A 249,370-nucleotide genomic window follows, 5' to 3' on the forward strand; every position below is an offset into this window, starting at 1 on the left:
AGAAACCCGTCAGAGATTCCATCGATCAGATAACAACAGAAGAGCTGCTACCAGCCAGATACGGAGGACGCTGTACTCAGGGCTGTTGTCTTCTACACTATATAAAGAAACCCGTCAGAGATTCCATCGATCAGATAACAACAGAAGAGCTGCTACCAGCCAGATATGGAGGACGCTGTACTCAGGGCTGTTGTCTTCTACACTATATAAAGAAACCCGTCAGAGATTCCATCGATCAGAAAACAACAGAAGAGCTGCTACCAGCCAGATACGGAGGACGCTGTACTCAGGGCTGTTGTCTTCTACACTGAATGAAGAAACCCGTCAGAGATTCCATCGATCAGATAACAACAGAAGAGCTGCTACCAGCCAGATACGGAGGACGCTGTACTCAGGGCTGTTGTCTTCTACACTATATGAAGAAACCCGTCGGAGATTCCATCGATCAGATAACAGCAGAAGAGCTGCTACCAGCCAGATACGGAGGACGCTGTACTCAGGGATGTTGTCTTCTACACTGAATGAAGAAACCCGTCAGAGATTCCATCGATCAGATAACAACAGAAGAGCTGCTACCAGCCAGATACGGAGGACGCTGTACTCAGGGCTGTTGTCTTCTACACTATATGAAGAAACCCGTCAGAGATTCCATCGATCAGATAACAACAGAAGAGCTGCTACCAGCCAGATATGGAGGACGCTGTACTCAGGGCTGTTGTCTTCTACACTATATGAAGAAACCCGTCAGAGATTCCATCGATCAGATAACAACAGAAGAGCTGCTACCAGCCAGATACGGAGGACGCTGTACTCAGGGCTGTTGTCGTCTACACTATATGAAGAAACCCGTCAGAGATTCCATCGATCAGATAACAATAGAAGAGCTGCTACCAGCCAGATACGGAGGACGCTGTACTCAGGGCTGTTGTCTTCTACACTATATGAAGAAACCCGTCAGAGATTCCATCGATCAGATAACAAGAGAAGAGCTGCTACCAGCCAGATACGGAGGACGCTGTACTCAGGCCTGTTGTCTTCTACACTGAATGAAGAAACCCGTCAGAGATTCCATCGATCAGATAACAACAGAAGAGCTGCTACCAGCCAGATACGGAGGACGCTGTACTCAGGCCTGTTGTCTTCTACACTGAATGAAGAAACCCGTCAGAGATTCCATCGATCAGATAACAACAGAAGAGCTGCTACCAGCCAGATACGGAGGACGCTGTACTCAGGGCTGTTTTCTTCTACACTATATGAAGAAACCCATCAGAGATTCCATCGATCAGATAACAACAGAAGAGCTGCTACCAGCCAGATACGGAGGACGCTGTACTCAGGGCTGTTGTCTTCTACACTGAATGAAGAAACCCGTCAGAGATTCCATCGATCAGATAACAACAGAAGAGCTGCTACCAGCCAGATACGGTGGACGCTGTACTCAGGGCTGTTTTCTTCTACACTGAATGAAGAAACCCGTCAGAGATTCAATCGATCAGATCCCAACAGAAGAGCTGCTACCAGCCAGATACGGAGGACGCTGTACTCAGGGCTGTTGTCTTCTACACTATATGAAGAAACCCGTCAGAGATTCCATCGATCAGATAACAACAGAAGAGCTGCTACCAGCCAGATACGGAGGACGCTGTACTCAGGGCTGTTGTCTTCTACACTATATGAAGAAACCCGTCAGAGATTCCATCGATCAGATAACAACAGAAGAGCTGCTACCAGCCAGATACGGAGGACGCTGTACTCAGGGCTGTTGTCTTCTACACTGAATGAAGAAACCCGTCAGAGATTCCATCGATCAGATAACAACAGAAGAGCTGCTACCAGCCAGATACGGAGGACGCTGTACTCAGGGCTGTTGTCTTCTACACTATATGAAGAAACCCGTCAGAGATTCCATCGATCAGATAACAACAGAAGAGCTGCTACCAGCCAGATACGGAGGACGCTGTACTCAGGGCTGTTTTCTTCTACACTGAATGAAGAAACCCGTCAGAGATTCAATCGATCAGATCCCAACAGAAGAGCTGCTACCAGCCAGATACGGAGGACGCTGTACTCAGGGCTGTTGTCTTCTACACTATATGAAGAAACCCGTCAGAGATTCCATCGATCAGATAACAACAGAAGAGCTGCTACCAGCCAGATACGGAGGACGCTGTACTCAGGGCTGTTTTCTTCTACACTGAATGAAGAAACCCGTCAGAGATTCCATCGATCAGATCCCAACAGAAGAGCTGCTACCAGCCAGATACGGAGGACGCTGTACTCAGGGCTGTTGTCTTCTACACTGAATGAAGAAACCCGTCAGAGATTCCATCGATCAGATCCCAACAGAAGAGCTGCCACCAGCCAGATACGGAGGACGCTGTACTCAGGGCTGTTGTCTTCTACACTGAATGAAGAAACCCGTCAGAGATTCCATCGATCAGATCCCAACAGAAGAGCTGCTATCAGCCAGATACGGAGGACGCTGTACTCAGGGCTGTTTTCTTCTACACTGAATGAAGAAACCCGTCAGAGATTCCATCGATCAGATCCCAACAGAAGAGCTGCCACCAGCCAGATACGGAGGACGCTGTACTCAGGGCTGTTTTCTTCTACACTGAATGAAGAAACCCGTCAGAGATTCCATCGATCAGATCCCAACAGAAGAGCTGCTACCAGCCAGATACGGAGGACGCTGTACTCAGGGCTGTTGTCTTCTACACTATATGAAGAAAACCGTCAGAGATTGCATCGATCAGATAACAACAGAAGAGCTGCTACCAGCCAGATACGGAGGACGCTGTACTCAGGGCTGTTGTCTTCTACACTATATGAAGAAACCCGTCAGAGATTCCATCGATCAGATCCCAACAGAAGAGCTGCTACCAGCCAGATACGGAGGATGCTGTACTCAGGGCTGTTGTCTTCTACACTGAATGAAGAAACCCGTCAGATATTCCATCGATCAGATCCCAACAGAAGAGCTGCCACCAGCCAGATACGGAGGACGCTGTACTCAGGGCTATTGTCTTCTACACTATATGAAGAAACCCATCAGAGATTCCATCGATCAGATCCCAACAGAAGAGCTGCTACCAGCCAGATACGGAGGACGCTGTACTCAGGGCTGTTGTCTTCTACACTGAATGAAGAAACCCGTCATAGATTCCATCGATCAGATCCCAACAGAAGAGCTGCTACCAGCCAGATACGGAGGATGCTGTACTCAGGGCTGTTGTCTTCTACACTGAATGAAGAAACCCGTCAGAGATTCCATCGATCAGATCCCAACAGAAGAGCTGCTACCAGCCAGATACGGAGGACGCTGTACTCAGGGCTGTTGTCTTCTACACTATATGAAGAAACCCGTCAGAGATTCCATCGATCAGATAACAACAGAAGAGCTGCTACCAGCCAGATACGGAGGACGCTGTACTCAGGGCTGTTGTCTTCTACACTGAATAAAGAAACCCGTCAGAGATTCCATCGATCAGATCCCAACAGAAGAGCTGCCACCAGCCAGATACGGAGGACGCTGTACTCAGGGCTATTGTCTTCTACACTATATGAAGAAACCCATCAGAGATTCCATCGATCAGATCCCAACAGAAGAGCTGCTACCAGCCAGATACGGAGGACGCTGTACTCAGGGCTGTTGTCTTCTACACTGAATGAAGAAACCCGTCATAGATTCCATCGATCAGATCCCAACAGAAGAGCTGCTACCAGCCAGATACGGAGGATGCTGTACTCAGGGCTGTTGTCTTCTACACTGAATGAAGAAACCCGTCAGAGATTCCATCGATCAGATCCCAACAGAAGAGCTGCTACCAGCCAGATACGGAGGACGCTGTACTCAGGGCTGTTGTCTTCTACACTATATGAAGAAACCCGTCAGAGATTCCATCGATCAGATAACAACAGAAGAGCTGCTACCAGCCAGATACGGAGGACGCTGTACTCAGGGCTGTTGTCTTCTACACTGAATGAAGAAACCCGTCAGAGATTCCATCGATCAGATAACAACAGAAGAGCTGCTACCAGCCAGATACGGAGGACGCTGTACTCAGGGCTGTTGTCTTCTACACTATATGAAGAAACCCGTCAGAGATTCCATCGATCAGATAACAACAGAAGAGCTGCTACCAGCCAGATACGGAGGACGCTGTACTCAGGGCTGTTGTCTTCTACACTATATGAAGAAACCCGTCGGAGATTCCATCGATCAGATCCCTAAAGGAGAGCGGCCACCATCCAGAGCCAGAGGACCTTGTACTCAGGGCTGATGTCTTCTACACTGAATGAAGAAACCCATCAGAGATTCCATCGATCAGATCCCAACAGAAGAGCTGCTACCAGCCAGATACGGAGGACGCTGTACTCAGGGCTGTTGTCTTCTACACTGAATAAAGAAACCCGTCAGAGATTCCATCGATCAGATCCCAACAGAAGAGCTGCCACCAGCCAGATACGGAGGACGCTGTACTCAGGGCTATTGTCTTCTACACTATATGAAGAAACCCATCAGAGATTCCATCGATCAGATCCCAACAGAAGAGCTGCTACCAGCCAGATACGGAGGACGCTGTACTCAGGGCTGTTGTCTTCTACACTGAATGAAGAAACCCGTCATAGATTCCATCGATCAGATCCCAACAGAAGAGCTGCTACCAGCCAGATACGGAGGATGCTGTACTCAGGGCTGTTGTCTTCTACACTGAATGAAGAAACCCGTCAGAGATTCCATCGATCAGATCCCAACAGAAGAGCTGCTACCAGCCAGATACGGAGGACGCTGTACTCAGGGCTGTTGTCTTCTACACTATATGAAGAAACCCGTCAGAGATTCCATCGATCAGATAACAACAGAAGAGCTGCTACCAGCCAGATACGGAGGACGCTGTACTCAGGGCTGTTGTCTTCTACACTGAATGAAGAAACCCGTCAGAGATTCCATCGATCAGATAACAACAGAAGAGCTGCTACCAGCCAGATACGGAGGACGCTGTACTCAGGGCTGTTGTCTTCTACACTATATGAAGAAACCCGTCAGAGATTCCATCGATCAGATAACAACAGAAGAGCTGCTACCAGCCAGATACGGAGGACGCTGTACTCAGGGCTGTTGTCTTCTACACTATATGAAGAAACCCGTCGGAGATTCCATCGATCAGATCCCTAAAGGAGAGCGGCCACCATCCAGAGCCAGAGGACCTTGTACTCAGGGCTGATGTCTTCTACACTGAATGAAGAAACCCATCAGAGATTCCATCGATCAGATCCCAACAGAAGAGCTGCTACCAGCCAGATACGGAGGACGCTGTACTCAGGGCTGTTGTCTTCTACACTGAATAAAGAAACCCGTCAGAGATTCCATCGATCAGATCCCAACAGAAGAGCTGCTACCAGCCAGATACGGAGGACGCTGAACTCAGGGCTGTTGTCTTCTACACTATATGAAGAAACCCGTCAGAGATTCCATTGATCAGATAACAACAGAAGAGCTGCTACCAGCCAGATACGGAGGACGCTGTACTCAGGGCTGTTTTCTTCTACACTATGGGGGTCATTTCGAATTGTTCGCTCGCAAGCTGCTTTTAGCAGCTTTGCACACGCTAAGCCGCCGCCTACTGGGAGTGAATCTTAGCTTCTTAAAATTGCGAACGAAAGATTCGCAATGTTGCGATAAGACATCTCTGTGCAGTTTGTGAGTAACTCGAAACTTACTCGGCATCTGCGATCAGTTCAGTGCTTGTCGTTCCTGGTTTGACGTCACAAACACACCGAGCGTTCGGCCAGACACTCCTCCGTTTCTCCAGCCACTCCCACGTTTTTCCCAGAAACGGTAGCGTTTTTTCACACACACCCATAAAACGGCCAGTTTCCGCCCAGAAACACCCACTTCCTGTCAATCACACTACGATCACCAGAACGAAGAAAAAAACGTGAGTAAAATTCCTAACTGCATAGCAAATTTACTTGGCGCAGTCGCAGTGCGAACATTGCGCATGCGCACTAAGCGGAAAATCGCTAGGATGCGAAGAAATTTACCGAGCGAACAACTCGGAATGACCCCCAATATGAAGAAACCCGTCAGAGATTCCATCGATCAGATAACAACAGAAGAGCTGCTACCAGCCAGATACGGAGGACGCTGTACTCAGGGATGTTGTCTTCTACACTGAATGAAGAAACCCGTCAGAGATTCCATCGATCAGATAACAACAGAAGAGCTGCTACCAGCCAGATACGGAGGACGCTGTACTCAGGGCTGTTTTCTTCTACACTGAATGAAGAAACCCGTCAGAGATTCCATCGATCAGATCCCAACAGAAGAGCTGCTACCAGCCAGATACGGAGGACGCTGTACTCAGGGCTGTTGTCTTCTACACTGAATGAAGAAACCCGTCAGAGATTCCATCGATCAGATCCCAACAGAAGAGCTGCCACCAGCCAGATACGGAGGACGCTGTACTCAGGGCTGTTGTCTTCTACACTGAATGAAGAAACCCGTCAGAGATTCCATCGATCAGATCCCAACAGAAGAGCTGCTATCAGCCAGATACGGAGGACGCTGTACTCAGGGCTGTTTTCTTCTACACTGAATGAAGAAACCCGTCAGAGATTCCATCGATCAGATCCCAACAGAAGAGCTGCCACCAGCCAGATACGGAGGACGCTGTACTCAGGGCTGTTTTCTTCTACACTGAATGAAGAAACCCGTCAGAGATTCCATCGATCAGATCCCAACAGAAGAGCTGCTACCAGCCAGATACGGAGGACGCTGTACTCAGGGCTGTTGTCTTCTACACTATATGAAGAAAACCGTCAGAGATTCCATCGATCAGATAACAACAGAAGAGCTGCTACCAGCCAGATACGGAGGACGCTGTACTCAGGGCTGTTGTCTTCTACACTATATGAAGAAACCCGTCAGAGATTCCATCGATCAGATCCCAACAGAAGAGCTGCTACCAGCCAGATACGGAGGATGCTGTACTCAGGGCTGTTGTCTTCTACACTGAATGAAGAAACCCGTCAGATATTCCATCGATCAGATCCCAACAGAAGAGCTGCCACCAGCCAGATACGGAGGACGCTGTACTCAGGGCTATTGTCTTCTACACTATATGAAGAAACCCATCAGAGATTCCATCGATCAGATCCCAACAGAAGAGCTGCTACCAGCCAGATACGGAGGACGCTGTACTCAGGGCTGTTGTCTTCTACACTGAATGAAGAAACCCGTCATAGATTCCATCGATCAGATCCCAACAGAAGAGCTGCTACCAGCCAGATACGGAGGATGCTGTACTCAGGGCTGTTGTCTTCTACACTGAATGAAGAAACCCGTCAGAGATTCCATCGATCAGATCCCAACAGAAGAGCTGCTACCAGCCAGATACGGAGGACGCTGTACTCAGGGCTGTTGTCTTCTACACTATATGAAGAAACCCGTCAGAGATTCCATCGATCAGATAACAACAGAAGAGCTGCTACCAGCCAGATACGGAGGACGCTGTACTCAGGGCTGTTGTCTTCTACACTGAATAAAGAAACCCGTCAGAGATTCCATCGATCAGATCCCAACAGAAGAGCTGCCACCAGCCAGATACGGAGGACGCTGTACTCAGGGCTATTGTCTTCTACACTATATGAAGAAACCCATCAGAGATTCCATCGATCAGATCCCAACAGAAGAGCTGCTACCAGCCAGATACGGAGGACGCTGTACTCAGGGCTGTTGTCTTCTACACTGAATGAAGAAACCCGTCATAGATTCCATCGATCAGATCCCAACAGAAGAGCTGCTACCAGCCAGATACGGAGGATGCTGTACTCAGGGCTGTTGTCTTCTACACTGAATGAAGAAACCCGTCAGAGATTCCATCGATCAGATCCCAACAGAAGAGCTGCTACCAGCCAGATACGGAGGACGCTGTACTCAGGGCTGTTGTCTTCTACACTATATGAAGAAACCCGTCAGAGATTCCATCGATCAGATAACAACAGAAGAGCTGCTACCAGCCAGATACGGAGGACGCTGTACTCAGGGCTGTTGTCTTCTACACTGAATGAAGAAACCCGTCAGAGATTCCATCGATCAGATAACAACAGAAGAGCTGCTACCAGCCAGATACGGAGGACGCTGTACTCAGGGCTGTTGTCTTCTACACTATATGAAGAAACCCGTCAGAGATTCCATCGATCAGATAACAACAGAAGAGCTGCTACCAGCCAGATACGGAGGACGCTGTACTCAGGGCTGTTGTCTTCTACACTATATGAAGAAACCCGTCGGAGATTCCATCGATCAGATCCCTAAAGGAGAGCGGCCACCATCCAGAGCCAGAGGACCTTGTACTCAGGGCTGATGTCTTCTACACTGAATGAAGAAACCCATCAGAGATTCCATCGATCAGATCCCAACAGAAGAGCTGCTACCAGCCAGATACGGAGGACGCTGTACTCAGGGCTGTTGTCTTCTACACTGAATAAAGAAACCCGTCAGAGATTCCATCGATCAGATCCCAACAGAAGAGCTGCCACCAGCCAGATACGGAGGACGCTGTACTCAGGGCTATTGTCTTCTACACTATATGAAGAAACCCATCAGAGATTCCATCGATCAGATCCCAACAGAAGAGCTGCTACCAGCCAGATACGGAGGACGCTGTACTCAGGGCTGTTGTCTTCTACACTGAATGAAGAAACCCGTCATAGATTCCATCGATCAGATCCCAACAGAAGAGCTGCTACCAGCCAGATACGGAGGATGCTGTACTCAGGGCTGTTGTCTTCTACACTGAATGAAGAAACCCGTCAGAGATTCCATCGATCAGATCCCAACAGAAGAGCTGCTACCAGCCAGATACGGAGGACGCTGTACTCAGGGCTGTTGTCTTCTACACTATATGAAGAAACCCGTCAGAGATTCCATCGATCAGATAACAACAGAAGAGCTGCTACCAGCCAGATACGGAGGACGCTGTACTCAGGGCTGTTGTCTTCTACACTGAATGAAGAAACCCGTCAGAGATTCCATCGATCAGATAACAACAGAAGAGCTGCTACCAGCCAGATACGGAGGACGCTGTACTCAGGGCTGTTGTCTTCTACACTATATGAAGAAACCCGTCAGAGATTCCATCGATCAGATAACAACAGAAGAGCTGCTACCAGCCAGATACGGAGGACGCTGTACTCAGGGCTGTTGTCTTCTACACTATATGAAGAAACCCGTCGGAGATTCCATCGATCAGATCCCTAAAGGAGAGCGGCCACCATCCAGAGCCAGAGGACCTTGTACTCAGGGCTGATGTCTTCTACACTGAATGAAGAAACCCATCAGAGATTCCATCGATCAGATCCCAACAGAAGAGCTGCTACCAGCCAGATACGGAGGACGCTGAACTCAGGGCTGTTGTCTTCTACACTATATGAAGAAACCCGTCAGAGATTCCATTGATCAGATAACAACAGAAGAGCTGCTACCAGCCAGATACGGAGGACGCTGTACTCAGGGCTGTTTTCTTCTACACTATGGGGGTCATTTCGAGTTGTTCGCTCGCAAGCTGCTTTTAGCAGCTTTGCACACGCTAAGCCGCCGCCTACTGGGAGTGAATCTTAGCTTCTTAAAATTGCGAACGAAAGATTCGCAATGTTGCGATAAGACATCTCTGTGCAGTTTGTGAGTAACTCGAAACTTACTCGGCATCTGCGATCAGTTCAGTGCTTGTCGTTCCTGGTTTGACGTCACAAACACACCGAGCGTTCGGCCAGACACTCCTCCGTTTCTCCAGCCACTCCCACGTTTTTCCCAGAAACGGTAGCGTTTTTTCACACACACCCATAAAACGGCCAGTTTCCGCCCAGAAACACCCACTTCCTGTCAATCACACTACGATCACCAGAACGAAGAAAAAAACATGAGTAAAATTCCTAACTGCATAGCAAATTTACTTGGCGCAGTCGCAGTGCGAACATTGCGCATGCGCACTAAGCGGAAAATCGCTGGGATGCGAAGAAATTTACCGAGCGAACAACTCGGAATGACCCCCAATATGAAGAAACCCGTCAGAGATTCCATCGATCAGATAACAACAGAAGAGCTGCTACCAGCCAGATACGGAGGACGCTGTACTCAGGGCTGTTGTCTTCTACACTATATGAAGAAACCCGTCAGAGATTCCATCGATCAGATCCCAACAGAAGAGCTGCTACCAGCCAGATACGGAGGACGCTGTACTCAGGGCTGTTGTCTTCTACACTGAATGAAGAAACCCGTCAGAGATTCCATCGATCAGATCCCAACAGAAGAGCTGCTACCAGCCAGATACGGAGGACGCTGAACTCAGGGCTGTTGTCTTCTACACTATATGAAGAAACCCATCAGAGATTCCATCGATCAGATCCCAACAGAAGAGCTGCTACCAGCCAGATACGGAGGACGCTGTACTCAGGGCTGTTGTCTTCTACACTGAATGAAGAAACCCGTCAGAGATTCCATCGATCAGATCCCAACAGAAGAGCTGCTACCAGCCAGATACGGAGGATGCTGTACTCAGGGCTGTTGTCTTCTACACTATATGAAGAAACCCGTCAGAGATTCCATCGATCAGATAACAACAGAAGAGCTGCTACCAGCCAGATACGGAGGACGCTGTACTCAGGGCTGTTGTCTTCTACACTATATGAAGAAACCCGTCAGAGATTCCATCGATCAGATAACAACAGAAGAGCTGCTACCAGCCAGATACGGAGGACGCAGTACTCAGGGCTGTTGTCTTCTACACTATATGAAGAAACCCGTCGGAGATTCCATCGATCAGATAACAACAGAAGAGCTGCTACCAGCCAGATACGGAGGACGCTGTACTCAGGGCTGTTGTCTTCTACACTATATGAAGAAACCCGTCAGAGATTCCATCGATCAGATAACAACAGAAGAGCTGCTACCAGCCAGATACGGAGGACGCTGTACTCAGGGCTGTTGTCTTCTACACTATATGAAGAAACCCGTCAGAGATTCCATCGATCAGATAACAACAGAAGAGCTGCTACCAGCCAGATACGGAGGACGCTGTACTCAGGGCTGTTGTCTTCTACACTGAATGAAGAAACCCGTCAGAGATTCCATCGATCAGATAACAACAGAAGAGCTGCTACCAGCCAGATACGGAGGACGCAGTACTCAGGGCTGTTGTCTTCTACACTGAATGAAGAAACCCGTCGGAGATTCCATCGATCAGATAACAACAGAAGAGCTGCTACCAGCCAGATACGGAGGACGCTGTACTCAGGGATGTTGTCTTCTACACTGAATGAAGAAACCCGTCAGAGATTCCATCGATCAGATAACAACAGAAGAGCTGCTACCAGCCAGATACGGAGGACGCTGTACTCAGGGCTGTTGTCTTCTACACTGAATGAAGAAACCCGTCAGAGATTCCATCGATCAGATAACAACAGAAGAGCTGCTACCAGCCAGATACGGAGGACGCTGTACTCAGGGCTGTTGTCTTCTACACTATATGAAGAAACCCGTCGGAGATTCCATCGATCAGATAACAACAGAAGAGCTGCTACCAGCCAGATACGGAGGACGCTGTACTCAGGGCTGTTGTCTTCTACACTGAATGAAGAAACCCGTCAGAGATTCCATCGATCAGATAACAACAGAAGAGTTGCTACCAGCCAGATACGGAGGACGCAGTACTCAGGGCTGTTGTCTTCTACACTGAATGAAGAAACCCGTCGGAGATTCCATCGATCAGATAACAACAGAAGAGCTGCTACCAGCCAGATACGGAGGACGCTGTACTCAGGGCTGTTGTCTTCTACACTGAATGAAGAAACCCGTCAGAGATTCCATCGATCAGATCCCAACAGAAGAGCTGCTACCAGCCAGATACGGAGGACGCTGTACTCAGGGCTGTTGTCTTCTACACTGAATGAAGAAACCCGTCAGAGATTCCATCGATCAGATAACAACAGAAGAGCTGCTACCAGCCAGATACGGAGGACGCTGTACTCAGGGCTGTTGTCTTCTACACTATATGAAGAAACCCGTCAGAGATTCCATCGATCAGATAACAACAGAAGAGCTGCTACCAGCCAGATACGGAGGACGCTGTACTCAGGGCTGTTGTCGTCTACACTATATGAAGAAACCCGTCAGAGATTCCATCGATCAGATAACAATAGAAGAGCTGCTACCAGCCAGATACGGAGGACGCTGTACTCAGGCCTGTTGTCTTCTACACTGAATGAAGAAACCCGTCAGAGATTCCATCGATCAGATAACAACAGAAGAGCTGCTACCAGCCAGATACGGAGGACGCTGTACTCAGGGCTGTTTTCTTCTACACTATATGAAGAAACCCATCAGAGATTCCATCGATCAGATCCCAACAGAAGAGCTGCCACCAGCCAGATACGGAGGACGCTGTACTCAGGGCTGTTGTCTTCTACACTGAATGAAGAAACCCGTCAGAGATTTCATCGATCAGATAACAACAGAAGAGCTGCTACCAGCCAGATACGGAGGTGTCACGATCCGGGTATCTGGACGCCATTACTTACCCTTCAGATGCCTCCTAAGGCGGGCTCAGCGTTCCAGGACCGGATTCCGCTGTTCCTGAGTTTCCACATACAGAGTGGTCTTTTCATCAGCCGCGGCCTCCGCTGTGCCCGCGTGGTTAAATGTGCATCTATCAGCCTGGCGTCTCCTGTCTCCGGTGGCCGGCGCCGCCATTACTGTTTCCCAGACCACATGGATTACAAACCAAACTTCCCTCCAAGTGTCTGCATGGGCGCAGCCATCTTGGATTCTGTCATCTGATCATTTCCACCAATCTGCTGTCTGTGTTGTTGATTTGCATAATTGCCTAGCCAACCCCTTCCTTGCTGCAGGTAGAAGTAAGCTGTACCTGAGCAAGGAAGACGTCAGTGCTTTGGTTGTCAAACCTAGTTCCTGTTTGTCTCTCTTCTATGATTGTCTTCCAGGTTCCAGCTCCTGTCTCAAGACTTCCACCATAGAGACCCGCACCAGCATTCCACCTGCGGTGTAGCCTGACTCTCCAATCCATTGTGGATTCATCTGTTTCCAGCTACAACACTACCTGCTTCCAGCCTCAGCTTCCAGCAGAGTACAGCTTCCCTTAAAGGGCCGGTGTCCTTTCTACACTTTACCACTCTCCACCGGAATTATTATTTCTCCGCTCTCAAGTTCTACATTTCAGTTCACATTTCATCGCTCCCAAAGTTCATTTATTATTTAACTGGTTCCAGCCAGTATCCACTCCGTGCTAACAACAGTCTGGTTCCAGCCAGTATCCACAGCAGCTGTTTTACCTTCAGCAACCCAGCTCTTCCTGGAACACCAGCTGGTATAATCCTGGGTTATCTCCATTGCTACAGCCGGGCCTGGTAAGGACTTTCCATCTAGAAGATCATAAGAACTATCTCACACTACCAGTGCCCTGTGGCTCCTGCCATGCTGTAGTACTCAGGAACTGTATTTATTCTTTGCTGACTTTTACGTTTTCTTTTACTGCTGCTGTGATGCGGAGTTGTCATAATAAACATCATTGACTTTTATCTAAGTTGTCGTGGTCACGCCTTCGGGCAGTTATTATTCATGTTACTTACATGTCCAGGGGTCTGATACAACCTCCCAGGTTCCGGTACATCTCAGCCCCTACAACTGAGGCTGCCTCCCGTCAGCTCAGGCCCTCAGTTGTGACAGTAAGCACTGACCTAATGAATCCAGCCGGAGACCAGGATCAAGCGGCCAGGCCGATGCAAGAACTGGCAGCCCGACTAGAACATCAGGAGGCTGCACAGGGCCACATCATCCGCTGTCTCCAGGATCTCTCTACTCGGCTGGATGGGATTCAGACAACTCTCCGTGGATCAGGCGCGTCTGGTGCGTCAACCACAGTGACTCCAGCTATAACCCCACCCACCTTACCCATTTCTGCTCCACGTCTTCATCTTCCAACGCCAGCAAAATTTGACGGATCTCCAAGATTCTGCAGGGGATTTCTCAACCAGTGTGAGATTCAGTTTGAGCTACAACCTGGCAATTTTCCCAGTGACCGTACAAAAATTGCCTACATTATTTCTCTTCTCAGTGGCTCAGCCCTTGATTGGGCATCACCGTTATGGGAGAGGTCCGACACCCTGCTATCTTCTTACACTGCATTTGTGTCAACGTTCAGGCGCATCTTCGACGAGCCAGGCCGGGTAACTTCAGCTTCGTCTGAGATTCTCCGTTTACGCCAGGAATCACGTACTGTAGGACAATATCTTATACAGTTCCAGATCCTGGCATCCGAACTGGCATGGAACGACGAGGCCCTGTATGCTGCATTCTGGCATGGTTTATCCGAGCGTATTAAAGATGAGTTAGCTACCAGAGACTTACCCTCCTGTGGCCGGAGAGACCAACCAGCCACACGTGAAATGGCGTCTGCGGCACTGAAGGTGTTAACCCTCGTGCCTGGCGCCATATTAAGGGACAATGGGCGCTGGGCGTCACTGTTAAACGTACTTACGGCGCTGGGCACGGACTGTTTAAAAGTTTGTTTAATTATGTGTTTTACTTTTAACATGTCATATGTAGTGCTCTGTGCACCATTGCAGGAAGACATGTTTAACTGTATCTATTTTATATTCAAGACAGGCTTGGTGTATATTTAAAGGAAAAATGCAGTTACTATAGCTGTCTGAATATGCATCTCTTATCCTCTGGAAATAGGAAGGGGCATGCTAAGGGCTCTGTACTAGCAGTGAGGTGTGAAGGACAATACCTTTTGATGTGTAAGTTCCTTAGAGAGAGATGCTAATCATTGGGTTTATGGGCTTGGATTTGATATACGACCCCTGAATGGAAGTTAAAGGAAGGAAGACTGTTTGTTTGTATTGTAGCCATTCCTGTTGTAATCTTAAACACTGAGATTGCCTGCAGATGGGAATGACCAGACACATTTGTATTTTGAAGATATGTGATAAATTTATCAATAGTGAATGTTAATCTGATACCAAACGTTGTCTGGGTGACAGGAAGGAGGATATTGTTTTATTGCACTTATATCCTTGTAAAATGTAATTTATTGGTATTTTGTAAAATAACCTGATTCGTTGGAGAAGACAGGGAGGGCTTACCCCCCTGTGGTACTGTGTGGAAAACTGACATAAAAAGGAGACCTGCGTGCCTCCAGAGTTGTAGTTATACCATCTTATTCTGCTGGAACATCTTGCTGTAATGCTGTTGCCCCTAGCAATAGGGAAGAGTTCTCTTTAGAACTATATTTGAGCAAATAAACATCATTGCCTCAAGAAGATTGCTTCATCTTGTGACCAACAGGGTTAGGCCAAACCTAGCCCCGTTCTCCGGCTGTCCAGGGAAGCACCTGACGTCTCCAAGCTCCGCCTTCCGCCAGCTACCGGTAGAGGCCTAGCAAGTGGCTAGTGGGGATTCGTCGACACCACACAGGTGTGGTAAAGCAGTGCGTCGGCACATACAGAGCAGAACCGTGGTTCCAAACGCCACGGCAGGTTAGGAGTTTGGTGGTGGCAGCGAGAACCCGCCCACAGCGCAGTGGGTGGAGTCAGTAACAGGCGGTTACTGACGGTAAGCGGGAATCCCCTATGTGGTCAGGCCTCGTGCGGCTTGACCTTCCATTCTGTGCGCAGTCAACGGGACGCGGCAAGCGGCGAGTGCTTCCGTACGGTACCGTCCTGTCACAGAAATTGGTGGCATAGCGGTGGGATAATCCCAGGCGGCTTTTCATCACCTGATTGGAGAAGCCGAGTTACTCAGGAGAGGAGTAACTGCAGCGCAGGAGAACGCACAAGATGGCGGAATTCAGCGGAATGTCCAAGGAGGATCTGGAGATCGTATGCCAGGGGAAGGGTGTGGATTTCCCTTCCAACGCGTCCAGGAGCGTCATGCAGGCGGCGCTCAGGAGCGTGGAGGAGTCTCATCGGGCGGAGGTGGAAAGCACTGACGGCGTCAGCATCGCAGAAGACGGCCCAACAGTGGACCTTCGTGAGGAACCGGTGAGAACCACAAGCCCCGCCCTCTCTCACAGCAGCAATGTTTCCCAGCAATCCCTAGCAGGGCCAGGATCCCAACGTCCCAGGGGGGGCGACCCGGATACCCTAGCAGATCGGCTAGCGGAATTGGGGGAAAGGGCAACGGAGCAAGAATGCATGCTTGTCATTCGGATGTGGCATGCGGAGCGGGCATCACAGGCCGTGGTACCCCGGGAGCCGTTGTCAGCTGTTGTACACAGATCAGGACGTATTCAGTTTGCCAAGTTTGCAGACAGTGATGGGGACATTGATGGACATTTACAAGTTTTTGAAAGGACTTGCAAACTACACGATCTACCCAAGTCGGAGTGGGTGAGACACCTTGTGCCCACTCTGCATGGAGAGGCCTTGGAGGCCTATCGAGGCGTGGCGACGGAGGACTGTGGGAACTACGACGAAGTCGCGAAGGCCCTCCTCCAGCGATTCTTCATCACTCCAGAGTCTTACAGGAAGAAGTTCAGAGACTTGCCCAAGAATCCTAGCAGCACCCATGAGCAGTTCGCCACCCAGCTGCGGCAGTACGTGGTGAAGTGGGTGAAGGATTCGGAAGCCACTACATGGGACGCACTGATCGACCTGATCTGCAGGGAGCAGTTCTACCGCCGGTGTGCCCAAGAAGTGAAGGAGTGGGTGCTAGATCGGGAGCCACCCAGTTTAAAGATGGCTGCCCAGTTAGCAGACAAATATGTGGCAATTCGGCCACAGGGGCAGAAGCGCCCAGCCAGCAGCCAGCTCCAACAGACTGTACCACCAAGGGGACCCCCCTCTTCAGCTCATCACCCCCAAAGACAAGCATCTTCCAACCCGGGTGCTCTTGGCCAGCAACCGCACCGCAGCGTCCCTGCAACTGATCAGAGATCATCGGTGCCACGACTGGAGAAGAAGTGCTACGGCTGTGGGAAAATCGGACATCTGAGGATGAACTGTCCTGCATCCCAAGCACCCCAGACTCGTGCCCCAAATCCGAGTGCTGGAGCCCGGCTCGCTTGTTTGACGAGAGGAGATGAGCCTACAGAGACTGTTCCCCCTCCAGTCAGTCTGATGGAGTGTGGCGAGAGACAGGTGCACTCTGCGGAGAGAGTCACCTGCATGGCCAAACAGCCCCTACACAACATGTGGAGGCACCTGCAGCCAGTCCACGTGGGACCCCTGCAGGGAGAAGGCCTAAGAGACTCTGGGGCCTCAATCACTGTGGTGAGCCCCCACCTTATAGATCCTGCTGCAGTATTGCAGGGTCGCACTGCCACGGTCACCCTGGCAGAAGGAACAGAAAAAGCGGTTCCCATGGCAAGAGTCTACCTGGACTGGGGAGCTGGACCAGAGTTGCGAGAAGTTGCCGTCATGGATGGTCTCCCAACTGATGTGGTCCTAGGAAATGATCTGGGTGGTGGGATCGTCACTATGTTTGTTGGCGCCATTCCCCGGAGTCAAGTTCCAAAACCACCGTTGACATCAGCTACTCCAGCACCGCCCAGCCCAGAGGAAAAGACTACAGCTGCTAGACAACTGCCAGCACAGCCAACCACAGCATCAACCAGCCCAGAGGAAAAGATTACAGCGGCTAGATCAGCACATCGACCCCGCATGCCTTTTGCCTCTGGTATGCCCACGTCCCCTAGCAACGCAGAGGATGTCGGTTCCAGCTCGTTTGATCCTGTGGGGGTGCCCAATGATGTTCCTGACCCAAGTGGTTTGCCAACTCCGGCGGTGAGTATGAGAAACCACACTGACTTTTCCATGACTGACCCCTACCAGACTGACCCTAGTAGTCCCCACCTAGATCCCCCTGTAGAGTGTCCCAATTTAGGAGAGATTGAGGGCCACAGGCAGGAGTTTAGGGAGGCTCAACTCTCTGACCCATCCCCGAAAGGCATGAGGCGCCACTCTGGCAGCGGCCTTGACAGGGTTGGGGCAGGAAGTTTGACCTGGCGGGAAGGGTTAAGGTACAGGGTAGCCAGGAAAATGGGAGGGGATAGACCAGATAGGGAATGTGTCCAACTGGTCCCCTCAGGGAACGTTCCTGCGCAACCGGTGTCGGTTGCCAGCGAAACCCCTTTGGACAGCAACCCGGAGACAGACCGTACCCTGAAGTGCCTGACACAGAGCTTACCCTGGTCTGGAATGTCGGATGACGCCCAGACCAAATGTAAGGCTGGTGCCATGCGTTGGCAGCCGGGGCACTCCAGCGGTTGTGTTGTCTCTGGGCCTCTGCCCATAGGAGAACCCTTGCAGCAAGTTGCTGTGGACATAGCAGGTCCCTTGCCTGTGCACAGTAGATCGGGGAAGACACGCAGCCTCCCTGCAGTGGATGCCACACAGGATCCAGAGACTGGTGGTCTGGCCGCCATCACTGTGGCACAGGTAGCGGACGAGGAGGGAAGAGTAGGCCTAGGTGACAGGGTAGGTTTCCCGAGTCATAGGTCGACGGAGGAGGATTGGAGGGCAGGTCTGACAGTTAGGGCAGACAGTTGCCAGATAGGTATGACGGAGGTGCAGTGCCTGGGGCACCATGTGGGAGGAGACAGGGGTAGGCCCAACCCAGAGGGGGTGGAGGCAACCAGAGGCTGTCCCCAACCCACATCACCCAGACAGGTACTGACCTTAGAACCTGTAAGGCCCTACGGACATGTTGTCATTGACTTTAGTCCTGTAGTGAACCCCTTGACAGAGATGGCTAGGAAGGGCATTCCCAAGTCAGTGGACTTTGCACCCGCTTGCGAGTTGGCATTCCAGTCATTGAAGAAGACTCGGGTACCCGCTCCAGTGCTGATGGCGCACATTCTTGACCAGGACTGTGTGTTACGAACTATTGCGCCACTGCACGGACTGGGAGCTGTACAGAGCCAGAAAGAGCCATATGGGCAGGAGCACCCTGTGGCCTGGTTAAGCAGGAAACTGCTATTGTGGGAGGTGGGGTATGCCACAGTTGGGACACCTTGGGTGGCACTTGTTTGTAACCAGCCCCCCACCGTGGTGACTTACCACCTACCTGTTAGGTGGCTGCAACCTACCTTGGGGGAATTGGACAGACTTTTGTGGTGGAGCCTTGAACTTGGACTTCAGGTGGACTATTTGAACATTGTGCACCCACGAAGAGAGGCCCACTGCACTATGGATGAACTGTCTAGGCCAGAGCCTACAACCCCCAGGTAGCGTCCCCTTCACCCCAACGGACTGCGGGACCAGGACCCAAATCGTTGGGACATGGGTCCCTGGTTGACCCGCTTGAATGGGGGGGGAGGAGTGTGGCCGGAGAGACCAACCAGCCACACGTGAAATGGCGTCTGCGGCACTGAAGGTGTTAACCCTCGTGCCTGGCGCCATATTAAGGGACAATGGGCGCTGGGCGTCACTGTTAAACGTACTTACGGCGCTGGGCACGGACTGTTTAAAAGTTTGTTTAATTATGTGTTTTACTTTTAACATGTCATATGTAGTGCTCTGTGCACCATTGCAGGAAGACATGTTTAACTGTATCTATTTTATATTCAAGACAGGCTTGGTGTATATTTAAAGGAAAAATGCAGTTACTATAGCTGTCTGAATATGCATCTCTTATCCTCTGGAAATAGGAAGGGGCATGCTAAGGGCTCTGTACTAGCAGTGAGGTGTGAAGGACAATACCTTTTGATGTGTAAGTTCCTTAGAGAGAGATGCTAATCATTGGGTTTATGGGCTTGGATTTGATATACGACCCCTGAATGGAAGTTAAAGGAAGGAAGACTGTTTGTTTGTATTGTAGCCATTCCTGTTGTAATCTTAAACACTGAGATTGCCTGCAGATGGGAATGACCAGACACATTTGTATTTTGAAGATATGTGATAAATTTATCAATAGTGAATGTTAATCTGATACCAAACGTTGTCTGGGTGACAGGAAGGAGGATATTGTTTTATTGCACTTATATCCTTGTAAAATGTAATTTATTGGTATTTTGTAAAATAACCTGATTCGTTGGAGAAGACAGGGAGGGCTTACCCCCCTGTGGTACTGTGTGGAAAACTGACATAAAAAGGAGACCTGCGTGCCTCCAGAGTTGTAGTTATACCATCTTATTCTGCTGGAACATCTTGCTGTAATGCTGTTGCCCCTAGCAATAGGGAAGAGTTCTCTTTAGAACTATATTTGAGCAAATAAACATCATTGCCTCAAGAAGATTGCTTCATCTTGTGACCAACAGGGTTAGGCCAAACCTAGCCCCGTTCTCCGGCTGTCCAGGGAAGCACCTGACGTCTCCAAGCTCCGCCTTCCGCCAGCTACCGGTAGAGGCCTAGCAAGTGGCTAGTGGGGATTCGTCGACACCACACAGGTGTGGTAAAGCAGTGCGTCGGCACATACAGAGCAGAACCGTGGTTCCAAACGCCACGGCAGGTTAGGAGTTTGGTGGTGGCAGCGAGAACCCGCCCACAGCGCAGTGGGTGGAGTCAGTAACAGGCGGTTACTGACGGTAAGCGGGAATCCCCTATGTGGTCAGGCCTCGTGCGGCTTGACCTTCCATTCTGTGCGCAGTCAACGGGACGCGGCAAGCGGCGAGTGCTTCCGTACGGTACCGTCCTGTCACACCTCCAAGTTAGATGAGCTAATCTCACTTTGTACGAAAGTTGACTTGCGTTTCAGAGAGAGAGCAACTGAGCGTGGAAGATCATCTGCTCCAAAATCTTCTACTCCTCCTCCTCGCCAACTGTCACCAACTACAGATGAACCCATGCAAATTGGCCGTTCCCGTTTAACTCCTGCTGAGCGCCGAAGACGTCTCTCCGAGTTTCTCTGTCTGTATTGTGCAGCTCCGTCTCACACCATTAATGCCTGTCCCAAACGTCCGGGAAACTCCAAATCCTAGCTCGCCAAGGAGAGGGCCGGCTAGGAGTAATGATCTCCTCTCCATCTCCTCAAGATTGTAACCTCCCAGTCTCGCTTCAAGTTGCTCAACGTTATCAGAACGTCATTGCCCTCCTGGATTCCGGAGCAGCTGGGAACTTTATTACTGAAGCCTATGTTAAACGGTGGTCCCTACCCACCGAGAGACTTCCTTCGTCCTTTTCCTTAACTGCTGTGGATGGCAGTAAAATTTTTGATACAGTTATTTCTCTAAGGACTCTACCAGTTCGTCTGAGAGTGGGAGTTCTTCATTCCGAACTTATTTCATTTTTAGTGATTCCAAGAGCCACACATCCTGTGGTCCTGGGCCTTCCATGGCTCCGTCTTCACAATCCTACAATTGATTGGACGACTACGCAAATCCTGGCATGGGGTTCCTCCTGTACTAAGACATGTTTGTTTAAAGTGTTGCCTGTCTGTTCTTCCTCCCCCAGGTCGTCTGATGTTCCACCTCCTCCATATCAAGATTTCACGGATGTGTTCAGTAAAGCTTCTGCTGATATCCTTCCTCCTCATAGAGAATGGGACTGCCCGATTGATCTCGTTCCAGGGAAGGTTCCACCTCGAGGCCGAACTTATCCGTTGTCTCTCCCCGAGACACATTCTATGGAGGAATACATTAAAGAGAACCTAGCAAAGGGGTTCATTCGACCTTCTTCTTCTCCAGCCGGCGCAGGCTTCTTTTTTGTAAAGAAGAAAGATGGTGGTCTGCGGCCGTGCATCGACTACAGAGGTTTGAACGACATTACCATCAAGAACCGCTATCCTTTACCCCTGATTACTGAGCTCTTTGACAGAGTTAGCGGAGCTACCATCTTTTCAAAGCTGGACCTGAGAGGTGCATACAATCTCATCCGGATCCGTGAGGGTGACGAGTGGAAGACCGCATTTAACACCCGTGACGGACATTATGAGTACCTCGTCATGCCCTTCGGATTGAGCAATGCTCCAGCTGTCTTCCAGCATTTCGTCAATGAGATCTTCAGAGACATTCTATACCGTCATGTCGTGGTCTATCTAGATGATATCCTCATTTTTGCCAACGATTTAGAGGAACATCGTTTCTGGGTAAAGGAGGTTCTGTCCCGTCTCCGTGTCAATCATCTCTACTGCAAATTAGAGAAATGCGTCTTTGAAGTCAAGTCCATTCCGTTTCTAGGGTACATTGTGTCCGGTTCCGGACTAGAGATGGATCCTGAGAAACTACAAGCAATCCAGAATTGGCCGGTACCCTTAACCCTCAAAGGGGTCCAGAGGTTCTTAGGGTTCGCCAATTATTACCGAAAGTTTATACGAGACTTTTCCACCATTGTGGCGCCTATTACTGCTTTCACCAAGAAGGGTGCTAACCCGTCCAAGTGGTCTGAAGAAGCCATGCAAGCTTTTCATCTTTTAAAACAGAGGTTCATCTCTGCACCTGTCCTGAAACAGCCTGACATCGACTCTCCTTTCATCTTAGAGGTGGATGCCTCCTCCGTTGGAGTAGGAGCGGTGTTATCTCAGAGGGCTAAAGATGGTCATTTACATCCTTGCAGTTTCTTCTCACGGAAGTTCTCCCCAGCGGAGCGCAACTATGCCATTGGCGACCAGGAGTTGCTAGCCATCAAGCTCGCTCTAGAGGAGTGGAGATATCTGTTGGAGGGAGCTTCTCATTCAATCACCATCCTTACAGACCACAAGAACCTTCTATATCTAAAAGGCGCACAATGTCTCAACCCTCGTCAGGCCAGATGGGCACTTTTCTTTTCCAGGTTCGACTTTAAACTCCAGTTCTGTCCGGGCTCTCAGAATCGCAAGGCCGATGCCCTTTCCCGCTCATGGGAGCAAGAAAATGAGTCAGAGTCTTCAGACAAGCATCCTATTATAAATCCGTTGGCATTCTCCACGGTAGGGATGGACTCTACGCCCCCATCAGGGAAAAGTTTTGTGAAGCCGACACTAAGGAAGAAGCTCATGCATTGGGCCCATGCTTCCCGTTTTGCCGGACATACAGGTATCCAAAAAACCCTGGAGTTCATCTCTAGGTCCTATTGGTGGCCAACTCTGAAAAAGGACGTTTTGGAGTTTATTGCATCTTGCCCAAAGTGTGCTCAACATAAAGTATCCCGCCAGTCGCCTGCGGGGCAACTGGTTCCACTATCTGTTCCCCGTCGACCATGGACCCATTTGTCGATGGATTTTATTACAGATTTGCCCATGTGCAACAAGTTCAATACCATCTGGGTGGTAGTTGACCGGTTCACCAAGATGGCACACTTCATTCCTCTCACCGGTCTTCCGTCAGCTTCCAAGTTGGCTCAAGTATTCATACAAGAGATCTTCCGACTCCACGGTCTTCCAGAAGAAATTATCTCAGATCGAGGAGTTCAATTCACAGCCAAATTCTGGCGAAGTTTATGTCAAGTCCTCCAAGTCAAGTTAAAGTTTTCCACGGCTTACCATCCTCAGACCAATGGTCAAACTGAGAGGGTGAATCAGGACTTGGAGGCCTTCCTCCGCATCTATGTGTCCTCCTCTCAAGATGACTGGGTTCAATTACTTCCCTGGGCCGAGTTCTGTCATAACAACCAGTATCATTCTTCATCTTCTTCAACACCATTCTTCACCAACTTTGGATTCCACCCTAAAGTCCCTGAGTTCCAACCGCTTCCAGCAACTTCTGTTCCCGCAGTGGATATCACCTTGCATCAGTTTGCCAATATCTGGAAGAGCGTACGATCAGCTCTGCTCAAGGCATCGTTCAGGTACAAGAAGTTTGCGGATAAGAAGCGTCGAGCAGTTCCTGCTCTCAAGGTGGGTGATCGGGTATGGTTATCCACGAAGAATTTGAGGTTAAGAGTTCCCAGTATGAAGTTTGCACCTCGCTACATCGGTCCTTTCAAAATTGATCAAGTCATCAATCCTGTTGCTTACAGACTCCAGTTACCTCCCTTCTTAAAAATACCCAGGACATTCCATGTTTCCCTGTTGAAACCGCTAATCTTGAATCGGTTTCATTCCTCACTTCCACCAACTCCGAAAGTCCAAACTCAACGAGGCGTTGAGTATGAAGTGGCCAAGATCCTGGACTCACGTCACCGTTACGGTCAACTTCAGTATCTCATTGACTGGAAGGGCTATGGTCCTGAAGAACGCTCTTGGACCAATGCCTCTGACGTCCATGCTCCTGCCTTGGTCCGAAATTTCCACGCAAAGTTTCCTTTAAAGCTTAAGAAGTGTCCTGGGGCCACTCCTAAAGGGGGGGGTGCTGTCACGATCCGGGTATCTGGACGCCATTACTTACCCTTCAGATGCCTCCTAAGGCGGGCTCAGCGTTCCAGGACCGGATTCCGCTGTTCCTGAGTTTCCACATACAGAGTGGTCTTTTCATCAGCCGCGGCCTCCGCTGTGCCCGCGTGGTTAAATGTGCATCTATCAGCCTGGCGTCTCCTGTCTCCGGTGGCCGGCGCCGCCATTACTGTTTCCCAGACCACATGGATTACAAACCAAACTTCCCTCCAAGTGTCTGCATGGGCGCAGCCATCTTGGATTCTGTCATCTGATCATTTCCACCAATCTGCTGTCTGTGTTGTTGATTTGCATAATTGCCTAGCCAACCCCTTCCTTGCTGCAGGTAGAAGTAAGCTGTACCTGAGCAAGAAAGACGTCAGTGCTTTGGTTGTCAAACCTAGTTCCTGTTTGTCTCTCTTCTATGATTGTCTTCCAGGTTCCAGCTCCTGTCTCAAGACTTCCACCATAGAGACCCGCACCAGCATTCCACCTGCGGTGTAGCCTGACTCTCCAATCCATTGTGGATTCATCTGTTTCCAGCTACAACACTACCTGCTTCCAGCCTCAGCTTCCAGCAGAGTACAGCTTCCCTTAAAGGGCCGGTGTCCTTTCTACACTTTACCACTCTCCACCGGAATTATTATTTCTCCGCTCTCAAGTTCTACATTTCAGTTCACATTTCATCGCTCCCAAAGTTCATTTATTATTTAACTGGTTCCAGCCAGTATCCACTCCGTGCTAACAACAGTCTGGTTCCAGCCAGTATCCACAGCAGCTGTTTTACCTTCAGCAACCCAGCTCTTCCTGGAACACCAGCTGGTATAATCCTGGGTTATCTCCATTGCTACAGCCGGGCCTGGTAAGGACTTTCCATCTAGAAGATCATAAGAACTATCTCACACTACCAGTGCCCTGTGGCTCCTGCCATGCTGTAGTACTCAGGAACTGTATTTATTCTTTGCTGACTTTTACGTTTTCTTTTACTGCTGCTGTGATGCGGAGTTGTCATAATAAACATCATTGACTTTTATCTAAGTTGTCGTGGTCACGCCTTCGGGCAGTTATTATTCATGTTACTTACATGTCCAGGGGTCTGATACAACCTCCCAGGTTCCGGTACATCTCAGCCCCTACAACTGAGGCTGCCTCCCGTCAGCTCAGGCCCTCAGTTGTGACAGGAGGACGCTGTACTCAGGGCTGTTGTCTTCTACACTGAATGAAGAAACCCGTCAGAGATTCCATCGATCAGATAACAACAGAAGAGCTGCTACCAGCCAGATACGGAGGACGCTGTACTCAGGGCTGTTTTCTTCTACACTGAATGAAGAAACCCGTCAGAGATCCAATCGATCAGATCCCAACAGAAGAGCTGCTACCAGCCAGATACGGAGGACGCTGTACTCAGGGCTGTTGTCTTCTACACTATATGAAGAAACCCGTCAGAGATTCCATCGATCAGATCCCAACAGAAGAGCTGCTACCAGCCAGATACGGAGGACGCTGTACTCAGGGCTGTTGTCTTCTACACTGAATGAAGAAACCCGTCAGAGATTCCATCGATCAGATCCCAACAGAAGAGCTGCCACCAGCCAGATACGGAGGACGCTGTACTCAGGGCTGTTGTCTTCTACACTGAATGAAGAAACCCGACAGAGATTCCATCGATCAGATCCCAACAGAAGAGCTGCTACCAGCCAGATACGGAGGACGCTGTACTCAGGGCTGTTTTCTTCTACACTGAATGAAGAAACCCGTCAGAGATTCCATCGATCAGATCCCAACAGAAGAGCTGCCACCAGCCAGATACGGAGGACGCTGTACTCAGGGCTGTTTTCTTCTACACTGAATGAAGAAACCCGTCAGAGATTCCATCGATCAGATCCCAACAGAAGAGCTGCTACCAGCCAGATACGGAGGATGCTGTACTCAGGGCTGTTGTCTTCTACACTATATGAAGAAACCCGTCAGAGATTCCATCGATCAGATAACAACAGAAGAGCTGCTACCAGCCAGATACGGAGGACGCTGTACTCAGGGCTGTTGTCTTCTACACTATATGAAGAAACCCGTCAGAGATTCCATCGATCAGATAACAACAGAAGAGCTGCTACCAGCCAGATATGGAGGACGCTGTACTCAGGGCTGTTGTCTTCTACACTATATGAAGAAACCCGTCAGAGATTCCATCGATCAGATAACAACAGAAGAGCTGCTACCAGCCAGATACGGAGGACGCTGTACTCAGGGCTGTTGTCTTCTACACTATATAAAGAAACCCGTCAGAGATTCCATCGATCAGATAACAACAGAAGAGCTGCTACCAGCCAGATATGGAGGACGCTGTACTCAGGGCTGTTGTCTTCTACACTATATAAAGAAACCCGTCAGAGATTCCATCGATCAGATAACAACAGAAGAGCTGCTACCAGCCAGATACGGAGGACGCTGTACTCAGGGCTGTTGTCTTCTACACTGAATGAAGAAACCCGTCAGAGATTCCATCGATCAGATAACAACAGAAGAGCTGCTACCAGCCAGATACGGAGGACGCTGTACTCAGGGCTGTTGTCTTCTACACTATATGAAGAAACCCGTCGGAGATTCCATCGATCAGATAACAACAGAAGAGCTGCTACCAGCCAGATACGGAGGACGCTGTACTCAGGGATGTTGTCTTCTACACTGAATGAAGAAACCCGTCAGAGATTCCATCGATCAGATAACAACAGAAGAGCTGCTACCAGCCAGATACGGAGGACGCTGTACTCAGGGCTGTTGTCTTCTACACTATATGAAGAAACCCGTCAGAGATTCCATCGATCAGATAACAACAGAAGAGCTGCTACCAGCCAGATACGGAGGACGCTGTACTCAGGGCTGTTGTCTTCTACACTATATGAAGAAACCCGTCAGAGATTCCATCGATCAGATAACAACAGAAGAGCTGCTACCAGCCAGATACGGAGGACGCTGTACTCAGGGCTGTTGTCGTCTACACTATATGAAGAAACCCGTCAGAGATTCCATCGATCAGCTAACAATAGAAGAGCTGCTACCAGCCAGATACGGAGGACGCTGTACTCAGGGCTGTTGTCTTCTACACTATATGAAGAAACCCGTCAGAGATTCCATCGATCAGATAACAAGAGAAGAGCTGCTTCCAGCCAGATACGGAGGACGCTGTACTCAGGCCTGTTGTCTTCTACACTGAATGAAGAAACCCGTCAGAGATTCCATCGATCAGATAACAACAGAAGAGCTGCTACCAGCCAGATACGGAGGACGCTGTACTCAGGCCTGTTGTCTTCTACACTGAATGAAGAAACCCGTCAGAGATTCCATCGATCAGATAACAACAGAAGAGCTGCTACCAGCCAGATACGGAGGACGCTGTACTCAGGGCTGTTTTCTTCTACACTATATGAAGAAACCCATCAGAGATTCCATCGATCAGATAACAACAGAAGAGCTGCTACCAGCCAGATACGGAGGACGCTGTACTCAGGGCTGTTGTCTTCTACACTGAATGAAGAAACCCGTCAGAGATTCCATCGATCAGATAACAACAGAAGAGCTGCTACCAGCCAGATACGGAGGACGCTGTACTCAGGGCTGTTTTCTTCTACACTGAATGAAGAAACCCGTCAGAGATTCAATCGATCAGATCCCAACAGAAGAGCTGCTACCAGCCAGATACGGAGGACGCTGTACTCAGGGCTGTTGTCTTCTACACTATATGAAGAAACCCGTCAGAGATTCCATCGATCAGATAACAACAGAAGAGCTGCTACCAGCCAGATACGGAGGACGCTGTACTCAGGGCTGTTGTCTTCTACACTATATGAAGAAACCCGTCAGAGATTCCATCGATCAGATAACAACAGAAGAGCTGCTACCAGCCAGATACGGAGGACGCTGTACTCAGGGCTGTTGTCTTCTACACTGAATGAAGAAACCCGTCAGAGATTCCATCGATCAGATAACAACAGAAGAGCTGCTACCAGCCAGATACGGAGGACGCTGTACTCAGGGCTGTTGTCTTCTACACTGAATGAAGAAACCCGTCAGAGATTCCATCGATCAGATAACAACAGAAGAGCTGCTACCAGCCAGATACGGAGGACGCTGTACTCAGGGCTGTTGTCTTCTACACTATATGAAGAAACCCGTCAGAGATTCCATCGATCAGATAACAACAGAAGAGCTGCTACCAGCCAGATACGGAGGACGCTGTACTCAGGGCTGTTGTCGTCTACACTATATGAAGAAACCCGTCAGAGATTCCATCGATCAGATAACAATAGAAGAGCTGCTACCAGCCAGATACGGAGGACGCTGTACTCAGGGCTGTTGTCTTCTACACTATATGAAGAAACCCGTCAGAGATTCCATCGATCAGATAACAAGAGAAGAGCTGCTACCAGCCAGATACGGAGGACGCTGTTCTCAGGCCTGTTGTCTTCTACACTTAATGAAGAAACCCGTCAGAGATTCCATCGATCAGATAACAACAGAAGAGCTGCTACCAGCCAGATACGGAGGACGCTGTACTCAGGGCTGTTTTCTTCTACACTATATGAAGAAACCCATCAGAGATTCCATCGATCAGATCCCAACAGAAGAGCTGCCACCAGCCAGATACGGAGGACGCTGTACTCAGGGCTGTTGTCTTCTACACTGAATGAAGAAACCCGTCAGATTCCATCGATCAGATAACAACAGAAGAGCTGCTACCAGCCAGATACGGAGGACGCTGTACTCAGGGCTGTTGTCTTCTACACTGAATGAAGAAACCCGTCAGAGATTCCATCGATCAGATAACAACAGAAGAGCTGCTACCAGCCAGATACGGAGGACGCTGTACTCAGGGCTGTTTTCTTCTACACTGAATGAAGAAACCCGTCAGAGATTCAATCGATCAGATCCCAACAGAAGAGCTGCTACCAGCCAGATACGGAGGACGCTGTACTCAGGGCTGTTGTCTTCTACACTATATGAAGAAACCCGTCAGAGATTCCATCGATCAGATAACAACAGAAGAGCTGCTACCAGCCAGATACGGAGGACGCTGTACTCAGGGCTGTTGTCGTCTACACTATATGAAGAAACCTGTCAGAGATTCCATCGATCAGATAACAATAGAAGAGCTGCTACCAGCCAGATACGGAGGACGCTGTACTCAGGGCTGTTGTCTTCTACACTATATGAAGAAACCCGTCAGAGATTCCATCGATGAGATAACAAGAGAAGAGCTGCTACCAGCCAGATACGGAGGACGCTGTACTCAGGCCTGTTGTCTTCTACACTGTATGAAGAAACCCGTCAGAGATTCCATCGATCAGATAACAACAGAAGAGCTGCTACCAGCCAGATACGGAGGACGCTGTACTCAGGGCTGTTTTCTTCTACACTATATGAAGAAACCCATCAGAGATTCCATCGATCAGATCCCAACAGAAGAGCTGCCACCAGCCAGATACGGAGGACGCTGTACTCAGGGCTGTTGTCTTCTACACTGAATGAAGAAACCCGTCAGAGATTCCATCGATCAGATAACAACAGAAGAGCTGCTACCAGCCAGATACGGAGGACGCTGTACTCAGGGCTGTTGTCTTCTACACTGAATGAAGAAACCCGTCAGAGATTCCATCGATCAGATAACAACAGAAGAGCTGCTACCAGCCAGATACGGAGGACGCTGTACTCAGGGCTGTTTTCTTCTACACTGAATGAAGAAACCCGTCAGAGATTCAATCGATCAGATCCCAACAGAAGAGCTGCTACCAGCCAGATACGGAGGACGCTGTACTCAGGGCTGTTGTCTTCTACACTTAATGAAGAAACCCGTCAGAGATTCCATCGATCAGATAACAACAGAAGAGCTGCTACCAGCCAGATACGGAGGACGCTGTACTCAGGGCTGTTTTCTTCTACACTGAATGAAGAAACCCGTCAGAGATTCCATCGATCAGATCCCAACAGAAGAGCTGCTACCAGCAAGATACGGAGGACGCTGTACTCAGGGCTGTTGTCTTCTACACTGAATGAAGAAACCCGTCAGAGATTCCATCGATCAGATCCCAACAGAAGAGCTGCTACCAGCCAGATACGGAGGACGCTGTACTCAGGGCTGTTTTCTTCTACACTGAATGAAGAAACCCGTCAGAGATTCCATCGATCAGATCCCAACAGAAGAGCTGCCACCAGCCAGATACGGAGGACGCTGTACTCAGGGCTGTTTTCTTCTACACTGAATGAAGAAACCCGTCAGAGATTCCATCGATCAGATCCCAACAGAAGAGCTGCTACCAGCCAGATACGGAGGACGCTGTACTCAGGGCTGTTGTCTTCTACACTGAATGAAGAAACCCGTCAGAGATTCCATCGATCAGATAACAACAGAAGAGCTGCTACCAGCCAGATACGGAGGACGCTGTACTCAGGGCTGTTGTCTTCTACACTATATGAAGAAACCCGTCAGAGATTCCATCGATCAGATAACAACAGAAGAGCTGCTACCAGCCAGATACGGAGGACGCTGTACTCAGGGCTGTTGTCTTCTACACTGAATGAAGAAACCCGTCAGAGATTCCATCGATCAGATAACAACAGAAGAGCTGCTACCAGCCAGATACGGAGGACGCTGTACTCAGGGCTGTTGTCTTCTACACTGAATGAAGAAACCCGTCAGAGATTCCATCGATCAGATAACAACAGAAGAGCTGCTACCAGCCAGATACGGAGGACGCTGTACTCAGGGCTGTTGTCTTCTACACTATATGAAGAAACCCGTCAGAGATTCCATCGATCAGATAACAACAGAAGAGCTGCTACCAGCCAGATACGGAGGACGCTATACTCAGGGCTGTTGTCGTCTACACTATATGAAGAAACCCGTCAGAGATTCCATCGATCAGATAACAATAGAAGAGCTGCTACCAGCCAGATACGGAGGACGCTGTACTCAGGGCTGTTGTCTTCTACACTATATGAAGAAACCCGTCAGAGATTCCATCGATCAGATAACAAGAGAAGAGCTGCTACCAGCCAGATACGGAGGACGCTGTTCTCAGGCCTGTTGTCTTCTACACTTAATGAAGAAACCCGTCAGAGATTCCATCGATCAGATAACAACAGAAGAGCTGCTACCAGCCAGATACGGAGGACGCTGTACTCAGGGCTGTTTTCTTCTACACTATATGAAGAAACCCATCAGAGATTCCATCGATCAGATCCCAACAGAAGAGCTGCCACCAGCCAGATACGGAGGACGCTGTACTCAGGGCTGTTGTCTTCTACACTGAATGAAGAAACCCGTCAGATTCCATCGATCAGATAACAACAGAAGAGCTGCTACCAGCCAGATACGGAGGACGCTGTACTCAGGGCTGTTGTCTTCTACACTGAATGAAGAAACCCGTCAGAGATTCCATCGATCAGATAACAACAGAAGAGCTGCTACCAGCCAGATACGGAGGACGCTGTACTCAGGGCTGTTTTCTTCTACACTGAATGAAGAAACCCGTCAGAGATTCAATCGATCAGATCCCAACAGAAGAGCTGCTACCAGCCAGATACGGAGGACGCTGTACTCAGGGCTGTTGTCTTCTACACTATATGAAGAAACCCGTCAGAGATTCCATCGATCAGATAACAACAGAAGAGCTGCTACCAGCCAGATACGGAGGACGCTGTACTCAGGGCTGTTGTCGTCTACACTATATGAAGAAACCTGTCAGAGATTCCATCGATCAGATAACAATAGAAGAGCTGCTACCAGCCAGATACGGAGGACGCTGTACTCAGGGCTGTTGTCTTCTACACTATATGAAGAAACCCGTCAGAGATTCCATCGATGAGATAACAAGAGAAGAGCTGCTACCAGCCAGATACGGAGGACGCTGTACTCAGGCCTGTTGTCTTCTACACTGAATGAAGAAACCCGTCAGAGATTCCATCGATCAGATAACAACAGAAGAGCTGCTACCAGCCAGATACGGAGGACGCTGTACTCAGGGCTGTTTTCTTCTACACTATATGAAGAAACCCATCAGAGATTCCATCGATCAGATCCCAACAGAAGAGCTGCCACCAGCCAGATACGGAGGACGCTGTACTCAGGGCTGTTGTCTTCTACACTGAATGAAGAAACCCGTCAGAGATTCCATCGATCAGATAACAACAGAAGAGCTGCTACCAGCCAGATACGGAGGACGCTGTACTCAGGGCTGTTGTCTTCTACACTGAATGAAGAAACCCGTCAGAGATTCCATCGATCAGATAACAACAGAAGAGCTGCTACCAGCCAGATACGGAGGACGCTGTACTCAGGGCTGTTTTCTTCTACACTGAATGAAGAAACCCGTCAGAGATTCAATCGATCAGATCCCAACAGAAGAGCTGCTACCAGCCAGATACGGAGGACGCTGTACTCAGGGCTGTTGTCTTCTACACTTAATGAAGAAACCCGTCAGAGATTCCATCGATCAGATAACAACAGAAGAGCTGCTACCAGCCAGATACGGAGGACGCTGTACTCAGGGCTGTTTTCTTCTACACTGAATGAAGAAACCCGTCAGAGATTCCATCGATCAGATCCCAACAGAAGAGCTGCTACCAGCAAGATACGGAGGACGCTGTACTCAGGGCTGTTGTCTTCTACACTAAATGAAGAAACCCGTCAGAGATTCCATCGATCAGATCCCAACAGAAGAGCTGCTACCAGCCAGATACGGAGGACGCTGTACTCAGGGCTGTTTTCTTCTACACTGAATGAAGAAACCCGTCAGAGATTCCATCGATCAGATCCCAACAGAAGAGCTGCCAACAGCCAGATACGAAGGACGCTGTACTCAGGGCTGTTTTCTTCTACACTGAATGAAGAAACCCGTCAGAGATTCCATCGATCAGATCCCAACAGAAGAGCTGCTACCAGCCAGATACGGAAGACGCTGTACTCAGGGCTGTTGTCTTCTACACTATATGAAGAAACCCGTCAGAGATTCCTTCGATCAGATAACAACAGAAGAGCTGCTACCAACCAGATACGGAGGACGCTGTACTCAGGGCTGTTGTCTTCTACACTATATGAAGAAACCCGTCAGAGATTCCATCGATCAGATAACAACAGAAGAGCTGCTACCAGCCAGATATGGAGGACGCTATACTCAGGGCTGTTGTCTTCTACACTATATGAAGAAACCCGTCAGAGATTCCATCGATCAGATAACAACAGAAGAGCTGCTACCAGCCAGATACGGAGGACGCTGTACTCAGGGCTGTTGTCTTCTACACTGAATGAAGAAACCCGTCAGAGATTCCATCGATCAGATAACAACAGAAGAGCTGCTACCAGCCAGATACGGAGGACGCTGTACTCAGGGCTGTTGTCTTCTACACTATATGAAGAAACCCGTCAGAGATTCCATCGATCAGATAACAACAGAAGAGCTGCTACCAGCCAGATACGGAGGACGCTGTACTCAGGGCTGTTGTCTTCTACACTGAATGAAGAAACCCGTCAGAGATTCCATCGATCAGATAACAACAGAAGAGCTGCTACCAGCCAGATACGGAGGACGCTGTACTCAGGGCTGTTGTCTTCTACACTGAATAAAGAAACCCGTCAGAGATTCCATCGATCAGATAACAACAGAAGAGCTGCTACCAGCCAGATACGGAGGACGCTGTACTCAGGGCTGTTGTCTTCTACACTATATAAAAGAAACCCGTCAGAGATTCCATCGATCAGATAACAACAGAAGAGCTGCTACCAGCCAGATACGGAGGACGCTGTACTCAGGGCTGTTGTCGTCTACACTGAATGAAGAAACCCGTCAGAGATTCCATCGATCAGATAACAACAGAAGAGCTGCTACCAGCCAGATACGGAGGACGCTGTACTCAGGGCTGTTTTCTTCTACACTGAATGAAGAAACCCGTCAAAGATTCCATCGATCAGATCCCAACAGAAGAGCTGCTACCAGCCAGATACGGAGGACGCTGTACTCAGGGCTGTTGTCTTCTACACTGAATGAAGAAACCCGTCAGAGATTCCATCGATCAGATAACAACAGAAGAGCTGCTACCAGCCAGATACGGAGGACGCTGTACTCAGGGCTGTTGTCTTCTACACTATATAAAAGAAACCCGTCAGAGATTCCATCGATCAGATAACAACAGAAGAGCTGCCACCAGCCAGATACGGAGGACGCTGTACTCAGGGCTGTTGTCGTCTACACTGAATGAAGAAACCCGTCAGAGATTCCATCGATCAGATAACAACAGAAGAGCTGCTACCAGCCAGATACGGAGGACGCTGTACTCAGGGCTGTTTTCTTCTACACTGAATGAAGAAACCCGTCAGAGATTCCATCGATCAGATCCCAACAGAAGAGCTGCTACCAGCCAGATACGGAGGACGCTGTACTCAGGGCTGTTTTCTTCTACACTGAATGAAGAAACCCGTCAGAGATTCCATCGATCAGATCCCAACAGAAGAGCTGCTACCAGCCAGATACGGAGGACGCTGTACTCAGGGCTGTTGTCTTCTACACTATATGAAGAAACCCGTCAGAGATTCCATCGATCAGATAACAACAGAAGAGCTGCTACCAGCCAGATACGGAGGACGCTGTACTCAGGGCTGTTTTCTTCTACACTGAATGAAGAAACCCGTCAGAGATTCCATCGATCAGATCCCAACAGAAGAGCTGCTACCAGCCAGATACGGAGGACGCTGTACTCAGGGCTGTTGTCTTCTACACTGAATGAAGAAACCCGTCAGAGATTCCATCGATCAGATAACAACAGAAGAGCTGCTACCAGCCAGACACGGAGGACGCTGTACTCAGGGCTGTTGTCTTCTACACTGAATGAAGAAACCCGTCAGAGATTCCATCGATCAGATAACAACAGAAGAGCTGCTACCAGCCAGATACGGAGGACGCTGTACTCAGGGCTGTTGTCTTCTACACTATATAAAAGAAACCCGTCAGAGATTCCATCGATCAGATAACAACAGAAGAGCTGCTACCAGCCAGTTACGGAGGACGCTGTACTCAGGGCTGTTGTCTTCTACACTGAATGAAGAAACCCGTCAGAGATTTCATCGATCAGATAACAACAGAAGAGCTGCTACCAGCCAGATACGGAGGACGCTGTACTCAGGGCTGTTGTCTTCTACACTGAATGAAGAAACCCGTCAGAGATTCCATCGATCAGATAACAACAGAAGAGCTGCTACCAGCCAGATACGGAGGACGCTGTACTCAGGGCTGTTGTCTTCTACACTGAATGAAGAAACCCGTCAGAGATTCCATCGATCAGATAACAACAGAAGAGCTGCTACCAGCCAGATACGGAGGACGCTGTACTCAGGGCTGTTGTCTTCTACACTATATAAAAGAAACCCGTCAGAGATTCCATCGATCAGATAACAACAGAAGAGCTGCTACCAGCCAGATACGGAGGACGCTGTACTCAGGGCTGTTGTCGTCTACACTATATGAAGAAACCCGTCAGAGATTCCATCGATCAGATAACAACAGAAGAGCTGCTACCAGCCAGATACGGAGGACGCTGTACTCAGGGCTGTTGTCTTCTACACTATATGAAGAAACCCGTCAGAGATTCCATCGATCAGATAACAACAGAAGAGCTGCTACCAGCCAGATACGGAGGATGCTGTACTCAGGGCTGTTGTCTTCTACACTGAATGAAGAAACCCGTCAGAGATTCCATCGATCAGATCCCAACAGGAGAGCTGCTACCAGCCAGATACGGAGGACGCTGTACTCAGGGCTGTTGTCTTCTACACTGAATGAAGAAACCCGTCAGAGATTCCATCGATCAGATAACAACAGAAGAGCTGCTACCAGCCAGATACGGAGGACGCTGTACTCAGGGCTGTTGTCTTCTACACTGAATGAAGAAACCCGTCAGAGATTCCATCGATCAGATAACAACAGAAGAGCTGCTACCAGCCAGATACGGAGGACGCTGTACTCAGGGTGTTGTCTTCTACACTGAATGAAGAAACCCGTCAGAGATTCCATCGATCAGATAACAACAGAAGAGCTGCTACCAGCCAGATACGGAGGACGTTGTACTCAGGGCTGTTGTCTTCTACACTGAATGAAGAAACCCGTCAGAGATTCCATCGATCAGATAACAACAGAAGAGCTGCTACCAGCCAGATACGGAGGACGCTGTACTCAGGGCTGTTGTCTTCTAAACTATATGAAGAAACCCGTCAGAGATTCCATCGATCAGATAACAACAGAAGAGCTGCTACCAGCCAGATACGGAGGACGCTGTACTCAGGGCTGTTGTCTTCTGCACTGAATGAAGAAACCCGTCAGAGATTCCATCGATCAGATAACAACAGAAGAGCTGCTACCAGCCAGATACGGAGGACGCTGTACTCAGGGCTGTTGTCTTCTACACTATATGAAGAAACCCGTCAGAGATTCCATCGATCAGATAACAACAGAAGAGCTGCTACCAGCCAGATACGGAGGACGCTGTACTCAGGGCTGTTGTCTTCTACACTGAATGAAGAAACCCGTCAGAGATTCCATCGATCAGATAACAACAGAAGAGCTGCTACCAGCCAGATACGGAGGACGCTGTATTCAGGGCTGTTGTCTTCTACACTATATAAAAGAAACCCGTCAGAGATTCCATCGATCAGATAACAACAGAAGAGCTGCTACCAGCCAGATACGGAGGACGCTGTACTCAGGGCTGTTGTCGTCTACACTATATGAAGAAACCCGTCAGAGATTCCATCGATCAGATAACAACAGAAGAGCTGCTACCAGCCAGATACGGAGGACGCTGTACTCAGGGCTGTTGTCTTCTACACTATATGAAGAAACCCGTCAGAGATTCCATCGATCAGATAACAACAGAAGAGCTGCTACCAGCCAGATACGGAGGACGCTGTACTCAGGGCTGTTGTCTTCTACACTGAATGAAGAAACCCGTCAGAGATTCCATCGATCAGATAACAACAGAAGAGCTGCTACCAGCCAGATACGGAGGACGCTGTACTCAGGGCTGTTGTCTTCTACACTATATGAAGAAACCCGTCAGAGATTCCATCGATCAGATAACAACAGAAGAGCTGCTACCAGCCAGATACGGAGGACGCTGTACTCAGGGCTGTTGTCTTCTACACTATATAAAGAAACCCGTCAGAGATTCCATCGATCAGATAACAACAGAAGAGCTGCTACCAGCCAGATACGGAGGACGCTGTACTCAGGGCTGTTGTCTTCTACACTGAATGAAGAAACCCGTCAGAGATTCCATCGATCAGATAACAACAGAAGAGCTGCTACCAGCCAGATACGGAGGACGCTGTACTCAGGGCTGTTGTCTTCTACACTGAATGAAGAAACCCGTCAGAGATTCCATCGATCAGATAACAACAGAAGAGCTGCTACCAGCCAGATACGGAGGACGCTGTACTCAGGGCTGTTGTCTTCTACACTATATAAAAGAAACCCGTCAGAGATTCCATCGATCAGATAACAACAGAAGAGCTGCTACCAGCCAGATACGGAGGACGCTGTACTCAGGGCTGTTGTCGTCTACACTGAATGAAGAAACCCGTCAGAGATTCCATCGATCAGATAACAACAGAAGAGCTGCTACCAGCCAGATACGGAGGACGCTGTACTCAGGGCTGTTTTCTTCTACACTGAATGAAGAAACCCATCAGAGATTCCATCGATCAGATCCCAACAGAAGAGCTGCTACCAGCCAGATACGGAGGACGCTGTACTCAGGGCTGTTGTCTTCTACACTGAATGAATAAACCCGTCAGAGATTCCATCGATCAGATAACAACAGAAGAGCTGCTACCAGCCAGATACGGAGGACGCTGTACTCAGGGCTGTTGTCTTCTACACTATATAAAAGAAACCCGTCCGAGATTCCATCGATCAGATAACAACAGAAGAGCTGCCACCAGCCAGATACGGAGGACGCTGTACTCAGGGCTGTTGTCGTCTACACTGAATGAAGAAACCCGTCAGAGATTCCATCGATCAGATAACAACAGAAGAGCTGCTACCAGCCAGATACGGAGGACGCTGTACTCAGGGCTGTTTTCTTCTACACTGAATGAAGAAACCCGTCAGAGATTCCATCGATCAGATCCCAACAGAAGAGCTGCTACCAGCCAGATACGGAGGACGCTGTACTCAGGGCTGTTTTCTTCTACACTGAATGAAGAAACCCGTCAGAGATTCCATCGATCAGATCCCAACAGAAGAGCTGCTACCAGCCAGATACGGAGGACGCTGTACTCAGGGCTGTTGTCTTCTACACTATATGAAGAAACCCGTCAGAGATTCCATCGATCAGATAACAACAGAAGAGCTGCTACCAGCCAGATACGGAGGACGCTGTACTCAGGGCTGTTTTCTTCTACACTGAATGAAGAAACCCGTCAGAGATTCCATCGATCAGATCCCAACAGAAGAGCTGCTACCAGCCAGATACGGAGGACGCTGTACTCAGGGCTGTTGTCTTCTACACTGAATGAAGAAACCCGTCAGAGATTCCATCGATCAGATAACAACAGAAGAGCTGCTACCAGCCAGATACGGAGGACGCTGTACTCAGGGCTGTTGTCTTCTACACTGAATGAAGAAACCCGTCAGAGATTCCATCGATCAGATAACAACAGAAGAGCTGCTACCAGCCAGATACGGAGGACGCTGTACTCAGGGCTGTTGTCTTCTACACTATATAAAAGAAACCCGTCAGAGATTCCATCGATCAGATAACAACAGAAGAGCTGCTACCAGCCAGTTACGGAGGACGCTGTACTCAGGGCTGTTGTCTTCTACACTATATGAAGAAACCCGTCAGAGATTCCATCGATCAGATAACAACAGAAGAGCTGCTACCAGCCAGATACGGAGGACGCTGTACTCAGGGCTGTTGTCTTCTACACTGAATGAAGAAACCCGTCAGAGATTCCATCGATCAGATAACAACAGAAGAGCTGCTACCAGCCAGATACGGAGGACGCTGTACTCAGGGCTGTTGTCTTCTACACTGAATGAAGAAACCCGTCAGAGATTCCATCGATCAGATAACAACAGAAGAGCTGCTACCAGCCAGATACGGAGGACGCTGTACTCAGGGCTGTTGTCTTCTACACTATATAAAAGAAACCCGTCAGAGATTCCATCGATCAGATAACAACAGAAGAGCTGCTACCAGCCAGATACGGAGGACGCTGTACTCAGGGCTGTTGTCGTCTACACTATATGAAGAAACCCGTCAGAGATTCCATCGATCAGATAACAACAGAAGAGCTGCTACCAGCCAGATACGGAGGACGCTGTACTCAGGGCTGTTGTCTTCTACACTATATGAAGAAACCCGTCAGAGATTCCATCGATCAGATAACAACAGAAGAGCTGCTACCAGCCAGATACGGAGGATGCTGTACTCAGGGCTGTTGTCTTCTACACTGAATGAAGAAACCCGTCAGAGATTCCATCGATCAGATCCCAACAGGAGAGCTGCTACCAGCCAGATACGGAGGACGCTGTACTCAGGGCTGTTGTCTTCTACACTGAATGAAGAAACCCGTCAGAGATTCCATCGATCAGATAACAACAGAAGAGCTGCTACCAGCCAGATACGGAGGACGCTGTACTCAGGGCTGTTGTCTTCTACACTGAATGAAGAAACCCGTCAGAGATTCCATCGATCAGATAACAACAGAAGAGCTGCTACCAGCCAGATACGGAGGACGCTGTACTCAGGGTGTTGTCTTCTACACTGAATGAAGAAACCCGTCAGAGATTCCATCGATCAGATAACAACAGAAGAGCTGCTACCAGCCAGAAACGGAGGACGCTGTACTCAGGGCTGTTTTCTTCTACACTGAATGAAGAAACCCGTCAGAGATTCCATCGATCAGATAACAACAGAAGAGCTGCTACCAGCCAGATACGGAGGACGCTGTACTCAGGGCTGTTTTCTTCTACACTGAATGAAGAAACCCGTCAGAGATTCCATCGATCAGATCCCAACAGAAGAGCTGCTACCAGCCAGATACGGAGGACGCTGTACTCAGGGCTGTTGTCTTCTACACTGAATGAAGAAACCCTTCAGAGATTCCATCGATCAGATCCCAACAGAAGAGCTGCTACCAGCCAGATACGGAGGACGCTGTACTCAGGGCTGTTTTCTTCTACACTGAATGAAGAAACCCGTCAGAGATTCCATCGACCAGATCCCAACAGAAGAGCTGCCACCAGCCAGATACGGAGGACGCTGTACTCAGGGCTGTTGTCTTCTACACTGAATGAAGAAACCCGTCAGAGATTCCATCGATCAGATCCCAACAGAAGAGCTGCTACCAGCCAGATACGGAGGACGCTGTACTCAGGGCTGTTGTCTTCTACACTGAATGAAGAAACCCGTCAGAGATTCCATCGATCAGATCCCAACAGAAGAGCTGCTACCAGCCAGATACGGAGGACGCTGTACTCAGGGCTGTTTTCTTCTACACTGAATGAAGAAACCCGTCAGAGATTCCATCGATCAGATCCCAACAGAAGAGCTGCCACCAGCCAGATACGGAGGACGCTGTACTCAGGGCTGTTGTCTTCTACACTGAATGAAGAAACCCGTCAGAGATTCCATCGATCAGATCCCAACAGAAGAGCTGCTACCAGCCAGATACGGAGGACGCTGTACTCAGGGCTGTTGTCTTCTACACTGAATGAAGAAACCCGTCAGAGATTCCATCGATCAGATAACAACAGAAGAGCTGCTACCAGCCAGATACGGAGGACGCTGTACTCAGGGCTGTTGTCATCTACACTATATGAAGAAACCCGTCAGAGATTCCATCGATCAGATAACAACAGAAGAGCTGCTACCAGCCAGATACGGAGGACGCTGTACTCAGGGCTGTTGTCTTCTATACTGAATGAAGAAACCCGTCAGAGATTCCATCGATCAGATAACAACAGAAGAGCTGCTACCAGCCCGATACGGAGGACGCTGTACTCAGGGCTGTTGTCCTCTGCACTGTATACAAGGCACCGCAGGACAATATGGCAGGGAAGCCCCCACTCTGGCTGTGCCGCTGACACCTCTTACTTTCCATCTCTTACATTAAAACACTTTCTTCTCATTTTACAAAACAGAAATTCCTCTCATCACTGTACTAATCACAGCTCAGTTATTATCCGTCTGCAATCTCCACAGCTTTCATGTTAAATTGACATCAATAAGATAATTGAGACGCTGGTAAACCCGGCTCCTGCCTCTGTAATGGGAATGCGGCTGATTCATTCTCTATGTAATGAAACAAAATAACTTGCCGTTGGTTCAGTACAAAATAATTTCACGCTTTCATCTCTCTGCAGTGCGGAATATTTTATATAATAAACTGGAAATACACAGCACAGCGGCCGCCGATATTTCCCAATTCATTTCATGCAGCTCACACTACGGAGATATATCATCCTCTGCCTGTACAATGCTCCATCCCAGCCGCTGACATGTGGTAATATACAGTATATATGCAGTATATACATCACACTACAGAGATATATCATCCTCTGCCTGTACAATGCTCCATCCCAGCCGCTGACATGTGGTAATGTACAGTATATATGCACTATATACATCACACTACAGAGATAAATCATCCTCTGCCTGTACAATGCTCCATCCCAGCCACTGACATGTGGTAATGTACAGTATATATGCAGTATATACATCACACTATGGAGATATATCATCCTCTGCCTGTACAATGCTCCATCCCAGCCGCTGACATGTGGTAATGTACAGTATATATGCAGTATATACATCACACTACGGAGATATATCATCCTCTGCCTGTACAATGCTCCATCCCAGCCGCTGACATGTGGTAATGTACAGTATATATGCATTATACATCACACTACAGAGATATATCATCCTCTGCCTGTACAATGCTCCATCCCAGCCGCTGACATGTGGTAATATACAGTATATATGCAGTATATACATCACACTACAGAGATATATCATCCTCTGCCTGTACAATGCTCCATCCCAGCCGCTGACATGTGGTAATGTACAGTATATATGCAGTATATACATCACACTACAGAGATATATCATCCTCTGCCTGTACAATGCTCCATCCCAGCCGCTGACATGTGGTAATGTACAGTATATATGCAGTATATACATCACACTATGGAGATATATCATCCTCTACCTGTACAATGCTCCATCCCAGCCGCTGACATGTGGTAATGTACAGTATATATGCAGTATATACATCACACTATGGAGATATATCATCCTCTACCTGTACAATGCTCCATCCCAGCCGCTGACATGTGGTAATGTACAGTATATATGCAGTATATACTAGAGATGAGCGCCTGAAATTTTTCGGGTTTTGTGTTTTGGTTTTGGGTTCGGTTCCGCGGCCGTGTTTTGGGTTCGAACGCGTTTTGGCAAAACCTCACCGAATTTTTTTTGTCGGATTCGGGTGTGTTTTGGATTCGGGTGTTTTTTTCAAAAAACACTAAAAAACAGCTTAAATCATAGAATTTGGGGGTCATTTTGATCCCAAAGTATTATTAACCTCAAAAACCATAATTGACACTCATTTTCAGTCTATTCTGAATACCTCACACCTCACAATATTATTTTTAGTCCTAAAATTTGCACCGAGGTCGCTGTGTGAGTAAGATAAGCGACCCTAGTGGCCGACACAAACACCGGGCCCATCTAGGAGTGGCACTGCAGTGTCACGCAGGATGTCCCTTCCAAAAAACCCTCCCCAAACAGCACATGACGCAAAGAAAAAAAGAGGCGCAATGAGGTAGCTGTGTGAGTAAGATTAGCGACCCTAGTGGCCGACACAAACACCGGGCCCATCTAGGAGTGGCACTGCAGTGTCACGCAGGATGGCCCTTCCAAAAAACCCTCCCCAAACAGCACATGACGCAAAGAAAAAAAGAGGCGCAATGAGGTAGCTGTGTGAGTAAGATTAGCGACCCTAGTGGCCGACACAAACACCGGGCCCATCTAGGAGTGGCACTGCAGTGTCACGCAGGATGTCCCTTCCAAAAAACCCTCCCCAAACAGCACATGACGCAAAGAAAAAAAGAGGCGCAATGAGGTAGCTGTGTGAGTAAGATTAGCGACCCTAGTGGCCGACACAAACACCGGGCCCATCTAGGAGTGGCACTGCAGTGTCACGCAGGATGTCCCTTCCAAAAAACCCTCCCCAAACAGCACATGACGCAAAGAAAAAAAGAGGCGCAATGAGGTAGCTGACTGTGTGAGTAAGATTAGCGACCCTAGTGGCCGACACAAACACCGGGCCCATTTAGGAGTGGCACTGCAGTGTCACGCAGGATGTCCCTTCCAAAAAACCCTCCCCAAACAGCACATGATGCAAAGAAAAAGAAAAGAAAAAAGAGGTGCAAGATGGAATTGTCCTTGGGCCCTCCCACCCACCCTTATGTTGTATAAACAAAACAGGACATGCACACTTTAACCAACCCATCATTTCAGTGACAGGGTCTGCCACACGACTGTGACTGATATGACGGGTTGGTTTGGACCCCCCCCAAAAAAGAAGCAATTAATCTCTCCTTGCACAAACTGGCTCTACAGAGGCAAGATGTCCACCTCATCTTCACCCTCCGATATATCACCGTGTACATCCCCCTCCTCACAGATTATCAATTAGTCCCCACTGGAATCCACCATCTCAGCTCCCTGTGTACTTTGTGGAGGCAATTGCTGCTGGTCAATGTCTCCGCGGAGGAATTGATTATAATTCATTTTAATGAACATCATCTTCTCCACATTTTCTGGATGTAACCTCGTACGCCGATTGCTGACAAGGTGAGCGGCGGCACTAAACACTCTTTCGGAGTACACACTTGTGGGAGGGCAACTTAGGTAGAATAAAGCCAGTTTGTGCAAGGGCCTCCAAATTGCCTCTTTTTCCTGCCAGTATAAGTACGGACTGTGTGACGTGCCTACTTGGATGCGGTCACTCATATAATCCTCCACCATTCTATCAATGTTGAGAGAATCATATGCAGTGACAGTAGACGACATGTCCGTAATCGTTGTCAGGTCCTTCAGTCCGGACCAGATGTCAGCATCAGCAGTCGCTCCAGACTGCCCTGCATCACCGCCAGCGGGTGGGCTCGGAATTCTGAGCCTTTTCCTCGCACCCCCAGTTGCGGGAGAATGTGAAGGAGGAGATGTTGACAGGTCGCGTTCCGCTTGACTTGACAATTTTGTCACCAGCAGGTCTTTCAACCCCAGCAGACTTGTGTCTGCCGGAAAGAGAGATCCAAGGTAGGCTTTAAATCTAGGATCGAGCACGGTGGCCAAAATGTAGTGCTCTGATTTCAACAGATTGACCACCCGTGAATCCTTGTTAAGCGAATTAAGGGCTCCATCCACAAGTCCCACATGCCTAGCGGAATCGCTCCGTGTTAGCTCCTCCTTCAATGTCTCCAGCTTCTTCTGCAAAAGCCTGATGAGGGGAATGACCTGACTCAGGCTGGCAGTGTCTGAACTGACTTCACGTGTGGCAAGTTCAAAGGGCATCAGAACCTTGCACAACGTTGAAATCATTCTCCACTGCACCTGAGACAGGTGCATTCCACCTACTATATCGTGCTCAATTGTATAGGCTTGAATGGCCTTTTGCTGCTCCTCCAACCTCTGAAGCATATAGAGGGTTGAATTCCACCTCGTTACCACTTCTTGCTTCAGATGATGGCAGGGCAGGTTCAGTAGTTTTTGGTGGTGCTCCAGTCTTCTGTACGTGGTGCCTGTACGCCGAAAGTGTCCCGCAATTCTTCTGGCCACCGACAGCATCTCTTGCACGCCCCTGTCGTTTTTAAAAAAATTCTGCACCACCAAATTCAAGGTATGTGCAAAACATGGGACGTGCTGGAATTTGCCCATATTTAATGCACACACAATATTGCTGGCGTTGTCCGATGCCACAAATCCACAGGAGAGTCCAATTGGGGTAAGCCATTCCGCGATGATCTTCCTCAGTTGCCGTAAGAGGTTTTCAGCTGTGTGCGTATTCTGGAAACCGGTGATACAAAGCGTAGCCTGCCTAGGAAAGAGTTGGCGTTTGCGAGATGCTGCTACTGGTGCCGCCGCTGCTGTTCTTGCGGCGGGAGTCCATACATCTACCCAGTGGGCTGTCACAGTCATATAGTCCTGACCCTGCCCTGCTCCACTTGTCCACATGTCCGTGGTTAAGTGGACATTGGGTACAGCTGCATTTTTTAGGACACTGGTGACTCTTTTTCTGAGGTCTGTGTACATTTTCGGTATCGCCTGCCTAGAGAAATGGAACCTAGATGGTATTTGGTACCGGGGACACAGTACCTCCAACAAGTCTCTAGTTGGCTCTGCAGTAATGATGGATACCGGAACCACGTTTCTCACCACCCAGGATGTCAAGGCCTCAGTTATCCGCTTTGCAGTAGGATGACTGCTGTGATATTTCATCTTCCTCGCAAAGGACTGTTGGACAGTCAATTGCTTGGTGGAAGTAGTAAAAGTGGTCTTACGACTTCCCCTCTGGGATGACCATCGACTCCCAGCAGCAACAACAGCAGCGCCAGCAGCAGTAGGCGTTACACGCAAGGATGCATCGGAGGAATCCCAGGCAGGAGAGGACTCGTCAGAATTGCCAGTGACATGGCCTGCAGGACTATTGGCATTCCTGGGGAAGGAGGAAATTGACACTGAGGGAGTTGGTGGGGTGGTTTGCGTGAGCTTGGTTACAAGAGGAAGGGATTTACTGGTCAGTGGACTGCTTCCGCTGTCGGCCCAAGTTTTTGAACTTGTCACTGACTTATTATGAATGCGCTGCAGGTGACGTATAAGGGAGGATGTTCCGAGGTGGTTAACGTCCTTACCCCTACTTATTACAGCTTGACAAAGGGAACACACGGCTTGACACCTGTTGTCCGCATTTCTGGTGAAATACTTCCACACCGAAGAGCTGATTTTTTTGGTATTTTCACCAGGCATGTCAACGGCCATATTCCTACCACGGACAACAGGTGTCTCCCCGGGTGCCTGACTTAAACAAACCACCTCACCATCAGAATCCTCCTGGTCAATTTCCTCCCCAGCGCCAGCAACACCCATATCCTCCTCATCCTGGTGTACTTCAACACTGACATCTTCAATCTGACTATCAGGAACTGGACTGCGGGTGCTCCTTCCATCACTTGCAGGGGGCGTGCAAATGGTGGAAGGCGCATGCTCTTCACGTCCAGTGTTGGGAAGGTCAGGCATCGCAACCGACACAATTGGAGTCGGACTCTCCTTGTGGATTTGGGATTTCGAAGAACGCACAGTTCTTTGCGGTGCTACTGCTTTTGCCAGCTTTAGTCTTTTCATTTTTCTAGCGAGAGGCTGAGTGCTTCCATCCTCATGTGAAGCTGAACCACTAGCCATGAACATAGGCCAGGGCCTCAGCCGTTCCTTGCCACTCCGTGTGGTAAATGGCATATTGGCAAGTTTACGCTTCTCCTCCGACAATTTTATTTTAGGTTTTGGAGTCCTTTTTTTACTGATATTTGGTGTTTTGGATTTGACATGCTCTGTACTATGACATTGGGCATCGGCCTTGGCAGACGACGTTGCTGGCATTTCATCGTCTCGGCCATGACTAGTGGCAGCAGCTTCAGCACGAGGTGGAAGTGGATCTTGATCTTTCCCTAATTTTGGAACCTCAACATTTTTGTTCTCCATATTTTAATAGGCACAACTAAAAGGCACCTCAGGTAAACAATGGAGATGGATGGATTGGATACTAGTATACAATTATGGACGGGCTGCCGAGTGCCGACACAGAGGTAGCCACAGCCGTGAACTACCGCACTGTACTGTGTCTGCTGCTAATATATAGACTGGTTGATAAAGAGATAGTATACTCGTAACTAGTATGTATGTATAAAGAAAGAAAAAAAAACCACGGTTAGGTGGTATATACAATTATGGACGGGCTGCCGAGTGCCGACACAGAGGTAGCCACAGCCGTGAACTACCGCACTGTACTGTGTCTGCTGCTAATATAGACTGGTTGATAAAGAGATAGTATACTCGTAACTAGTATGACTATAAAGAAAGAAAAAAAAACCACGGTTAGGTGGTATATACAATTATGGACGGGCTGCCGAGTGCCGACACAGAGGTAGCCACAGCCGTGAACTACCGCACTGTACTGTGTCTGCTGCTAATATATAGACTGGTTGATAAAGAGATAGTATACTCGTAACTAGTATGTATGTATAAAGAAAGAAAAAAAAAACACGGTTAGGTGGTATATACAATTATGGACGGGCTGCCGAGTGCCGACACAGAGGTAGCCACAGCCGTGAACTACCGCACTGTACTGTGTCTGCTGCTAATATAGACTGGTTGATAAAGAGATAGTATACTCGTAACTAGTATGTATGTATAAAGAAAGGAAAAAAAACCACGGTTAGGTGGTATATACAATTATGGACGGGCTGCCGAGTGCCGACACAGAGGTAGCCACAGCCGTGAACTACCGCACTGTACTGTGTCTGCTGCTAATATAGACTGGTTGATAAAGAGATAGTATACTCGTAACTAGTATGACTATAAAGAAAGAAAAAAAAACCACGGTTAGGTGGTATATACAATTATGGACGGGCTGCCGAGTGCCGACACAGAGGTAGCCACAGCCGTGAACTACCGCACTGTACTGTGTCTGCTGCTAATATAGACTGGTTGATAAAGAGATAGTATACTACTAATATTATATATACTGGTGGTCAGGTCACTGGTCACTAGTCACACTGGCAGTGGCACTCCTGCAGCAAAAGTGTGCACTGTTTAATTTTAATATAATATTATGTACTCCTGGCTCCTGCTATAACCTATAACTGGCACTGCAGTGCTCCCCAGTCTCCCCCACAATTATAAGCTGTGTGAGCTGAGCACAGTCAGATATATATATATACATTGATGCAGCACACTGGGCTGAGCAGTGCACACAGATATGGTATGTGACTGAGTCACTGTGTGTATCGTTTTTTTCAGGCAGAGAACGGATATATTAAATAAAACAAACAACTGCACTGTCTGGTGGTCACTGTGGTCGTCAGTCACTAAACTCTGCACTCTCTTCTACAGTATCACAGCCTCAGGTCAATCTCTCTCTCTCTCTCTCTCAACCCTAATCTAAATGGAGAGGACGCCAGCCACGTCCTCTCCCTATCAATCTCAATGCACGTGTGAAAATGGCGGCGACGCGCGGCTCCTTATATAGAATCCGAGTCTCGCGATAGAATCCGAGCCTCGCGAGAATCCGACAGCGTCATGATGACGTTCGGGCGCGCTCGGGTTAACCGAGCAAGGCGGGAAGATCCGAGTCGCTCGGACCCGTGAAAAAAAACATGAAGTTCGGGCGGGTTCGGATTCAGAGAAACCGAACCCGCTCATCTCTAGTATATACATCACACTATGGAGATATATCATCCTCTGCCTGTACAATGCTCCATCCCAGCCGCTGACATGTGGTAATGTACAGTATATATGCAGTATATACATCATACTACAGAGATATATCATCCTCTACCTGTACAATGCTCCATCCCAGCCGCTGACATGTGGTAATATATACAGTATATATGCAGTATATACATCACACTACAGAGATATATCATCCTCTACCTGTACAATGCTCCATCCCAGCCGCTGACATGTGGTAATGTACAGTATATATGCAGTATATACATCACACTACAGAGATATATCATCCTCTGCCTGTACAATACTCCATCCCAGCCGCTGACATGTGGTAATGTACAGTATATATGCAGTATATACATCACACTACGGAGATATATCATCCTCTGCTTGTACAATACTCCATCCCAGCCGCTGACGTGGTAATGTACAGTATATATGCAGTATATACATCACACTACGGAGATATATCATCCTCTGCCTGTACAATGCTCCATCCCAGCCGCTGACATGTGGTAATGTACAGTATATATTAGAGATGAGCGCCTGAAATTTTTCGGGTTTTGTGTTTTGGTTTTGTGTTCGGTTCCGCGGCCGTGTTTTGGGTTCGAACGCGTTTTGGCAAAACCTCACCGAATTTTTTTTGTCGGATTCGGGTGTGTTTTGGATTCGGGTGTTTTTTTCCAAAAACACTAAAAAACAGCTTAAATCATAGAATTTGGGGGTCATTTTGATCCCAAAGTATTATTAACCTCAAAAACCATAATTTACACTCATTTTCAGTCTATTCTGAATACCTCACACCTCACAATATTATTTTTAGTCCTAAAATTTGCACCGAGGTCGCTGTGTGAGTAAGATAAGCGACCCTAGTGGCCGACACAAACACCGGGCCCATCTAGGAGTGGCACTGCAGTGTCACGCAGGATGTCCCTTCCAAAAAACCCTCCCCAAACAGCACATGACGCAAAGAAAAAAAGAGGCGCAATGAGGTAGCTGTGTGAGTAAGATTAGCGACCCTAGTGGCCGACACAAACACCGGGCCCATCTAGGAGTGGCACTGCAGTGTCACGCAGGATGGCCCTTCCAAAAAACCCTCCCCAAACAGCACATGACGCAAAGAAAAAAAGAGGCGCAATGAGGTAGCTGTGTGAGTAAGATTAGCGACCCTAGTGGCCGACACAAACACCGGGCCCATCTAGGAGTGGCACTGCAGTGTCACGCAGGATGTCCCTTCCAAAAAACCCTCCCCAAACAGCACATGACGCAAAGAAAAAAAGAGGCGCAATGAGGTAGCTGTGTGAGTAAGATTAGCGACCCTAGTGGCCGACACAAACACCGGGCCCATCTAGGAGTGGCACTGCAGTGTCACGCAGGATGTCCCTTCCAAAAAACCCTCCCCAAACAGCACATGACGCAAAGAAAAAAAGAGGCGCAATGAGGTAGCTGACTGTGTGAGTAAGATTAGCGACCCTAGTGGCCGACACAAACACCAGGCCCATCTAGGAGTGGCACTGCAGTGTCACGCAGGATGTCCCTTCCAAAAAACCCTCCCCAATCAGCACATGATGCAAAGAAAAAGAAAAGAAAAAAGAGGTGCAAGATGGAATTGTCCTTGGGCCCTCCCACCCACCCTTATGTTGTATAAACAAAACAGGACATGCACACTTTAACCAACCCATCATTTCAGTGACAGGGTCTGCCACACGACTGTGACTGATATGACGGGTTGGTTTGGACCCCCCCCAAAAAAGAAGCAATTAATCTCTCCTTGCACAAACTGGCTCTACAGAGGCAAGATGTCCACCTCATCTTCACCCTCCGATATATCACCGTGTACATCCCCCTCCTCACAGATTATCAATTCGTCCCCACTGGAATCCACCATCTCAGCTCCCTGTGTACTTTGTGGAGGCAATTGCTGCTGGTCAATGTCTCCGCGGAGGAATTGATTATAATTCATTTTAATGAACATCATCTTCTCCACATTTTCTGGATGTAACCTCGTACGCCGATTGCTGACAAGGTGAGCGGCGGCACTAAACACTCTTTCGGAGTACACACTTGTGGGAGGGCAACTTAGGTAGAATAAAGCCAGTTTGTGCAAGGGCCTCCAAATTGCCTCTTTTTCTTGCCAGTATAAGTACGGACTGTGTGACGTGCCTACTTGGATGCGGTCACTCATATAATCCTCCACCATTCTATCAATGTTGAGAGAATCATATGCAGTGACAGTAGACGACATGTCCGTAATCGTTGTCAGGTCCTTCAGTCCGGACCAGATGTCAGCATCAGCAGTCGCTCCAGACTGCCCTGCATCACCGCCAGCGGGTGGGCTCGGAATTCTGAGCCTTTTCCTCGCACCCCCAGTTGCGGGAGAATGTGAAGGAGGAGATGTTGACAGGTCGCGTTCCGCTTGACTTGACAATTTTGTCACCAGCAGGTCTTTCAACCCCAGCAGACCTGTGTCTGCCGGAAAGAGAGATCCAAGGTAGGCTTTAAATCTAGGATCGAGCACGGTGGCCAAAATGTAGTGCTCTGATTTCAACAGATTGACCACCCGTGAATCCTTGTTAAGCGAATTAAGGGCTGCATCCACAAGTCCCACATGCCTAGCGGAATCGCTCCCTTTTAGCTCCTCCTTCAATGCCTCCAGCTTCTTCTGCAAAAGCCTGATGAGGGGAATGACCTGACTCAGGCTGGCAGTGTCTGAACTGACTTCACGTGTGGCAAGTTCAAAGGGCATCAGAACCTTGCACAACGTTGAAATCATTCTCCACTGCACTTGAGACAGGTGCATTCCACCTACTATATCGTGCTCAATTGTATAGGCTTGAATGGCCTTTTGCTGCTCCTCCAACCTCTGAAGCATATAGAGGGTTGAATTCCACCTCGTTACCACTTCTTGCTTCAGATGATGGCAGGGCAGGTTCAGTAGTTTTTGGTGGTGCTCCAGTCTTCTGTACGTGGTGCCTGTACGCCGAAAGTGTCCCGCAATTTTTCTGGCCACCGACAGCATCTCTTGCACGCCCCTGTCGTTTTTTAAAAAATTCTGCACCACCAAATTCAAGGTATGTGCAAAACATGGGACGTGCTGGAATTTGCCCATATTTAATGCACACACAATATTGCTGGCGTTGTCCGATGCCACAAATCCACAGGAGAGTCCAATTGGGGTAAGCCATTCCGCGATGATCTTCCTCAGTTGCCGTAAGAGGTTTTCAGCTGTGTGCGTATTCTGGAAAGCGGTGATACAAAGCGTAGCCTGCCTAGGAAAGAGTTGGCGTTTGCGAGATGCTGCTACTGGTGCCGCCGCTGCTGTTCTTGCGGCGGGAGTCCATACATCTACCCAGTGGGCTGTCACAGTCATATAGTCCTGACCCTGCCCTGCTCCACTTGTCCACATGTCCGTGGTTAAGTGGACATTGGGTACAACTGCATTTTTTAGGACACTGGTGAGTCTTTTTCTGACGTCCGTGTACATTCTCGGTATCGCCTGCCTAGAGAAGTGGAACCTAGATGGTATTTGGTAACGGGGGCACACTGCCTCAATAAATTGTCTAGTTCCCTGTGAACTAACGGCGGATACCGGACGCACGTCTAACACCAACATAGTTGTCAAGGACTCAGTTATCCGCTTTGCAGTAGGATGACTGCTGTGATATTTCATCTTCCTCGCAAAGGACTGTTGAACAGTCAATTGCTTACTGGAAGTAGTACAAGTGGGCTTACGACTTCCCCTCTGGGATGACCATCGACTCCCAGCGGCAACAACAGCAGCGCCAGCAGCAGTAGGCGTTACACGCAAGGATGCATCGGAGGAATCCCAGGCAGGAGAGGACTCGTCAGAATTGCCAGTGACATGGCCTGCAGGACTATTGGCAATCCTGGGGAAGGAGGAAATTGACACTGAGGGAGTTGGTGGGGTGGTTTGCGTGAGCTTGGTTACAAGAGGAAGGGATTTACTGGTCAGTGGACTGCTTCCGCTGTCACCCAAAGTTTTTGAACTTGTCACTGACTTATTATGAATGCGCTGCAGGTGACGTATAAGGGAGGATGTTCCGAGGTGGTTAACGTCCTTACCCCTACTTATTACAGCTTGACAAAGGGAACACACGGCTTGACACCTGTTGTCCGCATTTCTGGTGAAATACCTCCACACCGAAGAGCTGATTTTTTTGGTATTTTCACCTGGCATGTCAACGGCCATATTCCTCCCACGGACAACAGGTGTCTCCCCGGGTGCCTGACTTAAACAAACCACCTCACCATCAGAATCCTCCTTGTCAATTTCCTCCCCAGCGCCAGCAACACCCATATCCTCCTCATCCTGGTGTACTTCAACACTGACATCTTCAATCTGACTATCAGGAACTGGACTGCGGGTGCTCCTTCCAGCACTTGCAGGGGGCGTGCAAATGGTGGAAGGCGCATGCTCTTCACGTCCAGTGTTGGGAAGGTCAGGCATCGCAACCGACACAATTGGACTCTCCTTGTGGATTTGGGATTTCAAAGAACGCACAGTTCTTTGCGGTGCTTTTGCCAGCTTGAGTCTTTTCAGTTTTCTAGCGAGAGGCTGAGTGCTTCCATCCTCATGTGAAGCTGAACCACTAGCCATGAACATAGGCCAGGGCCTCAGCCGTTCCTTGCCACTCCGTGTGGTAAATGGCATATTGGCAAGTTTACGCTTCTCCTCCGACAATTTTATTTTAGGTTTTGGAGTCCTTTTTTTACTAATATTTGGTGTTTTGGTTTTGACATGCTCTGTACTATGCCATTGGGCATCGGCCTTGGCAGACGACGTTGCTGGCATTTCATCGTCTCGGCCATGACTAGTGGCAGCAGCTTCAGCACGAGGTGGAAGTGGATCTTGATCTTTCCCTAATTTTGGAACCTCAACATTTTTGTTCTCCATATTTTAATAGGCACAACTAAAAGGCACCTCAGGTAAACAATGGAGATGGATGGATTGGATACTAGTATACAATTATGGACGGGCTGCCGAGTGCCGACACAGAGGTAGCCACAGCCGTGAACTACCGCACTGTACTGTGTCTGCTGCTAATATAGACTGGTTGATAAAGAGATAGTATACTCGTAACTAGTATGTATGTATAAAGAAAGAAAAAAAAACCACGGTTAGGTGGTATATACAATTATGGACGGGCTGCCGAGTGCCGACACAGAGGTAGCCACAGCCGTGAACTACCGCACTGTACTGTGTCTGCTGCTAATATATAGACTGGTTGATAAAGAGATAGTATACTCGTAACTAGTATGTATGTATAAAGAAAGAAAAAAAAACCACGGTTAGGTGGTATATACAATTATGGACGGGCTGCCGAGTGCCGACACAGAGGTAGCCACAGCCGTAAACTACCGCACTGTACTGTGTCTGCTGCTAATATATAGACTGGTTGATAAAGAGATAGTATACTCGTAACTAGTATGTATGTATAAAGAAAGAAAAAAAAACCACGGTTAGGTGGTATATACAATTATGGACGGGCTGCCGAGTGCCGACACAGAGGTAGCCACAGCCGTGAACTACCGCACTGTACTGTGTCTGCTGCTAATATAGACTGGTTGATAAAGAGATAGTATACTCGTAACTAGTATGTATGTATAAAGAATGAAAAAAAAACCACGGTTAGGTGGTATATACAATTATGGACGGGCTGCCGAGTGCCGACACAGAGGTAGCCACAGCCGTGAACTACCGCACTGTACTGTGTCTGCTGCTAATATAGACTGGTTGATAAAGAGATAGTATACTCGTAACTAGTATGTATGTATAAAGAATGAAAAAAAAACCACGGTTAGGTGGTATATACAATTATGGACGGGCTGCCGAGTGCCGACACAGAGGTAGCCACAGCCGTGAACTACCGCACTGTACTGTGTCTGCTGCTAATATATAGACTGGTTGATAAAGAGATAGTATACTCGTAACTAGTATGTATGTATAAAGAAAGAAAAAAAAACCACGGTTAGGTGGTATATACAATTATGGACGGGCTGCCGAGTGCCGACACAGAGGTAGCCACAGCCGTGAACTACCGCACTGTACTGTGTCTGCTGCTAATATATAGACTGGTTGATAAAGAGATAGTATACTCGTAACTAGTATGTATGTATAAAGAAAGAAAAAAAAACCACGGTTAGGTGGTATATACAATTATGGACGGGCTGCCGAGTGCCGACACAGAGGTAGCCACAGCCGTGAACTACCGCACTGTACTGTGTCTGCTGCTAATATATAGACTGGTTGATAAAGAGATAGTATACTCGTAAATAGTATGTATGTATAAAGAAAGAAAAAAAAACCACGGTTAGGTGGTATATACAATTATGGACGGGCTGCCGAGTGCCGACACAGAGGTAGCCACAGCCGTGAACTACCGCACTGTACTGTGTCTGCTGCTAATATAGACTGGTTGATAAAGAGATAGTATACTCGTAACTAGTATGTATGTATAAAGAATGGAAAAAAAACCACGGTTAGGTGGTATATACAATTATGGACGGGCTGCCGAGTGCCGACACAGAGGTAGCCACAGCCGTGAACTACCGCACTGTACTGTGTCTGCTGCTAATATATAGACTGATTGATAAAGAGATAGTATACTCGTAACTAGTATGTATGTATAAAGAAAGAAAAAAAAACCACGGTTAGGTGGTATATACAATTATGGACGGGCTGCCGAGTGCCGACACAGAGGTAGCCACAGCCGTGAACTACCGCACTGTACTGTGTCTGCTGCTAATATATAGACTGGTTGATAAAGAGATAGTATACTCGTAACTAGTATGTATGTATAAAGAAAGAAAAAAAAACCACGGTTAGGTGGTATATACAATTATGGACGGGCTGCCGAGTGCCGACACAGAGGTAGCCACAGCCGTGAACTACCGCACTGTACTGTGTCTGCTGCTAATATATAGACTGGTTGATAAAGAGATAGTATACTCGTAACTAGTATGTATGTATAAAGAAAGAAAAAAAAACCACGGTTAGGTGGTATATACAATTATGGACGGGCTGCCGAGTGCCGACACAGAGGTAGCCACAGCCGTGAACTACCGCACTGTACTGTGTCTGCTGCTAATATAGACTGGTTGATAAAGAGATAGTATACTCGTAACTAGTATGTATGTATAAAGAATGGAAAAAAAACCACGGTTAGGTGGTATATACAATTATGGACGGGCTGCCGAGTGCCGACACAGAGGTAGCCACAGCCGTGAACTACCGCACTGTACTGTGTCTGCTGCTAATATATAGACTGGTTGATAAAGAGATAGTATACTCGTAACTAGTATGTATGTATAAAGAAAGAAAAAAAAACCACGGTTAGGTGGTATATACAATTATGGACGGGCTGCCGAGTGCCGACACAGAGGTAGCCACAGCCGTGAACTACCGCACTGTACTGTGTCTGCTGCTAATATATAGACTGGTTGATAAAGAGATAGTATACTCGTAACTAGTATGTATGTATAAAGAAAGAAAAAAAAACCACGGTTAGGTGGTATATACAATTATGGACGGGCTGCCGAGTGCCGACACAGAGGTAGCCACAGCCGTGAACTACCGCACTGTACTGTGTCTGCTGCTAATATATAGACTGGTTGATAAAGAGATAGTATACTCGTAACTAGTATGTATGTATAAAGAAAGAAAAAAAAACCACGGTTAGGTGGTATATACAATTATGGACGGGCTGCCGAGTGCCGACACAGAGGTAGCCACAGCCGTGAACTACCGCACTGTACTGTGTCTGCTGCTAATATAGACTGGTTGATAAAGAGATAGTATACTCGTAACTAGTATGTATGTATAAAGAATGAAAAAAAAACCACGGTTAGGTGGTATATACAATTATGGACGGGCTGCCGAGTGCCGACACAGAGGTAGCCACAGCCGTGAACTACCGCACTGTACTGTGTCTGCTGCTAATATATAGACTGGTTGATAAAGAGATAGTATACTCGTAACTAGTATGTATGTATAAAGAAAGAAAAAAAAACCACGGTTAGGTGGTATATACAATTATGGACGGGCTGCCGAGTGCCGACACAGAGGTAGCCACAGCCGTGAACTACCGCACTGTACTGTGTCTGCTGCTAATATAGACTGGTTGATAAAGAGATAGTATACTACTAATATTATATACTGGTGGTCAGGTCACTGGTCACTAGTCACACTGGCAGTGGCACTCCTGCAGCAAAAGTGTGCACTGTTTAATTTTAATATAATATTATGTACTCCTGGCTCCTGCTATAACCTATAACTGGCACTGCAGTAGTGCTCCCCAGTCTCCCCCACAATTATAAGCTGTGTGAGCTGAGCAGTCAGACAGATATATAATATATATAGATGATGCAGCACACTGGCCTGAGCCTGAGCAGTGCACACAGATATGGTATGTGACTGAGTCACTGTGTGCTGTGTATCGCTTTTTTCAGGCAGAGAACGGATTATAAATAAAAGTGGTGGTCACTGGTCACTATCAGCAAAACTCTGCACTGTACTGAGTACTCCTAATGCTCCCCAAAATTAGTAAATCAAGTGTCTCTCTAATCTATTCTAATTCTAAACGGAGAGGACGCCAGCCACGTCCTCTCCCTATCAATCTCAATGCACGTGTGAAAATGGCGGCGACGCGCGGCTCCTTATATAGAATCCGAGTCTCGCGATAGAATCCGAGCCTCGCGAGAATCCGACAGCGTCATGATGACGTTCGGGGCGCGCTCGGGTTAACCGAGCAAGGCGGGAAGATCCGAGTCGCTCGGACCCGTGAAAAAAAACATGAAGTTCTGGCGGGTTCGGATTCTGTACAATATATGCGAGGCTCGTATTCTATCGCGAGACTCGGATTCTATATAAGGAGCCGCGCGTCGCCGCCATTTTCACATGTGCATTGAGATTGATAGGGAGAGGACGTGGCTGGCGTCCTCTCTGTTTAGAGTAGACTAGAGAGTAGTAGAGAGTAGAGACACTTGATTTACTAATTTTGGGGAGCATATTAGGAGTACTACTTGCTGATAGTGTGACCAGTGACCACCAGTTTAATTAATCCGTTCTCTGCCTGAAAAAAAACGATACACAGTCACATACCATATCTGTGCTCAGCATCAGTGTGCCCTCAGTGTGCTGCATCATCTATGTAATACTGTATATCTGACTGTGCTGAGTGCTCACTGCTCACACAGCTTAATTGTGGGGGAGACTGGGGAGCAGTTATAGCAGGAGTACATATTTTAACAGTGCACACTTTTGCTGCCAGAGTGCCACTGCCAGTGTGACTGACCAGTGACCACTGACCACCAGTATATTGTGATTGTCTGCCTGAAAAAGTTAAACACTCATCGTATGGTGTTTTTATTCTATAAACGCATTCTGCTGACAGTGTCCAGCAGGTCCGTCATTATATAATATATACCTGTCCTGCTGCAGTAGTGATATATATACATATTTTTTATATCATTATCATCCAGTCTATATTAGCAGCAGACGCAGTACGGTAGTCCACGGCTGTAGCTACCTCTGTGTCGGCAGTCGCTCGTCCATCCATAATTGTATACCACCTACCCGTGGTGGTTTTTTTTTTTTCTATCTTCTTGATACTAGTAGCTTACTTAAGGAGTCTGCAGTGCTGAGCTGACAGTGTCCAGCAGGTCCGTCATTATATAATATATACCTTTCCTGCTGCAGTAGTGATATATATATATATTTTTTATATCATTATCATCCAGTCTATATTAGCAGCAGACGCAGTACGGTAGTCCACGGCTGTAGCTACCTCTGTGTCGGCAGTCGCTAGTCCATCCATAATTGTATACCACCTACCCGTGGTGTTTTTTTTTTTTTCTATCTTCTTGATACTAGTAGCTTACTTTAGGAGTCTGCAGTGCTGAGCTGACAGTGTCCAGCAGGTCCGTCATTATATAATATATACCTGTCCTGCTGCAGTAGTGATATATATATATATTTTTTATATCATTATCATCCAGTCTATATTAGCAGCAGACGCAGTACGGTAGTCCACGGCTGTAGCTACCTCTGTGTCGGCAGTCGCTAGTCCATCCATAATTGTATACCACCTACCTGTGGTGTTTTTTTTTTTCTATCTTCTTGATACTAGTAGCTTACTTTAGGAGTCTGCAGTGCTGAGCTGACAGTGTCCAGCAGGTCCGTCATTATATAATATATACCTGTCCGGCTGCAGTAGTGATATATATATATATATATTTTATATCATTATCATCCAGTCTATATTAGCAGCAGACGCAGTACGGTAGTCCACGGCTGTAGCTACCTCTGTGTCGGCAGTCGCTCGTCAATCCATAAGTATACTAGTATCCATCCATCTCCATTGTTTACCTGAGGTGCCTTTTAGTTGTGCCTATTAAAATATGGAGAACAAAAATGTTGAGGTTCCAAAAATAGGGAAAGATCAAGATCGACTTCCACCTCGTGCTGAAGCTGCTGCCACTAGTCATGGCCGAGACGATGAAATGCCAGCAACGTCGTCTGCCAAGGCCGATGCCCAATGTCATAGTACAGAGCATGTAAAATCCAAAACACCAAATATCAGTAAAAAAAGGACTCAAAAATCTAAAATAAAATTTTCGGAGGAGAAGCGTAAACTTGCCAATATGCCATTTACCACATGGAGTGGCAAGGAACGGCTGAGGCCCTGGCCTATGTTCATGGCTAGTGGTTCAGCTTCACATGAGGATGGAAGCACTCAGCCTCTCGCTAGAAAAATGAAAAGACTCAAGCTGGCAAAAGCACAGCAAAGAACTGTGCGTTCTTCGAAAATCACAAATCCACAAGGAGAGTCCAATTGTGTCGTTTGCGATGCCTGACCTTCCCAACACTGGACGTGAAGAGCATGCGCCTTCCACCATTTGCACGCCCCCTGCAAGTGCTGGAAGGAGCACCCGCAGTCCAGTTCCTGATAGTCAGATTGAAGATGTCAGTGTTGAAGTACACCAGGATGAGGAGGATATGGGTGTTGCTGGCGCTGGGGAGGAAATTGACCAGGAGGATTCTGATGGTGAGGTGGTTTGTTTAAGTCAGGCACCCGGGGAGACACCTGTTGTCCGTGGGAGGAATAGGGCCATTGACATGCCTGGTGAAAATACCAAAAAAATCAGCTCTTCGGTGTGGAAGTATTTCAACAGAAATGCGGACAACATTTGTCAAGCCGTGTGTTGCCTTTGTCAAGCTGTAATAAGTAGGGGTAAGGACGTTAACCACCTCGGAACATCCTCCCTTATACGTCACCTGCAGCGCATTCATCATAAGTCAGTGACAAGTTCAAAAACTTTGGGCGACAGCGGAAGCAGTCCACTGACCAGTAAATCCCTTCCTCTTGCAACCAAGCTCACGCAAACCACCCCACCAACTCCCTCAGTGTCAATTTCCTCCTTCCCCAGGAATGCCAATAGTCCTGCAGGCCATGTCACTGGCAATTATGACGAGTCCTCTCCTGCCTGGGATTCCTCCGATGCATCCTTGCGTGTAACGCCTACTGCTGCTGGCGCTGCTGTTGTTGCTGCTGGGAGTCGATGGTCATCCCAGAGGGGAAGTCGTACTCGTAAGACCACTTTTACTACTTCCACCAAGCAATTGACTGTCCAACAGTCCTTTGCGAGGAAGATGAAATATCACAGCAGTCATCCTGCTGCAAAGCGGATAACTGAGGCCTTGGCATCCTGGGCGGTGAGAAACGTGGTTCCGGTATCCATCATTACTGCAGAGGCAACTAGAGACTTGTTGGAGGTACTGTGTCCCCGGTACCAAATACCATCTAGGTTCCATTTCTCTAGGCAGGCGATACCGAAAATGTACACAGACCTCAGAAAAAGACTCACCAGTGTCCTAAAAAATGCAGTTGTACCCAATGTCCACTTAACCACGGACATGTGGACAAGTGGAGCAGGGAAGGCTCAGGACTATATGACTGTGACAGCCCACTGGGTAGATGTATGGACTCCCGCCGCAAGAACAGCAGCGGCGGCACCAGTAGCAGCATCTCGCAAACGCCAACTCTTTCCTAGGCAGGCTACGCTTTGTATCACCGCTTTCCAGAATACGCACACAGCTAAAAACCTCTTACGGCAACTGAGGAAGATCATCGCAGAATGGCTTACCCCAATTGGACTCTCCTGTGGATTTGTGGCATCGGACAACGCCAGCAATATTGTGTGTGCATTAAATATGGGCAAATTCCAGCACGTCCCATGTTTTGCACATACCTTGAATTTGGTGGTGCAGAATTATTTAAAAAACGAGAGGGGCGTGCAAGAGATGCTGTCGGTGGCCAGAAGAATTGCGGGACACTTTCGGCGTACAGGCACCACGTACAGAAGACTGGAGCACCACCAAAAACGCCTGAACCTGCCCTGCCATCATCTGAAGCAAGAAGTGGTAACGAGGTGGAATTCAACCCTCTATATGCTTCAGAGGTTGGAGGAGCAGCAAAAGGCCATTCAAGCCTATACAACTGAGCACGATATAGGAGTTGGAATGCACCTGTCTCAAGCGCAGTGGAGAATGATTTCAACGTTGTGCAAGGTTCTGCAACCTTTTGAACTTGCCACACGTGAAGTCAGTTCAGACACTGCCAGCCTGAGTCAGGTCATTCCCCTCATCAGGCTTTTGCAGAAGAAGCTGGAGACATTGAAGGAGGAGCTAACACAGAGCGATTCCGCTAGGCATGTGGGACTTGTGGATGGAGCCCTTAATTCGCTTAACAAGGATTCACGGGTGGTCAATCTGTTGAAATCAGAGCACTACATTTTGGCCACCGTGCTCGATCCTAGATTTAAAACCTACCTTGGATCTCTCTTTCCGGCAGACACAAGTCTGCTGGGGTTCAAAGAACTGCTGGTGACAAAATTGTCAAGTCAAGCGGAACGCGACCTGTCAACATCTCCTCCTTCACATTCTCCCGCAACTGGGGGTGTGAGGAAAAGGCTCAGAATTCCGAGCCCACCCGCTGGCGGTGATGCAGGGCAGTCTGGAGCGACTGCTGATGCTGACATCTGGTCCGGACTGAAGGACCTGACAACGATTACGGACATGTCGTCTACTGTCACTGCATATGATTCTCTCCCCATTGAAAGAATGGTGGAGGATTATATGAGTGACCGCATCCAAGTAGGCACGTCAGACAGTCCGTACTTATACTGGCAGGAAAAAGAGGCAATTTGGAGGCCCTTGCACAAACTGGCTTTATTCTACCTAAGTTGCCCTCCCACAAGTGTGTACTCCGAAAGAGTGTTTAGTGTCGCCGCTCACCTTGTCAGCAATCGGCGTACGAGGTTACATCCAGAAAATGTGGAGAAGATGATGTTCATTAAAATGAATTATAATCAATTCCTCCGTGGAGACACTGACCAGCAGCAATTGCCTCCACAAAGTACACAGGGAGCTGAGATGGTGGATTCCAGTGGGGACGAATTGATAATCTGTGAGGAGGGGGATGTACACGGTGATATATCGGAGGATGATGATGAGGTGGACATCTTGCCTCTGTAGAGCCAGTTTGTGCAAGGAGAGATTAATTGCTTCTTTTTTGGTGGGGGTCCAAACCAACCCGTCATTTCAGTCACAGTCGTGTGGCAGACCCTGTCACTGAAATGATGGGTTGGTTAAAGTGTGCATGTCCTGTTTATACAACATAAGGGTGGGTGGGAGGGCCCAAGGACAATTCCATCTTGCACCTCTTTTTTCTTTCATTTTTCTTTGCGTCATGTGCTGTTTGGGGGGTGTTTTTTGGAAGGGCCATCCTGCGTGACACTGCAGTACCACTCCTAGATGGGCCAGGTGTTTGTGTCGGCCACTAGGGTCGCTTAGCTTACTCACACAGCTACCTCATTGCGCCTCTTTTTTTCTTTGCGTCATGTGCTGTTTGGGGAGTGTTTTTTGGAAGGGCCATCCTGCGTGACACTGCAGTGCCACTCCTAGATGGGCCAGGTGTTTGTGTCGGCCACTAGGGTCGCTTATCTTACTCACACAGCTACCTCATTGCGCCTCTTTTTTTCTTTGCATCATGTGCTGTTTGGGGAGTGTTTTTTGGAAGGGCCATCCTGCGTGACACTGCAGTGCCACTCCTAGATGGGCCAGGTGTTTGTGTCGGCCACTAGGGTCGCTTAGCTTACTCACACAGCTACCTCATTGCGCCTCTTTTTTTCTTTGCGTCATGTGCTGTTTGGGGAGTGTTTTTTGGAAGGGCCATCCTGCGTGACACTGCAGTGCCACTCCTAGATGGGCCAGGTGTTTGTGTCGGCCACTTGGGTCGCTTAGCTTAGCCATCCAGCGACCTCGGTGCAAATTTTAGGACTAAAAATAATATTGTGAGGTGTGAGGTGTTCAGAATAGACTTAAAATGAGTGGAAATTATGGTTATTGAGGTTAATAATACTTTGGGATCAAAATGACCCCCAAATTCTATGATTTAAGCTGTTTTTTAGGGTTTTTTGAAAAAAACACCCGAATCCAAAACACACCCGAATCCGACAAAAAAAATTCGGTGAGGTTTTGCCAAAACGCGTTCGAACCCAAAACACGGCCGCGGAACCGAACCCAAAACCAAAACACAAAACCCGAAAAATTTCCGGTGCTCATCACTAGTATATACATCATACTACAGAGATATATCATCCTCTGCCTGTACAGTGCTCCATCCCAGCCGCTGACATGTGGTAATGTACAGTATATATGCAGTATATACATCACACTACGGAGATATATCATCAACTGCCTGTACAATGCTCCATCCCAGCTGCTGACATGTGGTAATGTACAGTATATATGCAGTATATACATCACACTACAGAGATATATCATCCTCTGCCTGTACAATGCTCCATCCCAGCCGCTGACATGTGGTAATGTACAGTATATATGCAGTATATACATCACACTACAGAGATATATCATCCTCTGCCTGTACAATGCTCCATCCCAGCCGCTGACATGTGGTAATGTACAGTATATATGCAGTATATACATCATACTACAGAGATATATCATCCTCTGCCTGTACAATGCTCCATCCCAGCCGCTGACATGTGGTAATGTACAGTATATATACAGTATATACATCACACTACGGAGATATATCATCCTCTGCCTGTACAATGCTCCATCCCAGCTGCTGACATGTGGTAATGTACAGTATATATGCAGTATATACATCACACTATGGAGATATATCATCCTCTGCCTGTACAATGCTCCATCCCAGCCGCTGACATGTGGTAATGTACAGTATATATGCAGTATATACATCACACTACACAGATATATCATCCTCTGCCTGTACAATGCTCCATCCTAGCCGCTGACATGTGGTAATGTACAGTATATATACAGTATATACATCACACTACAGAGATATATCATCCTCTACCTGTACAATGCTCCATCCCAGCCGCTGACATGTGGTAATGTACAGTATATATGCAGTATATACATCACACTACAGAGATATATCATCCTCTGCCTGTACAATGCTCCATCCCAGCCGCTGACATGTGGTAATGTACAGTATATATGCAGTATATACATCACACTACAGAGATATATCATCCTCTGCCTGTACAATGCTCCATCCCAGCCGCTGACATGTGGTAATGTACAGTATATATGCAGTATATACATCACACTACACAGATATATCATCCTCTACCTGTACAATGCTCCATCCCAGCCGCTGACATGTGGTAATGTACAGTATATATGCAGTATATACATCACACTACAGAGATAAATCATCCTCTGCCTGTACAATGCTCCATCCTAGCCGCTGACGTGGTAATGTACAGTATATATGCAGTATACATCACACTACGGAGATATATCATCCTCTGCCTGTACAATGCTCCATCCCAGCCGCTGACATGTGGTAATATAAAGTATATATGCAGTATATACATCACACTACAGAGATATATCATTCTCTGCCTGTACAATGCTCCATCCCAGCCGCTGACATGTGGTAATATAAAGTATATATGCAGTATATACATCACACTACAGAGATATATCATCCTCTGCCTGTACAATGCTCCATCCCAGCCGCTGACATGTGGTAATGTACAGTATATATGCAGTATATACATCACACTACGGAGATATATCATCCTCTGCCTGTACAATGCTCCATCCCAGCCGCTGACATGTGGTAATATAAAGTATATATGCAGTATATACATCACACTACAGAGATAAATCATCCTCTGCCTGTACAATGCTCCATCCCAGCCGCTGACATGTGGTAATGTACAGTATATATGCAGTATATACATCACACTACAGAGATACATCATCCTCTACCTGTACAATGCTCCATCCCAGCCGCTGACATGTGGTAATGTGCAGTATATATATGCAGTATATACATCACACTATGGAGATATATCATCCTCTGCCTGTACAATGCTCCATCCCAGCCGCTGACATGTGGTAATGTACAGTATATATGCAGTATATACATCACACTACAGAGATATATCATCCTCTGCCTGTACAATGCTCCATCCCAGCCGCTGACATGTGGTAATGTACAGTATATATTAGAAATGAGCGGGTTTGGTTCTCAGAGAACCGAACCGTACCGAACTTCACAATTCGAGTCCGGATCTGAGTCAGGTTCGGGTTTTCCCGCCTGACTCAGAAGCCAGAACGAGGCAAAACGTCATCATCCTGCTGTCGGATTCCCGCAGGGTTTGGATTCCATATAAGGAGCCGCGTGTCGCTGCCATTTTCACTCCAGTCTCGGAGAGTGTATAGAGAGGACGTATCTCCCTTTTCTCAGTGTCCGTGTCTAGTGCTGTATCTGTCTAGTCACAGTTGTTGTGTCCTCTTGCTGCCATATGTCCATTGGTGCTGTGTTTTGCTGCATCAGTCCAGTGGTAGTGTCCTGTGCATCAGCCATCAGTCATTCCTGTGCCGCATACTGTATTATATAACTCCAGAAAATAATGGAGAACAAAAATTTGGAGGATAAAATAGGGAAAGATCAAGAACCACTTCCACCTCGTGCTGAAGCTGCTGCCACTAGTCATGGCCGAGACGATGAAAGGCCATCAACGTCGTCTGCCAAGGCCGATGCCCAATGTGATAGTAGAGGGCATGTAAAATCCAAAAAGCCAAAGTTCAGTAAAAAGTCCCAAAAAAAGAAATTTAAATCGTCGGAGGAGAAACGTAAACTTGCCAATATGCCATTTACGACACGGAGTGGCAAGGAACGGCTGAGGCCCTGGCCTATGTTCATAGCTAGTGGTTCAGCTTCACATGACGATGGAAGCACTCATCCTCTCACTAGAAAAATTAAAAGAGTTAAGCTGGAAAGAGCACAGAAAAGAACTGTGCGTTCTGAGATGGTATCACAAAACCCCAAGGAGAGTCCAAGTGTGTCGGCGGTTGCAATGCCTGACCTTCCCAACACTGGACGGTAAGAGGTGGCTCCTTCCACCATTTGCACGCCCCCTGCAAGTGCTGGAAGGAGCACCCGCAGTCCAGTTCCTGATATTGAAATTGAAGATGTCACTGTTGAAGTACACCAGGATGAGGATATGGGTGTTGCTGGCGCTGAGGAGGAAGATGACGATGAGGATTCTGATGGTGATGTGGTTTGTTTAAATGAGGCACCGGGGGGACACCTGTTGTCTGTGGGATGAAGAAGCCCATTGTGATGCCTGGGCAAACTACCAAAAAAGCCACCTCTTCGGTGTGGAATTATTTCTCCACAAATCCGGACAACAGGTGTCAAGCCATCTGTTGCCTCTGTCAAGCTGTAATAAGTAGGGGTAAGGATGTTAACCACCTAGGAACATCCTCCCTTATATGTCACCTGCTGCACATTCATCAGAAGTCAGTGTCAAGTTGTGAAACTTTGGGTAAGAGTGTAAGCAGTCCACTGACACCTAAATCCCTTCTTCCTCCTGTACCCAAGCTTCTGCAAGATGCACCACCAACTCCCTCAACGTCAACTTCCTCCTCAGTCAGGAACGTCCGTAGTCCTGCAGGCCATGTCACTGTCAAGACTGAGGAGTCCTCTCCTAACCGGGATTCCTCCGATGCATCCTTGAGTGTAACGCCTACTGCTGCTGGCGCTGCTGTTGTTGCTGCTGGGAGTCGATCGTCATCCCAGAGGGGAAGTCGTAAGCCCACTTGTACTACTTCCAGTAAGCAACTGACTGTCCAACAGTCCTTTGTGAGGAAGATGAAATATGACAGTAGTCATCCTGTTGCAAAGCGGATAACTGAGGCCTTGGCAGCTGTGTTGGTGTTAGAGGTGCGTCCGGTATCCACCATTAGTTCAGAGTCACTTAAAGATTTGTTTGAGGTACTGTGTCCCGGTATCAAATCCCATCTAGGTTCCACTTCTCTAGGCAGGCGATACCGAGAATGTACACAGACCTCAGAAAAAGAGTCACCAGTGTCCTAAAAAATGCGGTTGTACCCAATGTCCACTTAACCACGGACATGTGGACAAGTGGAGCAGGGCAGGGTCAGGACTATATGACTGTGACAGCCCACTGGGTAGATGAATTGCCTCCCGCAGCAACAGCAGCGGCGGCACCAGTAGCAGCATCTCGCAAACTCCAACTCGTTCCTAGGCAGGCTACGCTTTGTATCACCGGTTTCCGCAAGAGGCACACAGCTGACAACCTCTTACGCAGTGGCGTAACTACTGCCCCCGCAGCCCTCGCGGTGGCTTGGGGGCGAGGGGCTGCGGGGGCGCCACTGATTTACAGCAGACTGACATGCGGACGAGCGTCCGCATGTCAGTCTGCAGTCTCCTTCCCTCCGCCGCTTTTTGGAGGGACACAGAGGGCAGAGCGCGCCTCCCTGTGTCCCTCCTGCTGCATCATCTCCGGCGGCCGCGGGTCTAATAGGGGAAAGTGCCGTCCGTGAGCTCTAATTGGCTCACGAACTGGCACTTCCCCCTATTAGACCCGCAGCCGCCGGAGATGATGCAGCAGGAGGGACACAGGAGAGGTGAGCTGTGCCCTCCGTGTCCCTCCAAAAAGCGGGGGGGGGGGGGGGGGGATATCTGGCACTGGGGGGAATATCTGGCACTGGGGCATATATGGCACTGGGGGGAATATCTGGCACTGGGGGGGAATATCTGGCACTGGGGGCATATATGGCACTGGGGGGGGGAATATCTGGCACTGGGGGGAATATCTGGCACTGGGGGCATATATGGCACTGGGGGGGAATATCTGGCACTGGGGGCATATATGGCACTGGGGGCATATATGGCACTGGGGGGGAATATCTGGCACTGGGGGCATATTTGGCACTGGGGGGGAATATATGGCACTGTGGGCATATGTGGCACTGGGGAGCATATGTGGCACTGGGGGGGAATATCTGGCACTGGGGGCATATATGGCACTGGGGGGGGAATATCTGGCACTGGGGGCATATATGGCACGGGGGGAATATCTGGCACTGGGGGCATATATGGCACTGGGGGCATATATGGCACTGGGGGGGAATATCTGGCACTGGGCATATATGGCACTGGGGGCATATATGGCACTGGGGGGGAATATATAGCACTGGAGGCATATCTGGCACTGGGGGCATATGTGGCACTGGGGGGGGATATCTGGCACTGGGGGCATATGTGGCACTGGGGGGGTATATGTGTACCTGGCACATGGGGGGGGGCTATATTTGGCACTGGGGCATGTGAGTACCTGGCACCGTGGGGGAATATCTGGCACTGGGGACATATGTGGCACTGGGAGCACAGCCCTAGCAACAAGGACTACCTCCTAGCAACGAGCATGACACCCAGTGCATGAAACACCTGGCAACGAGCATGACACCTAGTGCATGAAACACCTGGCAACGAGCATGACACCCAGTGCATGAAACCCCTGGCAACGAGCATGACACCCTGAGCATGAAAACCCCTGGCACCGTGCATGGAACCAAGAGCATGAAACCCCTGGCAACGAGCATGACACCCAGTGCATGAAACCCCTGACAACGAGCAGGTAATTGAAAAGTAATTAGAAGCCTTACTGTAGGACTTAATGTGTAATGGGCATTACGGTGTGTGGCATAACGTATCACAGACATTGCGGTGTGTGTCATAATGTGTCACAGGCATTACGGTGTATGGTATACTATATCGCGGGCATTGTGATATGTGGTATAATGTCTCAGGGTCATTGCAGTGTGTGGCATAATGTATCACGGACATTGCGGTGTGTGTCATAATGTGTCACAGACATTGTATGTGCTATAATGTATCAGGGGCATTGCAGTGTGTAGCATAATGTATAACGGGCATTGCAATTCCTGTCATAATGTGTCACAGGCATTACGGTGTGTGGCATAATGTGTCACAGGCATTACGTTGTGTGGCATAATGTGTCGGGGGCATTACAGTGTGTGCATATTGTGTCATGTGCATTATTGTGTGCGGCATAATGTCTAAGGGCCATTGCAGTATGTGGCATAATGTATACTGGCCATTACTATAAGGAGGAAAAATGACAAATAATGTAAGGGGCATGAATCAGGATTATTTTTCTTTCCTGTGGTGGCCAACGTATGGGCGTGCAGGTTGCAAAACTGGGGTATAAGGTAGTCTTTTCCTGTAATGCCACGCCCCTTTATGCGAAACCACGCCCATTCCAACGAAACCACACCCCTTTTTACCGTGCGCGCCAAAGGCGCGCGAACATTTATCCCTTTCTTGCTCCCAATTATGGAGCATGAAGGGGGGGGGGGCGCCGAAGAATTTTTTGGCTTGGGGGAGAAAAATTTCTAGTTACGCCACTGCTCTTACGGAAACTGAGGAACATCATCGCAGAATGGCTTACCCCAACTGGACTCTCCTGGGGATTTGTGATATCGGACAACGCCACCAATATTGTGCGTGCATTACATGTGGGCAAATTCCATCACGTCCCATGTTTTGCACATACAATTAATTTGGTGGTGCAGAATTTTTTTTAAAAATGAGAGGGGTGTGCAGGAGATGCTGTCGGTGGCCCGAAAAATTTCGGGACACTTTCGGCATTCTGCCACTGCGTGCCAAAGACTGGAGCGCCAGCAAACACTCCTGAACCTGCCCTGCCATCAACTGAAGCAAGAGGTAACGAGGTGGAATTCAACCCTCTATATGCTTCAGAGGATGGAAGAGCAGCAAAAGGCCATTCAAGCCTATACATCTGGCCATGATATAGGCAAAGGAGGGGGAACGCACCTGACTCAAGCGCAGTGGAGAATGATTTCCGTCTTGTGCAAGGTTCTCCAATCCTTCTAACTTGCCACACGTAAAGTCAGTTCAGACACTGCCAGCTTGAGTCAGGTCATTCCCCTCATCAGCCTTTTGCAGAAGCAGCTGGATAAATTGAAGGAGGAGCTAAGATGGAGCGATTCCCGCAAAGTATGTGGGACTTGTGGATGGAGCCCTTAATTCGCTTTGCCAGGATTCAAGGGTGGTCAATCTGTTGAAATCAGAGCACTACATTTTGGCCACCGTGCTCGATCCTAGGTTAAAAGCCTATGTTGTATCTCTCTTTCCAGCAGACAAGTGTGCAGAGGTGCAAAGACCTGCTGGTTAGTAAATTGTCAAGTCAAGCGGAATGTGACCCACCAACATCTCCTCCTGCATTTTCTACCGCCACTGGAGCTGCCAGGAAAAGGATCAGATTTCCAAAACCACCCGCTGGCGGTGATGCAGGGCAGACAGGAGCGAAAACTGACATCTGGTCCGGACTGAAGGACCTGCCAACAATTACTGACATGTCTACTGTCACTGCATATGGGCCCTCATTCCGAGTTGAACGCTCGCAAGGCGAATTTAGCAGAGTTGCTCAGGCTAAGCCTACGCCTACTGGGAGTGTATCTTAGCTTCTTAAAATTGCGACCGATGTATACGCAATATTGCGATTACAAACTACTTAGCAGTTTCAGAGTAGCTTCAGACTTACTCTGCCTGTGCGATCAGTTCAGTGCTTGTCGTTCCTGGTTTGAAGTCATAAACACACCCAGCGTTCGCCCAGACACTCCCCCGTTTCTCCGGCCACTCCTGCGTTTTTTCCGGAAACGGTAGCGGTTTTATCCACACGCCCCGAAAACGCAGAGTTTCCGCCCAGTAACACCCATTTCCTGTCAATCACACTACGATCGCCGGAGCGATGAAAAAGCCGTGAGCAAAAATACTATCTCCATTGTAAAATTACTTGGCGCAGTCGCAGTGCGAATATTGCGCATGCGTACTAAGCGGAATTTCACTGCGATGCGATGAAAAATACCGAGCGAACGACTCGGAATGAGGGCCATGATTCTGTCACCATTGAAAGAATGGTGGAGGATTATATGAGTGACCGCATCCAAGTAGGCACGTCAGACAGTCCGTACGTATACTGGCAGGAAAAAGAGGCAATTTGGAGGCCCTTGCACAAACTGGCTTTATTCTACCTAAGTTGCCCTCCCTCCAGTGTGTACTCCGAAAGAGTGTTTAGTGCAGCCGGTCACCTTGTCAGCAATCGGCGTAGGAGGTAACTTCCACTAATTTTGGAGAAGATGATGTTCATCAAAATGATTTATAAATTCCTCCAGGAAGACTTTTACCAGCAATTGCCTCCAGAAAGTACACAGGGACCTGTGATGGTGGATTCCAGTGGGGACGAATTAATACTCAGTGAGGAGGATGTATATAGTGAAAGGGGTGAGGAATCGGAGGATGATGATGAGGTGGACATCTTGCCTCTGTAGAGCCAGTTTGTGCAAGGAGAGATTGATTGCTTCTTTTTTGGTGGGGGCCCAAACAAACCTGTCATTTCAGTCACAGTCGTGTGGCAGACCCTGTTACTGAAATGTGCTGTTTGAGGACTAGTTTTTGAATAGTGCCCTCCTGTCTGACACTGCAGTGCCACTCAGTGGCGGAACTAGCGAGCAGTGGGCCCAGGTGCGACAAAATACTTTGCCCACCCCCCCATCCCATCCTAGTCCACCCCCTCACCCCTGGAGAGGATCTGGTGAGGGGGACCTGCTCAGGGCCAGAGAAATGGATACCTAGCAACAGTGCCGTAACTAGACATTTTAGCACTGTGTGCAAGAAACGGCATCGGACCCACACCTGCATGCAAAACAGGGGCAGTGCGCACCAAAGTTGCGCGCAAAAATACATAGGGGTGTGGCTTTGTGGGGAAGGGGTGTGGCCACAAAATAATACCAATTCATAAAACGGTGCACAGTAGTCTCCATTATTCAAATTACACCGCACAGTAGCACCACTACACCAGGGAGAGACACTTTTACACCTTACGGCGGCCAGATTCCCCTTTTTACACATTACGGCAGACAGCGTCCCCTTTTTACACATAGCGGCAGACAGCGTCCCCTTTTTACACATTACGGCAGACAGTGTCCCCTTTTTACACATTACGGCAGACAGCGTCCCCTTTTTACACATAGCGGCAGACAGCGTCCTTTTTACACATAGCGGCAGACAGCATCCCCCTTTTACACATTACGGCAGACAGCGTCCCCTTTTTACACATTAAGGCAGACAGCGTCCCCTTTTTACACATTAAGGCAGACAGCGTCCCCTTTTTACACATAGCGGCAGACAGCGTCCCCTTTTTACACATAGCGGCAGACAGCGTCCCCTTTTAACACATAGCGGCAGACAGCGTGGCCTTTTTACACATTACGGCAGACAGCGTTCCTTTGTTACACATTACGGCAGACAGCGTCCCCTTTTTACACATTAAGGCAGACAGCGTCCCCTTTTTACACATTAAGGCAGACAGCGTCCCCTTTTTACACATTATGGCAGACAGCGTCCCCCTTTTTACACATTACGGCAGACAGCGTCCCCTCGTTACACATTACGGCAGACAGCGTGCCCTTTTTACACATTACGGCAGATTCCCCCTTTTTGCACATGAAGGAAGAAAGAAAGAAAGAAAGAAAAAGAAAGAAAAAGAAAGAAAGAAAGAAAGAAAGAAAGAAAGAAAGAAAGAAAGAAAGAAAGAAAGAAAGAAAGAAAGAAAGAAAGAAAGAAAGAAAGAAAGAGAGAAAGAAAGAATAATACTTACTGTCTCCGCTGGCTCAGGCTCCTCAGTGCAGCTTCTGGCAGAGATCCTAATTCCCGAGCAGGAGAGAAGGAGGAGGAGGGAGGTGGAGGAGGGAGCCGCAGCAGCGCTGTGTTATTGGTGGAGGCGCTGCTGCTGCTGTCCTTCTGCTTCACTATAGGCTGTTCTCCGCCGCTGTGAATTCTGGGATGCGCTTCACAGCGGCGGAAGACAGCCTATAGTGAAGCAGAGGGACAGCAGCAGCAGCGCCTCAACCAATAAAACAGCGCTGCTGCGGCTCCCTCCTCCACATCCCTCCTCCTCCTTCTCCTCGTGTCCGCTGCGCTCCTCTGCGGGCAGCTGTGTGCTGCGGGCAGCGGTTGCCCGCAGCACATAGCGGCATGTAATGAGTCAGTTTGACTCATTACATGCTTTGGGCCCCTGGACAGAGGCGGGCCCCAGTGCAACGCACTGCTTGCACTGGCGGTAGTTCTGCCTCTGGTGCCACTCCTAGATGGGCCAGGTGTTTGTGTCGCACACTTGGGTCGCTTAGCTTAGTCACACAGCCACCTCGGTGCAACTTTTAGGCCTAAAAACAATATTGTGAGGTGTGAGGTGTTCAGAATAGACTGGAAATGATTGTTATTGAGGTTTATAATATCGTAGGATCAAAATTACCCCCAAATTCTGTGATTTTAGCTCTTTTTATGTTTTTTCCCCAAAAATCATCCAGATCCAAAACCAAAACACGAAAAGTGCCAGCCGCACATCTCTAGTCTGTATTCATGTAACTATATACATGTGTATGTATGCATGTGACTCTAGACATGTGTCTCTGTATGCATGTAACTATATACATGTGTATGTATGCATGTGACTCTAGACATGTAACATAGTAACATAGTATCTGAGGTTGAAAAAAGACAATTGTCCATCGAGTTCACCCTATTTGTGGTCTCCTATGCATGATGATTTGACTAAAATTTCTGACTGATGCTGCTGTCAGCCGTTGCATTTTATCCCTATTTATAGTAACTATAATGCATGACTATGCACCATACCCCTGGATATCCTTATCCATTAGGAATTTATCTAACCCATTCTTAAAGGTGTTGACTGAGTCGGCCATTACAACTCCCTCGGGCAGGGAATTCCAAACACGTATTGTCCTTACCGTGAAAAAGCCTTTACGACGTATTGTGCGGAATCTCCTCTCCTCTAACCTGAGCGAGTGTCCACGAGTCCTCTGTGTTGATCTAACCAAAAACAGGTCCCGCGCAAGCTCTGTGTATTGTCCCCTTATATATTTGTAGATGTTGATCATATCCCCTCTTAGTCTCCTCTTTTCCAGTGTAAACATGCCTAGTCTTTCAAGCCTTTCCTTGTATTCCATCGTCTCCATGCCCTTAATTAGTTTGGTCGCCCTCCTCTGTACCTTTTCAAGCTCCAGGATATCCTTTTTGTAGTACGGTGCCCAGAATTGTACACAGTATTCAAGGTGTGGCCTCACTAGTGATTTATATAACGGGAGTATAATACTCTCGTCCCTAGCATCAATACCCCGTTTTATGCGTGCTAATATCTTATTAGCCTTCTTTGCTGCAGTCCTACTTTGGGTACTACTGCTTATCTTGCTATCTATGAGGACACCTAAATCCTTTTCCAGTACAGAAACCCCTAATTTTACCCCAGTTAGTAGGTAGGTGTAATTTATGTTCTTGTTACCACAGTGCATTACCTTACACTTGTCTGTGTTGAAGCGCATTCTCCATTTGGCTGCCCATGCTTCTAATTTAACTAAGTCATTCTGAAGAGACTCGGCATCCTCCTCTGTATTTATAGCCTTACACAATTTGGTATCATCTGCAAAAATTGACACCATGCTCTCTAGACCTTCTGTTAGGTCGTTAATGAAAATATTGAACAATAGCGGTCCTAATACTGAGCCTTGCGGCACACCACTTACCACTTCAGTCCAAGTTGAAAAAGATCCATTAACCACAACGCGCTGCTCCCTATTATCTAACCAGTTTTTGACCCAAGTGCATATTGTGCTTCCTAGCCCTGATTCTTGTAGCTTGTAGATAAGTCTCATGTGTGGTACAGTATCGAACGCTTTGGCAAAGTCTAAAAAGATTACATCCACATCTTTACCCTGATCTAGGTTTGCGCTTACTGTTTCATAAAAGCCAAGTAAGTTGGTTTGACAGGATCTGTCCTTCATAAACCCATGTTGATTCCTTTTAATGACCTTATTGGTTTCAAGGAACTTCTGAATACTATCTCTTAGAATACCTTCCAATACTTTCCCCACTATAGATGTAAGACTAACTGGTCTATAATTACCTGGTTCAGCTTTACTTCCCTTTTTGAATATAGGCACTACTTCCGCTATACGCCAGTCTTTGGGAACCATACCTGATATAACTGAATCCTTAAAGATCAAAGATAGCGGTTTTGCCAGTTCAGAGTGAAGCTCCATTAGAACCCTTGGATGAATGCCATCGGGCCCTGGTGATTTATTAATCTTTAAATGTTTTAATCGGTCACAGACTACTTCCTCGCTTAAATAAGTACCTATCAGTGGGATATTCTCATTATTGAGATTGTGTGTCAGTCCCTGAATTGGGTACTCTCTAGTGAATACTGTTGAAAAAAACTAATTTAGTGTGTCCGCTATGTCATTATCATTTTTGCTTAAGACTCCCAACTTGTCTTTTAAAGGGCCTATACTCTCCTTCTTTAATCTCTTGCTATTAATGTATTTAAATAATTTTTTGGAATTCGCTTTGCTTTCCTTTGCTACTAGTTTTTCAGTTTCTACTTTATCCGCTCTTATTTCCTTTTTGCAAATTTTGTTACATTCCTTATATTGCTGAAATGACTCTGCTTCCCCGTCAGATTTGTATTTTTTAAATGCTCGCCTTTTCTTGCCCATAAGTTCCTTAATCTTTCTGTTAAGCCACATCGGTTTATGATTTTTATTCCTTTTTTTGCTACTCATAGGAATACATTTGAGTGTATTTTTAGCTAGCAGGAATTTTAGTACCTCCCATTTCTCCGTAGTATTTTTTCCTAAAAACAAACCTTCCCATTCAATATCCCTGTGTCTCTGTATGCATGTAACTATATACATGTGTTAGTGATGAGCGGGTTCGGTTCCTCGGAAACCGAACCCCCCCGAACTTCACCCATTTTACACGGGTCCGAGGCATACTCGGATTCTCCCGTATGGCTCGGTTAACCCGAGCGCGCCCGAACGTCATCATCCCGCTGTCGAATTCTCGCGAGATTCGGATTCTATATAAGCAGCCGCGCGTCGCCGCCATTTTCACTCGTGCATTGGAAATGTTAGGGAGAGGATGTGGCTGGCGTCCTCTCCGTTTATTGATATTGATGCAAATATTTGTGCTTATTGCTTAATTGTGGGGACTGGGGAGCAGCTGTATTATATAGGAGGAGTACAGTGCAGAGTTTTGCTGACAGTGAGTGACTACCAGTATACGTTGTCTGCCTGAAAAACACTCCATATCTGTGCTCAGTGTGCTGCATATATCTGTGCTCACACTGCTTTATTGTGGGGACTGGGGACCAGCAGTATTATATAGGAGGAGTACAGTGCAGAGTTTTGCTGACCAGTGACCACCAGTATTATACATTCTCTGCCTGAAAAACGCTCCATATCTGTGCTCAGTGTGCTGCATATATCTGTGCTCACACTGCTTTATTGTGGGGACTGGGGAGCAGCAGTATTATATAGGAGGAGTACAGTGCAGAGTTTTGCTGACCAGTGACCACCAGTATACGTTGTCTGCCTGAAAAACACTCCATATCTGTGCTCAGTGTGCTGCATATATCTGTGCTCACACTGCTTAATTGTGGGGACTGGGGAGCAGCTGTATTATATAGGAGGAGTACAGTGCAGAGTTTTGCTGACAGTGACCACCAGTATACGTTGTCTGCCTGAAAAACGCTCCATATCTGTACTCAGTGTGCTGCATATATCTGTGCTCACACTGCTTTATTGTGGGGACTGGGGACCACCAGTATATTATATAGGAGGAGTACAGTGCAGAGTTTTGCTGACAGTGACCACCAGTATACGTTGTCTGCCTGAAAAACACTCCATATCTGTGCTCAGTGTGCTGCATATATCTGTGCTCACACTGCTTAATTGTGGGGACTGGGGAGCAGCTGTATTATATAGGAGGAGTACAGTGCAGAGTTTTGCTGACAGTGACCACCAGTATACGTTGTCTGCCTGAAAAACACTCCATATCTGTGCTCAGTGTGCTGCATATATCTGTGCTCACACTGCTTTATTGTGGGGACTGGGGACCACCAGTATATTATATAGGAGGAGTACAGTGCAGAGTTTTGCTGACAGTGACCACCAGTATACGTTGTCTGCCTGAAAAACACTCCATATCTGTGCTCAGTGTGCTGCATATATCTGTGCTTACACTGCTTAATTGTGGGGACTAGGGAGCAGCTGTATTATATAGGAGGAGTACAGTGCAGAGTTTTGCTGACAGTGACCACCAGTATACGTTGTCTGCCTGAAAAACACTCCATATCTGTGCTCAGTGTGCTGCATATATCTGTGCTCACACTGCTTTATTGTGGGGACTGGGGACCACCAGTATTATATAGGAGGAGTACAGTGCAGAGTTTTGCTGACAGTGACCACCAGTATATATAGCAGTACGGTACGGAAGGCCACTGCTCTACCTACCTCTGTGTCGTCAAGTATACTATCCATCTAGATTCTATACCTGTGGTGCATTTTAGTTTTGCAGTTTGCTGACAGTGACCACCAGTATATATAGCAGTACGGTACGGAAGGCCACTGCTCTACCTACCTCTGTGTTGTCAAGTATACTATCCATCCATACCTGTGGTGCATTTCAGTTGTGCGCAGTATATATAGTAGTAGGCCATTGCTATTGATACTGGCATATAATTCCACACATTAAAAAATGGAGAACAGGGGGCGTGGCTTGGTGACGGACCCAGGCAGTCGTGTAATGCTGGAGCTCCTGCCTGGGATACTTGTATCTGTCGTTTTCTAGCTGCTATAAGATCCCCACACTTACTTACTGCATCCTCGCCTCCCTCCTGACTTGAGTGCGGTGGTCTGCGGAGCCGGCGGGTGCCTCCTGCACCCGTGCGGGTTGTGACCTACTCGCCTACCTGAAGCCGGGGGCTCAATTTCACCACAGCCGGGACCGGAAGTGGACCGCCAGCGCACCCCTGGCGAGGCATTTCCTCCCTCCCTCTCCTTGCCGCATTTGTGACTCTCCCCCCTTGCCTGGCCGGCCCGACTGGGGGGGCTCCCGCTACACGGCGCTGCCCAGAGCGGAGACCCGCTGATCGGCGCCGAGGCGGTGACGGAGCGCCAGGGACCGTGATGCCGCGCTCGGAAGCGCGCCCGACCTCTTCAGCCTCTGGAGGCCCTTGGTGGCCCCTCTCCACTACCACCACTGTTTCAGCCCACTCCAGGAGAGAAGCAGACATCCTGGTCCCAGAGGCCTTGTATGGGACACTGACGACGCCATCTTGGTTAAGGGCTGCATGCCCACTCTGCCCATGCCATCCTTACACAGAGAGAGGTGGGAGCTGTGATCCTGGATCCCAGACTTTCCTTGTCGGACGCTGCTGGCTGTGGGAACTACTGAACACCGTCCTCCACACTGTGCTTGCAACCTGGCTACATATGACACACTCTGCTGGGTGCTGCTAAATTAAATTCATTTAAAATACATTAAATTACAGGCCATTGGGGCTTAGCTGTATGCGGTGTCCCATCTGTCCCCCTCCCTCCTGGCCTATATATTTCTGTTGAATCTTCATTGTCCTACATTCCCACCAACATACGCCCATCATCACTTATATGTATCCTATTTCATTGGTGGGTCTGGAACTCCCTCCTGTGGTGACTCCCTGAGTTGCACCCTTTTTTCAGACTTTCTTATACTATAATGGGGAGATAGCAGAGACCCCCCTCCCCCCGCTGCTATATCTGCTCTTCTGAAAGGGAGGTCTGCTGAGCACCGCAATAAGCTGGCGGACATCCGGCCTTCTACAACTAAGATACTTCACCCTTCACATCACGATGCCTGATCTTTAAATTACAATGACCTGACTGAGCCACGCTGGGGGGAACACGTGATATGTTGGCTGTAAGTGGACACCCAGTTCGACGATAATTCCTTTTGACTACGCCTAGCACCGTGCCTCATGCCGGGAAGACGTTCTGCCAAGAAAGTGTCACATAATCCAGCCAAATGATCCCAAGCCAAGGCTTTTCAGACGCTTTTTCGACCACCAGTGACTGATTCTGCCTCCTCCACCCCTTCCTGGTCCTCCTCACTCTCCAGAACCATGGCTGGTAATATGGCTGAGGGGCTCCCTGCTCTCCTTCCGACATCTTCTCCTGTAGTGGAGTCCTCGGACTTATCTGCCATTCTCGCCAAACTGCGGTCCCTGCCCACCCGCCAGGACCTACAGCAGGACCTTCAGTCCATGGAACAACGGATACAGGATTCTATTCAGACCCGTCTCTCTTCCATACAGTCCGATGTCACTCAGGTCGCAGACAGAGTAGTAACGTTGGAAGATTGTTCTGAGAGGACGGATTCTAAAATATCTGATCTCCATGATCTCATCTCTCGCCAGTCGCGTTCTCTGATAGCCATGGGCCGCCGCCTCGATGACGTGGACAACAGGGGGCGCCGGAACAATCTGCGTATACGCGGCTTGCCTGAAGATGTCGCACCCCAAAACGTTGAATCTGCTCTAACCAAAATATTCAATGAACTCCTGGGGGCGGACTCTGACTACCAGATGGTGTTTGACAGAGCTCACCGGGCCTTACGTCCCAGAGGGACACCGACGGAAAGACCCCGAGACGTTATCTGCAGACTCCACTACTTCCAAGAGAAAGAGGAGATTCTTAGAGCAGCCAGACGGGCACCGGACATTACCTTTGATGGCCATAGGATACAAATCTTCCCGGACCTCTCGTGGTCTACCCTACAACAGAGGCGTATTCTCTGCCCCATCACAGATGAACTTAAAAAGCGTAACATCAAATTTCGGTGAGGATTTCCAGTATCCATCCAAGTGATCTACAGAGAGACCCTTCTTGTACTACAGGAATATGACGGCGTTAAGGACTTTTGTTCAGCCCTAGACATCCCGACCCCGAGTCTCCCTAATTGGCTGGACCCGTTTGAACTTTCCCTATCTCCTCCTTACCAACTGGAACAGTGGCAGAATGTCCGTAATCCTAGGAGACGACGACGAGATGTCACGTTTGAAGAATCTTCAGCCGTTCCTGCTACTACAGTTGCCGCAGATGACACGGGATGAAGACGGCGGGCAAGACCTTCTGTTACTGTTTCCAGGGACACGTGACTACTTGACATATTTACTATGTTTTTGATATGTTTTCCTTTTTACGATGTCCTTCCACTGCTGGTTGATTAGTTCTATGTCGACAGCTGTTTCAGTACTTGTTCACCTCCCGTGGTTGTTTAAGTACTGACACTTCCTGCCAAGTTATGTACTTTGTTTTTTATTTTTGTTTATTGGTTTCTAGGCTGAGTCGCATTTTACCAGCTCAATGTTATCTGATAGGTTATTTTGCCCTTAGCACGTAGTGCTCTGCTTGATTTTGTAGTCTTCTGATTCAATTTCTTCTTTACTCGAACTGCCTTGACCACTGAATAATTTTGTTTGTACTACAATGCTATTTGATGGCGATGTGTCCCGGTTCCCCCCAGACCCCCCCCTTGTTCTGCTATACATTTGTAGATCGTGGGCCGCTTTTGGTTTCCCATGACTAATGATGCAAAGTATTGCTGTTGTATTGACAGCTGTTTTTTTTTTTTTGTCTTTTCTTGTCTATGTTACCTCCCTCTCTGTCTTTCCTCTTGTGCTTTCCTCCCCCCCTCCCCCCACTTGGATGAGGAACTATAGGCGGTTACTGGATGACACTGTGATATGGCAATGCTGGCGTTTATTAGTATCAAAACATTATGGCTAATTTAAAGTTAGTATCATTTAACGTAAAAGGCCTTAACATCCCCGAGAAGAGATCCCGGCTTCTACATTCTCTGCATACCGACAAAGCGGACGTGGTGTTCCTCCAGGAGACGCACTTTAAAAAGGGTGCCTCTCCGAAACTACACTCCCGTTATTTTCCACGGGGATATTATAATGATTTCTCTGGGGCTAAAGCCAAGGGGGTTGCGATTTTATTTGCTAAACATATTAGATTACATGATGTATCGGAGATTCCTATTGGAGATGGGAGAGGCCTGCTGGTGAAGGCTACTATTGCTGACCAAACCTTTACATTTGCTAACCTTTATCTCCCTAATCAGGGCCAGATCCGTCTTATGAAGGAGGCATTGGAGCTGGTAGAGCAGTCTCTGGCAGGGGTATTAGTGATAGGAGGTGACCTTAACTGGGCATTAGAGCCTCTACTAGACACTTCGACTGGAGCACCTAGAACCTCTTTAAACGATGTTAGACGCTTTCAGTCAATTCTACATGACTTTCAGTTAATGGATACTTGGCGCCTGCTCCATCCCAAAGATAGGGACTACACGTTTTACTCTTACCCACACAATTGCTATACCCGTATCGACTATTTTTTTGTAGATCACAACTCCCTTGATTTCCTTGTAGATGCCACAATAGGTCAAATAGTTGGCTCTGACCATGCACCCACTACTCTTGTCCTATCCTTACACCACCCTCCCCCGCGCCAATGGCGCTGGCGTTTTAACGAGAGATTTCTCAGAGACCCAGACTGTCGGGCCCAATTGGACAGCGCTATTGAGGATTATATTGCTCTTAATATGACCGACGAGGTCTCCCCAGTGACAGTGTGGGGAGCCCATAAATGCGTGATTAGAGGCAAATGCATCCAACTGGGTTCCCTCCTCAAGAAACAAAAAAATGATTGTCGGGAAGCCCTACTTGCTAAAATTAAAAGACTGGAACTCATACATAAATCCACACTGACTTCCGATGTATTAGCAGAGCTGCAAGAAGCTCGGTCCTCCCTTAATAATTTGCTGAATGAAGGCACCCGCAGAGTTCCATAGGTGGGGTAACAAACCCGGGAAGCTCCTTGCCCGTGCTCTTCGTGCCCAAAGATCCCTGACTTATCTTAAAGAGATTAGGGACTCCTCTGCTGTGCCCCATGCTTCTGACGGTAAGATGGCTGAGATTTTCATGCGTACTATACGAAACTCTATAACTTGACATAACAGCGCTCCCATTGTGAGCAGTCATTGCATGGGAAGGCAGTAGAGGACTTCCTAGAGGAGATTGATTTCCCATCCCTCTCCCCAGGTATAATTAAAGCCCTCGAAGACCCTTTCACAGACGACGAACTTGTGTCCGCCCTGAAGTCTTCCCCATCTGGCAAAAGTCCGGGCCCCGACGGCTTCCCCATATCATATTACAAATCGTTTCAAGATAAACTTCTCCCTCTCTTGCTCCGCTCTTGCAATTCTGTCTCTCCGCAGGCCCCCTTTTCCAATCAGTCCTTGGGGGCACACATCACGATCATCCCTAAGGACGGAAAAGACCCATCGTTGCCAGCTAGCTACAGGCCAATCTCCCTCCTTAACGTTGATATTAAATTGTATGCTAAGCTCTTAGCGAACCGCCTGTGTCTGTTGCTGCCGGCAGTACTACACCCGGATCAGGTTGGCTTCGTCCGGGGAAGAGAAGCGAGGGACAATACCATAAGAGTGATTGACCTGATAGCCCATGCAAACTCCGCTCAGGCTCCCATGATGCTTCTCTCCGTAGACGCGGAGAAAGCCTTTGACCGCATCGATTGGGTCTTTATGGAAAAGACACTGCGACGACTGGGCCTGGGGGAAGTGTTCTTGCATAAAATCTTGGAGCTATATCAAGCTCCCTCGGCGCAGGTGCGGGTGAACGGAATACTTTCTGACCCAATAGCTATCTCCAATGGGACTAGACAGGGATGCCCGTTGTCACCACTGATATTTGTTGTCTGCATGGAGGCTCTGGCTAGGGCCATTCGACAGAACACCGATGTCACTGGCTTGAAGGTGGGGGGAAATGAACATAAACTTGCATTATTCGCAGACGACCTTCTGGCGGTCGTTACAAACCCTGCTGTATCCCTGTCTGGTCTTATGAAAGAATTTAACCGCTTTGGAGCTCTATCCAATTTTAAGATTAACTATGCCAAATCGACGGCCCTTAATATCTCCCTCCCCTCTGGCTTAGTCTCGACTCTGAAGTCTATGTTTCCCTTCACCTGGCACCCCTCACACATTAAATATTTAGGAAATCTGATCCCCTCCTCCCTCTCGACTACAGTCGCTCTAAATCACCTCCCTTTGCTGCGTAAGCTGCGTAAGAAAATGTCGCAGTGGCTTCAACAAAAGTTCTCCTGGCTCGGCCGTATGAATATAGTGAAAATGAATATCCTGCCAAGGCTGCTATATCTTTTTCAGACTATCCCCTTAAAGCTCCCCCATCAGTTTTTTGTAGACACACACAAAGCTATTAGCCGATTTGTCTGGGGTGGCAGAAAGCCCAGGTTCAAGCACTGCTACTTATTCTATAGGACGGCTCAGGGGGGCCAACAGCTGCCCATGGTTTCGTTATATTATCAGGCTACGGTCTTAAATAGGATCCTGGATTGGTCGCGACCGGGTGCCGGCTCTAAGCAGTGGGTTGACTTGGAGAGACGGTCTTCGGGTCTACAATTACAGGCAGTACCCTGGCTTAGGACCATAGTCCGCTCCCCACACCTGACGGTTGGGCCCACCTTAGTTCTCAGGAGAGCGTTGCGTTATAGACTGGGTCTTTCTTCATCAACTTCCCTGCTTCTTCCGCTTCTTGACAACCCACTGTTTGGACCAGGTATGGGTGGAGGTGCGGCCGCCGGGTGGAAGCGGGCGGGCTTGACTAGGGTAACACATCTGCTCTCTGGGGGGAGGATCAAATCTTTTGATGAACTCAGGGAGGGCACTGATATCCCTACGACTGACTTCGGGTTCTATCTCCAGACTTTATTTTGTCTCACAGGACATCTGTTGCATTAACTAACAATATTACACCTTTTGAAGCAATGTGTTCCCAATCCTCTGAACCCACCCATGTTGTATCGGGTATATATAAGATATTGTTACATGGTCGTTTCACAGGAGATCCCGCTTTTTGTACGAAATGGGATACGGATCTAGCACCTAGAGGGATACACATTAATTGGAAGAAACACTGTGAAGTTATGTCCCGTTGCTCTACCAGTTTAGAAGTTATTGAAACACAGTATAAATTGCTTACTAGATGGTATAGATGTCCCTCCCTCTTGCATAAGTTCTTTCCTGCAGTATCCCCCTTGTGTTGGAGGTGTGGAAAAGACAGAGGTACCCTTATTCACATATGGTGGGACTGCCCCCTGATCTCTACCTTTTGGAGCCAAGTTATACAACTTTCCTCCGAAATACTGGGATTGACTTTTGGTTGCTCTCCCACACAGAAATTCCACTAGCAAAGTATAAACATTCCCTTCTCAAGCATCTGAACAATGCAGCAAGGGCAGTGGTACCAGTCCACTGGAAGTCTCTGGGCCCCCGGCCCCCCCCCCCCCAAATTATGGGAATGGTTCCAGTGAATAGAATTTTATAGGTCAATGGAAGATATTTTTCATTCAGTTCTTGACACACATACCGATTATATTGCCACGTGGTTTTCTTGGCTGGAATTTAAGTCTACTTCTACCTACAAAGACCAGATTCCACTAGACTCACCATGATACTGCTTTTCCGTGTAGCTCACCACATTGTACGGTACCCGTACTTGTATTTACTTATGAATGGTTAGCTCATTCATTCCCCTACCCTGACTTTACCCCTTTCTCCCTCCCACCATCCTTTGTCTTGTCTTTTGTGTGGTTTCTAGATGTTCTATGCTTTACTGGTCTACTGACCCATGTGTTTATATGATAAAGTATTATTTGTTATATCTTTGTTTTCTTTCTGAAAAACCAAAATAAAGAATATATAAAAAAAAAAATGGAGAACAAAAATGTGGAGGGTAAAATAGGGAAAGATCAAGATCCACTTCCACCTCGTGCTGAAGCTGCTGCCACTAGTCATGGCCGAGACGATGAAATGCCATCAACGTCGTCTGCCAAAGCCGATGCCCAATGTCATAGTAGAGAGCATGTAAAATCTAAAAAACTAAAGTTCAGTAAAATGACCCAAAAATCAAAATTGAAAGCGTCTGATGAGAAGCGTAAACTTGCCAATATGCCATTTACGACACGGAGTGGCAAGGAACGGCTGAGGCCCTGGCCTATGTTCATGGCTAGTGGTTCAGATTCACATGAGGATGGAAGCACTCATCCTCTCGCTAGAAAAATGAAAAGACTTAAGCTGGCAAAAACACAGCAAAGAACTGTGCGTTCTTCTAAATCAGTGATTCCAAACCGCTGTGCCGCGGCACACTAGTGTGCCGCCAGCGGTTCCCAAGTGTGCCGCACAGCCGCCAGAGATGCCGCTGCCTGACTGCCGCAGTCATAATTAAGAAGATCGGCCAGCGCTGGGCACTTCTGCAGCCCAGCCTGCGACCTATGCTGATGAGCCATGACTCACAGGTCACGCAAACACCACATCGCGTTCCTGCCTGGAGTGCCCGCCCACTGCTGATCTGTGCTGCTGCCTCCATTCGTTCTCGGCGCTCCTCACTGCTCTCACCACTGAGAGTGAAAGATTTAACAGTCACAGGTTAGTGTGGTATTCCTATGGGGGCAATGTGTGGTGGCATTCCTATGGGGGCAATGTGTGGTGGCATTCCTATGGGGGCAATGTGTGGTGGCATTACTATGGGGCAGTGTGTGGTGGCATTACTATGGGGGCAATGTGTGGTGGCATTACTATGGGGGCAATGTGTGGTGGCATTACTATGGGGGCAATGTGTGGTGGCATTACTATGGGGGGCAATGTGTGGAATTACTGTGGGGGCCAGTGCATTTTTGTTTTTCCACCTTAGGGGCCAATATCTGTTTGTTTTATATCCCCGTGTGTGTGTTTTTTTTTTTTTTTTTTTTTGCGCGGTACTGATGGTGTGCTTTGGCAATTTTCAAATCATGTTTGGTGTGCCGCGAATTGAATAAGGTTGAAAATCACTGTTCTAAATCATAAATCCCCAAGGAGAGTCCAATTGTGTCGGTTGCGATGCCTGACCTTCCCAACACTGGACGGGAAGAGCTTGCGCCTTCCACCATTTGCACGCCCCCTGCAAGTGCTGGAAGGAGCACCCGCAGTCCAGTTCCTGATAGTCAAATTGAAGATGTCACTGTTGAAGTACACCAGGATGAGGATATGGGTGTTGCTGGCACTGGGGAGGAAATTGACAAGGAGGATTCTGATGGTGAGGTGGTTTGTTTAAGTCAGGCACCTGGGGAGACACCTGTTGTCCGTGGGATGAATATGGCCATTGATGACATGCCTGGTCAAAATACAAAAAAAATCACCTCTTCGGTGTGGAATTATTTCAACACAAATGCGGACAACAGGTGTCAAGCCGTGTGTTGCCTTTGTCAAGCTGTAATAACTTAAGTAGGGGTAAGGACGTTAACCACCTAGGAACATCCTCCCTTAGACGTCACCTGGTCCGCATTCATCATATGTCAGTGACAAGTTCAAAAACTTTGGATGACAGCGGAAGCAGTCCACTGACCACTAAATCCCTTCCTCTTGTAACCAAGCTCCTGCAAACCACACCACCAACTCCCTCAGTGTCAATTTCCACCTTACACAGGAAAGCCAACAGTCCTGCAGGCCATGTCACTGGCAAGTCTGACGAGTCCTCTCCTGCCTGGGATTCCTCCGATGCATCCTTGAGTGTAACGCCTACTGCTGCTGGCGCGGCTGTTGTTGCTGCTGGGAGTCGATTGTCATCCCAGAGGGGAAGTCGGAAGACCACTTGTACTACTTCCAGTAAGCAATTGACTGTCCAACAGTCCTTTGCGAGGAAGATGAAATATCACAGCAGTCATCCTGCTGCAAAGCGGATAACTCAGGTTTTGTCAGCCTGGGTGGTGAGAAACGTGGTTCCGGTATCCACCGTTAATTCAGAGGCAACTAGAGACTTGATTGAGGTACTGTGTCCCCGGTACCAAATACCATCTAGGTTCCATTTCTCTAGGCAGGCGATACCGAAAATGTACACAGACGTCAGAAAAAGAGTCACCAGTGTCCTAAAAAATGCAGTTGTACCCAATGTCCACTTAACCACGGACATGTGGACAAGTGGAGCAGGGCAGACTCAGGACTATATGACTGTGACAGCCCACTGGGTAGATGTATTGCCTCCCGCAGCAAGAACAGCAGCGGCGGCACCAGTAGCAGCATCTCGCAAACTCCAACTCGTTCCTAGGCAGGCTACGCTTTGTATCACTGCTTTCCATAAGAGGCACACAGCTGACAACCTCTTACGGAAACTGAGGAACATCATCGCAGAATGGCTTACCCCAATTGGACTCTCCTGGGGATTTGTGACATCGGACAATGCCACCAATATTGTGCATGCATTACATCTGGGCAAATTCCAGCACGTCCCATGTTTTGCACATACATTGAATTTGGTGGTGCAGAATTATTTAAAAAACAACAGGGGCGTGCAAGAGATGCTGTCGGTGGCCCGAAGAATTGCGGGCCACTTTCGGCATTCAGCCACCGCGTGCCGAAGACTGGAGCACCAGCAAACAGTCCTGAACCTGCCCTGCCATCATCTGAAGCAAGAGGTGGTAACGAGGTGGAATTCAACCCTCTATATGCTTCAGAGGATGGAGGAGCAGCAAAAGGCCATTCAAGCCTATACATCTGCCCACGATATAGGCAAAGGAGGGGGAATGTACCTGACTCAAGCGCAGTGGAGAATGATTTCAACATTGTGCAAGGTTTTGCAACTCTTTGAACTTGCCACACGTGAAGTCAGTTCAGACACTGCCAGCCTGAGTCAGGTCATTCCCCTCATCAGGCTTTTGCAGAAGAAGCTGGAGACATTGAAGGAGGAGCTAAAACAGAGCGATTCCGCTAGGCATGTGGGACTTGTGGATGGAGCCCTTAATTCGCTTAACCAGGATTCACGGGTGGTCAATCTGTTGAAATCAGAGCACTACATTTTGGCCACCGTGCTCGATCCTAGATTTAAAACCTACGCTGTATCTCTCTTTCCGGCAGACACAAGTCTGCAGAGGTTTAAAGACCTGCTGGTGAGAAAATTGTCAAGTCAAGCGGAACGTGACCCGTCAACAGCTCCTCCTTCACATTATCCCGCAACTGGGGGTGCGAGGAAAAGGCTAAGAATTCCGAGCCCACCCGCTGTCGGTGATGCAGGGAAGTCTGGAGCGAGTGCTGACATCTGGTCCGGACTGAAGGACCTGCCAACGATTACTGACATGTCGTCTACTGTCACTGCATATGATTCTCTCACCATTGAAAGAATGGTGGAGGATTATATGAGTGACCGCATCCAAGTAGGCACGTCAGACAGTCCGTATGTATACTGGCAGGAAAAAGAGGCAATTTGGAGGCCCTTGCACAAACTGGCTTTATTCTACCTAAGTTGCCCTCCCTCCAGTGTGTACTCCGAAAGAGTGTTTAGTGCAGCCGCTCACCTTGTCAGCAATCGGCGTACGAGGTTACTTCCAGAAAATGTGGAGAAGATGATGTTCATCAAAATGAATTATAATCAATTCCTCCGTGGAGACATTCACCAGCAGCAATTTCCTCCAGAAAGTACACAGGGATCTGAGATGGTGGATTCCAGTGGGGACAAATTAATAATCTGTGAGGAGGGGGATGTACACAGTGAAAGGGGTGATGAATCGGACGATGATGATGAGGTGGACATCTTGCCTCTGTAGAGCCAGTTTGTGCAAGGAGAGATTGATTGCTTCTTTTTTGGTGGGGGCCCAAACCAACCAGTCATTTCAGTCACAGTCGTGTGGCAGACCCTGTCACTGAAATGATGGGTTCGTTAAAGTGTGCATGTCCTGTTTATACAACATAAGGGTGGGTGGGAGGGCCCAAGGACAATTCCATCTTGCACCTCTTTTTTCTTTCATTTTTCTTTGCATCATGTGCTGTTTGGGGGGTGTTTTTTGGAAGGGACATCCTGCGTGACACTGCAGTGCCACTCCTAAATGGGCCAGGTGTTTGTGTCGGCCACTAGGGTCGCTTATCTTACTCACACAGTCAGCTACCTCATTGCGCCTCTTTTTTTCTTTGCGTCATGTGCTGTTTGGGGACTATTTTTTTGAAGTACCATCCTGCCTGACACTGCAGTGCCACTCCTAGATGGGCCAGGTGTTTGTGTCGGCCACTTGTGTCGCTTAGCTTAGCCATCCAGCGACCTTGGTGCAAATTTTAGGACTAAAAATAATATTGTGAGGTGTGAGGTATTCAGAATAGACTGAAAATGAGTGTAAATTATGGTTATTGAGGTTAATAATACTATGGGATCAAAATGACCCCCAAATTATATGATTTAAGCTGTTTTTGAGGGTTTTTTGTAAAAAAAAAACACCCGAATCCGACAAAAAAAATTTCAGGGAGGTTTTGCCAAAACGCGTCCGAATCCAAAACACGGCCGCGGAACCGAATCCAAAACCAAAACCCGAAAAATTTCCGGTGCACATCACTAACGTGTCTGTATGCATGTGACTCTAGACATGTGTCTCTGTATGCATGTAACTATATACATGTGTCTGCATCAGTGACGTGCGGTGGGGTGAGGCAGGTGAGGCAGAGCCTTTCCCATCATACTAACGTTTGTGCCAGAATTTTGACTGTATAAAATATATGAAAATTACAAAGAATATGTGTGAAATATCTTCTTTGCATTATTCTAATCATTTTTATAGCCAAAACTCTGGAGTAAAAAGTCTGTATGCATGTAACTATATACGTGTCTGTATGCGTGTTACTATATACATGTGTCTATATACATGTAATTATATACATGTGTCTGTATGCATGTAACTATATACGTGTCTGTATGCGTGTTACTATATACATGTGTCTATATACATGTAATTATATACATGTGTCTGTATGCATGTAATTATATACATGTGTCTGTATGCATGTAACTATATACATGTGTCTGTATGCATGTAACTATATACGTGTCTGTATGCGTGTTACTATATACATGTGTCTATATACATGTAATTATATACATGTGTCTGTATGCATGTAATTATATACATGTGTCTGTATGCATGTAACTATATACATGTGTATGTATACATGTACCTGTATGAATGTGTCTGTATGCATGGAACCATATACGTGTCTGTATGCGTGTTACTATATACATGTGTCTATATACATGTAATTATATACATGTGTCTGTATGCATGTAACTATATACATGTGTCTGTATGCGTGTACCTGTTTGAATGTGTTTGTATTAGAGATGAGTGGGTTCGGTTCGTCGAGATCCGAACCCCCCCGAACTTCACCTATTTTACACGGTTCCGAGGCAGCCTCGGATCCTCCCGCCTTGCTCGGTTAACCCGAACGCAGCCGAACGTCATCATCCCGCTGTCGGATTCTTGCGAGATTCGGATTCTATATAAAGAGCCGCGCGTCGCCGCCATTTTCACTCGTGCATTGGAGATTGAACGGAGAGGACGTGGCTACGTTCTCTGCCTGAAAAGCTCCATATCTGTGCTCAGTGTGCTGCAAATATCTGTGCTCAGTGTGCCTGAAAATATCTGTGCTCAGTGTGCTGCAAATATCTACGTTCTCTGCCTGAAAACTCTCCATATCTGTGCTCAGTGTGCTGCAAATATCTGTGCTCAGTGTGCTGCAAATATCTGTGCTCAGTGTGCTGCAAATATCTACGTTCTCTGCCTGAAAACTCTCCATATCTGTGCTCAGTGTGCTGCAAATATCTGTGCTCAGTGTGCTGCAAATATCTGTGCTCAGTGTGCTGCAAATATCTACGTTCTCTGCCTGAAAACTCTCCATATCTGTGCTCAGTGTGCTGCAAATATCTGTGCTCAGTGTGCTGCAAATATCTGTGCTCAATGTGCAGCATTTTGGTGACCAACAGTAAATAGTTGTACAGTACAGTAGGCCATTGCTGTATCTTGCAGCTCTGTGTCACTGCAAGTATCCATTCCATATCTGTGCTGCATTTTTATGAGCAGTATATATAGTAGTACAATGCAGCATTTTGGTGACCAACAGTATATAGTTGTACCGTACAGTAGGCCATTGCTGTATCTTGCAGCTCTGTGTCACTACAAGTATCCATTCCATATCTGTGCTGCATTTTTGTGAGCAGTATATATAGTAGTACAGTGCAGCATTTTTGTGACCAACAGTATATAGTTGTACAGTACAGTAGGCCATTGCTGTATCTTGCAGCTCTGTGTCACTGCAAGTATCCATTCCATATCTGTTGTCGAAGTCGAAAATATTTCAGTACACACATCACGTACAAACTACACACAGATGACCTCCGTGCGCGTACTTGTTCTGCTGTGCGTGCACATATTCACAATTTACGTATGATCGCTCCCGCCGTCCTGCACGTTAGCGCGTGGTATGAGTAATTACGGTAGAATTTGTAATCGCATGGAAAAGCCATAGAAACACATTACATATTTAATCCAAATTGTGCACAATGTACACATAGTCTCCCTGCACCACACCAGCGATTTATACTTGTTTAAATTGTACAGCAACAAAGGGATTCACCTTTACAGGATAGGAGGGGACAGAACTAGGTTATAAGGTGGTGTTTGGTATCCAGCTGTAGGGTATTTTAAGAGCAATATTCCGGTGTTGGTTTGCAGAAGATCGCACGCTCCTGCGAATAGTTATGCGCAGGAGCAGAATATAAATATAAACTGTATTTAATGTGCACTTGATATGCGGCGGGAACCCAGGGGAGAACATCTGCAATTACACCTGGACCAGACTTCGCCTACCTATTCAAACTGACCTATGACCTCTCCTGTACTGTAAATGACCATCCCTGTGTCCAATGGACAAAGAGATTACAGTTTACATTGTGTTAGGTTTTGGACAAATGTATAAATAGCCAGCTGCAGGCCAGGTCACTCACACAATCTCTGAAGGTCATCTACCTTGATGACTGAGGACCGGACCGGGAAGCGCAGGCAAAATCAAAACGTATGTACCATTGCCTCTTTTTTGTTATTGTAATTGTATCTTTGTTGTAACCCCCTTTTATCAATTATATGTTGGCGGGTCGGATCCCAACTTCCTAAATACAATTGGTGTCGTGTCTCCTTTCCCTGCTAGATTTGTAAGTGTATTCCAGACACACGTGAAGCTGCATAGTGCTCACAGCATGTCATTGTGTGTATGCACCGCGTGTACTTTGTACGTCCGTCATGGCGTCAGTACGCAAAGTGCGTACACGGTACGGGACTTTGTATGCTAACTGAGTAATAAGTACGTAGGTTAAGGATTGCTTAGAGCTGCTGCAGCGGCTCAATTTTAAAGTGTATTAAGTGTGGTTTTAAGTATTGCTTTTAGTCCTGTAAGTAAATCAGCATTTACAATTGGGGGCTCGATCCGGTTTTTCACACACTCAAGGGCTAGCAGATCATAGCAGACTTTAATCTATCAGCAAAGGGTGGAACGATATCTACGTCAAAACTTTTTCTGGTTGCTGGATGTTTTAAAACCCTATTTGTGTGCTGTTAGATTACGTCTGCTCTGTCTGGTCTGTAGAGGTGCTGATAGAACCTGTAGGTAAACAGGAAAAAAGCAATTTAAAAATCTGTGTCATTTTTTTGGCGCCAAAAGCGTACACAAAGGGTACCGATACTTTGCATACCCTCTCACATATTGTTGCCACAAGGTATAGATTGCTAGACCAGTTTAGATCTGTGTGAAATCGGATACATTTGTTGCTATATAGATACATTTGAATTAGTGTGTTAAGGGAATACTTATAAAAACACAAAACGCAGTTCTGTCTTAGTCATAAAGGGTTACACAGAACAAGTGAGGGTTGTGCTTGTGAGCGATTATAGTTTGTATTGCTCACATTTACAGAGGTTGTGTGATTTGTTTTATTGCGGACGCACATTTTGTACACGTGGCTCGGACAAAGTACAGGACCGCGCACGCAGCGTAAAAGGCACGCACAGTCGCGTGTTTACGCAAAGTGAGTAAGAGTGCAGACGCTAAGTACAAATCACACGATAGTTCGTTCAATTAAAAGGTGGGGTAGTATACCTTAAATACAATAGCACATAACTATCCGGTTTCAAAAGCAGATTAGTGTAAGACTTTTGTTTAAACTGTACTGCCTCTGGGGTAAAGCTGCCGGTTAGAAAGAGTGGAAATTTTCTGTACAGAAAAACGCTGTGTATTTGTGTGAGCTGAAAGTAAGAGTGAGTGGATTTGAACCCGGGAATTCGTGATCCCGTCATTGGTACACCAAGTGAGTGGAGGCTTGGCGGCGTGAGGTGGCTGACTCACGTTAGTATAGATAGAAAAGTACGCAAGTCGTGAGGAGACTTGCACAGGAGCATGGTAAGGAATTGTGAATTGTGACCCCATGAATTTTTTTGTTACGCTCCGGCTGAGGTTTCGCAGCTTGTGATTCGATTCCAAGTACCTATACTCTGTGCGATTGGACCGCGCGTTTGTGGGCGTGATACGTGACGCAACTTGATACCCTTGTGCGAACTTTTTGCACAAAACCGCGGTATCATTAGCGCCGTGTAGAGCATACGCAAGCATAATTTGTGTATAAGTGCATAGGGAGTTTTCGCTGATCTCTCTCAGGAAAATCTCCAACGGTAGATATTCACTGGAAACGGTAAGTCACTCCTAAAAACTTCCAGTGAATAGAAGCCAGTTAGGGGCCCTAGGTTGGGTACATCGCGATCCACTATCGACAGCGTATCATAGTACTGGCCAACGTGGGCAAGAGCGGGTGAAGAGCGCTCAGAGAACTTTCACCGTCTGCTTGCATTGAGTATTTTGGTGTTTGTGGGAAAAGGCCCACAATTATGGGAGCCAGTTGCTGAAGTAAAAGACGTTTGGTAGCTAGCGTTCAGGCTGAAGAGTTGGGACCAAGAAGGTCAGAATTGCGGCCGAGAGGGTCAGCAAGGTTTATTATGTGTGAGAAATATGGTTCACACACGGAGGCTTTTTGCAATGAATGGGTACGTATGACTGCGGAAGATAGGGTATCATTCCCAAGGATGGGCAGCTTTGAACCAGAGGTACTGCAGAATGTAGGTAGTAAAATATGTCTGATTAAATCCAGAAAACAAAGGATCAGACATAATGATTGTTTAAACCTGTGGCAACAAGAGGGGGAGGTGCAAAGGGAACAAACTCACAAAGCAAGTTCCAAACCTAGCAGGAATGAGGGCACGAACACACCATTACTGACACAGGTCGAAGGGGAAATGATGGCTACAGTCAATGGTATATCTGTAAATGATAGTAGAATGCAGAAGCAATGTGTTAACCTTAACCCTTGCAAGTTGTATCCTGTTTTGAACTCTCTCCAAGGTCATAGGTCAGAGGAAAATGATGCATCCATCTCACTCTCAGCCCTCATCCAGGCAATCGCCTTACAGGAAATTCAGGTGGGCCCTGTCCAACCAGTAAGAGCAGTAACAGTATCCCCCACTGAAAGGACTGGTGAGATCACAGACATCGGTGAGTGTGAGACTGTTCATTACACAGAGACATTAACACCTCACAGTGAGCAGATTAGGAACAGAATGGTAAGATTACATCCTGTCTTGGAAATAGTAACTCCCAATGGGGGAACCGATAGTCAGGAAGTAATCCTCACCAGGAATAATGCAATGTATTGCCCGTGGTCCAGATCAGAACTGCGATCAATCATTTTAGAATTCCCCGATCCCCGAAAGCATTTAGCCAGATGTCAGAAGTATGTAAAGGATCTGTGTTATGCATATGAACCTGCAAACAAAGATTGGCGGATACTTTTGAAGGCGTGCCTACCCCCTAATATTGACACCCAAAAATGTATTACCGATTGTAAATTAGAGTCGGATGGTCTTATGACTGACGAACACAATCAGGAGAACGTGGAACGAATTAGCATGCAACTAGAGTTGTATTTCCCCACTACTGTTAAGTGGAGAAAAATTTTCTCCATAAAACAGAGAAAAAATGAAATGGCATCTGAATATTTCTATCGAGCACTGCAGGAAATAGCTAGATACACTGGGATCGAGGACATTAAGGATAATGCACATCACAGGGAGGTAGCTGTTTCTGTGCTAATGGACGGGCTCAATAAGAAATTAAGGGACAGGGTGCAAACATCTTTGCCTAATTGGAGAGGGGTCACAGTAGCTTGTCTTAGAGAGTGCGCTATTGAACACCATAGGAATATTGCTAGGCGCAGAGAACAACAGGAGGAGAAGCTGTATACAGGCTCTGACAGGAAAGACTCATCAGCTCAAACCCCAGACCCCTGCTGTTTGGAAAAGACCGACAATATGTTACACTTGTAGGAAGGAAGGGCATTTTGCCAGAGATTGTAGGAGTAGTAGGACACATAGTCAATATAGACTCCCTAGACAGAAAACACAAGCCACATCATTAAACACATAGATGGGACCAAGGGACATATAGTAAGGAATCATAAGCCATATAGAAAACACAGATTCGGCTAATGGGAAGAACAAAATAAATGCAACATTACCATTTGACAAAACTTGCTGGAGTTAAGATGGGGCCTCTAAACTTTTGCTTCTTTCTCTAGCAGAAATGGCCCCTGATTAACTTAACAGGAGCTTTGTTAGATATAGAATACATATAATGTGCTCCCGCTCAGGAAGAACAAAGTATGTTAGACACCCACAAAGACTAATGTTACATTTCACTGTTCTAGATTCATGTCCATCAGAGGTAGAGGAAAGTATCTCAAAGATACCGGGTTCCCTATGAACTTAGAATGGACAGGACACTGGATTGATGGCTGGGATAGTCCCAGTAGAGATATAACACACATAGAATTTTTTTTAGGGGAGTAGATCAAGTAGAAAAGTCATTCCCCTTAGTGCCCAATCCAGTTGTCAAATTTTATAAAAATCCTCTTTGCCTCTACAAACATATCTGTTACTAACCTCTATGTGATTTTTCTTCAAAGTTTCTTTCTCATCTATTACGCTCACCGACAGGAGGGTACGATACATGGACCCGATTACAGTTCAAACACCACATGCCTACTCGGTCCTTCAGAGTTCTGCCCAAATCCAGTATATCTCACCAGCACAAGGACACCGGTATTACTGCAGTGTGCCTGGTCAGGCCCAAAGGGTGGAGAATGGGAATACTGGTGAAGGGAGACTGTGTACAGACACCGATATGCATGATGGTGTGACAGCCTGTGGGTGAATGCCAAACCTGACATTTTCTTCTTTTTTTATTATTATTCCCCTCTCTTCTCTCATCCAGAGACGGTTTACTTCACACAACTGATAACACACAGCAGCAAATTGAAATGCAAAATTTGTGTTCCCTACAGGAAAAGGCAGTCTGGAAGGATATCTCCCAAGCCTAGCTGAGGCGGCACACGGTCTGACTCACCTGGGTAAAGAGGGTAGGTGCAAGCTGGAAAGAGCCTACTGGAGTGCACCAGGATTCTCTTCTCATGCAGGTAAGAGAGCAATGACATGTCTTACTTGCTTGAGGAAGAATATTGGAAAGTCAATACCAACAGAACCATCCCATATCCCTCCGACAGACGGACCTTTTCAGGCAATACAAATTGATTTCATACAGTTACCACCCTGTAGGAATTTAAAATATGTGTTAGTCTGTATCGATGTGTTTTCCAAGGTTCCGGTATGAAAGACAGATAGTGTCTAGTTAGACCGTCAATAGATAGACACCATATGTTAGACAGACATTAGGTAGACAGGTTCAAAAGGTTGACAGGGTCAAAATCATGTCTACCTTTAGACCATGTCGACCTTTTGACCTGTCGACCTTTTCCATGTCGACCTTTTGACCCTGTCAACCTAATGTCTGTCTAATATATGGTGTCTATCTATTAACTGTCTAACTAGACACTGTCTATCTACTAAACGGATAGGGTTTTCCAACTGGGTAGAAGCATTCCCCGCTGCCACAAATACTGCTACGTTCACTGCAAAGAAAATTGTGCAGGAATTTGTGTGTAGATATGGTATCCCTAGAATAATTGAAAGTGATAGGGGTACCCATTTTACAGGTGAAGTCTTTCAGGTTATGTGCAAACTGATGGGGATTAATAGCAAGCTGCACACTCCGTACCGTCCACAGGCGAGTGCAAAGGTGGAGAGAATGAACAGCACTATTAAGAACAAGCTGAGCAAAGTGATGGCTGAAACTGGATTGTTGTGGCCAGAAGCTTTGCCACTTGTATTGTACAGCATCAGAACCACTCCCAGGTCCCCCCTTAACCTATCACCCTTTGAGATTCTTTTTGGTCGACAACCTCATTTAATGATAGACCCCCAGGATGATTTGAAATGCAATAATGAAATAACTGTGAAATATTTGGTTGGGATGAGCCAGCAGCTGAGGAATCAACAAAGAAATCTAAAACTGGTGATTCCTGACCTACCGAACAGTAATTGTCATGACATTGAACCTGGGGATTATGTAATGATTCGAAATGTCTTACGCTCAGGTTGCGTCATTGGGGGTAATTCCAAGTTGATCGCAGCAGGAAATTTTTTAGCAGTTTGGCAAAACCATGTGCACTGCAGGTGGGGCAGATGTAACATGTGCAGAGAGAGTTAGATTTGGGTGTGGTGTGTTCAATCTGCAATCTAATTTGCAGTGTAAAAATAAAGCAGCCAGTATTTACTCTGCACAGAAACAAAATAACCCACCCAAATCTAACTCTTTCTGCACATGTTATATCTGCCTCCCCTGCAGTGCACATGGTTTTGCCCAACTGCTAACAAAATTCCTGCTGCAATCAACTTGGAATTACCCCCATAGACAGGTGGGAAGGCCCGTACCAAGTCTTGTTAACCAGCACTACAGCACTAAAGGTCGCCGAAAGAGAGACTTGGGTCCACTCATCCCACTGCAAGAAGGTCGCTGACCCAGAGAAAACTCGTGACAAAGAGCAAGGTGAAGAGAACCTCATATCACTAGAGTGTTTGTTTCGGGAAAGTTGAGAGGCAGGACTGTTGAACGGCACCTGAGCACGGAGAGCAACAAGATCAAGGACGGTTGTCGCACCATTTTCTTTTTTCACCATTCCCCCACCCCCCCCCCTGCATTTTCCTTTCTTTTCTCTAACGAAATGGCTCTATCACAAAAGACTGCGTTTCGGGTTCTGCTAGTAATTCTGTTTTTAATCAGGACAATCTGTTTTGGTGAGGGTCCCAGAGAGGTCAAGCAAGGATCTGGAATGGGTTCTGATGGCGAGTATGAATTTGTAGGATCTCAGGAGCAGCACATCACTCGAGTAAAGGCTGGTATCAGTAAGCGCTCTGGTAGTCATGGAGCTTGGGGCAGTGTGAGGGGTTATTGTCTGATGAATATTGTATTTGTAGATATTGCGAGAACATAGTCGAAGATGGGTGCATCCAGAGATGTCAGTCCAACTTTAATATCGACCTGGAACGACATCCGTTGAGTGATTACCACTCACTAGTGGGTAAGGTCTTAAACCAGACAGAATGTTGGGTGTGCTCACAAGTACCTCAAGGACAGAGTAAGTCAGGATTAGTACCATACCCTTTAGCAATAGATGAGGTACTCGAATTACGGGGTGGGAGACCAGCGGACAAGAAATTCAATATATCTAGGCCCCCTAGCTTGAAGCTCTACCAGTACAACGTAGATAGGTCCCTGTTGTGTTTTAATATTTCCAATTACCGAAGACCAGGAAATTGGGAAGTGACGTGAAATAACCAGACAATGACCTTTTCACACAGAGCTGATAGGATTCCTATCGACTCTGATCTTGTACGCAAGATAGCCAACAGTGGACAGTATTTTCGGTACCAGTATACATGTGGAAGCAAGACCATGTGGGTTGGAAAAGTATCGTCAGGGTATTGTGCCCATATCATCCAGCCCGATACTTGTACTGAGCAAATGAGAACTAGGGATTGGTTTCTTTACATGGAAAGTTTGCAATATGGTGATGTTACATTTTGTCCCCTATGTTCTCCCAGATGATGCCTGTTTCATATGTGGGAGGAAAGCGTACAAGTGGCTTACTCTGATCTCTGAGGGATTGTGTTATATTGGGAGAGTACTACCAGAGGTCATGACCATAACCCACGATAAAATGAAAGACGTTCATAGCAGCGCTCAGACTCCTTATACTCATACCCACTATGAACACATCATCAAGAGACACCTCATAGATAGGGCAGAGCACGCAGCCTCTGATCTGATCCATGAATCCACCGGGATTCAGTTCCTTCTCGCATTAGACATCACCCGTACTGCCAGAGGAATTATAAATGATAGGTACATCCATGCGCTAGCAAACTTGATAGACAATATCACCGAGATGTATGATGACACCTTCAGGTATACGGGAAGGGAGTTACAAGCCTACAAGAAGGAACTGATCCAGCACAGGATGGTCCTTAATTATGTTACAGCCGTGACAGGTGGGTACTGTGTTACTCTGGCAACTCAATATGGTGTAAAGTGCTGTACATATATTACAAACAGCACTGACGACCCCACGGAGATCATCGATCAGAAGATGGACGAGATCTTGCAGTTGAAGTGGGAGTTCAGGAGGAAGCACAATCTTACCTTAGCGACTGTGGGTAATGAACGGACTGGCTGGGTCTCATAGTTGAACCCACGCAAATGGTTCTCAGTGTTAGGAGAATGGGCACAGAATGTTATTATGAGTGTGGGGAAGTTTCTCCTTTATATCCTGGGAGTCATCATAATATTGGTCTGATATTCAGGTGTGTTCGAAATCTAATGCGGCGCAAGCACAGCACAAATTTGATGAGTCTAAGGAGCGAGAGCGCTGTTACAGCAGCAGATTTGATTTATGATCCATCCATAGAGACAGTGTTATGATAAGGATTGCAAATGAATTTCATGGCGTTTCTTTCACCATTTTTCTCTGTTTCCCCCTCTACCCAGAGACATCCAACTGGAAAAGACATCAACCCCACCCAAATGTTTATGTGAATCTATTTTTATGTATGTGTCTTATCTTCATCTCTGCAACCCTCAGTTAATGGCACACATAGTCGACAGGTGTTATACACATATAGTAGCATCCACATATGTTCCCCCTCCATGTATCATCAACTAAATGCGCACCCCATTTGTTGGAATAAGAAGCCGAAAAGAGCTCGGTAGTGTTTGTTTGCCCATTTACAGACCCTTAATACGGGATGAGAAGGATTTAATGTATACTTCACAATACCTCAAAGCTTATTTAGAACATATACGGCACGATGATACATGCCCCTCAGACATTGATTCATACATACATGCTTATTACTATCCCACTAGGTTACACATTTCCCACCTACCGCTCTCCCCCGATCATCCAAACTTGTATATATTGTGTAGATAATATTTTCTGTTTAGAATTAAAGTGTGGCAGTTATTGATGACTGCCAAAGGGTGGACTGTCGAAGTCGAAAATATTTCAGTACACACATCACGTACAAACTACACACAGATGGCCTCTGTGTGCGTACTTGTTCTACCGTGCGTGCACATATTCACAATTTGCGTATGATCGCTCCCGCGGTCCAGCGTATTAGCGCGTGGTATGAGTAATTACGGTAGTATTTGTAATCGCATGGAAAAGCCATAAAAACACCTTACATATTTAATACACATAGTGCACAATGTACACATAGTCTCCCTGCACCACACCAGCGAGTTACACTTGCTTAAAGGGTATAAGAACAAAGGGATTCACCTTTACAGGATAGGAGGGGACAGAACTAGGTTATAAGGTGGTGTTTGGTATCCAGCTGTAGGGTATTTTAAGAGCAATATTCCGGTGTTGGTTTGCAGAAGATCGCACGCTCCTGTGAATAGTTATGCACAGGAGCAGAATATAAATATTAACTGTATTTAATGTGCACTTGATATGCAACGGGAACCCAGAGGAGAACATCTGCAATTACACCTGGACCAGACATCGCCCACCTTTTCAAACCGACCTATGACCTCTCCTGTACTGTAAATGACCATCCCTGTGTCCAATGGACAAAGAGATTACAGTTTCCATTGTGTTAGGTTTTGGACAAATGTATAAATAGCCAGCTGCAGGCCAGGTCACTCTCACAATCTCTGAAGGTCATCTACCTTGATGACTGAGTACCGGACCGGGAAGCGCAGGCGAAACCAAACGTATGTACCATTGACTGTAGCCTCTTTTCTGTTATTGTAATTGTATCTTTGTTGTAACCCCCTTTTATCAATTATATGTTGGCGGGTCGGATCCCAACTTCCTAAATACAATTGGTGTCGTGTCTCCTTTCCCTGCTAGATTTGTAAGTGTATTCCAGACACACGTGAAGCTGCATAGTGCTCACGCTGTGTCGTTGTGTGTGTGTATGCAACGCGTGTACTTTGTACGTCCGTCACGGCGTTAGTACGCAAAGTGCGTACACGGTACGGGACTTTGTACGCTAACTGAGTAATAAGTACGTAGGTTAAGGATTGCATACAGCTGCCGCAGCAGCTCGATTTTAAAGTGTATTAAGTGTGGTTTTAAGTATTGCTTTTAGTCCTATAAGTAAATCAGCATTTTTACAATATATTGTATCTAATTTTCTTATTTCATTTTATATTTTCTTATTGTACTATCTTCCTTGCATTTTCCTTTTCATATGCCAATGAGGATTTTGAGACCACTGCTAAAATTGGCAGATAAGCCATGGACTTAATAATGACTATAAGGGCTAATGACAATGATAACTCTATATGTATAAAAGAATAAAAACAAACACAAGATAAGGCTTGAGAATTATTTCCCCTGGGTTTTCCTATCCGCATCTTTCTCCAAACATATGGACAAACTTCGTTGTTATTGCTTTTCTCTCCATTTGCTGTTAATTTAGCTATAGAGCAATATTTTGTATGGTCAGCAACAGTCACTAATAAGGTGTGTAATTTGTCTGCAGGCTATATAGAAAGCACATGCCAATGGTAATTATGAGTATGAGGTTGGTTTTCTAACCAGTAATTGACCCGTAGACATATCATGCACATAAGGGTTAACAACAACAATACACAAGAAAAGCTCTATAAATAATTTCCTTGTTGTGTCGATTTATCCAAAGGTCTGGACAAACTTTGCTCCTTTTTATTGTAATTGTGATAATGGTAAAGAATTTAGCTATAGATCTGCAGCACATAATTCAGCACTGGGGGCGGGATGTACTAAAGCAAAAATGCGGTAAGACCCCCAAAAACGGGGGTTTTACCGCATGTTCAAATTTACTAAGACCGTACCACAGCGTTTTCGCCATCCAGGGTGTCGCCATCATTGGATGGCAATACCCTATAGAAGCCTATGGGCTTCTTATCACCGACCGCCGCAACCCGCCGACACCGCTGCAGATGCTCCCCCCCCCCCTCCCTCCCCCGGCTTACCTTCCTCTAGGCTGCCCTGGACCCAGAAGGTAATCTCCTCCTCCACCTAGCAACGCAGCCGGACATCCTTCCGGCTGCAGGGGGGAGGAGGTGGTGCCGGGGGCAGCCTGCTGCTGCTTCCCGGCGTCTAGCCAGTGTGGGGACCCCTGGGAGGTGACGGATACCCCTCACAGACCACCTAACAGGTATCGCGGGGGGCCTCCGTCAGTTAGTATATATGCGATCAACATCGCTGCGGTAACCAGCGAGGGGCGGCGATGTATCTTAATACATCCCGCCCTGGAAGTGACAAATAAGGTTTCCACGCAGTCTGTAGGCTATGGAGAAAACATAGCTAAAATGGTGCCTGCAAGACATAAAAATAGGATTTTAATACCTACCGGTAAATCCTTTTCTCTTAGGCCGTAGAGGATGCTGGGGACACTTCAAGAAACTGGAAAGGAGGCCAATTGTTTCTGAAAGAAAAACGATAAGGCCGAAATTTGTACTTTAATCGAACCTAACTTTAGGCCCGCATCCACACCTGCTTGCAGGAAATGGAGAAAACGCCCTAACTGAAATTCTTCCGTAGGAGCCTTCTTGGATTCACACCAAGACACACATTTTCTCCAAATACGGTGATAATGTGTAGACGTTACTCCTTTTGTAGCCTGAAGAAGTGTGGGAATGACTTCACTGGGAATACCCTTTTGGGCTAGGATCCAGCGTTCAACCGCCAAGCCGTCAAACGTAGCCGCGGTAAGTCGTGATATACGCACGGCCCCTGCTGTAACAGATCCTCTCGTAGAGGAAGAGGCCAGGGATCTCTTATGAGTAATTCCTGAAGATCTGGATACAAAGCCCTCCTTGGCCAATCCGGAATAATGAGGATCGCTTGAACCTTTGTTATTCTTATGATCTTTAGCACCTTTGGAATGAGTGGAAGTGGAGGGAACACGTACACCGACTGAAACACCCACGGTGTCACCAGCGCGTCCACTGCTATTGCTTGTGGATCCCTCGACCTGGAACAATATCTCTGAAGTTTCTTGTTGAGGCGAGACGCCATCATGTCTATTTGAGGAATTCCCCAAAGACTTGTCACTTCTGTGAAGACCTCTTGATGAAGACCCCACTCTCCTGGATGGAGATCGTGTCTGCTGAGGAAGTCTGCTTCCCAGTTGTCCACTCCTGGAATGAAGATTGCTGACAGAGCACTTGTATGTCTTTCTGTCCAGCGGAGAACTTTTGTGGCCTCTGCCATTGCCGCCCTGCTTTTTGTTTCACCCTGGTGGTTTATGTGCGCTACTGCTGTTATGTTGTCCGACTGTATTAGGATGGGCAGTTTGTGAAGAAGACGTTCCGCTTGAATAAGATTGTTGTAAATGGCCCTTAACTCTAGAACGTTTATGTGTAGACAAACTTCCCGGCTTGACCAATTTCCCTGGAAGGTCTCCCCCTGTGTGACTGCTCCCCAGCCTCGGAGACTCGCATCTGTGGTTACTAGGATCCAGTCCTGGATCCCGAACCTGCGTCCCTGTAGTAGGTGAGAGCTGTGCAGCCACCACAGGAGTGAGATTCTGCTCTTGGCGGACAGGATTATTTTCCGGTGCATGTGCAGATGGGATCCAGACCACTTGTCCAACAGGTCCCACTGAAACACTCTGGCATGGAATCTGCCAAATTGAATGGCCTCGTAAGCAGCCACCATCTTCCCCAGCAATCGAGTGCATTGATGGATTGACACTCTCGCTGGTTTCAGAATTTGTTTGACCAAACTCTGAATTTCCAGAGCCTTCTCTTCTGGAAGAAAAACTCTCTGTAATTCTGTGTCCAGAATCATTCCCAAGAACGACAGCCGTTTTGTCGGATTCAGCAGTGACTTCGGCAAGTTTAGGATCCAACCATGTTGTTGTAGAACTATCAGGGACAGCGTAATGTCCTGCCCCAGCTTGTCTTTGGATCTCGCCTTTATCAGGAGATCGTCCAAGTACGGGATAATTGTGACTCCTTGCTTGCGAAGGAGAACCATCATTTCCACCATTACCTTGGTGAAAATCCTTGAAGCCGTGGACAGACCAAATGGCAATGTCTGAAATTGGTAATGACAATCCTGAATAGCAAACCACAGGTAAGCCTGATGCGGAGGATATATGGGGATGTGTAAGTAGGCATCCTCTATGTCGTCCGACACCATGAAATCCCCTTCCTCCAGACTGGAGATCACAGCTCGGAGAGATTCCATCTTGAATTTGAATTTTCTTAGGTAAAGATTGAGGGATTTTAGGTTCAGAATTGGTCTGACCGAACCGTCCGGCTTCGGGACCACAAACAGTCTTGAATAAAAGCCTTCTCCCTGTTGTGATGGGGGAACCCTGATAATGACTTGATTTAGACACAACTTGTGTATTGCATCGCATACAACCTTCCTGTCCAGAAGAGAAGCTGGTAAGGCCGATTTGAAAAATCGATGTGGGGGAACGTCTTGAAACTCCAGTTTGTACCCCTGGGACACTGTTTCTAAGACCCATGGGTCCAGGGCCGAACAAGCCCAGAATTGACTGAAGAGCTTGAGACGTGCCCCCACCGGTGCGGACTCCCGCAGAGGAGCCCCAGCGTCATGCAGTGGATTTGGCAGAAGCCGGGGAGGACTTCTGCTCCTGGGAACCGGCCACGGCCGGAGATCTTTTACCTTTTCCTCTTCCCCTATTAGCAAGGAAGCAAAGGCGTGCGCACAGGCACCCCCTAATGTCCGTCACCCCCCGCACGCCTGCAGCACAGTGACCGGGGCCAGCCCTATCATTACGCAAGGTACGCGGCTGCGCTCCGCACTTAGAAGGGCACTGTAGCCCAACATACCCTGCAGCAGTTTGACACGGCCTCAGACACTGGCGCACCACTGACCTTTGTGTTCCCCTTCCCCCATGTGCTTGCTGCTGTCCCTGCGGCTGCCGGCTCATGTCAGATGTGCAAGACAGCCAGGCAGCAGTTTGGGTGTGCTGTGGGGCTGGACCACAAAGTGTCAGGCGGCCGCTGATGGGGGATCATAGGTGTGGGGCCAGGCAGCTATTGTATCAGCCAGCCGCTGGAGCTCAGCTAGGGGGCCGGGCTGACTGACAAGGCTCATGATGGGCGGAGCTGAGGGGGCAGCAATGTGTTCTCGTCAGCTGGCTGTGCTGCAGTGCTGATAGGCCGGGCTGACTGAGGAGGCGGGCAGCAGGTGGACACGATATTGAGAGAGCCACGAGGATTATCCTGTAGTGCAGACTCGGGGACAAGGTGGGAAGTACCATTGACAGGGATCCGCTGGTGCTGATGATCCTGGCTGCAGCCTGCTTCTCACTCACAGGCAAATGTCTGCCTGTGCAAGTGTTATCATCAGCACCAGTGGCCCCTCTGTCAGTTGATCATTAAATCCAGATGTAAGAAGGTGGCACGGTGGTTGTGTGCCCCCCCCCCTCTAGGGAACTTCAGTCCAGACTTGGAGTAGTCCTCCTCACTCTACATGGGACCACTTCTGAAAGTCCCTGGCAGCTCCCTTATTATCCCTTGCCCCCCTGCTTCAGCTGGCTTGGCTGGACAGAGGAACTCAGAAGAAATTCCCCATCTGTGTCTCTGCTCCTGCCCACCACTACCCTTTGTGTTTGTTCCTCCTCCCCCTTATGTGCTTCTATCCCCTTCCTTCCGTACTTCTCCAGCTGCTATCTCCATTCCCCCTCCCCTCGTGTTGCTCTGCCCCTTCCCTATCTGCACCTCTGCTACCACCACGTGTGCTTCTGACACCCCATCCCCTGTGCCCGGTGGCTACCATCTGTGGCAAAGACGATGTCCAGGGTCACATAGTTCATCTGATAGCAGGTAAGCACAATTTTCCATTGATCATTTAAATTTCTGTTTTATGTGTGTGTGTGTGTGTGTGTGTATATATATATATATATATATATATACATACATACACACACTGTATATTAGCTGTGCCAAGCACTCAATAGTTTCCTGAGAGGGGTTTTAAGGGTATCTGGCACTTGTGGGGGGCATACTGTGTGGTGTAATGTGAATTTCCACACATACCGTGTGGTGTAATGTGAATTTGGCTCATGCTGTGTGGCATGTGTATTTGACTCATATAGTGTGGCGTAATGTGAATATCAACTCATACCGTGTGGCGTAATGTGACTTTCCGCTTATACCGTGTGGTGTAATGTGAATTTCAGCTCATACAGTGTGGCATAATGTGAATTTCCGCTCATACCGCGTGGGGTGTAATATGAATTTCCACTCATACCGTGTGTCGTATTGTGAATTTCCACTCATGCTGTGTGGCATAATGTGTATTTGGCTCATATAGTGTGGCGTAATGTGACTTTCCGCTTATACCATGTGGCGTAATGTGAATTTCAGCTCATACAGTGTGGCATAATGTGAATTTCCGCTCATACCGCGTGGGGTGTAATATGAATTTCCACTCATACCGTGTGTCGTATTGTGAATTTCCACTCATGCTGTGTGGCATAATGTGTATTTGGCTCATATAGTGTGTGACGTAATGTGACTTTCCGCTTACAACGTGTGGCGTAATGTGAATTTCAGCTCATACAGTGTGGCGTAATGTGAATTTCTGTTTATACCGTGTGGTGTAATGTAAATTACCGTTTATACTGTGTGGTGTAATGTGAATTTCCGTTGATACCATGGCCAGTATTTACTAAAAATCCGAGTTTGTCCGATTTGTGTTTTTTTTTCTAAGTCCCAATCCGGGAATTCACTAAGCACCAATCTCGGCAGTGTTCGGACTATTCGTAATGGTTTGAATGCCAACGTTTAGAAATACGAATGAATAGACCATCTGTCAAACGCGGCTGTTATTACATAGAATACGGGAATTCACTATTCATTCGTATTTGGGTGATAGTCTCTGAGTGCTCAAATGCGGTCGTATTTTTTTGCGATTCGTTAAAAAAAGCGGCAAAAAAAATAGACCTGCTTTTTTCAGGCGTGTTTACATGTGTTGCAAATAAAAAATTACTCACACCTGAATTAGGATGCCTATAAAAGGATGTTAGGCCCATTTCAATACACCTACACTCAGAAATGGGAGCAGGACTGTGGGCCAGTGATCTTTTGTGTGCTGTGGGATTCCTCAGACTCAGACATTAGCCTGTAAGTACCCAGGGCCAAGAAACTGAACATGGTCAGCAGGTTGTACAGGTTCCACGGAGGCTGCGCAGGCCTCGTTTTTTTAGGGGGCGTTTAAACTTGAACGCATTGTCCGATGATAAGGTGATACAGATGTTCCGTCTAAATCGTAACAACATTTTCCGTCTGTATGACCTTGTCAAACTGGGCCTAGACCCTGAGACAGCACGCTCTCGCCCTGTCTCAGGCCTGCACAAACTCCTGGCTGTGTTGCACTTTCTGGCTACTGGCAGCTTTCAGGCTGTGTCTGGGGATGTCATAGGAATCTCACAGCCCTCATTTTCCAGAATCTTAACACAGGTGATGTATACCTAACTACCTCTTCTGTTTTTTGTTTGTTTTAATTTCTCGGTGGCCAGTTCTGTCCTAAAATCTCATGTTTATTGTTCTTTAAAATATACACACAGGTGTTGGCTGTTTTGCAGCCCCACATCGAGGCCTCAATCTGCTTCCCTACCCAGGAGTCTCAGTGGCATGCCGTCAGGGTAGATTTCTATGAGCTGGCTGGCATGCCCAATGTGCTTGGAGCCATAGATTGCACACACATTCAGCTGAGGCCACCTAGATGCAGGCAGCACATATATACTAATCGCCATTTCGAACACTCCACAAATGTGCAGGTGGTTTGTGATGCAAATCTCAAAATAATGAGTGTTGTTGCTGGTTACCCAGGGGGCTGCCATGACTCCTTCATCCTCAGTCAGTCATCCCTCTTTGATAAGTTTGAGGACGGACAAATGCCAGATGGATGGCTGCTGGGTATGTAATTCTAAATGTGTAGGCCTGCGTATACTTTGTCCAAATACAGGTGCAGATGTATTAACCTGTAGAAGGCATAAGGAAGTGAGAAACCAGTGATATGTCCAAGGTGTTAAAGGCACCAGCCAATCAGCTCCAATATGTAAATGAACATTTAGGAACAGATTGTCTGCTGCCTTTATTACCTTGCACATATCACTGGTTTATCACTTCCTTATGCCTTCTACAGGTTAATACATCTGCCCCACAGTGTGTTACTTATGTGTTGCTGTATCTTAACATGAATCACGTTACTATATCTGTCTTTTAGGTGATGGAGGATATGGCTGTTTCTCTTGGCTTCTAACTCCATTGTCCCGACCTAATACCCCTGCTGAACACAATTACAATCATGCACATAAGTCCACGTGGAATGTGATAGAAAGATGTTTTGGTGTGCTGAAATCTAGGTTTCGGTGTCTGGATAAGTCTGGTGGCCTTTTGTTGTATAGTCCCTCCAAGGTGACTCAAATTGTGTTCTGCTGCTGCTTTCTTCATAACGTGTTTGCAACAACATCTGCCACATGTTGTTGAGGAGGAGGAAGAAAGCAGCCAGCAAGCAGAGGAATTAGAGACATCTGGTGATACTTGGAGTACAGATGTAGGGAGGCAGGTTAGGCAAGAGATCATCACTCGCTATTTCTAAGGTAAGTTTGGTTTGCTTATTTCATTTGTTGTGTAATCATAAATAGATGTTTTGCCATTTTTATTGGCAAAACCATTACTCAGAATGTGTCTGTCTCCTTGACACATACAAACATACCCTCGCTTTATGCAAAACAAATGTTGCATGTGTATTGTGTGTATTTTTAAAGTCAAAACAACAGATTATGAGTGGCATGCATTAAGTCTGGATAAGTGATCGTAAACTTGCAGTGCTAATTTATTACAAGCCCACATAATCCATTTAGTATTTCACTTTATCATTGTGTGTAACGTCCTAATGCACAGGTTCACAAACTCGGCCCTCAGGACCACACACAGTGCATGTTTTTCACGTAACCCAGTAGAAGCACAGGTGTATGAATTACTCACAGACATATGTTAAAAGGTTCACAGGTGGAGCTAATTATGTAACTTGTGATTCTGTGAGACCTGCAAAACATGCACTGTGTGGGGTCCTGAGGGCCGAGTTTGAGAACCTGTGTTCTCAAAAAACACTCCTCAACATATAATGTTAGCCTTCAGGAATACATGTGTCCCTATGTGTGATGCTCCATCATATTTAAGAGACACAAACTTACTGTAATCAGGAATAATTTATTTCCTAATGTTTGATGCAGTAAACTTGATGATGTGTAAGTAAATACACAGTTTGCCACATATATACATTATTATACACATTCTTTGTTTTTTGGTTAAAAAGTTCTTATTTGTTGATTTCTGCATCATGTGTAATAACATTCTTACTCATTTTTAACACACACAAACATGTCCCAACAATACTGACATTCATTTTGTCAATGTTTTGTTAAAAATTCAATGCCAATGTATTAAAAGTTTTTTACGCAACTCAATTGTGTTCTTCTTGTAATGGTGTATAGAGAAGAAATGTAAAATAGTTAACAATAACATTGTAATTTGGATTGTCTGCAGGAAAAGAGAATGACTGGAGTCTAGAAAGAGTAATGATTAGAAAAAAAACAAGTGGTCAGTTTACTTCCTGCTAAAGACATTCTGCCTGGCTGCCAATTATTGTGTCTGCAGGAAAAGAGAATGATTGGAATCTAGAAAGAGTAATGATTAGAAAAAAATCAAGTGGTCAGTTTACTTCCTGCTAACATGTATGTGCGGCTCCATCAACATTTCCCTCCTCCAATACAAAAAAAAAATGGTAAAGAATAAATGTGCGTACAAATTTTATGTTGTTGTTTGTACCACTTATAATTAATTATGTTGTAAAAATTGTCAAGGAGCTAAGTGTTATATATTTTTTGCCAAACATACACTTACTAACTATTTTGAGTAACTTATCACAAATGTCTAACTTGTATTATTTTCACGTTTTTTTTGGTGGCTGCTTGTCCTGCCCTTTGCCTTTAGCACTGTCATGTTGTCGTGCTCTGGTGGAGCGTCTTGGTGGTGATGAGACTGGCGTGATATTTGGAGTAGTCGTACCAGAACTGCTGCTTGTTTGCTGTTGGTGCATGCATCTGAGTGTTTCATTCAGGTTAGTGAGGGTGGCATTTAGTTCACGTGTAGCAGCATTTTGATTGTCTACAATTCGGAATAAACTTTCATTAATCTTTTGATTGTTTTGAAAAATGTTCATATCACTTTGCTGTTGTCTGTGCTGTTCTTCCATTAGTCTGTGCTGTTCTTCCATTATGCATTGTAAGTTGCCCATGATCTGTGTAATGTCTGTACGCATGAGTTCCATGGTATTGCCTATTCTGGTTATTTGTTCATTTTGTCTACTCAGATTTCTTGATATTCTTCTGAGGTGAAATGGTAGGCTTGCAAACATTTGTGCCTGCCTACGCAGGCAATCTTCATTAGTGGCCTGCTGTCTAGCCCAAATGGACCAAAACACCTAATCAGGGCCTTGTGTTACTGGTGTTGTTGGGCTGTGTTGTGGTGGTGGTGTGCTTTGCTGTGGTGGTGTACTCACAGGTGCTGGAGGGCTCATTCCTTGCCTTAATGTCTGCATTTCTAAGATGTTTGTCTCCTCCATGTCACTGTGTTGCTGTTGTTGCGGAAAGATGCTGTTCCCAGGACTAGAAGCTGAAATGTAAAAGAAATCTCCGTTAGCTATCCATATGTTTGAGAAATATAAACAAATCACTACACATGGAACACATGTCATTCACTGTTGCTTTCAACTATTCTGCCTAGCAACATCATCACTTATAACTTAAATACATACATATGCCTGTTTGTGGCAAATGTGTCTAGTTACTTAATTGTGAAAGCAAACACTTTAGTTTAATTGTAGCTCACACATACTCCACCATAAAAACACATTGGAATCCATAATGTGTTACCTTATAGCTTTGATCAAACAAACATAGTAATGTTTTTTTTTTTAATTGTTTTTATTGGGTAGATGAGATACAATACATATATGGACGTAAACTAGGTATAACAGAGAACTTACATGGTCGTCTGAATACAATAAACATCCCAATCGGGGAGATCCATAACCAAAACGAGCAAGTTCCGGAGAGCTTATAGTCTCTTCAAAATACATCTTAGACTCATCAATTTTCAAAATATTATGAGATAGTATAGAGAGACAGAAGAAGAAAAAGAAAGAAAATAGAAGGGGCAAAAAAGAAGATAGGAAAAGCGGAAACATAGTTCTAGAGGAGGGGGGAGAAAAAGGAAAGCAACAAAGTAAGATGATTCTGTGGAGGGGGTTGGGGAAGACTTGACCGGTCCCGTTCTGAGAAAACGAGGCTGCGGATATCGTTTAAAACTAGCGGTATAACTGGGCCCTGTTAAAGGAAGGGAGGAGATGCCTTAAAAAAGGACGTCCACGGCTCCCAAGTCTGAAGAAAGGTCTCAGAAGAGCCCTTCAGGATGCTAGTGATGTGTTCCATAGTGTAAATGTGCCATATTTTCCCTATAATTTCTCCCATGGCAGGAACCTCCGAGGATTTCCAGTACGTTGCTATGGCACATCTAGATGCAAGAACCATGTGAGTGAACAGTTTAGTCTGACATCGCGATGCCCCAGGCAGTGACACAGAGAGAAGGAAGTGCTTGGGGAACAGGGGAATGGAGATCCCAAGGATTGTGGAAAATAGGGAACTCAGTTCCCTCCAGAGGGGGAGCAATTTAGGGCAATCCCACCAGATATGCAAGAACGCTCCATCCATTGTCTTGCATCTCCAACAAAGAGGAGACAGGTCTGGAAACATCTTGGCAAGACGGGTGGGGACATAATACCATCTATAGAAAAGCTTATACGCGTTTTCCTTTGCACGAACACATATGGAACTAGATGCTAGGCTAGCGTATATGTCAGACCAGTCTTCAGAATCAAATGTTTCTCCCAGATCAGATTCCCATGCCCTCTCGTGTGTCTCCCTGTCTACTTGTGAGGAGGGCCCCAATAATTTATAAACGGTAGAGATAAGACCTTTAGCCGATTCTGTGCGCAGTGCAAGAACTTCCAGAGAAGTCAGTGGTCTATGATTGAGTTGCGTCAGTAGTGTGGAATGGAAGTGTCGGATCTGTAGGTATTGGAAGAGGGAGCGCGGCAACGTAAATTTAGCTTGGAGATCTGTAAAAGATGGGAACATGGAATCTGCAGCTATGTCATTTAATAGTTTAACCCCCTCTTCCAGCCACTGTGGTAGGGCATTGGGGTGTCGGCCTGGTTGGAACATGGGGTTATCAAATAGCGGAACTAAGGGGCGGCGCCAGGTGGAATTTACGGGTAGCCATGTCCCAGATGTCTAAGGAGTGGGAGATTACTGGATGGGATTTAACTGAGCGGGGGCGTGTCAGACAGGGGAGCCATAGCAAAGAGGAGATATAGTTCAACTTAATAGAGTCGGTTTCTATTGCGACCCAAACTCTCTCCGTTTTCGGCGTGTTCCATTTAATACATTGTGCGAGTTTGGTCGCTATGTAGTAGGCTTTGAGATCTGGGACCCCCAGACCGCCCTCCGATGTGTGTTTCTGTAAAGTTATACGCTTCACTCTAGGTTTCTTTTTGGACCAGATAAAATGGGATGTGGCGTGTTGAAGGTTTTTGAAGACGTAAGGCGGCACCCGAACCGGGAGGGTTTGGAACAAATAGAGGAGTCTGGGCAAAAGGTTCATTTTGACGGCATTGATACGGCCGATCCAAGAGATATAGTGGGTTCCCCAGTTTTCAAGATCTCTTTGAAGTTGGGAGAGCAGCTTGGGGAAATTTGCCTGAAAAAGTTGGGAATAATTTTTGGTTATAGCAACTCCCAGGTACGTAAGTTGCTTTGTGTTCCATCGAAAATTGAAGCTATTGGCCAACATATTTTTCGTGGCTTGCGGAATGTAAAAGTCTAAGACCTCAGTCTTGTCTGAGTTAATTTTATAGCCAGAATGTATACCAAACTCCTCTATTTCTCGAAAAAGATGGGGTAGTGAGTGTATAGGGTCGGAAATTGTAAGTAACACGTGATAAAGCTAAATATTTATCTTATATAAAACCCTTTGTGAGGTCTAAGAACACTGTACGCTATTTACGTATGGAGTACCGTAAGGGTACGCTCGTTGCGTAACGATCGCTTAGCCGTGGTCGAGACGCTCAAGCGTCACGTTCGCTCACAGCCAAGAGATCACAGGCAGGCACGCTATTGGCTGCCGACTAATGTAATGATTCACTATAGCGTAGCGGACGCTCGGGACCACGAGGAGATCACCAGCGGCGCTGACGCTCACAATGTTAAACCTTTATATCTAAACCATAGACAATGTAATATGCTGTAAAACCTTAGTGTAGAGATAGGGTGTAGATGCAACACAGTGTAACCTTATTAACTTAAAAGCTGCTTGAGCGTCACCGACGCTCTGAGAATACTTAACACTATAAGAAATACACAGATACCGTGCTTAGGGTCCAACGCCTAATATATATATTATGAATGCTATACTTGCAAAAGAATTAATACAATACAAGTCATACACTACAATATAACATAGACTACCTAACCAGTTAACTACACATGAAATACAATACAATACTATTACGTTTAAGGGATTACGAGAGAAAGAGAAGAGAGAGAGAGAGAGAGATATGGCCCATAACAACAAGGAAAGACAATATGATTGCGGAGAAAACTTACGCACAAAGGAAACGATCGCATGCGCCTCTGGACATCCAGCTCCCGATTTTCAGCAATGATAACCGTTGAAGAGTGAGAGCTGGATGTGATCGGCTTGTCTATTTATGCCCCACACACAATACAATTCAATGGTCCTTACAATCTCATTGTTCATTGGACACAGGAATTCCTCCTCGCATTATAACAAAAGGTCATAGGTTGATTCATACAGGTGGGCTGTGACTATTTCCAACAGCTCAGGTGGGAGGGAAACTGGGTTTCCCGCCGCATGGATAAGTAAGTGCAAATACAGTAAATGTTCATAAACTTCTTATGTCCATAACTATTCGCACGAGCGATTAATCCGCTTCAAACCAACACCGGAATATTGCTAATTAAAAACTCTTCCGATGGATACTAAACACCACTGTATTACTCCTGTCTGACCCTTCCTATCAAACAAAGGGGGATTTCTCTGTTCATGAACATTCTACATTAACCAAACTTTCAGAATCTATCAAAGGGACCATGATCTACAAAATACATTATATGGTGAAAATATGTAACGATTGAGTCGCACGCTACGAACACATGAACTCTACCGTAAATGCACATACTGCGCGCCCGCGGGTGCCCGCAACAGCGAGTATGCGCACGCACGGGAGAGCGCACGCATGCGCAGCGCAGACCTGTGTGAGGTGCAAATATGGCAGTGTGCATAGAGATATTTTTCTGACTTTGACAGTCCACCCTTTGGCAGTCAACAATAACTGCCATCTTCTAAAACATTTCAAAAAGAGAAAAATATATGTCAAGGGTTAATACATTTACATGGTTGGGTAGGGGAGGAGAGGAGAAGGTAGGAAAAGGGTATGACCTAGTGAGATAGCAGAAGCATGTGTGTATGAATTCGTGTTTGGGGGTCATGTATCATCGTGCCGTACGTGTTTTAAATCAAGCTTCGAGGTATTGCGAAGTATACATTTGAATTCCTTCTTATCCCGTGGTACGGGTCTGTGGATGGGCTGTCAAACTTTACCGAGCTCTTTTCGGATTTTGGTTGCAACAAAATGGGGAGCACATTTTAGTTGATGATACATGAATGGGGGAATATGCGATTGCTGATATTTGTGCCTGTATTCCCTATACTATGTGTGTAATTACCTGAAGGTTGTAGAGATGAAGAAAAGACATAATTACGGTAAATGCAGTGGTATTCTATGTCAGGTAAATGAACATTTGTCGGTTGAAGTCTTGTTCGGTGTCTGTTGAATGCAGTCTTCTTTGTGCTTTTGCCCATAAGGTGCGAGCAAAAGCTTTGTCAATGTCCATAGATTTACAAAAGTGTTGGGCTAGCGTAATTTTAAAATTTCTAGGGAAACTGGGGATCTATGGCAAAGTTCATCAAAAATCTGTGTATCAGGTTGTCAAAACTTCTTCTTTAATCCATCCGTTGTCTGTATATCGGCTCATCAAATTCCTCGTCCAAGTGGGTCTTTTTACCTTGGAGAAAACGGAAAAACAGGTGAAAGAAACGGACCGTATAATCGCATTTTCATTACATCATTGTTTCTACCGTCGGGTCATAAATCAAATCCATGGGAATTACAGTTTCCTCACTCCTAAAACTCATCACCCTGGTACTTCGTTTGCACTTCGTTAAAGCCTGACCGCATCTAAATATCAAGCCAATCGTTATGATAACACCTAAGATACATAGGAGAAACTTCCCTACATCCATTATGATTCCTTGAGCCCATTCTCCTAAACCGGAGAACCAATTTCGCGGGTTCAACCATGACACCCAACCAGTCAGCTCATTACTCACAGCAGCAAGGGTGAGATTGTGTCTCCTGCGAAATTCCCACTTCAGTTGGAGAATATCGTCCATCTTTTGGTCTATGACTTCGACCGGGTCCTCGGTACTATTTGTAATATATGTGCAACATTTCACGCCGTACTGCATTGCCAGTGTGACACAATATCCACCTGTTACTGCCGTGAGATAATTGAGAATCATTCTATGCTGAACTAGTTCTGTTTTATAAGCTTGAAGTTCTCTTCCAGTATACCTAAACGTGTCATCATACATTTCTGTGATATTGTCTAACAAATTTGCGAGCGCAGATATGTATTTATAATTCAACACTCCTCTGGCGGTGCAAGTGAAATCTAATGCAATTAGAACCTGAATCCCAGTGGATTCATGGATCATGTCAGAGGCCGGATGCTCTGTTCTTTCTATCAGGTGCCGTTTAACTACGTGCTCGTAATGGGTGTGAGTATAAGGAGCTTGGGCAACACGGTGTATATCTTTCATTTTGGCATGTGATACAGTCATTACTTCAGGCAGTACTTTTCCAATATAACACAATCCTTCAGAGTTTGGGGCAAGCCACTTATACGCCTTCCTCCCGCATATGAAATATGCATCATCGGGGAGAACATATGGGACGGAGTAGGACATAACCATATTACACATCTTCCATGTGAAATCTCCTAACCCTAATTCTCCCATCTGTCTAGTACACGTATCAGCTTGTACGATATGTGCACAGTATCCTGGCGATACCTCTCCAACTCTCGTAATCCTATTTCCTAGGGTATACCTATATCGGAAAGATTTTCCTCTACTGGCTATGTGGCGTATAAGCTCTGTATCTGTCGGCATTCTATCTGCTCTATATGAAAAGGTCATGGTTTGGTTACTCCATGACACTTCCCAATTTCCCGGCTTTCGGGGATTGGAAATGTTAAAACATATGAGGGATCTATCCACATGATATTGGTGGAGCTTCAAACTAGGAGGACTGGAGATATTAAACCTCCTGTCCACCGGCCTCCCACCACTTAGCTCAAGTACCTCCCCTATCGTTAAAGGAAATGGTACTAGTCCTGATTTGCTATGGCCTTGAGGTACTTGAGAGCATACCCAACAATCTGTTTGATTTAACACACTACCCACTAAGGAGTGATAGTCACTCAATGGATGCCGGTCCATGTGGATATTAAAACTGGATTGGCATTTCTTGATGCACCCATCCTCAACTACGTTGTCACAGAGCCTACAGATACAGTTTTCTTCAGCTAACAATCCTTCACAATTCCTTCTATGGTCAATGCTATCGGATCGTTTTCTGATACTCGCCTTTGCTTGTTGATTATGTTGTTCTCGGAAAACTACGCCTCCATCTCTGTCATCAGAACCCATTCCAGAACCTCTCTCGACCTCCATGGTACTCTCGCCGGAACAGACTGCTCTGGTCAACATCATGGTCAACAGGAAAATCCGGATCACAGTCTCTTGGGGCAAGTCCATCTTATAGGAGGAAACGAAGAAGAATGAGAAGGGGGAAAAATAATTTGAGGGAGAGGGGATGGGAAGTGGAGAAAAACAATAAAAGGGAAACGGGGGATCGACAACTGCTTTTGATCTTGTGATTCTTGGTGCTCAGGTGCCGCCTCAGTCCTCCTGGAACAGACACTCCAGTGATACAACTTCCTCTACCGTCTGTTCCTTATCACGGGACCTCTCTGGATCAGCAACCTTCTTACAGTGGGACGAATGAACCCAAGTCTCTCTCTCGGCAACCTTCAGTGCTGTAGTGCTAGTCAATAAGACTTGGTATGGTCCTTCCCATCTGTCAATAAGGCAACCTGAGCGTAGAAAATTCCGTATCATTACATAATCCCCAGGTTCAATGTCATGACAATTACTATCTGGTAAATCAGGAATCACCAACTTCAAATTATCATTTTGATTCCTTAGCTGTTTACTCATATTAACCAAGTACTTTACAGTCACTTCATTGTTACACTTCAAATCATCCTGAGGGTTAATCATAACATGCGGTTGTCGACCAAACAAGATTTCAAAGGGAGACAGATTAAGAGGGGATCTGGGAGTGGTTCTGATGCTGTACAGTACAATGGGTAAAGCTTCTGGCCATGACAATCCTGTTTCTGCCATAACTTTGCTCAGTTTATTTTTAATGGTGCTGTTCACTCTTTCCACTTTCGCACTCGCCTGTGGACGGTATGGAGTGTGCAGCTTGCTATCAATTCCCATCAACTTACACATTCCTTGAAAGACATCACCTGTAAAATGGGTACCCCTATCACTTTCAATTATTCTAGGGATACCATATCTACATACAAATTCCTGCACAATTTTCTTAGCAGTAAACATAGCGGTATTTGTGGCCGCAGGAAATGCTTCGACCCAATTTGAAAAAACATCTATACAAACAAGTACATATTTCAAATTTCGACAAGGGGGTAATTGAATGAAGTCAATCTGTATTACCTGGAAAGGGACGCCTGCAGGTGGGATATGGGATGGTTCTGTTGGTATTGCCTTTCCGATGTTCTTTCTCAAACAGGTAAGGCATGACATTGCTCTCTTACCTGCATGAGATGAAAATCCTGGGGCGCACCAATATGCTCTTACCAATTTGCACATTCCTTCCTTGCCCAGATGAGTCAGCCCGTGAGCTGCCTCAGCTAAACATGGAAGATATGCTCTGGGGGCCACCGGTTTACCTTGTCCATCCGTCCAGAGTCCTGAGGACTCCTGGCCATATCCCTTTGCCTTCCAGACTGCCTTTTCCTGTGTGGAACACAAATTTTGCATCTCACACAACTTCTGTGTGTTGATGGTATTAAATACCATCAGTTGTGTGGTGTCTGTCTGTCTGGGGGTACCAGCTGCTAACTTAGCTGCTTCGTCTGCTCGGCTGTTACCAAGTGATACTGGGTCCTGGCTATATGTGTGTGCTTTACACTTGATAACAGCCACTCTGTCGGGTTCCTGTATCGCTGTTAGAAGCCTTTTGATGTGAGCTGCATGCGCTATCGGTGTACCAGCTGCCGTCATGAAATTTCTGAGGCGCCATAGGGCTCCGAAATCATGGACTACCCCGAATGCGTATCTAGAATCGGTGTAGATATTGGCTGATTTGCCCTTAGCCAATTCACATGCTCTGGTTAGGGCGACCAGTTCAGCAACCTGGGCTGAGTGAGGTGGGCCTAGCGGTTCCGCTTCTATGGTGCCTTGGTCATCTACGACTGCGTATCCAGTACACAAGTCTCCCGAGTCTGACTGTCTGTGACAACTACCGTCCGTGTAGAAAGTTAGATCTACATCTTCCAGTGGGTTGTCACTGATGTCAGGCCTTGCGGTAAAATTTTGGGTCAAATATTCCATACAATCATGTGTGTCTTCCTTTGTGTTAAATTCTCCTTCCCCACCACTCTCATCCTCCACCCTTTGTGCCTGTCCAGGCACACCTGGGAGATATGTTGCAGGATTTAATGCACTGCATCTCCTTATGGTGATGTTTACGGGGGCCATTAGTGCCAATTCCCATCTTGTAAACCGCGCTGATGAGACGTGCCTGGTTTGGGCAGAATTTAGCAAGGCTGACACTGCATGTGGTGTATGAATTGTGAGGTTGTGACCTAGCACTACATCTTCGCTTTTCGTTACTAGCAATGCTATCGCAGCAACGCTTCGCAAGCATGTGGGGAGGGATCGCGCTACCGTATCTAGCTGAGCGCTGTAGTATGCTACCGGCCTGCTGGCATCACCGTGCTTTTGGGTTAAGACGCCTGCCGCACAACCAGCACTTTCTGTTCCGTACAGCTCAAAGGGTTTCCCATAGTCTGGCATACCTAATGCTGGTGCCTGCGTTAGGCACTGTTTAAGTCTCTCAAATGCCATCTCGGACTCGTCTGTATGCGAAATCCGATCAGGTTTGTTTGAGGAAACCATCTCCTGCAAAGGTAATGCTAGAATGGAAAATCCTGGGATCCAGTTACGGCAATACCCACACATTCCTAAAAATGTTCTGATCTGTTGCTGGGTCTGTGGCAGAGTCATGTCTCTAATTGCTTGAATTCTATCAGCGGTCAGGTGTCTCAGTCCTTGTGTTAGACAGTGTCCCAAATATTTTACCTTAGTTTGGCATAATTGCAACTTGTCTTTGGAAACCTTGTGTCCTGTGTCTGAAAGATGAAACAGGAGCTGTTTCGTATCCTTCAGGGATGCTTCCAATGAATCAGAACACAGTAGGAGATCATCCACGTACTGTATTAATACTGATCCACTCTCTGGTTGGAAAGACTGTAAACAATCATGCAAAGCCTGGGAAAAGATACTTGGACTGTCTATGAAACCTTGTGGTAATCGAGTCCATGTGTATTGGACTCCTCTGTATGTGAATGCAAACAAATATTGACTGTCAGGGTGCAGAGGTACCGAAAAGAAAGCGGAGCAGAGGTCAATAACAGTGAAAAATTTCGCAGTGGGAGGGATTTGCATAAGGATGACAGCTGGATTTGGCACTACGGGGAACTGACTCTCAACTATTTTGTTAATCCCCCTTAGATCCTGCACTAGCCGGTAACCCCTCCACCCACTCTTTTTAACAGGGAAGATGGGACTATTGGCAGTGCTGGACGTTCTTACCAGAATGCCCTGTTGTAGCAAGCGCTCTATTACGGGATACACTCCTAACTCCACCTCTGGCTTCAGAGGGTACTGTGGGATTTTTGGAGCTATCCTACCATCTTTTACTTGTACAACTACCGGAGCTACGTTTGCCATTAATCCAGTGTCCTGTCCATCTTTAGTCCAAAGTGACTCTGGTATCTGGGATGTCATTTCCTCTACTTGGGATGGAGTCCTATTTGTCATAATGGTATGTGACATTAATTTTGACGGGGAGTCTAACATGTCTCGCACTTCCTGAGCGTGATTCTCAGGTATGTCCAAGAATACACCTTCAGGAGTACAATAAATGACGCACCCCATTTTACACAGTAAGTCTCTTCCCAGGAGATTAGTCGGTGCCGATGCAGCCAGCAAAAAGGAATGCTTGGTATGTAACGGCCCTACTGTAATCTCGGCTGGTTTGCTAACAGGGTAGTGCTGGACTACTCCTGTTACTCCTATGGCTGGAATTGTCTTACCAGTGGTTCTCATGCCCACTGTCGAATTTATCACTGATTTGGCCGCCCCTGTGTCTACAAGAAAGTTTAATGATTTACCAGCTACATTGATTGCAATTTCTGGTTCACTCCCAAGACTTGCAATCAATTTTACTGGCTGCAGATTACAGGTATGGCCACACCCCTATTGGGTATGGTGACCTCCCTGAATCCCGCTGGCAGCAACTGCTTGTGAAGGGGTTAAATGGGAACTACCAGTGGCTTGCCAGTCTCTGTTCGGGGGGTATCTTTTTGTTTCCCCTGTATGTGGCTCATAACTCCGTCTCTGCGGACCCTGCTCCCAATGTCGTGTGTCGTGTCGTTGTCTAGGGGGTTGATATGAGTTTTGTGAATTTTTCACTCTACAGTCTCGTGCCATGTGTCCCTGTCTATGACAAGAAAAACAAGTTACCACATTTGACTTACCCACAGGGTTTGGTGATTTATACAAAGGCTGCCTTGTGGTCAGGGCCTGTATACTTACGGCCATTAACTTATCACCTTGTGACTCCCTGTGTCGGGTGATATTCCGGTCGTGATCAATAGCAGCCTCTCTCAAAGTAGCCACCGACAGACCTCGCCAACATGGTTGCGTGGTCTGCACTCTTGTCTTTAATGTCTCTTTTAAACCATCCATTAGTACAGATACTGCTACTTCTCGATGGTTTATGTTTGTTTTAATGTCCTCTATACCTGTGTACTTTGCCATTTCTAGTAATGCCCTGTGAAAATATTCTGCAGCAGTTTCTGACTCTTTCTGTCTAATGGAGAAAATCTTGTTCCACTTAACTACCGCTGGGAAATACTCCTTCAACTGTAAACTTATTCTTTTTACGTTATCTTTGTTGTACACATCTGTAAGAGGTACATCCTGATCTAATCCACAGTCAGACAAAAATTGAGCTGCGTCGACATTTGAGGGTAAACATGCCCTCAGCAATACCTGCCAGTCTTTGTTATTGGGCTCTAAAGTGTTTCCTAGGTCTCTGATGTATTTCTGGCTGGCAACTAAGTCTTTCCTAGGGTCAGGGAACTCAGACACTATGGTTCTTAATTCCATTCGGGAAAATGGGCTGTACATGGCAATGTTCCTAACAGGAGTGATTCCTGTCGTGTCAGTTTTCCCATTTGGCACTGCTATTACCCTAACAGGATTAAGTCTACTAACATCACTCTGTGTAGGTTCTACAGCCTGTGGTGAAATGGTTTCAGCATAGTGTATGGTGCCGTACTTACCTGTAGATACGACCTCACCTATCCCTCCGCTAGGGGCTTTTGTTACTAATCTCGTGGGTGGAGCCGTGCCTACTGTTGTCTCTGCTATGGTGGCTGCTAGAGAGAGCGCCGATATTGTTGCTGATTCGTCTTCTTGATCACACTCCTGGGGAAAGTTCAAAACAGGGTACAACTTGCACAGGTTAATACTTGCATTGGTTAACTTATTAACATTTACAGTTGCTACGTGTTTGTTTGTTACACCCTAATGCATCATTCTCCGCAACCAATTTCTCTCCTGATATGTATGGTGGCGGCGGGGCTGTCGCTATCAATTTCTTGATAGGATTAGATCCCGCCGCCAGAGCCAATCCTCTCTGTATTTCACCTTCCTGTTGCCATAACTGCAAATAATCATAATGTTGGATTCGTCTCTTTGATGATTTAATGAGACATATCCTCCTCCTTAAATTTTGCAACACTTCTGGGCTAAAGCTACCTACTCTTGGGAATTTCTCCCCGTCATGCACTGTCATTCTCTCCCATTCATCACATAAAACCTCTGTATGTGAACCATATTTTTCACACATTACGTACCTTGCCGACCCGACTGGTCGGTTTACTGAATCAACCCGAACCGAGGTTGATCGCCCCCTTCCTGAACAATTGGCCCCCATAACTTGCAGGCGTTGCTTTCACCACCTCTGACCTTATTTCAGGGTCTTCAGCGAACCCTTACAAAAACCAAAATGTTCACGATAGGCTGACGGTGGCGGTTTACCGAGTACCCCACTCACTCGCCCACGCCGACCAATACGACCCACACACTGCCTTAGTGCTGGCGTACTCGACCCAGGGCCCCTATGAACCTCTATTTACTGGAACATGCGAGGGATATCCGCAGAACACTTACTCTTTCCAGTAACTATTGGTTGTTGGACAATTCCTGAGTGACCAGCGAACTTCCCTTCAGAAAATAAAAAATTACACAAATCACATCAGAGTGTACAAATAGTTTTACGACCGGGTTTGTACACAAATGGTACTGGTCAGATTAACTAACGTACACAATTACGTGCGGTACAATCGTTCAGCACATAAGCAACTAATCTTATGTGCTGAGCGACCAGTAGAATCGAAAATTTCGGCTGCGAATTCCTTCAGCCAGAGCTTTATTGGCCTATATGGGTTTTGCACCAACCCCCTGGGTTGTGCCCTTTTCTCTTTTATGGCAGACTTCTTAGTCTGCTGTACCTAGACCTCCCGGTCTGTAGTATGACCTCCTGGTCTACTATTCTCTACTGCTCAAATTTTTATGTTTAACCAGAGATGCCTCCCTAGCCACCATGCACGTCACTTACATGTATGTACCTCTGCGAGAACTCGACTTCTTGTGGTTCAACCTGTAAAATTGTATAAACTTATATATACAAAACACTCACTCACCACACGTACACTTTTGCTTCTATTTCTGCGCAGAAATTTTCTTTAGACCAGATGTGTTGTGAATTTGGAGAAGGATCTGTTAATCTAAATTTCGGATTTAAAATAGATTTGCGCTATTTATCGCCTGATGCGCTACTTATCGCCTGTTGCGCAATTTATCGCCTGTTGCGCTACTTAAAAATCAACACTATCGTGTGACTTGAGTTACGTGGGCGTACCCAGACGCTCCGTTGCGTAATTTACGCTGCGTGCGTCGGCCTTGCGTACGCGAGTCTCAGCCCTTTGTTAGAGACACGTGTACACAAAACCAATGTCCACCGTAACACAACTAACACTTTTTATCAATGTAGATGATCCTCGATCGTCTACCGCGCAACACACCAATCTCTCCTTTTACCTTAGGTAGAGTTGCGTGTGGGTTTTACACTTTAACTATGAAATAGCGACAAATCTCTCTTAGCACGTTTTATCAATTATAAAATGGCAAACAGGAGAGTGATATATGAAAATACACGAATGAAAAAGAAATGCAGATATGTGCGTGTGTAGCAAGACAGAAATAAACAGTTTTAAAAGACACTAGTGTGTTGTTCTTACCTCCGGTTCCGGATTCCTTCAGCACCCTTTACTAAGCGAAGCAGACGCTTATCCCGTCAGCACTGCGAAGAATTTGATCTCCCGCCCTTTGCTGATGGATAATGTCTGCTGAAATTACCTAGCAGAGATATGTGAAGGACAGGACGAGCCGCCAATTGATAAAGCTAAATATTTATCTTATATAAAACCCTTTGTGAGGTCTAAGAACACTGTACGCTATTTACGTATGGAGTACCGTAAGGGTACACTCGTTGCGTAACGATCGCTTAGCCGTGGTCGAGACGCTCAAGCGTCACGTTCGCCCACGGCCAAGAGATCACAGGCAGGCACGCTATTGGCTGCCGACTAACGTAATGATTCGCTATAGCGTAGCGGACGCTCGGGACCACAAGGAGATCACCAGCGGCGCTGACGCTCACAATGTTAAACCTTTATATCTAAACCATAGACAATGTAATATGCTGTAAAACCTTAGTGTAGAGATAGGGTGTAGATGCAATACAGTGTAACCTTATTAACTTAAAAGCTGCTTGAGCGTCACCGACGCTCTGAGAATACTTAACACTATAAGAAATACACAGATACCGTGCTTAGGGTCCAACGCCTAATATATATATTATGAATGCTATACTTGCAAAAGAATTAATACAATACAAGTCATACACTACAATATAACATAGACTACCTAACCAGTTAACTACACATGAAATACAATACAATACTATTACGTTTAAGGGATTACGAGAGAAAGAGGAGAAGAGAGAGAGAGAGAGAGAGAGAGAGAGATATGGCCCATAACAACAAGGAAAGACAATATGATTGCGGAGAAAACTTACGCACAAAGGAAACGATCGCATGCGCCTCTGGACATCCAGCTCCCGATTTTCAGCAATGATAACCGTTGAAGAGTGAGAGCTGGATGTGATCGGCTTGTCTATTTATGCCCCACACACAATACAATTCAATGGTCCTTACAATCTCATTGTTCATTGGACACAGGAATTCCTCCTCGCATTATAACAAAAGGTCATAGGTTGATTCATACAGGTGGGCTGTGACTATTTCCAACAGCTCAGGTGGGAGGGAAACTGAGTTTCCCGCCGCATGGATAAGTAAGTGCAAATACAGTAAATGTTCATAAACTTCTTATGTCCATAACTATTCGCACGAGCGATTAATCCGCTTCAAACCAACACCGGAATATTGCTAATTAAAAACTCTTCCGATGGATACTAAACACCACTGTATTACTCCTGTCTGACCCTTCGTATCAAACAAAGGGGGATTTCTCTGTTCATGAACATTCTACATTAACCAAACTTTCAGAATCTATCAAAGGGACCATGATCTACAAAATACATTATATGGTGAAAATATGTAACGATTGAGTCGCACGCTACGAACACATGAACTCTACCGTAAATGCACATACCGCGCGCCCGCGGGTGCCCGCAACAGCGAGTATGCGCACGCACGGGAGAGCGCACGCATGCGCAGCGCAGACCTGTGTGAGGTGCAAATATGGCAGTGTGCATAGAGATATTTTTCTGACTTTGACACACGTCATCTGCATATAACGCAATTTTGTGTTCAGTAGCACCCACTTTCACTCCTTTAATTAATGGGTTGGCTAGGATCCTAGCAGCGAGGGGTTCTATAGAGAGGGCGAATATTAATGGAGATAGCGGACAGCCCTGACGCGTGCCGTTAGCAATTTGGAAAGTCGGGGACATCACCCCATTGGCAAGTACAGCCGCCTTAGGATTGCCATATAGAGCTGATACTCCTTGAAAGAATTGTCCTGTAATCCCTGCTTGTTGAAGCGTGTGGAACATGAAAGGCCATTTAATCCGGTCGAATGCCTTTTCAGCGTCCAGTCCTAGGACCAGCGCCGGCTTTTTTTGTCTGTGAATTTCGTGTATCAGGTCCACCGTTCTGCGCATGTTATCTAAAGCTTGACGACCCGGAATGAAACCGACCTGGTCTGGATGGACCAATTGGGGGAGAAGAGGCCCCAGTCTATTGGCCAATAATTTTGCATATATTTTGATATCGACATTTAAGAGCGATATGGGTCTATAGTTAGTAACCAGCTCTAGGTCCCGACCGGGTTTTGGGACCAATGAGGTCAAAGCGTCAAAAGATGCACCGTGCAGTATATCGTTAAAAAAAACTTGTTAGGAAAGGAGTGAGTACCGCCGCACATTTTTTATAATATTGAGGGGAGAAGCCGTCCGGGCCTGGAGCAGCTGATGCCTTGAGATTTTTAATGGCATTAAGGATTTCTATATCCGTGAAATCGGTATTTAAATCTGACCGTTGTTGGTCCGAGATACGGGGGAGTAAAATATCAGTGAAAAAAGCAGGTAGGGAGGGAATGTCCCTTGGTTCATGTTGGGGAGTGGTATTGTGTGGATTATAGAGTGTTTCATAGTAGGTTTGAAATTCCCGAACAATTGCCTCTGGGTCATACGTGACGTTCCCCGTGGTGGGGGACCGTACTCTGTTAATCAAGTTCGAGGCCTTTTTTTCCCGAAGTTTATTAGCTAGGACAGAATCGGCTTTGTCAGCCTTATCGTAATATTTCTGCTGGAGCCGTCGTAAGATAAAGGCCGACCTACGTGACAATATAGTGTTGAGCCTGCCTCTAAGCGTATTAATTTGAGAGAGCAAGGCAGGGGTGGGACTCAATTGATGGTCAGTTAGTAGCGACGCTATTTCAGTTTCCAAGGCTGCGATTTCACGTTGAGTTTGCTTCAGACGGTGCGATGCCACACTAATGAGCTTACCTCTAATCGTGGCTTTATGAGCTTCCCAGACAATACTATTAGCGATCTCATCAGAGACGTTGATCTCAAAATATTCCGAGATCGCTAACCGAACGTCCCAAAGAGTGGAGGGATCCAAAAGGAGGCTATCGTCCAATCTCCAGGACCCGGACCTACCATTGAAACCCCCGAGATCAAACAAAAGGACAGTTCCCGAGTGGTCAGTCCACGAAATTGGTTTTATACCCGCGTAGGTGACTTTCGGCGCCATGGAGCGGGAGACAAGTATCATATCAATTCTAGCATACACTTGGTAGGGAGCAGAATAGTGGGTGTATTCTTGACCCGAAGAATTTTTAAGGCGCCAGGAATCTAAGAGCATCAGCCTATTCATACCCTCACCCAGGACCTGCGACGTTCGCAGTATCTCAGGGGAATGTTTGATCCGTGTGGCAGCTTTTTTATCAAGAGTCGGGTCTAAAACCGCATTAAAGTCACCACCAATCAATACATGACCCCGAGAGAACCTTTCGATTTGTCTGAATATACTGCGAAAGAAACGTCCCTGGCCAGTATTCGGAGCATATAGGTCAACCAGGGTTATTGTCTCCGCTCCAATGGCGCCCAGTAACATAAGAAATCTACCCTCCGGATCCGCCAAGGACGAAGTTAGAGTAAAAGGAACCTTATTAGATATCAGGATTGCAACACCTCTTTTCTTGCAGGGGGCAGAAGCGAAATAGGATTGGGGAAAGCGCTTACCTCGTAATTGCGAATGGGAACCCGTCATGTGAGTCTCTTGTAGCATCACAATGTCAGCTTTTTCACGTCTACAAGCATCTAGGACCAACGTACGTCGTTTGGGGGAGTTGAGACCATTAACGTTCAAGGAGAAGACCTTCAGACCCATAGGGGAGGCCAATCATAAGGATCTCTTGAGTTCCGCTGAAAAAGCTTAGGAAAATTGAACCGGACCGGACGAGCCAGGGAAAGAGAAGAGGAAGGGGGGAGAGAGGGAAGGAAGGAAAGGAACGAAGAGGTGGAGAAGAGAGGAACCAGAAAAAAAGTAGAGGGCCTCAATAGGCCAGAACCCCTTGCATAGTGGACCCCAACTATGGGGCTAATCAAAATGACAATAGTTAGGAATGCACTGGAATTAAAAGGGGAAAAAAACATGGTAAACAAAAATTACAAAAATGACCTCCGCTAGAGGAGGAAAGAAAGTTTGGGGCTGGCGAGACACCACGGGCCCCCAAACCAGTAAACAGACCTCCCCGGTGGGGAGGAGTCAGAGTGGTGGATCCGTAGTATACAAAGTGAAATTTACGGTAGTCAATAACATCTAGAACAGGTATAATGGGTTAACTAAGAAGAGAGACAGAGTACCAAAAATTGCAACCATCGGTATAGATAGGTAACGACAGGTGATGTGTTGGCCGCGATCAGGGCCCTAATGGTGGGTAGCTAAAACAACATTCAACTATAAGAACGTAACGTTAAACAATCCTCGTTACAACTCAGTGCTAAGGAGGCCGAGCATAAGGAGGCAAACCATTAAGAACGAACACATGGGAGTAATTAAACCGCCACATTTCCGCCTCCAGGCGGGATATCAGACTAAACGCTTGCGAGTTCCAAGTCAAGGCGGGGCAGAGTCATTTTTCGGACCACGGCGCGCCTGTTGCCATGTCGCTTGAGGGGGACGGGTTCGCTGTGGTCTAGGAGAGCCCGGTGGAACAGAACCGGAATTAGCTTCAGGCAGGATATCTAAGTCCTCCAGCAATTTTTGACCTTGTTCTACCGTCTTGGCTGTGCGAACAGTGTTGTCCGCTAGAACTTGGAGTTGGAAGGGAAAATTCCATCTATATTTAATGTTGTGCTGGCGCAGAATTCTGGTAATGGGTTGAAGATCTCTCCTTTTCTGTATGGTAGAAGGTGCTAGATCTTGGTACAGTTGGACTTGTGTGTCCCTAAATGTGATGGACGGTGTATCTCTAGTCGCAACAACGATCTTCTCTTTTGTCTGATAATAGTGCAGGCAGGTGATAATATCCCGTGGCTGTTGGTCCGGCGGGGGCCTGGCTCTGAGTGCCCGGTGCGCCCTATCGAGAAGAAGTTCGTTATCTTGAAGGCCGGGAAGAATATGCCGGAAAAGATCTTTAAGGAATGCGGGTATTGATGGAGCCGAGATAGTCTCAGGAACACCCCGGATCCGCAGGTTATTCCTGCGCGATCTGTTCTCCATATCCTCTTGTTTCTCCTTGAGGTCGGTAATTTCAGATCTAAGGAGAGAGAGCTCCTTTTCCACTGAGCCTTGATAGCGGCATATGTCGTCCGTTTTGGACTCCAGAGCCTCTGTTCTCGTACCAAGAGAAGTCAGTTCAGATTTAAAATCGTCCACTGCCCGCTTGAGCTCCTGCTGAAAGGTCAGCTTTATTCCGTCAACCAGGGTAGTAAGGACAGAGTGTATGGACGGGTCTATGTCCAGTTCCAGCGGGGAGTCGGGGGGAGATGATCCCGCACGATATGTATTCTGCGGCGGAGCTTTAGATTTGGGCGTAAAAATAGGAGTAGTCGCAGCCGACGCTTTCTTGTTCTTGTTAGACATATTAACAGCTGGCACGAGTTGACTTGGGGACACAAAGCATACACGGATCCACAGAAAGAATTAAAAAAAAAAAACACTGGGAATGGGGGCCACACGGGGGCAGCATCAGTCCATCACTTGTGAAGCCAGGGTGTAGGTTATTTTCGTGCGTTGCAACCGTGCTTCCAATTCGTAGGGGCTGTGTAGCCCAGGTCGGGGACGGTGGGGATGCTATGAGGGCTTAGGAGCTCACCGCCAGGTTCGTAGGGGAGGTGCGGAATCCCTGTATGCCAGGATGCGACCAATCAGGGCAGTGCGCCCGTACCGCAGCGGGTATTTATGTAGACCAGGAGGGCAGTCAGGGGAGGACCATGGATTAGCCCAGGAATCTCTGTTGTGGCTGTCTAGGCTGGCAGGGATCAGTGAAGAGGGAGTAGCACCACTGACGGCCGCCGCTGCTGTGGTGTAGCTCTCAGGGGCGCAATTCAAATCAGGTGCTTATCCCTCCAGATGACCGCCGTCGCGGGTGTCCGTGATAGTACCCCCGCCACAATCAGTAACCGTCTCCCGCAGGCATAGGGAACGCTGGATGTTCGCGGGTCCGGCGGCCCGACAGCGCGGGCGTCACGGCTCTTGGTGCCCAGCTCGATCGGGGACTCCCACTGTGACTTCCGGTCTGGCTCCCGGGGCAATCGTTGTCCTGGCGTCTATCCCGACGCAGGCCGCAACCCGCACGGGCACCTGAAGTGTCCGCCGGCTCCGCAGCGAGCACCAGGCAGCAGCTGACAGGTACGAGCAGCACAGGGGTGGCTTTTAAAGGTGCTTGGGGTGGCTCAGGCAGGGCAATATCAGAATACAGCTGTAATGAGCTTATTTCAATAAAGGAGAGTGAACAGAGGAGCTCCTTTCTCTGTGCAGCTTGTGTGTACTGTGACTTGGCAGCCAAGATGGCCGCCGCTGCTGTGACAGGCTGAGAGGTGCAGATTTGTGTGTGGAGCCTGCGGGCTTTAGGGGGGTTTCCCCTTTGTGTTGGAGTACCTGAGGGTCCAGGGGAGGTCTCCAGGTAATCAGGGGGGCTCCAGGGGTGTCCGCAAGGCGCCGTCCGGGTCCTGTTACGGCCGCGCACCGGTCCGGAGCTTCCCGCCGGGCCGTCCTCAAACTCAAGGCCCCGGCTTCAGTGGGCGGCGTAGGCCTCACCGCCGTAGCAACTTGCGGTGTTTCGTCGCCGCCCGGGGTCACACAGCAGGGCACTCTCTGTCAGAAATGCATCACTTGGGGGTGTTCAGGTCCGAGTTTGGCCGTGGGAATGAGAGTTTAGTGGCTGTATTCTTAGGAGCCCTGTTGCAGTACGTCTGCTCAGGGATACAACCAGCAACATAGTAATGTTTTTATATGTATTTTGCAATGTTACCTCAAACACACATGTGAAATTTGGAAAAACAACCTTACTTTTTTCAATTAAAAAAAAACATGCTTTTTTGTTGCAGCATCTTACACACAATGTCATACTGTATGGCTCAAGTGGACATACATATCTTTACTGGATGTGGACAAGGCCATTTAGCTAGGATTCCATTTCAGCTTTTACTTACTGCGGTAAGTATCTAAGTTTTTGATGTGTTTTGGCTTAATGCGGTTATGAAAATTTTTGATTACGTTCAGAATTTTTTTACATTTATTTCAGTTTGATACTCACAATCAAGATGAAGGGAGTGTGGATGACGTCTTGGAGGTGTGTACAAAATTTGGAGTGGGGGGACAGAACATACGGACGATAATCTTCGTGGCGGGGTAGCCTGCAGTGGTTGGCCCGGGACATACAACCTTGCTTTCTTTTCGGCCACAGGTTTTTTTGTGGTGATGTCTTACAGAAGTGCCACTTCTGCTGCTCCATACTTCTTTTGATGGACCTTTTTTTTTTTTTTTAAATAAAGTATTTTTATTTCGAAGGAGAGTAGTTTGCATACAGACATTGCATAACAGGAACACATTAAACACGTAATGACATGTCCTCATCGGGGAACAGCATTCACTTTCGACTTATTTTCAAACTATGTCATTTGCTCATAGGCGCATAGGAATGTACAGTTATATATACCATTATTTTGCATTATCCGTACACTCTAGTATTCATGAAATCACATTATACTTTGTTTTGTTCCCCCCCCCCCCCCCCCCCTCAAATATAACTCTTACGGACAATCCGTCCGAGTAAAACCCTTTAAAAGAGAAGAAAACAATCAGAAACCAAACACAGAGAACCCCAGAAATAAAAAAAATTAAAAAAACAAAGAGACAAAAAACATTATGGGGAAGAGGACGCATTGGGGGATACTAGCACTCTAAATCCTACCCTGTCCAGATGGGCACAGAGCCACTCTCTCATTCACAACCCATTGGGTGAGAGGAAAGCCTATGGCCCTAGAAGATCATAACTTGGCAAATCCAGGACCTGTTAGTAACCCTATCACCATTAAGTTGTAGGGTCTGGGACGGAGTATATGGATTCCAGCCATGGAGACCAAATTCTTTCAAATTTAGCGGAGGCATTGTGTTTCATATAAATGTATCGTTCCTTAAAAACAGTGTCGTTTATTAGTGCCTTAAGAGCGGGGAGTGTAGGGCCCTTAGGGGCCATCCATAGCCTCGCAATGCTCACCTTCGCCATTGCACATATGTTGCGAGCATATAGGCCCTCTGGACCAGACACAAAGTCAGAGCTACCCATTCCCAGGATGCAAAATTGCGGAGTAAGCATGGCCTCGTCCACCCCTGTGTTCCCCAGAATCGATCCGACCCCCGCCCAGAAAGCCCGCAGCACCGGACAATCCCAAATGAGGTGCCAAAAAGTACCTGCAGTCATCCCACACTTAGGGCAGTCACCCATACGACCCGTCCCGAATTTGGCCAGTCTGGCTGGGGTCATATATATTCTATGCAAAAGGAAGTATTGTATCTGTTGATACCTGATGGATTTGGTAACCGTGCACGGAGTTTCCAAAGCAAGGGCCCAGTTCTCTTCATCTATGGGGCCCAGATCCTGCTCCCATTTGACACGGAGACGTGTCAAAGGATCTATATGGAGTTTGGCGAGTAGATAACCATAAGCATGGGAAATCATCTTAACTCGACCCAGCATACTTACAAAGGTCTTAATGGGAAATGGTATAATTTTAGGGGGGGAATTGGCGAATTGGGACTGCAAGGCATGTCTGAGCTGGAGGTATCTAAAAAAATAGGAGTTAGGCAAATTAAACTCATCTTTTAGTTGTTGGAAGGATTTGAGCGTATTATCCGTATAAAGGTGATTTATGGAAATCACTGATTTAGGGGCCCAAACTTCCCTCCCCTCGAGCGCATACAGTTCAGGGAGCCATTTAGAATACCAGAGGGGGGTGTCCGGGTCCAATCCATCAAATTTCAAAAGAATTTTTAGTGCCTGCCACACCTTCATGGCTTGGTATATAAGAGGAGGGAGGAACCGGGCCAAGCTCCCACTCAGCAACACCTGCAGGGGGGATAAGTCGGGGAAGTAGCATTGGACAAATACCCAGTGTAGAGAAGTGACGCCAGTATCCTGCACCCATGCACTAATATGAGACAGCTGAGCGGCATAGTAGTACATCTGAAAGTTTGGCAAGGCCAGACCTCCGTCGCTGCGCAGCCTGGTGAGAGTGTTCAGTTGTATTCTAGGACGTTTGCTAGCCCATATTAAAGAAGACAGGACACTATTCAATTTTCTAAAGAAGGATGGATGAATATATACAGGGGATTGCAGAACCACATATAGAATCTTAGGTAGTATTATCATTTTTACGAGGCTGACCCTGCCAGATACAGTCAATGGAAGCTTACACCAAGTCTTGGATTTACGAGTAATTTGTTGCATGATCGGATCAAGGTTCAAAGGTGTAAAGTCAGAGGGGTCATTGGTTACCTGAATCCCAAGATATTTAAATTTCGCCGTCCAACATAGCGGTAGGGAGATTTTAGGAGCAGCAGGGGGGGGGCCAATCACAGGCATAATAGAGGACTTAGACCAGTTAATATGAAGGCCTGAATATACACCGAACTCCTCAATCAATTGCAACACTGTAGGCATAGACCTGGTGTAATCCTGCAGAAACAACAGCATGTCATCAGCGTAAAGGGCAATCCTATCCTCACGAGGGCCGGTATGAATGCCCACCACGCCTGGGTGGGACCTTATTAGACAGGCCAAGGGTTCGATGGCCAGGGCAAACAAGGTTGGGGACAGAGGACATCCCTGCCTGGTCCCGCGAAACAGGCGGAACGAGGGAGAGATATAGCCATTCACTGAGATCCTGGCAGTCGGGTGCTGATAAAGCAATTTAATCCATTTTATAAAATTAGGCCCGAAACCCATAGCTGTCATGACCTCCCATAGATAGGACCACTCGATACTGTCAAATGCCTTGGCGGCATCCAGTGAGACCACTACCGAGTCAGAGGGGAAGTCATATGGGATTTGTAAGATGGTATATAATCTACGTAGGTTAATAGAAGTGGACATCCCTGGCATAAAGCCGGTCTGGTCGGAGTGGATAATGGAAGTAATTACGGTGTTGAGTCGAACTGCTAAAATCTTTGCCAGGATCTTAGCGTCAGTGGGAATCAATGATATCGGTCTATAGGATTCTGGGGATCTAGGGTCTTTTCCGGGCTTCGGGATCACTATAATAATCGCCTCCGCCATAGAGGGGGGAAGTTGATCATTAACAAAAATATCAGAATACAGGGCGTGAAGCCTAGGACCGAAGAAATCAATGTGGGTCTTGTATACCTCTGAGGGGATGCCGTCATAGCCCGGTGCCTTGCCGCTGGGAGACAAGCCAATAGCCGCCGTTACCTCTTCCAGAGTTAAGGGTGCCTCCAGCATCTCAGAGGCCTCCGGGGAGAGTGTGGGTAGGGGAATATTACTTAAATAAGCGGAGAGGTCTGATGTTGAGTATACCAGTTGTGAACTGTAGACCTCAGCATAGTAGGAGCGGAATAGCTGCGCAATTTCCGGCGTGGTGTTCACAAGGGCGCCATCGCTACCGGTCATCTGAGCAATTGTAGAACCTGGGCGGTCACTGTGCACCAATCGAGCCAACAGGCCACCTGGCCTATCGCCCTGCATGTAAATATTAGTAGCTTGAAATAGAAGCGAGCGCGAGTTTTTATCAGACAGATGAGCCACCCATGCCGACTGGGCCGCCAGCCAGCGTACCTTCAGCGCAGGGGTGCCATCCACCAAGTATCTAGATTCCAAATCCCTGGCGTCACTCTCAAGGGCTCGCTCTCTCTCCCTGCAGGACATTTTGAGGGCAGAAACACGTCTAATATACGTTCCCCTTAGGAATGCCTTAAATGAATCCCAAACCACTGTTCCGGGGGCCGAGCCTACATTGTCAGTAAAGTATCCCTCCCACTGAGTCACCTGGTCAGAGCAGTCACCTATTTGCAGCAGCCAGGAAGGATGCAGTTTCCAATAAGATTGACCCCTCTGGCTCACCATAGCGAGAGTCAACACCATAGGGGAGTGATCAGATATACCCTGGGCCTCGTATTGGACGTCAACCACCCTAGGGAGAAGAACGGGGGAGAGTAGGGTCAGATCGATCCTGGAGAACGAACCATGCGTGCCAGAGAAGCATGAAAACTGTCTAGTCGTAGGGTGCCGAGCTCTCCACACATCCACCCACTGCAAATTATTCAGAAAATCAGCAAATTTAGTAGGACTAGAGCGGACCCCAGCAGCTTGCGGAGAGCGCCATCTGTCTAAAGCTAAATTCATGACATTGTTAAAGTCACCCAAGCAGATTACCGGGGTGTCCGGAGAGGAGGCTATGAATGAAGCGGCTTGCTGTAGTACATCGTACGAGAATGGGGGGGGGGATATAAACCGCCAGTATGTAGTAGGGTTGGGAACTTAGTCTACATTCAAGGAACACAAATCGACCGTATTTGTCAGTCTTGACCGATACCAGCTCAAATTGGACCGATTTCTTTATCAGGATTGACACACCCCTGGAGGAAGAGGAGTGAGAAGCGTGATAGGCCCAGCCCACCCAGGGTCTTCTAAGTGACAGTAACCTATTCCCCTCCAAGTGAGTCTCGCAGAGACATGCAACATCCGGGCCATATTTCCGAAGTGTAGTTAATACTAAGGAACGCTTTATCTTATTATTTAAACCTCGAACATTCCATGTCAGAAATTTCAAATTAGCCATAGATCTGGTAATATTCTATGTAGTAACCTAAAGATACAGTCCAGCGAATATTCCTGGAAATTGTTAGTGAGGGTAAGAACAGTGCTATACTACTCAATCCCTGACTCTCAATCGACAGTATCCAATGCATCAGACATACTTCCCACATCAAAATAAATGTACTCCAAAACAAATTTAAGCATGAGAAAAATAACAAACTATAGAAAGAAAAAAACTTGTGTAAGGCACAGCAACAAGCTGTTCGCTGAACTCTCCCCCCCTCCCCGTATACCACCCCTAACTTCGGCATACTTAAATCCCAAACTATCGTTTCTATCTCTCAAGGGCTAAATACTAAACAAAACCCTTAACCAAAGTCAAGCGATCAAGAGAAAGAAAAGAATAGTCCTGAGCCACCAACGCCAAGGGGGGGGGCTCCCTGGACAATGGGTAGATGCCTCTGGTGGTCCCAACCGATCATTAGACAGTGCAGGGCCTCAATCCGGGGCCATCTGGCGCGCTCCCGGAGCATATCTGTCCAGCCATTGGGCCGCCTCTCTAGGGGAATTGAAGAATTTGGTTTCCCCGTCCGCTACCACCCGGAGTCGGGAGGGGAATAGCATAGAGTAGGAGACGTTCAGGTCTCTGAGGCGCCTCTTGATAGGCATAAACTGGGCTCGATCCTTCTGGACTTCCGCGGCAAAATCAGGAAAAGCAGACACGGTAACCCCGTTTCTGGTAAGGGGGCCTTTTGTGCGTCCCAACCGGAGGACCGAGTCACGGTCCTTATAATGCAGAAATTTGGCGATGAAGGTGCGCGGAGGGGCGCCAGGAGGTAGAGGACGAGATGGTATCCGGTGTGCACGCTCCACCGTAAACTGTGCCGTGAAGGATTCAGCGCCGTACAGTTCCTTAAGCCATGACTCCAGGAAGACCTCAGGCTGGGAGCCCTCCTCCTTCTCCGGCAGGCCCACAAATCGCACATTATTTCTACGCAGCCGACCCTCCATGTCTAGTAATTTGGATTGAAGGGATGTTACTTGCTGGGTTACCGTGGAAATAGATTGTTTCATAGGACCGCACATATCCTCCAGATTCGAGACACGGGTTTCTGCCTCTCCCACTCTCTCTCGTATGCGCTGGACGTCCTGCCGAAGCAGTGAGAGATCACACTGCACTTTCTCCATCTTATCTGAAAGACGCTGTTCCGATCCAGCTATTGCCTCCAGCACTTGTTGAAGAGATGGAGCTGCGGGTGTGTTAGGGGATTCAGCAGCTGTTGCAGATGGGGAGTAGGAGTGGGACGGAGAGGCCCCCTGCGAAGCGGCCTGCGAGGCCCGTTGGTTTAGTGGGTTAGGTTGTCTGGCAAATTTCTCCAGCTTCGCCGCAGCCGTGCGCTGGCCGTCCCGAACCATGACGGACAATAGGTAGTAACAGACACTCCGGTATAATCTCAGGTCAAAAGCGTAGAAGGAGACTTCAGCAATGAGTGAATTTTAGGGTTGTAATAAGCAGAAACACATCCGCAGCTGGTCTCCAAAGTAGTAGGCAAATGTAAAAGAAAGTACTGGCAGCGTCCCAGAATATAGGTGAGAGCAGGAGCGATGCAGTTATTTAGTATGTAAAATAAGACAGCAACTGAAGTCAAAGTGTAATTTGATCCCAGGAGGTAGAAGTCACTCACCAGTTACATATCAGTCAGCCTTTAAGTGAGAGTGTTCCCTCTATGACTGGAAGCAGCAGTCCAGAGCAGTGGGGCCGGGAATCTCCAAAATTGAGGCCGGGGATCCGGAGGAGGTATAGGCCGCAAATCCGGAAGTATGTCTCCTCGGCCGTACAGACCCCGGGGAGAGCGGGGAAATCGCCTGCCGGTGCCCTGCAGCGTAGGGAAGAAAAGCAGGGTATTCAGGCACACCAAAGGGGCCAGGATATTACAGGAGGATGTTTAATCCAGGGAGCTCCCGGGATCTGCTTCCTACTCCTGTGCTGCCGTGGCCACGCCGCCCTTTTGATGGACCTTTTAATGAAAGTGCAATTTTGTTATGGCCATTCCTTTACAAACATACCCTATACTACAATGGACACTTTACCTGCTTCCGCAGTGTCATCATCATCAGATGTGATAGGAGTTACTGGCCGACGAGTAGTACTGCTTTTTTCAAACACTGTATAAAATAACAAATAAAAAATATTCATGCTATTGTGGATACATCCACCCATTATGCTTATAAACATTTATTCTTTAAGAAATGCTTGTTTAAAAAAAAAAAAACATAAGGACCAGAAACAAAAAAAAAACCAAAACATAAAACAATAAACATTGTCCAATAGACATATGCACTATGGCAAAATCAACACAGGAAAACATGTACAGGACACTGACATAGGCCACAAGTAAAAAACAAAAAACATTACCAACCAAAAACACACACATCTTCAATTTGTATTGAAAGGAAAAATATTACAGATGCAATATATAAATTGCTCTGTGATGTGGCACTCCAAACACACACTACCACTATATGAGCCAAAACAAAATGTAGCAATATTTTAAAAATTACACTGCAGTGTGGTGTCACGGTACAAATAAAAGCTAAAAATTATCAATGAAATAGCGTTATTTTGTTTAAATATTTTACATTATCTAATAATGACATTACACATGTAAGTGGTTTCCAAACCACTTTCCACTACTCCAGCCTCTAACATGACAAGCACTGTTTTTTAAACATTGCACATGGATCACAAAAACATAAAACATAGTCACAATTTTAAATAAAAAACGCCCAAAAGGAAAACATTATTGCAGGACAATTCAGAGACACACCAAGTCCAAACTACACATGCAAAATATCTTTCAGAAAAACACATGACATACAATAAAGTAAGATGTTACATTGGCTTTTGTATAAAACATTAACCAAAACAATGTATTTGCTGACACACTTGAAGATGGGAGTAATATGCAAGGTCACATGACACACATTTAAAAATAAAATAAAAAATAATAATCATAGAATGTAAATGCAAATACACATGCTCACCATTCTTCCTGGGCCTATCTGAATCCCGGACATGGGTTGCAGAGACAACTTCAGGAGGTATTACACTCCGCATGGGCTCCTCATACTCCAGATATCTTGCAATATAGGGCTGCCCACCACCGGTTTTCCGAGCCTCCTTGGCCATTTTGGACTTGACACGTCGCTTTATGTCATAGTACCGTTTGCGGCACGTGTCCTCCGTCCGCTTGACCACCCCCTCACTATTGACAGCAGCAACAACTTTCGCCCACAACACCGTCTTCCTCCATGTTGGCACCTTTGCGGACTCAGGGCCAAATAGCTGCCTCTGATACTTCATCAGCTCACGCACCAATGCCACATTTTCAGCAAAACTAAACTTTACATTCCGCCCAGTCTTACTAGTGGTGCGTGGCTGCGGAGCACTCTGACTGTCACTATCACTTGAGGCTGCTGCAGCAACCTCATCCACCTCCTCCACCTCACTAACACTCACCTCCTCCACCTGACCAACCTCCTCCCCCTCACTCACACCCTCCACCTCACTCACCTCTGAGTCACACATAATTGTGTGTCTAAACAGTTAACACAGAAAAAAAAATGACAAACAACACACTCCTCCACTACCACTACACAACACACACACACACACACACACACACACACACACAAAAACACTGACAAGGGACTATAAAGAAAAATAACTTGGACTAAAAATGAAACAAAACCACAAAATACAAGACAACAAGAATGACAAGACGACTTTCAAACACAATAACACACTCAGAAATCGCTACCAACACTCTTCACCAAACCACAAATTCACCTACATCCACAGCACAACCTCCCTCCTCCTCACCACTAACTAAACCCACAAGGTGCGGACGGTTTGGGGCGTATTTATATGGTTGCGCACAGACACTCCTACCATCTGAAACACAACCAATCACGAACGGGGATGAAAATCGAAACTGAAAGTGAAAATGCTGCCGCGGGAAAAAAAACAACCTGCGGCGCTTAACTTAGGGAAAAAAACCATCAAATACAACAAACACACGTACGCAAACGACAATGACGTCCGTAAATGTGCCAAAAAAAACCGACTGGCATCGACATCGGAAAACACGAAAACCATAAAGTCGACTGCTTCGTAACTTTGCGTATATGGATTCAAAAAGTTGCATGAAAATGCACCCGATACAAAACGAGTTTAAACACTGCACAAACCGACTCAAACACGAATATCAGTAAATATTGGCCCATGTGGTGTAATGTGAATTTCAGCTCATACAGTGTGGCATAATGTGAATTTCCGCTCATACCGCGTGGGGTGTAATATGAATTTCCACTCATACCGTGTGTCGTATTGTGAATTTCCACTCATGCTGTGTGGCATAATGTGTATTTGGCTCATATAGTGTGGCGTAATTTGAATTTCAACTCATACCATGTGACGTAATGTGACTTTCCGCTTACAACGTGTGGCGTAATGTGAATTTCAGCTCATACAGTGTGGCGTAATGTGAATTTCCGCTTATACCGTGTGGTGTAATGTGAATTTCTGTTTATACCGTGTGGTGTAATGTAAATTTCCGTTTATACTGTGTGGTGTAATGTGAATTTCCGTTGATACCATGTGGTGTAATGTGAATTTCCGTTGATACCATGTGGTGTAATGTGAATTTCAGCACATACAGTGTGGCGTAATGTGAAGTGTAATGTGAATTTCCATTGATACCATGTGGTGTAATGTGAATTTCAGCTAATACAGTGTGGCATAATGTGAATTTCCGCTCATACCGCGTGGGGTGTAATATGAATTTCCACTCATACCGTGTGTCGTATTGTGAATTTCCACTAATGCTGTGTGGCATAATGTGTATTTGGCTCATATAGTGTGGCGTAATGTGAATTTCAACTCATACCATGTGGCGTAATGTGAATTTCCGCTTATACCGTGTGGTGTAATGTGAATCTCTGTTTATACCGTGTGGTGTAATGTAGATTTCCGTTTATACTGTGTGGCGTAAAGTGAATTTCAGCTCATACAGTGTGGCGTAATGTGAATTTCCGCTTATACCGTGTGGTGTAATGTGAATCTCTGTTTATACCGTGTGGTGTAATGTAGATTTCCGTTTATACTGTGTGGTGTAATGTGAATTTCCGTTGATACCATGTGGTGTAATGTGAATTTCAGTTCATACTGTGTGGTGTAATATAAATTTCGGCTCATACTGTTTGGCATAATGTGAATAAGGGGTAACTGGTGAGCATGAGGACATGTGTGACAAATGTCACATGTACTGCGGACGAGGAGTCTGATGGCATAGAATGAGGCAGATGTGGCTCTGACGGCACATGTGTAAATATTAAATTTGTGTTGTATGAAAGCTCAATTGCTCCACCCCCTAAATCTCCCATACTTTTTTTTTCTTGCTGGGGGGGGGGGGGCAAGGGTTGGGGTGTAGGGGGGGACTGGAATGTATATGCCTCTAGGTCCACCACTCTCTACTTCCGCCACTGGGTCAGGGATAGGTTGGGGAAGTGTAAGCAGCAATAGGGTGCAGCGGCAGCTAGAACTCAGGGTTATGCTGTAGCGGACAGTCAGTACCGACTGGTGGTTGTACCATTATGTTTTATTTTATTTCTCTTGGGTGTATTATATTTACTTTATTAGGAACTGGGGAGAAATTAGATTAAGCCATGTGATTTTACTGAGGAAATGTGAAATATTGCTAGACATGTCCCTTGGCGGTGCTAAACACTCCCAAAAGGTGGTGCAAGATATGCCCAAAAGGCGGTGCTAGACACGCCCCTCCAGCGGTGCATGCCCTAATAAAATTAGCTGCGCACGCCTATGCAAGGAAGGAATAACCTCTGCCTTTTTTGTATTTATTTGGCAGGAACATAAGGCAAAAATGACGACTTACCCGCGGTAGCCGTAGATACCAAACCCTCACCAAACAAGACACTACCTTTATATGGGAGAGACTCCATAGCTTTCTTAGAGTCAGCATCAGCATTCCATTGATGAATCCACAATGCCCTCCTAGCCTAAATTGCCATGGCATTGGCTTTTGATCCCAAAATGCCCATATCTCTCGCCGCCTCCTTTAGGTATGCCGCAGCGTCCTTGATATAACCCGGAGTTAACAGTATACTATCCCTATCTAGGGTATCTATATCAGATGACAAGTTATCTGCCCACTTTTCGATAGCACGACTCACCCACGCAGGTGCGATGGTTGGTCTGAGCAGTGTACCTGTGGTGACATAAATGGATTTTAATGTATTTTCCGGTCTACGATCCGCAGGATCCTTAAGGGCTGCCATGTCCGGAGACGGTAACGCCACCTTCTTTGATAATCCTGACAGGGCCTTGTCCACAATGGGGGATGACTCCCATTTTTCCCTATCCCCAGAGGGGAACGGATACGCCACCTGAATCCTTTTGGGAATCAGAAACTTTTTGTCAGGATTTTCCCAAACCTTTTCACAAAGAGTGTTCAGTTCATGAGAGGGAGGAAACGTTACCTCAGGTTTCTTTCCTTTATACATACAGACCCTAGTATCAGGAACAGCAGGGTCTTCAGTGATATGTAACACGTCTTTTATTGCCACAATCATGTACTGAATGTTCTTAGCCAATTTTGGGTCTAATCTGGCATCACTATAGTCGACACTGGAGTCAGTGTCCGTGTCGGTATCTGCCAACTGAGCAAAGGAACGTTTTTGTGACCCCGACGGGGTCTGAACCTGTGATAACACATCCTCCACAGATTTCTTCCATGCCTGGTTCTGAGAATCAGATCTATCTAATCTCTTATTAATAAGAGCCACATTAGCATTCAAGGCATTCAACACATTTACCCAATCAGGAGTCGGCGGTGCCGACAGGGTCACTCCCACAGCCGTTTCTGCCCCTAACACAGTCTCCTCCTGGGAAGAGCACTCCGCCTCAGACATGCCGACACACGCGTACCGACACCCACAGACACACTGGGCCAAAGGGGGACAGACCCACAGTAAAGCCTGTCAGAGAAACACAGAGGGAGTTTGCCAGCTCACACCCCAGTACTCAATCCCGGTTCTGAAACGTTAATATAAAGCCTCAGACCCTGCAGCGCTTTTATAATACTTATATTTGCACCAAATCAACTGTGCCCCCCCTCCACGTTTTGCACCCTGTCACCTGTACAGCAGTGTTGAGGAAGGACCAGCGTCTCTGCAGCTCAGAGAAGGACAAACAAGAATTGAAAGACTCTTGGCTGGCTACAAACAGTGTTTACAAGCTGTGATACTTGCCAAAGGGGGCAGTACAAGGTATTAACTCTGCAGGGTGCCCAAACTTTTGCAGACACCATTTTTTTATTTCTGTTCTATTGATAGTGTAAATGAAGGAAATAAAATCAAACTTTTTTTGACATGTTATAAGAATGTCTAATCTGTAATTTGATGCCTTTTGGAGATTTTTCCATCTTTCCTTGGCTTCTTTTTGCACATTAAAATGAATTTTGCCTGGGGTGCCCAAACTTTCGATCCCCACTGTATAAAGAGCAATATATGTTACTTTGATATGTTACTGAATGATTTCATGCTAGAAAGCAGTCTGGCTCATACTATTCTATTTATAGTGTTTGTATGCACAGTCGCATTTGTTTATGTTTGGCAGATTTGTAAGCATGCTAAACATGTATAATCAGGATTGATCACAGTTCAAACTGCATATGTCACAAATTTTCCTGGGTAAACTGGATTACTGGCTGAGTTTTTCCTTGAAGGGGGTTACTAACAGGTCTGATTGGGGGTGTAATAGACAGATATCCCAATCACAATATAAATCATATATGCAAAATGTATCACTTTTTTGTTGGAGTTAGGTATTAGTTATTGTGTCTGTGACCGGACGCCTTTCGTACGAAAGCACTCACCGCTTTCGCGTTCCCAGTGCACAGAATGGAAGGTTAGGTCACACGGGACCTGACCACATAGGGGATTCCCGCTTACCGTCAGTAACTGCCTGTTACTGACTCCACCCACTGCGCTGTGGGCGGGTTTATGCTGCCACCAAACTCCTAACCTGCCATGGCGTTTGGAACCACGGTTCTGCTCTGTATGTTGCCGACACACTGCCTTACCACACCTGTGTGGTGCTGACGAATCCCCACTAGCCACTTGCTAGGCCTCTACCGGTAGCTGGCGGAAGGTGGAACTTGGAGACGTTAGGTGCTTCCCTGGACAGCCGGAGGACGGGGCTATGTTTGGCATAACCCTGTAGGTCACAAGATGAAGCAATCTTCTTGAGGCAGATGATGTTTATTTGCAATAGTTCTAAAGAGAACTCTTCCCTATTGCTAGGGGAAACAGCATACAGCAAGATGTTCACAGCAGAAAGTAGTTGGTATAAATACACTCTGGAGGCACGCAGGCCTCCTTTTTATGTCAATTTTCCACACAGTACAACAGGGGGGTCATGTCCTCCCTGAGCCCTTTCTATCCAATCAGGATATCTTAGAAAATACAAGTAAATAAATTACATTTCAAAAGGAGATAAGTGCAATAAAACAATATCCTCCTTCCTGTTACACAGACAACGTTTGGTATCAGATTAACATTCACTATTGATAAATTTATCACAAAGCTTCAAAATACAAATGTTTCTGTTCATTCACCTCTCCAGGCAAGCCCAGTGTTTGGGATTACAACAGGAAAGGCTGCAACACAAACAAACAGTCTTCCTTCCTGCATCTGCCATTCAGGGTTCGTATATCAATTAAATCATTACATGAAACATGGTTCCAAGTCCAGAACTACTTTACATATGGGATAAGGAGATCCCCCGTGAGTAACATCTCTCTCTAAGGAACTTACACATCAAAAGGTTTTGTCATTCACACCTCTCTGCTAGGACAGGGCCATTAGCATGCCACTTCCTACTGACAGGAGATGATTATTCAGACATCTATAGTAAGTGCATTTTTCCTTTAAATATACAGGTGACCATATCTTAAATATAAATACATTTAAACATGCATTCCTACAATTGTGCACAGAGCACTACATATGACATGTTAAGACACATCATTAAACATATTTTTAAACAGTCTGCGCCCAGCGCCGTAAGTACATTTAACAGTGACGCCAAGCGCCTATTGTCCGCAACATGGCGCCGGGCACGAGGGTTAACCCCTTCAGTGCCGCAGCCGCCATTACACGTGTGGCTGGTTAGTCTCTCCGGCCACAGTGTCTATTTCCAAAGGGGCATTTAAGTCACCTATACGTTTGAATGTTGGAGTGTCATGTAAAATTCATATGATTCAGACACTACTAACAGATTGTTAAATTTATTTAGTAAGATTTGATTATTGTGTAAATCAAATAATAGGATTTTAATACCTACCGGTAAATCCTTTTCTCTTAGTACGTAGAGGATGCTGGGGACACTTCAAGAACCATGGGGTATAGACGAGATCCGCAGGAGACATGGGCACTTTAAGACTTTCAAATGGTGTGACCTGGCTCCTCCCTCTATGCCCCTCCTCCAGATTCCAGTTTAAGGAACTGTGCCCAGGGAGACGGACATTTCGAGGAAAGGATTTATCATTAAACCCCAGTGAGCAATCTTACCAGCTCACACCGCAAGCATGCCACAGAATGTGGCATTCAATAGAACACAAGCCAACGGCATGAGGAATTTGCAGCAATACGCTGACAAAAAACCATAACACAACCTGTGTGTAACCACAACCAATAACTGCAGATAGAGTCCGCACTGGGACGGGCGCCCAGCATCCTCTACGGACTAAGAGAAAAGGATTTACCGGTAGGTATTAAAATCCTATTTTCTCATACGTCCTAGAGGATGCTGGGGACACTTCAAGAACCATGGGGTTTATACCAAAGCTCTAGAACGGGCGGGAGAGTGCGGATGACTCTGCAGCACCGAATGACCAAACGTGAGGTCAACCTCGGCCAAGGTATTAAAACTGTAAAACTTAGCCAAATTGTTTGTTAACTAGCTGCTCGGCAAAGTTGCAATGCCGAGACTCCCCGGTCAACCGCCCCGGACGAGCCCACCTTTCTAGTAGAATGGGTATTCACCAATTTCGGTAACGGCAATCCAGCCGTGGAAGGAGCATGCTGAATCGCACCATAGATCCAGCGCGCAATGGTCTGCTTGGAAGCAGGACACCCAATCTTGTTGGGAGCACACAGGACAAAACAGAGCCTCTGTTTTCCCAATCTGAGCCTTTCAGGCGACATAACCTTCAAAGCTCTAACCACATTCAGAGACTGTGACTCAGCACAGGCGTCAGTAGCCGCAGTCATAATAGGTCGGTAACTGTAGAGAGAAGAAACCACCCGTGGGTGAAAACGCTGACGTCCTCAAGTCAGCTCTATCTTCATAGAAGATCAAATAAGGGCTCGCATGGGACAAGGTCCCTAACTCAGACACCCGCCTTGCAGATGCCAAGGCCAACCAAAGGTCTAAACCAACTTGATTAAAGGCACTGCCACACCACATTAAAAACCCACGGTGCCACTGGAGGTACAATGGAGGTTGGACGAGCAACAAGCCTTTCACGAAAGCCTGGAAGAGAAGCCAATTTTTTTCAGAAAGAAAATTGCCAATGCTGAAATCTGGAACCTGATGGGATCCAATTTCAGGCTGCTTTACTTCTGTCTGTAGGAAATGGAGAAATGCCCTAATCGAAATTCTTCCGTTGGAGCCTTCTTGGATTCACACCAAGACACATTTACTCAAAAAAAAAACAACTGTGGTAATGTTCAGACGTTACTCCATTCCTGGCCTGAACAAGAGTGGGGATGACATCCTAGGGAATACCCTTTCGGGCTAGGATCTGGCGCTCAACCGCCATGCCGTCAAACGTAGCCGCGGTAAGCCTAGGTACACTCACGGTACCTACCGTAGTAGGTCCTCGCGAAGAAGAAGAAACCCAGGATCAGTTCATGAGCAACTCTTGAAGATCTGGGCACCAACTCTCCTTGGTCAGTCTGGGCCAAAGAAATTTGTCCGAATCATTGTTCTTCTTACGATCTCGAGTACTTTTGGGATCAGTGGAAGTGGAGAAAACACATTCACCGACCGGAATAGCCACTGGGACACCAGTGCATCAACTGCTATTGTCCGCGCATCTCCTGACCTGGAACAATATGTTTGGAGCTTCTCGTCGAGACGAGATGTCATCATGTCTACTTGAGGAACTCCCCAAAGACTTGTCACCTCTGCGAAAACTTCTTGGTGGAGGGTCCCCTCTCCCGGATGGAGATCTTGTCTGCTAAAGCAGTCTGCTTCCCAGTTGTCTACTCCCGTAATGAAAATAGCTGACAGAGACCTTATATGTTTTTCTGCCCAGAGGAAGATCTTCGTCACCTCTGCCATTTTCGCTCTGCTTTTCGTTCCGTCCAACTGGAATCACACGGGATGATCTTGAAGAAGATGTACCGCTCGTTGAAGGCCGTTGTAGATGGCTCTCAATTCCATCTTATTCATGAGAAAGCAAGCTTCCTCACTTTAGACTTTTTCTTGGAAGCTTTTCCCTAGAGTGACAGCTTCCCAGCCTCGGAGACTCGCATCCGTGGTCACCAGAACACAGTCCTGAACCCCAAGCCTGCGTCCCTCTAGTAGGTGCGAGCTGTGTAGCGACCACAGGAGTGAAACACTGTCAATTGACGACAGGACTATCAATTGGTGCATGTGTAGGTGGGAATCCCAACAGGTCCCCCCGGAACACCCTGGCCTGGAACCTGCCAACTGTATGGCCTCGTAGGCCGCCACCAAATTTGCCCTGATGGATCGACACTCTTGATGGTTGCAAAACTAGTTTTACCATTTTCTGTATTTCCAGAGCCTTTTCCATCGGAAGAAATTCTCTGAATCTCCCTGTCCAGAACCATCCCGAAAGAAAAAAATAATCTTTCCTGTATGCAACTGTGTTAATGGAGTATGAACAGGTAGAGCGCGATGTTTTGTACCAACCGCTCCCTGGATGTCGGCTTTTACAGGTGACCGTCTAGATAAGGAATTATATTGACTCCTTCTTGAATCAGGAGGATCCTCATCTCCGCCGTCACCTTGGTGAAAACCCTCGGCGCTGTGGAGAGACCGAAAAGGTAACTTCCGGAATCGGTAATGGCAATCCTGACCCGCGAGTCTCAGATAAGCCAGGTGAGGAGGATAAATGGGAACCTGCAGGTAAGTATCTTTACGTCTACTGACACCCTGTAATCTCCCTCCTCCAGACTGGAAATCACTGCTCCCAGTGATTCCAAATTGAATCTGAACCGGTTTAAGTAGAGATTCACAGATTTTTTTGGGTTTAGGATCAATCCGACCGAGGCGTCTGGTTTTTGGAACTACAAGAGGCTTGAATAAAACCCCTTCCTTTGTTGTGACACAGGCACCAGGACTATGCCCTGGTCCTGACATAATTTTTGAATTACCGTTATCACTACTTTTCTTTCTGGAAGAAAAGCTGGCAAATCGCTTTAAAAAAAAACCGTGCCTCCACCCGAGCGACCTCCCGCGAGGGAGCCCCAGTGTCATGCTGTAGACCTGGCAGAAGTAGGGGTAGACTTCTGTTCTTGGGAACCTAAAGCCGTTGTGGGTATCTTTCCGTCTCTTCCCCTACCTGCCAAGACGGGGAGACCTCTCGCTGTACTTACTGGGCCGAAAGGACTGTATATGAGGGTGATCTTTTTTGCCGATGCAGGTGCAGGTGGCACAAAAATTGCGATTTACCTGCGGTAGCCGCCTAGACTAACACCTCCAGTCCATCGCCAAGAAAGGCGTCCCCGTTATATGGGAGAGCTTCCATATATCTCTCGGAGTCTGCATCCGCGTTCCACTGGCAAAATCACAACGCCCGCCTAGCCGATACCGCCATGGTAGCGACTTGTGAACTCAAGAGACCAATATCTTACGTTGCTCCCAGCATGTATGCGGCAACTTCTTAGATATTCCCTACCTTAAGGAGTATCTTATCTTAATCAATCGTGTCCATATCTGATGACACGCTTTCTGACCACTTTCCCATAGCGCGACTCATCCCCGCGCAAGCAATAGTGGGCCTGAGCAGCGTACCATTTGCAACATAAAATTTTTACGTAGATTCCACCTTTCGTCTGTCGGCTGTTTTAGTGAAGCCGTGCCAGGTGCAGGGAGAATTACCTTCTTTGTCAACCTGGACAGTGCACTGTCTAACCTAGGGGGTGAGTGCCGGGAAAGAATACATTAAGCTCGTGGAGGGAGTCTTATTTGAGCTATTTTCCTGGAGCCCCTATCGTCGACACAGGACTCAGAGGCCGTGTCGGCAGTAATGGTCAGAACATTTGTAAATGTTTTTTTTACGGGACCCAGGGAGGGTCGCTTGCAGAAGGGAGAGAACAGAATGGCGACAACATATAATAATAATAATATTAATAATTAATAATAATAATTTTATTTATATAGCGCTCTTTCTCCAATAGGACTCAAGGCGCTTAACAGATACATAGCATAATATAGTACAGAAAATACTGAAGTACATTTTCATAAAATACAGAAGCATGAAGATACTAAAAGGCACATTATGGAAATGCTTGAGTAAACAGAAAAGTCTTGAGTCTACTTTTGAAGGATTCTATAGTTGGGGCCTCTCGCACTGTGCGGGGAAGTGAGTTCTATAGAGTCGGAGCCGCATGACTAAAAGCTCGACCCCCAGATGAATTACGGTAGATTCTAGGTACTGCTAAAAGTCCTTCATCTACAGATCGCAGTAATCGAGTGGGGCAGTATGGGGGGCAGAAGTTGTTTCAGGTACCTTGGGCCTTGGTCATGTAATGCTTTGAAACTCAGTAAGCCAATCTTGAAGATGATTCGTCATCTTACAGGCAGCCAGTGAAGGGAGTAGAGGATGGGTGTTATGTAGCTAGAACGGGGCTGGTTGGTTAATAGCCTGGCAGCTGTGTTTTGCACCAGCTGTAAGCGTTGCAATTCTTTTGCTGGTAGACCAAGGTAGAGGGCATTACAGTAGTCTAAACGAGATGATACAAATGCATGTATAACTTTTGGCATATCATCTGAGGGAATTAAGTGCTTGATTCTGGCTATGTTCCTCAGGTGAAAGAATGAGGATTTGATTGTGGCTGATATCTGATGTTTAAGTGTCAAGCCACCATCCAGGACAACGCCAAGATTCCGCACACGATCACTGGTCTGTAATTCTGAATCCCTGAGTGTAAGTCCAGTTGGTTGGCTATGCTGCAGTCTTGTCCTTTGATGTTGCGGTCGTATCATAAGGACCTCTGTTTTATCCGGGTTCAGCGCAGCCAACTGGCGCTCATCCACTCCTGTAGTTCAGCTAGACAGCCATTTAGGGTTGCTATTGGGTTATCAGTGCCCGGAGCAAAGGACAAGTACAGTTGTGTATCATCTGCATAGCAGTGGTAGACCAGGCCATGGCGCCTGATTATTTCACCCAATGGGAGCATGTATACTGCAAAAAGCATGGGGGATAGTATAGAACCTTGTGGGACACCACATGGCAATGGCACTGGTGGTGATGAGTATAATCCAGATAATACTCTCTGTGACCTGCCTGTGAGAAATGATTTGAACCAGCTTAGGACTGTGCCATCCAGACCACAGAAATGTATCAGTCGCTCAATCAGAAGCCCATGGTCCACGGTATCAAATGCTGCCGAGAGATCCAGAAGGATTAATATTGAACAGTCACCTCTGTCTTTTGCCATCAGAAGATCATTTAACATACACACCAGGGCTGTTTCAGTGCTATGTCTTCTCCTGAATCCTGATTGAAATGGATCATAAATATCATGGGTTGTCAGGCGGGTTTCCAGTTGATTTGCAACGACTTTCTCAATAACCTTTCCTAGGAAAGGAAGGTTTGATACCGGTCTGTAGTTGGTCATGCAGTCGGGATCTAAAATAAGAATTTACTCACCGGTAATTCTATTTCTCGTAGTCCGTAGTGGATGCTGGGAACTCCGTAAGGACCATGGGGAATAGACGGGATCCGCAGGAGACTGGGCACTCTAAAAGAAAGATTAGGTACTATATGGTGTGCACTGGCTCCTCCCTCTATGCCCCTCCTCCAGACCTCAGTTAGGGAAACTGTGCCCGGAAGAGCTGACACAACAAGGAAAGGATTTGGAATCCAGGGTAAGACTCATACCAGCCACACCAATCACACCGTATAACATGTGATAACCATACCCAGTTAACAGTATGAACAACAACTGAGCCTCATTTAACGGATGGCTCATAACAATAACCCTTTAGTTAAGCAATAACTATATACATGTATTGCAGAGAGTCCGCACTTGGGACGGGCGCCCAGCATCCACTACGGACTACGAGAATTAGAATTACCGGTGAGTAAATTCTTATTTTCTCTGACGTCCTAGTGGATGCTGGGAACTCCGTAAGGACCATGGGGATTATACCAAAGCTCCCAAACGGGCGGGAGAGTGCGGATGACTCTGCAGCACTGCATGAGCAAACTCAAGGTCCTCCTCAGCCAGGGTATCAAACTTGTAGAACTTAGCAAACTTGTTTGACCCCGACCAAGTAGCAGCTCGGCAAAGCTGTAAAGCCGAGACCCCTCGGGCAGCCGCCCAAGAAGAGCCCACCTTCCTTGTGGAATGGGCTTTTACCGATTTTGGATGTGGCAATCCAGCCGCAGAGTGAACCCGCTGAATAGTGCCATAGATCCAGCAAGCAATAGTATGCTTCGAAGCAGGAGCGCCAACCTTGTTGGCTGCATACAGAATAAACAGCGAGTCAGACTTTCTGACTCCCGCCGTTCTGGAAACATACATTTTCAAAGCCCGGACTACGTCCAGCAACTTGGAATCCTCCAAGTCCCTAGTAGCCGCAGGCACCACAATAGGCTGGTTCAAATGAAACGATGATACCACCTTAGGGAGAAATTGGGGACGAGTCCTCAATTCTGCCCTGTCCATATGGAAGATCAGATAAGGGCTTTTACATGACAAAACCGCCAATTCTGACACACACCTAGCCGAAGCTAAGGCCAATAGCATGACCACTTTCCACGTGAGATATTTAAGCTCCACGGTCTTAAGTGGCTCAAACCAGTGGGATTTCAGGAAATCCAACACAACTTTAAGATCCCAAAGTGCCACCGGTGGCACAAAAGGAGGCTGAATATGCAGCACCCCCGGAACAACGTCTGAACTTCAGGCAGTGAAGCCAGTTCTTTTGAGAGAAAATGGATAGGACCGAAATCTTGACCTTTATGGATCCTAATTTTAGGCCCATAGTCACTCCTGACTGTAGGAAGTGCAGGAATCGACCCCGCTGGAATTCCTCTGTAGGGCCTTCCCGGCCTCACACCAAGCAACCTATTTTCGCTATATACAGTGAAAAAGTCTTGCTGTCACGTCTTTCCTAGCCTTTATCAGCGTAGGAATAACTGCATCCGGAATGCCCTTTTCTGCTATGATCCGGCGTTCAACCGCCATGCCGTCAAATGCAGCCGCGGTAAGTCTTGGAACAGACAGGGCCCCTGTTGTAACATGTCCTGTCTGAGAGGCAGATGCCCTGAGTCCTCTGAGAGCATTTCTTGCAGCTCCGGGTACCGAGTCCTTCTTGGCCCATTCGGAGCAAAGAATATTGTTCTCACTCCTCCTTTTATTACAATTCTCAGCCCTTGGGTATGAAAGGAAGAGGAGGGAATACATAGACCGACTGGAACACCCATGGTGTTACTAGTGCGACCACAGCTATCACCTGAGGGTCCCTTGACCCGGCTCAAAACCTTTTTTTAGCTTTTTATTAAGGTGGGACGCCATCTAGTCCACCTGAGGCAGTTCCCATCAATTTGCAAACTGCGTGAAGACTTCCTGATGAAGTCCCCACTTTCCCGGGTGGAGGTCGTGCCTGCTGAGGAAGTCTGCTTCCCAGTTGTCCACTCCCGGAATGAACACTGCTGACAGTGCGCTTACTTGATTCTCCGCCCAGCGAAGAACTGTGGCTTCTACCCTCGCCACCCTGCTCCTTGTGCCGCCTTGGCGGTTTACATAATCCCCTGCGGTCTAACTGGATCAGAACCGGTTGGTCGCGAAGCAGGATCTCCGCTTGACTTAGGGCGTTGTATATGGCCCTTAGTTCCAGGATATTGATGTGAAGGCAAGTCTGTTGACTTGACCACAGACCTTGGAAATTTCTTCCCTGTGTAACTGCCCCCCACCCTCGGAGGCTTGCATCCGTGGTCACCAGGATCCAGTCTTGAATGCCGAATCTGCGGCCCTCGAGAAGGTGAGCACTCTGCAGCCACCACAGGAGAGACACCCTGGCCCTGGGGGATAGGGTGATTAACCGATGCATCTGAAGAGGTGATCCGGACCACTTGTCCAGTAAGTCCCATTGGAAGGTCCTCGCATGGAACCTGCCTAAGGGGATGGCCTCGTATGATGCGACCATCCTTCCCAGGACTCGAGTGCAGTGATGCACTGACACCTGTTTTGGTTTTAATAGATTCCTGACCAGTGTCATGAGCTCCTGAGCTCTCTCTATCGGGAGATAAACCCTTTTCTGGTCTGTGTCTAGGATCGTGCCTAGGAGAGGCAGATGAGCTGTAGGAACCAACTGCGACTTTGGAATATATAGAATCCAGCCGTGTTGCCGTTACACTTCCAGAGAAAGTGATACGCTGTTCAGCAACTGCTCTCTTGATCTCACTTGTATGAGGAGATCGTCCAAGTACGTGATAATAGTGACACCTTCCGCAGGAGCACAATCATATCCGCCATTACCTTGGTTATGACAATCCCGTACCGCAATTCTGAGGTACGCCTAATGAGGTGGATAAATGGGGACATGAAGGTATGCATCCCTTATGACCCGATTCACGATAAAGTCTCCCTCTTTTTAGGCTTGCCCTGACCGCTCTTAGCGATTCCATCTTGAACTTGAACCTTCTCAGGTATATGTTCAGGGATTTTTAAGTCAATATGAGTCTGACCGAACCGTCTGGTTTCGGGATTACAACATGGTCGAATAATAACACCATCTTTGAAGGAGGGGACTGTTATGATTCCAGTACTCATGACCGGAGGAGATCTTATGACAATGGCCAGAGTACTGGAAGGGAATGCTGGTTACGGGAGCAGGAAAGACTAGTTGCCCCTGGCGCCCTAACTCTATTGTCTCACCCGTGCTATCGGAAATCCCTTGCGAGACTATGGTTTCTTGAGCCCCTGGCAGCCACGTTTGAAAGGCGGATTATGTCTGCCCAACTCCGGTGCCCCCCGGTCTTAGTGAGAGACAAAGGGAAATCCGAGGCAGGATGATGACAAGAGGACCTCTGACTACAACAGGCCAAGGGCAACAAGCTAACTAACCAAACTTGAAGTATGCGCGGAAAAATCGCCAGATAAAAGGACAACCAAAATCCACTAGTCCATTACTCCTACCCAGCACCGCTGGATACCAGAGTGGATCTGTGGGAGCGGAATCCTCCGCAAAAGCTCCGAAACACAAATAATAAATAATAAGTAATAAAGCGGCCAAGCCGCAACACACGGCTACGCCGCGACTCACGAACACCACTGGATGTTTAACGGTGCTCAGTCAGGACTCTAGGAACAGATGACGACTTCCGAGTGCAGGACAACTGAGGACAGGAACGACCGGATACAGCAGGACTGGAAACACTCTCAGCAAACAGATACAGCATGCAGGAAGCTATTACCGGCGTCTGTATGAGGCACTGCAAGAGCATATAAACCGAAGCCCTCCAATCAACTGCTGCCAGTGCTGATTGCATGAATGCCGTGCAGCTGCCTTGCTGCACGGCCAGGAAACAGGTGCCCTTACTAATTTAAATGGACCCAGCAACGGGGAACGCGGTCCGCCAGTGGCGTCCCCGTTGCTAGGGTCCGTGCGGCTCCGTGCGCCCGGCGTCTCGCGTTGCCAGGGAGCCGGCGGCTGTACGCGCACGGCGTCCCTGGTTGCTAGGCGCCGGGCCGCACCGACGAGCGGACCCCGGCGCCTAACAGTACCCCCCCCCCTTGAGGAGGGGTCAAGGAACCCCTAAAGCCAGGTTTCCGAGGAAATTCCCGAAAGAATGCCCTCTTGAGCCTTGGGGCATGGAGATCCTTATCCAGGACCCAAGACCTTTCCTCTGGACCATAGCCTCTCCAGTGCACCAGAAAATAAAGCCGACCCCGGGACAATTTGGAATCGAGAACCTTCTCCACCAAGAACTCCTGTTGTCCCTGTACATCTACTGGTGATTTCCCCTGAGAGATCTTCCGAGGAAATCTACTGGAAGAAACGTATGGTTTCAACAGGGAGCAATGGAACGTATTTCCGATCCGGAGAGCTCTTGGTAAACGTAACCGGAAAGCAACTGGGTTGATTTTTTTAATAATATGAAATGGTCCAATAAATTTGGGGCCCAACCTAGCTGAGGTTTGTCGAAGTCTAATGTTACGAGTCGACAACCATACCCTGTCTCCCACCTTAAAAGTGCAAGGACGTCGGAGCCTGTCCGAAAAAATTTTCTCTCGAAATGCCGCTTTTCTGAGGGCAAGATGCACTTTTTTCCAAATGACTCTGAGATGAGAGGTTAAGGTTAGCGAGGAAACAGAAGAATGTTGAAAAAAAGAATTAGCTCTGGGGTGAAAACCAAAAACTGAAAAGAATGGAGACACATTAGTGGAGGAATGACAAGAATTATTGTAAGCAAACTCCGCCAAAGGAAGAAACTCGGACCAATCATTCTGGAGTTTGGCTGAGTACAAACGCAAATACTGTTTTAATGATTGATTAACTCGCTCGGTCTGCCCGTTGGATTGGGGATGGTAACCGGATGTTAAAGACAATTTCATCTTTAATGAGGCACAAAAGGACTTCCAGAATTGTGCAATGAATTGTGGACCCCGATCAGAAACAATATCAGTGGGCAACCCATGAAGTCTGAAAACATGGCGGAGAAACAAAACAACCAATCCCTGGGCAGATGGCAGTCGGGGAAGAGCAATGAAATGAGCCATCTTGCTAAAACGGTCCACTACCACCCATATGACTCGGAATCCGGCTGACAGAGGGAGGTCTACCACAAAATCCATGGAAATGTGAGACCATGGCCTGAGAGGAACATTTAAGGGCATAAGTTGCCCGATAGGCAAGGAACGGGGAACCTTATGCTGTGCACAGACCTGACAAGAAAAAACAAACTCCTTAATGTCTTTAGAAAGACCAGGCCACCATACTGAGCGGGAGACTAATTCCAAAGTCTTAGAGATCCCCGGATGCCCGGCAACTTTGCTATCATGAAATTCAGTCAAAACAGTAGCTCTCAAAAACTCAGGGACATAAAGACGACCAGCAGGAGTATTTCCAGGAGCTTGATGTTGAAGCTGCTTTAACTGGGTAAATAAATCTTGTGTGAGGCCTGCCCAAATGACTGAAGACGGAAGTATGGGAGTAACAGGACTGTTATTATGAACTGGAAGAAAACTGCGTGACAGGGCATCCGCCTTGGTATTCTTGGAACCTGGCCTAAAGGTGATAATAAACTTGAAACGAGTAAAAAATAAAGCCCAACGAGCCTGCCGGGCATTCAGCCGCTTAGCTGATTCGATGTACTGAAGATTTTTGTGGTCAGTCAATACTGAAATGGTATGTGTTGCTCCCTCAAGCCAATGTCTCCACTCCTCAAAAGCCCATTTAATAGCCAGTAACTCCCGGTTACCAACATCGTAGTTGGATTAAGCGGATGAGAATTTCCTGGACATGAAGGCACAAGGATGTAGTTCCAGAGACTCCGGATCCTTTTGAGATAGGATAGCCCCCACTCCAACCTCCGAGGTATCAACCTCAACAATGAAGGGCAATTCTGGGTTGGGATGTCTGAGGACTGGAGCTGAGACAAAAGCTTGTTTCAAGGCCTGAAAGGATGACTCAGCTTCACGTGACCAGTTGGTAGGATCCGCTCCCTTCTTAGTCAGTGCCACCATGGGAGCAACCAGGTCGGAAAAAGAATGAATAAATCTTCTATAATAATTTGCAAACCCTAAAAAGCGCTGAATTGCTTTTAAGTTGGTGGGTTGCGCCCAACTAAGGATGGCTTGGAGCTTCTTAGGTTCCATGTAGAATCCCCGAGGGGAAATAATGTACCCTAAAAAGGATACCTCCGTGACATGAAACTCACACTTCTCCAGCTTGGCATATAGATGATTTTCACGTAATTTTTGAAGAACCTGACGCACCTGGGTAACATGTTGTTCAATTGAGTCAGAATAGATCAGGATGTCGTCTAAGTAAACGACCACGAATCTTCCTAGAAAGTCACGGAGCACATCGTTAATGAGATCCTGGAAAACTGCCGGAGCGTTAGACAAGCCGAACGGCATCACCAGATACTCGTAGTAACCCGACTGAGTACTGAAAGCCGTCTTCCACTCATCTCCAGACTTGATTCGGATGAGGTTATATGCTCCCCTCAGGTCAATTTTAGAAAAAATCACAGCCGAACGCAGCTGATCAAAGAGGACAGAAATCAGCGGCAGAGGATAAGTATTTTTAACTGAGATCTTATTCAGGGCTCTAAAGTCAATGCAAGGTCTGAGTGATCCATCTTTTTTCTCCACAAAGAAGAAGCCTGCACTTAAAGGGGATTTAGATGGCCTGATAAATCCTTTCCCTAGACTCTCCTTAACATACTCATTCATGGCCGCAGTTTCTGGCCCGGATAAAGCATATAACCTTCCCTTTGGCAATGTGGCACCGGGAATTAGCTCAATAGCACAATCATAAGGCCGATGGGGAGGCAGAATGTCCGCATTGCCCTTGGAAAACACATCAACAAAGTCCTGGTATTCCACGGGAATGAGTTCGGGAATGGCAGCAGCTATTCTGACGGGAAACGTAATACATTCCTTATTACAGATGGTACCCCATTGTGAAATCTCCCCCGACTGTTAATCAATGGTGGGATTATGAAAGGCCAGCCAAGGGTGACCCAGAACCACTGGAACTGCTGGGCAATGGGTAAGGAAGAACTCGATCTTTTCGGAATGAAGAGCTCCTACCGTAAGTAGTACAGGAGGTGTACAGAGGGAAATAACCCCATTGGACAAGGGACTCCCATCTAAACCATGCATGGTGATACACCTACCCAAGGCTAACTGAGGAATACCTAAGGCCTTGGCCCAAGTTAAGTTCATAAAGTTCCCTGCAGCTCCACTGTCGACAAAAGCCGACACCGAAGAACTGAGGCTGCCAAAGGAAACTTTAGCTGGGACTAAAAGGGAGTTATTCGAGGAGATAAGCTGCAGACCAAAGTGAACCCCCTCACAATTCACTTGGTCGAGGCGTTTCCCGACTTGTTCGGACAATTACGGGCAAAATGTCCCTTACCCCCACAGTACAAACAAAGACCAGAGTTTTGCCTTCTGGCTCTTTCTTCTGGAGACAGTCGGGAGAAACCCATCTGCATGGGCTCCTCTACGTCCTCAGGAATGGAAAATACACATGGAGTAGTCCTGACTGGTGCTCCTTTTTCAGCCCTCCGCTCTCTGAGACGTCGATCAATCTTAATAGAAAGCTCCATGAGTTTATCGAGTGTCTCAGGAGCGGGATACTGAAGGAGACTGTCCTTTATAGACTCAGATAAGCCGAGGCGAAACTGACTGCGCAGGGCTGGGTCATTCCAGCCACAGTCGTTCGACCAACGGCGAAACTCTGTACAATAAACCTCTGCAGGATTTCTACCCTGTCTGAGAGCGCGTAACTGACTCTCAGCGGATGCCTCTCTATCAGGGTCATCATACAAAAGCCCTAAAGACCCCAAAAAAGCGTCGACTGACAACAATGCCGGATCCTCTGCTTTTAAACCAAATGCCCAGGTCTGAGGATCCCCCTGGAGCAAAGAAATAATGATTCCTACCCGCTGAGATTCAGTACCTGAGGAGATCGGTCTTAAACGAAAATAAAGTTTACAGGATTCTTTAAAATTAAAAAACTCCTTCCTATCACCAGAAAAACGGTCAGGCAAGTGCATTTTTGGTTCAGGGACTACCCTCGGGGAAGTTCGTAAAAGATCTTCCTGCGACTTCACCCGCAGGGAAAGATCCTGAACCATCTGAGTAAGTTCTTGAATCTGGCTGACTAGGAGCTGACCAGGATTTGGCCCTAAACCTGTGGGATTCATGAGGCCGATAACTCTTAAAAAACTGAATAAGGAAAAAATCAAACCCTGTTTAATTTTAAGTTTTGGTTTGGGCCGGTAATAATGTTATGATTCCAGTACTCCTGACCGGAGGAGATCTTATGACAATGGCCAGAGTACTGGAAGGGAATGCTGGTTACGGGAGCAGGAAAGACTAGTTGCCCCTGGCGCCCTAACTCTATTGTCTCACCCGTGCTATCGGAAATCCCTTGCGAGACTATGGTTTCTTGAGCCCCTGGCAGCCACGTTTGAAAGGCGGATTATGTCTGCCCAACTCCGGTGCCCCCCGGTCTTAGTGAGAGACAAAGGGAAATCCGAGGCAGGATGATGACAAGAGGACCTCTGACTACAACAGGCCAAGGGCAACAAGCTAACTAACCAAACTTGAAGTATGCGCGGAAAAACCGCCAGATAAAAGGACAACCAAAATCCACTAGTCCATTACTCCTACCCAGCACCGCTGGATACCAGAGTGGATCTGTGGGAGCGGAATCCTCCGCAAAAGCTCCGAAACACAAATAATAAATAATAAGTAATAAAGCGGCCAAGCCGCAACACACGGCTACGCCGCGACTCACGAACACCACTGGATGTTTAACGGTGCTCAGTCAGGACTCTAGGAACAGATGACGACTTCCGAGTGCAGGACAACTGAGGACAGGAACGACCGGATACAGCAGGACTGGAAACACTCTCAGCAAACAGATACAGCATGCAGGAAGCTATTACCGGCGTCTGTATGAGGCACTGCAAGAGCATATAAACCGAAGTCCTCCAATCAACTGCTGCCAGTGCTGATTGCATGAATGCCGTGCAGCTGCCTTGCTGCACGGCCAGGAAACAGGTGCCCTTACTAATTTAAATGGACCCAGCAACGGGGAACGCGGTCCGCCAGTGGCGTCCCCGTTGCTAGGGTCCGTGCGGCTCCGTGCGCCCGGCATCTAGCGTTGCCAGGGAGCCGGCGGCTGTACGCGCACGGCGTCCCTGGTTGCTAGGCGCCGGGCCGCACCGACGAGCGGACCCCGGCGCCTAACAGGGACCCTTGACCACCACCTGTTAAAGATACAATTTTTGAATTGCAGTTAACACTGGCACCCCCTCTTGGGGGGAAGCCCGCAGGGCCGTCGGTGAGGGGGCATCTTCTCACAGTCCAGCTTGTATCCCTGAGACACAATATCTATTGCCCAGGGACCTAACAGGGAGTGAACCCACTTGTGGCTGAACTTACGAAGGCGTGTCCCCACCGGGCCTAGCTCCGCCTGTGGAGCCCCAGCGGCATAGGTGGATTTTCGTAGGGGCCGGGGAGGACTTCTGTTCCTGGGAACTAGCTGTGTTGATCCCGGCTCTGACAAGAAAGGACGCACTTCAGACTTTCTTGTTTCTTTATTCGAAAGGCTGCATTTAATAATGTCGTGCTTTCTTAGGCTGTGCAGGAATATAAGGCAAACTAGCAGAATTACCAGCTATAGCTGTGGAGACCAGGCCCGAGAACCCTTCTCCACACAATCCTCAGCCTTCCATATGCCTCTTAAGTCGGCATCATCTGTCCAATGCATATTCTACAGGACACGTCAAGCAGAGATCGACATAGCTTTGACTCTAGGACCCAGTATACTCATGTCTCTTTGGGCATGCTTTATAACTATATATCTATCACTTAAGACAGCATCTTTAATATATTTACTAGGGTCTCAATCTCTGCTGATAAGGTACCTGTCCACGCTGCCACAGCGCTATAAACCCATGCCGACACAATCGCCGGTCTGGGTAGTATACTAGAATGTGCACGCTATCTGCAGGATCCCTGAGAATAGCAAGTGCTACCGTCTGTGCAAACAGGACACCCTAGGGGAAGATTCTCAACATATCCTGGCCCTAGTGGGGAAAGGATACAGCCTGAGAATTCTCTTGTGGGAAGCTGCCGTCTCTTGTCTGGAGATTCCCGCTCTTTTTCCTCATGAGAGGAGGGAAATTTACCTCAGCATTCTTCCCCTTAAACATGTGTACTCTCGTGTCAGGGACAGATGAGTCATCAGTGATATGCAAATCATCTTTTATTTCAATATCATATATTGAATACCTTCTAGCCATCTTGGCTGTAACTTTGCATTATCGTAGTCGACAGTGGAGTTAAACTCCGTGTCGATACCAGTGTTTGTTATTTTGGATAGTGAGCATTGTGAGACTCTGAAGGTCTCTGTGACATAGGGACAGACATGGGTAGATTTCCTGTCTGTTCCCTAACCATTTGTGCAATAAATTCACCTTAGCACTTACACATATCCAAACAGGTGTCGGCATTGTTGACGGAGACACCCTCTCACATACATATCCGCTCTATCACCTCCTTGGAGGAGCCTTTTACCTCAGACATGTCGACACACGCGTACCGACACACCACACACACAGGGGATGCTCTATTTGAAGACAGTTCCCCCACAAGGCCCTTTGGAGAGACAGAGAGAGTATGCCAGCACACACCCCAGCGCTATATAACCCAGGGATTACACTACAACTCAGTGTTTACCCAGTAGCTGCTGTATATACAATTTTTGCGCCTAAATTTATGTCCCCCCCCCCCTCTCTTTTCACCCTTTGTGTACCAGGATACTGCAGGGGAGAGCCTGGGGAGCTTCCTTCCAGCGGAGCTGTGAAGAGAAAATGGCACTGGTGTGCTGAGGAAGAAGGCCCCGCCCCCTCAGCGGCGGGCTTCTGTCCTGTTTCTGACTAAAAATGGCGGGGGTTTTACACACATACAGTCACAGACTGTATTATGTGTATTTTTATGCCAAAGGTATTTTTTTATCGCTGCCCAGGGAGCCCCCCCCCCAGCGCCCTGCACCCTACAGTGACCGGAGTGTGTGGTGTGCTGTGGGAGCAATGGCGCACAGCTGCGGTGCTGTGCGCTACCTTAAAGACGACAGGAGTCTTCTGCTGCCGATTTCATCGCTTCTCTTCTGTCTTCTGGCTCTGCAAGGGGGACGGCGGCGCGGCTCCGGGAACGGACGATCGAGGTCAGGCCCTGTGTTCGAACCCTCTGGAGCTAATGGTGTCCAGTAGCCTAAGAAGCACAAGCTAGCTGCAAGCAGGTAGGTTTGCTTCTCTCCCCTCAGTCCCACGTAGCAGTGAGTCTGTTGCCAGCAGATCTCACTGAAAATAAAAAACCTAACAAATACTTTCTTTCTAGCAAGCTCAGGAGAGCCCACTAGGAGCACCCAGCTCTGGCCGGGCACAGATTCTAACTGAGGTCTGGAGGAGGGGCATAGAGGGAGGAGCCAGTGCACACCAGATAGTACCTAATCTTTCTTTTAGAGTGCCCAGTCTCCTGCGGAGCCCGTCTATTCCCCATGGTCCTTACGGAGTTCCCAGCATCCACTAGGACGTCAGAGAAATTAGGTTTTTTAAGAAACGGTCTAACAATTGCTTCCTTTAGGGGTCCAGGAAAAATGCCTGTCTGCAAAGAGCATTGAACAATTTTTTTAAAGACAGGACCAATTATATCCATACAGCCTATTAGAAGCTTGGTTGAGGCTGGGTCCAGATCACAGGTGGTGGGACGCAAATTCCGAGCAATTCCAGCAGTGTCCTTTACATCCACTGGGTCAAAGCTGGTCCATGAAGGCAGGTAGCTTATATTGGCAGGCTTTGTAGTTTGGCACTCCTTTGATGGCACTGTGGAGATTCCAGCCCGGATGGTGGATATTTTATCTGCAAAGAAGTTTGCAAACTCGTTGCATCTTGCCTGGGAGAGGGTCTCATCAGTCTGCAGGCATGCTGGCTTGCAAAGCATCTCCACTGTGCGGAAAAGTTGAGCTGGCCTATTGTTTGCTGCTGTGATCTCATTTGACAGGAACTGTGCTTTCTTACGAGTGATTGTCGATTGATATTCTTCGTTCTGCTTTATTAGTTTTATTTTGTCATCCACTAGGTTAGTCTTCCTCCATCGTCTTTCCAGTCTACGCCCCCTTTTCTTGAGCTCACTAACACTGTTGTAGAACCATGGAGCTTGACGTTGTGGTTTACGAGGTCTTAAACGCACAGGGGCGATAATATCAATTGCAGCCATAACATCCCTATTATAATAACGGACTAGGGAACAGGGATCTTCACAGGCACCCAGTATAGCAGAGAGATCCAGATTTGCTGCAAGAGCCTGGGGAGTCATACCCCTCCTTGGACGATACCTGGTCAACTCCACGGGCAGAGATCTTATTTGAGGGGTTGCAACTGAGAACCAAAGGGAGTAGTGGTCTGACCAGATGACTGGGTTTATTTTTAGGTCAGTGACTTCTAATCCAATCTGAAAGACAAGGTCGAGAGTGTGACCACTTTTGTGTGTGGCAGAGGGAATGACCTGTGTGAAGCCCAGACCATTCATTGTGCACAGGAGGTCTTGGCCAAGGCGTGAGAGCTCATCATCCACCCATGCATTGAAATCCCTGAGGATGAGCCATCTCTGATGTTCCAGAACCAGGCCAGCAACAGTGTCTGCAATTTCTTGTAGAAACATCTTTCCATCTCCAAGTGGCCGGTAAATGAGAAGTACTCTGAAACCTAATCCTGTCGAACTCCGGGCAGCAATGCACTCGAATGAGCGAGTAGTTTCAATAGGGTGGACCCTAAGTTTAAGTTCTTTTTTGAAGCAGATAGCCACCCCGCCACCCCTGCGGTCCAGTCTTGGGTTGTGGATGACAGAGTAGTTTGTTGGTACTGCAGCCTCCAATATAGGTGCTGCATTTTCATCTAGCCAGGTCTCTGTAATACAGGCTAGATCTGCAGATTCAATAAGGTCAGCAATTGTTGCAGTCTTGTTTCTTATAGATCTGGCATTACAAAGGACTGACCTGATTGGGCATACCAGAGGGCCTTCAGTTTTCTTTATGTTAAGTGCAGGAGCTCTGGGTATGGGGGTCACAAAGTGAGAGTTGACAGTTCTGTCCTTCCAAACACAGGGCCGTCTTTTGGGTATCACTTCTATTTGATTGTTCTTTGAGTATGAGGGTGAGCAGGTGGGCAAAGGACTTAGATGGTTACCGGGGGAAATACATTTCCATCCTGCTCGCTTCCCACGAATGCGCCTGTGTTTTCTTTTTAAAATGCCAAGGGATTGGAGAATAGAAGCCTGTGATGGTGTGATAGGAACTGCAGAATGTGGTGGGTGAAAGAATGAAGCTGGAGCAATACGTATACATTTGGTCATCAATGACAGATTACTATAAATTTGAGCTGCATATGATGATGAGAGAGAGGGAGAGAAAGCAGTGGTTTTGTTTTTTTTTGTTCTTGTTTTTTTATTTTTTCCTTTTTGTGTTTTGTTTTCCCCCAATTCGGTATGTGATCCAAAATGATAATGGGATTATGAACAAAGTTATTGCTATAACCTATTGTGTATATTTGAAGCAAGTAATAAATAAATTAACTGCTGATTTAGTCAATTATCCTAGGATAGGCAGTCTTTTGGAAAGGTGTTAGAAGCCAATTCCTACTGTGTAGGTGTGAAAAGTCTCAGTGTGAGAGGCCTTTGAAGTAGATTTCTTGTGGGGGTAGTGATAACGTGTCCTGGAAATGGATCCTGATTTTAAACAGTGAGCCTTCAGCAATTCAGAGCCTGAATATACTGATATTAGTAGATTAATGCAATAAGTCAGTTATTTGTTGCTCAGAGAACAGAGGTGGATGATGTCTAAGTGAGGGGCTGGATGTAGCCAAAGATAGGTTGTAATCCACAGTACCTTATCTGGGTAATGTCCAATGCAGAGTACAGCAGCTGCTAAACTGAAGGATTTCTCAGTGGAGATATGCAGAGGATTCAGTCCAGGATTCAATCCAGTGTGTATCTCAGCGCAGGAATGCAATCCGTTGGTTTTGATGAAATGTCCGCGTAGAGTGGTACAAGTTAAAGGTAAGTCCTTGGATATTTATGATGATTCATAGGTCAGTTGTGGTGAATTTAAGCTGTTTTATGGAGATGATCGGGAGCATACAAAAGGTGAGGCAGCCATCTTGGGCGCCAGTCTTCTACATATTCAGCATTAGATACAGCCTTATCTAATCTCTCATTGATAGAACGCATACTACTACGTATATCATTCACCATGCAGGCTCCTGGTGTGCCGGTAGCGCCACCACCTTACGACTCTGCGTCCCCAAACGGTTTCCTCCTTGAAGGAACTCCCTGCCTCAGATATGTCACCCACGTGTATCATCCACACCTCAGACACACCGGGACTAATAGGGGACAGACCTCTGTCAGAGGGACACCAAATTGATCAGACAGCTCACACCCCAATGCAACACACAATCTGTCAAATATCATAAAACAGAACTGCAGAGCTTTAATAACATAACATGACACAATATAAGCATCATATACATCGCCGCCCCCCCCCCCCCCCCCACACACACACTTTTTTGCACCGATACTAGTCAGTAGTGAAGGGAAGACCAGCGTTTCTCCTGAGGAGAAATATGGCGCTGAGTAGTGTGCTGGCTTAGTGAGGAAGAAGCCCCGCCCCCACAGTGGCGCGCTTCTCCCGCTCTGAAGTAAATAATTAATTAAATAATTAATTTCACTGGCGGGGGTAGGACAGTGTGTTTATATGCCCCTTTTGCCAAACCAAGTGTTTTTTACAGCCCAGGGTGCCCCCCCCGCCGTGGGTTGTGAGGAGAAGATCCACCCCAATGGCGCGCTTCATCCCGCTTTTTGTCACTGATATTTACACTGGCGGGGGTCTGGACAGTGCCCAGGCACTCAGTCCGTTGCTGCCAGTTAGAATATGAGGTATATATGCTGCCCAGGGCGCCCCCCCCCCTGCACCCTGTAGTGCCGCTGTGTGTGGGAGCAAGGCGTGCAGCGCAGCCGCTGTGCGTTGCCTCAAAGCCGTCACTGAAGTCTTCTGATCTTCTTCTACTCACCTGTCTTCTGACTTCTGGCTCTGCAAGGGGGGTGACGGCCGGCTCTGGGAATGAGCCCCTAGGCGTACCTAGTGATCAGACCCTCTGGAGCTAATGGTGTCCTGTAGCCAAAGAAGCAGAGCCATTAAACTCACAGAAGTAGGTCTGACTTCTCTCCCCTCACTCCCACGATGCAGGGAGCCTGTTGCCAGCAGATCTCCCTGAAAATAATAAACCTAACAAAAAGTATTTTTCAGAGAAACTCAGGAGAGCTCCTCAGTGTGCATCCAGTCTGCCCGGGCACAGATTCTAAACTGGAGTCTGGAGGAGGGGCATAGAGGGAGGAGCCAGTTCACACCATTTGAAAGTCTTAAAGTGCCCATGTCTCCTGCGGTTCCCGTCTATACCCCATGGTTCTTGAAGTGTCCCCAGCATCCTCTAAGACGTTGTTACAGATTTGGATTACTTGCTGAACCTATTCTTGAATGTGCTACTCGCGTCACCCACACGTCTGATTGGTGCTGTGTCATGGAAATTTCATATGCTATCAAGTAATTGACAATAAAGGGAGTATATATAAACTCCTACATTTAAACATTTTCCTTTTCTTTGAGAATATTGGCTGAGGCGGCTAATAGAGCGTCCACAAAACCCAATACAGTCTATGGATAGACTTAATTGTGGGAAACATTTCCCGGTAAACCGTATTTGTTTATATTTTCGCTATCTTACTAATTAATTTTCAGCCATTTGATGCATTACATTTTATATGTCAGAGTCGCAACTAGCTTAGAATATTAAATAATGAAAATAAAAGTTAATTTTTAACTACAATATAGAAAAGTGTGCCCCAGAAAAGGCATATATAGTCTCTTTCTTTTTTACGCCTTTTTTCGAATACGCGTCACTGAGGTACCTGATCACACAGCTCCCAGGCGCGTCACTGAGGTACCTGGTCACACAGCTACCGGGGGCGTCACTGAGGTACCTGATCACACAGCTCCCAGGCGCGTCACTGAGGTACCTGGTCACACAGCTACCGGGGGCGTCACTGAGGTACTTGGTCACACAGCTACCGGGGGCGTCACTGAGGTACCTGGTCACACAGCTCCCGGGCGCGTCACTGAGGTACCTGATCACACAGCTCCCGTGCGCGTCACTGAGGTACCTGGTCACACAGCTCCCGGGCGCGTCACTGAGGTACCTGATCACACAGCTCCCGGGCGCGTCACTGAGGTACCTGATCACACAGCTACTGGGGGCGTCACTGAGGTACCTGATCACACAGCTCCCGGGCGCGTCACTGAGGTACCTGATCACACAGCTCCCGGGCGCGTCACTGAGGTACCTGATCACACAGCTACTGGGGGCGTCACTGAGGTACCTGATCACACAGCTCCCAGGCGCGTCACTGAGGTACCTGGTCACACAGCTACTGGGGGCGTCACTGAGGTACCTGATCACACAGCTCCCGTGCGCGTCACTGAGGTACCTGATCACACAGCTCCCGGGCGCGTCACTGAGGTACCTGGTCACACAGCTACCGGGGGCGTCACTGAGGTACCTGATCACACAGCTCCCAGGCGCGTCACTGAGGTACCTGATCACACAGCTCCCAGGCGCGTCACTGAGGTACCTGATCACACAGCTACCGGGGGCGTCACTGAGGTACCTGGTCACACAGCTACCGGGGGCGTCACTGAGGTACCTGATCACACAGCTACCGGGGGCGTCACTGAGGTACCTGGTCACACAGCTCCCAGGCGCGTCACTGAGGTACCTGGTCACACAGCTACTGGGGGCGTCACTGAGGTACCTGATCACACAGCTCCCAGGCGCGTCACTGAGGTAACTGATCACACAGCTCCCGGGCGCGTCACTGAGGTACCTGATCACACAGCTACCGGGGGCGTCACTGAGGTACCTGGTCACACAGCTACCGGGGGCGTCACTGAGGTACCTGGTCACACAGCTACCGGGGGCGTCACTGAGGTACCTGGTCACACAGCTACCGGGGGCGTCACTGAGGTACCTGGTCACACAGCTACCGGGGGCGTCACTGAGGTACCTGATCACACAGCTACCGGGGCATCACTGAGGTACCTGATCACACAGCTCCCAGGCGCGTCACTGAGGTACCTGGTCACACAGCTACCGAGGGCGTCACTGAGGTACCTGATCACACAGCTCCCAGGCGCGTCACTGAGGTACCTGGTCACACAGCTACCGGGGGCGTCACTGAGGTACCTGATCACACAGCTACCGGGGGCGTCACTGAGGTACCTGGTCACACAGCTCCCGGGCGCGTCACTGAGGTACCTGATCACACAGCTCCCGTGCGCGTCACTGAGGTACCTGATCACACAGCTCCCGGGCGCGTCACTGAGGTACCTGATCACACAGCTCCTGGCGGGCGAGTCACTGAGGTACCTGATCACACAGCTCCTGGCGGGCGAGTCACTGAGGTACCTGATCACACAGCTCCCAGGCGCGTCACTGAGGTACCTGGTCACACAGCTACTGGGGGCGTCACTGAGGTACCTGATCACACAGCTCCCGTGCGCGTCACTGAGGTACCTGATCACACAGCTCCCGGGCGCATCACTGAGGTACCTGGTCACACAGCTACCGGGGGCGTCACTGAGGTACCTGATCACACAGCTCCCAGGCGCGTCACTGAGGTACCTGATCACACAGCTCCCGGGCGCGTCACTGAGGTACCTGATCACACAGCTCCCAGGCGCGTCACTGAGGTACCTGATCACACAGCTACCGGGGGCGTCACTGAGGTACCTGATCACACAGCTCCCAGGCGCGTCACTGAGGTACCTGATCACACAGCTCCCGGGCGCGTCACTGAGGTACCTGATCACACAGCTCCCAGGCGCGTCACTGAGGTACCTGATCACACAGCTACCGGGGGCGTCACTGAGGTACCTGGTCACACAGCTACCGGGGGCGTCACTGAGGTACCTGATCACACAGCTACCGGGGGCGTCACTGAGGTACCTGATCACACAGCTACCGGGGGCGTCACTGAGGTACCTGATCACACAGCTACCGGGGCATCACTGAGGTACCTGATCACACAGCTCCCAGGCGCGTCACTGAGGTACCTGGTCACACAGCTACCGGGGGCGTCACTGAGGTACCTGGTCACACAGCTACCGGGGGCGTCACTGAGGTACCTGATCACACAGCTACTGGGGGCGTCACTGAGGTAACTGATCACACAGCTCCCGGGGGCGTCACTGAGGTACCTGGTCACACAGCTACTGGGGGCGTCACTGAGGTACCTGATCACACAGCTCCCAGGCACGTCACTGAGGTACCTGGTCACACAGCTACCGGGGGCATCACTGAGGTACCTGATCACACAGCTCCCAGGCGCGTCACTGAGGTACCTGATCACACAGCTCCCGGGCGCGTCACTGAGGTACCTGATCACACAGCTCCCGGGCGCGTCACTGAGGTACCTGATCACACAGCTCCTGGCGGGCGAGTCACTGAGGTACCTGATCACACAGCTCCTGGCGGGCGAGTCACTGAGGTACCTGATCACACAGCTCATGGCGGGCGAGTCACTGAGGTACCTGATCACACAGCTCCTGGCGGGCGAGTCACTGAGGTACCTGATCACACAGCTCCTGGCGGGCGAGTCACTGAGGTACCTGATCACACAGCTCCTGGCGGGCGAGTCACTGAGGTACCTGATCACACAGCTCCTGGCGGGCGAGTCACTGAGGTACCTGATCACACAGCTCCTGGCGGGCGAGTCACTGAGGTACCTGATCACACAGCTCCTGGCGGGCGAGTCACTGAGGTACCTGATCACACAGCTCCTGGCGGGCGAGTCACTGTGGTACCTGATCACACAGCTCCTGGCGGGCGAGTCACTGAGGTACCTGATCACACAGCTCCTGGCGGGCGAGTCACTGAGGTACCCGGTTTGTGTATAGATCGGTATGGGTCTGTCAGCACGCACCACTGGATTGTAGTAAGGACGTTAATAGGTCAAAACTTTTTGTAAAACATTTTGGGCTTTATTCACGAAGGTTTTATGTCTAGAGCTCCAACATACAGCTGAGCATTACTCACAGAGAAAAGGAAAGATGCAGGTGCACACTCCACACACCAAGAACACTGCTGATCAGAGCAATTATAATAAACTCAGGCATCTAACAGAGCAGTCACACGCACCCACCTGTATATAGGAGCAGTCACACGCACCCACCTGTATATAGGAGCAGTCACACGCACCCACCTGCAGCCGCTCATCTTTATGTGGATGTAGGGGAATAACGGATTGTATAGGGGCGCTTCATTACGTGTAGGGCTGTGCAGTGCTGCACACATGTCTGGGACTTACAGAACATGGCCGGATGGAATGGCTTGCGAGACGGCCAGAGCTCCGGCCCTCCGGCTGTCTCGCAAGCCATTCCATCCGGCCCCATATGCCTTACAGTATACAATACACTGCTTACACACAGAGTGTGAGGCTCCCACGGGCACTGTATGGTCACTGCAGCCATAAACAACCGGCTTCTCGTCAGTCTGGGTGGGTGTGGCTGCGCTTCACTCCCCGAAGGTTATCTGCTGCGCCTCCTGCTGCTTCCGGTGCAGCTCCTGAGCGCGACGTTTCAGGGTTTCTGCCTGAGCATCATCTTTACCAACACCATCCCCCAGTTTGTACATCCGGCTGGCGTTAGCGCATCCCCACATATGTCCCAAGTCACAGGCTCTCTTAGAGAAATGCAGAGCCAGACTCATATCCTGGGGCAACGCAGGAGATCCCTCCAGGTACATAGTACTCAGGTTAAAGCAGCTTGCAGCAAATTTCCCTTCACATGCCTTATTATAATAATCTCTGGCGGTAACAGGGTCAGGTCTCTCATCGTTCATGCGTCCATCGTGTAGCAGCAATCCAACGTTGTGGCAGGATTCAACAGACTTCTTCCCATCTGTGTTACAGGATTTCAGGAAGCAATTATATGCAGCTTTCAGGTCCACCGGCACTCCCCCTGCACGGCACAGACACACGTGTTATACAGGTTACACTAAGACACACTCCCCCTGCACAGCACAGACATGGGTTACACAGGTTACACTAAGACACACTCCCCCTGCACGGTACAGACACACGTGTTATACAGGTTACACTAAGACACACTCCACCTGCACGGCACAGACACACGTGTTATACAGGTTACACTAAGACACACTCCCCCTGCACGACACAGACATGGGTTACACAGGTTACACTAAGACACACTCCCCCTGCACAGCACAGACATGGGTTACACAGGTTACACTAAGACACACTCCCCCTGCACGGTACAGACACATGTGTTATACAGGTTACACTAAGACACACTCCCCCTGCACGGCACAGACACACGTGTTATACAGGTTACACTAAGACACACTCCCCCTGCACGGCACAGACACACGTGTTATACAGGTTACACTAAGACACACTCCCCCTGCACAGCACAGACATGGGTTACACAGGTTACACTAAGACACACTCCCCCTGCACGGTACAGACACACGTGTTATACAGGTTACACTAAGACACACTCCCCCTGCACAGCACAGACATGGGTTACACAGGTTACACTAAGGCACACTCCCCCTGCACGGCACAGACACACGTGTTATACAGGTTACACTAAGACACACTCCCCCTGCACGGCACAGACACACGGGTTATACAGGTTACACTAAGACACACTCCCCCTGCACGGCACAGACACACGTGTTATACAGGTTACACTAAGACACACTCCCCCTGCACAGCACAGACATGGGTTACACAGGTTACACTAAGACACACTCCCCCTGCACGGCACAGACACACGTGTTATACAGGTTACACTAAGACACACTCCCCCTGCACGGCACAGACACACGGGTTATACAGGTTACACTAAGACACACTCCCCCTGCACGGCACAGACACACGTGTTACACAGGTTACACTAAGACACACTCCCCCTGCACGGCACAGACACACGTGTTATACAGGTTACACTAAGACACACTCCCCCTGCACGGCACAGACACACGTGTTATACAGGTTACACTAAGACACTCCCCCTGCACAGTACAGACATACGTGTTATACAGGTTACACTAAGGCACACTCCCCCTGCACGGCACAGACACACGTGTTATACAGGTTACACTAAGACACACTCCCCCTGCACGGTACAGACACACGTGTTATACAGGTTACACTAAGACACACTCCCCCTGCACGGCACAGACACACGTGTTATACAGGTTACACTAAGACACACTCCCCCTGCACAGCACAGACACACGGGTTATACAGGTTACACTAAGACACACTCCCCCTGCACGGCACAGACACACAGGTTACACAGGTTACACTAAGACACACTCCCCCTGCACGGTACAGACACACGGGTTACACAGGTTACACTAAGACACACTCCCCCTGCACGGCACAGACACACAGGTTACACAGGTTACACTAAGACACACTCCCCCTGCACGGTACAGACACACGGGTTATACAGGTTACACCAAGACACACTCCCCCTGCACGGTACAGACACATGGGTTATACAGGTTACACTAAGGCACACTCCCCCTGCACGGTACAGACACACGGGTTATACAGGTTACACTAAGACACACTCCCCCTGCACGGCACAGACACACGGGTTATACAGGTTACACTAAGGCACACTCCCCCTGCACGGTACAGACACACAGGTTATACAGGTTACACTAAGGCACACTCCCCCTGCACGGCACAGACACACGGGTTATACAGGTTACACTAAGGCACACTCCCCCTGCACGGTACAGACAAACGGGTTATACAGGTTACACTAAGGCACACTCCCCCTGCACGACACAGACACACGGGTTACACAGGTTACACTAAGACACACTCCCCCTGCACGGCACAGACACACGGGTTATACAGGTTACACCAAGACACACTCCCCCTGCACGGCACAGACACACAGGTTACACTAAGACACACTCCCCCTGCACGGCACAGACACACGGGTTATACAGGTTACACCAAGACACACTCCCCCTGCACGGCACAGACACACGGGTTATACAGTTTACACTAAGGTACTCCCCCTGCACGGCACAGACACACGGGTTATACAGGTTACACTAAGACACACTCCCCCTGCACGGTACAGACACACGGGTTATACAGGTTACACCAAGACACACTCCCCCTGCACGGCACAGACACACAGGTTATACAGGTTACACTAAGGCACACTCCCCCTGCACGGCACAGACACACGTGTTATACAGGTTACACTAAGACACACTCCCCCTGCACAGTACAGACATACGTGTTATACAGGTTACACTAAGGCACACTCCCCCTGCACGGCACAGACACACGTGTTATACAGGTTACACTAAGACACACTCCCCCTGCACGGTACAGACACACGTGTTATACAGGTTACACTAAGACACACTCCCCCCGCACGGCACAGACACACGTGTTATACAGGTTACACTAAGACACACTCCCCCTGCACAGCACAGACACACGGGTTATACAGGTTACACTAAGACACACTCCCCCTGCACGGCACAGACACACAGGTTACACAGGTTACACTAAGACACACTCCCCCTGCACGGTACAGACACACGGGTTACACAGGTTACACTAAGACACACTCCCCCTGCACGGCACAGACACACAGGTTACACAGGTTACACTAAGACACACTCCCCCTGCACGGTACAGACACACGGGTTATACAGGTTACACCAAGACACACTCCCCCTGCACGGTACAGACACATGGGTTATACAGGTTACACTAAGGCACACTCCCCCTGCACGGTACAGACACACGGGTTATACAGGTTACACTAAGACACACTCCCCCTGCACGGCACAGACACACGGGTTATACAGGTTACACTAAGGCACACTCCCCCTGCACGGTACAGACACACAGGTTATACAGGTTACACTAAGGCACACTCCCCCTGCACGGCACAGACACACGGGTTATACAGGTTACACTAAGGCACACTCCCCCTGCACGGTACAGACAAACGGGTTATACAGGTTACACTAAGGCACACTCCCCCTGCACGACACAGACACACGGGTTACACAGGTTACACTAAGACACACTCCCCCTGCACGGCACAGACACACGGGTTATACAGGTTACACCAAGACACACTCACCCTGCACGGCACAGACACACAGGTTACACTAAGACACACTCCCCCTGCACGGCACAGACACACGGGTTATACAGGTTACACCAAGACACACTCCCCCTGCACGGCACAGACACACGGGTTATACAGTTTACACTAAGGTACTCCCCCTGCACGGCACAGACACACGGGTTATACAGGTTACACTAAGACACACTCCCCCTGCACGGTACAGACACACGGGTTATACAGGTTACACCAAGACACACTCCCCCTGCACGGCACAGACACACAGGTTATACAGGTTACACTAAGGCACACTCCTCCTGCACAGTACAGACACACGGGTTACACTAAGACACACTCCCCCTGCACGGCACAGACACACGTGTTATACAGGTTACACTAAGACACACTCCCCCTGCACGGCACAGACACACGTGTTATACAGGTTACACTAAGACACACTCCCCCTGCACAGTACAGACATACGTGTTATACAGGTTACACTAAGGCACACTCCCCCTGCACGGCACAGACACACGTGTTATACAGGTTACACTAAGACACACTCCCCCTGCACGGTACAGACACACGTGTTATACAGGTTACACCAAGACACACTCCCCCTGCACGGCACAGACACACGTGTTATACAGGTTACACTAAGACACACTCCCCCTGCACAGCACAGACACACGGGTTATACAGGTTACACTAAGACACACTCCCCCTGCACGGCACAGACACACAGGTTACACTAAGACACACTCCCCCTGCACGGTACAGACACACGGGTTACACAGGTTACACTAAGACACACTCCCCCTGCACGGCACAGACACACAGGTTACACAGGTTACACTAAGACACACTCCCCCTGCACGGTACAGACACACGGGTTATACAGGTTACACCAAGACACACTCCCCCTGCACGGTACAGACACATGGGTTATACAGGTTACACTAAGGCACACTCCCCCTGCACGGTACAGACACACGGGTTATACAGGTTACACTAAGACACACTCCCCCTGCACGGCACAGACACACAGGTTATACAGGTTACACTAAGACACACTCCCCCTGCACGGCACAGACACACAGGTTATACAGGTTACACTAAGGCACACTCCCCCTGCACGGCACAGACACACGGGTTATACAGGTTACACTAAGGCACACTCCCCCTGCACGGTACAGACACACGGGTTATACAGGTTACACTAAGGCACACTCCCCCTGCACGACACAGACACACGGGTTACACAGGTTACACTAAGACACACTCCCCCTGCACGGCACAGACACACGGGTTATACAGGTTACACCAAGACACACTCCCCCTGCACGGCACAGACACACAGGTTATACAGGTTACACTAAGACACACTCCCCCTGCACGGCACAGACACACGGGTTATACAGGTTACACCAAGACACACTCCCCCTGCACGGCACAGACACACGGGTTATACAGTTTACACTAAGGTACTCCCCCTGCACGGCACAGACACACGGGTTATACAGGTTACACTAAGACACACTCCCCCTGCACGGTACAGACACACGGGTTATACAGGTTACACCAAGACACACTCCCCCTGCACGGCACAGACACACAGGTTATACAGGTTACACTAAGGCACACTCCTCCTGCACAGTACAGACACACGGGTTACACTAAGACACACTCCCCCTGCACGGCACAGACACACGGGTTATACAGGTTACACTAAGACACACTCCCCCTGCACGGCACAGACACACGGGTTATACAGGTTACACTAAGGCACTCCCCCTGCACGACACAGACACACGTGTTATACAGGTTACACTAAGACACACTCCCCCTGCACGGCACAGACACACGGGTTATACAGGTTACACTAAGGCACACTCCCCCTGCACGGCACAGACACACAGGTTATACAGGTTACACTAAGGCACACTCCCCCTGCACGGTACAGACACACGGGTTATACAGGTTACACCAAGACACACTCCCCCTGCACGGTACAGACACACGGGTTATACAGGTTACACCAAGACACACTCCTCCTGCACGGTACAGACACACGGGTTATACAGGTTACACCAAGACACACTCCCCCTGCACGGTACAGACACACGGGTTATACATGTTACACTAAGACACACTCCCCCTGCACGGCACAGACACACGGGTTACACAGGTTACACAAAGACACACTCCCCCTGCACGGTACAGACACACGGGTTATACAGGTTGCACCAAGACACACTCCCCCTGCACGGTACAGACACACGGGTTATACAGGTTACACCAAGACACACTCCCCCTGCACGGCACAGACACACGTGTTATATAGGTTACACTAAGACACACTCCCCCTGCACGGTACAGACACACGGGTTATACAGGTTACACTAAGACACACTCCCCCTGCACGGCACAGACACACGGGTTATACAGGTTACACTAAGGCACACTCCCCCTGCACGGCACAGACACACGGGTTATACTGGTGACAATGCTAAATTCCTATGTCGTATAAACAACCCTTATGAAGCCAAGAACACTGTACGCTGTTTACTTAAGAAATACCGTAATGGTACGCTATTTGCGTAACGATCGCTCAGCCGTAGGCGAGACGCTCAAGCGTCACGTTCGCTCACGGCCCAGCGATCACAGGACACGTTATTGGTTATGTCTAGGGGAATGATTCGCTATGGCGTAGCATACACTCGAGACCACGAGGAGGTCACCAGCGATGCAGACGCTCACAACACTATACCTTGATATTAAACCTTATACCGACGAAACACACAGAATACCTTTAATGTGAGTACAGGGTGTAAATGCAACTTTGTGTAGCCTGACTACCTACAAAGCTGTTTGAGCGTCACCGACGCTCAAGTGAACACTTAACACTATAGTAAATACACAGATACTGTTTTAGGGTTCCAAAGCCTATTATCTGTATTATATCTAGTATACTTGTAAAAGAGTAACACAGTACAAATGATACACTACAATATAACAAAGACTTCCTAACCAAACACCTAACTAAGGGATAAACTACAATACTATCCTGGCCTAACACAATACAATACAATACTATAAAGTTTAGTCTAGGGGAGTTACGAGAGAAAAGAGAAAATAGAGAGAGAGAAATAGACACAGAGGGAGAGAGAGGAATTGGCTCACAGAAAGACAATGATTACGGAGAGAACTTACGCACAAAGGGTATGATCGCCTGCGCCTCGATATCCAGCTCCCGATTATCAGCAGATAACCGTTGATGAGAGAGTGAGAGCTGGATGTGGTCGGCCTGCCTATTTATGCCCCACACACAATGCAATCTCCTGGTCCTACAATCCTTCAGTTTATTGGACACAGGAATTCGGCCCTGTACTGTAACCAAAGGTCATAGGTTGATTCATACAGGTGGGCTGTGCTGAGTTTAAACGGCTCAGGTGGGTGGGAAACTGGGTTTCCCGCCGCATACCTGAGTATGGGTAAATAATAGAAATGGACATAAACTTCTTATGTTCATAACTATTCGCACGAGCGATTAATACGCTCCAAACCAACACCGGAATATTGCTAATTAAATACTCTTCCGATGGGTACCAAATACTGCTGTATGACTCCTGTTAGACCCTTCGTACAATACAAAGAGGGATTCCTCCGCTCAGGGACATTCTATCTAAACCAAACTTACAGAAACTATTGAGGGGAACATGATCTATAAACGACATTAATTGTGAACTTTTGTAACGAATGAGTCACACGCTACGATCACATAAACTCTACCGTAAATGCGCATACTGCGCGTGCGAGTGCACGCTATTGCGGGTATGCGCTTCCACGGGAGAGCGTACGCATGCGCAGCACGGACCAGTGTGCGGTGCAAATATGGCAGTGTGCATTGAGACATTTTTCTGACTTCGACAGTCCACCCTTTGGCAGTCAATAATAACTGCCACAAAATATTTAAGGAGAAAAATGTAAGTCAGGGGTTAATTGATTTCCATGGTGGGGAAAGGAGGAAGAATGGAGTAGGTGTGAAGAGAGTATGACCTAGTGAGAAAGCAGGAGCATGTGTGTATGAGTCCATGTTTGGGGGGGTCATGTATCATCGTGCCGTACGTGTGGTAAATCAAGCTTCGAGGTATTGCGAAGTATACATTTGAATTCCTTCTTATCCTGTGGTACAGGTCTGTGGATGGGCTGTCAAACTCTACCGAGCTCATTTCGGCTGTGGTTGTAACACAATGGGGATGCACATTTTAGTTGATGATACATGAATGGGGGAGGTATGTGGTTGCTGATATCTGTGCCTGTATTCCCTATCGACTATGTGTGTTATTACCTGAGGGTTGCAGAGATGAAGATAAAGAACACTTACGAAAAATGCAATGATATTCTATGTCAGGTTAATGTACGTTCGTCGATTGAGGTCTTGATTGGTGTCGTTTGATTGCAGTCTTCTTCTTTGTGCTTTTGCTCATAAATCGTGAGTAAAGCAAACAACGTCCATGGATTTACAAAAAATGTTGGGCTAGCGTGATTTTAAAGTTCCTAGGGAAACTGGGGTACCCATGGCATTGTCCATAAAATCTTGTATATCAGGTCGTCTGCTCTTCTTCTTTCCATCTTTCCGTTGTCGGCCCCTTGGCTCATCAGGTCCTTCGTCTACGTGGGTCTTTGTACCTCGGAGGAAAACATAGAAATGGGTGAAAGACGGACCGTATACTCATTACATCATTACGTCATGGTTTCTAGCATTGGGTCATAAATCAAATCCAGGTTAATTACAGTTTCCTCACTCCTCAAGCTCATCACTTTCGTACTTTGTTTACACCTCATCAAAGCCTGCCCGCATCTAAATATCAATCCAATAGATATAACGACACCTAAGATACACAGGAGAAACTTTCCAACATCCATTATGATTCCTTGAGCCCATTCTCCCAAACCGGAGAACCAATTTCGCGGGTTCAACCATGACACCCAACCAGTCAGCTCATTACCTACAGCAACAAGGGTGAGATTGTGTTTTCGACGAAATTCCCATTTTAATTGCAGAATGTCGTCCATCTTTTGGTCTATGACCTCTACCGGATCCTCGGTACTATTTGTGATGTACGTGCAACACTTTATGCCGTACTGTGTTGCCAATGTAACACAATATCCGCCTGTTACTGCTGTAAGGTAATTAAGAACCATCCTATGCTGAACTAGTTCTGTTTTATACGCTTGAAGTTCTCTTCCAGTGTATCTAAACGTGTCATCATACATTTCAGTGATATTGTCTAACAAATTGGCGAGTGCGGAAATGTATTTATAATTCATCACTCCTCGAGCGGTACGAGTGAAATCTAACGCTACCAGAACCTGAATCCCGGTGGATTCATGGATAAGATCAGAGGCCGGATGCTCTAACCTTTCTGACAGTTGTCTTTTAACAAGGTGCTCGTAGTGAGTGTGAGTATAAGGAGCTTGGGCACCACGGTGTATGTCCTTCATTTTGTCATGTGTTACAGTCATCACTTCAGGCAATACTTTTCCAATATAACACAATCCTTCAGAGTTTGGGGCAAGCCACTTGTACGCCTTTCTCCCGCATATGAAATATGCATCATCGGGGAGAACATAAGGGACGGAGAAGGACATGACCATGTTACAAACCTTCCAGGTGAAATCTCCTGACCCTAATTCTTCCATCTGTCTAATACATGTATCGGTTTGTACGATATGTGCACAGTATCCTGGTGATACCTCTCCAACTTTAGTAATTCTATTTCCTAAGGTATACCTATACCGGAAAGATTTTCCTCTACTGGCTATGTGGCGTACAAGCTCTGTATCTGTAGGCATTCTATCTGCTCTGTGTGAAAAGGTCATGGTAAGGTTGCTCCATGACACTTCCCAATTTCCCGGTTTTCTAGGATTGGAGATGTTAAAACATAAGAGGGACCTATCCACATGGTATTGGTGGAGCTTCAAACTAGGAGGGCTGGAGATGTTAAACCTCCGGTCCACCGGTCTCCCACCACTTAGCTCAAGTACTTCCCCTAACGTTAAAGGAAATGGTACTAGCCCTGATTTGCTGTGACCCTGAGGTACTTGAGAGCATACCCAACAATCTGTTTGGTTCAACACGTTACCCACTAGAGAGTGATAGTCACTCAATGGATGCCGGTCCATATGGATATTAAAACTAGATTGGCATTGCTTTATGCATCCATCTTCAACCAGATTACCACAGAGCCTACAGATACAATTTTCCTCAGCTAACAATCCATCACAATTTCTTCTATCGGATCGTTTTCTGATACTCGCCTTTGCTTGTTGGATTGGTTGATCTTGGAAAACTACGCCTCCATCATCATAATCGGAACCCATTCCAGAACCTCTCTCGACCTCTATGGTACTCTCGCCGGAACAGACTGCTCTGGTCAACATCATGGTTAACATCAAAATCCGGATCACAGTCTCTTTGGGCAAGTCCATCTTTGAGGAGGAAATGGAGAAGAATGAGAAAGGGGAAAAAGAAATATCAAGGGAGAAGGGATGGGAAGTGGAGAAAAACAATAAAAGGGAGAAGGGAGTCGACAACTGCTTTCGATCTTCAAGGCTCAGGTGCCGCCTCAGTCCTCCTGGAACAGACACTCCAGTGATACAACCTCTACCGTCTGTTCCTTATCACGGGACTTCTCTGGGTCAGCAACCTTCTTGCAGTGGGATGAATGGACCCAAGTCTCTCTCTCAGCAACCTTCAATGCTGTGGTGCTAGTCAATAAGACCTGGTATGGTCCTTCCCATCTATCAATAAGACAACCTGAGCGTAGAAAATTTCGTATCATTACATAATCCCCAGGTTCAATGTCATGACAATTACTATCTGGTAAATCAGGAATCACCAACTTCAGATTATCATTTTGACTCCTCAACTGCTTACTCATGTTAATCAAGTACTTTACAGTTACTTCATTGTTACATTTCAAATCATCCTGAGGGTTAATCATGACATGCGGTTGTCGACCAAACAGAATTTCAAAAGGAGACAGATTAAGAGGGGACCTGGGAGTGGTTCTGATGCTATACAAAACAATGGGTAAAGCTTCTGGCCACGTCAATCCTGTCTCTGCCATTACTTTACTCAATTTATTTTTAATAGTGCTGTTCACTCTTTCGACCTTCGCACTCGCCTGTGGACGGTACGGAGTGTGCAGCTTGCTATCAATTCCCATCAACTTACACATTCCTTGAAAGACATCACCTGTAAAATGGGTACCCCTATCACTTTCAATTATTCTAGGGATACCATATCTACATACAAATTCCTGCACAATTTTCTTAGCTGTAAACATGGCGGTATTTGTAGCTGCTGGAAAAGCTTCGACCCAATTCGAGAAAACATCTATACAGACAAGTACATACTTTAAGTTTCTACATGGGGGCAATTGGATGAAGTCAATTTGTATTACTTGGAAAGGGCCGCCGGCAGGTGGGATATGGGAGGGTTCTGTAGGTATTGCCTTTCCAATATTCTTTCTCAGACAGGTAAGGCATGACATTGCTCTTTTACCAGCATGAGAGGAGAATCCTGGGGCGCACCAGTATGCTCTTACCAATTTGCACATCCCCTCCTTGCCTAGATGAGTCAGCCCGTGAGCTGCTTCAGCCAGACATGGAAGGTATGCCCTGGGGGCCACTGGTTTACCATGTCCATCCGTCCAGAGCCCTGAGGGCTCCTGGCCATATCCCTTTGCCTTCCAGACTGCTCTCTCTTGAGTGGAACACAAATTCTGCATCTCACACAACTTCTGTGTGTTGATGGTATTAAATACCATCAACTGTGTGGTGTCTGTCCGTATGGGGGTAGCAGCTGCAAGCTTTGCAGCTTCGTCTGCTCGGCTGTTACCAAGGGATACTGGGTCTTGGCTATACGTATGTGCTTTACATTTGATAACAGCCACTCTGTCGGGTTCCTGTATCGCTGTTAGAAGCCTTTTTATATACGCTGCATGCGCTATCGGTGTGCCAGCTGCCGTCATGAAATTTCTGAGCCGCCATAGGGCTCCGAAATCATGGACTACCCCGAACGCGTATCTAGAATCGGTGTAGATATTGGCAGACTTACCCTTAGCCAATTCACATGCTCTGGTTAGGGCGACCAGTTCAGCAACCTGGGCTGAGTGAGGTGGGCCTAGCGGTTCCGCTTCTATGGTGTCTTGGTCATCTACGACTGCGTATCCAGTACACAAGTCTCCCGAGTCTGACTGTCTGTGACAACTACCGTCCGTGTAGAACGTGAGTTCTGCATCTTCTAGTGGATTGTCACTGATGTCAGGCCTTGCGGTAAAATTTTGGGTCAAATATTCCATACAATCATGTGCATCTTCCTTTGCATTAAATCCTCCTTCCCCATCACTCTCACCTCCCACCCTTTGTGCCTGTCCAGGCACACCTGGGAGAAATGTTGCAGGGTTTAATGCGTTGCATCTCCTTATGGTGATGTTTACTGGGGCCATTAATGCCAATTCCCATCTCGTAAACCTTGCTGATGAGACATGTCTGGTTTGGGCAGAATTTAATAAGGCAGATACTGCATGTGGTGTATGGATTGTGAGGTTGTGGCCTAGCACGACATCTTCGCTTTTCGTCACTAGCAATGCTATCGCCGCAACGCTACGCAAGCATGTGGGGAGGGACCGCGCTACCGTATCTAGCTGAGCGCTGTAGTATGCAACTGGCCTGCTGGCGTCACCGTGTTTTTGTGTTAGTACACCTGCTGCGCACCCAGCACTTTCTGTTCCGTATAGTTCAAAGGGTTTCCCATAGTCTGGCATACCTAGTGCAGGTGCCTGTGTTAGACACTGTTTGAGTCTCTCAAATGCCGTTTCAGATTCGTCTGTATGCGAAATCCAATCAGGTTTGTTTGAGGAGACCATTTCCTGCAGAGGTAGTGCCAATATGGAAAACCCTGGGATCCAATTACGGCAATACCCACACATTCCTAAAAACGTTCTGATCTGTTGCTGGGTTTGTGGTAGTGTCATGTCTCTAATGGCTTGGATTCTATCAGCGGTCAGGTGTCTCAGTCCTTGTGTTAGACAGTGTCCCAAATATTTTACCTTAGCTTGGCATAATTGCAACTTGTCTTTGGAGACCTTGTGACCTGTGTCTGAAAGATGAAACAGGAGCTGTTTCGTATCTTTCAGGGATGCCTCCAATGAATCAGAACACAGTAGTAGATCATCCACATACTGTATCAACACTGATCCACTTTCTGGTTGAAAAGACTGTAAACAATCATGCAAAGCCTGAGAAAATATACTTGGACTATCTATGAAACCTTGGGGTAATCGAGTCCACGTGTATTGGACTCCTCTGTATGTGAATGCAAACAAATATTGACTGTCAGGGTGCAGAGGTACCGAAAAGAAAGCGGAGCAGAGGTCAATGACAGTGAAAAATCTGGCAGTGGGAGGAATTTGCATTAGGATGACAGCTGGATTAGGCACTACAGGGAATTGACTCTCAACTATTTTGTTAATCCCCCTTAGATCCTGCACTAGCCTGTAACCCCTCCCCCCACTCTTTTTAACAGGGAAGATGGGACTATTTGCTGTGCTGGACGTTCTTACTAGAATGCCCTGTTGTAGCAAGCGCTCTATTACGGGAAAAACTCCTAACTCCACCTCTGGCTTCAGAGGATACTGTGGGATTTTTGGAGCTATCCTACCATCTTTTACTTGTACTACTACTGGAGCTACGTTTGCCATTAATCCAGTGTCCTGTCCATCTTTTGTCCAAAGTGACTCTGGTATCTGAGATGTCATCTCTTCTACCTGGGATGGGTTCCTATTTGTCATAATGGTGTGTGACATTAATTTTGATGGGGAGTCTAACATGTCTCGTACTTCCTGAGCGTGATTCTCAGGTATGTCCAAGAATACACCTTCAGGAGTACAATAGATGACGCAACCCATTTTGCATAGTAAGTCTCTTCCCAGGAGATTGGTAGGTGCCGATGCAGCCAGCAAAAAGGAATGCTTGGTATGCAAAGGTCCTATTGTAATCTCTGCTGGTTTGCTAACAGGGTAATGCTGGACTACTCCTGTTACTCCCATGGCTGGAACTGTCCTACCAGTGGTTCTCATGCCCACTGTCGAATTTATCACTGACTTGGCCGCCCCTGTGTCTACAAGAAAGTTTAAAGTTTTACCAGCCACATTGATTGCAATCTCTGGTTCGCTTCCAAGACTGGCAATCAACTTAACTGGCTGCAGATTACAGGTATGGCCACACCCCTATTGGGTATGGTGACCTCCCTGAATCCCAGTGGCAGCAACTACTTGTGGGGGAGTTAGCTGGGAACTACCAGAGGCGTGCCAATCTCTGTTCGGGGGGTATCTTTTTGTTTCCCCTGTATGTGGCTCAAAACTCCGCCTCTGTGGACCCTGCTCCCAATGTCGTGTGTGGTGTTGTTGTCTGGGGGGTTGAAAAGATCTTTGTACATTCTTTGATCTACATTCTCGTGCAAAATGTCCTGGTCTGTTACAAGAAAAACATGTTATTCCACTTGCCTTACCCACAGGATTCGGTGGTACATACGCAGGCTGCCTTGTGGTCAGCGCCTGTATACTTACGGACATCAACTTATCACTTTGCGACTCCCTGTGCCTAGTGATGTTTTTGTCGTGATCAACAGCAGCCTCTCTCAAAGTGGACACTGACAGACCTCGCCAGCATGGCTGCGTGGTCTGTACCCTAGCCTTTAATGTTTCTTTCAAACCATCCATCAGTACAGATACTGCTACTTCTCGATGGTTTGGGTTGGTCTTTATGTCTTCTATACCAGTGTATTTTGCCATTTCTGATAATGCCCGGTGGAAATATTCTGCTGCCGTTTCAGACTCCTTTTGTTTAATGGAGAATAGTTTATTCCATTTAGCAACGGCTGGGAAATATTCTTTTAGCTGCAAATTTATCCTTTTTACATTATCCTGGTCGTACACATCTGTAAGTGGTACCTCTTTGTCTAGTCCACAATCAGCCAAGAATTTAACTGGGTCGACACTGGGGGGTAAGCAAGCTCTTAGCACTACCTGCCAATCCTTATTATTGGGCTCTAAAGTGTTTCCTAAATCCCTGATGTATTTTTGGCTTGCCACTAAATCCTTTCTGGGGTCTGGGAATTCAGACACTATGGTCCTTAATTCCATTCTAGTTAACGGGCAATACATGGCAATGTTCCTGACGGGTGTGACTCCTGATGCATCTGTTTTCCCATTGGGAACTACTATCACCTTTACTGGATTAACTCTTATAACTTCACTCTGTGTAGATTCTACAGCTTGGGGTGTAAGTGTTTCAGTGTAATGCATGGTGCCGTACTTACCTGATGACACGACCTCACCTATCCCTCCGCTAGGGGCCTTCACTAATCTCGTGGCTGTTGATGTGCCTACTGTAGTCTCTGAAATGGTGGCTGCAAGAGAGAGAGCGCTGAAATCGTTGCCGAATCGTCTTCTTGTTCACACTCCTGAGGAAGGTTCAAAACAGGGTACAACTTGCACGGGTTAATACTTGCATGAGTTATTTGGTTAACATCATTAACATTTACATTGTTACTAAGAGTTTGTGTTTTACAACCCAGTGCGTTTCTCTCCGCAATCAACTTCTCTCCTGCAATATATGGTGGAGGAGGAGCTGTGGCAATCAACTTCCTGACTGCCCCAGATCCTGCCGCCAGAGCCAAACCTCTCTGTATCTCACCTTCCTGGTGCCATAACTGTAAGTAATCATGATGCTGAATTCGTCTCTGATGATTTTACGAGACATATCCTCCTCCTTAAATTTTGTAACACTTCCGGACTGAAGCTACCTATTCTTGGGAACTTGTCCCTGTCTTGTACAGTCATTCTCTCCCATTCATCACATAAAGATTCGGTGTGAATTCCATATTTTTCACACATTACATATCGTGCCGACCCAACTGGTCGGTTCACAGAATCAACCTGAACCAGGGTTGATCGCCCCCTACCTGAGCAACTGGCCCCCATCGTCTGTAGGTGTTGCTTAGTCCTCCTTGGATTTTCTGTATCAAGGTTTTCAGCAAGCCTTTACAGACAACCAAATTACTCCGCAGTAGGCCGGCGGTGGCGGTTTACCGAGTACCCCACTCACTCGCCCACCTCGACCAATACGACCTGATCACACCGACGTGGTGCTGGCGTACTCGATACAGGGCCCCTATGGAACCTTCAGTTTACTGGAACATATGAGGGATACCCGCAGGACACTTACTCTTTCCAGTAAACGTTGGGGTTGTTAGATAGTTCCTGAGTGACCAGCGAACTTCCCTTCCAAAAATAAAAAATTACACAAATCACGTCAGAATGTACAAATAGCGTTTATGACCTTCGTACACAAATAGTACCGGTCAGGTTTACTAATGCACACAATTACGTGCGGTACAATCGTTCAGCACATAAGCAACTAATCTTATGTGCGGAGCGACCAGTGGAATCGAAAATTTCGGCTGCGAATTCCTTCAGCCAGAGCTTAATGGCCTATATGGGTTCTGCACCAACACCCCAGGCGTTGTGCCACTGGACTTTTATAGCGGACCTTTTTACCTTATGACCTCCTGGTCTTGTTACCTTATGACCTCCTGGTCTTGTTACCTTATGACCTCCTGGTCTTGTTACACCTTATGGTCCGCTATACTCTAATGCTCAAATATTTATTTAACCAGAGATGCCTCCCTAGCCACCGTATATGTCACTTACACGTATGTTCCTTGACGAGTACTCGGCTTTCCTTTTGGTTCCCCCTTTAAAATTGTATAAACACACTCACTCAACACATGTACACTTTTGTTTCTACCTCTATTTCTGCGCAGAAATTTGTCTTCAGCCCAAGTGTGTTACTAATTAGGAGCAGGATCTGTTAAACTAAATTTCGGGTTTTCCAAAAATTGATTTGCGTTATTTACCGCGTCACGTTATCTACCGCTGTGCGTTACTTATCGCCTTTGCGCTAATTATCGCTTTGCGCTAAAATCCACTTTATCACAACTTGAGCTACGTGGACGTAACCAGACGCTACGTTGCGTAATGTACGCTGCGTGCGTCTGCCTTTCGGATTGCGTACGCTAGTCTTTGTTAGCGACACGTGTACGCAATGCAGAGGATCCACCGTAACACAATATTTATCAATGTAGATGATCCCTGATCATCCACCGCAATCCACACTGCACACTGGCTGCCTCGTCTCTAAGACAAAACCGTGTTCTATACTTTAATTATTACTTTTACTATTAAATAACAGCAAATCTCTTTTTGCACTTTCTATCAACTATAAAATTGGCAAACAGGAATAGTGATATACGAAAAATGAAATATACAAGTGGAAAGAAATGCAGGTATATGCGTGCGTACGCAAGACAAAAGAAAAATAAACAGTTTTAAAAGACACAAGCGTTTTGTTCTTACTTCCGGTTACCGGATTCCTTCAGCACTCTTTACCTAAGTGAAGCAGACGCTTATCCCGTCAGCAACTGCGAGACAACCTCCCACCCTTTTGCTGGGGGATAATGTCTGCTGATCTACCTAGTGCAGATGTGAAAAGGATCGGACGAGTCCCCAATTGACAATGCTAAATTCCTATGTCGTATAAACAACCCTTATGAAGCCAAGAACACTGTACGCTGTTTACTTAAGAAATACCGTAATGGTACGCTATTTGCGTAACGATCGCTCAGCCGTAGGCGAGACGCTCAAGCGTCACGTTCGCTCACGGCCCAGCGATCACAGGACACGTTATTGGTTATGTCTAGGGGAATGATTCGCTATGGCGTAGCATACACTCGAGACCACGAGGAGGTCACCAGCGATGCAGACGCTCACAACACTATACCTTGATATTAAACCTTATACCGACGAAACACACAGAATACCTTTAATGTGAGTACAGGGTGTAAATGCAACTTTGTGTAGCCTGACTACCTACAAAGCTGTTTGAGCGTCACCGACGCTCAAGTGAACACTTAACACTATAGTAAATACACAGATACTGTTTTAGGGTTCCAAAGCCTATTATCTGTATTATATCTAGTATACTTGTAAAAGAGTAACACAGTACAAATGATACACTACAATATAACAAAGACTTCCTAACCAAACACCTAACTAAGGGATAAACTACAATACTATCCTGGCCTAACACAATACAATACAATACTATAAAGTTTAGTCTAGGGGAGTTACGAGAGAAAAGAGAAAATAGAGAGAGAGAAATAGACACAGAGGGAGAGAGAGGAATTGGCTCACAGAAAGACAATGATTACGGAGAGAACTTACGCACAAAGGGTATGATCGCCTGCGCCTCGATATCCAGCTCCCGATTATCAGCAGATAACCGTTGATGAGAGAGTGAGAGCTGGATGTGGTCGGCCTGCCTATTTATGCCCCACACACAATGCAATCTCCTGGTCCTACAATCCTTCAGTTTATTGGACACAGGAATTCGGCCCTGTACTGTAACCAAAGGTCATAGGTTGATTCATACAGGTGGGCTGTGCTGAGTTTAAACGGCTCAGGTGGGTGGGAAACTGGGTTTCCCGCCGCATACCTGAGTATGGGTAAATAATAGAAATGGACATAAACTTCTTATGTTCATAACTATTCGCACGAGCGATTAATACGCTCCAAACCAACACCGGAATATTGCTAATTAAATACTCTTCCGATGGGTACCAAATACTGCTGTATGACTCCTGTTAGACCCTTCGTACAATACAAAGAGGGATTCCTCCGCTCAGGGACATTCTATCTAAACCAAACTTACAGAAACTATTGAGGGGAACATGATCTATAAACGACATTAATTGTGAACTTTTGTAACGAATGAGTCACACGCTACGATCACATAAACTCTACCGTAAATGCGCATACTGCGCGTGCGAGTGCACGCTATTGCGGGTATGCGCTTCCACGGGAGAGCGTACGCATGCGCAGCACGGACCAGTGTGCGGTGCAAATATGGCAGTGTGCATTGAGACATTTTTCTGACTTCGACACTGGTCACACTAAGACACACTCCCCCTGCACGGCACAGACACACGGGTTACACAGGTTATACAGGTTACACTAAGGCACACTCCCCCTGCACGGCACAGACACACGGGTTATACAGGTTACACTAAGGCACACTCCCCCTGCACGGCACAGACACACGGGTTACACAAGTGACCGTGTAATCCCAGCTGTCTGCCGTCACATCCCATAGTGTGACCGTGTAATCCCAGCCGTCTGCCGTCACTTCCCATCCCATAGTGTGACCGTGTAATCCCAGCTGTCTGCCGTCACATCCAATCCCACAGTGTGACCGTGTAATCCCAGCTGTCTGCCGTCACATCCCATCCCACAGTGTGACCGTGTAATCCCAGCTGTCTGCCGTCACATCCCATCCCACAGTGTGACGTGTAATCCCAGCTGTCTGCCGTCACATCCAATCCCACAGTGTGACCGTGTGATCCCAGCTGTCTGCCGTCACATCCCATCCCACAGTGTGACTGTGTAATCCCAGCTGTCTGCCGTCACATCCCATCCCACAGTGTGATGTGTAATCCCAGCTGTCTGCCGTCACATCCCATCCCACAGTGTGAACGTGTAATCCAAGCTGTCTGCCGTCACATCCCATCCCACAGTGTGACCGTGTGATCCCAGCTGTCTGCCGTCACATCCCATCCCACAGTGTGACCGTGTAATCACAGCTGCGGTCACATCCCATCCCACAGTGTGACCGTGTAATCCCAGCTGTCTGCCGTCACATCCCATCCCACAGTGTGACCATGTGATCTCAGCTGTCTGCCGTCACATCCCATCCCAGTGTGACAGTGTAATCCCAGCTGTCTGCCGCCACATCCCATCCCACAGTGTGACCGTGTAATCCCAGCTGTCTGCCGTCACATCCCATCCCAGTGTGACGTGTAATCCCAGCTGTCTGCCGCCACATCCCATCCCACAGTGTGACCGTGTAATCCCAGTTGGCTGCGGTCACATCCCATCCCACAGTGTGACCGTGTAATCCCAGCTGTCTACCGTCACATCCCATCCCACAGTGTGACCGTGTAATCCCAGCTGTCTGCCGTCACATCCAATCCCACAGTGTAACGTGTAATCCCAGTTGGCTGCGGTCACATCCCATCCCACATTGTGACCGTGTAATCCCAGCTGTCTGCCGTCACATCCCATCCCACAGTGTGACCGTGTAATCCCAGCTGTCTGCCGTCACATCCCATCCCACAGTATGACGTGTAATCCCAGCTGTCTACCGTCACATCCCATCCCACAGTATGACGTGTAATCCCAGCTGTCTGCCGTCACATCCCATCCCACAGTGTGACGTGTAATCCCAGCTGTCTGCCGTCACATCCCAATCCACAGTGTGACGTGTAATCCCAGCTGTCTACCGTCACATCCCATCCCAGTGTGACCGTGTAATCCCAGCTGTCTGCCGTCACATCCCATCCCACAGTGTGACCATGTAATCTCAGCTGTCTGCCGTCACATCCCATCCCAGTGTGACCGTGTAATCCCAGCTGTCTGCCGTCACATCCCATCCCACAGTGTGACGTGTAATCCCAGCTGTCTGCCGTCACATCCAGTCCCACAGTGTGACAGTGTAATCCCAGCTGTCTACCGTCACATCCCATCCCACAGTGTGACGTGTAATCCCAGCTGTCTGCCGTCACATCCCATCCCACAGTGTGACGTGCAATCCCAGCTGTCTGCCGTCACATCCCATCCCACAGTGTGACGTGTAATCCCAGCTGTCTGCCGTCACATCCAGTCCCACAGTGTGACAGTGTAATCCCAGCTGTCTACCGTCACATCCCATCCCACAGTGTGACGTGTAATCCCAGCTGTCTGCCGTCACATCCCATCCCACAGTGTGACGTGCAATCCCAGCTGTCTGCCGTCACATCCCATCCCACAGTGTGACGTGTAATCCCAGCTGGCTGCCGTCACATCCCATCCCACAATGTGACCGTGTAATCCCAGCTGTCTGCCGTCACATCCCATCCCAGTGTGACGTGCAATCCCAGCTGTCTACCGTCACATCCCATCCCACAGTGTGACCGTGTAATCCCAGCTGTCTGCCGTCACACCCCATCCCAGTGTGACGTGCAATCCCAGCTGTCTGCCGTCACATCCCATCCCAGTGTGACGTGCAATCCCAGCTGTCTGCCGTCACATCCCATCCCACAGTGTGACCGTGTAATCCCAGCTGTCTACCGTCACATCCCATCCCACAGTGTGACCGTGTAATCCCAGCTGTCTGCCGTCACATCCCATCCCACAGTGTGACCGTGTAATCCCAGCTGTCTGCCGTCACATCCCATCCCACAGTGTGACATGTAATCCCAGCTGTCTGCGGTCACATCCCATGGCGGCCGGTAAGTGGTGAAGTCACACAGACATAGAATGACATCACACTCTATGTATCAGATGACAGCGATGGGCACTGGCCGCATACACACCTTTCCCAGCCACATAATACGCCCCCAGTTTGTAGCAGCTCTCGCTGTGAGCGTTCTCCTCGCAGTTCACTTTCAGCACTTGTGCTGTCGCCTTGAAGTCTTTTTTTATATTTTCTAAATACTCGGCTAATCGATGGCAGCCTGTAACATAGAGGAGGTAGGTTCTGTGTAAGTGGCAGATGGAGGAATTACATGTAGATGATGCTCTGTGGTACGCCCTGGGCTGACAGAAGCTGCAAGGGATATCCATATACACTGGCATGTCAGCCACGTCTGTGTGATATCTATCCTCCCATGTATGAGTCACTGTAATTTACAGTAGGGACGCTGACCACCACCTAACACTAACTTACAGTAGGGACGCCGACCACCACCTAACACTGTAACTTACAGTAGGAACGCTGACACCCACCTAACACTGTAACTTACAGTAGGGACGCTGACCACCCCCTAACACTGTAACTTACAGTAGGGACGCTGACCACCCCCTAACACTGTAACTTACAGTAGGGACGCTGACCACCACCTAACACTGTAACTTACAGTAGGGACGCTGACCACCCACCTAACACTAACTTACAGTAGGGACGCTGACCACCACCTAACACTGTAACTTACAGTAGGGACGCTGACCACCACCTAACACTAACTTACAGTAGGGACGCTGACCACCACCTAACACTAACTTACAGTAGGGACGCTGACCACCACCTAACACTAACTTACAGTAGGGACGCTGACCACCACCTAACACTAACTTACAGTAGGGACGCTGACCACCACCTAACACTGTAACTTACAGTAGGGACGCTGACCACCACCTAACACTAACTTACAGTAGGGACGCTGACCACCACCTAACACTAACTTACAGTAGGGACGCTGACCACCACCTAACACTAACTTACAGTAGGGACGCTGACCACCACCTAACACTGTAACTTACAGTAGGGACGCTGACCACCACCTAACACTGTAACTTACAGTAGGGACGCCGACCCCCTAACACTAACTTACAGTAGGGACGCCGACCACCCACCTAACACTAACTTACAGTAGGGACGCCGACCACCACCTAACACTGTAACTTACAGTAGGGACGCCGACCACCACCTAACACTGTAACTTACAGTAGGGACGCTGACCACCCACCTAACACTAACTTACAGTAGGGACGCTGACCACCCAGCTAACACTGTAACTTACAGTAGGGACGCTGACCACCTAACACTGTAACTTACAGTAGGGACGCCGACCACCTAACACTGTAACTTACAGTAGGGACGCCAACCACCCACCTAACACTGTAACTTACAGTAGGGACGCTGACCACCACCTAACACTGTAACTTACAGTAGGGACGCTGACCACCTAACACTAACTTACAGTAGGGACGCTGACCACCCACCTAACACTAACTTACAGTAGGGACGCTGACCACCCACCTAACACTAACTTACAGTAGGGACGCTGACCACCCACCTAACACTAACTTACAGTAGGGACGCTGACCACCCACCTAACACTGTAAATGACAGTAGGGACGCCGACCACCCACCTAACACTAACTTACAGTAGGGACGCTGACCACCACCTAACACTAACTTACAGTAGGGACGCTGACCACCCACCTAACACTAACTTACAGTAGGGACGCTGACCACCCACCTAACACTGTAAATTACAGTAGGGACGCCGACCACCTACCTAACACTAACTTACAGTAGGGATGCTGACCACCACCTAACACTGTAACTTACAGTAGGGACGCTGACCACCCACCTAACACTAACTTACAGTAGGGACGCTGACCACCCACCTAACACTGTAACTTACAGTAGGGACGCTGACCACCACCTAACACTGTAACTTACAGTAGGGACGCTGACCACCACCTAACACTAACTTACAGTAGGGACGCTGACCACCACCTAACACTGTAACTTACAGTAGGGACGCTGACCACCCACCTAACACTAACTTACAGTAGGGACGCTGACCACCACCTAACACTAACTTACAGTAGGGACGCTGACCACCCACCTAACACTGTAACTTACAGTAGGGACGCTGACCACCCACCTAACACTGTAACTTACAGTAGGGACGCTGACCACCCACCTAACACTAACTTACAGTAGGGATGCTGACCACCCACCTAACACTAACTTACAGTAGGGACGCTGACCACCTAACACTAACTTACAGTAGGGACGCTGACCACCACCTAACACTAACTTACAGTAGGGACGCTGACCACCACCTAACACTAACTTACAGTAGGGACGCTGACCACCACCTAACACTAATTTACAGTAGGGACGCTGACCACCCAGCTAACACTGTAACTTACAGTAGGGACGCCACCCACCTAACACTAACTTACAGTAGGGACGCCGACCACCACCTAACACTAACTTACAGTAGGGACGCTGACCACCACCTAACACTAACTTACAGTAGGGACGCTGACCACCACCTAACACTGTAACTTACAGTAGGGACGCTGACCACCCACCTAACACTAACTTACAGTAGGGACGCCGACCACCACCTAACACTGTAACTTACAGTAGGGACGCTGACCACCACCTAACACTAATTTACAGTAGGGACGCTGACCACCCAGCTAACACTGTAACTTACAGTAGGGACGCCACCCACCTAACACTAACTTACAGTAGGGACGCCGACCACCACCTAACACTGTAACTTACAGTAGGGACGCTGACCACTACCTAACACTAACTTACAGTAGGGACGCTGACCACCACCTAACACTAACTTACAGTAGGGACGCTGACCACCACCTAACACTAACTTACAGTAGGGACGCTGACCACCACCTAACACTAACTTACAGTAGGGACGCTGACCACCACCTAACACTAACTTACAGTAGGGACGCTGACCACCCACCTAACACTAACTTACAGTAGGGACGCTGACCACCCACCTAACACTAACTTACAGTAGGGACGCTGACCACCACCTAACACTAACTTACAGTAGGGACGCTGACCACCCACCTAACACTGTAAATTACAGTAGGGACGCTGACCACCCACCTAACACTGTAACTTACAGTAGGGACGCTGACCACCCACCTAACACTAACTTACAGTAGGGACGCTGACCACCCACCTAACACTAACTTACAGTAGGGACGCTGACCACCTAACACTAACTTACAGTAGGGACGCTGACCACCACCTAACACTAACTTACAGTAGGGACGCTGACCACCACCTAACACTGTAACTTACAGTAGGGACGCTGACCACCCACCTAACACTAACTTACAGTAGGGACGCCGACCACCACCTAACACTGTAACTTACAGTAGGGACGCTGACCACCACCTAACACTGTAACTTACAGTAGGGACGCTGACCACCACCTAACACTAATTTACAGTAGGGACGCTGACCACCCAGCTAACACTAACTTACAGTAGGGACGCCACCCACCTAACACTAACTTACAGTAGGGACGCCGACCACCACCTAACACTGTAACTTACAGTAGGGACGCTGACCACCCACCTAACAATGTAACTTACAGTAGGGACGCTGACCACCCACCTAACACTAACTTACAGTAGGGACGCTGGCCACCCACCTAACACTAACTTACAGTAGGGACGCTGACCACCCAGCTAACACTAACTTACAGTAGGGACGCCGACCACCTAACACTGTAACTTACAGTAGGGACACCAACCACCCACCTAACACTAACTTACAGTAGGGACACCAACCACCCACCTAACACTGTAACTTACAGTAGGGACACCAACCACCCACCTAACACTAACTTACAGTAGGTACGCTGACGACCACCTAACACTAACTTACAGTAGGGACGCTGACCACCTAACACTAACTTACAGTAGGGACACCGACCACCCACCTAACACTGTAACTTACAATAGGGACGCCGACCACCCACCTAACACTGTAACTTACAATAGGGACGCCGACCACTCACCTAACACTGTAACTTACAGTAGGGAAGCTGACCACCTAGCTAACACTGTAACTTACAGTAGGGACGCTGACCACCCAGCTAACACTGTAACTTACAGTAGGTACGCTGACGACCACCTAACACTAACTTACAGTAGGGATGCTGTCTACCACCTACCACTGTAACTTACAGTAGGGATGCTGTCTACCACCTACCACTGTAACTTACAGTAGGGACGCTGACCACCACCTAACACTAACTTACAGTAGGGACGCTGACCACCACCTAACACTAACTTACAGTAGGGACGCTGACCACCCACCTAACACTAATTTACAATAGGGACGCTGACCACCACCTAACACTAATTTACAGTAGGGACGCGGACCACCACCTAACACTAACTTACAGTAGGGACGCTGACCACCACCTAACACTAACTTACAGTAGGGACGCTGACCACCCACCTAACACTAACTACAGTAGGGACGCTGACCACCCACCTAACACTAATTTACAGTAGGGACGCTGACCACCCAGCTAACACTAACTTACAGTAGGGACGCTGACCAACCAGCTAACACTAACTTACAGTAGGGACGCTGACCAACCAGCTAACACTAACTTACAGTAGGGACGCTGACCACCCAGCTAACACTGTAACTTACAGTAGGGACGCCGACCACCCACCTAACACTGTAACTTACAGTAGGGACGCCGACCACCCACCTAAAACTGTAACTTACATTAGGGACGCTGACCACCCAGCTAACACTGTAACTTACAGTAGGGACGCTGGCCACCTAACACTAACTTACATTAGGGACGCTGACCACCCAGCTAACACTGTAACTTACAGTAGGGACGCTGACCACCCACCTAACACTAACTTACAGTAGGGACGCTGGCCACCCAACTAACACTAACTTACAGTAGGGACGCTGACCACCCAGCTAACACTAACTTACAGTAGGGACGCCGACCACCTAACACTGTAACTTACAGTAGGGACACCAACCACCCACCTAACACTAACTTACAGTAGGGACACCAACCACCCACCTAACACTAACTTACAGTAGGGACACCAACCACCCACCTAACACTAACTTACAGTAGGTACGCTGACGACCACCTAACACTAACTTACAGTAGGGACGCTGACCACCTAACACTAACTTACAGTAGGGACACCGACCACCCACCTAACACTGTAACTTACAATAGGGACGCCGACCACCCACCTAACACTGTAACTTACAATAGGGACGCCGACCACTCACCTAACACTGTAACTTACAGTAGGGACGCTGACCACCCAGCTAACACTGTAACTTACAGTAGGGACGCTGACCACCCAGCTAACACTAACTTACAGTAGGTACGCTGACGACCACCTAACACTAACTTACAGTAGGGATGCTGTCTACCACCTACCACTGTAACTTACAGTAGGGACACAGACCACCACCTAACACTAACTTACAGTAGGGACGCTGACCATCCACCTAACACTGTAACTTACAGTAGGGACACAGACCACCTAACACTGTAACTTACAGTAGGGACGCTGTCCACCACCTAACACTGTAACTTACAGTAGGTACGCCGACGACCACCTAACACTGTAACTTACAGTAGGGACGCTGACCACCACCTAACACTAACTTACAGTAGGGACGCTGAACACCCACCTAACACTGTAACTTACAGTAGGGACGCTGACCACCTAACACTAACTTACAGTAGGGACGCTGACCACCACCTAACACTGTAACTTACAGTACTATATGTGCGTGTGTGACCCATGTAGCGGAGCCCGGGTACTGTGTGTGACCCATGTAGCGGAGCCCGGGTACTGTATGTGCGTGTGACCCATGTAGAGGAGCCCGGGTACTGTGTGTGACCCATGTAGCGGAGCCCGGGTACTGCATGTGCGTGTGACCCATGTAGCGGAGCCCGGGTACTGCATGTGCGTGTGACTCATGTAGCGGAGCCCGGGTACTGTATGTGTGTGTGACCCATGTAGCGGAGCCCGGGTACTGTATGTGTGTGTGACCCATGTAGCGGAGCCCGGGTACTGTATGTGTGTGTGACCCATGTAGCGGAGCCCGGGTACTGTATGTGTGTGTGACCCATGTAGCGGAGCCCGGGTACTGTATGTGTGTGTGAACCATGTAGAGGAACCCGGGTACTGTGTGTGACCCATGTAGCGGAGCCCGGGTACTGCATGCGTGTGTGACCCATGTAGCGGAGACCGGGTACTGTATGTGTGTGTGACCCATGTAGCGGAGACCGGGTACTGTATGTGTGTGTGACCCATGTAGCGGAGCCCGGGTACTGTATGTGTGTGTGACCCATGTAGCGGAGCCCGGGTACTGTATGTGTGTGTGACCCATGTAGCGGAGCCCGGGTACTGTATGTGTGTGCATGTGACGCATGTAGCGGAGCCCGGGTACTGTGTGTGTGACCCATGTAGCGTAGCCCGGTAATGTATGTGTGTGTGTGACCCATGTAGAGGAGACCGGGTACTGTATGTGCGTGTGATCCATGTAGCGGAGCCCGGGTACTGTATGTGCGTGTGACCCATGTAGCGGAGCCCGGGTACTGTAAGTTTGTGTGACCCATGTAGAGGAACCCGGGTACTGTATGTGAGTGTGACCCATGTAGAGGAGCCTGGGTACTGTATGTGCGTGTGACCCATGTAGCGGAGCCCGGGTACCGTATGTGCGTGTGCCCCATGTAGCGGAGCCCGGGTACCGTATGTGCTTGTGACCCATGTAGCGGAGCCCGGGTACTGTATGTGCGTGTGACCCATGTAGCGGAGCCCAAGTACTGTATGTGACCCATGTTGCCGAAACCGGGTACTGTATGTGTGTGAGAACCACGTAGCGGAGACCGGGTACTGTATGTGCGTGTGACCGATGTAGCGGAGCCCGGGTACTGTGTGTGACCCATGTAGCGGAGCCCGGGTAATGTATGTGTGTGTGACCCATGTAGCGGAGCCCGGGTAATGTATGTGTGTGTGACCCATGTAGCGGAGTCCGGGTACTGTATGTGCGTGTGACCCAGGTAGCGGAGCCCGGGTACTGTGTGTGACCCATGTAGCGGAGCCCGGGTACTGTATGTGCGTGTGATCCATGTAGCGGAGCCCGGGTACCTTATGTGCGTGTGACCCAGGTAGCGGAGCCCGGGTACTGTGTGCGCGTGTGACCCATGTAGCGGAGCCCGGGTACTGTGTGTGACCCATGTAGCGGAGCCCGGGTACTGTATGTGCGTGTGATCCATGTAGCGGAGCCTGGGTACTGTGTGTGTGACCCATGTAGAGGAGCCCGGGTACTGTATGTGTGTGTGACCCATGTAGCGGAGCCCGGGTACTGTATGTGACCCATGTAGCGGAGTCCGGGAACTGTATGTGCGTGTGACCCATGTAGCGGAGCCCGGGTACTGTATGTGCGTGCGACCCATGTAGAGGAGCCCGAGTACTGTGTGTGTGTGACCCATGTAGCGGAGCCCGAGTACTTTATGTGTGTGTGTGACCCATGTAGCGGACCCCGGGTACTGTATGTGCGTGTTACCCATGTAGCGGAGCCCGGGTACTGTATGTGTGTGTGACCCATATAACGGAGCCCGGGTACTGTGCGTGACCCATGTAGCGGAGCCCGGGTACTGTGTGCGCGTGACCCATGTAGCGGAGCCCGGGTACGGTGTGTGTGACCCATGTAGCGGAGCCTGGGTACTGTATGTGTGTGTGACCCATGTAGCGGAGCACGGGTACTGTGTGTGACCCATGTAGCGTAGCCCGGGTACTGTATGTGTGTGTGACCCATGTAGCGGAGCCCGGGTACCGTATGTGCGTGTGACCCATGTAGCAGAGCCCGGGTACTGTATGTGCGTGTGACCCGTGTAGAGGTGCCCGGGTACTGTGTGTGTGTGACCCATGTAGCGGAGCCGGGTACTGTGTGTGCGTGTGACCCATGTAGCGGAGCCCCGGTACTGTGTGTGACCCATGTAGCGGAGCCCGGGTACTGTATGTGCGTGTGACCCATGTAGAGGAGCCCGGGCACTGTGTGTGACCCATGTAGAGGAGCCCGAGTACTGTATGTGTGTGTGACCCATGTAGCGGAACCAGGGTACTGTATGTGTGTGTGACCCATGTAGAGGAACCAGGGTACTGTATGTGCGTGTGACCCATGTAGCGGAGCCCGGATACTGTATGTGCGTGTGACCCGTGTAGAGGTGCCCGGGTACTGTGTGTGTGTGACCCATGTAGCGGAGCCCGGGTACTGTGTGTGCGTGTGACCCATATAGCGGAGCCCGGGTACTGTGTGTGCGTGTGACCCATGTAGCGGAGCCCGGGTACTGTGTGTGACCCATGTAGGCGGAGCCCGGGTACTGTATGTGCGTGTGACCCATGTAGCGGAGCCCGGGTACTGTATGGGCGTGTGAACCATGTAGAGGAGCCCGGGCACTGTATGTGCGTGTGACCCATGTAGAGGAGCCCGGGTACTGTGTGTGTCACCCATGTAGAGGAGCTCGAGTACTGTGTGTGTGTAACCCACGTAGCGGAGACCGGGTACTGTATGTGTGTGTGATCCATGTCGCGGAGCCCGGGTACTGTATGTGCGTGTGACCCTTGTAGCGGAGCCCGGGTACTGTGTGTGACCCATGTAGCGGAGCCCGGTAATGTATGTGTGTGTGTGACCCATGTAGAGGAACCCGGGTACTGTATGTGCGTGTGACCCATGTAGCGGAGCCCGGGTACTGTGTGTGACCCATGTAGCGGAGCCCGGTAATGTATGTGTGTGTGTGACCCATGTAGAGGAGCCCGGGTACTGTATGTGCGTGTGATCCATATAGCGGAGCCCGGGTACTGTGTGTGACCCATGTAGCGGAGCCCGGTAATGTATGTGTGTGTGTGACCCATGTAGAGGAACCCGGGTACTGTATGTGCGTGTGACCCATGTAGAGGAGCCCGGGTACTGTATGTGTGTGTGACCCATGTAGCGGAGCCCGGGTACCATATGTGCGTGCGACCCATGTAGCGGAGCCCGGGTACTGTGAGTGTGTGACCCATGTAGCGGAGCCCGGGTACTGTATGTGCGTGTGACCCATGTAGCGGAGCCCGGGTACCGTATGTGCGTGTGACCCAGGTAGCGAAGCCCGGGTACTGTGTGTGACCCATGTAGCGGAGCCCGGGTACTGTATGTGTGTGTGAACCATGTAGAGGAGCCCGGGTACTGTATGTGTGTGTGAACCATGTAGCGGAGCCCGAGTACTGTGTGTGTGTGTGACCCATGTAGCGGAGCCCGAGTACTTTATGTGTGTGTGTGACCCATGTAGCGGAGCCGGGGTACTGTATGCGTGTGTGACCCATGTAGCGGAGCCCGGGTACTGTGTGTGACCCATGTAGCGGAGCCCGGGTACTGTGAGTGTGTGACCCATGTAGCGGAGCCCGGGTACTGTATGTGCGTGTGACCCATGTAGCGGAGCCCGGGTACCGTATGTGCGTGTGACCCAGGTAGCGGAGCCCGGGTACTGTGTGTGACCCATGTAGCGGAGCCCGGGTACTGTATGTGTGTGTGACCCATGTAGAGGAGCCCGGGTACTGTATGTGTGTGTGAACCATGTAGCGGAGCCCGAGTACTGTGTGTGTGTGTGACCCATGTAGCGGAGCCCGAGTACTTTATGTGTGTGTGTGACCCATGTAGCGGAGCCGGGGTACTGTATGCGTGTGTGACCCATGTAGCGGAGCCCGGGTACTGTGTGTGACCCATGTAGCGGAGCCCGGGTACTGTGTGCGCGTGACCCATGTAAGGGAGCCCAGGTACTGTGTGTGTGACCCATGTAGCGGAGCCTGGGTACTGTGTGTGTGTGACCCATGTAGTGGAGCCCGGGTACTGTGTGTGACCCATGTAGCGGAGCCCGGGTACTGTATGTGTGTGTGAGACCCATGTAGAGGAGCCCGGGTACTGTATGTGCGTGTGACCCATTGTAGCGGAGCCTGGGTACCGTATGTGCGTGTGACCCCATGTAGCGGAGCCCGGGTACTGTATGTGTGTGTGTGACCCATGTAGCGGAGCCCGGGTACTGTATGTGTGTGCATGTGACGCATGTAGCGGAGCCCGGGTACTGTGTGTGTGACCCATGTAGCGGAGCCCGGGTACTGTATGTGTGTGAGACCCACCTAGCGGAGACCGGGTACTGTATGTGCGTGTGATCCATGTAGCGGAGCCCAGGTACTGTATGTGCGTGTGACCCATGTAGCGGAGCCCGGGTACTGTGTGCGCGTGTGACCCATGTAGCGGAGCCCGGGTACCGTGTGCGCGTGTGACCCATGTAGCGGAGCCCGGGTACCGTATGTGCGTGTGACCCATGTAGCGGAGCCCGGGTACTGTGTGAGACCCATGTAGCGGAGCCCGGGTACTGTATGTGCGTGTGATCCATGTAGCGGAGCCTGGGTACTGTGTGTGTGTGACCCATGTAGCGGAGCCCGGGTACTGTGTGTGTGTGTGACCCATGTAGCGGAGCCCGGGTACTGTGTGTGTGTGTGACCCATGTAGCGGAGCCCGGGTACTGTATGTGTGTGTGACCCATGTAGCGGAGCCCGGGTACTGTATGTGTGTGTGACCCATGTAGCGGAGCCCGGGTACTGTATGTGACCCATGTAGCGGAGTCCGGGTACTGTATGTGCGTGTGATCCATGTAGCGGAGCCCGGGTACTGTATGTGCGTGTGACCCATGTAGCGGAGCCCGGGTACTGTATGTGCGTGTGACCCATGTAGCGGAGCCCGGGTACTGTATGTGCGTGCGACCCATGTAGAGGAGCCCGAGTACTTTATGTGTGTGTGTGACCCATGTAGCGGAGCCCGGGACTGTATGTGCGTGTTACCCATGTAGCGGAGCCCGGGTACTGTATGTGTGTGTGACCCATGTAACGGAGCCCGGGTACTGTGTGTGACGCATGTAGCGGAGCCCAGGTACTGTGTGTGCGCGTGACCCATGTAGCGGAGCCCGGGTACGGTGTGTGTGACCCATGTAGCGGAGCCCGGGTACTGTGTGTGACCCATGTAGCGGAGCCCGGGTACTGTATGTGCGTGTGACCCATGTAGAGGAGCCCGGGCACTGTGTGTGACCCATGTAGAGGAGCCCGAGTACTGTATGTGTGTGTGTGACCCATGTAGCGGATCCCGGGTACTGTATGTGCGTGTGACCCATGTAGCGGAGCCCAAGTACTGTGTGTGACCCATGCAGCGGAGCCCGGGTACTGTGTGTGACCCATGCAGCGGAGCCCGGGTACTGTATGTGTGTGTGACCCATGTAGAGGAACCAGGGTACTGTATGTGCGTGTGACCCATGTAGCGGAGCCCGGGTACCGTATGTGCGTGTGACCCATGTAGCGGAGCCCGGATACTGTATGTGCGTGTGACCCGTGTAGAGGTGCCCGGGTACTGTGTGTGTGTGTGACCCATGTAGCGGAGCCCGGGTACGTGTGTGCGTGTGACCCATGTAGCGGAGCCCGGGTACTGTGTGTGACCCATGTAGCGGAGCCCGGGTACTGTATGTGCGTGTGACCCATGTAGCGGAGCCCGGGTACTGTATGGGCGTGTGAACCATGTAGAGGAGCCCGGGCACTGTATGTGCGTGTGACCCATGTAGAGGAGCCCGGGTACTGTGTGTGTGTAACCCACGTAGCGGAGACCGGGTACTGTATGTGCGTGTGACCCATGTAGCGGAGCCCGGGTACTGTGTGTGACCCATGTAGCGGAGCCCGGTAATGTATGTGTGTGTGTGACCCATGTAGAGGAACCCGGGTACTGTATGTGCGTGTGACCCATGTAGCGGAGCCCGGGTACTGTGTGTGACCCATGTAGCGGAGCCCGGTAATGTATGTGTGTGTGTGACCCATGTAGAGGAGCCCGGGTACTGTATGTGCGTGTGATCCATGTAGCGGAGCCCGGGTACTGTGTGTGACCCATGTAGCGGAGCCCGGTAATGTATGTGTGTGTGTGACCCATGTAGAGGAACCCGGGTACTGTATGTGCGTGTGACCCATGTAGAGGAGCCCGGGTACTGTATGTGCGTGTGGCCCATGTAGCGGAGCCCGGGTACCATATGTGCGTGTGACCCATGTAGCGGAGCCCGGGTACTGTGTGTGCGTGTGACCCATGTAGCGGAGCCCGGGTACTGTGTGTGCGTGTGACCCATGTAGCGGAGCCCGGGTACTGTGTGTGCGTGTGACCCATGTAGCGGAGCCCGGGTACTGTGTGTGCGTGTGACCCATGTAGCGGAGCCCGGGTACTGTGTGTGTGTGTGACCCATGTAGAGGAGCCCGGGTACTGTGTGTGTGACCCATGTAGAGGAGCCCGGGTACTGTATGTGCGTGTGAACCATGTAGAGGAGCCCGGGTACTGTGTGTGACCCATGTAGAGGAGCCCGAGTACTGTATGTGTGTGTGTGACCCATGTAGCGGATCCCGGGTACTGTATGTGCGTGTGACCCATGTAGCGGAGCCCAAGTACTGTGTGTGACCCATGCAGCGGAGCCCGGGTACTGTGTGTGACCCATGCAGCGGAGCCCGGGTACTGTATGTGTGTGTGACCCATGTAGAGGAACCAGGGTACTGTATGTGCGTGTGACCCATGTAGCGGAGCCCGGGTACCGTATGTGCGTGTGACCCATGTAGCGGAGCCCGGATACTGTATGTGCGTGTGACCCGTGTAGAGGTGCCCGGGTACTGTGTGTGTGTGTGTGTGACCCATGTAGCAGAGCCCGGGTACTATGTGTGCGTGTGACCCATATAGCGGAGCCCGGGTACTGTGTGTGCGTGTGACCCATGTAGCGGAGCCCGGGTACTGTGTGTGACCCATGTAGCGGAGCCCGGGTACTGTATGTGCGTGTGACCCATGTAACAGAGACCGGGTACTGTATGTGTGTGTGATCCATGTCGCGGAGCCCGGGTACTGTATGTGCGTGTGACCCATGTAGCGGAGCCCAGGTACTGTGTGTGACCCATGTAGCGGAGCCCGGTAATGTATGTGTGTGTGTGACCCATGTAGAGGAACCCGGGTACTGTATGTGCGTGTGACCCATGTAGAGGAGCCTGGGTACTGTATGTGCGTGTGACCCATGTAGCGGAGCCCGGGTACCATATGTGCGTGTGACCCATGTAGCGGAGCCCGGGTACTGTGAGTGTGTGACCCATGTAGCGGAGCCCGGGTACTGTATGTGCGTGTGACCCATGTAGCGGAGCCCGGGTACCGTATGTGCGTGTGACCCAGGTAGCGGAGCCCGGGTACTGTGTGTGACCCATGTAGCGGAGCCCGGGTACTGTATGTGTGTGTGACCCATGTAGAGGAGCCCGGGTACTGTATGTGTGTGTGACCCATGTAGCGGAGCCAGAGTACTTTATGTGTGTGTGTGACCCAAGTAGCGGAGCCCGGGTACTGTATGTGTGTGTGACCCATGTAGCGGAGCCCGGGTACTGTGTGTGACCCATGTAGCGGAGCCCGGGTATTGTGTGCGCGTGACCCATGTAGCGGAGCCCGGGTACTGTGTGTGTGACCCATGTAGCGGAGCCTGGGTACTGTGTGTGTGTGACCCATGTAGCGGAGCCCGGGTACTGTGTGTGACCCATGTAGCGGAGCCCGGGTACTGTATGTGTGTGTGAGACCCATGTAGAGGAGCCCGGGTACTGTATGTGCGTGTGACCCATGTAGCGGAGCCTGGGTACCATATGTGCGTGTGACCCCATGTAGCGGAGCCCGGGTACTGTATGTGTGTGTGACCCATGTAGCGGAGCCCGGGTACTGTATGTGTGTGCATGTGACGCATGTAGCGGAGCCCGGGTACTGTGTGTGTGACCCATGTAGCGGAGCCCGGGTACTGTATGTGTGTGAGACCCACCTAGCGGAGACCGGGTACTGTATGTGCGTGTGATCCATGTAGCGGAGCCCGGGTACTGTATGTGCGTGTGACCCATGTAGCGGAGCCCGGGTACTGTGTGCGCGTGTGACCCATGTAGCGGAGCCCGGGTACCGTGTGCGCGTGTGACCCATGTAGCGGAGCCCGGGTACCGTATGTGCGTGTGACCCATGTAGCGGAGCCCGGGTACTGTGTGTGACCCATGTAGCGGAGCCCGGGTACTGTATGTGCGTGTGATCCATGTAGCGGAGCCTGGGTACTGTGTGTGTGTGACCCATGTAGCGGAGCCCAGGTACTGTGTGTGTGTGTGACCCATGTAGAGGAGCCCGGGTACTGTATGTGTGTGTGACCCATGTAGCGGAGCCCGGGTACTGTATGTGACCCATGTAGCGGAGTCCGGGTACTGTATGTGCGTGTGATCCATGTAGCGGAGCCCGGGTACTGTATGTGCGTGTGACCCATGTAGCGGAGCCCGGGTACTGTGTGCGCGTGTGACCCATGTAGCGGAGCCCGGGTACCATGTGCGCGTGTGACCCATGTAGCGGAGCCCGGGTACCGTATGTGCGTGTGACCCATGTAGCGGAGCCCGGGTACTGTATGTGCGTGCGACCCATGTAGAGGAGCCCGAGTACTGTGTGTGTGTGACCCATGTAGCGGAGCCCGAGTACTTTATGTGTGTGTGTGACCCATGTAGCGGACCCCGGGTACTGTATGTGCGTGTTACCCATGTAGCGGAGCCCGGGTACTGTATGTGTGTGTGACCCATGTAACGGAGCCCGGGTACTGTGTGTGACCCATGTAGCGGAGCCCGGGTACTGTGTGTGCGCGTGACCCATGTAGCGGAGCCCGGGTACGGTGTGTGTGACCCATGTAGCGGAGCCCGGGTACTGTGTGTGACCCATGTAGCGGAGCCCGGGTACTGTGTGCGCGTGACCCATGTAGCGGAGCCCGGGTACTGTGTGTGTGACCCATGTAGCGGAGCCTGGGTACTGTGTGTGTGTGTGACCCATGTAGCGGAGCCCGGGTACTGTGTGTGACCCATGTAGCGGAGCCCGGGTACTGTGTGTGACCCATGTAGCGGAGCCCGGGTACTGTATGTGTGTGTGAGACCCATGTAGAGGAGCCCGGGTACTGTATGTGCGTGTGACCCATGTAGCGGAGCCTGGGTACCATATGTGCGTGTGACCCCATGTAGCGGAGCCCGGGTACTGTATGTGTGTGTGACGCATGTAGCGGAGCCCGGGTACTGTGTGTGTGACCCATGTAGCGGAGCCCGGGTACTGTATGTGTGTGAGACCCACCTAGCGGAGACCGGGTACTGTATGTGCGTGTGATCCATGTAGCGGAGCACGGGTACTGTATGTGCGTGTGACCCATGTAGCGGAGCCCGGGTACTGTGTGCGCGTGTGACCCATGTAGCGGAGCCCGGGTACCGTGTGCGCGTGTGACCCATGTAGCGGAGCCCGGGTACCGTATGTACGTGTGACCCATGTAGCGGAGCCCGGGTACTGTGTGTGACCCATGTAGCGGAGCCCGGGTACTGTGTGTGCGCGTGACCCATGTAGCGGAGCCCGGGTACGGTGTGTGTGACCCATGTAGCGGAGCCTGGGTACTGTATGTGTGTGACCCATGTAGCGGAGCCCGGGTACTGTGTGTGACCCATGTAGCGGAGCCCGGGTACTGTGTGCGCGTGACCCATGTAGCGAAGCCCGGGTACTGTGTGTGTGACCCATGTAGCGGAGCCTGGGTACTGTGTGTGTGTGACCCATGTAGCGGAGCCCGGGTACTGTGTGTGTGTGACCCATGTAGCGGAGCCCGGGTACTGTGTGTGACCCATGTAGCGGAGCCCGGGTACTGTATGTGTGTGTGAGACCCATGTAGAGGAGCCCGGGTACTGTATGTGCGTGTGACCCATGTAGCGGAGCCAGGGTACCATATGTGCGTGTGACCCCATGTAGCGGAGCCCGAGTACTTTATGTGTGTGTGTGACCCATGTAGCGGACCCCGGGTACTGTATGTGCGTGTTACCCATGTAGCGGAGCCCGGGTACTGTATGTGTGTGTGACCCATGTAACGGAGCCCGGGTACTGTGTGTGACCCATGTAGCGGAGCCCGGGTACTGTGTGTGCGCGTGACCCATGTAGCGGAGCCCGGGTACGGTGTGTGTGACCCATGTAGCAGAGCCTGGGTACTGTATGTGTGTGTGACCCATGTAGCGGAGCCCGGGTACTGTGTGTGACCCATGTAGCGGAGCCGGGGTACTGTATGTGTGTGTGACCCATGTAGCGGAGCCCGGGTACCGTATGTGCGTGTGACCCATGTAGCGGAGCCCGGGTACTGTATGTGCGTGTGACCCGTGTAGAGGTGCCCGGGTACTGTGTGTGTGTGACCCATGTAGCGGAGCCCGGGTACTGTGTGTGCGTGTGACCCATGTAGCGGAGCCCGGGTACTGTGTGTGCGTGTGACCCATGTAGCGGAGCCCGGGTACTGTGTGTGACCCATGTAGCGGAGCCCGGGTACTGTATGTGCGTGTGACCCATGTAGAGGAGCCCGGGCACTGTGTGTGACCCATGTAGAGGAGCCCGAGTACTGTATGTGTGTGTGTGACCCATGTAGCGGAGCCCAAGTACTGTGTGTGACCCATGCAGCGGAGCCCGGGTACTGTGTGTGACCCATGCAGCGGAGCCCGGGTACTGTGTGTGTGACCCATGTAGCGGAGCCTGGGTACTGTATGTGTGTGTGACCCATGTAGCGGAGCCCGGGTACTGTGTGTGACCCATGTAGCGGAGCCCGGGTACTGTATGTGTGTGTGACTCATGTAGAGGAGCCCGGGTACTGTATGTGCGTGTGACCCATGTAGAGGAGCCCGGGTACTGTATGTGCGTGTGACCCATGTAGAGGAGCCCGGGTACTGTATGTGTGTGTGACCCATGTAGCGGAGCCCGGGTACTGTGTGTGCATGTGACCCATGTAGCGGAGCCCGGGTACTGTATGTGCGTGTGACCCATGTAGAGGAGCCCGGGTACTGTATGTGCGTGTGACCCATGTAGAGGAGCCAGAGTACTGTATGTGTGTGACCCAAGTAGAGGAGCCCGAGTACTGTATGTGTGTGTGTGACCCATGTAGCGGACCCCGGGTACTGTATGTGCGTGTTACCCATGTAGAGGAGCCCAGGTACTGTGTGTGACCCATGCAGCGGAGCCCGGGTACTGTGTGTGACCCATGCAGCGGAGCCCAGGTACTGTGTGTGTGTGTGACCCATGTAGAGGAACCAGGGTACTGTATGTGCGTGTGACCCATGTAGAGGAGCCTGGGTGCTGTATGTGCGTGTGACCCATGTAGCGGAGCCCGGGTACCATATATGCGTGTGACCCATATAGCGGAGCCCGGGTACTGTGTGTGTGTGTACCCCATGTAGCGGAGCCCGGGTACTGTGTGTGACCCATGTAGCGGAGCCCGGGTACTGTATGTGCGTGTGACCCATGTAGAGGAGCCCGGGTACTGTATGGGCGTGTGAACCATGTAGAGGAGCCCGGGCACTGTATGTGCGTGTGACCCATGTAGCGGAGCCCGAGTACTTTATGTGTGTGTGTGACCCATATAGCGGACCCCGGGTACTGTATGTGCGTGTTACCCATGTAGCGGAGCCCGGGTACTGTATGTGTGTGTACCCCATGTAGCGGAGCCCGGGTACTGTATGTGACCCATGTAGCGGAGCCCGGGTACTGTATGGGCGTGTGAACCATGTAGAGGAGCCCGGGCACTGTATGTGCGTGTGACCCATGTAGAGGAGCCCGGGTACTGTGTGTGTCACCCATGTAGAGGAGCTCGAGTACTGTGTGTGTGTGTGACCCATGTAGCGGAGCCCGGGTACTGTATGTGCGTGTGACCCATGTAGAGGAGCCCGGGTACTGTATGGGCGTGTGAACCATGTAGAGGAGCCCGGGCACTGTATGTGCGTGTGACCCATGTAGAGGAGCCCGGGTACTGTGTGTGTCACCCATGTAGAGGAGCTCGAGTACTGTGTGTGTGTGTGACCCATGTAGAGGAGCCCGGGTACTGTGTGTGTCACCCATGTAGAGGAGCTCGAGTACTGTGTGTGTGTGTGACCCACGTAGCGGAGACCGGGTACTGTATGTGTGTGTGACCCATGTAGCGGAGCCCGGGTACTGTAGCGGTGCCCGGGTACTGTGTGTGTGTGTGACCCATGTAGCGGAGCCCGGGTACTGTGTGTGTGTGTGACCCATGTAGCGGAGCCCGGGTACTGTGTGTGTGTGTGACCCATGTAGCGGAGCCCGGGTACTGTATGTGTGTGTGACCCATGTAGCGGAGCCCGGGTACTGTATGTGCGTGTGACCCATGTAGCGGTGCCCGGGTACTGTATGTGACCCATGTAGCGGAGCCCGGGTAATGTATGTGTGTGTGACCCATGTAGAGGAACCCGGGTACTGTATGTGCGTGTGACCCATGTAGCAGAGCCCGGGTACCGTATGTGCGTGTGACCCATGTAGCGGAGCCCGGGTACCGTATGTGCGTGTGACCCATGTAGCGGAGCCCGGGTACTGTGTGTGCGTGTGACCCATGTAGCGGAGCCCGGGTACTGTGTGTGCGGAGCCCGGGTACTGTGTGTGCGTGTGACCCATGTAGCGGAGCCCGGGTACTGTGTGTGCGTGTGACCCATGTAGCGGAGCCCGGGTACTGTGTGTGCGTGTGACCCATGTAGCGGAGCCCGGGTACTGTGTGTGCGTGTGACCCATGTAGCGGAGCCCGGGTACTGTGTGTGACCCATGTAGCGGAGCCCGGGTACTGTATGTGTGTGTGACCCATGTAGAGGAGCCCGGGTACTGTATGTGCGTGTGACCCATGTAGAGGAGCCCGGGTACTGTATGTGCGTGTGAACCATGTAGAGTAGCCCGGGTACTGTATGTGCGTGTGACCCATGTAGAGTAGCCCGGGTACTGTATGTGCATGTGACCCATGTAGAGGAGCCCGGGTACTGTATGTGCGTGTGACCCATGTAGAGGAGCCAGAGTACTGTGTGAGTGTGACCCATGTAGCGGAGCCCGAGTACTGTATGTGTGTGTGTGACCCATGTAGCGGAGCCCGGGTACTGTGTGTGCGTGTGACCCATGTAGCGGAGCCCGGGTACTGTATGTGCGAGTGACCCAGGTAGCGGAGCCCGGGTACTGTGTGTGACCCATGTAGCGGAGCCCGGGTACTGTATGTGCGTGCGACCCATGTAGAGGAGCCCGAGTACTGTGTGTGTGTGACCCATGTAGCGGAGCCCGAGTACTTTATGTGTGTGTGTGACCCATGTAGCGGACCCTGGGTACTGTATGTGCATGTTACTCATGTAGCGGAGCCCGGGTACTGTATGTGTGTGTGACCCATGTAGCGGAGCCCGGGTACTGTGTGTGACCCATGTAGCGGAGCCCGGGTACTGTGTGTGCGCGTGTGACCCATGTAGCGGAGCCCGGGTACTGTGTGTGCGTGTGACCCATGTAGCGGAGCCCGGGTACTGTGTGTGCGTGTGATCCATGTAGCGGAGCCCGGGTACTGTGTGTGTGTGACCCATGTAGCGGAGCCCAGGTACTGTATGTGTGTGTGACCCATGTAGCGGAGCCCGGGTAATGTATGTGTGTGTGACCTATGTAGAGGAACCCGGGTACTGTATGTGCGTGTGACCCATGTAGAGGAGCCCGGGTACTGTATGTGCGTGTGACCCATGTAGCGGAGCCCGGGTACCGTATGTGCGTGTGACCCATGTAGCGGAGCCCGGGTACCATATGTGCGTGTGACCCATGTAGCGGAGCCCGGGGACCTTATGTGCGTGTGACCCAGGTAGCGGAGCCCGGGTACTGTGTGTGACCCATGTAGCAGAGCCTGGGTACTGTGTGTGTGACCCATGTAGCGGAGCCCGGGTAATGTGTGTGACCCATGTAGCGGAGCCCGGGTACTGTATGTGCGCGTGACCCATGTAGCGGAGCCCGGGTACTGTGTGTGTGACCCATGTAGTGGAGCCCGGGTACTGTGTGTGAACCATGTAGCGGAGCCCGGGTACTGTGTGTGAACCATGTAGCGGAGCCCGGGTACTGTGTGTGAACCATGTAGCGGAGCCCGGGTACTGTATGTGTGTGACCCATGTAGAGGAGCCCGGGTACTGTATGTGCGTGTGAACCATGTAGAGGAGCCCGGGTACTGTATATGCGTGTGAACCATGTAGAGGAGCCCGAGTACTGTGTGTGTGTGACCCATGTAGCGGAGCCTGGGTACTGTATGTGTGTGTGTGACCCATATAGCGGAGCCCGGGTACTGTATGTGTGTGCATGTGACCCATGTAGCGGAGCCCGGGTACTGTATGTGCGTGTGACCCATGTAGAGGAGCCCGGGGTACTGTATGTGCGTGTGACCCATGTTGAGGAGCCCGGGTACTGTATGTGCGTGTGACCCATGTAGAGTAGCCCGGGTACTGTATGTGCGTGTGACCCATGTAGAGTAGCCCGGGTACTGTAAGTGCGTGTGACCCATGAAGAGGAGCCCGGGTACTGTATGTGTGTGACCCATGTAGCGGAGCCCGAGTACTGTAAGTGCGTGTTACCCATGTAGAGGAGCCCAGGTACTGTGTGTGACCCATGCAGCGGAGCCCGGGTACTGTGTGTGACCCATGCAGCGGAGCCCGGGTACTGTATGTGCGTGTGACCCATGTAGAGGAGCCCGGGTACTGTATGTGCGTGTGACCCATGTAGTGGAGCCTGGGTACCGTATGTGCGTGTGACCCATGTAGCGGAGCCCGGGCACTGTATGTGCGTGTGACCCATGTAGCGGTGCCCGGGTACTGTGTGTGTGTGTGTGTGTGTGTGAGACCCATGTAGCGGAGCCCGGGTACTGTGTGTGCGTGTGACCCATGTAGCGGAGCCCGGGTACTGTGTGTGACCCATGTAGCGGAGCCCGGGTACTGTGTGTGCGTGTAACCCATGTAGAGGAGCCCGGATACTGTATGTGCGTGTGAACCATGTAGAGGAGCCCGGGCACTGTATGTGCGTGTGACCCATGTACAGGAGTCCGGTTACTGTATGTGTGTGACCCATGTAGAGGAGACCGAGTACTGTGTGTGTGTGACCCATGTAGCGGAGCCCAGGTACTGTATGTGTGTGTGTGTGACCCATGTAGCGGAGCCCGGGTACTGTATGTGCGTGTGACCCATGTAGAGGAGACCGAGTACTGTGTGTGTGTGACCCATGTAGCGGAGCCCGAGTACTGTATGTGTGTGACCCATGTAGCGGACCCCGGGTACTGTATGTGCGTGTTACCCATGTAGCGGAGCCCGGGTACTGTGTGTGACCCATATAGCGGAGCCCGGGTACTGTGTGTGTGTGTGTGTGACCCATGTAGCGGAGCCCGGGTACTGAATGTGTGTGTGTGACCCATGTAGCGGAGCCCGGGCACTGTATGTGTGTGTGACCCATGCAGCGGAGCCCGGGTACTGTGTGTGACCCATGCAGCGGAGCCCGGGTACTGTGTGTGACCCATGTAGCGGAGCCCGGGTACTGTGTGTGACCCATGTAGCGGAGCCCGGGTACTGTGTGTGCGTGTGACCCATGTAGCGGAGCCCGGGTACTGTATGTGTGTGTGACCCATGTAGCGGAGCCCGGGTACTGTATGTGTGTGTGACCCATGTAGCGGAGCCCGGGTACTCTATGTGTGTGTGACCCATATAGCGGAGCCCGGGTACTCTATGTGTGTGTGACCCATGTAGAGGAGCCCGGGTACTGTGTGTGACCCATGTAGCGGAGCCCGGGTACTGTGTGTGTGACCCATGTAGCGGAGCCCGGGTACTGTATGTGTGTGTGACCCATGTAGCGGAGCCCGGTTACTGTATGTGTGTGTGACCCATGTAGCTGTATGTGTGTGCATGTGTGTGCATGTGACCCATGTAGCGGAGCCCGGGTACTGTATGTGCGTGTGACCCATGTAGAGGAGCCCCGAGTACTGTGTGTGTGTGACCCATGTAGCGGAGCCCGAGTACTGTATGTGTGTGTGTGACCCATGTAGCGGACCCCGGGTACTGTATGTGCGTGTTACCCATGTAGCGGAGCCCGGGTACTGTATGTGTGTGTGACCAATGTAGCGGAGCCCGGGTACTGTGTGTGACCCATGTAGCGGAGCCCGGGTACTGTGTGTGCGCGTGACCCATGTAGCGGAACCCGGGTACTGCGTGTGTGTGTGACCCATGTAGCGGAGCCCGGGTACTGTGTGTGTGTGTGTGACCCATGTAGCAAGGCCCAGGTACTGTGTGTGTGTGACCCATGCAGCGGAGCCCGGGTACTGTGTGTGACCCATGTAGCGGAGCCCGGGTACTGTATGTGTGTGTGACCCATATAGAGGAACCCGGGTACTGTATGTGCGTGTGACCCATGTAGCGGAGCCCGGGTACTGTGTGTGACCCATGTAGCGGAGCCCAGGTACTGTGTGTGTGTGTGACCCATGTAGAGGCGCCCGGGTACTGTGTGTGCGTGTGACCCATGTAGCGGAGCCCGGGTACCGTATGTGCGTGTGACCCCATGTAGCGGAGCCCGGGTACTGTATGTGTGTGTGACCCATGTAGAGGAGCCCGGGTACTGTGTGTGACCCATGTAGCGGAGCCCGGGTACTGTATGTGTGTGTGACCCACGTAGCGGAGCCCGGGTACTGTATGTGTGTGTGACCCATGTAGAGGAGCCCGGGTACTGTATGTGCGTGTGACCCATGTAGCGGAGCCCGGGTACTGTATGTGTGTGTGACCCACGTAGCGGAGCCCGGGTACTGTATGTGTGTGTGACCCATGTAGAGGAGCCCGGGTACTGTATGTGTGTGTGACCCATGTAGAGGAGCCCGGGTACTGTATGTGTGTGTGACCCATGTAGAGTAGCCCGGGTACTGTAAGTGCGTGTGACCTATGTAGAGGAGCCCGGGTACAGTATGTGCGTGTGACCTATGTAGAGGAGCCCGGGTACAGTATGTGCGTGTGACCCATGTAGCGGAGCCAGAGTACTGTATGTGTGTGACCCATGTAGCGGAGCCCGGGTACTGTATGTGCGTGTGACCCATGTAGCGGAGCCCGAGTACTGTATGTGCGTGTGACCCATGTAGCGGAGCCAGAGTACTGTATGTGTGTGACCCATGTAGCGGAGCCCGGGTACTGTATGTGACCCATGTAGCGGAGCCCGGGTACTGTATGTGCGTGTGACCCATGTAGAGGAGCCCGGGGTACTGTATGTGCGTGTGACCCATGTAGAGGAGCCCGGGTACTGTATGTGCGTGTGACCCATGTAGAGTAGCCCGGGTACTGTATGTGCGTGTGACCCATGAAGAGGAGCCCGGGTACTGTATGTGTGTGACCCATGTAGCGGAGCCCGAGTACTGTATGTGTGTGTGTGACCCATGTAGCGGACCCCGGGTACTGTATGTGCGTGTTACCCATGTAGAGGAGCCCAGGTACTGTGTGTGACCCATGCAGCGGAGCCCGGGTACTGTGTGTGACCCATGCAGCGGAGCCCGGGTACTGTATGTGCGTGTGACCCATGTAGAGGAGCCCGGGTACTGTATGTGCATGTGACCCATGTAGCGGAGCCTGGGTACCGTATGTGCGTGTGAACCATGTAGCGGAGCCCGGGTACTGTATGTGCGTGTGACCCATGTAGCGGTGCCCGGGTACTGTGTGTGTGTGCGTGTGACCCATGTAGCGGAGCCCGGGTACTGTGTGTGCGTGTGACCCATGTAGCGGAGCCCGGGTACTGTATGTGCGTGTGACCCATGTAGCGGAGCCCGGGTACTGTGTGTGACCCATGTAGCGGAGCCCGGGTACTGTGTGTGCGTGTGACCCATGTAGAGGAGCCCGGATACTGTATGTGCGTGTGAACCATGTAGAGGAGCCCGGGCACTGTATGCGCGTGTGACCCATGTAGAGGAGCCCGGGTACTGTATGTGCGTGTGACCCATGTAGCGGAGCCCGGGTACTGTGTGTGACCCATGTAGCGGAGCCCGGGTACTGTGTGTGCGTGTGACCCATGTAGAGGAGCCCGGATACTGTATGTGCGTGTGAACCATGTAGAGGAGCCCGGGCACTGTATGTGTGTGACCCATGTAGAGGAGACCGAGTACTGTGTGTGTGTGACCCATGTAGCGGAGCCCAGGTACTGTATGTGTGTGTGTGTGACCCATGTAGCGGAGCCCGGGCACTGTATGTGCGTGTGACCCATGTAGAGGAGCCCGGGTACTGTGTGTGTGTGTGTGTGTGTGTGTGACCCATGTAGCGGAGCCCGGGTACTGTATGTGCGTGTGACCCATGTAGAGGAGCCCGGGCACTGTATGTGCGTGTGACCCATGTAGAGGAGCCCGGGTACTGTGTATGTGTGTGTGTGACCCATGTAGCGCAGCCCGGGTACTGTGTGTGTGTGTGTGTGTGTGTGTGTGACCCATGTAGAGGAGCCCGGGTACTGTGTGTGTGTGTATGTGTGTGTGACCCATGTAGCGGAGCCAGGGTACTGTGTGTGACCCATGCAGCGGAGCCCGGGTACTGTGTGTGACCCATGCAGCGGAGCCCGGGTACTGTGTGTGACCCATGCAGCGGAGCCCGGGTACTGTGTGTGACCCATGCAGCGGAGCCCGGGTACTGTGTGTGACCCATGTAGCGGAGCCCGGGTACTGTGTGTGACCCATGTAGCGGAGCCCGGGTACTGTGTGTGCGTGTGACCCATGTTGCGGAGCCCGGGTACTGTGTGTGCGTGTGACCCATGTTGCGGAGCCCGGGTACTGTATGTGTGTGTGACCCATGTAGAGGAGCCCGGGTACTGTATGTGTGTGTGACCCATGTAGCGGAGCCCGGGTACTGTATGTGTGTGACCCATGTAACGGAGCCCGAGTACTGTGTGTGTGTGTGTGACCCATGTAGCGGAGCCCGGGTACTGTATATGTGTGTGACCCATATAGCGGAGCCCGGGTACTGTGTGTGACCCATGTAGCGGAGCCCGGTTACTGTATGTGTGTGTGACCCATGTAGCTGTATGTGTGTGCATGTGTGTGCATGTGACCCATGTAGCGGAGCCCGGGTACTGTATGTGCGTGTGACCCATGTAGAGGAGCCCGAGTACTGTATGTGTGTGTGACCCATGTAGCGGAGCCCGGTTACTGTATGTGTGTGTGACCCATGTAGCTGTATGTGTGTGCATGTGTGTGCATGTGACCCATGTAGCGGAGCCCGGGTACTGTATGTGTGTGTGACCCATGTAGTGGAGCCCGGGTACTGTATGTGTGTGTGACCCATGTAGCGGACCCCGGGTACTGTATGTGCGTGTTACCCATGTAGCGGAGCCCGGGTACTGTATGTGTGTGTGACCAATGTAGCGGAGCCCGGGTACTGTGTGTGACCCATGTAGCGGAGCCCGGGTACTGTATGTGCGCGTGACCCATGTAGCGGAACCCGGGTACTGCGTGTGTGTGTGACCCATGTAGCGGAGCCCGGGTACTGTGTGTGTGTGTGACCCATGTAGCAAGGCCCAGGTACTGTGTGTGTGTGACCCATGCAGCGGAGCCCGGGTACTGTGTGTGACCCATGTAGCGGAGCCCGGGTACTGTGTGTGTGTGTGACCCATATAGAGGAACCCGGGTACTGTATGTGCGTGTGACCCATGTAGCGGAGCCCGGGTACTGTGTGTGACCCATGTAGCGGAGCCCGGGTACTGTATGTGTGTGTGACCCATATAGAGGAACCCGGGTACTGTATGTGCGTGTGACCCATGTAACGGAGCCCGGGTACTGTGTGTGACCCATGTAGCGGAGCCCGGGTACTGTATGTGTGTGTGACCCATGTAGCGGAGCCCGGGTACTGTAAGTGCGTGTGAACCATGTAAAGGAGCTTGGGTACTGTATGTGCGTGTGACCCATGTAGAGGAGCCCGGGTACTGTATGTGCGTGTGAACCATGTAGAGGAGCCCGGGTACTGTATGTGCGTGTGACCTATGTAGAGGAGCCCGGGTACTGTGTGTGTGACCCATGTAGCGGAGCCCGGGTACTGTGTGTGACCCATGTAGCGGAGCCCGGGTACTGTGTGTGACCCATGTAGCGGAGCCCGGGTACTGTGTGTGACCCATGTAGCGGAGCCCGGGTACTGTGTGTGACCCATGTAGCGGAGCCTGGGTACTGTATGTGCGTGTGACCCATGTAGCGGAGCCCGAGTACTGTATGTGCGTGTGACCCATGTAGCGGAGCCCGGGTACTGTATGTGACCCATGTAGCGGAGCCCGGGTACTGTATGTGTGTGTGGATGGACCATGTGGACACCGCACTATGTGTGTGATCCATGTAGCGGAGCCCGGGTACTGTGTGTGACCCATGTAGCGGATCCCGGGTACTGTGTGTGACCCATGTAGCGGAGCCCGGGTACTGTGTGTGACCCATGTAGCGGAGCCCGGGTACTGTGTGTGACCCATGTAGCGGAGCCCGGGTACTGTATGTGTGTGTGACCCATGTAGCGGAGCCCGGCTGCTGTATGCATGTGTGACCCATGTAGAGGAGCCCAAGTACTTTATGTGTGTGTGACCCATGTAGCGGAGCCCGGGTACTGTATGTGTGTGTGTGACCCATATAGCGGAGCCCGGGTACTGTATGTGACCCATGTAGCGGAGCCCGGGTACTGTGTGTGTGACCCATGTAGCGGAGCCCAGGTACTGTGTGTGTGTGTGTGTGACCCATGTAGCGGAGCCCGGGTACTGTGTGTGTGTGACCCATGTAGTGGAGCCCGGGTACTGTGTGTGTGTGTGTGACCCATGTAGTGGAGCCTGGGTACTGTATGTGTGTGTGACCCATGTAGTGGAGCCCGGGTACTGTATGTGTGTGTGACCCATGTAGCGGAGCCCGGGTACTGTATGGATGGACCATGTGGACACCGCACCCGGGCACTGTGAGCACCGTGTGTGTGGACCCTGTGGGCACCATAGCCGGGCACTATGTGTGGTCCCTGTGGGCACCACAGCCGGGCACTGTGTGGTCCCTGTGGGCACCACAGCCGGGCACTGTGTGGTCCCTGTGGGCACCACAGCCGGGCACTGTGTGGTCCCTGTGGGCACCACAGCCGGGCACTGTGTGTGCGAGGACCCTGTGGGCACCATAGCCGGCCACTCTGCGAGGACCCTGTGGGCACCATGGCCGGCCACTGTGCGAGGACCCTGTGGGCACCATGGCCGGCCACTGTGCGAGGACCCTGTGGGCACCATAGCCGGCCACTGTGCGAGGACCCTGTGGGCACCATAGCCGGCCACTGTGCGAGGACCCTGTGGGCACCATAGCCGGCCACTGTGTGAGGACCCTGTGGGCACCATAGCCGGCCACTGTGCGAGGACCCTGTGGGCACCATAGCCGGCCACTGTGTGAGGACCCTGTGGGCAACAAAGCCGGGCACTGTGTGAGGACCCTGTGGGCACCATAGCCGGGCACTGTGTGAGGACCCTGTGGGCACCATAGCCGGGCACTGTATGTTTGTGTGAGGACCCTGTGGGCACCATAGCCGGGCACTGTGTGAGGACCTTGTGGGCACCATAGCCGGCCACTGTGTGAGGACCCTGTGGGCACCATAGCCAGGCACTGTGTGTGTGAGGACCCTGTGGGCAACAAAGCCGGGCACTGTGTGTGTGTGTGTGAGGACCCTGTGGGCAACAAAGCCGGGCACTGTGCGAGGACCCTGTGGGCACCATAGCCGGGCACTGTGTGAGGACCCTGTGGGCACCATAGCCGGGCACTGTGTGAGGACCCTGTGGGCACCATAGCCGGGCACTGTGTGTGTGTGTGAGGACCCTGTGGGCAACAAAGCCGGGCACTGTGCGAGGACCCTGTGGGCACCATAGCCGGGCAGTGTGTGTGTGTGGACCCTGTGGGCAACATAGCCGGGCACTGCGTGTGTGGACCCTGTGGGCACCATAGCCGGGCACTGTGTGTGTGTGTGTGTGTGTGTGTGTGTGTGTGTGTGTGTGTGTGTGTGTGTGTGTGGACCCTGTGGGCACCATAGCCGGGCACTGTGTGTGTGTGTGGACCCTGTGGGCACCATAGCCGGGCACTGTAAGGCATCTGCCATCTCACCATCCGGCTGCCGCTCCCGGTGACACTGGTAGGAATACTCCACGCCCAAATTATCCAAATATTCCTTCACTTCCTCCTCGTTTTTGAAGTCCACCAGCCCCGCCATGTCCCGGCGCGTGAGCTCACACCCGGCTGTCACCGCTCCAATGATAAAAGATCAGGACTATGGGCGGCGCCATCTTGGGACGCACAGCAGCGACCGTCACACATCACGTGACTGATCCATGCGTATCACCTCCAACGTGAACGTATCAGTCCATGAACCGCACAATGCTAACCAGATCAGTGCGCGCTGTGAGGTGACCGGGACTCGTTTCTCCCTCTCAGTGATATTATATAGAACCTGTCCTGTAATACTCAGTCTCAGTGTATGTACAGGGGCAGCAGGAGGTGGCACTGTCACCCTGGTTATTATACACAGGGCATTGGCTCAGTCCATTATGTTGTGTAACATAAACCACACAGTGACGTGAGGCAGATCCATACCAGGGCCGAAACTAGGATTTTTGTCACCCGGGGCAAGGTAGTCATTTGACACACACACCCCCCACAAAAAAAAAAGATTTTTTTTTTTTTTACAATAAATAAATAAAAAAAAAAAAAAAAATAAACATTTTAAAATAAATAAATACATGAATAAAAATATTATATATATATATATATATATATATATATATCTCTTTCAGAACTTTTTTACCTGAAAAATTGCCTTTTCTAACATAAATTTCATATCCAGGAAAAGGTGTCCACATTTTACACAGTACGACAGGCAAGTGTCCCCATTTTACACATTGCGGCAGACAGGTGACCCCATTTTACACATTGCGGCAGACAGGTGACCCCATTTTACACATTGCGGCAGACAGGTGACCCCATTTTACACATTGCGGCAGACACGTGTCCCCATTTTACACAGTACGACAGGCAAGTGTCCCCATTTTACACATTGCGGCAGACAGGTGACCCCATTTTACACATTGCGGCAGACAGGTGACCCCATTTTACACATTGCGGCAGACAGGTGACCCCATTTTACACATTGCGGCAGACACGTGTCCCCATTTTACACAGTACGACAGGCAAGTGTCCCCATTTTACACATTGCGGCAGACAGGTGACCCCATTTTACACAGTACGCTGGCAAGTGTCCCCATTTTACACATTGCGGCAGACACGTGTCCCCATTTTACACATTGCGGCAGACACGTGTCCCCATTTTACACATTGCGGCAGGCACGTGTCCCCATTTTACACATTGCGGCAGACAGGTGACCCCATTTTACACATTGCGGCAGGAAAAAGTGTCCCCATTTTACACATTGCGGCAGACACGTGTCCCCATTTTACACAGTACGACAGGCAAGTGTCCCCATTTTACACATTGCGGCAGACAGGTGACCCCATTTTACACATTGCGGCAGGAAAAAGTGTCCCCATTTTACACATTGCGGCAGACAGGTGTCCCCATTTTACACATTGCGGCAGGAAAAAGTGTCCCCATTTTACACATTGCGGCAGACAGGTGTCCCCATTTTACACATTGCGGCAGGAAAAAGTGTCCCCATTTTACACATTGCGGCAGGCACGTGTCCCCATTTTACACATTGCGGCAGACAGGTGACCCCATTTTACACATTGCGGCAGGAAAAAGTGTCCCCATTTTACACATTGCGGCAGGAAAAAGTGTCCCCATTTTACACATTGCGGCAGGAAAAAGTGTCCCCATTTTACACATTGCGGCAGACAGGTCCCCATTTTACACATTCCGGCAGATGGTGGGGAGAGGGAGGGAGGGAGGGAGAGAGAGAGAGAGGGAGGGAGAGGGGCTGACTTACATTTGAAGCGGTTCTCGCCGCTCTTCAGCCGCCTCTCCCTTCTCGTCTGCGCGGCTCCCCCTTCTCCGTCCTCCCGAGTGCCCAGCTCGGGGGGCGGGGTTTCGTGGAATGACGCGTTTGCGTCGTGACGTCACGACGCAATCGCGTCATTCCGCGAAACCCCGCCCCCCCGAGCTGGGCACTCGGGAGGACGGAGAAGGGGGTTTCAATTTTCAAAGTACAAAGAAGTGCCGCGGCGCTGCACTGGCGCATAGGGAGAGGGTGTTAGGGGGTCTCGGCGCCCCCTCCAATCCGGCGCCCAGCTCGCCTGCCCCCCTAGCCCCCCCCTAGTTTCGGCCCTGTCCATACCATACCTCCCAACATGACCTCTCCAGGTGGACACACAATGCTCTGCTTCTGGACTTTTTTCTCAATTTGTGATTGCCAGCACCTGTGTGGAACAGGTTAATGGATAAGAAAGGTGTTCAGCACAGGTGATGGTAATCACACAGTAAGAGGGAAGTGCAGGAGCAGAGCATTGTGTCCCCCTGGAGAGGGTCATGTTGGGAGGTATGACATAGGTATGAGCACTGGGTCAGTATTAGGCTACAGCACAGGTGATGGTAATCATACAGTAAGAGGGAAGAGCAGGAGCAGAGCATTGTGTCCTCCTGGAGAGGTCATGTTGGGAGGTATGACTTAGGTATGAGCACTGGGTCAGTATTAGGGTACAGCACAGGTGATGGTAATCATACAGTAAGAGGGAAGAGCAGGAGCAGAGCATTGTGTCCTCCTGGAGAGGTTATGTTGGGTGGTATGACATAGGTATGAGCACTGGGTCAGTATTAGGGTACAGTACAGGTGATGGTAATCATACAGTTAGAGGGAAGAGCAGGAGTAGAGCATTGTGTCCCTCCTGGAGAGGTCATGTTGGGAGGTATGACATAGGTATGAGCACTGGGTCAGTATTAGGGTACAGCACAGGTGATGGTAATCATACAGTAAGAGGGAAGAGCAGGAGCAGAGCATTGTGTCCTCCTGGAGAGGTCATGTTGGGAGGTATGACATAGGTATGAGCACTGGGTCAGTATTAGGGTACAGCACAGGTGATGGTAATCATACAGTAAGAGGGAAGAGCAGGAGCAGAGCATTGTGTCCTCCTGGAGAGGTCATGTTGGGAGGTATGACATAGGTATAAGCACTGGGTCAGTATTAGGGTACAGCACAGGTGATGGTAATCATACAGTAAGAGGGAAGAGCAGGAGCAGAGCATTGTGTCCTCCTGGAGAGGTCATGCTGGGAGGTATGACATAGGTATGAGCACTGGGTCAGTATTGGGGTACAGCACAGGTGATGGTAATCATACAGTAAGAGGGAAGAGCAGGAGCAGAGCATTGTGTCCTCCTGGAGAGGTCATGTTGGGAGGTATGACATAGGTATGAGCACTGGGTCAGTATTAGGGTACAGCACAGGTGATGGTAATCATGCAGTAAGAGGGAAGTGCAGGAGCAGAGCATTGTGTCCCTCCTGGAGAGGGTCATGTTGGGAGGTATGACATAGGTATGAGCACTGGGTCAGTATTAGGGTACAGCACAGGTGATGGTGATCATACAGTAAGAGGGAAGAGCAGGAGCAGAGCATTGTGTCCTCCTGGAGAGGTCATGTTGGGAGGTTTGACATAGGTATGAGCACTGGGTCAGTATTAGGGTACAGCACAGGTGATGGTAATTGTGGCCGGAGAGACTAGCCAGCCACACGTGTAATGGCGTCTGCGGCACTGAAGGGGTTAACCCTCGTGCCCGGCGCCATGTTACGGACTGTTTAAAAGTTTGTTTAATGATGTGTTTTACTTTTAACATGTCATATGTAGTGCTCTGTGCACCATTGCAGGAATGCATGTTTAACTGTATCTATTTTATATTCAAGACAGGCTCTGTGTATATTTAAAGGGAAACACGTGTTTAAATGAAATGTATTTAAAGGAAAAATGCAGTTACTATAGATGTCTGAATAAGCATCTCTTATCCTCTGGAAATAGGAAGTGGCATGCTAATGGCCCTGTCCTAGCAGCGAGGTGTGAAGGACAATACCTTTTGATGTGTAAGTTCCTTAGAGAGAGATGCTAATCACTGGGTCTATGGGCTTGGAATCTGTTTTATGTAGGGGATGTAATTGATATACGATCCCTGAATGGCAGATACAGGAAGGAAGACTGTTTGTTTGTATTGTAGCCATTCCTGTTGTAACCCCAAGCACTGGGATTGCCTGGAGATGTGAATGACAAGACACATTTGTATTTTGAAGCTATGTGATAAATTTATCAATAGTGAATGTTAATCTGATACCAAACGTTGTCTGTGTCACAGGAAGGAGGATATTGTTTTATTGCACTTATATCCTTGTAAAATGTAATTTATTGGTATTTTGTAAAATAACCTGATTGGTTGGAGAAGACAGGGAGGGCTTACCCCCCTGTGGTACTGTGTGGAAAACTGACATAAAAAGGAGACCTGCGTGCCTCCAGAGTTGTAGTATTGTAACATCTTATTCTGCTGAAAACATCTGATTGTATGCTGTTGCCCCTAGCAATAGGGAGGAGCCTTTTTAAAGGTTATTGAGCAATAAACATCATTGCCTCAAGAAGACTGCTTCATCTTGTGACCAACAGGGTTAGGCCAAACCTAGCCCCGTCCTCCGGCTGTCCAGGGAAGCACCTAGCGTCTCCAAGCTCCGCCTTCCGCCAGCTACCGGTAGAGGCCTAGCAAGTGGCTAGTGGGGATTCGTCAGCACCACACAGCTGTGGTAAGGCAGTGCATCGGCACATACAGAGCAGAACCGTGGTTCCAAACGCCACGGCAGGTTAGGAGTTTGGTGGTGGCAGCGAGACCCCGCCCACAGCGCAGTGGGTGGAGTCAGTAACAGGCGGTTACTGACGGTAAGCGGGAATCCCCTATGTGGTCAGGCCTCGTGCGGCTTGACCTTCCATTCTGTGCGCAGCCAACGGGACGCGAAAGCGGCGAGTGCTTTCGTACGGTACCGTCCTGTCACAGAAATTGGTGGCATAGTGGTGGGATATTCCAAGGCGGCTTTTCATCACCCGATTGGAGAAGCCAAATTACTCTGGAGAGGAGTAACTGCAGCGCAGGAGAACACACAAGATGGCGGAATTCAGCGGAATGTCCAAGGAGGATCTGGAGATCGTATGCCAGGGGAAGGGTGTGGATATCCCTTCCAACGCGTCCAGAAGCGTCATGAAGGCGGCGCTCAGGAGCGTGGAGGAGTCTCATCGGGCGGAGGTGGAAAGCACTGACGGCGTCAGCATCGCAGAGGGTGGCCCAACAGTGGACCTTCGTAAGGAACCGGTGAGAACCACAAGCCCCGCCCTCTCTCACAGCAGCAATGTTTCCCAGCAATCCCTAGCAGGGCCAGGATCCCAACGTCCCAGGGGGGGCGGCCCGGATACCCTAGCCGATCGGCTAGCGGAATTGGGGGAAAGGGCAACGGAGCAAGAACGCATGCTTGTCATTCGGATGTGGCATGCGGAGCGGGCATCACAAGCCGTGGTATCCCGGGAGCCGTTGTCAGCTGTTGTACACAGATCAGGACGTATTCAGTTTGCCAAGTTTGCAGACAGTGATGGGGACATTGATGGACATTTACAAGTTTTTGAAAGGACTTGCAAACTACACGATCTACCCAAGTCAGAGTGGGTGAGACACCTTGTGCCCACTCTGCATGGAGAGGCCTTGGAGGCCTATCGAGGAGTGAACACGGAGGACTGTGGAAACTACGACGAAGTCGCGAAGGCCCTCCTCCAGCGATTCTTCATCACTCCAGAGTCTTACAGGAAGAAGTTCAGAGACTTGCCCAAGAATCCTAGCAGCACCCATGAGCAGTTCGCCAACCAGCTGCGGCAGTACGTGGTGAAGTGGGTGAAGGATTCGGAAGCCACTACATGGGACGCACTGATCGACCTGATCTGCAGGGAGCAGTTCTACCGCAGGTGCGCCCAAGAAGTGAAGGAGTGGGTGCTAGATCGGGAGCCACCCAGCTTAAAAATGGCTGCCCGATTAGCCGACAAATATGTGGCAATTCGGCCACGGGGGCAGAAGCGCCCCGCCAGCAGCCAGCTCCAACAGACTGTACCACCAAGGGGACCCCCCTCTTCAGCTCATCACCCCCAAAGACAAGCATCTTCCAACCCGGGTGCTCTTGGCCAGCAACCGCACCGCAGCGTCCCTGCAACTGATCAGAGATCATCGGTGCCACGACTGGAGAAGAAGTGCTACGGCTGTGGGAAAATCGGACATCTGAGGATGAACTGTCCTGCATCCCAAGCACCCCAGACTCGTGCCCCAAATCCGAGTGCTGGAGCCCGGCTCGCTTGTTTGACGAGAGGAGATGAGCCTACAGAGACTGTTCCCCCTCCAGTCAGTCCGATGGAGTGTGGCGAGAGACAGGTGCACTCTGCGGAGAGAGTCACCTGCATGGCCAAACAGCCCCTACACAACATGTGGAGGCACCTGCAGCCAGTCCACGTGGGACCTCTGCAGGGAGAAGGCCTAAGAGACTCTGGGGCCTCAATTACTGTGGTGAGCCCCCACCTTATAGATCCTGTTGCAGTATTGCAGGGTCGCACTGCCACGGTCACCCTGGCAGAAGGAACAGAAAAAGCGGTTCCCATGGCAAGAGTCTACCTGGACTGGGGAGCTGGACCAGAGTTGCGAGAAGTTGCCGTCATGGATGGTCTCCCAACTGATGTGGTCCTAGGAAATGATCTGGGTGGTGGGATCGTCACTATGTTTGTTGGCGCCATTCCCCGGAGTCAAGTTCCAAAACCACCGTTGACATCAGCTACTCCAGCACAGCCCAGCCCAGAGGAAAAGACTACAGCTGCTAGACAACTGCCAGCACAGCCAACCACAGCTTCAACCAGCCCAGAGGAAAAGATCACAGCGGCTAGATCAGCACATCAGCCCCGCATGCCTTTTGCCTCTGGTATGCCTACGTCCCCTAGCAACGCAGAGGATGTCGGTTCCAGCTCGTGTGATCCTGTGGGGGTGCCCAATGATGCTCCTGACCCAAGTGGTTTGCCAACTCCGGCGGTGAGTATGAGAAACCACACTGATTTTTCCATGACTGACCCCTACCAGACTGACCCTAGTAGCCCCCACCTAGATCCCCCTGTAGAGTGTCCCAATTTAGGAGAGATTGAGGGCCACATGCAGGAGTTTAGGGAGGCTCAACTCTCTGACCCATCCCCGAAAGGCATGAGGCGCCACTCTGGCAGCGGCCTTGACAGGGTTGGGGCGGGGAGGTTGACCTGGCGGGAAGGGTTAAGGTACAGGGTAGCCAGGAAAGTGGGAGGGGATAGACCAGATAGGGAATGTGTCCAACTGGTCCCCTCAGGGAACGTTCCTGCGCAACCGGTGTCGGTTGCCAGCGAAACCCCTTTGGACAGTAACCCGGAGACAGACCGTACCCTGAAGTGCCTGACACAGAGCTTACCCTGGTCTGGAATGTCGGATGACGCCCAGACCAACTGTAAGGCTGGTGCCATGCGTTGGCAGCCGGGGCACTCCAGCGGTTGTGTTGTCTCTGGGCCTCTGCCCATAGGAGAACCCTTGCAGCAAGTTGCTGTGGACATAGCAGGTCCCCTGCCTGTGCGCAGTAGATCGGGGAAGACACGCAGCCTCCCTGTAGTGGATGCCACACAGGATCCAGAGGCTGGTGGTCTGGCCGCCATCACTGTGGCACAGGTAGCGGACGAGGAGGGAAGAGTAGGCCTAGGTGACAGGGTAGGTTTCCCGAGTCATAGTTCGATGGAGGAGGATTGGAGGGCAGGTCTGACAGTTCGGGCAGACAGTTGCCAGATAGGTATGACGGAGGTGCAGTGCCTGGGGAACCATGTGGGAGGAGACAGGGGTAGGCCCAACCCAGAGGGGGTGGAGGCAGCCAGAGGCTGTCCCCGACCCACATCACCCAGACCGGTACTGACCTTAGAACCTGTAAGGCCCTACGGACATGTTGTCATTGACTTTAGTCCTGTAGTGAACCCCTTGACAGAGATGGCTAGGAAGGGCATTCCCAAGTCAGTAGACTTTGCACCCGCTTGCGAGTTGGCATTCCAGTCATTGAAGGAGGCTCGGGTACCCGCTCCAGTGCTGATGGCGCACATTCTTGACCAGGACTGTGTGTTACGAACTACTGCGCCACTGTACGGACTGGGAGCAGTACCGAGCCAGAAAGAGCCATATGGGCAGGAGCACCCTGTGGCCTGTTTGAGCAGAAAACTGCTATGGTGGGAGGTGGGGTATGCCACAATTGGGACACTTTGGGTGGCACTTGTTTGTAACCAGCCCCCCACCGTGGTGACTTACCACCCACCCGTTAGGTGGCGGCAACCTACCTTGGGAAAATTGGACAGACTTTTGTGGTGGAGCCTTGAACTTGGACTTCAGGTGGACTATTTGAACATTGTGCACCCACGAAGAGAGGCCCACTGCACTATGGATGAAGTGTCTAGGCCGGAGCCTACACCCCCTAGGTAGCGTCCCCTTCAACACAAGGGACTGCGGGACCAGGACCCAAATCGTTGGGACATGGGTCCCTGGTTGACCCGCTTGAATAGGGGGGAGGAATGTGGCCGGAGACACTAGCCAGCCACACGTGTAATGGCGTCTGCGGCACTGAAGGGGTTAACCCTCGTGCCCGGCGCCATGTTACGGACTGTTTAAAAGTTTGTTTAATGATGTGTTTTACTTTTAACATGTCATATGTAGTGCTCTGTGCACCATTGCAGGAATGCATGTTTAACTGTATCTATTTTATATTCAAGACAGGCTCTGTGTATATTTAAAGGGAAACACGTGTTTAAATGAAATGTATTTAAAGGAAAAATGCAGTTACTATAGATGTCTGAATAAGCATCTCTTATCCTCTGGAAATAGGAAGTGGCATGCTAATGGTCCTGTCCTAGCAGCGAGGTGTGAAGGACAATACCTTTTGATGTGTAAGTTCCTTAGAGAGAGATGCTAATCACTGGGTCTATGGGCTTGGAATCTGTTTTATGTAGGGGATGTAATTGATATACGATCCCTGAATGGCAGATACAGGAAGGAAGACTGTTTGTTTGTATTGTAGCCATTCCTGTTGTAACCCCAAACACTGGGATTGCCTGGAGATGTGAATGACAAGACACATTTGTATTTTGAAGCTATGTGATAAATTTATCAATAGTGAATGTTAATCTGATACCAAACGTTGTCTGTGTCACAGGAAGGAGGATATTGTTTTATTGCACTTATATCCTTGTAAAATGTAATTTATTGGTATTTTGTAAAATAACCTGATTGGTTGGAGAAGACAGGGAGGGCTTACCCCCCTGTGGTACTGTGTGGAAAACTGACATAAAAAGGAGACCTGCGTGCCTCCAGAGTTGTAGTATTGTAACATCTTATTCTGCTGAAAACATCTGATTGTATGCTGTTGCCCCTAGCAATAGGGAGGAGCCTTTTTAAAGGTTATTGAGAAATAAACATCATTGCCTCAAGAAGACTGCTTCATCTTGTGACCAACAGGGTTAGGCCAAACCTAGCCCTGTCCTCCGGCTGCGTGCCTCCAGAGTTGTAGTTGTACCATCTTTATTCTGCTGAAACATCTGATTGTATGCTGTTGCCCCTAGCAATAGGGAAGGGTTCTCTTTAGAACTATTGAGCAAATAAACATCTTTGTGTTAGGCGCCGAGGGTCCGCCCGTCAGTGCGGCCCGGCGCCTAGCAACTAGGGACGCCGCAGGCAGACAGCCGCCGGCTCCCTAGCAACGCTAGACGCCGGGCGCACGGAGCCGCTCAGACCCTAGCAACGGGGACGCCACGGTCAGACCGCGTTCCCCGTTGCTGGGTCTTAATTAATCAGTGCTTGTGTATTCTGGCCGTGCAGCATGCAGCTGCACGGCATCATTATGTGATTACCCTGTCTGGATCATGATTGGAGGGCTCCCAAATTTAAGCACTCTCAGGACTTCTCACAGACGCCGGTGATAGCTTCCTGTTTGCTGTGTCAGTTACAGAGAGTTTCCAGTCCTGCTCAACCCGGTTGTTCCTGTCCTCAGTGATCCAGTACTCGGAATTTGTCATCTATTCCTGGAGTCCGACCGAGCACCTTTAACATCCTGTGATGTTCGTGAGTCGCGGCGTAGCCGTGTGTTGCGGCTTGACCGCTTACTATTTATTATTTAGTTTATTGTGTTCTGGAGCTTTTGCGGAGGATTCCGCTCCCACAAATCCACTCTGGTATCCAGCGGTGCTGGATAGGAGTAACGGATCAGTGGATCTTTGGTTGTCCTTTTCCCTGGCGGTTTGTCCGCACATACTTTTGGTTTAAGTTAGATAGCTTGTAACCCCTGGCCTGGTTGCTTAGTCAGAGGGCCCCTTGTTATCACCCTGTCTCGGATTTCCCTTTGTCTCCCATTAAGACCTGAGGGGGCATCGGGGTTGGGCAGACATAATCCGCCCTTCGAACGCGGCTGCCATGGGCTCAAGCAACCATAGTCTCGCAGGGGATTTCTGATAACACGGGCGAGACAACGGAGTTAGGGCGCCAGGGGTTACTAGGCTTTCCTGGTCCCGTACCAGCATATCTTTCCAGTACTCAGACCTCTGCCATAAAGATCTCCTCTGGTCTGGAGTACGGGAATCATAACATTATCACCGGCCAGACTAAAATTTAAAATTAAACAGGAGTTAATTTTTTCCCTTATTCTGTTGGGAGATTTGTCAGCCTCATGAATCCCTCCGGTGTTGGGCCAAATCCTGGCCAGCTTTTAGTTAGCCAGATTCAAGAGCTTACTCAGATGGTTCAAGATCTGTCCCTTCGGGTGAGGTCACAGTGTCACGAACCTCGGGCAGCGGCGACCGCGCTTGTCCCTGCGGGTGGCCTGGTCTGCCCGGCGCCTCTCTTCCCCTGTCAGTCTCCGGCTTCAGCGGCGGGTCGGCGCTGCTCTCCGGCGGCTTCCCGGAAGCAAGGGCGCCGCCATCACAAGCAAGGGCAAGGAGGCGGAGCAGGTCTGACGTCACCTGCCTGCTCCGCCAATCAGGCTAGGGCGGGGAATTTAAAATCAGATACCAGGCAGAGATCCGATGCCTGAGTATCTTCGTTTCTCCTGTGGAAGCTATGATCCAGAGCTCCCTCGTCCCTGCAAGCATCCTGTGCTTCCAAGCATCCTGTCCCTGCAAGCATCCTGTGCTTCCAAGCATCCTGTCCCTGCAAGCATCCTGTGCCTACAAGCAACCTGTGCTTCCAAGCATCCTGTGCCTACAAGCACCTCCGTGCCTCCAGTTACCTCCGTGTCTCCAAGCACCTCGTGCCTCCAAGCACCTCCGTGCCTCCAAGCACCTCCGTGCCTCCAAGCACCTCGTGCCTCCAAGCACCTCGTCCCTCCAAGCACCTCCGCGCCTCAAGCACCTCCGTGCCTCCAGTTACCTCCGTGCCTCCAGTTACCTCCGTGCCTCCAGTTACCTCCGTGCCTCCAAGCACCTCCGTGCCTCCAAGCACCTCGTGCCTCCAAGCACCTCGTGCCTCCAAGCACCTCCGCGCCTCAAGCACCTCCGTGCCTCCAGTTACCTCCGTGCCTCCAGTTACCTCCGTGCCTCCAGTTACCTCCGTGCCTCCAAGCACCTCCGTGCCTCCAAGCACCTCGTGCCTCCAAGCACCCCGTGCCTCCAAGCACCTCCGCGCCTCAAAGCACCTCCGTGCCTCCAGTTACCTCCGTGTCTCCAAGCACCTCGTGCCTCCAAGCACCTCGTCCCTCCAAACACCTCGGTGTCTCCAAACACCTCCGTGCCTCCAAGCACCTCCGTGCCTCCAAACACCTCCGTGCCTCCAAGGGTCTCCCAGCACTCCCTGTACTCCCAGTACCTCAGTGCCTTCAATACCACAGTGTCTCCAATATCTCAGTACCCCAGCCTTCATTATTTCTACAAGTCTTGTCTTACAGGAGACCTACAAGAATTCCTCTGGGCCTCCCGCCTGCCGTCTTAGTTCTGCATGAGGAAGACCTACATCCGGCCATCTCTACTACGACCCAGTGGCGGTTCCTCTTCCCGGTCATCGGAAGAAGCCCCGAGTCCACAACACTCCCAAACCAGGTCAGTGATAGTATACTCAGGCCACATGGACTCGGGGGATCGGAACACGGACTCTAGTGCCATCCAGAACCTGGCTTCTCGAGTGCAAAGTCAGGAAGCAGCACAAGGTCAGGTGATGCAGTACCTCCAGCAGTTGTCCGGGCGTCTGGATCAGATTCAGGCGTCTCTGGCCTCAGTAATTCCGGCTCCTGTTCCAGCAGTCGCACCAGTTGCCGTTGCCAGCAATGTTCAACCATCGGCCGGTGTCACTCCACGCCTTCAGTTGCCTACTCCGTCCCGCTATAATGGGAATCCCAAAAATTGTCGTGGTTTCTTGAACCAGTGCGAGGTACATTTCGAGCTACTTGCACACAACTTTCCTACAGACCGGTCCAAGGTAGCATATATTATTTCTCTGTTGGAAGGTTCTGCTTTGGATTGGGTGTCTCCATTATGGGAACGATCTGATCCCATGGTTTCCAACTACACCAACTTCATCTCGTCCTTTCGAAGGATTTTCGACGAGCCCGGCAGAATGACCACTGCTTCTTCCGATTTGCTCCGTGTTCGGCAGGGCGCCCGTTCCGTGGGCCAGTACGTGGTTCATTTCCAGACCATTGCTTCCGAACTACGCTGGAATAATGATGCCCTGAGAGCTGCCTTCTGGAACGGTCTTTCCGACCGGCTGAAAGACGAGCTGGTTACTAGAGATCTGCCGGATCCATTAGAAGATTTGATTTCCCTTTGCGTCAAGGTGGATCTTCGGATGCAGGAGCGTGGAAGAGAACGTAACCGTTCGGATCGTTCCAGGTTCCGGAATCCTACTCCTAGGCCGGTGGCCTCACCTAGCTCAGATGAGCCCATGCAAATTAACCGCTCCCGACTGTCTCCGGAAGAACGACAGCGTCGTCGTGAGGGTAAACTCTGCCTTTACTGTGGAGCCGCAGATCATTTTCTTAAATCTTGTAAAGTCCGTCCGGGAAACGGGCAGACCTAGCTTGTTCCGGAGGAGTCAAGCTGGGAGTTACGACAAAAGCTTCTCCAACTTCGGACTGCTTGCTTCCAGTAACTCTAGTCTCCAATTCAGTCTCCAGGTCTTGTGAAGCCCTATTGGATTCCGGAGCTGCAGGGAACTTCGTTTCTTCCTTCTGTGCCCAAAGTTTGGGTTTAAAGTTACGGCCTATCGAGCGGCCAATTTCACTGACGGCTATCAACGGGACTAGAATTTCCAAAGGTCTCATAATGTGGCGCACGGGGCCAGTTAAGCTGCGGGTCGGGGCTCTACATCAGGAAGATTTGGAACTCTTGGTAATCCCAGAAATGCCCCATGATCTGGTTCTTGGAATGCCTTGGCTGAAAAGTCATAACCCCCACATCGATTGGAAGTCGTCACAAATTCTGTCCTGGAGTTCCTTTTGTCACACTAATTGTCTTACTCCTGTTTGTCCGCTCCGTGTTACCTCCAAAACGGATGAAGAGCACATTCCGGAGGCATATCAAGGGTACAAGGACGTATTTTCGGAACAAGCTGCTGACCTGTTACCACCTCACAGGCCTTGGGACTGCCCTATTGACCTTGTCCCAGGGAAGACGCCACCTCGTGGTCGCACATATCCTCTGTCTCTTCCCGAGACTCAAGCCATGTCGGAGTATATTAAGTCCAATATGCTCAAGGGATTCATTCGCCCCTCTTCCTCCCCTGCTGGTGCAGGCTTCTTTTTCGTGAAGAAAAAGGACGGGGGGTTGAGACCATGCATCGACTACCGCGGCCTAAACGACATTACTATTAAGAATAAATACCCCTTGCCACTAATCACAGAGTTATTTGATAGGGTTCGTGGTGCCCGCATTTTTTCAAAACTCGACTTGAGAGGAGCTTATAATCTTATACGCATCCGAGAGGGGGATGAATGGAAGACTGCCTTTAATACCCGAGATGGGCATTACGAATACTTGGTGATGCCGTTTGGTCTTAGTAATGCTCCCGCGGTTTTCCAGGGATTCGTCAACGAAATCTTTCGTGATATGCTGTATCAGAGCGTTGTGGTATATCTGGACGACATACTGATTTTTTCCAAGAATCTTGTCGAACACAGGACTCAAGTCAAAGAGGTGCTACACCGTTTACAAGAGAATCATCTCTACGCCAAGCTTTCCAAATGTACCTTTGAAGTAACATCTATTCCGTTCCTCGGTTATGTCATCTCGGGGACGGAGCTTCGCATGGATCCGGAAAAGTTGTCGGCCATTCGTGATTGGACTCAGCCTCTTTCCCTGAAAGCAATACAAAGGTTCCTGGGCTTTGCGAACTACTACAGGAAATTCATTAAAGGTTTCTCCACCATTGTTGCACCCATTACTGCCCTGACGAGAAAGGGTTCTAATCCTAGTTTGTGGCCTCCGGAAGCCATTGTAGCTTTTTCTCGCTTAAAGTTAGCTTTCACGACGGCTCCAGTTCTCCAACAACCAAATTTCGAGGAACCCTTCTTCTTAGAAGTTGATGCATCTTCAGTCGGGGTGGGGGCTGTCCTCTCCCAGCATTCCTCTGATAAGAAATTACATCCGTGTGGCTTCCACTCTCGTAAATTCTCTCCAGCCGAACGAAATTACTCTATTGGAGACCAGGAACTCTTGGCAATCAAATCTGCCTTGGAAGAATGGAGATATCTTCTAGAAGGGGCTAAACATGTGTTTACCATCTACACGGATCACAAGAATTTACTGTACATCAAATCCGCACAATGTTTGAATCCTCGCCAGGCGAGATGGGCACTTTTCTTTTCCCGATTCTCGTTCATTATCAAGTACCGTGCCGGGACTCTCAATATTAAAGCAGATGCGCTTTCCCGTTCACAGGTTCCCACAGACGAGGATGAACCTCCGGAGCGGGGTTTAATTCTGAATCCAGTTTCTGTCTCTGCTGCTTTAACTACTCCAGCTCCTCCTCCTGGAAGAATGTCCGTACCAGCTAGATTCCGCCCAGGAATACTACGGTGGGTCCATAACTCCAAGTTTTCCGGTCATCCCGGCGCTCAGAAGATGTACAAGTTTCTGCAAAGGTCTTACTGGTGGAACACCATGAGGAAGGATGTACAAGATTGCGTTAATTCATGTCCCCAATGTACACAACATAAATCTCCTCGTCTGCCTCCTGCAGGGTTACTTCGTCCTCTGCCTATCCCTGTGAGACCCTGGACTCACATTTCCATGGACTTCATCACTGACTTGCCCTGTTCCAAGGGTTGCAACACCGTTTGGGTTATCGTTGACCGTTTTTCGAAGATGGCACACTTTGTGCCCTTGACTGGTCTTCCGACAGCACCGAAACTGGCTCTATTGTTTATCCGAGAACATTTTCGTTTGCATGGGTTGCCACAAGAGATTGTTTCTGACCGTGGAGTACAGTTCACCGCCAGGTTTTGGAAAGCCCTTTGTTCAACTCTACACATTAAACTTAAGTTTTCGTCGGCTTATCATCCCCAAACAAATGGACAAACGGAACGAGTCAATCAAGATCTAGAGACTTTTCTTCGGTTGTATCTCTCTCCTTCACAGGACAACTGGGTGGAGTTGTTGCCTTGGGCGGAGTTTGCCCATAACCATTTGTTTCATTCTTCCACTGGGGAATCACCATTTTTCGTCAACTACGGGTTCCATCCCCGTGTTCCGGAATTTCCAAGCCTTCCGATAATAGAGGTTCCTGCTGTAGCGTCCACTCTACGACACTTTGGACAAATTTGGAGAAAGGTTCATGCTAATCTTAAGCAGGTTTCTGTTCGGTACAAGTTCTTTGCAGATAAGAAACGGCAAGCCGCACCTCAATATAAAGTTGGGGACAGGGTATGGCTGTCCACACGGAATCTCCGGTTGAAGGTGCCCACCATGAAATTCGCTCCAAGGTTCATCGGTCCTTACCCTGTGCTACAAGTCTTAAATCCTGTGGTCTGTAAACTGGGTTTGCCTGCCCATCTTCGCATACCTAACGCCTTCCATGTTTCTCTACTCCGTCCCCTCATACTGAATCGATTCCACTCAGCACTCCCAAGGCCAACGTCCGTAGTGGCAGAAGCTGGAGCGGAGTTTGAAATCAAAGCTATTCTGGACTCTCGTTATCTTCATAAAAAATTACAGTACTTGGTGGACTGGAAGGGTTATGGACCTGAGGAGAGAAGTTGGATTGGGGCTACTGAAGTAACGGCTCCTCGTCTGATTCGGATCTTCCACTCCAGACATCCGACTAAGCCCGGGAAGTGTCCAGGGGCCACTCCTGGAGGAGGGGGTACTGTCACGAACCTCGGGCAGCGGCGACCGCGCTTGTCCCTGCGGGTGGCCTGGTCTGCCCGGCGCCTCTCTTCCCCTGTCAGTCTCCGGCTTCAGCGGCGGGTCGGCGCTGCTCTCCGGCGGCTTCCCGGAAGCAAGGGCGCCGCCATCACAAGCAAGGGCAAGGAGGCGGAGCAGGTCTGACGTCACCTGCCTGCTCCGCCAATCAGGCTAGGGCGGGGAATTTAAAATCAGATACCAGGCAGAGATCCGATGCCTGAGTATCTTCGTTTCTCCTGTGGAAGCTATGATCCAGAGCTCCCTCGTCCCTGCAAGCATCCTGTGCTTCCAAGCATCCTGTCCCTGCAAGCATCCTGTGCTTCCAAGCATCCTGTCCCTGCAAGCATCCTGTGCCTACAAGCAACCTGTGCTTCCAAGCATCCTGTGCCTACAAGCACCTCCGTGCCTCCAGTTACCTCCGTGTCTCCAAGCACCTCGTGCCTCCAAGCACCTCCGTGCCTCCAAGCACCTCCGTGCCTCCAAGCACCTCGTGCCTCCAAGCACCTCGTCCCTCCAAGCACCTCCGCGCCTCAAGCACCTCCGTGCCTCCAGTTACCTCCGTGCCTCCAGTTACCTCCGTGCCTCCAGTTACCTCCGTGCCTCCAAGCACCTCCGTGCCTCCAAGCACCTCGTGCCTCCAAGCACCTCGTGCCTCCAAGCACCTCCGCGCCTCAAGCACCTCCGTGCCTCCAGTTACCTCCGTGCCTCCAGTTACCTCCGTGCCTCCAGTTACCTCCGTGCCTCCAAGCACCTCCGTGCCTCCAAGCACCTCGTGCCTCCAAGCACCCCGTGCCTCCAAGCACCTCCGCGCCTCAAAGCACCTCCGTGCCTCCAGTTACCTCCGTGTCTCCAAGCACCTCGTGCCTCCAAGCACCTCGTCCCTCCAAACACCTCGGTGTCTCCAAACACCTCCGTGCCTCCAAGCACCTCCGTGCCTCCAAACACCTCCGTGCCTCCAAGGGTCTCCCAGCACTCCCTGTACTCCCAGTACCTCAGTGCCTTCAATACCACAGTGTCTCCAATATCTCAGTACCCCAGCCTTCATTATTTCTACAAGTCTTGTCTTACAGGAGACCTACAAGAATTCCTCTGGGCCTCCCGCCTGCCGTCTTAGTTCTGCATGAGGAAGACCTACATCCGGCCATCTCTACTACGACCCAGTGGCGGTTCCTCTTCCCGGTCATCGGAAGAAGCCCCGAGTCCACAACACTCCCAAACCAGGTCAGTGATACACAGGAAGATCTGTTACGGACTTCCCCGAGGGTCATTCCTGAACCAAAAATGCATCTGCCTGACCGTTTTTCTGGGGATAGAAAGCAGTTTTTTAATTTTAAAGAGTCTTGTAAACTGTATTTTCGTTTAAGACCAGTCTCCTCAGGTACGGAATCTCAGCGGGTAGGAATTATTATTTCTTTGCTACAGGGGGATCCTCAGACCTGGGCTTTTGGCTTAAAGACAGACGATCCGGCTTTATTGTCTGTAGACGCCTTTCTGGGGTCTTTAGGGCTATTGTATGATGACCCTGATAGAGAGGCATCCGCCGAGAGTCAGTTGCGTGCTCTCAGACAGGGTAGGAATCCCGCAGAGATTTATTGTACGGAGTTTCGCCGTTGGTCGAACGACTGTGGATGGAATGACCCAGCCCTGCGCAGTCAGTTTCGCCTCGGCTTATCCGAGTCTATAAAGGACAGTCTCCTTCAGTATCCCACTCCTGAGACTCTCGATAAACTCATGGAGCTCTCTATTAAGATTGATCGTCGTCTCAGAGAGCGGAGGGCTGAAAAAGGAGCATCTGTCGGGTCTTCTCCTTGTGTTTTTTCCATTCCTGTGGACATAGAGGAGCCCATGCAGATAGGCCTCTCCAAACTGTCTCCTGAAGAAAGAACCAGAAGGCAAAATTCTGGTCTTTGTTTATACTGTGGGGGTAAGGGACATTTTGCCCGTAGTTGTCCAAACAAGTCGGGAAACGCCTCGACCAAGTGAGTTGTGAGGGGGTTCACTTTGGTCTGCAGCTTATCTCCTCAAATAATTCACTGTTGGTTCCAGCTAAAGTTTCCTTTGGCAGCCTCTGTTCCTCGGTCTCGGCTTTTGTGGACAGTGGAGCTGCAGGGAACTTTATGGATTTAACATGGGCTAAGGCCTTAGGTATTCCTCAGTTAGCCTTGGGTAGGTGTATCACCATGCATGGTTTAGATGGGAGTCCCTTGTCCAATGGGGTTATTTCTCTCTGTACACCTCCTGTTCTACTTTCGGTAGGAGCTCTGCATTCTGAAAAGATTGAGTTTTTCCTTACCCATTGCCCAGCAGTTCCTGTGGTTCTGGGTCACCCTTGGCTGGCCTTTCATAATCCCATCATTGATTGGCAGTCGGGGGAGATCTTACAATGGGGTACCATCTGTAATAAGGAATGTATTACGCTTCCCATTAGAATAGCTGCTGTCATTCCCGCACCCATTCCTGTGGAATACCAGGATTTTGTTGATGTATTTTCCAAGGGCAATGCGGATATTCTGCCTCCCCATAGGCCTTATGATTGTGCTATCGAGTTAATTCCTGGTACCACTTTGCCTAAGGGAAGGTTATATGCATTGTCCGGACCTGAAACTGTGGCCATGAATGAGTATGTTAAAGAAAGCCTAGGGAAAGGATTTATCAGGCCATCTAAATCCCCTTTAAGTGCAGGCTTCTTCTTCGTGGAGAAGAAGGATGGATCACTCAGACCTTGCATTGACTTTAGAGCCTTGAATAAAATCTCAGTAAAGAATACTTACCCTTTGCCGCTGATTTCTGTCCTCTTTGATCAGCTACGTTCGGCTGTGATTTTTTCTAAGATTGACCTGAGAGGAGCATATAACCTCATCAGAATCAAGTCAGGGGATGAGTGGAAAACGGCATTCAGTACTCAATCAGGCCACTATGAGTATCTGGTTATGCCATTCGGCCTGTCCAACGCTCCGGCAGTTTTCCAGGATCTCATTAACGATGTGCTCCGTGAATTTCTTGGAAGATTCGTTGTAGTCTACTTAGACGATATTTTGATATATTCTGACTCTATTGAACAACATGTTACCCAGGTGCGTCAGGTTCTAAAAAAATTACGTGAAAATCACCTTTATGCCAAGCTGGAGAAGTGTGAATTTCATGTCACGGAGGTATCCTTTTTAGGGTACATTATTTCCCCTCGGGGATTCTGTATGGAACCAAAGAAGCTCCAAGCCATCCTTAGTTGGGCGCAACCCACCAATTTAAAAGCAATTCAGCGCTTTTTAGGGTTTGCGAATTACTATAGAAGATTTATTCACTCTTTCTCTGACCTAGTTGCTCCCATTGTGGCACTGACTAAAAAGGGAGCAGATCTTACCAACTGGTCACGTGAAGCGGAGTTATCTTTTCAGGCCTTGAAACAAGCCTTTGTCTCAGCCCCGGTCCTCAGACATCCCAACCCAGAATTGCCTTTCATTGTTGAGGTTGATGCCTCGGAGATTGGAGTAGGGGCTATCCTATCTCAGAAGGATCCGGATTCCCTGGAATTACATCCTTGTGCCTTTATGTCCAGGAAATTCTCATCTGCTGAATCCAACTACGATGTTGGTAACCGGGAATTACTGGCTATTAAATGGGCTTTCGAGGAGTGGAGGCATTGGCTTGAAGGAGCCACTCATACCATTTCAGTTTTGACTGATCACAAAAATCTTCAATACATTGAATCAGCTAAACGGCTGAATGCCCGGCAAGCTCGGTGGGCTTTATTTTTTACTCGTTTCAAGTTCATTATCACCTTCAGGCCAGGTTCCAAGAATACCAAGGCAGATGCCCTGTCACGCAGTTTTCTTCCAGTTCAAGACAACAGTCCTGTTACTCCCATACTTCCGTCTTCAGTCATTCGGGCAGGTCTCACACAAGATTTATTTACCCAGTTAAAGCAGCTTCAACATCAAGCTCCTGGAAATACTCCTGCTGGTCGTCTTTATGTTCCCGAGTTTTTGAGAGCAACGGTTTTGACGGAGTTTCATGATAGCAAGGTTGCCGGGCATCCGGGGATCGCTAAAACTTTTGAATTAGTTTCCCGCTCGGTATGGTGGCCTGGTCTTTCCAAAGACACTAAGGAGTTTGTTTTTTCTTGTCAGGTCTGTGCACAGCATAAGGTTCCCCGTTCCTTGCCTATCGGTCAACTTATGCCCTTGAATGTTCCTCTTAGGCCATGGTCTCATATTTCCATGGATTTTGTGGTGGACCTCCCTCTGTCAGCCGGATGCCGAGTCATATGGGTGGTAGTGGACCGTTTTAGCAAAATGGCCCATTTCATTGCTCTTCCCCGATTGCCATCTGCCCAGGGATTGGCAGTCTTGTTCCTCCGCCATGTTTTCAGACTCCATGGGTTACCCACTGATATTGTTTCTGATCGGGGTCCACAATTCATTGCACAATTTTGGAAGTCTTTTTGTGCCTCATTAAAGATGAAATTATCTTTAACGTCTGGCTACCATCCCCAATCCAACGGGCAGACTGAGCGAGTTAATCAATCATTGAAACAATATTTGCGTTTGTACTCGGCCAAACTCCAAAATGACTGGTCTGAGTTTCTTCCGTTTGCCGAGTTTGCTTACAACAATGCCTGTCATTCCTCCACCAATGTATCTCCATTTTTTACAGTTTTTGGTTTTCACCCCAGAGCTAATTCCTTTTTTCAACATTCCTCTGTCTCCTCACTGACCTTGACCTCTCATCTCAAACTCATTTGGAGAAAAGTGCACCTGGCTCTCAGAAAAGCGGCATTTCGGGAGAGAAAATTTTCTGACAGGCTCCGGCGGCCGTGCACTTTTAAAGTTGGGGATAGGGTATGGTTGTCGACTCGCAACATTAAACTTCGACAAACCTCAGCCAGATTGGGTCCTAAATTTATTGGACCATTTCATATTATCAAAAAAGTCAATCCAGTGGCTTTCCGGTTACGTTTACCAAAAACTTTACGGATCGGAAATACCTTCCATTGCTCCTTGTTAAAACCATATGTTTCGTCCAGTAGATTTCCTCGCAAGATCTCTCAGGGGAAATCACCAATAGATGTACAGGGTCAGCAGGAGTTCTTAGTGGAGAAGGTTCTCGATTCCAAGTTGTCCCGGGGTCGGCTTTATTTTTTGGTACATTGGAGAGGTTATGGTCCAGAAGAAAGGTCTTGGGTCCTGGATGAGGATCTCCATGCCCCGAGGCTCAAAAGGGCATTTTTTCGAGAATTTCCTCAGAAACCTGGCCTTAGGGGTTCCTTGACCCCTCCTCAAGGGGGGGGTACTGTTAGGCGCCGAGGGTCCGCCCGTCAGTGCGGCCCGGCGCCTAGCAACTAGGGACGCCGCAGGCAGACAGCCGCCGGCTCCCTAGCAACGCTAGACGCCGGGCGCACGGAGCCGCTCAGACCCTAGCAACGGGGACGCCACGGTCAGACCGCGTTCCCCGTTGCTGGGTCTTAATTAATCAGTGCTTGTGTATTCTGGCCATGCAGCATGCAGCTGCACGGCATCATTATGTGATTACCCTGTCTGGATCATGATTGGAGGGCTCCCAAATTTAAGCACTCTCAGGACTTCTCACAGACGCCGGTGATAGCTTCCTGTTTGCTGTGTCAGTTACAGAGAGTTTCCAGTCCTGCTCAACCCGGTTGTTCCTGTCCTCAGTGATCCAGTACTCGGAATTTGTCATCTATTCCTGGAGTCCGACCGAGCACCTTTAACATCCTGTGGTGTTCGTGAGTCGCGGCGTAGCCGTGTGTTGCGGCTTGACCGCTTACTATTTATTATTTAGTTTATTGTGTTCTGGAGCTTTTGCGGAGGATTCCGCTCCCACAAATCCACTCTGGTATCCAGCGGTGCTGGATAGGAGTAACGGATCAGTGGATCTTTGGTTGTCCTTTTCCCTGGCGGTTTGTCCGCACATACTTTTGGTTTAAGTTAGATAGCTTGTAACCCCTGGCCTGGTTGCTTAGTCAGAGGGCCCCTTGTTATCACCCTGTCTCGGATTTCCCTTTGTCTCCCATTAAGACCTGAGGGGGCATCGGGGTTGGGCAGACATAATCCGCCCTTCGAACGCGGCTGCCATGGGCTCAAGCAACCATAGTCTCGCAGGGGATTTCTGATAACACGGGCGAGACAACGGAGTTAGGGCGCCAGGGGTTACTAGGCTTTCCTGCTCCCGTACCAGCATATCTTTCCAGTACTCAGACCTCTGCCATAAAGATCTCCTCTGGTCTGGAGTACGGGAATCATAACACTTTGCCTCAAGAAGACTGCTTCATCTTGTGACCAACAGGGTTAGTCCAAACCTAGCCCCGTCCTCCGGCTGTCCAGGGAAGTACCTAGCGTCTCCAAGCTCCGCCTTCCGCCAGCTACCGGTAGAGGCCTAGCAAGTGGCTAGTGGGGATTCGTCGACACCACACAGGTGTGGTAAAGCAGTGCGTCGGCACATACAGAGCAGAACCGTGGTTCCAAACGCCACGGCAGGTTAGGAGTTTGGTGGTGGCAGCGAGAACCCGCCCACAGCGCAGTGGGTGGAGTCAGTAACAGGCGGTTACTGACGGTAAGCGGGAATCCCCTATGTGGTCAGGCCTCGTGCGGCTTGACCTTCCAATCTGTGCGCAGTCAACGGGACGCGAAAGCGGCAAGTGCTTTCGTACGGTACCGTCCTGTCAGATATGACATAGGTATAAGCACTGGGTCAGTATTAGGGTACAGCACAGGTGATGGTAATCATACAGTAAGAGGGAAGAGCAGGAGCAGAGCATTGTGTCCTCCTGGAGAGGTCATGTTGGGAGGTATGACATAGGTATGAGCACTGGGTCAGTATTAGGGTACAGCACAGGTGATGGGAATCATACAGTAAGAGGGAAGAGCAGGAGCAGAGCATTGTGTCCTCCTGGAGAGGTCATGTTGGGAGGTATGACATAGGTATGAGCACAGGGTCAGTATTAGGGTACAGCACAGGTGATAATCATACAGTAAGAGGGAAGAGCAGGAGCAGAGCATTGTGTCCTCCTGGAGAGGGTCATGTTGGGAGGTATGACACAGGTATGAGCACTGGGTCAGTATTAGGGTACAGCACAGGTGATGGTAATCATACAGTAAGAGGGAAGTGCAGGAGCAGAGCATTGTGTTCTGGAGAGGTCATGTTGGGAGGTATGACATAGGTATGAGCACTAGGTCAGTATTGGGGTACAGCACAGGTGATGGTAATCATACAGTAAGAGGGAAGAGCAGGAGCAGAGCATTGTGTCCTCCTGGAGAGGTCATGTTGGGAGGTATGACATAGATATGAGCACTGGGTCAGTATTAGGGTACAGCACAGGTGATGGTAATCATACAGTAATAGTGAAGAGCAGGAGCAGAGCATTGTGTCCTCCTGGAGAGGTCATGTTGGGAGGTATGACACAGGTATGAGCACTAGGTCAGTATTGGGGTACAGCACAGGTGATGGTAATCATACAGTAAGAGGGAAGAGCAGGAGCAGAGCATTGTGTCCTCCTGGAGAGGTCATGTTGGGAGGTATGACATAGGTATGAGCACTGGGTCAGTATTAGGGTACAGTACAGGTGATGGTAATCATTCAGTAATAGTGAAGAGCAGGAGCAGAGCATTGTGTCCTCCTGGAGAGGTCATGTTGGGAGGTATGACATAGGTATGAGCACTGGGTCAGTATTATGGTACAGCACAGGTGATGGTGATCATACAGTAAGAGAGAAGTGCAGGAGCAGAGCATTGTGTCCTCCTGGAGAGGGTCATGTTGGGAGGTATGACATAGGTATGAGCACTGGGTCAGTATGAGGTACAGCACAGGTGATGGCAATCATACAGTAAGAGGGAAGAGCAGGAACAGAGCATTGTGTCCTGGAGAGGGTCATGTTGGGAGGTATGACATAGCTATGAGCACTGGGTCAGTATTAGGGTACAGCACAGGTGATGGTAATAATACAGTAAGAGGTAAGAGCAGGAGCAGAGCATTGTGTCCTGGAGAGGGTCATGTTGGGAGGTATGACATAGGTATGAGCACTGGGTCAGTATTAGGGTACAGCACAGGTGATGGTGATCATACAGTAAGAGGGAAGAGCAGGAGCAGATTATTGTGTCCTCCTGGAGAGGGTCATGTTGGGAGGTATGAAATAGGTATGAGCACTGGGTCAGTATTAGGGTACAGCACAGGTGATGGTAATTATACAGTAAGAGGGAAGTGCAGGAGCAGAGCATTGTGTCCTCCTGGAGAGGGTCATGTTGGGAGGTATGACATAGGTATGAGCACTGGGTCAGTATTAGGGTACAGCACAGGTGATAGTAATCATACAGTAAGGGGGAAGAGCAGGAGCAGAGCATTGTGTCCTCCTGGAGAGGTCATGTTGGGAGGTATGACATAGGTATGAGCACTGGGTCAGTATTAGGGTACAGCACAGGTGATAGTAATCATACAGTAAGGGGGAAGAGCAGGAGCAGAGCATTGTGTCCTCCTGGATTGGTCATGTTGGGAGGTATGACATAGGTATGAGCACTGGGTCAGTATTAGGGTACGGCACAGGTGATGGTAATCATACAGTAAGAGGGAAGAGCAGGAGCAGAGCATTGTGTCGTCCTGGAGAGGTCATGTTGGGAGGTATGACATAGGTATGAGCACTGGGTCAGTATTAGGGTACAGAGCAGGTGATGGTAATCATACAGTAAGAGGGAAGTGCAGGAGTAGAGCATTGTGTCCTCCTGGAGAGGTCATGGTGGGAGGTATGACATAGGTATGAGCACTGGGTCAGTATTAGGGTACAGAGCAGGTGATGGTAATCATACAGTAAGAGGGAAGAGCAGGAGCAGAGCATTGTGTCCTCCTGGAGAGTCATGTTGGGAGGTATGACATAGGTATGAGCACTGGGTCAGTATTAGGGTACAGAGCAGGTGATGGTAATCATACAGTAAGAGGGAAGAGCAGGAGCAGAGCATTGTGTCCTCCTGGAGAGGGTCATGTTGGGAGGTATGACATAGGTATAAGCACTGGGTCAGTATTAGGGTACAGCACAGGTGATGGTAATCATACAGTGTGACAGGACGGTACCGTACGAAAGCACTCGCCGCTTTCGCGTCCCGTTGACTGCGCACAGATTGGAAGGTCAAGCCGCACGAGGCCTGACCACATAGGGGATTCCCGCTTACCGTCAGTAACCGCCTGTTACTGACTCCACCCACTGCGCTGTGGGCGGGTTCTTGCTGCCACCACCAAACTCCTAACCTGCCGTGGCGTTTGGAACCACGGTTCTGCTCTGTATGTGCCGACGCACTGCTTTACCACACCTGTGTGGTGTCGACGAATCCCCACTAGCCACTTGCTAGGCCTCTACCGGTAGCTGGCGGAAGGCGGAGCTTGGAGACGTCAGGTGCTTCCCTGGACAGCCGGAGAACGGGGCTAGGTTTGGCCTAACCCTGTAGGTCACAAGATGAAGCAGTCTTCTTGAGGCAAAGGTGTTTATTGCTCAAATAACCTTTAAAAAGGCTCCTCCCTATTGCTAGGGGCAACAGCATACAATCAAGATGTTTTCAGCAGAAGAAGATGTTACAATACACACTCCTATGGGCCAACTGCCCTTCTTTTATCCCTCTCCAAGACCCCTTACCACAGGGGGTAAGCCCGCCCTGTGGTGCACAACCAATCAATGTTTACCCATGAGCTGTGCATGCTCTGGTCTCATGCACACCTAACATTGTTCCCTATGGACAGTGGGGAGTGGTCGGTCTCCTTTGTCTCTCCCATCTGGGAGAGCAGGGTACTCCCACGGTGCCGTTCAGTCTGGCTGGGGGGAGGTTTTCCCTCCTAAACTGACTTCCAGAAACCTGCCCGGGACCCCTCTCACTGCCTGCAGCCTGGATTTGGGCTCCAGAGCTGGGCAGCCGGGCTCCCCGGTCCAGGTTCTTGGCACTACGGCTGATCTCCATGGAGCTCCAAGAAACCACTCAGCTTGTTTTATAGCTAAGCTGCTTCTCTTTCTCCCTGTACCCTTTGGAACTGTGAGGCTGGATGGGAAAACATTCCGTTTTTGGGGAAAGGGTCTGGGAGAATCCATCAGCCTGCACAGCTATGGATTCCCCCCTCCTGGGACACACAATCAAGTAAGTGCACTTTCTCTTTAAATATATTACATTTAAAATCACACTGTACATTGCTGAGCCTGTGCCTTGCACAGACTCTACATACTCAGGCACTGCAGTGCCTTCCCTAGCCCTGCAGCCTGGCTGCTAGGGCTCTCCCTCTCAGTGCTGGAGGTATGGGGCTGGCTTCCCCCATCCTCCAGCCTGCTTTCCTGCCTCTGGGGTTCCAGGGAGCTGGCTCTCCCTGTCCCCCCAGTGTGGCACTAACCAGTGGCCTCGCCGCACGCAGCGGCGCACCCCCCTGTACCGAAGTCCGGCGGCCCGGGACACTTGTCCCGGCCGCCGGGACCCTGGCTTGTTTCAGCGCTGAGGCGCCGGGAGCGTAGCTCCCGGACCCCAGTGCTTCACCATCCTGCTCGGCAGCCTAATTTGCCCACGCCGCTAGGGAGCCGGCTAGCCCGGTCCCCCACGAGCGGCGCCTGTCTTGTGGCCTCGCTGCAGCGTCCGGCGGGGAGCCGGGCTGCAGCGCACCCCCCTCGCCGGCTAGCAGCCCGGGACGTCCGTCCCGGCTGCTGCGGCTGGCCACCTGTGCTGGGCTGAGGCGCTGGGAGCAGAGCTCCCGGCCCCCAGCGGCGGCTCTCACAGAGAGCACTGCAGCGGGAGCCGAGCTCCCAGCCGCAGCGCTCACCCTTCTCCCCGGCGCGCACACTCCAGTGCGCCCGGGGCTACACTGACCGCTGCCGGGAGCGGAGCTCCCGGACTCCGGCGGTCAGCGGCTGCCTCCTCTCCCCCGGCGCGCACACACTGCTGAGCGCGCCGGGGGGCTGTCCTCCCTGCCGTGGTCCCCGGAGAGGTCCGGGACCACGGCACACTTAAAAATACATTTTTACACATTTTACACATCACGGCGCCTAGCGCCCAACATAATTCAAATTTGGCGCCAAGCGCCCCTTTGTCTTTAAAAATGGCGCCGGGCACTAGGGGTTAACCCCTTCAGTGCCGCAGGCGGCCATTTGCCTCGTGGCTGGGGCTCTCCGGCCACACTCCTCCCCCCCCATTCAAGCGGGTCAACCAGGGACCCATGTCCCAACGATTTGGGTCCTGGTCCCGCAGTCCGTTGGGGTGAAGGGGACGCTACCTGGGGGGTGTAGGCTCTGGCCTAGACAGTTCATCCATAGTGTAGGGGGCCTCTCTTCGTGGGTGCACAATGTTCAAATAGTCCACCTGAAGTCCAAGTTCAAGGCTCCACCACAAAAGTCTGTCCAATTCCCCCAAGGTAGGTTGCAGCCACCTAACAGGTAGGTGGTAAGTCACCACTGTGGGGGGCCGGTTACAAACAAGTGCCACCCACGGTGTCCCAACTGTGGCATACCCCACCTCCCACAATAGCAGTATACTGCTCAACCAGGCCACAGGGTGCTCCTGCCCATATGGCTCTTTCTGGCTCGGTACTGCTCCCAGTCCGTGCAGTGGCGCAATAGTTCGTAACACACAGTCCTGGTCAAGAATGTGCGCCATCAGCACTGGAGCGGGTACCCGAGCCTCCTTCAATGACTGGAATGCCAACTCGCAAGCGGGTGCAAAGTCCACTGACTTGGGAATGCCCTTCCTAGCCATCTCTGTCAAGGGGTTCACTACAGGACTAAAGTCAATGACAACATGTCCGTAGGGCCTTACAGGTTCTAAGGTCAGTACCGGTCTGGGTGATGTGGGTCGGGGACAGCCTCTGGTTGCCTCCACCCCCTCTGGGTTGGGCCTACCCCTGTCTCCTCCCACATGGTGCCCCAGGCACTGCACCTCCGTCATACCTAACTGGCAACTGTCTGCCCTAACTGTCAGACCTGCCCTCCAATCCTCCTCCGTCGACCTATGACTCGGGAAACCTACCCTGTCACCTAGGCCTACTCCTTCCTCCTCGTCCGCTACCTGTGCCACAGTGATGGCGGCAAGACCACCAGCCTCTGGATCCTGTGTGGCATCCACTACAGGGAGGCTGCGTGTCTTCCCCGATCTACTGAGCACAGGCAGGGGACCTGCTATGTCCACAGCAACTGGCTGTAAAGGTTCTCCTATGGGCAGAGGCCCAGAGACAACACAACCGCTGGAGTGCCCCGGCTGCCAACGCATGGCACCAGCCTTACAGTTGGTCTGGGCGTCATCCGACATTCCAGACCAGGGTAAGCTCTGTGTCAGGCACTTCAGGGTACGGTCTGTCTCCGGGTTACTGTCCAAAGGGGTTTCACTGGCAACCAACACCGGTTGTGCAGGAACTTTCCCTGAGGGGACCAGTTGGACACATTCCCTATCTGGTCTATCCCCTCCCACTTTCCTGTCTACCCTATACCTTAACCCTTCCCGCCCGGTCAAACTTCCTGCCCCAACCCTGTCAAGGCCGCTGCCAGAGTGGCGCCTCATGCCTTTCGGGGATGGTTTAGAGAGTTGAGCCTCCCTAAACTCCTGCCTGTGGCCCTCAATCTCTCCTAAATTGGGACACTCTACAGGGGGATCTAGGTGGGGACTACTAGGGTCAGTCTGGTAGGGCTCTTTCTGGCTCGGTACTGCTCCCAGTCCGTGCAGTGGCACAATAGTTCGTAACACACAGTCCTGGTCAAGAATGTGCGCCATCAGCACTGGAGCGGGTACCCGAGCCTCCTTCAATGACTGGAATGCCAACTCGCAAGCGGGTGCAAAGTCCACTGACTTGGGAATGCCCTTCCTAGCCATCTCTGTCAAGGGGTTCACTACAGGACTAAAGTCAATGACAACATGTCCGTAGGGCCTTACAGGTTCTAAGGTCAGTACCGGTCTGGGTGATGTGGGTCGGGGACAGCCTCTGGTTGCCTCCACCCCCTCTGGGTTGGGCCTACCCCTGTCTCCTCCCACATGGTGCCCCAGGCACTGCACCTCCGTCATACCTAACTGGCAACTGTCTGCCCTAACTGTCAGACCTGCCCTCCAATCCTCCTCCGTCGACCTATGACTCGGGAAACCTACCCTGTCACCTAGGCCTACTCC

The 249,370-nt window shown here is 49.1% G+C and overlaps 1 protein-coding gene across 2 annotated transcripts; it reads right to left on the reverse strand.

Moving 5' to 3' along the window:
• Positions 1-111,184: 111,184 nt before the first annotated feature.
• Positions 111,185-220,216, reverse strand: LOC134957195 (cytochrome c oxidase assembly factor 7). 2 transcript variants are annotated; one of them, XR_010186521.1, is made up of 4 exons: positions 219,996-220,216; positions 191,994-192,134; positions 170,732-171,268; positions 111,185-111,258 (listed from the first exon to the last, which is right to left on the reverse strand). XR_010186521.1 is itself a non-coding variant. In XM_063938891.1 (3 exons), exons 1-3 carry the CDS (start codon positions 220,099-220,101, stop codon positions 170,823-170,825), a joined length of 693 nt encoding a protein of 230 aa, XP_063794961.1. In that variant the 5' UTR covers positions 220,102-220,216; the 3' UTR covers positions 170,664-170,822. The 2 variants fall into 2 exon arrangements, 1 of the variants encoding a protein (XP_063794961.1); XM_063938891.1 differs by lacking the exon at positions 111,185-111,258 and having other exon boundaries at positions 170,664-171,268.
• Positions 220,217-249,370: the final 29,154 nt, after the last annotated feature.

The sequence above is a fragment of the Pseudophryne corroboree genome, chromosome 9 (genome assembly GCF_028390025.1).
Source record: "Pseudophryne corroboree isolate aPseCor3 chromosome 9, aPseCor3.hap2, whole genome shotgun sequence".
NCBI lineage: Eukaryota > Metazoa > Chordata > Amphibia > Anura > Myobatrachidae > Pseudophryne > Pseudophryne corroboree.

Bases quoted from the DNA above. Each gene is read 5' to 3' on its own strand.
- LOC134957195 (XM_063938891.1), bottom strand. From the start codon at position 220,101: ATGGCGGGGCTGGTGGACTTCAAAAACGAGGAGGAAGTGAAGGAATAT. The intron at 192,135-219,995 runs GTGAGATGGCAG...TCTATGTTACAG, and splicing joins CCGGGAGCGGCAGCCGGATG to GCTGCCATCGATTAGCCGAG. The intron at 171,269-191,993 runs GTGTGTATGCGG...TGTGCCGTGCAG, and splicing joins GTATTATGTGGCTGGGAAAG to GGGGAGTGCCGGTGGACCTG.